A 282,779-nucleotide genomic window follows, 5' to 3' on the forward strand; every position below is an offset into this window, starting at 1 on the left:
AACTGACTTTGATTTTTAAAAAATTAAAATATATTATTACTAATCAATTTTAATATTGGTTTTTAAGAAATAAATTATTTAATATAATTTATAATGATCAAACCCAAAACTAATAAGTTTGCTTGTGATGACTAAAAAGAATCAATGAAACAATAGCATATACCATGAGTATCTTCTCAAAACTAGATTCCACTTTCCGTGATACCATATCAAAGCAGGAAAACAAAACGTAACTCTCTTTCCATCAAACTTTGGGAACCACACGATTTCTAATCAACGGTCAGGATTGAATCAAAACCATCATCATTTTTTATTCATCCATGCATCACCTATTCATCTTTGTGCCACCATTGCCACTAACTTTTCTTATTAAATGCACCCCATCCTAAAAAAAGAGTTTTATTAAACTTTTGCATTTTTCTTTTTGTTCAAAATGGTGATGATCAGAGAATTGTATCCTTTTTTTTTATGTTATTATTCATTACTCAAATAACTTTTCTTCATTTGATGTTCTTCTTGACTTGTTTATCATCTGGTTTTCTTTTTCTTTTTCAGAAGAATTGTTATGCCAATGTCATTAGAAGAGGTATAAGAAACAAATTAATCATCAAAGTTCTTCATTGTTATTAATTATTATGAGTTCTTAATGACATATATATAATTTTTTTTTTTTTTTGGTTAAGTATGAGGTGGGCATGATTTACACAATAATGAAGATGGAGCAAGAGAACTTAACAAGTAGAGAAGGAGTGGAGGTTTTGGAGAACTTATGTTTTGAAGATGATATGCTTGGAAATGGCCAATATACTTCAAAAATTTATCATCTCCAAAGGTATTTTCTCTTCAATTAAACCATCATTCTTTAAGTATTTAATATACATCTGGTTGTTCATGTTACAATTAGTAGTGTTATTATTAAGACATAATCTCAATGTAGTTTAATTAGATCCTATTGTGACCATGATCATCTGTTATTAACCTTATGTGTGTTTTGGTAAATATGGGTAATGGGTCTACTGTTCTTTAACTGTTAATTAGTTTGCCGTAGAGTTTGTAATTCGAATTCTGTTTAGATTACTCGAAATTTCGTATGGTAACTTATGGGATTTTTCAAATTATAAGAAATTTTTCTGGGAATATAGTATGGACTGTTTAGAGAATTTAGATAATCAGACTGTGTTTGAATCTAATATATTCTCCGAGATTGATTGACTAGTTTGAGTAGTTTGAGTTGTTTGTTTGTAATTAGGCACTTATTGAAACAAAACATATTAGAATTACTAATAATCACCTATCAGTTAATTTGGTAATAAGTATTTAAATATATAAGTTTGTGTCTTTTATCTTATTGTTTCAAGCTTTTGGGTTGAATCAGATGCAAATAATATAATAATTAATACTTATAATATATTAATGATTGATCATGAATTTAAAGAAAAAAAAATTATGGTTTTACAGTAAACTTCCTACATGGTTGAAAACTTTTGCACCAAAAAGCTCTCTCAAGATTCAAGAGGAATCATGGAATGCATATCCAAAATCCAAAACAGGTTTATGTTTCTAATTTGTCTTTTTATATATATATATATATATAATCAAATTGGTTAACATTTTCATGTTTTGGAATTGGGTATTGCAATCCAGTGATCAAGGTATTCATCTTCAACATTTCTAATTTGTTCCTGTGTTTAAGAACATCACATTAAATTGAACCTTTTTTTTTTTAATTTTCTAAACAGAGCTCATGCTTCAATCAATGTTTGTTGACAGTTGAGACTATAAACAAGCCTGATAATGGATGCTCTGAGAATGTGAGGATCATTTCTGACAAACATTGTTTATACTCATGATTTGGAATTACTGTAATTGTGAATGTGATTTAATCAGGTGTTCGGCTTAAGCGATGAGCTTATTGCTGTTAGAAAGTTGGAGGTTCTAGACATTAATTCAGTCGAAAAAGATTATTGGAGTAAAATTATCAGTATGAAGAAGATAGACTTTTCTGCATTCGAATCAAAGCGAACCGGACGTGGTCCGCTATTGAAAGGATGGCAGGTATTTTCTTTTTTTCTGCAGTTTTGATCCATAGAACTTCACTCAATTTTCGAGTTTGATTATTTGTTCAGAATACATGCAAACCGGTAATGACTGCATACAAGTTAGTAACTGTGGATGCTCCAATTTGGGGATTCGGCAATCGCCTCGAAGAAACAATTCAAGCGGTATGTTTCATAAATTTGATCGAAATGTGCATGAGTATTGGACATCAATGAAGTTTCATGTGTTTCTGCAACAGGCTCAAAGGGCACTGCTCTTAGAATCCCATAGGCTGTGTTTCATGCAGATTGACAAATGGTTTGGCATGACCATGCATCAAATAAGTGATACCGAAAAAGACGATGATTTACAAGCAGTTTTCACAGCGCAAAAACGATAACTCTTTGTATATATTTCCTGTGCATTATGATTCAGATTGGCCATAATCAAAGATACAATCCTTTTCTATAGATATATATATTTCGGTGCGCAATATTACATGCTGAAACCAGTTGGTTCACAAACAAAAACACTAGAAAACATAAGAATCAAACCATTTAAATTCTGATACATATATGTTTTTACCCTTACCGGACAATCCTACGACATAAGATACAGGTATCGACTAAAACTGAAACCTGCTGGGCCTTGTCTTGGTCATTCTGCTCTCGCTGTACGGCTCAGAGTTATCAATCCTTCTGTTGTTTCTGAATGCTGCACAGCCGACAACGTAGAAGATCACGAGGATGATAAGCATGATAATGTTGATAACTGATACTTTCCTCCAGCTATGACGGATGCTGGCAAGGACGCCGGCTTTGCAAGAGTCACACTGGTAGCACAATTGTTGCTGGTCGTTGCTCCATCGTGTGCAGTCTGGATCGCCAAGCATCATCGTACTGCTCTGGTCCCAGTACGTCTCATTTCGATACACAAAACCACATGATGTTGGAGGCTTGCAGCAGCCTGACTGCATACAACACGGAAAAATTTCAGAAATTAACAGTGAAGGTTTAATGAGAATCATATTTCCAAACCTGCAATACAAACAATGCTTCTAAAAAGACATTTCTGGCTCGAATTACCGATCTTGTAAATTTGAGTTATCTCGACAAGAAAGGATTAATTATGTAGACAACACTAGAGACAGCATGGAATTAGTGTTTCTGAAGGCCTACGTATCGAATACTTCTTAACATCGAACAACCGGTAATGAAATTATTACCAAAGATTTTTCCCACGAGTTACTGATAGTAAATTTGAGTCAACTCAAAAAGAAAGTAGTAATTATGAAGATTACACTAGAGACAGCAAAGAACAGCATGAAGTTAATGCTCCTGCAGGTAAGAAGATAATGAACCCATACTGAACTGAATTTTATGATTCAGAGAACATGGGGAGGAAAAAACAAGGCTTCAAGTGCTATCTCATAAGTGGTGGGGACTATAACTGGGGTACAAAGAAAGAGACTACATTCCTCAATCATTCAACAATGGTAGGCCTCATTCTGTTTCTTGGGAAAAAGATGGGTCTCAAGTGACCTTTTTTTCACCATACTAATCCTTTCAAGTTCAGGATGTTTTTATTCATACAAAACTAAGCCACACATTCATTAAAAATCTAAGCAAAATTAAAAGGAAAGCAGTAAGAACACATCTTTACTGACCTCAATTGGAGATAAATCGCGCTGAGAGAACATGTCTGATGATTCCTGAACGATCATACCAGTCGCCGGGTCTCGAACATACCGAGCCATCCCTTTGCAAACTTTGGCATCTCTAAGACAAGAACTAATCTTAGACCAATACTGAGGATCAGAAACTCTTTCTTTGAGCCATCCTGAGTAGTCACTGAGTTGATACTCCAGGAATTTTCTGCTAACAACGACCTCACCATGGCCTCGGTCAGTGACAGCAAAGGCGAAAACAATGAAACCGAGTAATGCTGCGACGACGAAGAACATGGCGAAGAGATAGAGCCACATGAGCCAGGTGAGTTTGTAGCATGCTCCTGCAAATCCCATGAGGGAAATGACCATGACTGTTACTCCAATGATGATGAGTGGCCATTGGAGGAATCTAAGACATTCAGTTGAGTTTGCTCTGCTGCTCAACCAGATTCCACCTCCCAGAATTGGGATTGAGATCAAGAAAGTCACAAAGTTCACTATCCCTATCAAACCATTGCTTCCTTTCAACATCTTCTCTAACTGTTAAACAAAATCAAAACTTTCAGGTTTTTTAAGTGACTCGAACAAAATCAATCTCTGATCCAAAGAAGAGAACTAAAAACAACTCAACTCAGCTAAAGATCTATTCAAAAGATGAACAGAGAAAGAAAAGCATATCCTAAAAAGAGAACAACTAAAGATGATCCCAGAGAATCAAAACAAACTCAACAAAGGCACCACCTTTGAGGTTTTTTCGTCATAAAAATCAAATTTTGAAGCAAAAGAAATGAAAAGAAAACTAAAAACAACAATATATTCACCTCAAACTCTTCCTTTTTTCCCTTCTTTTCTCTATCCAAAGTCTTCTTCAGTTACTACTACTAAATCTCAATGTGTGTGTACAATACTATATATATATATATATAATAAAAAAAATCAAAGCTTTCTTGCTAATGAATTAATATTACCTCACAATTAGCTTCTTTGAGAGGAAGTGTGGGGGCGCTACGCTAACTTTCGCCGAAGAGTTTGGGCGGTGGTGGGGAAGGCCATGGATGCTGACCAGCGTGGAATCAATGGCCAAGGTGACCTTCTCTTTTACATATACCCCCAAAGAAATCTCTAAAATTTCACTTAACACCCTTACCAAATTTTTTATTTTTATTTTTATTATTATTATTATTATTATTATTATTATTATTTTTTTTTTAAAAAACCATTCTTCCTATTTGTGCATATACACAATGGAGAAATTATATAAAAAAAAAAAAGGTGACTATCAAATGTGTGTGTGTGTGTATAACTTTCTATGTGAAGAAACCTTGAGCTAACCCAATGGTAATTATTTCATGGTTGTAAGTGAGAGGTCTCGAGTTTGAACCTCTCTATCTTATAATTCATATTTAGGGTCCCATGTGGGAGTTTTGTGTGAGGATTACCTCTCGTTCTCCCCTCTAGGGTTGCATGGCGGGAGGATTATTCTCAGGAGGCCATTTAAGTCACATGAACCCGCAGTGCGTGTTCAGTACCTATTTATCTTTTGTTTTTGTCACTATCGACTTAGTCAAAAATTTCTATCTAGAAATGTACTTTTGTATAATTATGGAGTTATTAAATATCTTTTGAAATCTGGCTGATTGAGTGACTATCATTACTTAAAAATTTTATATGTTTTTTACATAGTTTTTATCTTTGATAAATTTATTATTTTTTAATATAAAAATATTTAAATATTACTTGTAGTCCTGTAATATTCTAATTTTATTATCAATCTATAATTATTATATATTTATTTTGTAATAAAATAGATAAATCACATTTATATGCAAGTGAATTTATGTCAAGGATGTATATATATTTTTTAATTATATTACATGTGCTCTCTGCACGAGATTGGAAAACCAAACTCACAACTTTACCCTATCTGCCGGGCAATCACCATTTTTGTCTCCCTTATATTTATATTTATTTTATTTAATATATTTTAAATAATTAATTTTAAAATAAAAAATAAAAAGGGAAAAGGCTCGGCTGGAGTGGGACAAACTCACAGTAGTTTACATGAAGTTCCGTGTGGTCCGCTGAACTTGCTGCGATTCTAGTCAACTTACCGTAAGCTGATTGAAATACATGATTAAAAAAATAAAAAATAAATAAATAAATAATTTTCAATGACCAACCAGTCTTTTAAGGGAATAAAAGAACCTTTTCTTGCCAAGTGTACGCTAGTTAAATTGCTATAAAATTATGTAATCAGGGGGATTTTTAAGGGATTTGACACGTAACATATAGGGACAGGTATTAGGTATAGGTAATATATCAATGGAGAATGACTTTTTTTTTATTATTTTTAAAAAACATATAAGCCTAATGGAATCTCTGAATTTTACTAAATAATTCTTCACAAGCTTATGCTTTCCAATGTTGTCCTGAAAAGAGGGTTTATACACAAAATGTTGAGGGCCACAAGGTTTTTAATAAAGTTGACAAGCGCCTCTCATAAAAATTGTTTAAAAAAAAATTGATACAAAAATAAACAAATTATAATGGCTTAAATGATTTCATAAAATAAATTACTCGATTATGTAATTTTTTAAGAGTGGAACTATTATTACTCCCATAAAGAATCAACTGAACATTTGTGAGTTGGGCGCTCAAATTCGAGACTTTTCAACCATAAGGCACATGAGAACCGTTGAGCTATACTTCTGTTTTCGAATGACATAAATAATACATTGATGTATATATATATATATATATATATATGTGGACAATGCAAGTGTCAAAGGTGTACACACTGTCATGAATTGATCCTCCAGTTCATGGGTACTCACCCGGCAGAATTGAAGATTGAGGTGCAAACATACTTCCAAGCTTAGAACTTTTATTGCCACTGTTTTGTCTGGCGTATTTCAAAATCTGGGCAATGAAAATCTCTCTATAATTTTTTTTTTTTTAATAATGAGACTAGTATCACTAAATCAAAGACTTTTAAGTTGATAAAATAATTTTTGTTTGGCTTATTAAAATCTATTGTACATATCTATTTATTTGTGAAAATAAAAATCACTGAATGACTAATTTATTATGTTGATAACCCATCAAAAGAAACACAATGAATTATCAATTGGATACACTCTTCCTTATTTTAACTTCAAAAACCTTTTGTTTTATGTTTTTGTAAATATATGTGTGTATGAGTGTGATAACTAAAGAAGAGAAAACCCATTTTTGTCACATATTTAGAGAAAAAAAAAACGTTTGTTATTGTGATCTTAACAGAGTTTTAGGATAAACATTGAATTCTATGGTTCATATGGCTGCTTAAAAATAACAGGAAAAAGACAAGAGAAACAGATGACAAGTCTTAATCCAATAAAGCAAAAGTAAATTAGATTCTCTTTCATCCTGTCTTTAAAATCCTTTCTCAGCCTCATGATGCTTAATATTTATCTTTTGGGTGAGTCATGTTGTTTTGTATATTATTATTAGCTTAGCAATTAATTTTGTTTGCTTCTTTTCATTAGGTAATATTGTTCACATGAAAAATGATAAAATATGGTTCTCATATTCATGAAATAAGTAATACTTTCTAGTTGTATTGTTTAGATTAGAGGTATCAATGGATGATCCAACATGTTTTTTTTTTTATATATATATATTAATAGAAGTGGATAAATTGTTAAATATTAAACTGTATTGTAATAATAAAATTTTAAAATAAATACATTGATTAAATCATGTTAAATAAGTTCAATTAATCAAGATGAATTGTGTTGACAAATAATGAAAAGTGTTGATGCATCATGTTGAGCCGACCTCGTTGTAAACATGTTGGATTGGATCCAAATATGTTTGAAACAGACTGGTACCAAACCCATTTTTTTTTTAAATAAAAAAATTTAATGTAACAAACCCATTTCAAAAACCACTCCTTTTAAACTACTTACTTGATACTAACAATCATTTAATGTAAAATGTTTGTGTCTTGCTGAGAAAATGAAAATGAAAGCATGTGTTATAAAACTTGTATTTACGCTTCTAACATATGCCTCATCGAACACATGTAACTAATCCGTATTTGTTATTAATAATAATAATAATAATAAAAAAACCCTTACCTGAACCACCTAAACTTTTAGCATTTATACTTGGTATTTGGTAATCTCCAAATTAATTAAGTCTTTAAAGTTTAAAGTAACACAATGCCAAGTGCCAGGACAAAGATTTACAAGAAAAGGACAATACAAGTCCAATCTCTGTAACCCCACAACAGAACAATGTCAAACTAAGTCCTTAACAAATGCATGCCATGCAGATGATCAAAGAAAGAAAAAAAAAAAGTCGAACTTCAATTGTTATTATTACTTAGGTCCCTTCTTCCACAGCCCACCAATCTTCTTCAGCATAGTATTGTTCTTCTTCTTCGGTGAATCATCACTCAAATCATCGGAAAATGGTGAGCTCATCAACTTCCCGGCGATCGAGTTGTAATCAGTATCCAGTGAACCAGTCCTTTCCATTGGCCTTCCATTGTTTCCAGTTGTAAGCACAGCCGCAGCAGCCTCGGCCGCCTTTCTCCATTGGTCCGATTGCACCCTTAGCTTCCTCAGCTCGGTCTCCATTTCTGTGTTCACTGCCTGAGCTGCATCCAATTGCTCTGTCACCCTTGCAGCCCTCCGGCTACTCTTGTCCGCCTCCTCTGTGACGTACCCGAGCCTCAGCAGTGCATCTCTCTCTGCAGCCTTTGCAAGTTCCACCTCTGCGATCACCGCTTCGTAACTCTTCTGGCTCTCAACTTCTTTATTTCCCATCTCTTGTTTCAGCTTCTCATTCTCCTCCGAAATGCTTTGCAGTTCAGTCTCCTTGTCCATGAGGTTTGCCTTCATTTCCATTAGTTTGTTCTCTAACTCAGTCTCTGCTTCACTTGCTAGTGATTGTCGTTTTTCAGCCTCCAACTCTTTATTCACATCAAGTATGTTTTGAAGCTCAGTCTCTTTGTCAATGAGGCTTGTCTTCAGATTGAAAATCTCAGCCTTGGCATTCTTCAACTCTGATTCCAGAACAGCTTCTCTTTGTTCCAATTCATTCTTCAGCCGAGCCGCCATTTCATGAGCAGACTGGATCTGCATTGTGCTCTGAATCTGTTCCTCTTGACGCTTTATCTCAGCTGCTTCAAGATCAGATTTCAACTGTTCAACTTGCGTCGCCAAAGAGCTGTCATGATTGTTTGATGAAAGTTCATCGCCTTTTCCTTCATGATCGATGACTGATACATTGCGAGCAGCGAGCAGTTCCTCCTCTAATTTTCTCACCGTTTCTTCTAGTAAACTTACTCGAGCTCTGGATTCATTCAACTCAGAGACAGTGGCATCGAGTGACTCGGAGAATTTCAAACTATCTGAACGGAGAGTGTCCGCCATGCTCTTAGCCGCTTCAAGTTGCTCCTGAGTCTCACTAACCATAGCTCGAGCATTCGCCTCTGCCTTCTGGCTATCTCCAAGCTGAAATTTTAAATTCTCAATGGTAGACATAGTTTCAGCCAACTCTTGCTTCAAGTCCTGAAGCTCAGAACTAGCTAATTGAGACTGTTCAGCTTGGGCAGCCTCAGACTTAACTACCTTCTCAAGCTGCACCTTCAACCTCTGCATCTCACTCATGGCAGAGCCCAAAGCAGCAGAGTCCATAGAATGCTGTTTCTGGATAGCTTCAAGCTCCGACTGCCACGCACGGTCACGATCTTGTGATATCCTACGCAATTCTTGAAGCCGGTCCTCTTCTGCTGCAGAAAACTCCACAAGCTGAAGCTGCGACTCTTCAAGCTTAGCAGACATTGCCGCAAGTTGTGTCTTCGCCTCTTCAGCCTCCTGCTGAGCTTTCTTCTTCCATGCTTCCGATGAGTTGAGTTGATCTTTCGCCTTTTTCAGGTCCTCTTGCACCTGATTGAGCTGAACCTCCAACTCCTTCATCCGGCTCGGTCTCTTCTTCTGGCCAGTAAAGTAAAACAAGACTATAAAACTACCGGAAACAACAAAATATAAATCAGACAGTAACAACAAAGGTTTTATATTGACAATGGTGAATTAAAATTATTGATTGTCAACACCAGCAAATGCACAAAGAAAAGAACCTTTACTGCAATCACAAGTAACATTAATAACCATGTATTAATATGCAAATGCATCATACTGAGAAAGACTAGGAATCACCAGCTACCTTGTTTTTGCTTGCCAAGTTAACATCATGTTAATCTATCACACAACTACCTAGTTTTGCTTGCCAAGTTAGCATCATATTGATCCCTTACACAGCAACCTTGTTTTTGCTTGCTAAGTTAGCATCATGTCATGTTACTCCATCACACCTTATCATTCAACTTGTCAATTTGGGTGGAAGGTAAGGTTAAATTCCAACTATATAAGTATTTCTGAAGTTATATATATATACTTTGAGGTGTGAATCAAATGGTGAGATATTAACAATAACTATTTCAGGATGAAAAGAATATATTGAAGTTATTGAAAGGAAATAATAGCTGTAAAAAATAATTTACCAAGATTGAAGAGACTCTTTGTTATGTATATTTTCGCTTTTTTTTTTCATTTAAAGCAAATTCTTTTTCATATAAAACAATTTTGCTAAAAATAAAAATAAAACCATGTCTGTTAAGGGCCTGATTGTTTTGGAAATATTTTTAGGATTTTCATTTTCTGATTTTGTTTTGCAAACCTTTTAGAAAAATGCCATTGTTTCAATTTTTTTAGAAAACAAATTTTACAAATAAAAGTATTTGATAGGGTTGATATTTACATAAGTATAGAATTTTTTTTATGTAGGTAGATGGGTAATTATATTTTTTTAAATATACTTAAACAAATTCCTCATATTAAAATCGAATTAAAAAAAATAACAAAGCCTTTTTCAATAAAAATACTCTAAACAAAAGACGAGATTAGTTTAGTAATAACTATAGCCAACACAAATATAGAATTTAAACATATGATAAGTTTTATAAAAAAAATCTATCAATTTTAAAATAATGAATACTAATGTATGCTTCAAACCCCATCCACCTTTAAATTCAATATTTTTTAAAAACGAGAATATTTTAAAAAAATAGATAAATCACTAACTTATTAAAACTAAAACAAGAAGTACAACTGAGAAAAACAGAGAAAAAAACAGCGAAAACAGGGAATATATTTTAGAAAACCAATTTTAAGCATTCTCTCAAAAATGAAAAATGTTAAATGTTTTTAGTAACAGTTTTCAATAATGGGCCCACAAACATGTTATAAAGAAGTTCATTTTCCATGAAAAGACAAAAAAAAAAAAAACCAGGCTAAGGCTTCAACATGATTAATTACATCATATATTGATTAGAATCTATGTTTAAATATTCTCTAAAGTTACAATAATATAAAATAAACAAAAAAACATATCACATATATCCCTTACTAATACTACTTTAAATAAAGATACATGAGTAAATATCAATAGTTTTAAATATAATAGCACTGAATAAAAACGCATTGGATTAAGTATATTATAACAAATCTATTTTATATTTTTTTTTGACAAAGATAACATAGGCCTCCCATGAAGGAATATCACTGGACAAGCAATTACGAAGATGCATAAATTATGGTAGTTTAATGACTTCTTAGAATTTAATCTGCCTGCAATGCAATCCTGGAAAAAAACAATGCATAATTCCCTCAGAGGACCCATTGTGCATATGCGAGTTGAGGGGCTCAAACCCGAGACCCCTCTAACTGCAGGCTACGCTCCGCCCCGTTCTCTCAAACACAATTTTTTGTGCGAGAAACAATTCAATAAAATAGAAAAATGAGTTTTTTATAAGAAAGTTTTCAAAACAAACAGGGCTAAAATACAACTTACTGTGACTGTGAAAGCAACAACATGGCAAACCACAGTAATAAGTGTAGAAAGAATTACCACATACCTCAGTAGCAGGGCTTCTTGGTGAACGCCGTTGGACAACTTTGGGACTATGGTCAGTTGATATCCTTGATGGTGTATGTGTGGCCGGAGAGTCAGATTCAGATCCATTTGTTTTAGTCCCACGAGTTGATTTAGGGGTTGCTGGAGATGACCTCTGGAGACCTTCTGAAGACCGTGTCCTACTTCAAAAGGAAATATAAAAACAAAAATAAGCGAACTTGAACATACACAAGAATATGGGTGTAATCGATCAAGTTCGAGTCGAGCAGCAAGCTACTCGAGCTCGAGCTCGTGCTCGTTTGAAAACTCAGTGCTCGATACTCGGCTCAAACTCGGTCGAGGTTTATTTTTGTAGCTCGAGCTCAACTCGATACTATATAAATCAAGCTACTCAAGTTCGTTCGATTAAATTTGATAAAGACTAATAAACTCGATTTGATCATTAATAATTTTATATTCGAACTCGAATTTGAGCTCGAGAACAATTATATACATAAAACAAACTAATATATAATATATATACACACAAATACAATTACTCGATTAAGCTCATGAGCACTTGGGTAATGTATTAAGATGCTCAAACTCGGCTCGCTCGACTACTCGAGTTACTCAAGCTCGAGCTCGACTCAACCCTAAGCGAATTAAGTTCAAGCATTCTCCAAAACGAACTCGAGTAGCTTGCGAGTAGTAGCTACGCTAGTAGCACATTACATCCCTACACAAGAACAGCATTTTGGTAGTTTGTTTGTTTAAATTTACTCAGTGAGGATCTAGTCATTGCATAATTGTAAACATGTGATCCAGTGAATGGAATCATCAGCAACCAACAAAAGGAGATTTTGTTTTTATTCTTTCTCCACTGATTGAATCCAGTGACAACTCAATATTATCAAAAACAAAAGGCTCTGCAGTAATTTTTAAGGACCAAATTTTTCAGGTTGAGCAAAGAAACAGAAATAGTTAAGAAGAAACATAAAAATGAAGAGGAATCCATCCAGGACAGAAGATAGAGATCCATGACTTCATCTCAAATGCAGACTATAGTGAATGATAAAAATAAAATAAAATAAAATAAATATCAAGGTACAAAAGTGTCTGGGTCACATAAGTTAAGCAACACAGATAAGCACAAGAGTTAAAATCTACTGACAGTGTGTTGAAAAACAAGAGGAAACACCTTGGCCCCATTTATCTCATTTAATGCAACAAGCACCTCAGAGATTCCAATCACCACCAAAATATAGGATAAATACAAGTAAAACTGCAAAGAAACTAACAACCAAGTGAAAGACTGACCTGGTCTTGGATGTTTGTGTTTCTTTTTTTGATGAATTGGATGTCTGCATTTCAATTCACTTTTTTTTTCTACAAGATCATAGAGAGAAAAACTGCATACAAGAAGAGGAAAACAATGAAAGACAGATAAAAAGTATTCAAACCAAAAGCCATTTCAGTAAAAAGGAAAGATTTGAAGTCTGAATGGTGATTTGACAATCCATTACCATTAGCTTTTTTTTTTTACAGGGTTTGGATTAAAACTTAAAAAGCCTCTGAGAATCTTTAGAAAAAAGTGACAAGTTCATTAAAATGGAAAGGTGTTGAATTACTCTTTCACAGGATTTGGTATAGTGGGAAACAAAGGTGCAATTGAAAGATTAATACTGTCTAGCACTAGCATTGCAACAACTAAAATTAAACAACAAGAAAAGAATCCATAGAGATAAAAATGATTGCAGAAAAAAAGAATGGTTTTCTCTCTCATCACAAGATGGGTGCAGTCCTCCTTGCTGAGAGACTAATGGTTATCCATATATGAGTGAAATGACTATACTGACCTCAAGAAGAGAAGTAGCCATTATGAACAAAAGAAGAGATTTATAGAAGGAAAAGGGATGAGATTGTCAATGAACAAGTAAGTCAAACAAGAAGGTACATGACAGCGGCGCGGCCTCTGAGAAAGCGCTCCACCGTAGCCGAGAAATGAGGGAATACAGGATTATTTAATGAGGAGCTGAAATAATAAATAAAAAAATGTTTTTTTTTTTTTTGGAAATTGTAGTAACAATGGCCTGAAGAACTTGAGAGGTAAAGCATTTACAGCTGAAGGTTCATAACAAGCAGGGAAATTTTTTGGAGAAGAAAGGGCTGAAATGTGAGAAAATCCTTCGGAGGGAAACCAAATGGACAAAAAAAAAAAGAGAAAAAAACAATGTAGACAAATATAAGTAGGAGAAAAAACAGGGGATGTTCTGCTTGCTATTTCAAAAAGAGTGAAGTTAATTGATCACAAAAAAAGAAGAAAAACTTTGAAAATCCTTAAAAGAAAAGTAGATAACAGTATTTTTTTTTTATTTGAACAAAAAAAAAACTAGAGATGACACCAAACTTAACAACAGCTTTGGCACATAAAATCCTTGAAAAGACTGAAGAAAAGAGAGATTTCAGAAGATGAGAAGCCAACATTGTGACTAGTAACAAAGAAACCCAAGTTAATAAAAAAGGAAAACAAGAAAAGAAACCAACCGAACTTTTCAACAGTTCACTGGCTCCGGTTTTCATCTCCTTGGAGCAAAAAAGGTGCCATTTTTACTAATGTACTTAAGAGAAGAAGAAAAAAGAGAATTAAGTACCAATGCTTCTCTGCGTCCAATGGCGTTCCGGACTCGCCTTCTGCTCCTTTACCTGAACCGAGAGAGAAAGAGAAAGAGAGAGAGAAAGAGAGAGAGAGAGAGAGAGAGAGCAGGGGAAGTTGTGGGGGTAGTGGGTGGGGAAAAGCAAGGTAAAATTAGATTGCAGTGTCACACTACGTCCGAATATAAACACCAAAAATGAGACTTTTATGTTAATAAATGCTACTTTATATATGTAACTTTTTGAAGAGAATATAGACCATTTTAGAAGATATAATTTAAGCATGCTAGAATCCAACTTGTAATTGTGCAATAATAAACTAAAAAAAAATCCACTTCCTCTAAAAAAAAATTAACAATCAAGTATAATTCTTTTGATGAACAACAGTTCTTTGAGGGACCAGTAAACTTATTAAAATATCAAGAAGTGGGTGGCCACATAAAGAGAGAGGAGGTTTCTTGATTTGCAATGAAAGCAATACTTCATTCCTCATGATTCTATTTAGGTCCTCAAACAACAAGAGAAGTGAAACTACTTCAATCCACATTCAAAATTTTATTGGATTTCATAAGAAGAAAGAAAAGAAAATAAAAAAGTTTTTTATGATAATGTAAAACTATGTTTTGAATGGTCATTTCTGTCAGGAAAATTGCTGTCTGACACATTTCTGTCCATCTTCATGTGCAAGAATATGATTTTGTGATGTTATGTTTGTATATAAGCAAAAAAAAACTTGGAACAATGTCAGGTTAGAAAATAAACAATACAAGAAATTACCTCTTGCTTGCTCTGAATTTTCCTGTCCAAGAAGTTCGAATGATGAATTATTACTGAAACTCTATTTCTGGCACTTCACAACTCTACAGCTGACAGCAAAAGCTTGAATGAAGTAGTAATAAGGTCTCCAAGTAAAAGTTGCCTGCTTGACATATATATTACAACTTATAACTAAAATGCAAAGATAAACTGCCAAAATAATGATAAGAGACAATCTTGTAATCAAAGAATTGCTTTTAAGAATAAAATAATAAGTACACATCAAGCATACAAGAGTTGTATTCAATCAGAAAGATAAAGCATCATAAAAAGCAAGCTATAATAAATAGAGCAATCTTAATAGAGTTGATGTTCCTTAACTAATCTATATGTCCAAATAAGTTGTTGTAATTAAGGCAGACTCTAAAATTGGTATGCATATAGTTGGGTTCCAAACTGAGAATTCATTACAATATTCCACATGCACTAAGTCATGGAAGAGATTATATAGGTTGAGTAGCTACTTTCCTAGGTGTTAAGCTTGTATTCCACTAAATTAAGAAGTACAAAGTCAGTTGGTATGAAGTGAGCACCATAAATACCTTTCATAATGGCATGTAATTAGCACTCTCTATAACTTGGCCCACTGTCTGAATCTTCTGATAATCCAGCATTAACATCTTTCACTTTCACCATCACTCTCAACATTTAAAATTGCATGTTTATTCACCATACATATCAAAAGTTTGCTGCCAATGCATTGTTAGCATAAAATTTACAATATGAAGCATTCCTCTTACCTGTCACACCTAGTGAAAATTCATAACCAATATTGGAGATATATCAGTAAAATCCATGCAGAGTACTAAGCAATGATATGCTTTTCCTCTGCATTTCTTGACAATTTTTTTTATTTCTTTCAAAAAGAACAAACCCCATATTTTAATAATATGATACAGGAGTTACAAGGAAAAAACAGAGTGGCAAGACAGACAACAACAAAAATACACAAAGAAAAGATACTAGGTGCGGAGACAATAACACATAAAAACTAGGAGCTGTGCAGAAACAATGGGTTAAATGCAGTGTCTACTGGGACCAATATTTCACATTTTTACTGTGTCTAGTGTAGATGAATTTAGTGCAGAGAGGACTAGCAATGTTGGCCTACCAAACAATCACCAGCAGAAGTAATTATGTTATGATCATCAGAAGAAGACATGACTTGTCCTGAAACAAGTTATAATCATGTTGGAAGTTTCTTATTTTTGGTCACATAATTCCAAAATACCCTTTGTCATCAGAACATGAGCTAATAAGGTCACTCAGTATGCTTGAACTGAGAGGATGGATATAACCATTATAAGCAGTTAACCTCTCATAGGCATCAACTAACTTAACCAAGACGTGCTAAGAAAGTACAATGTAAATGAGTGTATAATTAGTTTGTGGCGGTAATATATTTTTTATCTTCAAAGCAACTTCTCATGAATAAAGTTCTTGGGATCAAATAATAGGTGCATCTCTGATGTGAATGCCACAAAATCCAATGCTTCACAAATTATTTATTTTCAGATAGATGAGCAACAAGAACAATTAATGACATGCCAACATCCAAAAGAACACAGAATGACATTGCCTGCCTTTGTAACACTCAAAGACAAAAACAGCTACCACATAAATTCTATGCTAACCTGAAATTCATTTGCTTCAGAATTGGACAGGTTGCATGCATAAAAAACTATTGCATCAAAACAACAAAATAGAAAAATGACAAGATACAGCCAATATCACCCGAATGTTATGGTTCTAAATGATTCATACTAAAGCAGAAAGGTATTTTAAAAAACTTGACCTTATATTCAGTGAATTTAACAACTTCCTATCATTCAGAAAATCTGAAAACAATCCGAATCAAAAGCCATCCCACGCACCAAATTCAATTACCGGTTTGCATATGCCACAAACAAAATCTAAGACTTGCACTGCATGCCCAAGTACCAAACTGTCTTCTTTAGAAAATTTCTGAATCCTTAGCTAAAGTAGCAGATTGTTCTTTGTGATGGACTTATAGATGCAGAAATAGTTATCAATCAAATATGTACATTTGCTAATGCAAAAGACAAGTCTATAAAATTAAAAAGAGCAGCCCAATTTTACAATTGTTTCTATATCTCTCCATCCATCCTTTGTCATTTTTGCTGTCACATATCAATGAAGGTGCTCAAGTTCTTAGTTAAATTTGGCACTTACTATGAAAGATACATCCCTTTTGTTGTTTATTTTATTTTTTTCATTTTTGTTTTTGCTTTCTGGAGTTTGTATTCTTGTTATATTATTATTTAGTTTCCATTTGATTGAGTTTTTTCATTTCTCAAGTTGCCATTTTTGTATCTAGATATAGCGATGAAACATGTTATACCTTTTAGGGAAATTTCCATCTCTCTCTGTGGTGGTTAATAAGGAAGCTTTGTTAGCATCCAAAATTTTAATTAGTTAGAGGCTAAATTTTGGAAAAGTGATTTAGGTTTACTGTCATTAGATGGGATGTGCTTCGTAAACTACCTATGTATCTTGTCATTCGTATTGTCAAAGATCCATGTTTCATGTGAAAGACCGTTCGATGGGATCGGAGATCATATGTAAGTATGTTCCCCTGTACACAGGGACGAAACCAGGACTTGGTAGAGGGGGGCTGAAGCCTAAAGGCAAAACAAAAAAATAAAAAGTAAAAAAATAATCTAACAAAATAATTATTTTAAATGAAGAATAATGTGCTAATATAACCAAAATTTGAATACACATATTAAAAAAAATATAAAGTATAATTTAAAATTTTGTTATTACCGATAGAAAATATATGAGATTTTCAATAATTCAACTAATAAGAATACATCTCAAGTTCTATTTTTTTTTTAAAATATGGTAAAATTGATCCTCCTCACTACAAACAACCAAACTATTGTTTATAAAAAAACTTTTGTTGTTTCACTCTAGCATATATGTTACATTATAACATATATGTATATATGTTAGGCCTCATGATCAATTCAAATTTTTTTTAAATTACTAAAATTTGTATATAAGATTTATTTTATTAAAATTTTGAAATAATAGTAATTTTTAAATTTAAAAATAAAATGTGAAAAAAATGCAAAATTTGTATATAAGGTTTATTTTATTAAAATTTTGAAATAATAGTAATTATTAAATTTAAAAATAAAATGTGAAAAAAATGCAAAATTTGTATATAAGATTTATCTTATTAAAATTTTGAAATAATAGTAATTTTTAAATTAAAAAAATAAAATGTGAAAAAAATGCACACCCACTTAAGCACACCCACACTCCACACTTTTATGTGTCAAAATATTGTATTTTACATGAAATTAAGTATAGAAAAATTGAAAATCACCAAAATCTTATATTGTTTAAAAAGTATTTTCTCCGACGCCGAGAGGGGGCTTGAGCCCCTGCTAACCCCCCTTGGTTTCGCCCCTGCTTATACAGAAAAAAGTGCAAACATCTTATGATTAAGTGTTAGAGCTGAAGCTCTATGATTGGTATTATTTGACACTTGTAAAAGATGATGTGGTAAAAAACGATGATGTGAAGAACAAGATAACATAGCAAGGTGACAAGGCACATGATGATATGACAAAAGCATGCGGAGATATGAAGCCTAGAAATCTATCTTTGGAAAGTTTATGTTTGGCAAGAAGCATCAAGGTGAAAGGATCTTTCTTGAACAAGCCATGAGGAGTATATCTAAAGTTATGATTTAATCTATCTTTGATAAGGTCCAAGATGATAAAATTTATCTTTCGTAACTCTACTTCTCATGAGAGATTTTTTACTTTGAGGCTAAAATTTGGAGATCTTTACTTTGGTGTTAAGTTTAATTCCAGGAACAAACTAAGAAAGGCAACATCAATCTATGAAGATTCTCAAGACCATAATTAGCAATTCAACTTGTAGAAAAGATCCAAAGCTATTTATGGGTGAAGCTGCTTAAAGACACAAGACTATTAATTGATGAAGCTATTTGGAGACTCAAGTTATTCAAGGGTTATTCTAAAGAAGGGGTACAAGCTATATTTGGCAAATGCATATATTTGAAAAATATTGAAAACCAAACTTGGATGAACGAAAATCAAGTTTGAAAGATTGTTGAAGACAAAACTTGGATGAATAGAGATCAAGTTTGGAAAAAGAATTTGAAGATCTTTGAAGACCATCTTAGGTGAGATAGATTCGCGCTTAAGTGGGTGCTACCCTCGGGAGATGAACTTACTGATTAGGGATGGTCATAGGGTGGCGAATCCCTGATCCTCGCAGGGACCCGACCCGACGGGGACAGGATTTCCCGAATCCCTCCCATGTGGGGGCGGGAACGGGGGCCAATTTGTTCCCGTTTCCTAAACGGGGACAGGGGTTGTCCGGTGAATGCCCTCTCCGCCCCGTGGGATCCCCGACCCGATTAAATATATGTGTGTATGTGTGTGTGTGTGTGTGTGTGTGTGTGTGTCTAGGTTTATTGACTGCATTTGAAATTCTAAAATCTTAGTGCATTTGTTAAGTCATTGTTTTTTATTGTAATGGTGTACTGCCTACTTGTATGAATTCTAAATTTTATGTTTTGCTTTATATTGATAACCATTTGGAGATAAGTTTTTTTATATGTTGGTTTGACGGGTTTGTTGAGCTCTATATTAAGTAGTTTGATGTTATCATATTTTTCTGTATATATTTATGTAGAGTAGTTTTCTTGTTCGAAAATATAACAATATGTTTGCAAATATAGAATCCCCGAGGGGACCCCGCGGTGATGGGGATGGGGAAATAAATTCCCCCGTCAGAGAATCAGGAATGGGGAATCCCCGTCCCTGCCCGTTACCACCCATACTGCTGATATGATGTTAGGAGGCAAGATGATTGCTGGCAAAGAAGGCTTAGGAGGAGTTGTCTGCATCGACTTGGACTAGCACAATCAGGAGAACTGGGGGCGTCGTAAGATCGTGTTGGTGGGACCGTGTTGCAAGCTCGGTTACAACAGGAGTTGCGATGTCTAACTTTGGAGGTGTCTAAATTAGGAAGTCACGGAGATTCTCAAAGAGGAGGCGCTATATTTCGGATATGGGAACATCTATATAAGAGACCCCTGCTCTAAGATTTAGGATGTGCTATGAGTGAAGGATGTCCTACCCTTATAAGCTGATCGTGGCTTCCTAACATACCCCTCCCTTCTCCTAGCGTTGTCCTCCCATTTGGGGATCCATGGATAAATGTGGATGCCATACCCACATAGTTAACAAATAAAAAAAGAAGAAGAAAATATACGTCTAAATTTAGAGTTAGCATATGAGTAGAGAGAAACCAAGAGGAAGAGTGAAAGAAAATAAATGTTAAGGCTTGAGACTAGACTATAAAACGGTACCAAATTTGGTCCAAATTCTCAATGCTAAATTTTTTCCTAATTTATCAGGTTTCATTTTCATCTTGATCTCTTCCTAATGTCAGTTGTTATCCATTCTTGTGTTGATGATGTATGTGTCGTTGATATTAACTCATTGATGTGTTGATGCCTTTATGGTTATGAATCTCTAGTTGTATTAGAGAGAACCCTTTGAAGCCTTTTATTGACATATTAGAAAGAGTTTAAGTGACCCTAAAATCTCATAGTTTTTCACCTCTCAATATGAGATATGAGAGGTTTTCCACCCTAAATCAACTCTTGCAATTATGTCCTAGATTGAATTTTGATAGTATTTGGGTAAGATCTTGTTTAGTACACAATGAGAGGAAGTCGGACTTAATTGCAAGTCCTGAGAGTACACTAGTAGACACACCAAATTAAACGCATGTCCTCAAAAGACTGACAGACAAAAATACATATAAGGACTAAGGTCAAATTTTGCAAACAAATTCATCACTAGCTTTTTGAAGGTTTTTACATTAATAATATTGATTACGTGATATTATGTTCAATTTCTTTGAGTTTCATGAGAAAGCTTCAAATATGATAAAATATCCCGTTAATGATTTCCTAGTTATTGGACAGCTCACCAAATTTGAATCAAAATAGTCTGTCAGTCTCAAATTTAAATTGTCACTGGATAATAGAAACCTTTGCGTTGTTCCATGAAAAAAGGATTAGGTTTTGGTTTTGACATGCCACACATCAACAAAATGTCCAAGACATTTTTTTAAGTATTTAGACCATGGTGAAACTTCTGATCTACACCAACAAACATACTTGTCAATCAAATATGTACATTTTTTACTGTAAAAAAAATACAAGTTTATAAAATTTAAAAGGAGAGCTTAATTTTTATAATTAATTGTTTCAATATCTCTCAATCATATCATAGAAAAGTGTGATTTCTTTATGCAAGCATGCATAATTCGGTAAATAATCTCTTCTTATCACAACTCACAAGGTAACAAGCAATGAATGATAAGAATTTCTGAAATTATCCTGAAAAAAAAAAAATAACGAAAGTTCAATACAAGAAATAATAATGGACCCTAGAAAGAGATGAAGGAATTCAACCTAAAAGACACCAATGTTGTGTGATCTGAGATCTAATGATGGATATAAGCCGAGAAAACCATATATATAGGGGAAAAATCTCCGAGGATGAAGAGAAAAAAACTATACAGGGACACTCTGTTGTTATTTTCAAAATTATTCATATATTGTTATCATAGATTGCTACAACTCCTAACTATAAGGAGACTAGGCAACGACGGAAAAATGTAGACCATCAATTAGGCATTATTTAGGCATAAGTGATATTGGAGACACTACAACTATCTATAGTGATGTTGGCCCTTTCTCTTTTATGGGGGCCTTTCACTTGCTTGAATTTTTTTATTTAAAATTTGACTTATTTTTTAGTATTTACTAAAACCACATCATGTTAGATATAATTCTTTAAATATTTCCTCTATTTTTTTAAAAATTTATCTTTTTAGTCTCACTACTATATTTAAATGAACCATGTCAATCCCCCTTTTTGAATATTTGGGTTAGGGTTTAGGGTTTAAGAGAACTGATATGACTAAATTAAAATTATAAAGAGACAACAAAAATTTCACTTTCAAAGTAAAATAACTAAAAGAGTAAGTTTGAAAAATTAGAGAGATTGTTTAGGAAATTATACCATCATGTTATTTATTACAAATCATTAAAAAGAACATATTTTCTTAAAAGATCTTAAAACATATTTCCTGTTTGGAATAATTAATAAATCGATGAGAGTGATTGTTACACGAGAATTTTTAAGGCAAATGGTTAGCGGTGACATTGGCATGTTGTTATTTATAGTTTCTAAGTTGTGGGGATAATAAATTTAATAAGCATGTTCTAATAAAAGACCAACTAAGAGAGGGTCATGGTTATTAAATACTCCGAGTGGGGGCTGAATTGCCCCATCATTCATCAAAGTATTAATATAACTATAAAAAGAGTGCATATTGATTTTAAATATTTCTTGGGTTTGACTTATCATGACATTAGTTCTAATTAGGTTTTATTTATTTATTTATTTATTTATTTATTTATATTATCAAGAGCATAATTGGATATGCATGAAAAACTTCCAGGAGATAAATAATAGGTTTAAATAGAAATATTATAAATCAATAAATGATTATTTGATTTATTAAGATAGAGTTCTATTTATAAAATATTTATGTCATGTTAAAAAAACTGATTTGAATCTCAACTTATGCAAGACCAGTATTGTAGAACTTATGTTCGCGCTCCTCATATGTGTTCACTTATATTATTTAATTTATTCAGATATGAAAAAATTGTATCAAAAAAAATTTGTATCAAAATGCAGAAATATTTTAAAATATTTAAGCTATATATATCCAAATAGTGCACGTCTATATCAATTTAAATAAGTAATTTTAAATTAAAATTTTTAAATTTACCCATTTATATAAGTAGTTTACAATTTGCGGCTCCAAGAAAATCGGTGAGTGAAAGGTAATTAAAAAAAAAACTTAATTTTTATGAGGACAGGGGTATATATAAATTTGGGTTTTTTTGGGTTATATATATATACATATAAACACATAACATAACAGGTTGCTTGGATATAAACTGTCTTTTTATTTATAATACAAAATAAAGAACAAAAATTACACATTATATAAATTAAATATAAAATTATCAATATTCATAATAACCAATAATTTTTTTCCTCACTATCAATTAAATTTAAAATCCAATGAAATTCAAATAAATAATATTATCCGTACACAATAGTCACCGAAAGACAATATAATTGGAGATAAAATATTTAAGATTAAAAAAAGAACTATATTATTCTAGATATTTATTAACATTAAAATTTTTAAAAATAACTATTAAAAATATTTATTTAAATAATTATACAATAAACATAAAAACCCAAAACAATTATATATATATATATATATATTAAAAAAATCCAACAAATCCAATCACTTATTTTCAAAACATAAAAAAATAATAGAAAAAAAAATTGGTGGTCAGGATTAAGTTGAGATTAACCGAATTCACCGGAACTAAAAAAAAAAAGCGGGTTGAAGGAAATCCCCAAAACACCCTTGAAAAATTAATTATAAAAGATGAAAAAAAGGGTGAATAAATAAAAAGGAACGGGTGTGCGTAGGTTGGAAGAACGGACGGTGACGATAGAGAAGCGCTTCCATCGCAGTCGTCTCCTTCGCTCGTCTCTTCTCCAGCGTTTGATCTCCTTCGCTCGTCCCAAAATAAACCAACATCTCATCGCGCCATTTCCCAAACGGTAACCAAAACACCCACCTTTTTTTTTTCTCTCTCTCTCTCTTTCTCTCTCGCGAGATCTAGGGTTTCCATCGATCGATTGATGGTGATATCGAGCTTGGAAGCAGGGATCGGTGATGGCGGAAGCGCCGGGAAGCCCGGGTGGAAGCGGAGGAGATGGGAGTCCGAAGTCGGGGGTGCGGGAGCAGGATCGGTATCTCCCGATTGCGAATATTAGTCGGATTATGAAGAAGGCTTTGCCTGCTAATGGGAAGATCGCGAAGGATGCGAAGGAGACGGTGCAGGAGTGTGTATCTGAGTTTATTAGCTTCATCACTTCTGAGTGAGTTTTGAGTTTTTTTTGGGGTTTGGTTTTGTGATTTGGGTGTTTTGGGTTTGTGATTTTGGGTTGGTTGTTTAGGGCGAGTGATAAGTGTCAGAAGGAGAAGAGGAAGACGATTAATGGCGATGATTTGCTCTGGGCGATGGCGACGTTGGGATTTGAAGATTATATTGAGCCGTTGAAGCTTTATCTTCAGAAGTATAGGGAGGTAGTGGTTTGATGGCCTTTGTTTGATTTCTTGTTTTTGCTATGATTTTGATGGGGTTGAGCTCATGGTTTTTTTCTTTCTTTTGATGCGTTTTCGATTGGTTTGGATGATGGATGTGATGGCGCAGATGGAGGTAATGAATATTCCTATAAGCAATTTATTTTTTTGTTCTCTTCCTTTTGGACTTGTTATTTTGGTATATTTAAAGGTTAATCTCGTTGCGATTCCATCGGTTGAGCACACCATACAAAAAATTCAAAATGTCAATTGATATGTACTTTTTTTTTTAACCAATTATATTATAAATTTGGTGTGTTTGTTAACCTGATAGAACTAGTGGAATGATTAAGACTTGAGCTGCATAAATTAAAGGTGTCCTATTTCTATCTGATCTTATTCTGGTTGAAACATAAGGGTTTGTTTGAGAACTAGACGGATAACGTAGTGTTTTTAATTGTGATCAAAAGGAAATTATGTCTAAGAGTAGTATATTACATGGCTGGATTTGAATTTAGATCTTTATAACGTGGAATTACTGTTTTCAGGCATCCATATGTATTAATTATCACATATAATAGCCAAGGTTGACCAGAATAAGTATCCATATTTTTACCAAACCATTTTGGATGTTTCGGTTAGCAAGTGGCAACTGCTGGCACACCCTTTTATACATGTTGTATCCCCAATCCTAACAATGCCCTAAGGAGTACTCCATTAACCCCTATTTGGTTAATGCTTTGTCGTTTTCTTTAGCACGTGGACAACTTGGCAATGGCTGATGTAATTGCTAGAAACTCAATTAATGGCTTAATCTGCCATGATATGAATATCCAGATTTAGAATATCAAACTATGCGAGACATGACATATTTATTATTCACTCTGACTTAGATGCACCTATTCAAAATTTAAGTAGAGCACGACAAACATTTAGTCATGATGAAATATGAGCAAATCAAGTCCAGTAACATATTTCTTGCTCATGAATACATGATTGGTGCTTTTGATAGGGTGATAGTAAAGCAACTGCCAAAGGTAGTGATGGTTCTGTCAGGAAAGAGGCAGGGTTGCTCCACGGTGGAACTCAACCTGGTTCAAGTTCTCAAGGGGTACATTTTATATATATATATATATATATATGCATATTTCACTTGTGTGTCAGTAGGGATATGAACTCATTGCAAGAAGCTGACTTAAATAAACTTTACAGATGGCTCAGCATGTGTCTTTCACACAGGGCATGAACTATATGCACCCCCAGGTAGTTTCTACTCATTTTTTGGCGCTTATTTGTGTGATGTATATCAGAGCTTACCCTTGCAATTTTTTAAGACAACCTTTTCTTTCTAGACGTTTTTTTTAGCTATGATTAATAAGCTATTTATCGCGTATGGTATTATTGCTATGAGATTTCTAATCTTGTTCATTTCAAACCTACTTTGAAAATTGGTGTACAGTAGTAAAGGGGAGTATGCTTCCCATGTTTTTCTGGCATTACTGATACTAGTAGTCAGAGAAAATGCAAGATTAGTCCATTTTTGTCAAAATGCTGCTTTGACCTGTAATTGAATTTTTAATGTGCTGTCTGTCTTACCAGCAGCTAAATTTTATGCCCTTCACTTAATTCATCAGAAAACAGCTGCAAATCTGTATTCTTCGCTTTAGATACTTATACTCCATTTGCATCTAATGTTATAGGCTGACCTGAGTCTCATCCATCCATCCTTTGTATTTTTGTGTCACATACCAATGAAGGTCCTCAAGTTCTTAGTTAAATTTGGCACTTACTCTGAAAGATAAATCCCTTTTGTTGTTTATTTATTTTTAAATTTTTGTTTGGTTTTCTGGAGTTTGTTCTCTTCTTATATTATTTAGTTGCCATTTCATTGAGTTTTTTCATTTCTCGAGTTTGTTCCTGACTACTCACATTCCACGGTAACTTCATTTTTTTTAGCATGCAATGTTATGCATCATTCATTACATTGCCCTTTTTTGCCTGATACTGTAAGCTATTCAAAGTTGCCATTTTTGTGTCTAGATATAGTGATGAAACATGTTATACCTTTTAGAGAATTTTTTAACTATCTTAGGTGTTTACGAAGGAAATTTTGCTAGCATTCAAAATTTTAATTACTTATAGGCTACATTTTGACGTGTGATTTAGATTTATTGTCATTAGATGGGCCAGTACTTAGTAAACTACTTATGTATCTTGTTTGTCAAAGATCCATGTTTCATGCAGAAGACTGGTCTATGGGAAATCATATGTAAGTTTGTTCGTGTGTACAGAAATAAGTGCAAACATCTAATCAAACATAGGCCATATGGTAGAGAGCCTTGTTTGTCAAAGATCCACTGTTACAAAGAGCGTGTATTTTTGTTTGTGATATCAGTCTAAAAGTTTGACCAAAATTAGAGGGCTTGCCCTTTTTCTAAGGACTATGTATGCAATTACGTGCAGGTTGTTTCTTCTGTGTTTTTGTCCTTTGAAGCCCAGTTACTTTCATTTGATAATGACCTCTGGTGTTGTGCTGTATTTTCGTTTTTATATGGCTCTTTCTTCTTATTGCTCAAGTATCTGAATAATATATATTTTTATTTTATTTTATTCTCATATCTCATTTCACCCTCTACAATGCAAATTAGCATTATCACAAGATATATTTAATATTGTTTTATGCTTTTGCCAGTTTCATAATGGGGATCTCTCAGGTTGATTAATGGCTTGTTTATCTCTGGCATGGATCTTCTCATCCAGGTTAATAGCTCTTTCTTTTCCGACTGAATTTTTCATCCATAGGTCAAAATTTTGCTGCACCCGAACCCATCATTTGTCTATTTTAGTAATGACGCTGAAGTCCAAAATTTAAAGTGGCAAAAAACAATCTGCATGTCTTTTAAAGCAATTGAAAGGTGAAATTGCCCAGATTATCAAGTCACTTGCTATACATGACTTCAATGTATTTGGAGACATTTCAAAGAAACCATGCTAGGCACTGATGAGCCATGAGATATTATGTACTCTTGGATCCATTATACTTGTTTGAAACATCATAAAACTATGTTATATAAAACGAAACCAAAGACAATCTATTTTAGTTTTGTGTTGTTCTACAGTTGTCCTCATCTTTTCTAACATATTATGCAAATGAGTCTTAGTGTTATTCTTATTATTACAAGAACTAATAGTCTCATATCAGATAATTTGGTAAATATGAATATGAATATGAATATGAATATAGAAGACCGGCTCTCTCATCTTATAAGCCTTTTTTGGGTTGAATTGAGTCCAAATAATATGTATTTGGTTTGCATGTATCACTTAATATGGTTTAAGTGGATGAGATTCATATTGATATGATTGTTGGATTGAATGATGCAGGGATTGAATGATGCAGGAAGCAATGTGGAAGGATTTCGTCGACAATACTCTCTTAGTCATTTTAGGCCCTTCAAGCACCTAGACAAGAAGGTTTTCTATTCTGTAAATTTTTTTTTTTCTTCGCTTACAGTATTTGGCATGATCATGCTGTGATTAGATTGATTGCATGATCAGCAGGACTTGCTTGGATCCTTTAACAAATAGGGCATTTCAGAATTATTTTCTGCCTTGTAAATCTTTTTCATTGCAGTGTTTGTGATGATCATGCTAAAGTTAGATTATTAACAATGTGATTTGCTGCAGCTAAATTTCTAATTTCCTGCCAGATATTTTTCTCATTTTCCTGAACAATGTGAACTGAGATGATGAGATCATGTGCAATACTTCAGCTTCTTTTGATTCTCATTTTTTTCAAGGGCATGACTGCTTTGTTTTTTGGGTTATGTTCTCATTTAATCTAGTTTTAGATTTTAAATAAACTACATTATCATTTGAGTCTTAGTTATAAAGTTATAATAAAGTTTAACCGTGTCTTATAACTGGCACCATCTGCAAACATGAAACTGGAGCTATGAAGGCGTGATGAGATTCAATTCATACATAAATCCTTTATTAGCTTTTCTTTCATCAAAGATGATTGCATGGCATGTGTTAAAATGAATCTTTGCTTAATAGTAAAATAATGTCATTTGTATTCCTTACATTTTTAAAAACTTGATATCTCCTATGTACTTGTAGAGATTGTGTTTTATTTTAAACTATTTTATCATATAATTACGGTTCTCTCTCAATGAAGGTGCTTGATGGATAAAATTCTCAACCTTTTTTTTCAAAATAAAATAAAATAAAATTTATGTTTTTGCACAAGTAAAATGGTTTGGTACAACAAGTCATAGTTAATCTTCAGAGGACTGTGTGTCTGTGGAATTAAATGCTGTATGTCTAAATACAGCTTGAAATATATATGTATATATATATATATAAAGCAGGGTTCATGTGAACTTAATTATTTATGAGTAAATTTTTTAATAGGTTGCTAAACTTTGGCTCATTTTTATTTTGATTACCGAACTTCAATTTGTACCAATTTGATCATTGAACTTTAATTTGATTTCATTTGGATTTCGTCCTCAAATGGATGATTTGACTCTTTTTCGATGATATAGATATTTTCAATAGATTTAATAATGTGTTATGGAAAGGACTGACTCAGATTTTTATACAATCATGTAATCAATTGGGGGTTGAAATCTTTGATTTATTATCCGGTGAAATTAAATTAAAATTTACTTATTAAATTGATACAAATTAGAGTTCGGTGATCAAAATAAAAAAAACCAAAGTTTAGTAATTAAATAAAAATTTACATGTATAAGTTCAGGATTTTACAAGGATATTCTTTTTTAATGTGTATTTGTATGTACATATGTATATGTGTATGCATGGCTGTATGCAGGCATAATCTTAATAGTAAAATAGAATATTAAACAAGTGAAAACAGGGGATGTCTTTTGAGGCTGAAATGATTTGCCCCTGTTATTCTGTTATGCCAACTCAGCTTTATAACAGTCTCCAGCTAACTCCCAACCATGCAAACTGTTTACTATATAATAGTACTCCTTACTTATGCCTTCATCCTTTTCTCCCAGTCAAACCTTGATCTTTGACCACCATGAAATCCTCTCACCAAAATTAATAATAATAATAATAAAAATAAGTTCCAATATTGGGATACAGTTGTCCATGTAAAAGCCTCTGTCAAACAGGACTTACAAAACAAGAACTAGTGGGGTTACTTATGACATGATACTATGATAGCCCAACATGGATACATATCTCTCCATCCTGCCCCCCACAGCACACCTTTCTTGCTTTGTTGTGTCATGTTCCTTGGTTTGCAGGACATTATTATAAATTATCATTATCATTAAATACTTCAAAGAGACCTTGCCATTCTTTTGTCTTACCAATGTTCACAACTTTGTTTAACAGTATATCTCCATGTCTCTCCACCTTTGTACTCATTCCTCTCTTACACTGCTATTAAGGAACTATAAACTTTCATATCTCAATAATACAACTAAAATAACTTAGGACTACGATTATTCATATATATATATACACGGATTTAAGTCATCTGCAGACATATCACTAAGAATGTTTATTTACAACCATTGTATGATGATCCGTTGGCTATTACTCATATAGATATTGTACAAATTTATTGTGCATAACTATTGTATAAAACTGCTCATTAACTATTGCGTATATAGATATTATTCAAATTTATCGTTCATAATTATTGTATAATAGTGTTGGGTACTATTTTAAATTGTTTATTAATTGATGGTAGTCGTTAAATAATAATTCAACCGTTATTATGGGCGTTCATAGATTTAAAATCTTAAATCTAAAGACTTAACATGAAGATAGATACTCATATATATGTGTGTGTGTAAATATATATATGATACCACTAACCATCACCATTAAGCACCACCTTCTTCATCTTTCTATTCCAAACAAAGTTCTCTTAAGAAGAAGAAGAAGAAGAAGAAGAAGAGATGAATGAGAATAAGTTAAGAAAAGTGTTCGTCGGAGGACTTGGATGGGAAACGGAAAAGGAAGCACTGAGGGAGCACTTCAGCCAGTTCGGCGACATCGTCGAAGCCGTCATCATCTCCGACAAGTGCTCCGGCCGTTCCAAAGGCTATGGCTTCATCACTTTCACTAACTCCACCTCTGCCATTAAAGCCTGCCAAAATCCCACTCCTTTCATCAATGGCCGCCGAGCTAACTGCAATCTTGCCTTTCTTCGCTCTCGCCGCCTCCCTTCCTCCTCTCCTCCTCCACCACCACCACCACCATCACCGCCACTTCAAGGTATTCTTTTGATCATTGATGAATGCTTACCAATGATCTCTCATTCATTGATGTTTTATATATATATATATATATATTTATGTAATTATTTATTTATGTGTGATATATCATGGATGTGAAGGAGGAGGGAGGAAGGTGGTGGGGAGGGGGACTTCTTGGTATTGTTATGCTCCCGGGCCGTACAACCATATCACCGCCGGTGGGATGACGGCGTTCTACGTCGCCTCCGCCGCCGCCGCCGCTGCGCCGGCGTACGGGTACGTGACTCCGACCATGTATTTTTGATTGGGGCCTGCGTGTTTTGACTGCTAGTTTGTCCTTCCACGTGAGATGTCTGTCGTGCACGTGAGACTCACGTGGGAGTGGGATTTTTTTTAAAAATAAATAAATATATACATATATACTCGGTAAAAATAAATAATTGAGAGTCTGTCATTTTAAAAAGACGGTTTTAGCCCCTAGGAAAATGATCTTGTAGTTATCCGATTAAATACAACATTAGTATAACATTAGAACTAACAAAAGCAAAACATGAATAAACATGTCTGTACACATTATATCATTTTGTACGAATAAGAACATAAAAATAAATAATTATTTTTTAATAATATTGTTATTGAATATTAAAGTGTACTATAATGATATATATATATATATATAATAAATCTTATATTAGAGTTTTTATTTTTTTAAAACAAATATTAGGGTTTTTATTTTGGTAAAACTATCGGTTAGTTATTTATTTTTATTTTTTTAGATAATATGGATAAACAACTACACATACTTTATTTACAGCTCTACTATGCACTCAATAGCGATTAGCGCGACCTTTAATATAGGACTCAAATATTTTACCGGTCATTGCGATTGTAGTAACTATTACTAATTTTATTAACAAATAAATTAATTAATAATAATTTGTTCTATTTTCATTAACAGGTATTCTCCTTCCTGCATATCAAACTATGGCTACAATCAGGTGACATGAACCAAAACCTTTTAAAGTGTTCTTCATTAAAAATGAAGAAAGAAAACAACATATAAAATTGACAAATTAAAGAGATTGAAATATAGAAACCTAACAATTAATGTTGGAGAGTCATAATATATTAATATGTTGATCAGGGACAGTACTCTTGCCAAGGAACTGTGTTGGCTCCAAATGCAATTTTGCACATGTATCCTATTTATCATTTTCAGCATCACCAGCCACAGGTTGTAGGCATTCCTGCTCAGTTCTTCTCACCGGCACCGCACGCATCGGCATTGATCTGTGGCTTTACTACGACATTCCCAGTCATCATCTCTGACCCTCTCGCGGTGTCTCCTACTAATGGTTTGTCGATATTTTATTTTATTTATTGTTTAATGTGCGAAGTTTTTTTAAGTAAATTGATTCAATTCAATCTAAAAACTTTTACTGATTATATTAAAAGAAATTAATAATAAATTATATATATTCATGTCATCATATTCGATAGTGTTTTATTTTGAGATCAAAGCGTCATTCGTTAAACTGTCATTGTAGAATATAATTTTATTGGATTCAACTCAAAACTTATAAGAAAATAAATCAAAATAAAGAACGAAATTTCATATATTAGAGTAAAACAATCGCCTTATATTGAATGGTATGACATCAAAGTGTAAGGGGGAGTCATGGGTTCAAATCTCTCCCCTAACAGTACTGTTCATATACTATTCACCCGGAATTTTTATACTATTCTCATACTGTACATATACTATACATCTGGGTTCCAGTAATGTTTAGTACTGTTTATATTCATAAAAAAGGGTGCTTGTCGTCTATTATTAAAAAAAAAAAAAATCGTCTTATATTGATTAATTTAAAAATATAAATTTAAATATATAAATTAGTATATATATATTTGGTTTACGTTTGATAATATATATATATACTTTTATTAGATGAGTTTGGCACCAAACTAAAGTTTCAAGCTATTAATTATTATTTTTTTAATATTATTAGCTAATTAAAGAAATCATACCTTTTCTGTTTTAGGTTACTCTAGATATATTATGATGAGCATCTTATACTTTCATCTTTGATGCCATGTTGATAGTAAAACAAAGATACATGACAAATTAGGAATTATCACTAAAATGTCTTTTTCTTTTTAGGTTTTTCTTTCTTCATTGCATGATTTCATTAAGACTCATTTAAAAATTTAATTATAAAAGGAATGAATATAAGTTTTTTTTTTTTTATATTTGATGCAAGATTCATTAACAGTTTATTTTGCAGTTGAAGCAGTAAAAGGATGCAGTTGATTATGAACAAATTGAAGGCTTAATTAAAATGAAGTATTAATGTTTTTATTGTTTATTTATTTTTCATTCAATTAGCCAATTTGGCTTCAATTTGTACCTTCTGACATGCATCACATAGATGCAAATATGTAACTGAAACATTGTCAGTTTACTGTTGTATTTTATCAGTAAACTTAGCAAATTATTTATGTTTTAATTTTTTTTTTTTTAAAAATATGTTATATAAATTATTATTTTAAAATTCAATATTTAATTTTAAAGAAAAAAAAATCAATATTTAGACCATTGAATTATATGGACCAACAGGGAGGACCTGATATCGAACTCCGAAATTCATTGAAAATAAGAACACAGAAGTTCGAAATTCATTGAAAATAAGAACACAGATATTTATTGAGCTTGCTCTACATATACATTCTTAAGGCGTAGGTGTTATATTTTTAGAAAAAAAAATTTACTCCCTATATTTTTTTTTTTACTTGTCATAATTTAGAGCTCTTATCTATTTTTTTTTTACTTTTCACATTAGAAATTTTGTGCAGCATTAAATAAATTTTTTTTTTCAAATTTATTTTTTAATTTAATATATTTATACAAATTTTAATAAATCACAGTCAACTAAATATTAAATGATAAAATTTTAAATAAAGATAGTTTTAAAAATAATAATTTTTTTTTATAAAATATAGATAACTAATTAACTTAAACATATTTTTTTTTTTATCTATGTGAATTTTATAAATGTGACAAATAAAGCAAAACCGAACAAATATTTAGTATACCAGAAGCAATCCCAATTAAAGCTTTAAACAGAGTACCTAAGCTCCAAAATAGCACCCAATGCCAGAATAAAATATGATCTTATAATTTAATTAATTAAAAAATAAACCAATTGAATCAATCCCTTCCATTAATGGAGAACACGCAATGATAAGTAATTAAATATAAATAAATAAATAAAAGGGAATTTATATTAATTAGTCAAGTCAACGTCCCGTGTGTTCACCGACACGCACGTTTGTTTAAATCTCAAGCTTACATTTACACCCTTATAAAAAAAATAATTATTTAATTTTTATTTTTCATATATTCTTTGTATTTATTTATTTATTTATTTATTTTATAATGACGACAAGCACCTATCAGTGATGTGCACGTATAAGGAGCAGAGCTCAACACTGACTCACATGCCCTCACCTTATACGGACATTAAATTTGATCTCGGGTCTTCTCCGAACGTTTTACGCAAAAGACCCAGTACCAATTGACCCAATGACCATTAGTATTTATCTATTTATTTATTGCCATAGAAGTTGAATAGTTTCAGTAGTTTTCTATATGGGATAAAGTTATTTTTTATTTTTTTAAATAGGAAAATATTTATAATTTTGGCATATCAAACTACCCCATTTTTCAAACCTTATTGCAACATTGTTTTTCATTATTTATTTTCATCATTTATGAGCATTACTTGTTTCATTAATAAATGACATTTTTCTCGGTTGAATAATTTATGTCAAACAACTTCTCATTCCTTTAATTAGTGTTTTTTCTTAAACTATTAATTTTGGAGTTAGGTATATCATATGGTAGAATAGATGTAATTTTCATGTTAGGTTTAAAATCACATACATTTAACCAAACAAAACATGATGTCAAGCAAGTACAACCTTATTTTGCTTGTCAACCCTTTTCACATTTTCTTTAAACACTAAATATAGAAGTAATATATAAATATATTCTTCCATATCAAACCATACTCATCTCATATAATTTTAATATAAAATACTTCTTGCTCCCATCGGTCGGCAGATAGAAATGAACTAACTATTAGAAATATTCGTGTTATTTTATTTGCTCTTATTTGTACTTAAATGCATGAGTTATACTAAATATTTAATAAATTATGGTAAACTTCAGATTTGAATTTGTAAGAGGATGATTAATTTTATAAATTTAGTATTTATTATTATTATTATTATTATTATTGGCACACCAATTTTCTAGGGTCTTATAAGGAGTTGACCTCCCCCAGTTTAATAACTGTATTATTTTTAATTTAAATTTTTTTATTCTATGAACAAAAATAAGCAGGGACTAGTTTATAATTTAGTTAATCATAGGGGTGTAAATGCAAAACAACGAAAATTAAGCAGAAAACTCCCCCGAGAAAAAATTAATTAAAAATTTAAACCAATTCTCTCTTCCTCTCCGCGCGTTCGCCGTCGTGAAACAAAAACCAAAGAAAAGCATCAAAATGAAGGAACAATAAATCTCAGCCGTTGATCTCATGAAACTCTTCTTCATCGTCTCCATCTCGTTCACACTATAAATACCCTTCTTCTTGTTAAACAAGCCAATCCACGAAGCTCCACAAGAGATCCCCATCTCGCTCTCTCTCAGATCCAGATCCCCATTCCCCTCCAAAACCCTAACCCTAACCCTAATTCTCGCTCCGATCATGGGTGCCTCGTCGCCGGCGAGCGGCAGTGGGCGCCTCTTCACCTTCGGCCTCGTTGCTTCATGGTACTCATCCAACATCGGTGTGCTTCTTCTCAACAAATACCTCCTCTCCAATTACGGATTCAGGTACCCGATCTTCCTCACGATGTGCCATATGACTGCATGCTCGCTCTTCAGCTACGCTTCTGTGGCGTGGCTCAAGCTCGTGCCCTTGCAGACCGTGCGGTCACGGATCCAGTTCTTGAAGATCGCCGCTCTCAGCCTTGTCTTCTGTTTCTCCGTCGTTAGCGGCAATGTTTCGCTGAAGTACCTGCCGGTGTCGTTCAATCAGGCTGTCGGCGCCACCACGCCGTTCTTCACCGCCTTGTTCGCGTATTTCATGACAGTGAAACGCGAGTCCTGGATCACTTATTTCACTCTCGTTCCGGTTGTTACCGGCGTCATCATCGCCAGCGGGGTTCGTATTTGCCAAATCTAGTCTCACAAATTATAGTTTTGCAATTCAGATATAAATTTTTTCCCCCTGGAATTTTGAGCTTTTGTTTTTGTTTTTAGTGCGATTTTTGTTGAATTTATGAGTTGATATTTGATTTTGAATAATTGGTTGATCATGAGAGGACAAATAGAAGTTGGAGAACTCGTTGAGAAGAAATACAAATTTCGCCTTTTTTTTTTTCTTCAGTGCTAGACAAATTGGTAGGCTTTATAAGAGCATATAGGAAATTGTGTTATTGGCTCCCGTTGAAAATTTGTCTGCTAGGTTTTTTATTTTATTTAAATTTATTTATTTATTTTTTGTGTGTGTATTGTGTTCTTTTACTTCCCCATTTTCTTTGTATTGTTGTTGATTTTGGATTTTGTGATGGTGGATAAGTCATATGATTCATTTTTCAACAAAGTAATATAGTTGAACTGAAACAATGTACCTCTGGTTTATGTTGTGTTAAAATGGTGTCTTGTGTAATTCTGTTTTCTTTTTATTGCGCTATCATCAATGGCATTTGAGAATCAGGCCTAGTTTTGAATTTTCATATACTCTCAATTATTGGGTGTTTTTGTTATGACATTGTGCTAAATTATGTTTTTCTTTTGTCTCCTGAAAACTGATGTACAATTATGCAGTGAATGATGATTTTGTTTCAAGCAGAGGCTTAATTTAATCTTTTGTTCTCAAAAAGTCAATTATGTGCTAAGTTGCTTTTGCTTAGATATTAGTTTTGTAGTAGTATTTGGTAGAGCATAGCCAAGTACAATCATTATATAGAGAAAACCCTCATGGGTCATGGTTGGAACCCTTCAATTTTGGAGGCCAAAAGACCATTGCAATCATTTTCCAGCTTTGACTCTTTCTATGTAATTGTGGATTTTAAGTCTAGAATTTACGTGATGTGAGAACCATTCAATCCTTTTATAATTAGCTGAATTCACATTTCACAGTAGAGCTTTTTTGAACATGTCAACACATTTGTTAATCTCTTACTTTTTGACAGACATGCTGCAATGAACTCAATGATTGTTGGCTGTTGTTTACAAACTTTACCATCTCATGATTTGACTGTGCAGGGAGAACCAAGTTTCCACTTGTTTGGATTTCTAATGTGCATTGGTGCTACTGCCGCAAGAGCACTTAAGTCAGTCTTACAAGGGATTTTATTATCTTCCGAAGGGTAACGAATTCATCTAAAAATTGTTCAAATGTCAATTAACTTTCTACTCCGAACATTTTTGTTACTTTAGCCTAATTTTTCTAGAGCCATTATATGCTGCACATGTGTATTTCTTTCATATATGACTTTTCCTGCATCATTTTCTATTATATCTACGAAAAATTTCCAACAACCTGAAAAGTACACTGCCTTTTATCTCAGGGAGAAGCTAAATTCTATGAATCTTCTACTATACATGGCTCCCATGGCTGTTTTTTTCCTACTTCCCGCTACAATCTTTATGGAGGAAAATGTGCTAGGTGTCACCCTAGCACTTGCTAAGGAAGACAAGAAAATCATTTGGTATCTACTTTTCAATTCATCCTTGGCGTACTTTGTTAATCTGACTAATTTCTTGGTCACTAAACATACAAGTGCCTTGACTCTTCAGGTACATTACTTCTCATATTATTTCTCTCTTTCTCCCAAAATCACAAAGCACATAACCTCTATCAATTTCAGGTTCTTGGTAATGCCAAAGGTGCCGTGGCGGTTGTCATTTCGATATTGATATTCAGGAACCCCGTCTCCGTGACGGGGATGTTCGGTTACACCCTTACAGTCATTGGTGTCATTCTTTACAGTGAATCTAAGAAGCGTAACAAGTGAAAATCATAGTGAGGAGGTTTTACTTTAAGTCCAGCAGGTTCTGGTGCTTGCTCTGCTTTTGAAAGACTCAAGAGCAGAGTGAGTGCATTGTATAATATATCATCAGACTAGAGAACCAGTTTAAACACAGTGAGCTGGAGAACGAAACAAAAACAAAGAAAAGTGATCGAATTTATAATTTTTTAGGGATTTTTTTTACCATTTTGGTTAATTGTTGGATGGGCGAAAAGCTCATAAGGCTCATTTTGTAATTTCAAGATGTCCTTAAAAAGAAATTTGTATCGCATGTATAATGTATATTATACATGATGGTATATCAATTGGCAAACAAAATTCATTATGATTTCATCTTTTTTTTCTCAAAACTGTTTGATTGAATTACTTTTATGAATGGTGGATGGAATCCAAAGATAATCTCTTGTGGGTCTTGAGCTGATAACATCTGAATCTTTTCAAGAGTTATCAATTATAATCATTTAGGTAAAAAAGATAGCGTATCTATTTGAAATGCTTTATTCTCTTTCATAGATTTATGGAAAAGACAAGAAAACATAAAACCAAAATTATATATTTTGAAGTGAAACTGTTTCCCAAAAGAAAACTCTTGGTTCACAACCAAGTTACAACAGAGTACGGCCAAATCATTCTTGCCTTGTTTACCACAAATACTGTTCCACAAAAAAAATTTAAAAAAAGAGAAACCTGATATTGTTCTTGTAAACATGTCAATCAATCTTGCTTATCATTTACTAAGACTTCTTATTTTCGCCAATTGCTTCCAGGCACTAGGAATTCTTATTATCTGACATATCTGTATAGCTACATTCCAAGGACTCAACTATTCTTCTCTGCAGAATTCTTACACAATGTAAAACTCAATGTGCAAAAAACAAGCAGACCCAGTATTTTTAACAGCCCCTCAACAAAAGTAATATATGGTTGTCTATGTGGAAGATGACACTAAATCCAAATTCAAATTCAAATCTTTCTCATCAAAAAGGCTAAGAGAAGAGAGCTTTTGTTCTAAGAGTTCTGATTTTACCTTAACGACATCTTGATCTTGATATGAAAAATTTTCCTTCCCTGAGCTTCTCAGAGATGAACACAGATCATTTTCCATGCTAGCTTCTTTGAACAAAATTGAATCCTTCAAACATGCATCCTCTTTGTTAGTTTGATTGCTTGGTTTTGAATCTTTTCCAGTCGGGTCACACATCCCTTCAACAAAAATTGTATGTTTCTCGTTAATAATACAGCAATAAAACAGGCAGTTTTGAATACAGTTCTTGATGTTCAGTATTTAATGGTTGAAGTGACGATGACAAGGAGAGCTGATATTCATGATCACAATCATTCAAGCTGGTTTAGATAAAGGAAGCTTACCAGAGTCTAGCTTTCTTGCCCCGATGGTATTGCTGTCCACAGAGGTGTTCTTCGGCAAGTATTTTCTTGTGGCATTAAGTGAATATCTACTGGGATTTTGTAAAAGAGATTGCCCCTGCAAGCCATAAAAGCTCAACCAGTCACAAATTTGATGCACGCATCATCCATGGAGAGTGGCAACTGACCATTTCAAAGAAGGGCAAAATGTTATATAATAAGTTAAAGCATTTACTCACAGGATCAAAGTATCCGATCTTCGGAGTAGGCAGCCGAAGCCCAGACGGTTTGGCATTATTCACTTCAGAGCTACGCCTGATGTTTCTTGTAGAGTTATCTCCAATGAAGGATTTGACTGACACTTGTGTTCTGGTAGGCTGTTCAGTAGTAATTTGGCTTTGTGGAATTGTTCCAGTAATTTCTTTTGTAATATAAGGCTTATCAATTGGTGGCTTTCCCAGCTCTTGTGGCTGCATCGCATCAATATCAAAAGTGACTTTAAAGGAAGGTGATGAAGAAGATGAAGAATCAGCATCAGGACTTCCGGATGAGTGACTGTGTTTGATAAATGTGGAGGCTGCTAAAGAAGATTCTGAAGTCCAACTATCCACAGAACTTTGGGGAGATACACTAGAAGAAACCCTGAGTCTGGACTTTGGCATTGCTGGAGGTTTAATAGCATTCCTGGACTCAATTTTAGTCCTAGATGTTTTCAAAGGAGATTTGGGAGTTGTGCTGGATAAACAGTCAGGAATATTTCCTTTTTTTCTTGTGGTCTTCATGGGAGATTTGCCTAGTGAGCCAGAGAAACTGCAGATAAACCCATTTTATGATGAAAAGACTGCTTAAGCCTTAAACCATGGATTTGGATACTGTAATAGAAGTATCTATCTGGTGATGGCATACCTAGTGCTGCATGAATCTCCAGCAATTTTCTTTGCTACAAGAGTTTGCTGATTAAGAATTTTCCCTGTTGGGAAAGCCATGTAAGTAAGGAGTTTCCAGGAAAATAAAACATGAATTCCAATATTAAGGTGCCTGAAATCCAGAAGAATAAACAACAACTGCTTTTTTTTAGGAAACATCTTTTTTCTTGTCAATGAAATAGTGTCTGATTTGGAATTCCTAAATAAGTTTGTCAAAAGATGAGAACTGCCTATTCCCAGGTTCCGCAAGCAGGAAACTAGGTAGTTTAATACTGAACTAAAAAAAAGGGAAGTATATACCAGGTAGACTTTTGATGTTGTTACTTTCCATTTGTGTGACTACAGATGTAGAAACCTTCTTGTTGGGTGGTGTTGGCACAGTTGTGGCTCTGGATGCACTTCTAGGTGGCCTTATTGATGGCTTCATGTCTTTTTGCCCAGCAGTAACCTTTGATCAAATTGCTAAAAAATGTCAATCTAACAAGCAAAACATAAATACAAAATTGGTGTTGAAAAACGTTTAACCACACAGCAGGGCTTAGATTTATGAAGAGTGTTAGCATACCACTTGCATGGGACAGAGAGTAACTTTAGTAGTATTAGCTGCTGCTTGCTTACTGTTAACTATTCTTTTACAAGCAGTAGGTGGCTTCATCTGAATGAAAACATGATGTAACTTTAGCATACTTCAAGCAGCATTAAACATCAAAATAACAAAGATGGTACAAACCTTAAGACGAGAAGAAATTTCAGCCATGTTTGATGCTGTCAAATGGGAAGAATTTCATGTGTTAGAAACACAATTAAATAAGAATAATCTTAACATATGTAGACATTTTTTTGTATAATTCATGTCTTCGTACACTGATGCTGTGATGTAGCTAGCTTTCCAAGATAAGTAGGCTTGGTTGAGGGTAATACACTCGAAGGTTTACCAAGTTTACCCACAGACCTCTGAATGGAAGCACGCACATTCTCAAATAAATCTACTTCAAGGTTTTCTAATTCCCAAACATCACTCTCTAATGTAGTGCTCGAGTCCATCGAGTTTCTTGAATCTTCTTGAATACTAGGTAGTTTATCTGCTTCAGCCTTCTTAAAAGTGCTATTAACAATTGCCAACTCCTCATGATTCAGCACTCCTGCACGCACAGACTGTGATGACTGGTACTCTACTTGTATGAAAATTAAACCTTTAAATGAAAAGCGTCCATACCTTCATTTGTAAAAAATGCAGTGTCCCATGCTAGGCTTTTACGCAAATTACACTTAGATGATCCTCGCTTCTGCTTGGGAGAAGCTGATAACTCGGGGACTTGCAGTTTTTCTTCACTCATTTCCCTAGAATTGGCACTAGCTTTCAATTTGTCACTCCCCGAATGCGAGTAACCAGGCCCCTCAATATTTGTCAACAAACCTATCAACAAGATGAATATTATGAACACCAACATTAAGATGTCAATTAACAAAATAGAAAATAAAAATCACTCAAGAACACCATAAATGCAGCACGGCAAATCTTGTTAACCCTTGAATCACTGTCTTCTCATTCCAAAAAAGATCCAATTTTGGCACAAGAGATCAAGAGGCACTGAGATTAATTCAGAACTCTTTGAGACGTGCTCTCAAAACATAATCAAATGATTATAATGATGAGCTTGGTCACACTAATCCAACAATGATTTAGCAAAGATTTCAGTATAATTTCAAGAATTAAGCAATGGAGATCATGCTAACAAGAGTATGAAATCAGTGATTAGCTCCATATTGCTGAAAAATCAAAGATTAACATAAAAAAAAAACTCTCCTATAATCCATCCAATCGTCGTCTGGATCTAACTCTCTAGTTATCAGTCATCAAATTCTACGAGATTTGCAAAAAAACTAACAAATCACACAAGAATGGCTCCCAAGTTCCAACCTACCTTCAAAATCTCAAATCAATCATACAAAACAAGTAAAGAGAGATTAAAAAACACACGAAGTTCAGCAAATCAAGAACCGAGAAAACCCTAAAGCAGAAAAAAAAAAAGAAAAAGAAAAAAGAAAAAAGAGGACCTCTGGATCAAAACAGATGGAATGGAGAATGCGCAAACCTTGAGATGGGGATGAGATGAGGAGATCGTTCTCGGAGGAGACGTCGATGAGAGTGATGCTCTCCATGAATGCCCTCTGGATCTGGAGTAGTGTTTCGAAGAAGAAGGAGAGAGAGACGTTGGAGTTTTGAGGGAAGAGAAGGTGGTCTTGAGTTTGAAATGATAAATTATTTTGAAATTGTAGAGTGTTTTCCATAAATACCCGTGTAAAATCTATAATTACAAAACGTGTAACTTATATATTTCTTAATTTTTTTTTTTAGTTTGTATATATATATATCCCTAAAATTTGTTCTTAATCAAATCAATTGCTACTCATGTAGACAAAATATGACGCAATGCCAACGACCATTTAGTCTATTGGCATCGGGTCTTTTACATAGGGTATTCACCTCGAGTATTGAGTGTGGCTCCCCGAGTTTGATCCCCATCTCACGTAAGGTGAGGGCACGGTTTGGTGGTGAGCGCGGCTCCCCCACGTGTTTGTCTCTGGGTTCTGGCGCTTGTAGTCTTTCTAAAAAAAAAAATGATGTAATAAAAAAAATTATTATTATTAATTTTCTCTCGTGGCTAAAAGGATGAAAATATAATTAACTCAGATATAAAAATCATCATCACTTTTTTTTGTTTCGGAAAAGAAATATATTAATAGAATCAGTAATTTAATAAAATTTATCGATAAATATTTTGATTTTAGTCATGATACATTATGTACATTTGATGTCAATCAAAACACACCGATTGTTAAATTGGTCAAAACAATAAAAATACTCATTGATGGAAAAAAGAAAAAGGTAGATTTCGTGATAATTAAGAGTAATTGCATTTTGTGAAAATAAAATATTTTGATACGAGGATATTGAAGTTAGCAATGGAATGGAATGGTATCATATTGCTTTGAAGACCCTTTGTTGATATGCATGCATTGTTTGGGAAGATCATATCTCATTATACTTGATATAAAAAAAAATGGATAATAAGATCTAAAGATCTTGACGATAAATAGCATGTATACCAAAGGGCTTGTAACCTAGCGGTACCTCGGGTCCCCTCGTCGGTGGAGACGCGAGTTCAATTCCTTCTTACCGCGTTCCTTCTTTTCAAAAAGGTGAGGATATTGTGGCAATTCCCCCGCCTGTGCCAACCCCTGAAGATTGGCGCTTGTCACCCTACTTAAAAAATAAATAAATAAATAAATAGCATGTATCATGAGATCATGCTTGGCTAATCGTGTGAACTAAGATTCACTACTCTTTTGCTTACACCTAAAACTATGAATTTTTCTTTCACTTGACCAAATGTCAAATAGTTGAGGCTGCCTTTCTTGATCACTATAAAGAAAGAAATTGTTAAACATGACATGAAAAAGGACAAAAAATATTATAATTATTTTTGAATTGCCGTAAAATACTAAAAAAAAGTTATCAAAAGTTGAAAATATAATTATTTTTTTATAATTTTTTTTATTTTTTATGGAGTGGTACAAGCGGACTTTAGCAAAAGACAGTTGTTTAACATAAAATTTGTTGAAAATAGTCAATATTTTAATATATATATATATATATATATATAACTTGATAAAAGTAATAAAAGTGAGTAAATCATAATATCATTAAATTAAAAAAAACTCTAAACAAACGAGATAAAATAACAAATTAAATAAATTAAATATTAGTCAAAGTTTAATCAATTAAAAAAAAGTCAATAACAAATAAACAAAAGATACAATTAACATTTGAAAAATAACTGTTCAAAATAAATTATTCATCTTAGATGATGCTGGAGAATATGAGAAATTGAACATCATAGTTGATCAAATATTATAGTGCTATGGAGTGTAAAATATTTAAAAATATATAATTTAATTAATAAAATTGAAATTTGAAAATTAGCAACAAAATAAAGCACATGTTTTAAATAATAATTTCTTTTAATTTTGTCAAAAAATACTTAATTAAAGAAATACACTATTTCCATAATAAGAAAAAAGTAGAAATTTATTTCTCTCTCAGATTAGATGTTGAGTTTCACTGCCTGTCACAACAATGGTTGACAGTTGTGCTTCCCCACATTTATCAAAATAAATAAATAAATAAATAAACAATTTCAATTGAAGCGTGACCCTGAAAAAAAACAAGAAAGTTAGTATCATGTGTTATTAATAAATAATGAAGTGATGGATCAAAATTGTTAGGACAAAACTCTTCAATTTATTTCAAGAATAAAATCTATTGAGCCCTAACACTGTCTAACTCTAGTCAATTAGCATTTAGTAGTGCAGTCCCATCATGTCGTCCCTGATTGAGTGGTTTGATGGGACCTAACTCTAACCTAAAGTTATTAAGTCTCTCAAAGTCTCAAGTGCCTTTGGTCTCATGTTCACTAGCCAACAACTAATAATAACTACAACATTGAACTTCTTTTCTTTATATGTTTTTGCATCCTTTATTAATTCCAGAGCTTTCTAATTTGACTTAGAAATTATGACAGACATTGCACTGGATGTTCTATTGGGAATTATTTATTATTATTAAAGATATGCCATCATATATATATATATATATATATATATACAACCACTTCTCTGGGTTAAATTTATACAAATAAATATGTATATGTATATATATATATATAAATATATAATCATCTTAAGTCATCTTTGGACTTTTGTGTAACATCCGCATGATAAAAAACTAAAAGAATGAATTGAGTGGACCCGAAAAAGTTTATTATGATTTTAAGAAGCAGGCGTTGGATTATAACGTCCTAAAAGACATAAACACTCTCTTTCTTTATATAAATAACTTTCAGAATGAAGTTGAGAAATAATCAAGTGAAGGTGAGAATAAGTTAAGTTGTAATTTGATACTAAATTAATACAACCCAATGAGTTATGAGTATGAATTTTTTTTAAGTTTATATAAAGTGAAAATCATTGTTTGTGTTTGCTATTTAAATAAAAATATATTTATTTTGTAGTTCATCCTTATTGATTAAAATGATATATATATATATATATATATATATATATATATATACTAATATACATGTGTTTTAAGGTCAATTTAATTACACTTTTTTCCTCCGAATGTTTAATTTACGAAATAAGATTTCTAGATTCTTATTAGCATTCACTTTGGGCAAAACGCAAAAGCACAAAAGCTAACAAATTAGTACACATAAAATCTAGAAAAAATAATAAAAAACTCACTCACATGAATTAAATTATTTTGATCAAAGTAATTTTGACAAATCATAATTTTTACATAAACATTATCAGTTTTAAGAAGGTTAAGACCTTCACCTGTTTAGTTTAAGACAATAAAATCCTCATCTAGAAAACCTTTTTAAGCGAAGTTGCAAAGTTACTCTGGCCACTATACTGTGCTTTGTAACTCAATGATCGAAATGGTGGATCACTTACTCCTTCAGTGATCTTTCATCAAGCTTATATGGGTGCACTTTAGTCATATTCGAAGACCGATCCAATTTCCTAATACCCTATTAGACATATGGGGATCATTGAGAACCCAATTTAAAAGGGCAGTTATCCCTAACCAGAGCTATTCATAAGAATATGCGGCTAGAAAAAAAAATAAACACATTTTTGACATATGCTTTTCTCCTCTTTCCCTGATTACAAAAATTCCATATGTTTGTTTTATGGGTTCTTGCAGCACCAGAGTTTAAACATCAGAAGTTGGAGGAGACATCCAACACAATGAAAAGAAGCTTGTAGTTCATTGATCATAGAGGAGGTGAGCCTAGTAGCCCCAGAGAGATGCGTGATTGTACCGACTCGATCTGATCAAAGATCTCAAATTGCATGAAGTTCAGTTTTGTAATTCTAAACTCTTATGTACTTTTCTTCATTTATCTAATAAATATAGTTTATCCATTTTGTCAAAAATATATATCCCAAATATAGTTTATCCATTTTGTCAAAAATATATATCCCTCAGACTATGTTCTTTCTCATCTCCGACTCGCCACAAGAAATTTCTCAACTTTAATTATATTAACAAAAATATCCTTAACAAAAAGACATCATCACCTTTTGTTTTTATTTACAAACATAAAAACATAATATCGAAAATGTTAACATATTACTTGAATATTAATTAATATAAGCTTTTTATATAAGAAATATTTGGTTTGTGTTTTTATAAGCCCTTGATGATATATGATATCACAGCAAAAAAAGGAAAATACTTTCCTTGTATATACATCCAAATTAATGCATAGAACCAGAATTAAGCATCTAAATATATATAACTCTTGCAAAAGCACTTCTAAAAATAATATGTTTCTAAAACTGTAAGCAAAAGCAATTTTGTAAAAGTGAATCCAAACATACTCTCAAATTACTGAGAGTTTATATCTACTAAACACAAGCCAAAATAAACAGCTAATAACTTTACTCCTCATGAATATAAACAAATTGCTCATAATTATTTAAAAATATGAAAAATCTTAGCATTACTTAAAAATAGTATGATCATGTGAAAATGGCTTTAATCATATGCAACAAACAAGTACTCTAGTCATTCACTTTTTGGTGAAGGCTTAATTTAGATAATCCAATATTCCATGAATAGACATGCATATCTAGATATCTCACATTTTCTTTTCCTAAATCTTAATACTAATCAAATTACATTAGAATATATACAATAATGATTGCTAAAACCTTTATTTCATTTTCATGCCAACACTTTGTCAGTTGTCACTAGTTAATTTCAGAAAAAATTTAAAATTGTCAACAAGATTAATTTCCACTTTCAAATATCAACATATGTAGAGAAGAACAAAATGACTTCATAAAAAAACAAATTTAAACATGGCTCAAATCATAGAACTCTAACCCAATTCTGAAACTATATATATATAATTCAAAGACAAGCAAATTAACAAGCCCAAAATGTTCATCTCCCTAAAAAGATAAACAAGGCAATGATAAAAGATAACTTTATTCATACATAAATATATATATATAGATCTTCAAAAGCATTCAACTATATATAAACAGGACTCACTAAAGCTAAAGCTAAAGCCAAAGCCAATGCTTCCAATGAACACCTCAAATGAACATGGTTTTCACATCACTTACCCCACTTACACAAAGCTTGTAATGAAAGTCATAATGAAGAAGAAAGCATGTGCATGGGGACACGTGCAGCGCATGCAAGCATTATGGTTGGCCTTGCGCACGCTGTAATACATACATTCCCCCACCCCTCATGACCTTTGCTTCACATGCTCCAAAGGTGGTGCACAATGATATGGATCCCACTCTTATCATTTCTCTCTTGAACTCTACTTCCATGCCACCATTCCAATATCACATCCTAGGTTGTATTTTACCTTTCTTCATTCATCTCCATTACCCTACTCCTATTATATTTCCTTTTCCTTCCCAAGCTCCAACAATGGCTATCTATCATGAATACAAAGTTCAAGACATAAAAGATAAAGGTCTTGAAAACAACACCAAAGCTCATATATATATATATATATATATATATATATAGATATAGATATAGATATATATAGATAAGAAGAAACTAGAAGGTTATAATTTAATACAAAAGGTATTAATAGTAGAGTATGTGTTTAACCAATGAAGGAGCTGTTGAGAAGACCATGCCAAGATGAACCAACTCCAGCTGAATCCACATCAACATGACCAAGTTGCCATTGAAGACCCATCAACACTTTGTTCTCCTCTTGGCTAGCACTACTGCCCATGAATCCTCCATCAAACCCATAGCAGAGGTTGTTGTGGTTGTAGTTATTGTTGTTGTTGTTGTTGTTGTTGTTGTTACTGGTGGTGGTGTCAAGGAATCCATTTCTTAGAATATCAAGAAAGCCAGAGTTAAGATTAGGGAAATTAGGGTTAGGGTTAGGGTTAGCAGGGAAGGGAGGAAGAGGAGAAGTGATTAAGGGATGGTCTTGAGTTCTTTTAGAGGACTTCTTGTTCTTCCTACAGCCACCACCAACTGGGACATTCCTAAGGGATCCACCTTTAGTCCAGTACCTTCTGCAACCCTTGCAGAAGTATCTTGGCTGAGAGAGGCTGTAGTTGTTATAGTAACAAAACTTTGTGTTTGTGGACTCACATCTTGGACACTTCACTGATGTTTCTGGGTTTGGTTTTGGTTTCTTTTCTTGTTGTTGTTGTTGTTGTTGTTGTTGCTGTTCTTTAGGACACTCTCCTAACATGTCTTCCAGTCTATGACTACCAGCCATGATCTATGCATCAAAACATTCAAACCAAAATAAAACATCAAAAGATCTATCTATCTATCTTTCTATCTATCAATCTATATATATGTATATATATGTATGTAAAATTAAGAGGGGAGATGAATTGAAAGATTGTTGTTACCTGGAAATTGGGGTTAAACTTAGAGACATCCATGCATGCAAAATGATCAAGTTAGCAAGTGAAGAAGAAGAAGAAGAAGAGAAGAAGATGATTGAATTGAGTACAAGACTATAGATTAGTTTGGCTTGCAAGCTGGGAAAGCATGGCAAGAGAAGAGAAGAGAGAGAGAGAGAGAGAGAAAGAAAGAAGGGAAGGCGTTTTGTGGGCCCCTGAGATCACTTGGCTTGACGCGCAACAGAGTCACAAGATGGGCCCCAGCCCGACAAACTATGGGCCCCACCACTAACCACGCCGATTAATCGCCGCCATTATCTACTATACATACTCGCCGATTTTTCTGTTTTACTTAACCCCCATTTTAAAACTCAAAATTAATAGTAGAAAAAATTTTCACATCATCCTTCCAATTTTGTAACTTGATTAACTCAACTATTTCATATAATTTTAACACTATCTGATAACTTATTTTTTAGTACTTTTATCAAAAATATTCATCATCGATTTTAAACGGAAACATAAAATAGTAAACAAATATTAAATAAAAATATTAGATTTTAAATGATGATTTATGTAGTTATATAAAAATATACTGTGTTAAATAAAAAATATAATTAATAAATATGAAGTATATTTTGTAAGTGGAGAAAAATTGAATTTTTAAGTAAAATAAAATGATGTAGAGATTGAAAAAAATAAATAAACTGAATATACAAAAAAATTGAAAAAGTAGGAAAAACTACATTGATATTTAAAAAGTTACAAAGATTAATAAATAATTTTTTCATTATTTATTTATTTATTTATTTATTATTGTTGGTAGTAGAATTTATAGTTTGGGATTAGCATTGAAGGGAGGAGTTGACTGGTCAAAGGGAGGGTCATGTCAGTCAAAGAAGAGATTGGGAAAGAGGGAGCAAGGCCGGCAGAAGCACCTTTCACTCGCCCAACATGATTCTTGATGGGTCTTATTTTGGTTGTGGTCCATTGCAAGTACTGTATATAAACACTAGTACGTTATGTTTAACATTTATGCATGGCCTCGTATGTAATGCCAAAGTCCCCATTTCATCTTTCTTGACTTATCCTTATAATTACTATTGTACAGTCTGTACAACTACTTACTCTACTCTCTTTCTCATATATACTTCATCTCACTTTCTTTTAAAACTTTATTATCGTATTATTATAATATAGGATTTAAACCATCTAAGTACATACACAATGCACTAGTCATTACCATATTTATTATTGTCTATTATTTTATATAAATATTGTATATAATTATTGTGTATAATTATTATATAACATTGTTTAATACTGTGTTTTTAACTATTAAATATTGTTTATAAATCGATCGTGATTATTGGATAATAATCTAATGATAACTATGGGCGTCTATGTATTTAAAATTTAAACCTTGTTTGTATTGGTTTTTAAAAAATGTGTGTGTTTTTTTTAGTTAGGTAGAATGACTTCTAAAAAAAAATTGTTTTTCAGAGTAAGTTAAATATTTTTATCTATTTTGTGTTTGGATATTCTAATGTAAAACTACTTTTATATTTATAAAATTGTTTAGATGTACATTGTAAGATTTTTTCAATAGTAAATTACTAAAATAGGTATTTATTAACTTATAATAATATCTCAATTATTATGCATTTATGACATGGAGGAGGACATAAGCAAAAGGGTTGGGAGGCAAAGAAGATTGGATGCGGATGCAAAAAATTTTAGAGAGGAATCTTAAAACTTAAGCCATTTTTTTTTTAATTTCATAAGAACAGTTAAGTAATTGTGTAACCCAAAAATTGTTTTGCCAAAGCCACTTGATCCAAGTGATCAGCCACACCAAAAATAAGTTTCTCATATGACTTACGAACTGGTAAGGATTCGAATCATTATTGGAGGAATTAACTCACGAGTAATGTGGCCATACTCACATATCAAAAGATAGGCTTTTGTCTCCCATAAAATAAAACTGCTTTACAGAAGCTAATAAAAAAAAAAAAATTGAACAAAAAAATATTTAATTTATAAGAAAATATTTTTAAAACTTAAATTTCAAATATGGGAACATCTATAGATGATGGGTTCCTTTTACATATATAAATAATGGATCATGTAGTTAAAGGGTCTTATCGGGTTTGATTCAGGATCCGATAATGGAACCCACTTCCACTTGGTGGCAAAATGGGGGTTAATTGGGGAGGAAGGGAGGAATCTAACTAACAAGATTGGGTCCCACCGGAGTTCTTTCTTTTCCGGTGGGCGGTGTGAGGGAGGAAGTAAGTGTGGGTCCCGGTAGTGTTATCAGACCATTCGTCGTCTCGACTTTCGCGTATACAACACGCGAAGAAGAAGGGGACGTCGGCGTCTCGTAGAGCACGTGACTAGTTTGACGTCATCAGTAGCCACACTTCCCTTCCCAATTGGGCTTTTTAGCTTTTTATGGTTATAATGTTTTGGGATCATTAGGTACATTAATAATATAACATTACATTAATGAATAACTGTGTTTCTATTTAAGTCACTTAGGTTTAAAAAATTACAATTTATTTATCATACTATTATGTGATATATATTTTTTTAAGATATGTGATAACTGTTAATGACGTATATTTGATTAATTAAATTATAATAAAAAATTAAAAATAAAGATCAAATCATATTTTTTAAAACTGAATGATCAAAATAGAAATACATGTAAAGACATGTATTATTTAAATTATTTATTTATTAATAGATAATTGGAGGGAAGTGAAGTGGGAACTTGGTGGTTAGATTAAGATGAGGAAAGTGATACTTTGTTATACTTCATTCCATGGTTATCTTCTTCATATTTGGATTATTATTTTTTTCATTATAAAAGTAATGAAAACAAGAAGAGGTAACTATCATATAAAAGGTTAACTTGGAAAGAAGAAGCATCATCATTGCTCCACCAGAATGAAAATTATATACTTGAAGAAGAATTTGACTTTGGTTTCACCTACCAACCATATCTCTCTCTCTTTTCTTTTGACAGATTTGTTTGGTTGAAAGGTTTGTGAATTTGATTTCACAAATTATCAGGTTTTAATTGTGTTTTGAGTTTGATTTTTTAAGTTAAAAATTAATTTTTAATATGATTTTTTATCATTAAAGTTAAGCATTATTTCTTTTACCATGAGCAAGAATAAATAATATTGTTACAGTATTTATATAATATTCTACGCAATACTACAATAGTATTATCATCTAGTGATCCATTTATTATTTTTATAATATTCTATTACACCAAACAGTGGTTGTTAAACTTAATTTTTAAATTAATATTAATTATATTACTGAATAACTAATACATAATAGCTCGAGATATAAAAACATATAATAATTCTTATGCATACAGTTATAATATATATTATTATTATATTAAAAATACTATGTAATTTTTAATTTTTATTTTTTAAATAAATTATAAGAAACTTTCAATTTTGAATTAATTACTATACTAAAAAACTGTAACCAAAAAAAAAAAAATCACAACAAAAGTGCTAAACCCTTAAAAAGCAAGCTGGAGGAAGCTCTTCCAACCATAAAATATATAGGCTTTTTGACTTCAAATGCCGAAAGAACTAGTAATTTTTAGAGTGAGTCAAATGATTCTAAAGCCTGAAGGCTGAACCAACCCTTTTTTTCTCCCTAGTGTTTTTTTTCTTCTTCCCTTTTCCACCAGTAATAGATTTGCAGTCTCCCTGTTCTCTTTGATAACACTAGTGTTTTTATGTTTCTTCCACTTTTGTCTACACTAGTTGTGTTACATGTTGTTTTTCCGTGTTTAATAATTTATGATTTATTCACTTTTTAAAATAAATAAATAAAAACATCTCTTTACACGAACAAACAGCACATCACCCAAATTTCAACCCATTTTCATCTATGAAACAAACACAAGATAGTTTCCAAAGACATGACAAAATAACTAGCATTTTATAAGTTTTAATGCAAACAAGAAACAAAACAGCAAGATAAGCATCTCAAACTAAGGTGATTGATGAGGAGAAAAATGATAGATTATCTTATTACAGAGATGTTTCTTTCATTTCTATGTTGGTCTCCAGAATGTCACCTGCACTTCAAATGGAAAAGATAAGAGCTACCTCAAGCCTCAGCAAATCTGGAACAAAGAAAAGAAAGGGTTAAAAGAGATCTTGGATTCAATGTAAAAATACATATTACTGGTTGATTTAAGCAACATCATGCAGCCCTCACTTACCCAAGCTCAGATAGCTTCAAGTGAGCTTCGGCGTAGTCTGTGAAGAAGGCATCCTCATCCTATGAAAACACCAGCCAAAACAAAAATGTCAACCATGTCTATTATATTTAATAAATTAACACAATGAGGCCAATGATCTGAATGACTAATCCTATACACCGCTATGTATTTGTTTATCAAGCGTGATTGTTCATTTTGGTATGTTTTTTTTTTAATAGAAAGAACATACCAGTAACTTTCATGGTATTTCTTAAAAAATTAGTCTGACTTGTGTGGACAAATCAATGTGAATTCAGTAATGAAATTCTTGCTGTATGGTTCACAAAGAGACCGGTAGTGAATTTAATAATAAAGGATATACATACTGCTGCATATTTATCCACCAAGGGACGGAAAACAGGGTCAGTGAGAAGGGCCTTGTCAGAAGGAAGCTGCAGAAGGCCTTCTTTCTCTCCGCTCAGGAGCACACTGCAAGAAAACAAAGCATTGTAAGCATTAAACTTGAGTGAAATATAACAATTGCAACAGAAATAGTAATGCAACACTGATGCAAGCGATTTACGTGAAGTAGGAGTTGTCAAAGATAAGCGGGTTTGCAGTCCAAGGCCCTTCAAAACCAGAACGCTCCTTGTGGCACCTTCCCTGAAGCATTTGCAAGTATCAACCGTAATCAGAGAAGATAACTTGAATTACTAGTATGAACATTATCTTGGGAAAAATGGAAAAACTTTTAACATACCAATGTGTGCCCACCGGACAGAGCAACAATATCCTGATCACTTAAACCCATGTGACCAAACACATCCCTAAGATGGTCAGAACCTGAAGAATAATTAAGCTTTTTACTTCAGTATTTTCACATCGTACCTTGAAGAAAGGATAAACAACTGCAAAGTATTTGATAGTAAAAGAAATGACACCTAGGAAAATACTTGAAAATTATACAAACTTCTCACATGTAGCACTAAATTTATCCAATATTTAACAACATTCTGCCAATAACTACATCCACAAGAAACTACAGGGATAAAATATTGGACATGCGCTTCCTGTCATATTGAAAATTTTACTGTTTCTTTAAATCTGATTTTCTCCAGCAGACAAGGAAGTAGTGCTGGCCGTCTAAGCCAGCAAAAGAATCACAAGCAGATAATTCTAAACTTGACTTACTATTTCTAATAAATACTAAGATCTATTGAGGATCCACCATTAAGTAATAACATAAAAACATCGTGATGGATATATCTGCATACCTATAATCTGGCAACAAAATTATTAGGAATGGACCAATCACAATAAATATAATGAAATACCTTTCTTAGCATCAGGCAGCCGGCCTTCCTCAGGGGGTTCAGGCTTATCCTGTTCCCAAATAATTGAAGTTGTCAATCCAACAGTGTTAGGGACATAAAAGACACAAATGCGCGCGGCAGGCACAAAAAATAGAAATAAAAAATGTTTTGAAAAACACCAATGCAATCATCATTAAATTTATCAAATCAAGTTTTGAAAATTGAAATAAAAAAATACATTAAGAATGTGATTTCTTGTTATTAAGTTGTATGGAGATTACAATATTACATACATGAAATAAGTCTATATCTATCAACTATTATGAAAACCCAGTGCATTGTATTGAAACCTAAGACCTTAAAAATTGTATAACCAACTATTTTCTGGGTGCTGCAAATAGGATACAAGACAAGCCTTTGACTGAAATAAACAATCACACAAAAAACCACAATATTAGATATATAAAATGATTATATGTCTACAAAATATTATTAAAATCTCTAGCTTTACATACAAAAACAACATCTCAAATTTCATGCTCCTTTTATTCACTATATTAATTATTATCAGATACATGGCACAAGTATTTGTGTACCAATTATTATAAACCTCCACACCCTCTACATAGAACAATATTTATAAAAAAAAAAATCTCAGTCAAAAGACATAATGCTACATACTTGAAATGAGCATGTACCTCATTAGTAAAAACTCTTAACAACATATCAAGCTAAGACCCAAATATAACATCCAGTTATTCATTGAGAAGTGCAAATGCATTCCAAGAGGAGTGTCAAAATCCCAATAGATATTCACGTACAACTCATAACACAAGGAGATCATGAGTCTTCAATCTACAGTAGAACATTTTTAACACTGAACCAATGTTAACTGTTTTTATTGTTAGAAGTAAACTAAATATATTATATAATCCCAATTCAATCTAAAAGCTTAAGCTAATAAAATTAATGAACTTACTTATATATCAAAATCCATGTTTACCAAATTAATATAAATTGGACTATATTTTACTCTAATAACTACATTAATAACTACATTCATGACTAAACAATTTAAAAATTAAAGGAAAACTAAAACCTAAAAGAACTATATAAAATTATAATAAAACCAAGAAATGTAACATTCGTTTCTACATAAACCCCTAAATCTTGCTTTACTCATCAATTTCTAAATCAAAACCTAAAATTTGACATCTAAATCATTTTTTTTGGGGGGACAAATAGGCAACAAACCACCCTTTTTAAGGGAAGTGAGGGGGGTGAATAGGCGCAAGCTCAACTAACACCTATGCCCCCACCTGGGTTCGATCTCAGGTCCTCTCCCAAATAAATACCCAACACAAAAGACCTGGTGCCAATAGCCAACATTGCCATTTCATCTCTTTTGTAAATGTCAAGAATAAATCTGATAAAACAAATTAAATTAATGGGATTAGATCAAACCCAACTCTAAATTCATGGTTTCAATACTTAATATTCAAAGTGACGAGATAACAAAATCAAAGAAAAACAAATCCACGTCTAAAATCATTATACAAAGATTTACCTCTCTTCCCGGATGGAACAGAATCTCAGGTCCACCAGTTACCTCCACAGCCACAACTCCAGCCAACTGAAAACCAACAAAGACTACCATAAAACACCATGAAATCATCGTATTACAAAGAAGCAAAGCAATTCAAGGTCAATAGCTTCATTGTTCAAAGTTTCAGATCTTAAGAAAAATAAAAGTGCCATAAATGGCGACCTGGTAGAAGTCAGCATAGGAGAGGATGGGGAACTGCTCCTTGATCGGCTCCAGCAAACGGACGGCGATGTCCAGCCCATTGTTAGCACCATGAGCGAGCTCCGCCGAGTACCTGATCGTCCCGAACGGCCCTCCCGTCTTCGTCTTCACATCATACGTTCCCGCTGAGTGCCACCTGCTCACCATTTCCACTCATTCTCACAAAAAAAACCAACCAAAAATGGGAAAAAATCGATCAAAAATCCAAGAGCAAGAGATCATACGCCAATCGGAGCATGATCGGAGCGCAATTTTTCTCGGCGATGAATCCCCGGAGCTTCTTCTTCGCCTTCTCCACCGCCTTCTGGTACTCCTCGCTCACCGCTGGGTACGCCTTCACCATCCTGACCGTTGATTCGCTGCTAGATCGCTTGAACACCGTTAGATCAAACAAAAATTCATGGAAAAATCGAAAGAAAAAGGAAGGAAGGAACGTTGACTTCTCGAGCTTTTTACCTAAAAATTTTGGACTAAAGATGAGACCACGAGACGAGCACGAGCAGGCCACAATCGCAGTGTATTTATATAAGGTCTGCAATAAAGCTTCTAGAAGGATTGATATGACCGTTCGATCACTTCTTGTTAACGGCTGTGATTTTGTAGGATTTGAGCGGCTGCGATTTGATGAACTTTTAGTAGGTGGGGAGCGACTTTTGAGAGGTGTTGATGTGAAATGATCATTATACCCTTGGTTTAGTGAGTGGTGATTTGATAAGGTTGAAGGGTATGATAGGTAATCACAGTGTGAACACGGGCCACGTCGGATTGATTCCGTTTTGCTAAGGAAGGCAACGAGCTAATTGTGGTAGGACACATGGCGAATTATTATTTGTTGATTTCGCAGGGTCCACGTTGGCACCAACGAACGCCCTTGTGGACAGGATAACTTTTCTAGTGTTTTTACTTCTAACCCCCTTTAAAGATTTGAATTTATGCATATACAAGAAACTTTTTAATTAAATTAAATTTTAATATAATAATAATTTTAATATTTAAAATTAGTACTTGCAATAATTGTTTTTAATAATTTTGTTTAAAAATTTAACTTTTTTTCATAATTTAATTTATTAACTACAATTAAAATTCATAATTAATTAAAAAAGCATAAAATTTTAACTTCAAAACATGCAAATTAGTCAACTAAATCTGAACCCCAAACCTAGCTAGTAGTTATCACGTGCTCACAGCCAAGTTTAGTTCCACATCGGCTGTGTACTAGAGGCGTCTTGGGCTTATAAAGAGTTAGATAATCTTTCCTTTCAGGCCGGTTTTTTGGGATGTGGACCCAATTTCTAATGTTGTAAAGAAAATAAGTAAATAAAAATAATGTCTGCCACTAAATGGCCACCATTACTAACAAGAAACAAGCAACAAACTGGAGATTGACATCAAACAAGATGATACAGAGACATTAATGCAGAAAGCACCATCCCTGAGATATTGGATAATTTAATACAAGCTTGTTTTACTGCATGGGCAAAGACCATCATTCTATAGTTTCAGAGCAATTCCAGCACCAAGAATAGAACTCATGAAATATGGAAATCAATCTCCCATGATTTATAACATTTTAACACAATATCAATCACAATAAGTATTAAGGTTCAAGGATAGCCTTGTATTTAGTATGGTGGTAGAAGACCAACATAGTTGGATTCCATGCAATTTAGCACCTGGCTTGCAGGAATAGTAAGAGGAGTTCCGGTGATGGTCCTGATAGTTTTCGAGTTCACATCATATGCTGATATGGTGTTCCTCTGTTGCATAAAAGAAAGAATAAGAACAATCATAAGAGGAGAAAATTTTCTGCCTTAACAGAAGAAACTTCATTTTCAGAAGCAAATACTAGGATGATAATCAATGAAAACCGCAGCATTTATACATATCGGGTGTGTTTATGTGTGTGTGGATTTTGAGACTCTGGTGAAGGGCAAACTTCATTTTGCTTCTATTTCTTGGTAATGTTTACTACAACGACGTATGGAACCTTACGTATTTGGCGATATCCCAATCTTGACAGCATGTTTAGTGCTAGCAATTTAGCCTGAAAAACAGGGACATGGAATATGATGACAAGGGACGATGACAAGATATGGACAGGTGTTACCACTTACCAGCGAATGGGTAAACTAAGGCTAGACAGATTGAATTACATTAAATGATAAAGAGAAATACGTCTTGCTAACTTCACAGCAATTTCTCCATTTATTCATTTCCGGATTTTAATGTGAAATTAAATGCTTCAGAATTGAGATGCGTCTCCACATCTTGCAGTACATAATTGATCAATTCTCAGTTGTATGACTGATAAATAAGTTTATCCCAGATATGTAAGAAAAGTAAACATGTACATTTAAGGACAAAATTTTCAGTAAGGGAAGGAACTTACATGCAGTTCAAACTCGGGGCTAATTAAATTGTTCCTCAGATTTCTCACCAGTACCAAAATCTGCACATCAAACAAAGGCATTTCAATTGTTCTCCTACAAAAAGTCAAAAGTTATTTTGTAGCAACAGAGAAGTGGATATAAATAAGACAACTAAAAAATAAATTGAAAAGAGAATTTAGTTATATGCATCAATCAACCTAATCAATTGAAATAGATCATATGTTTGACAGAATTAGAGTTTATCAGACAGATTCTTTCAGTGATATATTGAACTAACAGAAGGTCAGATTCCACATGAAAGCAATACACTGATCAATTATGAAAAACAGAGAAGCAGAATTGAACTAAGCACAATTATTAGCCAAACAAGGATTTTTCAAAAAAAAAAAAAAAATTTACAGAATACGAAATTGGCCCCCTTGAATGGAAAGACAAAAACAAAAAATAAAAAATAAAAAATAAAAGGGAAGAATATGTGAAGAGCATCAACATGGTGTTCTGAAATTAAGGAGATGGGTTATTATAAGAAATAGAATAGCTTATAACACATTAACACCATATCCTTTTGAACCACTTTATACATGTAAGTTTGTCTTTAAAGTCTATAGAGCTTTTTAATGTCTTCAACATCACATGTTTAATGAAACCACACGTCAGTTGGAGAAAAGAAAAAAAATCAGAACTTACAGATTTAACAGTAATAGGGTCCATCTGCTTCAGTTTGTGCAAATAAACTCCCAGGGGCCATTTCATTTCAGGATCAACTAAACCAGCAATAAATCTGTATACCTCAGCCAGGTCGGGTATAACTACATGTTAAAAAATAAAGCATGATCAACAAAACTTCTTTAGATTATCTTATTGTTTCTGTATATGCTAAGGGCAATCACATAGGTAAAAACAAAATAATGAGGAAAGAAAATGGTATTGATTTCTCTAGCAGTCATTAATAATAAGGATAAAAGTGCCACTACTCTTGAGAAATAAAAAAAAAATGTAACAAACCATATCACTTCCAATTAATAAGATGATATTACCTAATTTAGGTGATGTTTTGAACAGTGGTGCACATGCATGTAATGTATAGTCTTCTGCTGGGTCATAAGGCATGTGCTAAAACTCTTGTTTCAGCCACAGAGCAACTAGCTTGCACCATGTTAGGATACATCCCCATGCAAGACAATAGCATACAGATACCATATAACTATCTATGGAAACATCATCCAGCCAAAAATGTAATTAATAGAAAAATAGTGGCGCCAATGTCAGCTATGTAAATGTATGTATTTGCTATGATAAAATATAGATTAGTTACATTGAGTTTTTCTAGGCAGCACCAAATACAATCACCATAAAACACAACAAATTCATAATGATTTAAAAATTACCAGGGTACATTTTTTGTGAATCATCTTGATTAGGCTCCTCGTAAGTTGCACATGATATATTAGCATTCCCAGTCCAGCTTAAATTTTCATTACAAACCCCTCCCATCATCTCCAGTTCCTTATCACCTGGATTCCATAAGTTATAAAATGTGTTTTAGTAATGCATGCTCTTCACAGTATGAATGCGACAGATGTTTCTGAAAGAATATGTAAGATCATGTTAATGCCTTCTGCTGTAGGAGGGGGAGTGACATAATCCAGTGACGGCAATGCTTTATTGAAAGGGTAATTTGCTGCTAGCGATCCATCAGCCCATGTATTGTATGCAGGAATGAAGTAATTAGATGAGTGAGAGTATGCAAAAGATTCATCCATAACTTCTGAGTCTGCAAAAGAGTCACAAATGGTGACAAACAAATTCAAAGAACCAGTAAAGAGTAAAACTACAAACATGAAGACAAAACCATCTACCATGACCAGGAGCTTTCTGCAAGTAAGGATGAGTTGCTTTGCGCTTTGGGCGTGGCGGGGGAACAAGTGCCAATATCCCATTCTTTTGAACCTTTAGGAAATATTTCTGAGCATGGCTGCGGATCTGCAAAAGAAAATGCTAGACATGAGTTGGCTAGGCCACTAGATTATGAAGAAAAAACTCTGGACATAAGTATTCATTTTTAATAACAGTCCTTAATAATACCCATTATTTTCCTCCTAGGTTATACCTTCTAAAATCATTTTTAATTTTTTATTCCAACCATTTCTAGGTCTTCCAAACAGTCCATTCCAATCCATAACCTTCAATGCAAGTATGAGACCATATTACATCAATCCATATCCACATTTTGGTTAATCTCTACCAAACATATACCAACACAAGCAAAATCCCACAACCAGAAAAAAAAATGATTATATGGCATTATCCACATTCAACTGAACAATGAAGCAATATCCTCTAATTAACATTAAATCAAAAAATGCTCACGCATTACTCAATGAACATGTTCACTATGCATGAGATTCAAGTAAATTATAATGAATAAAAAAGCACCTGGATCACAGTCTTTGTACCAACAAAATCTTCAACCTTTTTCCAGTCGCGACCAAACCTTAAACGGCAACAGAGAACAACCATAACCATTAGAGAATAAATTCAAATACATGCAAAGCAAAATCTTTACTAGTATTTAAAACAAATGCTGTGATTTAAAATTAAAAAAAAAAACAAAAAATGGAATGCAAATTAATTCACTCGAATTTAGAACATCTAACAGGAAAAAAAATGCTTTAAAAATCACAAATTCGTATTGGAAATAAAATCAAACAGATGATATGCAGCTAAAACATTGGCATAAAATAAGAAAGAACAGATTAAAAAAAGAAAATAACAGGATAAGGGCATCAAGGAAGCGCTCGTGCTCCTCCTCGGTCCAACGATCCCTGGCCTTGGTGATGGTGTAAGGCTTCCGCAGCTTCTTGGTCGCCACCTCCCCGCCATGACTCATGGATGCAAAACAAAAACCAAATCATGAAATTAATGAAGAAATAGATCAACAAGATAAGGATAAGGACCCCAATTCGGTAGCTGGCGATTCAAATTTCCTCTTCTGGATGCCGAGTTAGGCGAAAAGCGCGAAGAAGAGGATGTACCGAAAGGGCAAAGCACCATTGATGGGGAACAACCATTTGTAGGGTTACGGCAAGCGAACTATGCCTTATCGATCTACGCGGAGGGAGAGTTTGGCCGAGGATTAGGGTTAGGGTTAGGGTTAGGGTTAGCGAACTCCATGAGCCGTGCGAGCTGGAGCTCGCGAAGGGGGAGTTTGGGAAGAGAAAACCGCGAATGGGTTTGAATGTTTGCCTGAATTTATAAATTAACCCCTGTATTTTAATTTAATTTAATAGAAAGTTTACGAAGTTATTAATAATTAATTATGTGTTTTTAGTTAGTGTAATATAAGTTTTATTATTAATTATTAATTTTAATTTTTTTAATATGATTATTTGATGATATGATTCATCTATTTTAATGAAAAAAAAATCATTAAAAAAGAGAATTTTTTTTAATAAAAAAATGTTAATAATAATCAACTTAATAGATGGGTTTTTGTTTAATAACAGGGGAAAGTGCTTTTTGGTGCATGTACTTTTTTGATTTTTTCCCACTAATATTCAATTGAAGTATTTTGCTTTTTTTAAAATTTATTTTTTTTAATCCATGGAATTGATGTGTTGCCATTATAATTTTTTTACATCTTATCAATATCTCAAAAATCTTTAATATCATAAGAAGACATTATGCCATTTTAGAGTTTGATAGGGTGATAGTCTTGTCAGAAAGGCTGGAGATACTAATTATCATGCCGATTAGGTTTGGATGGAAATGAATATTAAGTTAGTATTAATTTTTTCTTGATAAAATCAATTTAAATTTTTCAATATTATTTTCCATATTTAATCTATAGAAACTAATTTAAAACCTTATTTAAAAAAAATTAATTTAAAACCCCCTAATATGATTTTATATTGTTTTTCGCTTCTTTAATAAATTTAGTAGTTTATCAATTTTTTTTAATTAAATAGATGATAAACAATGAATTTATTAAAACCTCAAATAAAAACTAATAAATGACAACAAATATTGGTCCATTTTTTTAATATATATATATATTGTAATTTTAAGTAAGTGATTTTGATTCTACATCTTAATAATATAAAAAAATAATCACCTTTTGATAAACCTCTTAATAAAAAATTATAATTTTTAATCAAAATACCGAAGGAAACCATTAATTAACAAAAAATACAATAATAGATCAATGGCCTTTGAGTCAATTGGTATCGGGTCTCTTGTATAGGGCGTTTATTTTGAGGAGGACCCGGGATTGAACCTCATGTCTTGCACAATGTGAGGGCACGTGATCGACGTTGAGCCTTATTTTCCATACGTGCACGTTCTTGGGGTTCTGGTGTTTGTCGCATTTATAAAAAAAAAAAACAATAATAGAGAAGAAATGACTCATGAGAGGTACAAGGAATCAATCACATAGCCACAAAAGAACCAAATTTTCCTTTCTATAAATAGCGCCACTGCCCATCTATTCACTAATATAAACACTCCTGACTTCAAATTCAAACCCAACGGCTAGTTTGGCCTTGGGTACCTTTGCCAACCGGCCAAACACCACTCAACCTCATCGGACACCCTCGAATGGATCATGTTTTGCCACGTGTTTCCCGCCAAACCAAAGCCATTCCCTCCATAAGTTTCTATATATAAAAAGTCTCACACTTTGGATGCCAAGGAAGGCAATGTTTCTCTATGTAGGGTATATGACTCTGTCTTGAATGTATAAACTATAAAGGTAGGCTTGGTAGGGATCATAGGGGTGTCCCTTTGGATTTTGCAATTGGATTATTGCATGTTAGGAGAGACTTGTTTTATGCTCCTATGTGAGGAGCCACCCTTCAACCTAAAATTAGTTCTTTTGTTTTTCTTATATGTATATTAAAAAAATAATTATTTCTAATCCAAGTTTCTAAGCACTGCATAAGTGATCTTATAAAATGATAATTGAATTGATCTTAAGCAAAAATGTGGACAATCCCAGTAGAGATATATATAATATGTGCTCTCACCCTGTATGAGCTAAGATTTAAATCTGCTTTCTCAAAAGGATATGCATACACAATTGAGTCAATAGCAATAGACTAAAAAAACATTAACAATTTTTTTTTTTATTGATTTTTTTAGAAAGATGGATAACTACAAATATTAAATAAAATTGAAGGTAAACAAAATTACAAAGGCTCACAAAAAGAAAAAAAAGGAAAAAAAAAAAACAAACACCCCACAACAGAAACAAATCCACAAAAAATGTTGAATAAAACACTAACACTAATAAAATAAGGGACGTTGCACCTAAGGACTAAAAACAATATAAAGGACAGGACAGATAAGCAGTGATCTTTTTTTAGATGTTAGGATCCATCAGTCTAGTTTGAGTCTTTTGGATCGTTAGTGAGTTATCAGCAAAGTTGAGTTTTTTTTTTTAATTAAAGTCGAATTTGATCCACTTTTATAAATATATATATATATATATATATATATAAATAAATTTATTTTAAAATTAGGAAAAAATAATATATTGTTCATCAGTTATATGTTAATGGGCCGAGTCCATTTGATTCTCAAAGAACTCACGTGCAAAACACGTGTTCAGGAACCCCTCCCTCTTCCCCGCCCCATTATGCCTTGCTTGTTTGGGGGTTTTATATGGTTTTATAAAGTATGGTTTTAGATAAAACCTTGCTTGGATCCAAGGTTTTTGACATGGTAAGGTTTATGGGGGTAAAATGGAGGTTTGAGAACCTCCATTTTAACCCCACTTCTCAACCCTCCAAATTGGGGGGTTGGGAGGGTTTTATATTTTTATATGACAAAAATACCCTTTAACTTTTGTAATAATTACATATATGCCATTTGTATTAATTCACTCTAAGCTAAGACATTTGCTTCATTTCTCAGAGCCCTAGCTATACCAGCTGCGATTTTCCCATTGTTGCAAGTCACTCCAAGCTTAGCCGGAGCTTCACCGGACCTCCGTCGGACCTTCACCGAACCAAAGTCGAGGTAAGTTACTATTAGAACCCCAATCTATGTATTTAAAATGAGGGTGCTTGCTCATTGAACAATGTGTGGTTGTTTGTTGGAAAAAAATTGTTTTGTTGTTTGTATGAATTCATAGATTTAAATTTATACAAAGGTGCTGGTCATTTATTTGTGTTGTTTTGTTATCTAGTGATGGTTTTTGCAAAATTCCAATATCTTGTTGAATATATATAATCTCTAGTATTGAGTAATGGGTCATTGTCTTTGGTAGGATTTTGTTTTTGCAGGCTGTGCTCATGATAATGGCATATATTTCTTTGTTTCTTATGATGTTAACACCAAATTCATTTAAGTGGTACAAATATCCCATTGAAAGATGCACTGATGCTGTTCAGATGACTTAATAAAAAATTAAGAAAATATTTAAAAGATGCAGAACGTAATTTTTGCTCAATTAGCAATGCATCTGGATCAGTCATAATAGAGACATAAACATTTACATCAAACCTAAAATACAAAGGCAAAATGTTCCAAGTATAGCACAACCTAGTATTGTCATGAAATTTGCCATATAAACCAGTATTATCAAGTTCAACAGCTTGACACAAAGGATTTTTTTTTTTTTGCTTGAAACAGATAATTTCATATAGTGATGAACATTTTCAAGTTCTAAGAAACCTAAGTTATACCAAAAATTTGATATCATGGCATCTATCATATGGTTAGATTAAAGAATAAAGAGCACATTAGACATTTAAGAGGATATCTCAATGTTCAAAATTGAACCAATAATTTTATTTTTTAGGTTGAAATCGTAAGCAATATCCCATGGTTATCAATTAGAGTCCAAGGCAAATACAGGCCTAACCATGACAATACCAAAAATTTGATATCATGGCATTTATTTTCTAATGGAATTTTTTCATCATTATAGTCTGGTCCTTCTAATTTAATATTTCATTTCATTTGTTATCTTATTTCATTTGAAGTAAATTTTCCTTTTGTATTTTTTTTTTTAATATTTATGAATAAACTTTTCATGCTTTATTAGATGGAAGATGAAAAAATTGCATTATGTAAAATGCTTCTCGTACGACAATTGTTGGATAATCCTGTCATGAAATTGCATCGCCTACATCATATAGCAACAATTCAAGTTGTTATTGCCGTAATTGTTCGGCTTGTGCGACGCCGGATTGAAGTTAGACGAAACAAAAGTCAAATAACACATGAGATACGGCTCGAAGGCGACCGAGCAAGAGATGAATTAATGTCACACTTGTTGTCAAGTGATTTATGTCATAGTATGATTAGAATGGGTTCTTCAGCTTTTTTAGGTTTATGTGATATGCTAGTTAGAGATGGTGGTCTTCGAGCAACTTTGCACGTGTCGGTCGAGGAACAAGTTGAAAAACTCTTTATGTATTAGGTCATAATGTTACACATCGTGAGTTATCTTTCTTTTTCCGGCGTTCCCGTGAGACCACTTTTAGGCATTTTCATAATGTATTGCAAGCTATAATAGAGTTGGAGGACAAATTTATAACACAACCTGATGGGGCACAAATTCCTTCAGAAATATTCAGATAGAATGATTCTATCCATATTTCAAGGTAATGAAAAAAATTTATTAAATTGCAAGTTCACTATAAATACGTGAAAAATTTAGAATAAAATATGAGATGTGTTAATGTCAGGATTGTGTTGGTGCTATTGATGGAACACATATTCGGGTCAAAGTTTCTAGTGCTGAAGCTCCGAAATATCGTGGGAGGAAGGATTATCCAACACAAAACGTGTTAGCGGCATGCACGTTTGACTTAAAATTCACATACGTGTTACCTGGGTGGGAAGGAACAACATCTGATTCAAGAATAATAAAGAATGCATTAAGTAGACCTTATCCTCTAAGAATTCTAGAAGGTATTCATAAGTATGATATAATGTTGTCCACAATTCCATATATACACTCAACATGATAATAACATTTATTTTATTGTTAGGAAAATATTATCTTGTTGATGCGGGATTTATGTTAAGAAGTGGACTTATTACACCATATAGAGGAGAGCAATATCACTTGAAGGAGTATTCAAGGAATCCACCAACAAATCCACGTGAATTATTTAATCTTCGTCATGCGTCATTGCGTTGTGCCATAGAACGAGCATTTGGTGTTCTTAAAAAGCGTTTTCCTATAGTGGGAAGTTCAACCGAGCCGCATTATGGTTTAGAAACACATAAAGAAATTATTTTTGCATGTTGTATTTTGCATAACTACCTAATGGGAGTAGATCCCGATGAGACACTAATTGCACAAGTTGATGATGAACTACGAGATGTAGCGGGAGAAGAACATCGTGCTAGTGGGGAGAATAATGAAGAAACTATTCAAGGAGAGATCATTAGGGATGCAATAGCGATGGAGATGTGGCAAGATTATATTGAATGATGTAATTCACAATAGAGTGTCCTAGTATTGTTGTATTGCTTTGTGTTTTGTTTGAGTGTTAAAAACCTTGTATTACTTTGATGTTGTTATGTGGCAAGAGCTTGCATGTGATTGAGCATTATTGGAATTGTGACACTTGTGTATTAATGGTCCTTAGTTTAGTACTTTGATGTTGTCATAGTTTACTAGACTTATTTATTGTGCATCTTATTACATGTATAGCATTTTTTTCTATTGCATTAATTTTTCCTAATGTAAATAATATATTGTGCACCATATTAATATCATAATCATTGTTATGTATTTATTTTTTGATGTAGTTAGAAAAATGCCAAAGAGAAGAACAAGTGCAAGCACTAATGATGGAAATACCACATGCATATGGACCGTTGTGATGGACGATGCTTTGATAGATGCATATTTGCATCAACAAGCAATGGGAAACCGAGTTGGAGGAACTTTCACTACACATGCATTGGATAATATAGTGAATGAGATGAAGGGTAAATTTCCGATAAACCAATAGACAAAGAAAAAAATTGCAAAAATCGCATGAAAAAAATATAAAAAAAGACCATTTACACGATGCTATGACATTTTCAAAAATGGAATGAGCGGATTTGCTTGTAGTCCAACAACGGAAATGTGGGATGCCGAGCCGGAGGTGTGGCAAAACCTAATTGAGGTTTGTTTATTTGTTCATTATAACATATGCGTGATTATATACATGACATGCTATTGACATATTTTTTTTGGATAGGTTAAACCGAAGCCTCACGAATGGATGAACAAGAGTATTAGAAATTATGAAAAAAATTAGTTCAACTTTATGGCCAAGATAGGGCAACTGGACAACATGCCGAGACCTCGTCAGAGATGAGAAGAAGAAGACTTCAAAATTCGGGAAATACGTCACGTAGCCCTTATTCGGCGGACACAATCAATGATATTGACTTTATGGTTTCCCAAAATGAAGTAAATTTGGAGAATTTGTGTGAGAATGAAAATATGACTTCACATGACAATGAAGTTGAAGATGAAGCTTCACCACTAGATCAACCATCACAATTTGAGGCTCCAAGTTCTTCTAGGTCCAAAAGAATTAGAAGAAATGACAATCATGAAGATGCAGACATGTCCATAGCCCTTACGTCAATAGCTAGTGCTCTCGTTCAATCAACTAAGACAATGGAGAAAACAAATGCAACCATAGAAAGGTCCACAATTGTGCTAGAACAATGTGTTGCAAATCGGGATCCACTTAAAGATTTTGATGTATGGGATATGGTTACAAACATAGGAATACCACAATCTCTCCATACCAAGGCATATGTGTTCCTCGTCAAAGACCCAAAAATGTTAGAAAGTGTGATTAGATGCCCGGACTCGCATCGCAAATCGGTGTTGTTGGAGTTAATGGGGCATCATCATGAATCACAAGACTAAAAATGGAAGGTTCGTAATTTTTTTGGATATTCATATCTTCATTTGAACACGAAAGTAATTTATTTTATATAATTTATTTGCTTAGAGTATTCTTTTATTTATTTTCTTTTATGTTATTAGTACATGAATTTAATTTGTTTTCAAATTTTTTTCCAATTTATCCGGGCGACTATGGTGGTTACTACATCATCACAATGGTTTGTTACCCAATGTTTTGTTAAATGAAACAATGTTAAGTGTGGGATTATATTATATGCACTACTTTGTTAATTGTGAACAAATTGTTGTTAAGTGTGAATTTCATTATGTCGACTATTTTGTTTTTTGTGGACAAATTTATATTAAGTGTTCGTTACATTATGTCGACTATTTTGTTAATTGTGTAAATTGTTGAATTTCTTTGTTTTTTTTTATGTGAACTTTGGTGTTCATTAGACTTTGTTCATTGTGTAAATTGTTCGATTTTTTTTTTAATGTGAAATTTGGTTTGTATCAAGATTTTGTAATTGAAAAGTTTTATCATTTATTGTTATAACTTAATTGTAATAAATAAAAATATATTATTACAAATTTATGTTTGATATGTATATATTTTAACATTTAAAGGGTCTTTTTTGTAATTTTAATATATAATTTTACTTTACTTTACTTTCAAACCAAGCATAACATAGTTCATAAACCTTCATTTACTCTACCTTTGTCCCAAACAAGATATGGTTTACAACCTCATTTACCATACTTTATCATACTTTATAAAACCTTTCCAAACCTTCAAAACAAGCAAAGCATTAGAGCCCGCCATTCTTAGATTTCGAGCAGGGACTCTCGAGCTCTGAGGGCGGCAATGGCGAACAAGCTCATCAGCCAGATGGGTCTCCCCCTACCCATCGCCAATGTCTTCGCAGCTCGAAGCATCATTACTGCCAAGGTCTTCTCCCCTCGTGGTCCTTTCTCCATTTTCTCGTTTTCTTTCGATTTCGCGGTGAATCTCTGCATTGGATCAATGCCTAAACCCTAATTTCGTGTTATGGTTTTTAAGGATGCTCTCTCCCTTCCAGAGTCTGATCTGATGGCTTTGCTCGACTTGGGCCGTGACCAGGTTTTGAGCGCCATCGCAAGGATCAGCGAGATCACATGTCCGCCGTATCAAACTGTGAGATTCCAGCTTGTTCTTGTACCCTGATTTCGATTATGGTTTTGTTTTTCACGGAGATGGGGCTGATTTGGATCCTTTTCCAGGTGCTTTCGCTCATGGAGGACCGTCGGAGTAGTGGATGCCATGGTGGGCGTCTCCGGACGCTGTTGAAGGGTCTTGATGAGGCTCTGGGTGGAGGAATACCTCCCGGTTTGCTGACAGAGTTGGTTGGCCCCTCGGGCATTGGTAAAACACAAGTAGGACAAACCATTCCTAGGTTTTGTTTTGTGGATCTATTATATGATTGAAACTGAGTGTTAGCAAATTTATTTTTGGTTCATGATACTCAGGTTTTGTTTATCATCATATAATTCAATGCAACTGGATAAGTGCTGGGGAATATTAACATGGTTGAGTTAAATTTTGTGTTTGTTTTACTGTTTGTTTAAACCAATCAGTAGTTTTTTTAGGATTTTCTTCATTGAAAATTGTATACTGTTTATATTTGGCCTCGAATCTTGGGTTTGGACATGCTGGTAATTATTCAAGCATATGTGTTAGTGGTTGATGGATTATGAGGCTTGCTATGTTTGGTTGATGGGATGCTCCATAAAATTTTGTCAAATGGCAACTCGTTTTTGTTGTCCTGTATTGCGTGTCCTTGTGATTGTTTCACTTGGTGTCTGGTTCTTAACTGGATAGTGATTCTAGTACGTATTTTAAAGTCTACATATTACTGAGCACAAAGAGATGACAGTGCAATTTAGTTATCTAAAATGATGACGGTTATGTTTGGAGTAGCATAAATGCATGCATCTCCAATGACATAAGTAAAATGTCAAAGGTTAGAATTACCAAACCGTAAACTCTCTACCTCACATACTCAATCCAGCTCACATTGATATACAGGGCACTCTTTGAATTTTTAATTTATCTTGTTTGTTTCTGTGTGTAGTTTTGCCTAAAGCTTTCACTTATTGCGGCATTGCCTACTTGCTATGGAGGGCTAAATGGTCGTGTAATATATATTGATACAGAATCTAAGTTTAGTTCACGAAGGTATGTCTTTGTCTGGCCCTATCTTTATGTTTCTGGTGATTCCTTCTGGTTGATTGGATAAATAATGTTCTTGACAGGATAATAGAGATTGGAGAAAATAGTTTTCCACAGATATTTCAAACTGAAGGGATGGCACAGGAGGTTTTTTGAAAAGCTTGTTAGAATTTCTGAATTTTCTTCTTTTTTACCTTAGTATAAGAGTGTGATCCCAAGCATGGCATCTTCGTCATTGTCTTCTGTGGCCAGTGATATTTGGATAAAACAGGGATTAAACTTTGATGCCTCTTTTTTTAATTAAAACTTAAACCTCAGTTGCATTTATTACCTATGTTTTCTTCGCAGTAACTCTGAGCTATTTCGATCATCTATGTTGCAGATGGCTGGGAGAATTGTCGTGTTGCGACCAGCATCCTTATCTGAATTTACACAAAGGTGTGTCATGATTATATTCTCTTTGCAGTTAAACTTTTTTCATTAGTAAATTGTTCTCACGACTCTATTGTTGCCCACATAGGCTTGAGCATATATGGTTAATTTTAAACCTGATAGTTCTTTTGCAGCTTGGAAAAGATCAAGTTATCCCTTATTCAGCGTGAGGTGAATTTGTTGATCATTGATAGCATGGCAGGTTTAATATCAGTGTAAGGGAAATTCATTTTACAAATGTAGAAATGCTTGTTTATTAATTAAGTTGGTTGTGTTGTCCTGCCAAATATTTGAATGAACGTGTAATGTATATTAACGTTATTTAGACTTGATCATTGTTTGTTCTTAATGTAAATAAGACCAGTATTTTCTGTTATCCTGATGCATCAATATGTTGTGCTCTTAGGTGTGCAAGCAAGCACTTTAATTCAGCTGTGAGTCTTTACTTATTGCACAGATATTGAAAGAATATATTTTGAATTCTTCGGTATTTAGAAACCCAAGGGAGAATGAAAGCTGTACCAGAGGTTCAAGGCAACAACCACTGGGATGGACCCTTTCATTTCTGAAGTAAGATTTCTTGTTTTTCTTCCAAAATGTTCTTGTGTCATATTTGAAAACATTCAACTCCACTATGTTAAGTCTTTGATTTTCTGCTAATGCTTCCTTCTTTATTCTTATTTAGTGTAGGGGTATTTTCCTTGCCTTCTCAATTAATGATGGCCTTTGAGATTTTCTGAGTATTCGTGGTTTGATATTTGTGTGATTGATACATTTATAGGTCAGTTGCTGAATTTTCACGGATTCCTATTGTGGTAACAAACCAAGTAAGGGGACAAAGTACTGAAGCATTTCATTATCCATTTGAAGGTCTTCTACTATATTCGAACTCGCATAGCATTTTAATTGGTCAATAAAATAAAGCCAAGCTTATAACACTTTTAGGACTTGGAGGGGATGACAATGTAACCTCTGAGAGGCTTGAATCACATCTCGTTGCTGCTCTAGGCATCCAATGGGCTCATGCTGTAACAATTCGTCTTGTATTAGAGGCTCATTCAGGTATCTTGTCTTCTTTCATTAGAACTGGGAGTTCCAAAGTGTTGTTTCAGCACATGAAAAATCTTGTTCTCTTTGCATCTAAATGACTGACTTGAATTGCCATTTGTTTTTGTTCCTCTGGAAGGCTGATTACTGTTTTTGCATTTATCCTAGATACATCTAATACTATTTCATCTTGCAATTGATTCTTTCTTGCATCATAAAGCATGGGCTACAGAGAATTTATTGCATGCTTATTTTGATTATTTATTATTTAAAGTATCTTTTGTTCATTACCAGTGATCAATTGATAGACCTAAAAGTTCTGATCTTCTGATTTCAGGTCAGAGATATATAAAGGTTGCAAAGTCCCCATTTTCTCCACCATTAGCTTTTCCATTTATCGTCGATTCATCAGGGATTGTACCATTGAGCGATGATGGCATTGAACTGACAGGGCAGGAAATAAGCACAATCCGTTTTCAAGGTATAATGCCAAGGCTTGCATGATTTTATTTTTTCTGGTTTGCTTTGTCATTCTGTTCTCACCCTATCTTTTTTGTCATTTTAACCTTAATGCAGTGCAACAAATCTAATCATGTGATGGCTGAAGTAAGTTCTCGCTTATTCAATACCTTGTTTTTTATGGATTTTTGTTGAGTGTATGTATGACTTGGTTTCCCATGCATCTTTAATGAAAATATCACCATTAGAAGTAACAGCTTAATTCAAAGTAATTTGTCATTGGATCTGTTTATCCTTAATATATATAAGTAGTAGAGGGCCTGGTTAAAAAGCCAGCACTTTGTAGATATTACCATTATCATTATTGTTTTCATGTTATTTTCATTAAAACTCTATTCAATACAATCAAAGTTGGGGTACAATTGGTCAAATGAGCCCACCCCATCACCAAGCCCAGCCCACATTACCCTTATGTTTCCCCTAGTTTGACACATCCAATGGTGCGAGTTCTTTTACTTAAAGTTGGTCTGCTTGAAATTGCAGGTTGTGGTACTTAAGTATTTGGAGATGATTAGCAAGGTAGAGCAAGGCCACAAAGGCGTGCAGCAAATCTGGAAGGCTTTGAAGGGAGCCTGTTCTAGTATTTCAAAATTTTTAGAATATTTTTTTTTTTTAAATATACATATTTGCAAAAATGACTACTGAATTCTAACCAGAAAACTGTAGCACACAACACTAAAAGTACATTTTATAATGCTTGCACTTTTATATGTGAATTTGTCTCTCGCGCATGAACAATTTGAGAAATGGAAGTTTGGGTTTTAAATCATCCTATGCTACTAATGTTAATTAATGCATATAGCAGGCAGGGTGTCTGTGCATGAATCGACAAGATAGTGATGTCCTAGCCACCCGTTGATTTCTTTTCTATTGGAAGCCAGTACCAAACCGCACTTGGTGAATAGGTTCTTGCTTTGACACCAGCTCTTTAATTCAAGTGATAGTGCATGAATATTGTCATAGCATGTTGAAGACTGAAATCGTAAATCAGATTTTAAGAGAATACAAGTGCAGACTGAACTTTCTTAGAGGCCCATAATAGATTCCTAAAATTTTGATCTGAAGTTGAGACATGTTTTAGTGGATATAACTATATAAGCTCATCATCTTTCCAATACTTAACATTGCCATGACTTGCATTTTGTACCAGTGGTTATCCACTGTCAGCCCTTCAAATGCAGCACCCTCAATCTTTCTTGCTATATTCCAATGCGAGTTTCTAGGTACATATCTTGATAGTTTGTGCATGTTCTACGTGTTTGATACATATAATTGTTCCTTGATCTGAGTTCGTAGTTGATCTGCATCTTCTTATATTATCACAAGCTCTCATAATATAATCAAACTGCATTTGTAGGCTTTTCCAATCACTTTTACTGAAGTAGTTGACAATCTATTATCCCTTGTGAATTTCTCGCGAAGTTGTTACTAATATGTTCTTCATTGATGCTGATGTTTATATTTTTGGCCCTCTTTTAGTACATATTTTGATCTTGTCATGTATTTTTTATGCATAATTAAAATTTTGCGTGTCCCTTGGCTCATATCTATGGCAGTTTGCGGGGGATTGCGATATCTGGAAGCTGGTATGTCCTTATTGATTTTAAAGTTATTCTCATGAGACTTTAATATTAAAAAAATGGCAGGAAAACTGAGTCTTTTTTGATGCGTGTATGTTCAGCCACTTGTTAAACATGCACAAATAACTTAGAACTTAGTTTTTTCATAAAAACGCTGTACTTTAATCATGGATTCATGGGTACTTGATGTTGAACGACCCTTAGAAATCAGGCTTTCATGAAAACGCTTTACTTTGATCATGGGCGGTTCATGGGTGGTTGATGTTGGACAACTCAACTGCCTTTTAGTTATGGGCATGCTCATCTCTTTTGTCGAAGTACTGCTCTCTTTAATTTAAATTGATTTCTCACATAAGTTTGTATATTTATTTTTCCGTATGCCATCAATAGGGTAAATCTGAACATAGATCTCTATGATCTATTCTAGTTTCACTTTCACCCAATATATTGAAAAGCTGATGGCTAAAGTTGTTCATGGACATATGTCACTGTAGTTATCTTTCTCTTATTGCTTTCTTATAGGTGAAATCATTGTACTTTCTTGTCATCTGGAACAACAGATATTTATGCATAAGCATAATGACATTTAGAAACCATTTTTTAGGTCATTTGAATTCATTATAGTTCATTGTTTTCTAGGCAATCTTTTTTTAATAAATTAGGGATAAATATTTTTTTATTTTTTATATTATACTTGAGAACTCGAAACCTCTTAAATATAAGTAAAATAAAAAATTAATCGATTATGCTTGATTTTTTTAGGCAACTGAGTTATTTAAATTTATTCAAAATATGAAGATAAAGTGAGAAACTTATGTGGATTTCCATAATACCGGCTCGCTGAACACAACAAATAAAAAATTCATTTTGTAAGGCCCTGATAAAATCTAAAAATTAAAAATAAAAAGAAAGGAAAAAAAAAAAACATAGAAATCCAATGCCCCCATTAGCAGGAGCAGTGATTGGATTGGGAATTGAGAAGGAGGGCCTAAGTCTAATCTGGTGAGCTGTTTTCCATGGTCCATACAGATAAAAATAAGCCAAATAAGAGGGGGTAGGGTGTAGAGTCTAGGGGGATCCATTGATTTGATGTGGAACCGACGCTAAAACAACAAATTCCTATTCGAGCAAGTATGCAATAATGTCATAGCACAGCAATGTACCCAAAGAGGATGCTCTTATGTAATTGAAGACATTTCAATCAAGGCAAAAGCAGATAGCGACCTCTTGTTGGGTCATTATGGGAATGCTCGAATGTCATCTTAGTAGTCCACTTCCTTTTAAAAAAAAGAAAAGAAAAAAAAAAAAAGAAGATATATTCATTTCTTTCCCATCCCACCACCACTTGCTCATCATCTTAACCCTTAAGCTTCCCACTTCTTTTGTCTCTTGCATTATTATTATTATTTCCTTTATATATATGTCTAGTATGTTATGCCCTATCATAACTTATCTTTTTTTTTTTATTTACTAAAATTCTTCTTATTATTTTTTTTGTGGATGTAGTTCTCTTATATAAACAAGCATTATTTAGTCACATGAACAAAGGTATGCAATTTTATAATTTTTTTCATCAATACATACTCCTTGGTAGGGTACAATTGACCGATATAAATATTGACATATAACATGAACTAACAATCAAAATTAAGTAAAAAAAAAAACATAAATATTTAATAGATTAGTCATAATTCTTAAAAATAAGTATTTATAAAATTTTTAGATTAAAAATAAAATAGTAAATAAAAAAAAAACTTTGAAGGTTTAAATCTAAAGGACGAAAATCATTAAAAGATTTCTTTCAATATGCTTTATCAATGTCCCCAACTTTATTATTGAAATTTAAAATACAATCAGAAGTGCCCCCTTGACTGTCGAACTAAGTTTTAGTTTCATCAATTACTATCTTACTAAATGCAGCCTAGCAACTTCGAAACTTCAAGCAATCCAATTATAGATAGAAGGCCTGAGAACCGCTTAATTTGTCTTTTTGTCTTTTATGAACAAATGGAAATGAAGAAAGATCAGTATACTTAAAAGCAATATGTACTGTGCCATGTTTAATGTGGTGTGAAAGGTGTGAAAGAAGTTGTTAATGAATTGGCATGTGATTAGACTAATGGTCCCAAAAGCCATTCTTGACCCACTAATGCGCTACTACATAATATGTCTTTCTCTATATGTCCACTCTTTATCTTTCCCTCGCTTCTCTTTATGTATCTTAAGATTATTACTATCATGGACATAGTGCATCTGCTATATGTACTATTTAAAACAAAGGAGAGTATGATTTATGATATGATGTGATATGTTACCATTAAAAGAATGGGGTATAGTATTTGACTAAATGAGTTTCTATGAATGGATATGAAGAGCCCACGTCCGCTCTTGATCGGTAACCTCGTACCCTTCTGCCGACGGTACAATGCCCTAATTTCCTAGTTTACCTTTGGTGGGCCCCTCCTTCTATAATTCTTTTTTAAGTGCCAAAAGTCCATAGTAATTAATATAACATGTATTTTAATGTTATTATTATTACTTTGGTCCTTATTAAAAAAAACATAGTTCTAAAAAAAATATTATTATTAATTTTTGTTAGTTCAAGGATTATTTCTGAAGTAACTCACTTTAATGGTTTTTAGCTCAAGGACAACAGCTTCATTATTCTTTTTCTTTATCTTGATTTCATGGTATATGATTATTAAATTAAAAAGGTTAAGTTGATAAGGAAGAGGATTGAGATATATATGTTCACCTATGTTTGCTGATTGATTTGAGTTTATTATTACTTTATTAAGTCTACTAGTTAGCACTTAATAAATTGAATGATATTATCTTGAATATCTTTGTTCCATTTCAAGTTACTTTACCATATAATTTTTCAAGCAATGAAATGAGATATTTTCTTTGCTGAAAAGTGGAATGCCTGTTTGCATTGTTTTCCACAGCCAACAGATTATTAGTAAGATTTTAATGAGGTCTTTTCATCACAAAGTATTAACTTTTTCTGTTTATTCCCAATTCCAGGACCACTACTTTCAAGTCCCTTGTACAATCCTAAATGTTTGAAAACTATGATTATTGTGTCATTGTGTGTTGATAATGATCATTAGAAACCTGTTAATGTTGAGAGAGAAAGTGATTAAGGAATAACAAGAATAAAAGCATGCCTTGTGGATATGATATGATTAAGAATGTGGATTATGCCTGGTATCCACTCAGAAAACTAGTGAGGTTTCACTGGCAGGCATGCAGGCTTGCAGCACTATTCCCAACCTTCACCTGGGAAGCCAAAAAAAAAAAACATAGGTTCAATTTTATTGTTTCAGAAAAACATTTTTGACTCTTTGAGGTGCCATAACTGATGTCCCTTTCCAACCACATGAGGCTTATCTTTTCCATCCTCCATCTCAACTAAGTCATGATAAGGTTTTTATTATTTCAACATGCTTTTCCTGTTCCTACCTTGCTCTTTGTCCATTAGATCTGTTAGCTGTACTAGGATATTGAGACATCTCCTTTATTTTTATTATTATCACAATTCATCTACTTGACAATGGGGTATAATTTAGACTGCGTATCTTTATTTATTTATTTTTTTTTAAGTTTATCTCACCTGATTATATTATTTAAATTGATTTAAACTTATTTTAGTTTATATTTTTAATTTTTTATGAAGTAGAAAATTTCAGATATTTTGTAGATTTTAAATCGGAAAATCTCTTGTTTAAATAAAAGAGTCAAGTTGGTGTGACTGTGGATAATATTTTGAGAGATTTTTTACTTTATATTATCACAGATTACTCAATAGGAAATAAATTTAATATTTTATTTTTGCTCATTTACATACATCTCTTGTTTGCAATTATTTCTCCACTCTCTTTAATTATTTAGTTTGTTTCTTAGCAAAAATATTTTATGTTTAGATCATTATTTTTGTTTAATTATATGTTTTCAAAAATGTTATTTGTGGAGGAAAATTCAATTTTAGTCTATCTAGGTTGCATGATATAACAAGAATAAGAAAAAGAAAAAGAAAAAACCACTATTAAAAGCAAAATATAAAGCTGTTGAAAATTTTTTAAGTCAGGAATACTTCAAAAATAAGCAAGTGTTACCTAGTCTTTTGAGAAACTAAAATAAACTTCCATAAAATGACCCATGTCTATTCTATCTATTCTATTTATTTATAGGTGAGGATAAACACATCATACCGTCAAAGCAAAAGAACAACCAAACGTCCTCATAATTTATGTTTCGTCTGGTTCCCAATCATATCCACTTGCCGGGCCCTGTTCTTTCCTTTCAAGGTATGCAACTCTCTCACTCTCTCACTCATAAATTTATAAAAAGTAGGATTAATTTTTCAAGATTATTTTTATTTAAAATATATTTTAAAAAATATATAGTTGAATATAATTTATTGGATGTTGTAAAAATATTCAAATATAGAGTGTAAATTTAAAAAAAAAAATAATATTTAATACTTCTCAAATTTTTTTAAATGGATAAATAAAAAAAAAAACTTTTAAAATGAGACAAGTAAACAAGACTAGAGAGCATTAAACATACTACTATGTCACCTATATTTGCTACTAGAGGGAGGCATAGTAGATTTTTTGTGAGGCTTTGGTATCCCCAAAAGTTAATTTTTTTTTTTACTTAATATATATAGGCCATCAAAAATTATTTTTTTTTAATGTATATATTTAAATTTTAAAATTTTAAATTAACTCTGAATATTTTGTTATTTACATTGAACTCTTAGATTTAGTGTCAAGATGTATCATTATTTACTAAAGAGAAGTTAAGAATGTTTTTTTCTCATCTAATACATACTTGAAAGTTTTAATTGTTATTTGTTAGTAAGCAATTTGGTAATTTTATATGGTATGAATTTAAATTTAAAATTAAATTATTTAAAAATATTTAGGGATATAAAAAAAATTAAAGGTTATTTTTCTAATGAAATTGCATGAATCGGAGGGCTCAATGGTATTTTTCTCCAATAAATAAATAATGATAATATAATAATGTAACATCATGGTACTAAAAAAATAAACAATAATTTTCTAGTGGAGGAGAAGGGAAATAATATTAAAAAGGAAAGGAGCTTGACGCAAACCAACGACGTCCACAACTTTAGGAAAGAAAATATTAAAAGATTCTAGAGTGACCAACAAATTAATAAATAATTAAAAAGTTAAGGGAAACGTTTCACGGTTTTATTGGGTAACCGGGACCAGCCGGTGGGTCGTATCTAGGTTGTTTTCCATAACCGGAAAAAACGGCGAATACGAGAAGAGCCGGTTTAAGGTTGTAAAGTTACCGGAAGGGGAAATGTTTCTTTTTTGGTTGGTGGTCTTGTGGGTCCCGCGCTTTGATTTGTTTCTCGTGTTTCCTCTATCCGTCCCCACCATCTGTTCACCATCCTGATCAACGGCTCTGATTTCATCTTGGCTGATGTGTCATTGTCCCTTGGTTTGGTTGGCAGTCATTGATTGATTGATTTGAGATGATGTGGCCCAATCTTCTCTTATCCTTGTTTTATTTCCTTTTTTTTTCTTCTTTTTTTTTTTATTGAATTATTTGAATTTTTATTAGAGTTGAAAAAAAAATTATAATTTAATTTTAGATAATTTAGGAAGGTGACCATCTCCATTTTGTCTTCTTGCCATGTTTGACATGTGTGGTAGGTAGTTGTTTGTGAGTTGCATTCTAAACCATAAGTTTTTTTTTTCTTTTTAAAATAATGTTTCAACTCTAATTTTCAGAGTTGTTGTTGTTGTTGTTGTGATATTAAAAGTTGTACTTATATCAAAATGGTGTATTACTTTTTTTTAAAGTGAGAAAAAGCTATGAAATTAAACCCTCAGAAATAGTTATAAATTGATATATCATTAATAAAAGTTATATTAAAATAATGTATGTTTTTTTACATGTGAAAAAGCCATGGAGTTAAACCCTCAAAAATAGTTATAAAATAATATATTATTTATAAAAAAATTTAGTTATTTGAATAAATAGTTTTGAGTTCAAATTTTTATGTTTACAAAAAAATATTTCGTTTAAAAACTCTGCTCTTGAATATTAGTTTGAAATTAGTTTAGAGTAAAAAAATTAAAATACTAAACTTTTTTTTTATTGAAAAAGAAGTTGTACGGTATGTTTTAAAACCGTATGAGGATGTACTTTGATTTCTTTAGTAGATAAAAATATAAAATCTTATATTGCACAGCACACCAACAAAATGTCCTTCTATAGTACAATTAACTGTTCTTAAAAGTACCAATTTGGGTATGACCCTTGACATTTTTCCCTCTTGTGTTGTTTCTCTTTGACATCTTTTAATCATCCATTTCTTATCATAGTCCTGCATGCAACCATCATAATTGCACACAATCTTTCTTTTATCTTTTTACCCTTTTTCTTTTCCTATCATTATTTTTTTAATATCATGTGTTTTATTTTTTATTTATTTATTTTTAAAAATTAAACGTTGACACGTGATCTCAAAATTTGAATAAAAAAGATTAATCTTTGAATCTATTTGTTCTTTCATTTTGTATGAGCTAAGATCAAAATTTATAAGCGTACACTCTCCAACCGGCGATGGCTAATTTTCTGTTCATTATTTTACCTATGAGAGTCTTCTCTCTCCTCTTAAGGTTTTTTTTTTATCTCTTTTTAATATTTTGTTGCTGGTGGATTTTTTTTTTCTTTTAAATATTTTTTTAATAATAGTTTGGATGTAAGACTTGTTCTCTGTTCTTCTGTTTTAATATATGTGATTTATCTACTTTATCAAAAAAAAAAAATTAAATTTATAATATAATATAAATACTATACATAAAAAATCTAGTATTAATAGATAAACAGATTGTTAGCTATTATAAGTGTTTTTAGCTCAAAATAATTAATAATTAAAAAGGGAAAAAATAATGATTGATATCTTCATTTGTTTTCTTGCAATTAAATTAATAAAGTATTTACACCGAATGAAGAAAAAGGTAAGACCTGTTTCACCATCAAAACACAATTAATATACACATTGCTTTATTAAAAACATGAACTAAAATGAAAGACATCAATGGACCCTTAAACAGTGAAAAACTCATCATGTACCTCACCTATATTATCACTTTTTGATGAAGTTCTTTATCATTGTACTTCTTTGAACAGCTATTTAACAGATAAAGTTATTTCATTATGTTTTTTGCACACTTAATTGTCACTATTCATATTTAGGTATGTTTTTAACGTGTTCACTCTCAACAAAGCAAATATGCCCTCAATTTCTAATTATTAAAATACAAGTTATGTTATTCAAAATATGAGAAATTCTCTTGAAGTGATAAATACAAGACTTTTTAAGCACTTACGTGTGTAAACCTATAAATAATAGACTACTAAATTTGTTTGTATATATAAAAAAAATATTTAAAATATGTTAATATATACCATTCTCGGTCTCCCTTTGAATATGTTGTTTTTGTCAATTTAAATTATATTTTTCCTCTAGAGTTATTTTTCTTAAAATATCCAAATCAATCTAAAAACATCTATTTTAAATAAATAAATTGAAAGTATATTATTTACTTCTTTTAGTTCTCAAAGAGAAGTAATGAAAGATATGTACCAAGGCATAATATATGTTATTTGCTACAATGAACTTTCATGCTGCTAAATATATTACATGATTATTATTGCCTAATGACTACTTAATAACATAAATATATTTTCATCATGCATCTCAAAATTTACTTTTATTTTGATCAAGCATGATGTGGTCTATAAATGATGTGTAAGGTTATAGAGTGTTGACAATACTACAAATTACGTATATTAGATAAAAAACTTCATACATAACTTATTTAATGATAAAAATATATTTAAATTATTCGTTTTAAGAGACACAATTAATATGTTATACAATTTTTTTTTTCTAAAAAACCAGTTTAATAATAAAGATATGTTAAAATCATTCATCTCAAAATTCGCTATCAATTAATCCGTGTGGTTTAAATCCATAGTAAGATAATTAATAAATGAGAATTATTGAATTCTAACACATTATTTAACACATTAGATAACTTTTTTAATCATAAAAATATATTTAAATTATTCGTCTCAAAATTTACTGTCACCCCGCCATTTATATCTGTAGTAGTAATTTAATTAATGAGTGAATTATAAGGCTATTGAATTATGACAATTTTGGTATGTTGCACAAAAAGTTTTACAAAAGCCAAGTTTAATCTCAAAATTTACTGTAAATTAGCTGCTTAGCATATATCAGCATGAGTACAATTAATAAATAATGTGAGATTATTGAGTTCTGACATATTTGGTATGTTGCACAAATTTTTTTGCAGACGACAGATTTAATAATAAATTAAATTTAAATCATTCATGTCAAACTTAACTACTAATAAACCAGGTAAGTTACATCCACAATAATACAATTATTATCAAATAAAGACGGTTGAATTACTACACATTCGGTATGTTGTGCAAAATTTTTGTAAAAATCTATTTAACAATAAAGATGCATTTAAATCATTCATCTCAAAATTCCCTATCAATCTAACGCGTAATTAACATACGCACTGATACTGTTAATAAATAATGCACTAGATTATATATTAGGCTTTGATACATTTAGCACAAAACTTTTTTCAAGACCTTTTTTACCATAAATATACATTTAAATCATTCATCTAAAAATTTCTTATCAATCAACAATGCCTCTTACATCTACAGTGATACAATTAATAAATAATGTGTAAAACTATTGATACATGAAAATTTTTGCGGAAGACTTGTTTAACAATAGAATTACATTTAAATCATTCATTTTAAAATTCATTGCCAATCAATCATGTTGGTTGATGGAATTAATAAATTGTGTTAAGTATGTTGAGTTGGGACACATTTAACATATTAGGTACAAATTACAATTTTTTGCGAAAGATGTATTTAATAACGAAAATATATATTTAAGTTATTTATCTCTAAATTCATTGTCAATTAGCCACGCGGCTTACATAGTGATACAATTAATAAAATATGCATAAGGATATTGAGTTTTGATATATTTGGTATATTACATAAATTTTTTGTGATAGTCATGTTTGATATTTGGTATATTACACAATTTTTTTGTGGTGGACATGTTTGATACTAAAGAACATTTTAACCTTTCATTCAAAGTTCATTGTTTATTAGCCGCATGGCTTATATTTACTGTTGTTCTATTAATAAATGATTGCATTAGACTATTGTATTGTAACCTATTCACCATATTAGATAAAAATTCTTACAAAACCGTTTAATTCTGGCATCGATAGCTTATTTCACAGAAAAATTTGTAAGACTATTAAGCTCAGAGATATTTAGTATATCTCACATAAATTTTTGCAAGGTTGTTGAATTCTAATACATTTGGTATATCACAGAGAGACTTTTGCAAAGTTGTTGGATTATGACATATTTAATATATGCCATAGAAATTTTTCCAAAGTAATTGAATTTTAACACATTCGGTATATAGCACAAAAATTTTTTCATACGCTGATCAATTCTGACACATTTAATATATCACTTATAAATTTTTGGAAGATTATTCAATTTAGACATATTTTACATATTTCATAGAAATTTTTACAAGAATGTTGAATTCTATCATATTTAGTATATTACAAAAAATTTATCCAGATGACATGTTTTGTAATAATACTAGATTTAAATCATTCATGTTAAAATTCGTTGTCAATCCGATACAATTAATAAATGATGCTCAAAATTTTTTGACAAAAGTTGTTGTACAAGAAAATTTCATAACAAATATATATATATAGATAAACCATTTTCTCATTTTTACTCGATTTCTATAAAATTTTCGGCTTTCTTATTGTCATATAAATTTAAATATAAAAATATATTTGTGGGCAAACAATTCAAACAAAAACTAATATATTTGGTACAATAAGAAGTATAGAAAGATACAAATTTTATTAAATTATTTAAATGACAAGGCAGGTCAATTCCATCCTATCCGTCCACTGCAATCCAACGGTCAAGATTCACCTTCCCAAAACAAGACAGTCCTAGATATTTACACGGCGCCGGTTTGGTTGGGGATGCCATAATGGGAAACCGGATGACCGAAATTTGCCGGTGGATGCGTGTACGGCACTGTGAACCTGTATTTCTTTTTTCTCTTACTCTATATATTTGTACTCTTTGTCTTTTGGTTCCCTTCGTTGTTATCGCGTCTTGGTTTTCTCTCTCTCTCTCTCTCTCTCTCTCTCTCGTCTCCGATCGCCGGCGCCGGCGAGCTTTGGGGTGGTTTGCTTCTCATCGTGGCTGCGATGGAATGAGTGAAGCGGGAGGCGAAGCATAGAGGTGAAGGATTGAAAGGTCGAAGGATCAATCGAGGATTCAAGGCTGTGAAGGATGGTGCTTGATCTCAACGAGTGCTCGGCTTCTTTGGAGACGAGGGTGGCAGCGGAGGGCTCCGGGACGTCGGAGTCGTCGGTGCTGAATGGGCCGGGGGATGAGGATTCGTGCTCGAACCCTGCTCCGATGGCGCTTAGCTTTGGAATACTGAGAAGCGCGGTGGAGGGGGAGGAGGAAGGGGAGGGGGAGAATGGGGTGCCAGTGGAGGAGGCGGAGCATGTGACGAGGATGTTCTTTCCACCGGCGCTGGTGGCTGGGGACTCGGCGACGGTGAAGCCGCCATGGACTGATCCGAGGTTTCTTCCACCCAGCATTGGTGGGATGGCGCCGCAGCAACAGCGACCGCCGCAGGTGCAGGTGAAGAAGAGTAGGCGGGGACCGAGGTCCCGGAGCTCGCAGTACCGTGGGGTCACGTTCTACCGTCGCACTGGGCGTTGGGAATCGCATATATGGTCTGTTTCCTTTGCCTCTCTTTCGAAATCTCTCTGATGTTTATCGAGTGTCTTTGATTTAATCGGAGTTTGGTGCTCGTTTGCAGGGATTGTGGGAAACAAGTGTATTTGGGTGAGAATCTATATAGCTTGTGATTTTGTTTGATCGATGTACTGATCTCTGTTCATCTGACTGTGTGTTTTCCTTGTCTGGATTGGGGTTTCAGGGGGTTTCGACACTGCTCATGCTGCTGCAAGGTTGGATTTGTTCTTCAAGATTTTATTGCTCATAAAGATTGAATTTTTTTTATTTTTTATTTAAATTAGTTGTTGTTGAGATTGCAGGGCTTACGACCGGGCGGCGATTAAGTTCCGGGGTGTTGATGCTGATATTAATTTCAATCTCAGTGACTATGATGAAGATTTGAAGCAGGTGCTCTCATGGATGCATGGTTGTATTGGTTTTAGATGTTTTTAGGCTGTAGGTGGATTCAATGTTGTTCTTTGTTTTGTTGGTTCACTGCAGATGGGGAATTTAACTAAGGAGGAATTTGTCCACTCGCTCCGTCGCCAGAGCACCGGGTTCTCCAGAGGGAGCTCCAAGTATAGAGGAGTGACCCTTCACAAGTGCGGCCGTTGGGAGGCTCGCATGGGGCAGCTTCTTGGCAAGAAGTGAGAACGTCTCTCTTGATCTTTTTGTTTCTTAAGTTTCTCTGGTTTTTATTTATGGAAATATGATAAGGATTGATTCCCATGGATGTCAAATGTGGTAGATAAATCTTAAAAGTACATCTATTTAGTGACACACCAAAATTGTGTTTTTATGATGTGATTGCTTCCTGGTTTTCTTTGGGAAGTTAAAAGCCTTGAACTATCTATCCTTTACCAATACGAAAGCAATGCTTGCATGCAGGTACATATATCTTGGGCTATTCGACAGTGAAATAGAGGCTGCAAGGTCGTACTTAGTGTGAAGTCTTGCTTTTTGCTTTGTTATTATTCTTTTCTTGTTGTCAATTTCCATTCCAAATTTCAATAGTAGCATAGTTTTATTTCAAACTTTTTTTCTTCTCTTCTGATAACTTTTGATGTTGGGTGTCAGAGCTTATGACAAAGCAGCTCTCAGATGCAATGGGAGGGAAGCTGTTACTAACTTTGAGCCAAATACCTATGAAGGGGAATTACTTCCTGAAGTTGATGGTGCGGATACTGTTAACCTAAAGTTCATGTCTAACTCCATTATGTTTTTTGTTCAGCGGTCGCATAGGGCTCAATTATTCATTTGATTTGAATCCTGTAGCTGGAGATGCTGACCTTGATCTGAACTTGCGGCTCTCTCAACCTTCAGTTCATAATCTAGAGAAGGACCTAAATATTATGGGTCTCCAATTACAGGGTGCTTCTTTCAATGATTCTGATCACAGGAAAGCTAGGGTAATTGTCTTCCCATTACCCCAATGTCATTGATAAACACATATCTTAACTACTATTACCAATTGAATGCTCATGATCTTTTTATGATAATTACTATTTTTCGATATATAAATTCATGTCACAATTTTCTTTAATTTCTACTTTTCATCCTAGGAGTATATTGAGTACATGTAGGTGATGCTTTCCTTCTCTTAACGTTGTAAGGCATACTGATGTTTTTCACTTATTAAATTAAGTCGAATTTATTTGGTTGTGGCAATTTCTACTTGTTTTCTGCTCCAGTTTGCTGACCCTTCCTCCCATTTGAGCATTCAACCAAATCGCTTATCGTTGACAAATGAGGAGTCACGCATCTGGTCTGCTCCTTCTGGTTTCCTACCCATGTATGAGGTAATTAATTTTTATGTCTCCCACACACTTGATGTTTTCGCCCCACATAACATTATTGGTCCCCAATTCATATAGTGCCCCCATATTGTCTTTTTCAACTTCAATGTTTCACACTAAGATTTGGCATATTGTTTCGGAGGTTATACAACCTGGAATATTTAAAGTTTCCAGTACTTAATTTTCTAAAGTTCTTGTCTAGAAAACAACTTTTTTGTTGTTGTTTTCACTACATACTTTTCCACAAATCAAGAAGTTAGAGTTTGTTTTAGTTTAAAATTCTTACGTTGTTAACCTTGAACTCTTAATTATTGCTCCCAGATAAGCTAAGTTGTGGAAAGTGACCTCTTTGTTCCTTATTTTGTTTTCTGGCAACATAATCTGACATTTAAATCGTCAGCACTTATGTTTGTTTCCCTAGTAATCTTCACGACATATTGTTCTCAGTGTCAACTTCATTTTATTGTCAAGTTGCCTGATATTAAATTAGTATGATTGTTACAACTCACCCAGTCTGTATTCATTGTACTACATCCTTGTCCATCTGATCCCTCAAATTACAAATGGCATGTCCTCACAAAGTGATTATGTAACCTGTCTTCATTCATTTTTCCAGTTTGTACTGACAGCATCAGAGAAATAAGGTTAAAAACATATATATCAACAATGTTTAACTCTAGACATCATATTAAGAACTACACTACATTCGAAAATATCGAATTTGACTGTATATTCAAATGGTTTCATTAGAGATTATTTTGAATGCAGGAAAGAACAAGAGAGAAGAGGCCTCTCGAAACGACATCGCCGGCGGCCACTCTGAACTGGTGGAATTGGCAAATGTCGAGGCACAGTCCCGCCGCCGCAGCATCATCAGGATTCTCCAACACTTCCATTCCAGCCAACCATTCATCAGAGCTCCCCCTTGCCTCTGCTGCTCACCATTACTACTTCAATGGCTGAACCCTAGTGTATTCCCATCACTTAAGGTATCTTCAATTTCAAATAAAAACCATTGTGTTGCTTGCCTTTTAACTTTTGTCTATTCATCTAGACAGTGCTGCTATTTTATCATCATCTGACTTTAGAAAAGCTCTTGTTTGTATGAATGCTTTGAATCTTTTAAATGTCTTGCTATGTTTTTTGCCTGTCTTAGTACCTTCTTTTGAACTCTCTCATAACTTCTAATCTTTCTTGTGAGAAACAAAGAAAGTAAGAAAGAAAGAACTAGCTCTAGCTCTAGCTCTAGCTCTAGCTCTAGCTTTGTCTACATGTCTGCCTATCTTCTTTCCTATCTGTCTTCAATTGCACTGTGTTTTACTTTTCATTGTGTTCTCCGGCAAAAGGTATGGCATTATTTAAGGGTCCCCACCCCATTGTCTTTAGGGCTGTATGATAATAATACCCATTTGATATTAACTAATAGATTCACTTGGGATGAATGATTGATAGAAAGCACACACCAAACTTTGTTCCTTTCTGAATGTATTTTAGTGGAGAATAGAGTTCTCAATTGTGTTACTCTTTCATCATTCATCCAAGTATCCAACTACCCCTTTTTATCATTCTTTTCAATCTTAATATTCTTAGATATCTTGTTTCATGTTATTTTATAGGAAAAATTTTCATATATACTTCCATAAGAAGTATTTTTCAACAAAAAAACAGTCGAATTGTTCTCATGAATCTTTAAATGAAAATAATAGTAGTTATTGGTTGAACAACTAGTTTTTCCCATCATAAATATATAATTAATATTTGGACCTACTTCTCCGTCCCCATCTGCTTAACTGGTGGGCACAACAACATATATATATGTATATATATATATATATATATATATATACAATACTGCATCAAATTAATGAAAAACCTGCAGTCTTGTTCATAACAACTACCCCAGCTTGTTAGAAGATTATATCTATTAATTAACATATAAATTAGTGTTTGGTTTCTTAATTTAGATTTTTTGTTTACTAATAATGTTTGGTTATGCGTTAATATCATGGATGTTGAGATGCAGCAATTGTAAATGTTAAATAATTTGGAAGAGTTTCTTAGAAGTCTAAGTTGTTTTAGAATTGTGCTATTTATTAACTAATCCAAATCTTTATATAGTTCAACAAATAATAGAACTCTAAATCTCTTTTATAAAATATATTTTTATATGTATTCTAAAATAATCTTGTGAAAAAAATAAAAATAAAGAGTAAATTTGGAAAAGTAAATGGACTGTTTAGGAAATTATAATTTAAAATTACTTTGAAATTATTTTTTACAGCATATATTTATACACACAGCATATACTTGCATACTAGATGTAGATGAGTGTGTGTTTTTTAGGAATGTTCTTAGATTTTAAATCTATGATCCTTACAGTGATGTTGCATGTGCATTTGTCATCATTTTATGTATGATATCAAATAGTATTATATACAATGAGTAATAGTAATTATGCATAATTCCCTATATAGTATTAGCTGTTAGATGATAATTTATTGGTTATTATCAAACATCTTTAGAGAATAATAACTTTAAGGACATACACAGTTGATGCACTCATAAATATATATATATATACTTGTTTGAAGATAATTTAAAATTGAAACCATTAATTAATTTTATTTGCTATTATTAGCACAAAATAAGTCAAATTGTTAAATTTTCTACGGGACAAGAATTTCACTGAGACGAATATAGAAAGTCAATTAATTTATTATAATAATTAATTAGAAGATTAAATAAATGTATTTTTCTAGAATAAAATATAATTTATAGTCAAATATGACTCTATCACAATAAATACCATAGTCAATACTTCAAAATTATAAAGAAATTCATTTCTCCGGCAAAAAAAATACCCCCCCTCAATTTTCTTCTTCTTTTGTTTGAAAAACATTTTAAATTAATAAAAAAATTATAAATTGATATAAATGGTGTGAGATGTTGATGAGATTTGACTCCTTTCCATCAAACCTGGTTGAGGGTCAACATCTTATCCAGTTTTGTCAAAAGAAATGTATTAATGTGATATAAATTGATAAATAAAAGTAATGAAATTAACTTGAACTTTTAGAAGTTGATAAATAGGAGTTATTTATTAACTAGAACTTTTATGGAGAAAAGACTAATCAAGCTTCTAGAAGTTGTATGTCACCATAAAGGTTTTTGACAAAGTTAACCGACTTTTACGTCCATGGGGAATTTACATAAATAAATATTTTATTTACCAATGTCGGATTTAGATTGAATCTTGACATCTTGTGTGTCAATAGTAACATTACAGTCCTGTGCAAATATTATAAAAATATTATAATATTGTAGTAATGTTGTTTATCTATTGTGCATTAGATTCCTATCGTGGGAGTCAATTTGGTTTTTGAAAAATCTTTTAAATATATATATAGTAAGACTCTAATTACCTAATGAGATATCTCGCTAAATTAATAAATATTTAAAAGATTATTAATCTACTGTAATTGGTGCATTATCATATTTGATGATTATTTGACAACTTTTTTTAATGTGATGTTTGTTACTTTTATTAAAATAATAATAATAATTTATAATTTTGCCCTGATGTGCTTCATCACCCGTGAATTTTGGTAAGATTGGCCCCCGCTAGTTATAAGATTACATGTACCCTAGCAACCCTTGTGTGGGTTGTCCTTGCGCCCAAGTAACCCTTCGTGCTGCCTCGGCAATGCAAACTTGCCAGAGCTTACTTAGGCCCGGCCCGTTGCATGGGCTTCTGTCCGAGCTAGCTCATGCGGTCCTGCCATGGACAGGCTTCCTATAGTTTTAGGAGCTCATCTTGTCCAGGGCCGGGCCTGGTATGGCTCATAAATGTTGAGGTTGGCCCATTGGCTAGATGATCTCAACGAACCTTGCTTGAACCATGTGGACGTTCACCGGGGTCAAACTGCATGGACTTGCCTCAACTCTTTGCAGGAGTTCCATCAATCACCAGTAAATTGGGAGGATAAAATAATGCTCCCTCTGTTACTTTTTATCAACTCTTTTATTTAAATTAAATATAAAAAAAATATAAAAATATAAATTATTGATAATTTTAAAAAAAATAACTAATTTTTTTATAAGATTTTATAAGATAACTAAATTTTTTGATATGTAACATTCGATTAATCAAGGTAAATGAAAAAAAATGGAAAGAATATATATATATATATATATATATTTGAAAAAATAAATAAAAATTGTGGTTCTCAATTTTCGTAAAATAAGGACAATAATTTTTATCGTTGATTTTATAATGTGTGTTTCTCAAATTTACAAAAGTAAAAATAATTATCAAATTGTTAATAATGTTAACTTAACTCAAATAGGCAAATCATCATTTTATTTAAAAAATGATTTATATCACATATATATATATATATATTAAAATTTATTATTTTTTTTTTAACTTTCACTAAACAAAAAATTTAAATAAAAAAATAAAATCATGTTTCATGCCAAGTGAAGTTTTTTTACACTTATTAAGAAAATAATACTGTTGATATATATATATATATATATATATATATATATATTTACAAATACGAGAAACCACTCGTTATGGAATTTAAAAAATAACCTATGTTATTATTTTACAAAAAAAAATTTTTTAAAAAAAAAAAGTTATAAGCACCAAGAGCCAAACAGCTGTCCATTCTTTATAAACTTATCTATGAAGTATATGACTAAAGATATCATAACACATAAATTAATTAATGGTAGTGATACTGTTTGAGTGGTAATTAATTAATGTTTATTTTCCATATCTAGAACTGATTTTATTGGGAGGTTGATTAACTTAATTTAATAATAATAATAATAATAATAATGTGTTAATTATCCCGACAAAGCTGACGTGGACCTCTGAAGTCCAAATTGACGGCTGTTGGTGAGTGGCCAGTGGCCACTTATTGTTTTGGCCATAATAGACGGGCTGTCTTTGTGTCTCATCCACTTGCTCTCATGTGGTTAAAAATGTGAGGAAAGCAAGTAAAAAACCCCTCTTGCCTGTTTCCAATGTTAACTCAAAAATCCAATTAATTGGAATGGTTATTATCATCAGCATCAACATCAAATTGGACAGCAGATAAAAACATTACAATCCAAAATATTTAGTTTGATTCAATGAATCCGCACTTTCTTTTGTTGTTCCGGTACTCTACTAAAGTTATGATTTTTATTTATTTATTTTATTATTATTATTTTTTTGTTTTTTTGTATGTATTATTATTTTTTTAAAAGATTTTTTGCTTTTTTTTTTCTAGCAATGGTCCATTTCTCCCTCAGTGTATTGTGCTTCTTAATAAATAAACCATAAATATTAAAAAAATTAAAAACCAAAGTATAATCTAGTAGTTTTCTATTTTTTTTTTGTGTAGGTACGAAACCTCTCAAATATAATATAAAAAAATAAAAAAATATTTGTCGTCAAATTATAAAAAAAATTGCCAAAAAATTAATAATTTTAATCATCATAATTAGAATATGACCAAATAAAAATAAAAAAAGTAAGTATTAAAAAAACAATTATATTTAAATATTATGCGTGTGTAAAATAATATAGACATGAAAATATTAAATATTAAACTTTCTCAGATGGATTTTGGACATGTTAGTCACTAATAGTAAATGTTTTCTCATATAAGTATGAGAAAATACTAATAAAATTTAAGCTACACTTAAATTGCAATTATAGAAAAGGGTATTCACTACAATGAGTATGCATTTTTTCCAAGTCGTTTTGAGTTTTATATATGTTACAAAACCCAATTATTAAATAATGATAAATTACAAAAAAATTATATTAAAATAGGCGACAAATTAAAACGAAAAAGGTCTTACCTTTGTTATTTGCTTCTTTTTGTTCATGTATCTATTATTTCATTTTATTTTAATAAATTATAATTTATCTATTTTTTATTAAAAAATGTTATAAAAGAGATGGATAGTGAAATGCACAAATAATGACATTGGAGAAACATAAAGAAAAATACCTCATGCCACCAAAAATGATTAAACACATCAGATTGAAAAGGATGGACAATTGAAAAAGAAGTTGGGTACATAAAAAAACATAGAAAAAAAAAAATGCACCAAACCATCCAAAATATGAGACATATCAGAGTGGAAGGATGGATGATTAAAAAAAATAAAATTAAATAAAATTAAGTACAAGGACAATAACATAGAAAAAGAAGCAAAATTGACCAAACCATCAACAATGAGTAGGCACAAGAGGGTGAAGGGCGGCTGAGGCAGAGCTTCCATAGAGAGCGATCCAAGGATAACAAAGTTATGTTTGAGATGCTCAAATAATTAGCCAAATTAAAATGCTCCACTGATTATTTGACAATTAATTAACTCAATTATATGCCACAATGCCCACTGTACAAGCACTTAAACACCGGATTTTATCAAAACTTTGAAGTTAAACGTGCTTGAATGAGATTAGGATAGGTGATATTGGGTGGTATTTTGAAAAGTCCTTGTGTTGTATTCTTGTTTTTCACCAAAATCACTTAATTCAAGTAATTAATAGCACCAAAATAAAATATCTCGTGTTAAATAGTGATGGCTCAAATTCTTGTCAAAAAAAATTAATTCACCCATGATATCGCAACTAATTCACACGCCGTAGAGACAGGTGCTTATCGCCCTTTTCAAAACTTGGACCCAAGAAATTTATCCTGTCTCATTCTATTGTTTTTTGCCCAATTAAATCAGAATTTACACATTGTTTTCATTTTTTTTAATACATACACTTCATTAAAAAAAAAAAATCAGAAATATGAAATGAAACAAACTTAATAATTAAACACATGTGTTTTTTCCCTTCCATGAACTTTAAATAAAATTGAATTTCAGAATATATATATATATATATATATATATATATATATATCCCTCAAAAACGAACGCCTTCACAAAAGAGCTTATCAAATGTTTATATAATAAAAACATACATAAAAAGAAAGAACATCAAACCCATCCACCAAACGAACAAGAAACCAAACACAAACAGTGAGAGTGAGCTTTCAAACCAAAAACAAATTAACTCATCTGATGAAAATAGAAGAGCTAGAAAACCATTGATTGAAAAACACAAAGAAGGACAAAGAGATCCAGATCTATACTATATATAACACAAGACATTACAAGAAGGATCACAAGCTACAACTATTCTAGTTCCGGATACCAGAAGATTTGGTGCCGGCGGCGGCGGCGGCGGCGGCGGATGAGATGGCGTTGCCTGAGACCATGGAGGCTATGTCCTTTATGATCCTTTCCGTTATCTTGCCTCTTTTTGGTGGCTGGTTACTATAAGAACTCACTGTGTTTGAAGTGGTAGTAGCTTGTCCTCCTGGCATTAATGTTGATGTATATCTCTAGTATAAGTGAGCTAATAATGAAGAAGGAGAAGTGAGAGTAAATGCAAGAGCTTGGATCTATATTTATAGATTTAATATTTTTCTAAATATGTATATATATGTTTTTTAAACTATAATTTGATGTTGATTTAAGATGAACATAATTTTATTGATGAAAAAAAAAATGTTTGTTAATTAATATTTGAAAAGTCAGTAGGATAAAACCGCAGAACTCATGTCATTGGTTGAGGGAGGGTGTTTCTGGACGTGCCTTTATTGCTCTGTGACTCTGTCCATTTATATATATAAAATTTTCGTTCATTAAAAAAAAAAAACATAATTTTTTTTTTTTCAAAAAGAAAAAAAATAATATAATATTTATTAAAAAAATTTAAATGAAAAATTTTTAGGAAATAGTTAATAATAATGGATTAAAATATAGCTAGTTTTTATGCCCCCAAAAAAAACAACAATAACTAAAAGCAAATAATGAATTATGACGTCAGTGATTCGTGATTGAGATGACGTCACACTCACAAAATAAGTAGCTTGGTCACTAAGCAACCGGATTCACAAGACCACGTGCACGCACTTCTTATTTTTTTATGTAGTTATTACATATGCAAATGATAATATAAATGATTTCGCAACTTTTTCCGATAGCCGGCTGCCTCAACTAATTTTTGTTGAATCTTTTTAATAATTTTTAGTGTAAGAATAGCGGACTAGTCCAACAATAACTACCTGTAATTATAATTAAAAAGATCTCGAATTCGAATCTCTCAGATTAAAATTTATGTTCAAAGTCTTATGTAAGAGTTTTGTGTAAAAATTATTTATTCCCAGAAGATCACTCAAGTTACCATAATAGTGTATATGTAAATTATGTTTTGTCTTTTGTTTTATCACTTATCTGATTTTATAAAAAAAAATATATATGAGAGTGTTTGTAGTCTTATTTTTCATTGGATTATATTGGTGGATGATTACTTATTCAAAATCTTCTGTAATTTTATAGTATAATTTACTTATTTTTCTTCAAAAATACGTCGTGGTTGTGTATTTTTTTTAAATATATTGTGGTTTTATTATTTTATTAAAAAAACAAATGATTTGATGCCATGTGTAAAATATTAAAATAAAATTTATTTAATAAATAAGTCAGTGATTACATCTAATATCTAATAATATATGTTTTTGTAATTAATTAACTATCAAGAAATACATCAGTAATAACAGTTTAAAGATGAGTGTTAGAATACCATTATATATTAATCAATTTATAAAATTTTATCTGCATCTTTATTTTAGTCATTAAAAAATAATATTAATTAATTTCAATTTTTAAATAACATAGACAAATTACAACTTTTCCTTTACACCATATATATATATATATTTTAAAAAAAATTTAGATATTGAAAACAGTGAATAAAGATTCGGAGTTATCCATTAGTGTCACAATGTCAGATATGTGAATATTCATGGAATATTATTATATTTTTTCTTTTCCATCACACATGAAACTTTGGGTGGAAGTAATCAAGATTAGGAAGTCCACATTGACATAAGATTTTCTGACATATTCCTGAAAATTTTTTATGTTTTTGTGGTTAAAAAAGTCAATAAAAATATGGACTTATTTTGGCATTCATTTTCTTTTCTTTTTTTACACGAATAGAATAATGAAATTGGTAATTTAATATTTTTGTAAAATTATAATTATTTTTTATCATATAAATATATAAAAATTAATAATATTTTTTTGCTCTCAAATGTGTTTTTTTAATAAGTTGATAAACTTCATGCATTAAAAATAAAAAAAATTATAGAACCAGTAAAATAAATAGGTAAAAACAAAACTGAACACATGCCATATTTGTCTATAAAATTAATATTGAGATTTAAATTTTTTTTCTTATTTTTTTTGTCTGATTGTTTTTTTTTAATGAATAAACAAACTTGTGTAAGAACTCATATTAAATTATTCCGATATAAAATCCATTAAATTAATTGCTAAACATGCTTAAATATAAAAGAGATATCATTCACCAGCGTTGAAATTGTGAGTTTTGATATATTATATATATCCAAAAATCAACAATTAACTTTAATATACCACTCCAACCAGATCATCCAAGTCACTAATTTTTTTAATATTTTTTTAAATCACAACCAGTAACAAACTTATATCCAATTATGTAAAAACCATAAAGTTTTTTTTGCAAAATTAACACAAACTGTAGTTGATAACAAAAACAACCTTAATTAAATCCCATACTACATCAAAAAATGCACATTAAAATCAAGCATATAATTTGCTCATAAAAATCAACAAATTTACACCCCAAAAAGTAAACTAAAAAAAAAAAAAACTAAAAATCCACCATCCTCAACTTCCTTTCAACATTGATGGAAAACTTAGTCTTTCCTAATCTATATACCAAAAAGACTTCTCATCATCATCAACATCAACATGAAACATTAAGAATCAGAGCTTGCATCAGAAGTGTAGCCACTCAAAGCAGGAGAAGTGTTTCTTGATGTTGAACTTCCACCATTCTTGGAAAACTTGGGAATCATTGAATGAATTAAGTTTCCAAAGATCTTGGCTTTGATTTGGCCTCTTTTTGGAAGAGGTTTCCTTCTCTCTTTCTTCAGCTTCTCTTCAAGTCTCTGATGATAGTTCTCCATTTCTTCTCTCTGTTAATTGGAAGTGAAGAGTGGTTGTTGGCTTTGAGTTATATTTATAGAGATGAAGTCAATAGTTTGCTTCCTTGTGAGGCAAGTGACTTGAGAGAGCATCTTTGAAATTTTCAAGTCTTATGACGTAGTACAATATGTCAGCTTGGGAATAACTTAAGTTTTAATGTTGTTGTTATTTGTAAGATGACATTAGTGCTTATGCCAGTTAAGATGGTGCTTGATTAAAATTGACAACTTAGATTTATATTTGATTACTCTTACCACACATGTCTTTGGTGAAATAGTTTTTTAATATGATAAAAGTGGATAAATTATAATTTTATTTTAAAAATAATATAATTATATAATTAAAATAGTAAAAACACATAAATAAGTAAATACATAACGAAGATTCTAATGAACTTCACCATAGACGGAAAATTATTGTCAGTCATGAACATGACGTCCTAAAAACATTCGGTGCAATAAATCGCTTTTCTCCTGATAGTTTTAGTCCGGGAAAAAATATATATATATATTTATATATAATTAAAAAAAGTGTTTTGTGAATATGAACAGTATATTGAGGAATTGTCCATAGGTAAGATATTCAATTCAAAAAATAAGAAAATATTGTATCTGATGGAAACTAGGATGACAAGTACTAATAAACCAAAATACACAATTTCAAGTTTCTTTTTTTTTTTTTTAACAAAGTTACAAACATCATTCTTCTTATTGAATTAAAGATTCATAAAGAAGAGGATGATGCTCACTTGAGTGGAACACTGAGGGAGTAAACAATGAGCATTGTCACAACAACAATGGCACCTGCCAAAGTGAATTGAGGACTTGTCCATAACTTCAGATTTGATCTCTCTGTTCTTTTGATAGGATCGATTTCCTCCGATAATGGATATTCGGAGCGACGGGGATTCCAGCTCACATACTTGTCTGCATTGAATTGTGAAAATAGAGATTTCTTTGCTTTTTTTCTCATTGCTGATTTCTTCCCTTTATTTCTGAAACTTGACCATGCTTTGTCCCAGTCTCTGGATGTTTCATCACCTGATTTGCAGGAATAAAATAAACATTCAGATTTTAGAGCTTGCAAAAACTTCACCAAATATGGAAAAAGTTGAACATGGAATGGAATCAAATACAATTCATCTATAATAGAAGAGTTATTATAAGGTTTTGTTGACACTTTAAGAATAAATAAATGATCTCTCTCTTGGCATAATAACAGCATAGACTTAACATAAAATTCATTAATTTTTTAGCTTCACAATCAGTTTCTTTAAGCAATTCACTGCCACAAGAGTTCAGAAATCACTTTAAATGATTCAATAAATATCTTTTTCTCTTGGAGCAATCTATTACTGTAAACCATGAAATGCAGAAATAAATATTTAGATTTGAGAGCTCTTAAACAATGCACAATCTATGCAAAGTTGAATACATGGGATTGAAACAAACTCATCTATCATACAAATATCATAAGCTTTCATTAGTACAATTTTTTTTTTTCATTTGTCCATCCATTGTATTTTCTTCATGTACACAACTCTGACAATGAATAATCTCTCTTATTACTGCAATGAGTAGCATATACTCAATACATGCTAACTCTTGAATTACAATAACAAACTAATTGACATTTTTCTTTGCTTTCCAAATCTCGTCTTCTTTTGCTCAAAATGAGTTCAATGTTCCAATATATAAAGCTTCTTCCTTTTTTGTTAATTTTATTTTTGGTAATCAAAATCAAAACACACATTCATAAATGACAACTCTAAAACAATGCAAAATCAATGCAAAGTTGAATAAATGGAATCAAATCAAATTCATGTTTCAGACAAACATAAGAAGCTTTAATCAGTGCAATCTCTTCCATTTATCTATGAAAACAAAATCCCTTCAACAACAAACAATCTCTATCTCTTCTAAGGTCCAAAATCACATCTTTCATGCAATCAATCTCTTTCTACAACTCTCTGCCACAAAAGAGTTCATGCAATCCAAAATTTGACACAAATCTAATACATATCAAACCATTAATCCTGAAAATTGATGAAAAAATTGGGGAATTGATTACCGTTGTCATTCTTCCCATTGTCTCGTGATGAAGAGCCATCTTTGGAACAGCGAGGGAGAAGGGGACCCCTAGCTGCTAACCTTCTCACGCCCAGATTCATGGCGAGGAAGCCAGTGAAACAGTGGGGAAGTGATTGGAAGTTTGAGACTGAGAAGAAGGGGTTTCTCCTTCATTCATGGCCATTCCCTTATTCTTTGAGTGTCTGATGTGGATAAAGTGGGCCCCATCCAACGTGGATTGTATCAGCTGTGGTGCTCCAAACAGCAAACCTAGTCTTTATTATTTATTTTTATTATTATTATTTTTTTTGGGCCATAGTTTAAAACAAAAATATATGAAAACCACTAAATGATGAAGTGATAAGTCATCCGAATGGTAGGTGAGTGGTATAGAATCGGATATCCATGTTATAATACTGCATAACTCTGTACAGATTTTGTAGAAATATTTTAGCAGTACTATTTATTTATTATTTATGTCTTTTGTGGGAGGAGTTATATTCTCTACTTCTTTAAAGTTATAAGACAAGATATTTACTATTATAGAGTTATGATATATGATATATCATCTTGGGCACATGTGGTAAGGTATCATTAGCTCCCGAGTATTAATCCGTCCCACATTGTATTCCCCTAGAGAATTACATATTTATTTCTTTAACAACCCTTTGTTGGTGACATGTGTGGTTTTTGTCAATATATCAATATATATAAACAAAAGACTAATTTTTTTAAAAAAAATAAGATTGAAAAGGGTATAAAAAACATATGGCTTGAACGCAACAAACATATATTTCAACTTGATACTTTGCCTTTTTTAGTCTATAATGATTAAAATTACTAATATGCTTTTTTCTTGGTTTTCTACAGCTTCGGACAACCATATCAATCTCTCAACTAGGCTTCTAAGAAGATAAAACACTTCCTCAACTTCATCAGCATAAGAGCTTTTCATCAATCTCGCGAGATAGATCATAATCCCAGCTTTGGAGTGAGAGGTTTTTTTTTTTTGTAGTCTTAGCAGGTTTGTTCTATTAGACGGTGGTTTTTCACCTGCTAGACTGTCTTTTTTTTTCTTGTCGCTTCTGCTTTATTTGTTTCCCCTGCTTTATTATTATTATTATTAATTATTACACCTGCTAGACTGTCTTTTTTTTTTTCTTGTCGCTTCTGCTTTATTTGTTTCCACTGCTTTATTATTATTATTATTAATTATTACATCATAATAATTAATAACAACGCAAGCTGTTCCATTCCTCGTATCCAATCAAAGCCGCCAAATTTCCTCAAAATATCTTTTTCTTTCCTAATCTCAAAGCACAGCTCTTATGATATCTTTATAGTGTCCTCTTTCTTTCTTTCCCTCCTCCCAATCGCGCGGGTGACCCAGAGCTCAACAATGGCGGAGCTTGGCGTCATCGTCTCCTCTTCTCTCCACCTCCCTCCTTCCTCCTCTCTCTCCAAACCCTCATCCCCTCCCCGCCGCTCCTCTCGCCGTAGCCTTCGCCTCTCGCCGCAACCCCTGCTTTCCGATGTCCGCATCGACCTCACCTCTCCTGCCTCCTCCTCCGAACCCTCCACCCGTCGTCTCCTCAAGTACTACGCTCGCCTCGCCTCGAAGATCGCCCGGGGTGGTCGCTTCACTGACTTCCTTATGATCGCCGAGAGCGTCCTCACCTCTGACGCCGTCGCTGCCGAGTCGTCGCAGTTCGTGGCCCGTGTTGACACCCGGATGATCTCCAGTGGGATCTATGATGTATTGCGGAATGGGGGTCTTAATGTGGTTCTTGATTTCTTGAATGGGGCTCACAGGCTCGGCTTTTGTCCTTCTTCGTTCTTTGACGAGGCTGCGATTGAAGCTTTGGGGGTGGAGTGCCGGAGGTTAGTGGAAAGAAGAAGGTTGGACGAGTTTGTGGAGATAATGGAAACTCTGGCTGGTAAGTGAGGGATTTGGTAGTTTTCAATTGCTTTTTAGCTGAAAAGAAGTTATCATTTGATTGTTTAGTTGTTTTCATGTCTCCAGATTATCAGTTCTTTGTTAAAGAAGTTGTTGATCCTGATGTTGTATTGAGGATATTTGTCCAGAGGCGTAATGTAGAAATGGCTGTCAGGTAAAACTAAGCAAGGGGTCTTTTCTTTAAGGTTTTACCATACATTGATTAGCTCAAGATTGTTAATGTGATCACACACATAGAAACTTCTTGCATATTTTAGTTGGCCATTCAAGGTTGTTCTTTTGTCTCCAAAGCAGAGGTTATAAGGTAAGCAGGTAGAATGGTTTGCAACTTTGCACTAATTCTTGTCAACCTTGTGTCATCATTCTCTCTTGCTACAGAAAGCTGTATTTTATGAACTTTTTTGCATTGTGACAATTAGAATTATGTACATTTTTGCTTTACTATCAAAATGGTCAAGGGATCTTTACTTCTATCGTGCTTGCTAGTCAAGTATACTGTTTAACGGGTAGGCATGTATTTGCAGATATGCAAGCATATTTCCCCATGCCCAACTGCTTCTATGTTCCGTCATGAATGAATTTGGGAAGAAACGTGACTTAAAATCAGCCATAAGAACTTTTGAAGCAATTAAAGAAACTTGTGGTGGCTATAACATGTTTGCTTGCCGCAGTATAATTGATATTTGTGGACTTTGTGGAGATTTATTGAAATCCAGGAGTATTTTTGAGGTAAGATGATTGTTTTAAGTTGGTTTACACTCTGACATATGAAAATGATGGTATTTCTGGTTCGCAGATAATACCATGTGAGTTTTATTAAGCCAAATTACTTGATGTTCTCATGTATGTGCATAAGCATTTCATCTTTTGCCTTCACTTTCCTTCTCAAGTTTAATTGGTGATTTTCATCTTGAACTGTCATATTCCTTCCTGAAATTGACTAGTGGGACACTTCTGCACTAAGTTGCCTTGTTTACTATATGAGCTGCAATTTTTCCTGCTCAAAGCAAATTTATCTTAGTGAGAAACAATATTAAAGATGGCTGTCAAAGCTTTTCCAATATCTTGCTATGCAAATCATGGCATGTTCGTCAAGTAGGATTACTTCAGCACTTCAGATTTAAGTCAGGATTACTTATGCGCTGCAAACTGTCTTGTGGAAGCAGAGGAACTATTGAAAGAGAGATTTGTTCTTGGCTACTGATGGGATATGGATCTAAATCTTAAGCTAGATTTGTAGGTCCTTTATGATTTCATGCATGCTATTTAACCATAGAAGTATAAAAGACAGGATTCTTCGGTGAGGTAAAAGAAGGATGTATACGCTAAACTTTTCATGTAATAAGAGTATTATTTTTCATTTCTGGATGCATGCCTCCCCCTGGAGATGGATAATTACTTAATTAGCAGCACAGCATAATTTGTTACACAATATGCCAATTTCTCAGGATGAAATATCCAGATGTGCGTTTGTTTTACTTAGGGGCCATATGGATATAATTTTTGCTAGTAGTCTCAAATTTTGCTTCTGTATGGATTTTAATTCTTTTGATGCTGTTATGATGTTTGATTTTTTATATTTGGAGGATCTAATGTAGGAGTTGCTCGCTCAGAAGATCACACCAAACACCTACGTCTTCAACAGCCTTATGAATGTCAATGCCCGTGATTTGAGCTACACCTTGCATGTTTACAGACATATGCAAGTAATGAAATCTTCTTCTTTCTAATGTTGGCATTTATAGGTAGGTGCTGTTTTTGGTTTTCTTTTTCTTTTGTCTATGTCATATAATCTGTTTTCCTCACACAGAATTAGTACTTAGGTTGGTTGATAGCCTCAACTGTGTTTTTTTGTTTGCATCTTCGAGATTGTTCATGAGATATGCAGTCAGTTATGTATCAAGAGAAAGTATATATAGGATCACATATATAGGTACGCTCTTGTATAATATTTGGCTAAGAAGTCTTCAATCATTTTGTCACATTCTTTGTTTTATGTTTCCTTTTCTTCTGTTTTTTGCATTTCTGGTGCATCTCATTGTATACTTGCTTTTGAGCTTCACCTTAAATTTACATTTTAGAATGTATGGTAGTTCCCATATTATCAATTATGCTATCTCATAGCTGAACATAAGGTCTTCTTTACCCTAGAATATTGGCTTTAGTTATCCTTGTGGATATGATCTTACAATCTTCTGTTAAAGATGCTTTAGTGGCTTTTTGGAGCATGTAATCTTTTCAGACTTACATCTTGCTTTTCTTCTCTTCCAGTGAACTATTTTTCTTTCATAAATTTGTGTTTTGTTGTGTTACAAAAACTATTGAATATTTAGTTTCCAGTTAACCATGACTTTGTTAGTGTGTTCTGCTAACTTAATTTTACCATTTATTAGGCTTTATGTGTCACTCTGGATCTGGCATCTTATAACATAATCTTGAAGGCTTGTTGCAATGCGAAAAGAGTTGATTTAGCCCAAGATGTGTATAAGGAGATGAAAGACCTGCAATCAATGGGTGTCTTCAAATTGGATGTTATCACATACAGTACAATGATAAAAGTCTGTTGTATTTCAGCTCAGATGGCATCCTTAAATCCTCTCCTTTTTCTTACATTTTTTACCCTTGCCCTTCCTAATCCAATCTTATCTCACAACTTTTCCACTTGTCTAGGTATTTGCAGATGCAAAATTGTCGCAAATGGCTTTGAATGTAAAAGAAGACATGCTTTGGGCTGGTGTTGATCTTAATATAGTAACATGGTCTTCATTAATCAGTGCTTTCACTAATGCTGGTGATGTAGATCGTGCTTTGCAGATGTTTGAAAAAATGATTCGAGCTGGATGTGCACCCAATGCTCAGTGTTGTAACATTCTGCTTAATGCTTTTGTTGAGTCATGCCAGTATGACAGAGCTTTTCGACTTTTCTATACTTGGAAAGAGAGTGGATTTAAAGTTTTTCAGAATATGAAGAAGAGGGAGCATGACAATATTCATGATTCCTCATTACTAGATCAACTTACTGGAGATGGTGATACTCAGTCAATCTGTTTATATGATTCAAAACCTTTAGGCAACATGGTAGTTGTTCCCTTCAGACCAACTGTTGCTACGTTTAACATTCTAATGAAGGCCTGTGGTTCTGATCACTACCGAGCAAAATCCCTGATGGATGAAATGAAAATAATGGACCTTTCGCCCAACCATATCAGCTGGTCTATCTTGATTAATATCTATGGGACATCTCAAGACATTTGGGGTGCCATACAGGTTAGTTTGAGCCTCAAATTTTTTCTGCTATATCTTTGCTTGGAAGGTACACTCTGCTAGACCATATAGTTTCTAAATTTATAATGTTAATTATACTTTTGACATTTTCTTGTTGTAGTTGCTTACTTGCTTTGATGCTTCATACTTTTTTATAAGAAGTAAGATGAAGATATTCAAGATCCATAAATATGTCTGTATACAATCTTGGCTTGACATACTATATGCATATAAGACGTTCCCTCTCTAATTTCTTTGAGATACAATTTTGTTTATAACACCCCATGTAAAAATATGAACTCAGGTTGCTTCTAGAATTCATGCATATCTTCTCTTTTGTTTAATGTATAATTAGGATGGAGTATATTTTAATAACTGACTCTGGCTGTTGTTTGTTTCCCCTTTCTTGTTGATCAAACTTTCTGCTTGAGCATGCTTTATAGTATCTGTCATTTATTTTTCTTAAGCTAATAGTAACTTTGTTTTTTGATACAGGCATTCAAAACGATGCATAGATTTGGAATTAAGCCTGATGTTATTGCATACACTACAGCAATTAAGGTTGAGAGAATTTTATATACTAATTTGAGTTTGATATCCCTCTTCAATTACTTTGAATTATGGAGATTACAACCTGCTTCTATTCCTATGTGCCTTTATTTTCTAGGATCCAAGTACCCTAATAATTTTAACAAGTTTTGTCTTGATATTCACTATTCACATGTAACTGGTAACATGTTTAAAAATATATAAGTTAAAAGTTGTTGAATATTGGATTTCTACTTAGGATGTAAGAGAAAATCAATACCAGCTGAAACCCTGAACTGCAAAGATGAACAGAACAATTTAAGAAAGATAATTTCGAGAAAATGCTATCTAGGAACATTCTTTGATTGTTTTGATCTTAATGCTTTTTCTACAACTGATCAACCCCATTTGAAGGAAAAAAAGGACTTAAGATTTATTCCATAATTTGACAAATCTGGTGACAGTAAGAATTGTTTCTATGTAAATGTCTTCAACTTTGTGTTGATTTTTACAATTCTTTAGAAATGACATATTTTTAATCAAAGAGTTTCAAATTTCTTCCAATATCAAGATGAGGGAGTAAATAATGCAAGTGGCAATAAAAAATGAGGCTTTGAGGATCGGCTAAATTATGTCTATAAAATCTACATTTTTGAAGAGGTAATGGTGTAGAATAGATGGGTTTGTTTATTTAACTTTTATTTGGTGAAGATTCTTGCTGTCATTATTTAGAAAGTTAGATGTTTTCAACCTGCTTTTGTCAGCTTTATAATTATTTTGCAGGCTTGTGTGGAAAATGAAAACCCAAAGATGGCATTCATTTTATTTGAAGAGATGAAAAGACATAAAATTCAACCCAATTTGGTGAGCCTCTTGTCATGATAATTGACAATTAATTGTCAGTCTTGTTGATTTATCTATTTATATATTTATTTTTTGACAAAGAGTTGCGAGCAACTAGAACATCTGTCCAATAACAGACATAGACTAGCATCTATTATTATTTCAAGGCATTATCTCCGTCAACCAAAAAGATAACTTGAGGCCCTGATGAAATAAAATGAGCTCACTATTGTGTCTGGCCAACTTTGTGAGGGCATCTTTGGGTGTCTTTTCTCTTACGCTAGTTAATGGGTATGTAATGTCTTGCTGTTTCAGAAACAGTTTTTGTTTCGATTATGCAAATCTTTATGCTTGATATTTGACTGGTGTACGTATGCCTTTGTCTTCCTATACATTCACATGAAATTTCCCTTGTGTCTTTTATCTACCACTCTTGTACCACATTCTGACATTCTTGTCCTCATTTCCAATTCATCAACATGTATTGCCGTCCAATTTGTGTTCCAGTCTTCCTTTAGCTCATAATGAAAATAGGCAAGTTTGTCTTTTATGCGAACCCGGATGCTATTCTCTATCAAGTGGCCACCATAACTTTATTACACGTTCTATGTTGCTGCCACGCTCAGTTTTATATCTTATCTTGTGATGCTTGCTGAATTGCAGTAGAATTCTGCCAATATCTTTATTTTTTTTGCTTCGAGTGTTTTGCCTTGACCATGATGAGATCTCATTTTGGGTGAAGAATTAAGTCAGCCCTTTGTGAAATGGTATTTCAGGTGACATATAATACGCTTTTAAGAGCTCTTACTCGATATGGATCATTGCATGATGTTCAACAATGCCTAGCCATGTATCAGGACATGAGGAAAGCGGGGTATGAAGAATCTTTTTTGGCTTCCTACAGATGTGTATACATGTCGATCTTGAATTTATTCTCTGTTGTCTTAATTTCTCTCTTGGAAAATTGTGCCAATTGATGCATGTATTTAAATGTGATGAAAAAAATGGTTATGATGTAGTTTTAGGCAAGTTTCTATCCATATCCTGCATCCAGACTTAAAAAAGATTTTTGTTTGTTTGTTTGTTTGTTTTTTTTTAATTTTAAATTTCTTTAACCAAATGCTGATTATATTGCATTAAATTAAGCAAGTATTATCTTTTGTACATTCTGCATCTAGAAGTGGAGTATGCTGAATTGCTGTTTGTTTGAGAACCTATGTATGTTTTTCAGTTTCTTTTCAATATTGTACAAATAAATATAATGTTTTCCTGGACTAATATTATAACATTCCTGTCACAGCTACAATTCTATTGATTATCATCTTGAGGAATTACTTGAGGAATGGTGTGAAGGCGTATTATCTGGTGGCAATCAAAATAAGATTCTAGCTGGTGCTGGTCGTTCTCACACTATGAAGAAGCCTTACAGCTTGCTTATCGAGAAGGTAGCAACTCATTTGCAAAAAGATGTTGGTGACAACCAAGCTATTGATATTCGAGGCCTTACAAAGGTTAGTCTAAGTGCAGTATGTGACTTTGATATCTGCTTCTTTTGTTAGCTATTGAGCATGACAGGGAACTCGAGTTTACCAAAGTTTACTGATTTGTGAATGTTCTAAATAAGCTCTCTCCATGGGGAATTAGTGAAAATGGGTAGTTAATGTCTGTGCTCACAAGGGGATAAAGCCCTTTTGGAACATCAGAATCAATGACCCTCTTAGGAATTCAATCATTAGGATTTCATGAAAATACCAGATGAGTGCTTGTAAAACCATCTTGCGGTTCCTTATTTAATATCAAAATGAGTTTGTGTCAGCATCCAAATCCATATGTCACTTGTTTGGGTAACACCATCTGTCCTTTACACTCCATAGTTATCATGGAAGAATGAAACACAGCATAAGGTTGCTATTGCTTCATGTTCAGTGTTCAATCACTCTTAATGTATGTACAACATCGAAGTCGGGACTTGGTAGGGTAAAGCCTTATATCAGCCAGAGTATGTGCAACTTGATGATAACATACATATCAAAAGCTGGGTCCTCCATCTTGTTGTATTTACAGTTAACTCTACTGGTTGTTTATATCCTGCTTCCTGCTTAACACTACCATCTATAGTTTGCTAAACCATTTACAATAATAAACTTACAGGTTGAAGCTAGGATTATTGTTCTTTCAGTCTTGAGAATGATCAAAGAGAGGTATCAATCAGGTAAGAATGGTTTTCTATTTATTAACAGATGTTAAATTGTGTTTAGTTCTTTCAGTCTTGCAGTGTCTCTTCTACATTAAAAACTCAAGATCTTTAATTTCTATTACAGGAAAACCCATCGAAGATGACATTCTCATCATCTCCGGGATCGGGAAGTATGCGAATGATGCTGCCAATCATGAATCAGATGTGCAACATGCAATCATCAAAGTTCTCCAGGATGAACTGGGTCTTGAAGTTAATACTGGACATGGGACTGGCCCAGTTGGTAATTCCAAAGATCAGAAATACCAGGCAAGACGGCCACAAGATATTGGTCTGTTAAAGGTCACAAAGGAATCACTCTGTCACTGGTTGCAGAGGAAAAACAGACAATAGGTGACAAACATCCTTATATTATTATTATTATTATTATTATTATTATTATTATTATTATTATTATTTTATTTTGATGATTTAGTGGTGATCTTCCATTTCAGGTTCGGGCCGGGTAAATTGGAGCATACGCCTTGAATTTTTTGGGCTACATTAATTTATCCACTTATTATTTTGGGTTCACGGTGGAATTTTATATCATTTTTATAGTTAATATATAGCCATAATAAGTCTATACATTTTCTTCTCTGCTTAAAGATCGGATTGTCAACAACTCTAAAAAAGAAAATAAAAAATCTAATATATATATATATATATATTTAATCACATTTAATATTATTTTATTATTATATATATATTTATTTATTTATTTATGAAGAATATAGTTCACACAATATCATTGTCGTCCATCTGCCTCGAGATCGGTGATCAGTTCTGGCGGCATTTATCAATGGAAAGGCGGGTAGAGATGATTGGCAACCGTGGCTTTGGGGTTGAAATCGAGAGATGAGATTTCGCTCCGTGTTCAGGGCGTCGAAGGTCGGGATCCAACGCCATTCGCAGCTGCAGCGCCTTCAGCGTTCCCACTCTCAGCATCAATCTCAATCCGCGAGGTTGTCTCTAACCCTTTCTCTCTGCGGATTTTTGGCTTCTCTGGCTGAGATTTCTTTGGTTAGTGTGTTGCAGACCTTCGTTTGGTATTGCGTTCGATATTGATGGTGTGATTCTTCGTGGCCATGATCCCATCGGAGGGTCTCCTCAGGCCTTGCGAAGACTCTACAACGATGATGGTATGTGTGAACTTTTGTTCGAGGATGATTTATTCATTCAGTCTATTGAATTATTTTTATTATTATTATTATTATTATTATTTTTTGTCTCTTACGACCCGTGATTTTGTTCCGTCAAATTCCTTGCAGGCACCTTGAAGATCCCCTATTTGTTCTTGACCAATGGTGAGCATACAGGAAATGTGAATAAACAGAGAGCTTGGAATAGATTATTAATTCCAATTAAGAGTTTTTATTTGCAATAAGCTAAAATCATCCTTGTCTTGCAGTGGCTTATTCTTTGAATGAGAGCCAAACACAATAATGGAATAGATAGCTTCTTTCTTAATCTTGCTCCACCTTATTCTTCCGTTTATCTTAATCCTACCGCACCCTTGTAGTAAAGTGTTTTTTTGTCGTATTTCAATTTCTATGAGAAAAAGTTGTGCATTTACTATGTTTCTTTGAAATAACTTGTGGCATTCTTTTTTAAAAAAGGAGGTGGTGTTCCGGAATCTGCACGGGCTGTTGAGTTAAGTGGATTATTGGGAGTTAAAATTTTAGCTCAGCAGGTGAGGATTTTATAGTTTACTATGGTTGCATGTTGTTGTACAATAAACTTCCAGTATATACATTTTAAAGGTGGTTAGTTTGAATATTTGCAAATGTTTTTGGTATGGTGACCTTGAAACTGACAAGAGGCACCTTGTCTATTTTCAAGAGCAGATTTAGTTCAAAGCTTGCCATGGGATGAGAGACACTTATATCTGAACTTGTACCTTTTTATGATGGTTATATGGCTAGTCGTTCTATGGTCAAATAGACGTAACAAGAGCCTGACCATTCATGATGCTAGAGATGCTTCGTTTGATTGCTTTTCAAGACCAAACTTGAAAAAGAACTAAACTTTGGTGTTCAAGTTATTTGTACAAGAAATGCAAGTTAAGAAGTATTTATCTTGTGTCTCTTGGATACGTGTGTAACAATCATGCCATGAAGCGTTCTTTTCCATTTCATTATATTTTTGCTGGTCCTTGCATCTACAGTCCTAAACTAGATGTATCTATCATACACTCCCCTCTGATGCTTTAATTGAGTTTTATCTGTTTTAGTTCCTAATGTATACTGCATTTGTTTGAATGTCTCACAGATTCTGCAGGGGCATTCGCCTTTTAGACGTCTTGTGCAAAGGTATTATGATTGTGAGCACTGGCTACATATTTGACTGCTTATGATGAATTATTGACAAAGCCAAAATGATCAACATATCACATTCAAATCTTGCATCAGTAACCTTCCTTTCTTTTACATAAATTATTAAGCTGTCCCTTGTTTGGAACCTATTACGTTTTGTCTTCATGTCATTTTGTTTGGTGTGTGCTTGTGCCAGATTTGAAAATGATCTAATTGTTGCTGCTGGTAAAGGAGAGCCTGCTCAAGTGATGTCAGAATATGGTTTTAAGTAAGTCCAAGGAATTGTTGGTTTTCGTTTGTCACAATGTGGTTCTGTGGTGTGGCTGCCTAAATTATTGCTCGGGCAGCCCTTAGTTTATGTTGTTTTTCTTACAACACTTGTCTTTATTTGCAGAAAAGTTCTTTCCATAGATGAGTATGCTTCTTACTTTGATGACATTGATCCCTTATCTTCATACAAGGCTTGGAAAGTTGAGCAAGCTTACAGAATAGATGAGGACTCTAAGAAATCACAGCCAAGATATGATGTGCACTCAGAAATAGTGAAAGGAGTGTTCGTTGTTAGTGATCCTGTTGACTGGGGAAGGGATATTCAGGTACATAACTTACATGGTTATATGTGTTCTTTTGCAATTTTTTTTTTATTGCAGTGCTCACAGTATGCTTCAATTGGCCTGGTACCGTGTGACTGACGCTTGGCATATCACTTTAAGCCACATGTTGTGTTTGATCTTACATAGTGAAGCTTTCCATCTAAATATTAGATGTTCTTTGTGCATATTTCTCAGTTGGTTATGTTCACATTAAAAGTGATCTTTTACATAATTTTTCTATAACATGACATTTATTTTGTGGTCTATAACTATTCAACAACCAACACTTGGTCCATGCCCACTGTAAATTGGGATCACCTGTTGCCTGCCTCAGGCAAAGTTTTAAATGAATGGCCCACTTCTGCAGGTGCTCTGTGATATTTTGGGATTTGGTGGCCTGCCCGTGAAAGGAAGAGGTCATCAACAACCACCTTTATTCTTTGCATCTGATGATCTTGAATACCAGGTAAGTTTAGGCTTGACATTTGAAATCTCATCCCTCATCAAGTTTCCTTTGATGTTTGTAATTTCATGGGAATACTGGACATGCTCATAACTTGTTGGCTGGTCTACTTCCAGGACTCTAGTTTCTAGTCCCTCTTTGAAGTTATGGTGACTGATTTTTATGTGAATGCCAAGGCAGGCTAAGTTTCCTTCTGAGCGTCTTGGAATGGGTGCTTTCAGGATTGCGTTAGAGTCTGTTTTCAATAGGTGAATAGACTTTCCAGTTCTGCCTTTCGTCTGTTTTCTAATCGACTAGTGGACTCATACTCAGTCTAAATGTGCAGAACTCATGATGATCCTCTAGAATATACATCCTTCGGGAAACCGAACCCATTTGTATTTGAAAATGCAGAGGCAACTCTCAAACAATTTCTGTTGAATATTCACCACAACCAGCTTACTACTAATGAAGCGCAAGCACACTCATTCAGTAAAATTTATATGATTGGTGATAACCCTTCAGTAGACATCAAAGGTGCCAGAGAGGTTTGTCTCTGCAGAACCTTATCTTAGATATGTTCACTTTGCTGAACCCAATTTACTTCCAGGCAGGACATCCTTGGTTTTCCGTTCTTACAAAGACTGGAGTTTTCAAGGGTGGTGAAGATAACCATCCAGACCACCCTGCTGATCTGGTATCTGCAATAATGCACAATATCTTTGCATGCAAAGATACACAAACTCAACTTTTTAGTTTTTGCTGTCATTTATAATTTTATAATAAGCATTTGTTGTTAAGAAATTTGTTCTTGATGGATTTGGTTGTGTTGTACATATTCCCACTTATTTGTTCACTCTCATTCCTGAATTCTTGCAATCTTTTTTCAATTTTCTTTTATTGGAATGAGTAATGACCTGCCTCCAACTACATGATTTATTGGTTTTCTTTTGATTGTGCAGGTTGTTGACACTGTTGAGGAAGCTGTTGATTATATTTTGAGAAGAGAGTGTTGAAGGCTCTTCCTGCTATTGAGGTTTTTTTTTTGTTTTGGTAACAACCCGAAAAGATTAATAAATTGCATCTTGTTTAGATGAATGATGCAAACTGAAACAATTTTCCAAAGGACAACTGGTTACATATTTTTTCAGAATTCTTTAATGGACCGCACTCTTGGAGAGATACACCTGATATTTTATAGCAGCATGACTAATTAATTGTGCCTATTTTTAAAATTACTATCCCAAAATCAAATCATTCAATAGTATGTTCATTTTTTTTTCCCGGGTTTTTGGAAAACAATAACATGATTGTTAGCTTTTGTTTTCCGTTTTCTTAAACTGTAGAAATGTATTTATCAAGTTAAGCCGTTTTTATTTCTTTGGTAAAACTTTTTGTTCTTTAATCAATGTTGTCTTTCTCTGTAACCAAACTTCTATTTTTTTAAATTAAAAGATTTATGTTATATTTTAAAAAATTTCAAAAAATCAGAGTACAATAATACACAAGGTTTTAGTAATATTTTTATTTCTTTCTATTATATATATATACACACACGTTGATATTAATCAACTATCCAAAAAACCATATAATAGGAATTTGCATATATATATATATATATATGTATGTATATAGGAAAAAAAATAAATCATATTTACAATGACGTAATCATGTAAAATACCCATTTTTCAAGGTGTAGATATACCAGACTAATTTACATTATACACAAATAATCCAGTGTACAGATATATTATTTGCAGTGATTTAATATAGAAATAAAAATAAAAATATTTTAAATTTTTTTTTAAAAAGAGAATGTTAAAAATATTTTCCAATTGCACACCGTTCAATTATAACCATTTATAAATAAATAAATAAATAAATAAATAAATAAATAAAAATTTTACCATCACTCTCGCTCAAAACCCTTCTTTAGCTTCCCCTTCGATCTCCATCAATGGCCTCCTCCGCCGTTCCCTCGATCCGCGCCGCCATCCGCCGGACCAGGGCGGAGGCAGTGCGCCGGCAACTGGAGGGATGCCATCTCGTGGCCGGAATCTGGTACAATGGACTCACCGTCCGGCAGCTCCAGGATCTCCGCGGCGCCCTCCCTCCCACTGCTCGCCTCCTCGTCGCTAAGAACACCGTTCTTGCCAACGTCTTAGCGAACACCCCTTGGTCCAAGCTAAACCCTTGCATGCGCGGCGCCAACGCCTGGCTCTTCGTCCACACCGATGAGATCCCCGGTGCCCTCAAAGCCTGCCGTGATTTCCAGCGCAGGACGGGGCTTTTGCTGAATGATTTCGTTGGGGCAGTGTTCGAAGGGGAGGTATATGGTCCTGAGGAGTTCCAGGCCCTTGAGACCATGCCGACGAAGGAGGAGGTGTACTCTTATCTATTGGGGTGTCTTCGTGTGCCTGCGATCAATTTGCTTAGCACGCTGCAAGCTGAGGACATGGGTCTCCTTCCCAGTTCCACTGGAGAAGAAGCTACACAATCATAGTGAGTTTTCTTTTCGTTTTGAGATTTAGTAATGACAAATTGGGCATTTCTTTCTCAAAGATACATGCTTGACATTCTAAGCATCACAAGCTTGGGTATATTGGTTTATAAGATTGCATATTCAATTATATGCTAATGGAAATGTGGCAACTTCTCTTGGTTAATTGGAGTATGTTTACATGTTTAGAAGTTCATGGAGGTAATAAACTAATAATTGAATTGTTGCTAGCCTCATTTATAGTCCTGGTTCTTTTCTTAATGGATTCATAGGCTTGCTGAATTTGATAACAGTGTGAGGAATGAATTTGATGAAACTTAGATAACTATAATGCTAACAGGTAACAATCAAATGATGGGTGCTTATATACTTGCATTTCCTTACACTTAGGCTAAGATTGATAGAAATGATTCTTGACTCATATCCATTTGGTGTGGTGAATATTAAGCCAGGAAGGAAATACCTTTATCCTGAGGAGTTGTTTGTTAGCTTATACTTCATGTTAGCCTTTGAAGTGATGTTTATGTGAGCATCACAAGCTTGGGTGTAGTGGTCATGTTCAATTTATATGTTAAATTGGATTAACGACAAGGTCTGTCGGTTAATTTGGTTAATGAGAAGTTCATGTACGTAATGACAGTATTGTTGCTAGTTAGATCTATACTCTTGATTTTGTTATCTTTGAAGCATAGACTTGCTTCAATTATGTTTAGATTTTGCTTTTAATTACTGTGGATTTAGTTGTGACTTGTTAGTTTTACTGAGATTATTTTAACCTTAACATGTGATAATGGATGCTTCCTTGTTTTTCCTTATTCTCTTACACCCTAGCGAGTAACTAGCGAGTAATGAATATGAAGTTAGCGATGAATTACATTTGTCCTGAAGTGTTCTTTTAGCAGTTACTGCCTTATATTTTTAGCCTGGTAGTGATGTTTACATAAGGTGGATCAGTCTTATTCCCCAATCATACCTCTGGCTGTATTTACTCAATAACCAAAACTTCCAAGAGAAGCAAGTACACAAATGAATTCTACACGCATTTGTATCTGATCCAGCCATGATTCCAAGAGAGCATTGTTATGACATTATCTCATGAATAGTGTAATAGTTTGGTGATTGATTTTCCCAACTCAAAATCATTGATGATTTGTTGATGAATCTTTAGTTTTGTTCTGTTTGTTTGACTAAGTCCTAACTGGGTACTTGTTTTCTTTGTTGATGGTATCAATGGCAGAAAAAAATTTATATGTGTTGGACAAATGTAACTCTGGCTTAGCGAAGTTGGTTCACATCACTTTACTTCCATGCTATCTGAACTTCCTTTAGAATAGTTCCAATATGTAATTGGATTTGCCGTGTTAGAAGTATTTCTTCATCGAAATTCATATGCTTCTTTTGTTCTCTTTCTTTCAAGTTTATTTTCGTTAATTGGTTAGCACATGCCCATGCTCTAGTCATTTCGGCATTCAGGGTTTTGCGATTATATTTGGGACTTGAGAACCATCACTATAATAATTTGAGCTTTGAAGAACAGCTTGTGAGCCATGTTGACCTTTTGCATTTTATGTCTCATAACTTCTAATCTCTGCTTTTTTTGGTATTCTACCTTAATGATGAATCTAATTATGTTTTTCGGCTGGCCTCAGATTGATGATTATTTTCGACAACAACCCACGACAATTGTTCTTCTCATCAAACAAGTTGGGATAATGTTTCTGCCTTGTAATGATATGCTCATCAAAATTTTGGAGAATGAGAACCCATGTTTCTCTTTACATGTTTAAACCAATCTTAGTTATGCTTCTGTCCATTAATTGGTCTCTTTTCAGGCCATTGAAGCATGTAATCCATTAAATTCTTCATTACTTGAACCATCTTGAGTTAGCTCTCTTGTGTGACTAAATTTCTCAAATGATTGATTTACCAGGACAATGTTTGCTACTATTTTATTGAATTAAAATAACTGCAATGTCATAATTATTTCTTCTAGATTATGAATTCGCATGGTTAACATATCACTGAAAGATAAAATTTCTTATATTGACACTGTGACAGCATAGGACAGTAGGACACCGACACTGACACTGCTATAAAAAATATCATTTATTTATATAAAATATTATTATAAATATAAATTTATATATTTTTCATGTAATATATATTATATATTTACTTATAGATTAATTTGGTGATTTTGTGTATTGGGTAGTAATTAGGAAACATATATGAGTAATTTAGAAAAATCATTCATAAAGCGCATAAGTGTCGGCCAGTGTCCATAGTCATGCCAAGCCTCCAGACGCGATTATGGTTCATTTCCCCTTGTTCTGGAACTAGAGAATACATTGGTTCCAGTTTATTATATTTTGACACGTGTCTTATGTGATGTTATTATATATTTTTTATTGTGATTGGGGACACGTATTAGATTTTAATAGGCTGAAACTAGAGTATTTCCTGGTTCTATCACCAGGGGAGATGAGTTCCCTCTAGACTGTACGTGCTTCATAGATTATCACATATTCTTATGTAGCATATGCTTTTAACTGAGGATTCAAGAGTGTAAAAAACCCTTAAAAGTAAATTTTGGTGCTAATTCTCCTCTAATTACTTTTCTTAACTATCATTTTGCTTATCTTCAAAGTCTCTAATGTTTTATGGGGTAATTTTTTTGGTGGGGTACCTTATTATGCCCATGCTTCATTTTGAGCACCTTTGTTCAATTTGTATCAAAATGAGTACTTTATTTTAATTTGCTTTCACAGGGAGGGCACTGGGGCTATTCCGGTGATTAAATGCTGACATGTCCACCGGATATATGACGTGGAATCCTAATTTCCACTTGACTTGCCCACGTGGAAAGGCTACGTGGACAACTTATCCACGTCACCAAAAGAAAGCCACGTGGACGCTAGCCCCTTCTTCTCCCCTTGTACTTCTTCGCCTTCTTTTACATTCGCAGAAAGAACAGAGTTCCCCTTTTTCTTCTTCTTCTTCTTCTTCTTCTTCCCTGAGAAAGCAGAGATATCATTTCTCCACCACTGAGACTTGTTTGCCATAACCATGATTCCAGCCAAAGTTCTCAAAAAGAAAGCACAATTACCCTGGAAACCAAGTTATAGAGGCATATGTGTCTCTCTCTTTCTTCTAAAGCTTGCCACATTCTCAAGTTCTCAACCACGTCCTCATTTTCCATATATTTCATCCTTCCAACCCTTCATTAATTCCTCTTCATCTTCTCCATTATTTCACACACACACACACACAAGTCTTCATCTTCTCATCTTCATTGATTTTCATCTTCATCTTGTTGATGGACTGTAGTTTAGAAGAAGAAAGGCAAAACACATGGAGGAAAAGCAAGGAGTATTGTTCCTCTTCTGAGTTTGAGTTATGGATAGTAAACAACTCTTCTATGTTGGAACCCAACCTTCTCACCATGGATGAGCTTGTTCTTCTTCCTCCTCTTCACCATGGATGGTAAACAACCCTTCTATGAAGAAAAAGCAAGGAGTATTGTTCTTCTTCCTCTTCACATTCTCTCCTTCCATCCCCTACCACTACCACCACCCTCTGATTATGCCCCTCCATCCTCTCCATACCTAGCTCCTCCGCATCCTCTCCTTCCTCTTCAAAATGATGAAAAGACATCTTCAGAGTGTCCGATAAGAAGTCAGATGACAAGAAAGACAAAAAATCCAGCTCCAGCTTTGGTGGTGGTGTCAACACCGAGCTCAACATCTATATATGTCCTTTCTCCTGTAGAAACTCCGTCGGCACCGCCAGATCTAGTAGAATAAAGTTGACCTCCATGACTCACAAGTCTAGCGGCGCTCTTTGCTCACGGAGCAACTTCGCTAGCCTAAAATGGACCGCCAGCCTTGTTGGGGGAAAAGAAGAAGAAGAAGAAGAAGAAGAAGAAGTAGAAGAAGAAGAAGAAGAAGAAGGGGCTCATCCACGTGTCCTTCTTTTGGTGGCATGGATAAGTTGTCCACGTGGCTTTTCCACTTGTGCAAGTCAAGTGAAAATTAGTATTCCATGTCAGATCTCCGATAGACACGTCAACATTTAATCACCGGAATAGCCCCATTGCCTTCCTGTGAAAGTAAATTAAATTAAAGTACTCATTTTGATATGAATTGAAAAAAAATGCTCAAAATGAAGCACGGGCATAATAAAGTACCCCACCAAAAAAATTACCCATGTTTTATGATATATTTCTTGCCTAACCTTTCCTTTTGCAGCTACTTATTATATTATATATAAAAGCACAACACCGGCAAGCCATTGAGCATGCTACATTTTGCATTCTAGTACTTATATAATGATGTTAATTTGACACGGTTGACAACCAAGTTAATTAATTTTTTAATCAATGTTTATTATGCGTTTGATGTAAGCTAATCTCTTTGCATCTATTGGTAGTACTAAAGAAACTTCTGAATATCCAGCATGCCAAAGTGTTTCTAGTCCATTCGTTCCAGAAACTTCCTCCGCCACTGCCTTTGGAGATATTTATCAAGCTTTCTGAGCTGTATTTTTGGACATTATATGGTGTGGAGATGACAAAGGACAAGTATGTATGGGCAAAAATATAAAAATAATACAATGATAATAAATATCAATTAACATAAAATAAAATGACTTTGTTTATTTTGTTTGTTTTTATTTTATATGTGCCTTACCTAAATATTAATAATAGGTTTATTTTATTTGCCCACTTTCGTAAAAGTTTTGTTGGATTATATTTTGAATTACTCCCTCCGTTCTTTTTTTTTATCATTTGTTGCAAATACATGTTTTTTTTATTTATTATTTTTAACATAAAAAAATATTTTTTATTATTATTATTTAAAATTACTCTTAACACAATATGAAGATATAAAATAGAGATAATTTTGAAAAAAATTACTATTTTTTATAAATTTTTTTGAAATAACTAAATTTTTTAGTATGTGAAATTCGGTTTACCACACACATAAAAATAAAAAGAGAGAATTCAATATAATATAATATAATATAATATAATATAATATTTTAAAAAAATTATATATTTTAAAAGTTGTATATTAATGATGATTTAATCTATTAACACTGCTAGTCTCTTCATATATGCATTGAAAAAAAAATTTCTAAATTTTTTTAAATTTAGAAAAAAAAAATTTAAATGGAATCATATATGCATTGAAGAGATGTTAATTTTTTTTCTAAAAATAATGAGACAAAATAAGACAAATATAGAAAATACGAGAGAGTGAGAGTGATTATAAATTTTTCCAAAAATCAATAATATGAGAAATGAGACAAAACAAGGTAATTAAAGAAAATTTCCGTACTAGAACGGCGTCAAGCCTCCGTCAAAAGATTCTGAAACAGTCTCTTAAAAAAATTCTCAAAAAAATTCCCAAAAAAATACAAAAATACAAAAGTGGTCCCACATAGTCAACAGGAACCAGCCACGTGTCCCAATTACCTCAAGTGGACCCATCTAAACCATTCAGGCGCTCCTAGTTTTTGATCCACCGGTACAGCTGGCCCCGGCTCCATTGGGCCCCACCTTCTTCGCCACGTCAGCGCATCCCCATTTCGGATCCGGGCGCGCATTGTGCACCGCCACTATTGCCACGTCATCCCATGTCTTTTACCATTCTACCCCTCTACCTCTACTCTTATATATTCTCTCTCCTCACCCATCCCTGGCATTTTCTCTCTCTTATCTCTTTCTCTCTCATCAGTTTAAGCTTTTATTTTTATTTTTTTTTTCTCTCCATTTTCTAACAAGAAAAAGATATCGCCATTCTTTGCGTTTACTCTTGAGCTTCGATCGATTACTCGTTGGAGAAGATGTGAACCATTGCGTTACCGATGTTCTTCATTTCTTGTTCTCCGGATCAGAGCTCCGAATCGGTTGTTTTTCTGGGTTTTGGAGAGGTATTTGGGTTTGGGTTTCCATTCTCTCTTGGATTTTTATTAGGGATTTGTGTTTTTGTGCTCTGAGTTTCTTTGATTTGTTATTCTTCTTCTTCTTCTTCTTCTTTAGATCAGAGCTCTGAAGGGGGTGGTGTTCTTTGGGGTTTTGGAGGTGTATGGTTGCATTTTGTCTTGTTTTTTTAAGGATATGTGTTTTTATTATGCTTTGCGGTTATGGTGTTCTTGATTTTGTTTTTCTTCTTTAGATCAGAGCTCTGAAATGGATTTTCTGGTACATGGTTTCATATTCTCTTAGATTTTTCTTGGGGTTTTGTGTTTTGATGATTTAGTTGAGTTCTTGTTGATGTTCTTGTGGTGAAAGTTTGTTTTTTTTCTTCTTGTTTTGGGGATGAAGTTCTATGAGTTGGTTTGCTCTTGTTTTTTTCTGTGGATATTCAGATTCTTGTTATTGTTCCTATGTGGTTTCTTTTTCTTGTTAATGAATGTCTGTGGTTTGAAAATGATTTTCAGCTTGTTATGAAAATCTTGATCCTTAGGGTTTTGATAGTGTTGTATCTGTTTCTTATGTGGTATGGAACAGAGATGTGGTGCTCCTGACAGTAGTAGTGATGTTTGGGCTGTGTATTTTGAACATGGAACCCTTGTCAGCAATATCCTTTCTCATTGTTAGCCTTTTGGAGTCTGGCTGATGGGAAACAACAATCAAATGAATTCTAATGGGGCTGGAGAAGAAGCCCCCATGGAAGCTAACCAAGAAATGCATGATGAGCCCAAGGATATCAGAGGTATTGATCTGGAGAGGCAGGGTATTTTAGAAGAAGATGAGACCAAGATAAATGATTCTGCTAAATATGTCAAAGATTTTCCTAAAGGAGATATTGCGCAGCCACAGCAGCCTCCACTTCTGGGACCCATTGTTCACTGGGAGAGATTTCTTCCTGTGAGATCCCTCAATGTCTTGCTTGTGGAAAGTGATGATTCAACCCGCCAACTGGTCAGTGCCTTACTTCGTAACTGTAGCTATGAAGGTAAGTCATTTGGTCTTGTCTTGACACTTGCACATTATAGTAAGCTCTCCGGAATGATTGTTTTTGAGAATGAGCTTGCTACAAGTAGGTATCCAAAAATTGAGTTATCTACTCATGTGTGCACAGATAAAGCTCTAAACTGCAATAACTATTGCTGTTATATTATTCCAGCACTCTGCCATAGTTGGCTTGGTGTCTTTGCATGTAAATAATTTGTCATAATTATATGTTTCTTATTGTTTGCCTCTGTTGGATTGAGATTTTTCCGAAAGGTAGATATTTCTCCAGGTATTACTTGATAAAAATTAAAAACAAAAAAATAAGAGATCGGTGAACACGATTAGTCTGATCTGGCCATGAATTAGGAGGTACCAGGGCTCATCATTGCTTTTTATTGTTTGACTTCGCTTACTCCAAATTTTCCCTGCTGGTTTTTTGAGGAGGAAATAAACTACTAGTTTTGTGGTATAGTTTTCTTGATACAGGAGTTGGAAAAACTATATGGGAGTAATTTGCTTGACGATACATGCATCTAATGCTGCAGAAGGAATTCCTAAATTTAAGATATTGTAATGTAAACCTAATTTGATCCTCTTATCGTTTTATGACAATTTGATTTCTTGAGTATAGTGCTTTCGTCATATGAAGAAGTTGAAAAGCTTGTGAAGAAAGATGGTCCAATTGAGGTAATGACAAGAACAAGATGATATTTGATTCCGTATGGTGCTTGTTTGTATCGACCCTTCTATTTTTTTATATTCCTTCCTCCCCTCACCCTTCTCCTTTCTTCTTCAGAAAGACAAAATTCTATAACTTGATTGTCTTGTGCCATACCCTACTCCAAACAAAGAATAAGGTTAGAAAATCCACTCCCTCTTTTGTAGAAAAGTATCATCACTTCTGCTTGGTTTTCAGCTTTGCTCCTTCACAAACAGAATTCTTCTGGCCATTGCTTCTCCTTCTAATGCAATTTCAATGAAGGATTGAGCTATGGGAGCAGACTGAGGCCTAATTGGTGTATTATCCAATTTTATTTGGCTATTTATTCTCTCTCTTTTCAAGTTTAGGAGTTTCATTTAATAGTATTGTTTAGTTGGAATCTTGGTTAAATGAATAACAATGGTAAGAAGTGAAGGTTTTGACACAAGTGGACTTTATAGTAGGTTTTTATTGTGGTGGAAACCATTGATTGCCACATAACAATGAAGTGATGTTCTGAATTCACATGGGCCATTAGAGAAGAATTAAGTGTTGAAAGATGAGGAACGACTCAAGGATAATATGAAATAAAAAAGCTAGAAATAAAATTTTCCTAGGTACAAACTTTCATCATTGGTTTATTTGTGCATGCCCTTTTATTGCCATGCAATTTCCTTTGCCTGGACTGCATGACCATATTTGTAGTGTTAAGTTCAGTTTGGCAATATACCTTTTTATATCTTTCGGGGGCTTTCTATGTTGGTGGGAAACCTGATTAATGGTTATGAAAATGCAGATGACTTGCCATGATAAAATATTAACAGGAAAAGCATAATTCTTTGCTTGTAATGTGTATTTAATAGCCTGGTGTTACGAGTCTGGATTCCTGTCAACAGTTTTCTCAAATTTTGGCAATAACTACATGCTTTTCTTGAGAATCCAATATGCTGATTTTGTGAATGTATGGATGCAATGGCCCTTGTTTGGTTGTTCAATGCCTGCTAAGGAACTATTATATCAACTGTTGGTTAGGTAATTGCTTCCTTCTCTATCTGATTTATATATTCTTCTTGGCAGTTACTGCTGCAGCTGATGCATTCCAAGCTTGGAGAATCTTAGAAGATTTGACTAATCGAGTTGATCTAATACTGACTGAGGTGAATATACCGGGCTTATCTGGAATTGGTCTACTTTGCAAGATCATGAGTCATAGAATGTGCAAGAATATTCCTGTGATTAGTGAGTTTATCTCTTACATCACTTTTTAGAATCAACCATTCAAATGAGGTTTCTTTTCTGATTATTTTAGTCTGATACTTCTTCTCTTACGCTTGAATGCATGCAGTGATGTCATCAAATGATTCAGTGGGCACTGTCTTTAAATGTTTATCTAAAGGTGCAGTTGACTTTTTAGTGAAGCCTATCCGGAAGAACGAGCTTAAAAACCTTTGGCAGCATGTTTGGAGGAGATGCCACAGTGTGAGTTGCAATTTTTTTGGTGTGTGCTCTGCTTAGGTTCTTTTATGATTAATGCAATCTAAGGACTCCTGTTTCTCAGAATATTCTCTATTAAATTTATTTTATACTCTTAATTGCTTATATTTTTCCTAATAACTTTGTTATTTTGTTTTCTCGCAGTCAAGTGGTAGTGGAAGTGAAAGTGGCATACAACACCAAAAGTCTATCAAGTCAAAGAGTCCTGTTGATTCTGATGATAATACTGACAGCAATGATGAGGATGATAATGGTAGCTTTGGGCAGAATTTAAGGGATGGAAGTGATAATGTGAGTGGAACCCAGGTAAATGACAGCTTATGCTGCAGATTTGACTCAGCTTAGGTTTCAATAGTCCCACTTTCTAGTGGCAATGGAATAGCATGCAGCATATAGGACTGAATTCCCATGAAACTTAATGGATTTATGATTTTGAAGCAAAACTTATTTTGATCTTAGAACTTTGAGATTTCAGACACTTGCATTGTATGACATTCACTTGTATTGTTCGTGAATAGACTGTTCATTTCCCATTCACAGTTTTGACCTTTTTCTTAAATGAACAGTTTCTTTCCGCCAAAGTTATATTTATGCTAATGAACTGTGTCTTCTCATTTCTTTGTAATAAATAGTTTGAGATAGAAATGGTAAGTTATCAACTTAACTTGAACTCAACCTACCATGCACCTATGACTTCGTTACATATCCTACTAATAGATCGATGAAAGCAGAAGGATGTTCATCACATTGCTATTCTGGCTTGATGTTAGATGTTGAATCACTCCTTTGTTCTTGGATCAACTTCTCAACTGCATTCGTGCAGAGTTAGAAGTAATTGAGTTGCACAAATGATATCTGTTGGTTTAGTTCTCTTGTTCAGTAATTGCATTGAGTAAAGCAGTACAATCGTCCTAGTTCTTGAGAGTCAGAAGCATGATCTTAAACTGGATGTCAAATAGCATTGTCTTTGATTTGCAGAGTTCTTGGACAAAGCATGCAGTTGAAGATGATAGTCCTCAACAAATGTCTCCATCAGATCCTTTGGCAGATCCGTATGATAGTACTTGTGCACAGGTCATTCACTCCAAGCAAGGCATGCCCAAGTCTACCAACCAAGGGTGTCAAGAACAAAGGGAAGCTGCTGGTACGACAATGTTGCATTATTTTGACATCTGTTATTTGTGCCTATTAATTCATTTGCTGAACAATTTTAGAATATATGCTGTTTTATGATTTGCTTTCCAGACAAAAATTCCTCAGGAAAAGACCTGGAAAAGGGGGCACCTCAGAATCCTGATGGAGAACGGATTCCTTATTCAACTGAAAAAGCCTCTAGTGTGACAGGTGCAAGCATGGAAAGATTGCCTGAATGCAATCCAAAGGTAGAAATGAATGAGAACGTAATGTTTGAGAATGTACCAGGACGAGAGAGCAGCAATGCTTCTTGTGGACCAGTTACGCCAGTTGCTGGTCTAATTGGTGGGATTGCTGATAATTGTGAGTCACGCCTCGCAAACAGACTTCCTGATACTCCTGATGGCTTCTCCAAAATCTCAAAATGCAAGGATAAAGCTAATGAACATTCCAAGGAGTTGCCTACTCTTGAGCTGAGTTTGAAGAGGTTAAGATCAAGTGGTGATGTTGATGATCACAATATTTTGCGACATTCAGATCTTTCGGCATTCTCAAGGTGTGAAATGTGTATTTGTACAAACTTCTATTATTTATTTTTGAAGTGCAGACTTTAGATTATTCCCAAACTCTATTTTGATGCAGATATAATAGTCCCAACTCTCAAACTCCTAGGGGACGTGGTGCTAGTTCTTCTAACCCACATGATACCTCAGAGGAGATAAAGTCAGAATCTACATATAGCATGTTAAATACTGTCGCTTTGAAACAAGGTTCAAATGGCAGTAGTAATAACAATGACATGGGTTCCACTACTAAGGATGCATTCACCAAGCTGCCAGCACATAAGGAAAAGATCGCCTCCACAGCAGCAGCCAAGACCATTTACCCCTCAACCTTACACCACACCCCACATCGGCCTTCCTCTAATCAGCCACCAATCCAGGAAAAAGTTGATGATGTGGCTGCACAAGCAATGGCAGGACAGGTAAGGGGTGTACAACATGAGATCCAGGTGCAGCATCACCATCACCATTATCATCACCATCACCACCATCTTCACAGCAGGCAGGAGCAGCAACCGGTGCCTCCGTCTGATCGTGATGACATATCTCTCAATAACATGGTGACAACTGCCCCGCAATGTGGGTCATCAAATATGTTTCCTGGATCGATGGAGATCAATGCAATGAACTATAGTCTAAATGGGAGTGCATCAGGCAGTAATCATATGAGCAATGGTCATAATGGAAATAGTAAAGCTGTAAATGCTGGAGTGAAGAATATGGATTGTGATGCTGGTGTTGCAGCAAATGGTGAGGCTGGAGGCACCAGTTTAGTTGATCAGAATAGGTTCTCACAGAGAGAAGTGGCATTGAACAAATTCCGTCAGAAAAGGAAAGAAAGGAACTTTGGAAAGAAGGTAACTGGCTTTCAATGTCATGATATCTCTAGTATCATATTTTATGAAATTACACAGTTAACTAGATATGTGCAACATACTAGGGCAGTATTGAGTAAATGAGTTACTATTACATTAAGGTTGCCATCACTTGTGTCCTTCATCCGTGCATTTTTTGGAATTTATTAGCTTGCACAAATGCATAAAAAAATCATCATTCATCATCATAGGATTGACAGCAAAAACTAGGTACAATTACCTATTAGCAACATTCTGAAGGTGCCATAATTAGGGGTGATGAGGAATGGGGCCGAGTTCGAACACCCCTGTTTGGGTTTGGATCAATCAGCTTGATTGAACCACTCTCAGGCTTGGCATTTAGCTTAAGCTTAGTCCTGGCTTTTAAAATATAATCCTTAAAAAATTACATATTGCATATGTAATGTAGGATATAGTTATACATATAATATATTAAACGAGCTGGGCTCGAGAGCTTTCAGGCTCAAACACCTCGAACAAGCTTGAGTTCGTTTACTAAACTAGCCCAACTTTAAGCTCGAGCTCGATCTCGAAAGTATGAACCAAAAGTACTTGCTTTTGATTTCAGGTCCGATATCAAAGTCGGAAAAGGCTTGCAGAGCAAAGGCCACGTGTACGGGGACAATTTGTGCGGCGAACTACACATGAGCACACCAGTCGGGAAGGAAGCAGCTGACACTCGTCATGGTTATCTGGGTTCTCGAGCATTAGCAAGCTTGATATATACACTAGTACATAGAACCACCATGTTAATGGATTTCTTATCCACGAAGTAGCAAGACAATTGCTGTACTGGTTGTGAGCAAACTGAAATGGACTAAATATGATTGTACTTTAAAAATGTGTAATTTGAGCCTGTTGTTTACTACTACATGGACTACATTTGCTAATAAAATGGACTAAACTGTAATGAACTGTTTGTTCACGGTTCTATGGCTCTGGATTATCTGCTGTTCTTATATCATTGCAGATACTCCGAATTGTGACATCAGCAGGTACGAACCTTAACTAATGATCATGTGAACCTTCACCTTTTATTCATTCCCATGATTCTGTTCCCCAGATCTGCAGCTGGCCCCTCTTTATGCACAATTGAACTCAGTGCCTTCTGCAATGAGGTAATTTCAGTGTATTATTTATACATACATGTTCTTAGGCTTGTGACATACAGGATAATCAATCTGGTTTCTAATTAAACTTTCTAATCATGGGGCCTTATCTTAAGGTTATTTGTAAGCCTCTAGTTCTCTCACAGGTTCTTATCAGCCAACTATCAACAACCATTCGAGTACGAACCCTTTCATAATCTAGTTTTGTTTTTCAGTTTTGCATTTATGTTAGAAAATAGTACAGCACCCACCAAACCTTCTCACCTACTTGCTCATCACAACAGCTTATGGCTATAATGCTTCTTTAGACTAGTTTTACATGTTATTATTTGCATTGATTGATTACTACGTTTCTTTAAACATGTACAGGGGAAAAAAGGAGAAAAGAAAAGGCTGTGTCTTTTTCTATTAGATAGCAATGATTTTTCTCTCTCAATAGTATGCTTCTCTTTCAAAAGGAACAGTGCAGTAGTATAAAGTGCCAGAGCATGTAAATAGGATCTTTGATTCTTGAAAAGGATCTATGGTTTCATATTTTACCACACCTTTTTTTTTTATTATTGTTTTCAAAAGGAACAGTGCAGTAGTATAAAGTACCTGTAATTATTTTGTTTCATGTATGCATGTGATGGGAAACGGCCAGTTTTCTGCACTTGGTCATGACTTTTTAAAGTCTTCCTAATCTTCTTCCCACCAAACAGTCTTCAACCTTTGTCAACTTTTGTGTCTTTGCCGCTCCACTGGTTGGCACGTGAACAGCACGTGTAGAGCTTCACTTCTTTGCTCCCTTTCCATGATTTTCCAGATTATGAGCTTTGAGAATAAGCTTTCAGGAGTGTGGCTCACTTCGTGACTCTCTTTGGGTACTCACTGACTCTATGTTTACTTTCTCTTAAAAGCCGTTTGTTTCCCTTTTTCTTTTCCTTTTTATCATTGTATTATGTTCACTCTTTGTTCGTTTCCTTTCTTTTACTTATCTGAATGCCCAGTTTGCAGATTGTAGTGTAATGAATTAGCTAATTAAGATCAGAATGAAAGAAAACTGTAGAACTTTGTGAGCATCACATGTGTGATATAGCATGCCATTTTTTATTCAATTGAATTTCTCTTAGCTGAAGAACTACTGTAGTTGTTGAGGTTTTATAGTTTGTTTCTCTGTCTTGAGAGTTCAAGCATTCATTGTCAGAGCCAATGGAGGATAAGAATAAAGAGAAGACAGTTGTGGTTAAACCTGTGCCTTGGCGACCACGCTCTGATTTCAAGTCCTCAAAGCACACTACTACTGCCGGAAATGTCTCTTCTCCGAGTTCATCAACCGAGGCAACCAATATCATTAGGCCTAAAACTGTGAGGCTAAGGCCTTCATCCAACCATTTCCAAGCTGAAATTGGTCCATTTCTTGTGAGTTCAAGTCATTGTCTTTGTGGTAATAACTGGGTTTATTACTTTTCTTTTTTAGTTGTCATTGTTCTATTGTTGTTTCCACTGATCTCTAATACAATTTGCAGGATCATTTGTCTGAACCTGGAGCTCATGATTTCTCTAATTTGGCTTCCAAAGCTGATGCTTCCAGTTTCCTGCCTAATCTGGTCAGATTTTTTTTTTTTCATTTTTTTGTAATCCTTTAAACAAAAAGAATGAGACCGATTTTTTATTTTTTATTTTTTATAGTGCTGCCTGCTTCTAGTTGTCAAGGAACTTAATTTTATTCTTTTTTATGGCTTTTAAATTATTTTCTTCTGGTCATGAAACTTACCAGGGCAACGTTGATGTTGGTCATGAAGAAATGTTTGTGGAGACAATGGTCCAAGATCAAGTTTTGGATAGATCAAAGCAACAGTGCCAGAGCTTTCCGACACACCGAGATCAGTCTAATGATGTGCCTATGGATGTCGAACAAGGTAGCAGATCTCATCAGTCAGCAATCGCCGTAGATCGATCTTCTTATGATGGATATAACTGGAGAAAATACGGGCAAAAGCAAGTTAAAGGAAGTGAATATCCGCGCAGTTACTATAAATGTACACATCCAAGCTGCCCGGTGAAGAAGAAGGTCGAAAGATCGTTGGAAGGACACATTGCTGAAATTGTCTACAAGGGTGAACACAATCACCCCAAACCACAACCACCAAAGCATCTGTTATCAGAAACAGTTGGAAATGCAAATGCTGACAGCAGTGGTAATACATTATCAAGTAATCTCAATGTGGAGAGAAATGATGCATCTGAGAGTAGGTTGGAGAGTCACAGTGAAGTCGGTTTATCGGGTATTCCTTCGTATTCTGGAAAAACTGGTCGGCATTTAACTTCAACGTGTCATAGTGATGTTGCAAGTGGCACAGCTGATGCAGAGAGTAGCAGAGTTAGCTCAAAGAGAAGGTAAGGATCAATGCATAACTCACTAAATCTTTACAATTACTGAGTAAAATGAAAACATGTTTTTTTAGTTTTATTTATGAAACTTATGTTTTTCAGGAGAACAGAGGATCAAGCTAGTGTCGGTGAGGGAGATCAAGGTGAACCTGATGTCTCCAGTGATGGATATCATTGGAGAAAATACGGTCAGAAAGTTGTGAAAGGAAATCCATATCCCAGGTCACCTCTTTTTCTTTGAATTCACTGGTAAAACAAATCATTTGACAACTAAAATGAAACATAGTTTTTAGTGTTAGTATAACTAACAATCCAACGCCTTTTAATTTGGAAAATATGGATTTGAATATATAAGTCAAGCGCTGTAAGTTTTTTGGGTTTAAATAAGGCCAACATATCTTTGTTTTGCATTTATATGGCTAAGTTTTTTGGTTGAATTGGACAATTGGAAGAAAAAACAAAATCATTCAATCAATCTTTCTGCTTGTTTAAATCATGCATCTCTGACACTATGTACTCATAATTGAAAATGAGTCACTATGCACATAATTGGAAATGAGTCACTATGCATATAATTGGAAATGAGTCATCATAAGAACATCATTTTCATGCAGTAAATATATATATATATATATTTTCTTTTAACCATTGAGTAAGAGTTATTTATCTTGCAGAAGTTATTACAAGTGCACTGGTCTCAAATGCAAAGTGCGAAAACATGTAGATAGAGCTTCCGATCATTCGGGGTCATTCATAACAACATATGAAGGTAAACACAACCATGAAATGCCGTTCAGGAACCAGAGTCAATAATGTTTTGTATGCCTCTCTGCAGAAGCTCTGATGATGAAGCAATAACTTACAAACAACAGAAGAAATAGTTTCTCTGTTCTCAGATGGAATAATAGTTATGCTAGAGATTCATTTAAATATTTGTACTTTTTTACCTGGTTAGTTTGTTCAAGCTCTTTCTTAGAGTTGTGATCATGGTGGATTTTGGTGGTGGTAATAATACTGTTCTGATTCTATTAAATTTTTATGAATTGATAATTTGGTGCATCTCACTGTGAGGTATCAAATTTTATCATTTAATAAAAATTTAGTAAATTGGCAGTACCATTTTGGTTGAATAATTTCCTCACAGATTGTTTCCATGTATGTCTTATTTAAAATTTTCATATTTTATTCCTCCTTATATGTAACTGTTTTTTTTTCTTTAAACAAAATTGTGTTGTTTATTCATTGTATTAAAAATTTAGTAAAAATGGTTGCTACTTGAAATTAAAATAATTTATTATTTTTACATTTACAAATTTATATACTTGTTTTAGTTATTTATCTGTTTATATTTTTTTATTTTTTTAACAAAATTATAGTTTATCTACTTTATTAATATATTTGTATAGATTTATGTAATAATGGATTTATAAAAAGATTTTTTTTTTTTGTAAAATAAATTTCTATTTTTAAAAAAAAACAAAACCTATGACCGTAAGAATGGAAGGTAGTTCTGTGTGGGAAAGAATAACAACTAATTTATCAAATTTTTACTTACATACTCACTCTTGATTTGACTTAGAATTTGACAAAAAGCGTTCCAACCTCATCTTTAGATATTTATATAAAAAAATATATATATATATATATATATATATATATATATATATATATGATATTGTGTAGCTAGATATGAGGACAGCGGGTCTCTGCCATCTCGTTTTCATGGACATCAAAGCATTTAAAAAATCAGCAACCAAATTTAAAAATTTAAAATTAAAAAAAAAATCAGGAATAGATACAAAAATAATTCTAAATTCGAACCATGTGGGGTCCACATGGTATCATTTTATAACAGGAAATTTAATAAATAATAAATAAAGTTTCTTAATTTTAAGCTTTATTTATTTAATTTATTAGTTTATTATTATGTTTTTTTTTAAAAAAAAGACATAATTTAGTTTTTTCTCACTCGTTTTTTTGTCTTTCTTGTTCGTCTCTTTCCTCGCTTTTGCTTTCGACTTCTCGTTCTTTGTGAGCCGAAGGAGAGGAGAAGAGGAGAGGGTGGGGTTGGAGAAGAGGACGACGACGAGAAGGAGGAGGAGGAGATGGGTTGGTGTCCGTGCAACGGGAGGAAGAAGGCGAAGAAGAAGGGTCAGAGGCCAGCTCCATCAGGTGCTTTGATTGTTGACGATTTCTTGGGAATTTTGGATTTTTCCAGTGAAATGTTTGGGCCGGTGATTTATTTGGTGTTTTTGGTGAATTTTTGCTGGTTTTTTTTGGTTTTGTGTTCCATTGCTGTTGCTTTGAGCTGAAAAGACTTCGATTGGTGGCATTCTGTTTAGATGTGTTTATGGTCATGCATTTCCATTGTTTTTGGTCTGATTTTGGATTTTTAATGCTTCTTGGATGGTTTTCTCTACTGTATTGGCAGTAATTTCTTGGAAAGATGGTTTTTTTTTTTTAATTTTGGGAGATTTTGTGGGAAATAATTGATGCAATTGCCCATCCGTAGCATTTTTATTGCAGTTTGATCTTGTATGCTTGGTTCAAAGTGAGCTTATTTCAGGATAAAAGAAATTTTCTAGTTTAAAAGAGGGTATAATCGCCAGGAAATGGTAAATGCCTGCTCTTCTATCATTGAAATGCTCATATAGATGCTGAAGGAGTTCATGCTCGTTCTTCTTCATAATGGGATGTGATGTGTTCATGAGTTGTTAGTTCTTATTTTGTTCAATTTGGATGTCCAAGCTTGGTTAGCATGTTTTTTCATTCTGACCAAGTTAGGCAATTTCTTTCTTATTGAGCTGATTGATGTTCATTGTTCAATACATGAGTGAAATAACTACTAATATTTCATCTTGATATCCCATGAGGTGTTAAATTGTGTTGAAGAAAATCTTATATACAGATTCAGGTTTATTGGTTTGGTGAAATGAGTGTATAGAAAATAATGAATATTACATTGCAATGGTATTTACTTTCTCAGAAAGCGCAAAGGTGAACCCTCCTCCATCTGATATAGAGAAACAAAAATCATGGGAAGCGAAGGAGGCACTGAAAGAAAGTTCACTAGAAGTAAGCAAGGAGCTCACAATGCAAAACTCAGTAGAAGCAAAAAAGGAAGACTCCGATAATTGTTCTGAACATATTGCTGCTCAAACTTTCACCTTCCGGGAGTTGGCGGCTGCAACAAGGAATTTTAGAGTTGATTGCCTTTTAGGGGAGGGAGGCTTTGGCCGAGTTTACAAAGGAAAGATAGAGGGCGTAAACCAGGTTAGGTCATTCTTTTTTACTTTTCTGTTGTTCCTGTAGGTGAATTAAGGCAAAAGTTTAATATGTTAATGATGAACTGTTGTTAATCAGGATCTTCCCTTGTTCCTTAACCTGTTTTTTCATATCTTCATGCTAATGATGTTTCTTATTTTATTCTCTGGAATTTGGACTTTTTATTTATGTTGGGCGCTTTAATCTCTCTATCAAATTCTCTTCAATTCTGTCAACTCCTTGATGGTACTAGAGAAAGGTGGTTTCTTTGTTGTGAATGTTTAAACCTGCATGTTGAGTCCAAAAGCATGAAATAGTTGTGAGTAGAAATGAGGTTCATAATAATGTGTTTGCTGCATTAACGCAACTAGTTACTGAGATCGAATGTTTCTTATGGTTTTTGGCAGATTGTGGCTATAAAGCAGCTTGATCGAAATGGCTTGCAAGGGAACCGAGAATTCCTTATGGAGGTTTTGATGTTGAGCCTGCTTCACCACCCGAACCTTGTTAATTTAATAGGTTATTGTGCTGATGGGGATCAAAGGCTTTTGGTTTACGAGTACATGCCATTAGGATCCTTGGAAGATCATCTTCATGGTATAATATATTTAATGTCTCTTATAGTTTTTAGCTTTGTGTACTGACTTAAACTAAGCTACATGTTCCCTTTTTTTTTTTTTAATTCTCATGCAACAGATCTTACTTCAGATAAGAAGCATCTAGACTGGAACACAAGAATGAAGATAGCTGCCGGTGCTGCTAAAGGACTAGAGCATTTGCATGACAAAGGGAATCCACCTGTTATATACCGTGATTTGAAATGCTCCAATATTTTACTTGGAGAGGGATATTATCCCAAGTTGTCAGATTTTGGACTGGCAAAGCTTGGACCTGTGGGTGATAACACTCATGTTTCCACAAGGGTGATGGGTACATATGGATATTGTGCGCCGGAGTATGCAATGACTGGCCAGCTGACTCTAAAATCAGATGTTTACAGCTTTGGAGTTGTGCTTTTGGAGCTCATCACGGGACGGAAGGCCATCGACAATTCTAGAGCTTCAGGAGAGCACAATCTTGTTGCTTGGGTAAGCAAATATGATTTATGTTTACATTTCTGTTATTTGAAAAATCATTCACTTGTTGAAACAAAGACTGTTATCTGGCATTTTTTTTATATCCATGACTATATTTTTGATGAAACTAATTCTGGATGTCAGATTTGAAACTTTTGAAAAATCATTAGTTAGTAACACATAAATGACGATATGTCCATGAAATTGGAAATTGGCCCAGGTCATTTCATGGTTCCTTTCACTAATTTATCTAGAGTGTCTTGTACTAATTCTTTATATGTATACTAACACCTCGAACATATAAAATACTTCAGGAACAATTTGATCTTTTGTACCACAGAAGGCCATGATTCTTTCACATAGTATTATTATCTTCCTGTGCGAAGAGATTGTTTGATTGATTATCTTCTCCATGACACGTAAAATGTCATATTTGCAGGCACGACCATTGTTTAAAGATCGAAGAAAGTTCACACAAATGGCAGATCCTGTGCTGCAGGGAAAATACCCTGCAAGGGGGTTGTATCAAGCACTTGCTGTGGCTGCAATGTGTGTTCAAGAGCAACCCACCATTAGGCCGCTTATAGCCGACGTGGTCACTGCACTGACATACCTGGCCTCTCAAAACTATGACCCCGAAACCCAAACGGCGCAAAGCAATCCTCGTTTGATGACACCTGGTACTCCTCCAAGATCAAAAAGGTGCCAGTGAAGGAAACCCAATTGGCCAAATCCGGAATCGGATAATGCTCGTAAATGGTGAGGCTCTGGGCAATGGAGCAGATGATGTAACACTTCCAAGCATCAATATACCATTTTGATATCTGTGGGTCTTTACTGGAGAGAATGAATGTGCTGTTGTTGTATGTCTCCATGGTCAAAGGTTCAGTGATATTCCCTCTTTGGATGTCTACTTGGTGAGTGGTCACCGAAATTTTGAAGCATTTTAGATAAACCAATGCTGCACAAATGGTATCAAATTCTTTTGGAGAAATGTTACATTTCTCATGTATGTAAATGTAAGGGTCATTGTATTCTGATATATGTGTTAAGGCATATTTTGGCATCACTAACAACTTTATATTGCTTACCAAGATTAATCATCTTCTTTTATTCTTCTCACCACTGTTTGGATTGAATATTGTATCAATGAGTTGTTCCGGTTGTTTTTTTTTTTGTGATATCTATCAAGGAAATACTGCTCTAGTTTTAATACATACAAAATACATTTTTTCACTTCCTAAAATGATGTGACCAGCATTTATACCTGCATGTTTAACTTAATCAATGTGAAATTATAAAGGTTCATGTGCTAATATAAATAGACAAAAAAATACATTTAAGAGTGCCTCACAATATTCTAGCTATTTCCATAATTCGTTGACATGTATTGCTTTGTGAATTTACATAAGTGCAGCTCAAAAATAACTCCAATAGGAAGACAGGTACACTCAAGAAACCTGAGCACTGATATGGCTTAAACTTGGTACGTTTTACATAACATTGTTCTACATCTCTTCTTCCTCATCATATCACCTATTTATTGATAATTAATCAAATAATGACAGACCAGTTTATACATTAACACGTTCTCTTTAAATATATATATATAGTAATATATTATATAAATTACAATAAAATTGCAAACCCTACACAGAAGAAATATATTTGAAAGAGGTGACTGATTGCACCGGTAGCCATCTGACACTGATAGCATATAGGGTCTTCTTCTCAACAATGAACAAATTAACATAGGATATCAGCCGAGATATTTTTAAAGATGGTGAAGAAAATATAACAACAGATGAGTGACGATGCTTTCTAGCAAAAGCTACTTGTCTGGCACTAGAAGTTCGTTTGCGTCTTTAGGTGGTGTGGTTGTGTATTGAGGTCCTTCATTTAGGGGTTTTCCATCATTAGAGTCCTCCAAATTGGTTGGTTTACCCTGTAAGTTGACAACCAAAACTATGAATATTGGTTGGAAAATAAACCATAAAACCCAGAGTCATGAATCTTCTCAAGGTCATACATGCAACAGGTATGAGCTTTTGGTTTTTCTTTGTAAATAAGCAAAGAAATTTGATCCACGGAAAGGCCGCATAACTAATTTTAGGAAACATCCTAGGCAGACTGAAATTTAATGGCATGCAATTGTATGATGTATACCTTGTTCTTATCTCGCCAACCAAGTCCAAATGGTCTAGAAAGCAAGCCCTTTTTCCATAATGGTGCATCCTGAGGCAACTCTTGATTAACTGAAGGGCTTATGTTGTCCGCTCGTGGAGTTCTAAACCAATAATTTTAAGTATAAATAAATATATAAGGAGCCCATTCATCCATACGTAAATCATGAATAAGATGTTGATGCAGAAATAATGAATGTCAGTAAAATGAGCTAAATAAGGGTTGCAAAAATAGATAGCAGAAGTAGAACTGATTCAGCAAGTAATGAGAGGCTCACTGGATGAGGGTTTGACATCTATGCAAGAAAAATCAATATGAATACTAAGTATTTAATTTTTGACATTTGAAGCTCTTATTGAACCGCAAGAAATTGACACTAGGGGGAGGAAACAGAATAAAAGCATGAAGACAATTTAATATTTCAGATAGTGTGGAATATGCATACATGACAAACTAAGTGAATAATCAACCAAGGGATACCTTGGAGAAGGACATGGAGATTGCTGTGCTTTAACCTGGCTAGATTGATACTGCAAAGTAGCCTCCAACATTGTCTCTGCCATAACAGCCCTTTTCTCCATTTCTGCCAGTGAAGCCATAGCTTCTTCATATTTTTCCTGTATATATCTGGTAAGAATGGATAAAAGTGCACAGCCAAAAGAGAATGACAAAAAGCATAAAAAGTTCAAGAGGAGAACAAAATAGGAGGAAAAATAAGCCAGATTCAAAAGTTCCTTTCATACTAGGCGAAGAATGAATTAATGATCCTCTTAACAAATTGAAAAGCGTGCTTTATTAAATTTAAGTAGTTAAAACACAGATTTGAAAAATCCATCAAGTCAAGAGCGTGTAAAAGCCCAAAGCTATCCATGCACATTAGCAAGTTGTGAACTAACATTACTTTGCAGGTCAGCAATGGAATAGGACATAAGACGCCCTGGAAAGGAAAAAAAGCAAAAAAAGATAAAATTGACCTCAAGCATATGAGAAGCATAACGCTGTGCAGCAGCATCTTGTTCAGCAAATATGCGAGCATCTTCAGTCACCTTTTGTTCTTGTTCCACCCTCATTAGAACCTATACCAATTAAAAAATTGCATGCAAATGCTTGTTCAAGATAATGCATGGCAATCCTAAAGAAATACAAGGAAGAAAATAATAGACAAGAAAATATGATGACACCTGAAGCATGACATGCTCCTGTTCCTGTTTATCCGAAAGAGCCTGCCGCAACTGAGATACCTCTTCCTCCAACTGCTCTACCTACGATATGAAAATAGAGAATATTATATGTTTAAAACTTAGTGAAGAAAAGATGTGACATCTTGTTTTTTCCCCAGTATCATGTGGTGTATTGTTAGTTCATCCAGAAAGATCTAGACATATGTACATTATGCTACTTATTAACATACTGGTGGCACATAGTAATTTTACCATTCTTAAAAAATATTTAAATGATTGTTGCTGAAAGCACTCGTTTTTTCATAGCCAACACTTCATAATAAAATTGTGTTAGAGAGCAACTAGCAGCGTGTCATTCCATAGTAAAGTCACTCCAGCATATTCTATTAAAGCTAAAATAGTATATAATAATGTCACGACCTATTATACCATGAAGCCAGATAGAAAGCAATAAGCAGATAACATCTATGATTATAAATAAAAAGAAATAAATATGAAACTATAATTAAATTATATAAATTTCAAAGAGAATGAGGCTCAAAATAAAGAAATGTGATATGTCCTAAAGAAGCTAAACTAGAATCTACATTTATTTTTCTTTTAGAAAAAAAAAATAGAATCAAACTTCAAACAAGAGTGCCCGAAATTAAACAAGGCTGAATCAGCAAGCACAGCCTTCTTACACACCTTTGCACTCAAAGCACGTCTATTATCCTGCTTCACCATCTCCATGAGTGCTGTCTCCAATTCCTCTGCTCTAATTTAGTACAAAACCAAAAAAGTTTCCACTTCTGAGGATTATATTCGCAATTTAAAATTTCAATGAAAGGCAAAATATGGAAAAATAAAAATGTCATCGATAACCAATGGATGAAAACAAGACACAAGAATTTTAGGAGATTAAACATATTCAGTTTGTGGACAGAAGCAGGGAAATAATAGCTTTGCAAAGATTGATAGCTTATAAAATTTTGAAATGGGAAAATTAGTTGACTTGACAAGAACTAGGTAGCATTTATAGGAGATAAACCACATTCACTTTAGGAAAAATGAAGAGCTTAGCAAGAACAGATTGGACATAATTTTGAGGTGGGTGGCAATGTTGGTTCGATAATAACCAGATATATCTTTTCTGTAACATTGTTCAAATAAAAAAAAATGGTATGGGAGAAACGTCAATTTGGTGAGAATCAGGTTGCACTTGCTTTTCCCACTTGCACAAATCTTGGACAGCCAACCATTATTAATAAAGTTGCTAAAGCTTTCAGCCAAAGATTGGCATGGAAGACGCACTCTAATCTAAAATACTGTAGATAAAACTGGGTGCAATAAGATGAGGGATACCTTGCAGACTAAAATCTCCAAAGCATCAGTCTGAAATGTTAAAAATGTACAAAGTTAAATCTTAAATATCAAGAAGCTGTTTCCTCACCTCAGGCCAGTGTGCAAGGCAGATCCTTGTCATTTAGAATATTTAACATGAAAGGGAAAAAAGTTAAAAGTTCCACAGCTCATGCTTAATGCTCTCCCCAAACAAGTCAACCAATAGCTTTCTTATTTTTGAAACATTTAAATATTAATGTCCCTTGGGGTCCTAAACAATTACAACAAGATTTAGCCAGTAAAGGTGCATATGGAAACCAACCTGAGAATGGCTGATCTTTTCTCCTCAAGGAGCTTGCATAACTCAACTTTCAGCCATGAGACCTAAACAGAATTGATTCAGTTATAAGAAATAATAGTTCAAATATTGAACTTGATAATTTAACAAAAAAACACCTCATGCTTTTCCCAATGACATAATTTATAAAACAACCAGGTCACTCACTAAAAGTTCACAGGAATAATCATGTAATCAAATTCTATAATATTACAAGGAAAGATATAATTTATCAATGCTGGTATAAAATCTACATCAAGATTCTAGAGTCAAAAAATCTGAGCACCCGAGCTGAGGTACTAGAGCCCTATAAGAGGGTAGACATCTCCCGGTCAGGCTCTATTTATTTATTTATTTATTTATTTTATTTTTTTTTTGCATACACAAAGATTTGAACTCGAAACCACCTGCTTAAGTGACTTAAGCCTCTACCACTTGACCAAACCTTATTGGTGCAATAATTGATTAAGTAATAGACAATAAATTCTAACCTTTCTTTTCCTCTTCTCACATGCACTATGTATGCTGTAAGATTATATCATTCTATTTAGTAGTGTGAGACCACAAATATTGTTTATAATCGTCCAGCCAACATTAAGAAAACAAAAAACGGGGTGTTTTTAACAGGCTTCCATTACATTACACCTGTTTGAACCAATAATGTAGTCTAACATGGCATAAATTGACTACAACAAAATTTATAAAAAAAAAAAAAGTGGGGCAAAAGGGGAGGAATACCTGTTCTTTAAGGTTTGGTACAGTGTCCACTTCTGCATCAACCATTTGACTGCTCATATATCCTTCAAAATCAGTAGACTCAGGTTCCAACAGGTAAGCATCCCCATTTGTAAGCATGCGACCTGCTTTTTCTGCAGAAAGTTTTTCGGACAATGATCCCGGTTCATGTTTGAAACTATATAACTTGGAAGCAAGACCCTTAGAGTCCCTCCAGACACGAAGCCCTTTGTTCCTTTCCTCCATCACAGCTAGAACGGCAGGCCTATGCTTTTTCCGTAACTCTTGCAGTTTTAGTTCATTCACTGCTTGGTAACCCATTGAGGCAGTCAAGACTAGTTGGCTACTGTCAAAGGTAGAACCAGACAGGGACTGCAACAACGTAACCGCATCTCCAGCGTCCTTTGTAGTCACTAATGCAGGGCCTGCAATTCAAAATGTAGGATAAAAAACATTCATACTATTGCATCCCATGAAAAAATAAAATAAGCAACTCAATAAGTACCATATAACTCCATCAGTGCAAGAGCTGTACGGAATAACATTACACGATTTCCCTCAAAGAGAAGCACATCCCACATACGAAGAACTGAGATTAAAAATGAACATCACAAATTAGAAATGATTCTTATATTCATTTGAATCAGAATATCAGAAGAAGGCAAGCAATTCACATAATCAAACACAAATAAGAAAAACACCAATATAACTGATTTCTAGCCAATATCTAAATTAAACACAATATGACATAAAGTAAAACCTGACCACTTTCCCAAGGAAGCATATTCACAAAAATGGAAAGGAACCAGGGGCCAGTAACCCATGCAATCTGCACTCCCAGATAATCTAGATGATTAACTGCAAAACAGAACCATATAAGCTTACAAGACTATCTAACAACAGTGAATGACTGAATGATCTAAAAATGTAGAGGAAATACTCCAACCTAATTTAGGGAATCTCTCACGCACCAATTCCTCTAGAACAAGCTGATCCACCTGAGGCAGACAGAAACCACTCTAATGAATAGCACCAAATTCAAGCAACACAATATCTTAAAAAAACCAATCATACTACCACACATTCCTGATTAAGATGAATAAATACAAGAAAAATAAAAAGATGATTGCGAACAACCCCAACAAGAGGGAATAGAACAATGAAAAGTTACCTGAGACTCTATCATTTCCTCGGAATAGTAACCATCAAAGTAGTCATCAATTATTCCCATTAGAGTCCTGAAATATATCAGAAGGCCTTAATAAAGGTGCTACAATCATGCTAAAAATGTATGAAAAGTCATGTTTATTAAATCACTTATTCTCTTTATGATCTAGAGATATTCCTGTTTAACTTTAGACTTAAATAAAACACTAGAAGTTAAGACCTACCAAAATGCATTTTCTTCAGGCATCAGCAACAACAATAAGCCTGCAAAAAAATTCATTGCCTGCATAGAAAAGAAAGAGGAGAGTATGTGCGGCATTAATGCAACAATGCTTAATTATAAAGATAGAGAAAACTAAAGCACAAATAACTAGAACATGAAAGTGCTACTTGTATGCTACTTGTCCCCTAAGAGAAACTGTGTAAGTTGACATTGTTTCAAATTAATTATGTTTGACTAATGTGACAAGCAATCCATATGCATTTTAATCAAGTATTCTTTTGGTAGTATGTAACACAGATTTACACACCATGACTTGTAATTAAATTAGACATCAACATGCAAGAACAAGAGAACATAAATTTGAAAGAGGTTGGAAAAGTTAAAACTCTAGTTTGGCTAGCGGTCCTTGAGATTCTCTGAATGTTAACCACATATCTGTATAGATTTTAGAAGAAAAGGACAAATCAAAAGACTGCCATTTAGAATTGCAATGCACACAACAATATGTACCAAATCTACTGAACAGCCACAAGAATCAACTGTTTAAACCAAGCATCACCCAAAAAAAAAAAATTATGCAAAGCAAAAACCAACATAGAACAATACAAAACTAGGGGTGGAAGTTGGTCACTGTCTGAACTATACCCCTATAGGTTTATTTTTGACCCAGAACCCCAAAAAAGTTCTCTTTGTTCCCTAAACTAAGAAAATGAATTTAGGAATAGGCCATGAAAAAATGAGCACTTCTGTCCCTATTTTAATTTTTCCAAGCGGTTGACCAAGATATACCTTTCTGTTTTCAAGGGCAGTAATAAATATCCTGGCATAGTTTAGGTTCAAAAGTGCACTGACACCTAATACAAATACTAGAAGAGTTAATTATGAACTCAAACTGTCTTAAATCTAGACCCAGATACCTGGCAGTACCCTACTGATGGGTTGTGCCGAGCATATGCTGTAAGCAACCGCCTCAAAGCATTTCTACCATCTTCATCTAGTGCAGGATGCCCCGGGAATGTCCTTGGCAAATCCTGTAAAAGTAAGGTATAATTCAAAATCACTTCCTGTTTCTGTCAACAACAAAAGCTTTTCTGGGACAATAAAGAGCATCAGCAAAATTCAATGCCACCATATAGTGACCTTCTCTATCTGCCCTTTCCATTTTTCAGGCGCAAGTCCTAGAGGTTTATTTGAAGCATCAACTTTTTCTCCAATGCTAGTATTAGTTTTTTGATCGAGCAAGTCCTGGTAATAACCCTCCACTCTGCGTGTTCGCACTCCAACAAAGGCTTGCCATAGCTGCAGTCACAATGGAGGGTAGTCACGAGCTAACTCACAACTAAACAAACAAAAACTAGATGTGATATCATTTCAAATAATAATCACCACACCTCTCCTCTGAGAGCCATAGGCACTCCTCCACGAACAAGACATTCTAACTCTTCCTTCCAAGGGACAAAGGGCTCTTGACTATCAGAATTAGGTGCCAGATCAGAATTACCACTATCATTTGCAGGTACCTCCTGCGCAATATCTGACCTCTCCACATCATAGAACTCTTCCTCAGAATCCTCTTCCGAGGCCCCTTTAGCTGCTCTCCCCTCCTCTATTGGTGCTAAACCATTTGAAACTTTCACTCCATCATGCTCGTCTTTTGATGCTTCCTTCTTTTTCTTCACCCGAACACTCATCATCTGCTCAATGGCACTCAAAGATGGTCTAATATGAGACCAAATCTGGATTTTGTGAGGTCTCACCACCTTATTATCTTTGTCATCAATACCATTTTGATCAGATTCAGCACTGTGGACACTTGTCACTGGTGACGGGGCACCACCTTCCTGTGCCAGAGAATCTTCAAACGGCACCTGGGCAGTCTCTGCCTGCCTTTCCAAGAAGTTCTTCCATCGATCAGATCTCTCTTCCTCTTCCTCCTGTAAACACAATGACAAGAGACTACATTAGCATTAAAGTATCAAGAAAATGCTCTCAGAAGTAAACTAGATGGAAATGAATACATTGCCTTATAGATATTTGCATACTCTCTATATCTCTGCAAGTGTTGAGGCCGCACAGCAAACCCATACGCATCCCTGTCCACATTCCGCACAATCAGCCAAAAAAAAAAAAAATTTCAAAACAATTCAAAAGAAAAAAGTTTGCCAAAACACTTCAAAAGTACAAAATGAAGCAAATCATGGAGAAAAGAAAAACAGAAGCAGGGACAAGCAAACCCGGCAACTGCCTGAACTCAACTGTCATGAAACCCTAAATCAATCAAACAATCCGATCTAATCGTCCATAGCGCTAATTCCATTATTCCATCCGAGCTTAAACCCTACTCCCACAAACCATGGCATGGATCTACTCAAGAACTCTAACGAAATCCAATCTGGCCGCCAACTAAACAAAACCCTAAAATCCCGAACGCCATTCCTACAATTCCAAATCATTTTCAAGATCCCACACATCGATCTTGACCAAACAGAGACGACATCGGCAACCACATTGCCCGAACTCGAAGTAGCCGGCCAAGAAAACGCAAAACCAAAAAAACAAACCACCAAGAAAGTTAACAGAAACCCTAGAAAACAGCGAGCATATCACGGGAGCAACAAAACGGTGGCTGACGCACTGATAGCCACGCGGCAGGCAGAGAAGCAACTAGAGCAATGGCACTCACCTCTTATGCTCAAAGGTGATGAGCGGCAGACTCTTCCCCTTCATCTCCGCCTTCGCCGCAATTCCTCCGGCGCAAAGAGGCGAATCTCTCCGGTTTCTCAGCAAAACCCCAGAAATCTCGGTGTCGGCGGCGCTTCCGTTCCGGCCGCCCACCGTCCTCCTTGTCAACGTGGAGACACCAACCCGGCGGTGGCGGCGACGACGACGGCGACGGCGGAGGAGAAGGTTGGATCTCGTTGCATGGGGAGAAGAACAGCGAGGAAGACGAGTCTTTGGTTTTAATGGAAGAGATACTGATCTTTTTATTTATTTATTTATTTATTTATTTATTTAATTATTATTTTGACACGCCTTTTTGAGCTTGTTCATGCTTGCGGCCCCATCTTCTCATCTTGCCGGCCTTCACGAACCAGATCTCGAGGCGTGGATGTACGGTGGAGATGGTGTAGTGATGAGAATCATGAGATCGTGCCACGTGGTAGATCTGATACTATTAATGGTGGGACCCACCATGATAGGTACTAATTGATTGTAATTGGTGTGTTATCTTGTGGAATTTATTAAATTTTGAGGTTTTATTATTTATGAGAATGTGAGAAATTTTTTATTAATTAAAATAGAAGGGTGAGTTTTTTCATTAATAAATAAGGTGACATAATTAATGGGCGTGATTAGTAGATGGAGGTGAACATAATTGAGTGGATATATGTAGATGTATGGATTTCAAATGAAGAGGGTGTCATGTGCTTATGTGCGTCACTCACTCACTCACTAGTAGCATGGCATGCTGTAAGTTCGCATCATTGGGTGTGCTTGAGAGAAGACAAAGTAGGGCCCATTCTAGTGGATTTGATTTAAAATTAGTTTATAATTTTAATTATGTTACTAATTCATTCATGTAATTTAAGTCACTTACCAAATTTGTTATTTTAATTAAATGTTCTTATTATTATTTTTAATTTTAATATTTATAAATTCTTAATTTAGATCTTTATTTTATGATTAACTAATAGAGTGGAGTGTGAATGACTTTTTGGTTTATTGATAACAGATTTTTTGCACAGGATATTTATGTTTTTAAAAAAAATATATTCATACTTTAGCTCATACAAAATGATTGCACAGATATATGAGGGATTTACTCTATGCCTATGCATGTTTTTGACATCTTTTTTTGACAAAAGCAACAAACACCGTCAAAAAATTAAGCAAGTATGGAGGTGCATTAGTTATTATAGCTTAACGATCTACAAAGGCAACTAACACTGTCAAATTGGAGATTTATCATGTTGGGAAAATTAACACGCAGGTCAATAAAGACATGCCATGTGCCTCAAAAATGATGTATCATAGGCTATAATCTCATGGTAAATCATTTTGCCATGTATCTTTGAAATGGGTGGAAAATATGGCTTCTTCCGTAAAAAATCTACATTGAGACTCTAGTACACAGAAAATATAACAATGTTATACAGTAAATAGAAAATAAACAATACTGAAACATAATACTATGAGGCAAAAGTTTGGAGTCTTTACCTCTTTGTACATGTTTTTTTTTTTTAGTTACCATTAGACTATCAATAGTTTCTCTCTGACATTTTTTCTATCCACATTTCGTAAAAAAAGAAAAATATATATAGAAAAAGAGTGATTGCACTTGATAAAAAGGATAAGCATGGGGCTAGTGTTTAATGAGGCTCGTTGGTTTGATGATTAGGACTAATGTGACATCAATGAATAGGGTTAGTTTGGGATGGATTAGGCTTATATATGATTAAGCACGCATTAAGACATATTTAATCCAAAAGATTGGCAAAAGAACTTGTGACTTTGGAAAGACATGTAAAGGATTGACATATGGAACTATAAAAATACATTAATATCTAAACAATTAAGCTCTTAACAAAAGACAAATCATCTTCATTAGTTAAGAAATTAGTATTCTTTAAGTTGTCACTTGTTCTTCTGTTTGTCTGAAATGCATGATTTAAATACAAAACTCACATCACTAGTCTGGCTCATGACTTGTTAAACTAGACAATGAACATGGACCATGTTTGTTAAAGAATGAACTTGACTGACTAAGAAGTGGGTCCAATGATCAGAGTTACAGAGTCCAATGTGATTGTTTTAGGTTGTTTGTTGTTATTTGTGTACGTACATCTCTTTCCAACCTATTTCAATCTCATACCCAAATCCATAGATTTATTTTTAAAAATAAATAACTCTGGCGTGACGTGTTGATGGCTGCAACTAGTCCAAGTGGCATATTAATTAATGTTGCTCAAGTTGTTGATGTTGTTGTTTTTTATTGAAAAAATTACCTTGCAATCTCTCATTACTTTTAAACTGGCCCAAAGAGACCTTCAATTTTTATAATGCCTTGAATTTTTTTGCTTTTTTTATGATTAATTCTGCAATCCTTACCGACATTGAATTAGAATTTTAATTATTTTTATTACACTCAAAGACGAAATTATTTTTAGTTTTTTCTCTTTTCTTTTATTTATTGGATTAGCCTAACATTTGTATTCAAGTTATTCTTTGTGCTTGTATTTCATTAGTTTGTATTGTATCTTAAATTTACAAATTTTATCGATTATATCCTATATTAAAAGTTAGGTATAATACCTAAATTTGTCCCTCTACTTTTCCCACTATTCTTTTTTGGTCCTTCTACTCAGAAATACGCTCTACTAATCCCTCTACTCTTAAAAATGATCTAATTTAGTCCATCTACCTTTAATTTCTTCCCATTTAGTCTCTTTACTATTGAAAAATACAGTCAATAATAAGCCTATATTAGAGTAAAATGGACTAAATAGAACCATTTTTCAGAGTAGAAGGACTACTTGGGAGTATCTCTGAGTAGAGTGACCAAAAAAGAAAAGAGAGAAAAGTAGAGGGACCAATTCGGGTATTATACCTAAAAGCTACTGTAATTTATATCAATGGTCACATATATGACCATATGAATAAAGTAAAATTAGAAAAATAATTAATAAAATTTAGTTCAAGTGGTCGAAGTTTAAATTATTTAAGTAATTAGTTTTGAGTTTGCATTTTTGTGCACCTTAAAAATTTTATATTAAAAACCTTATAAAAAAATCTTTTTTTTTAAACAAAATTTTAAAAAATATAAGTTTATAGAATATGATTTAGTTGAACATGTAATAATTGGTTGAGAGAAAATTACACAAAAATACATGTCACAATTAATTAGTTTTTTTATAGCTCATATTGAAGCTTAAGAGTTAGCCCCTTAGGATAGTATAAGAAATAATTTCATGGTTGAATATTTCTTAAATGTTACTGGCAAATTATCTTTTTTTATTTTTTATTTTTAATTCTTTAATTTTTATTTCAAAAAAGAAAATTAATATTTAATTAAATTATAAAAAAAACAATCTACCATAATAAATTTAAGAAAAAAGAGTTATAATTAGAACACTGTAAAACAAAAAAATAATGAACACAAAAGAAGAAACATAAATATAAGAAATCCACTGATAGTTTAGGAGACACAAATGATAAAATAATTGAGAAAATAAAATGACATTATATGATATTGGGAGGAGAATGTAATGTTACCCTTGAAATTGGAGGCAATTTCAGCAAAGGACGGACAAATGAAGACTAAAAAGGGGTCTGTTGATGGATATAAACTCACACCAGTAGAGGATGAGGAATTAGTGAAAGGTAACGTGACCAAGTCTCCATCGAAGGACGCGGCTGCAATGACACCTGGGTTGAATGAATCATCATCTGGAGGACACGTGGAGGAATCTGTTGAAAAGGAAGATGCCCATTTGACGGTCGGGATGGAGATTGAGAAGAATTAACGATTAAGGAGAGCCAACATTCATCTGAAAGATTATCTATTAGAATAAATAGATGAATTGGAGGAGGAGGAGGAGGATGGGAGAAGAATCAAAGGCCTTTCTCTGAGGAGTTAGGAAGAGGAGCTCGGTGGTGATTCACTACCGGGTTTGGTTTATCTTACTTTCTTGTTGATTGTTCTTGTTTTTTTCCTTCCAGTTAATGATCTTTGGTTGTCTTTGAGAACTGTTAAACAGTATTATTACTTATGTGATTGCTCTTGAGAGACTAGATCTGAGTTTATTCCTGCTATTGCTTGAATGTAGTTCAATGCATCAGATTCTATTGTTGTTTTCTTGAGCAAAATTAGTGATAATTTCAAATCAGTGAGCTCTGATTTAGAGCAAGACATCTGGGAATTTACTGAAATACAGTGTGAGTGTTGAATTTGTGCTTGAATTTACTAGATCTGAACAAAGTCATTACAGAGAATCTCTGAGAGAGTCACCGTGAATAAAATGCCTTCAAGATTAGTCAAATCTCATGTTAAAGGATAGGATATTCTTGCTTTGCAAGTGTAGCTAGGATCCAGGAATTTTAAGTTTCTCTTCACGGTTAAGATAAATACCAGCTTTTTTATTCCTTGGAATTATAAACATCCACATAAAAAAGACACGTGAATATTTTTTTTTTTTTTGAAATAGTGAATAAATTTGCCAACGACCATTTGGTCTATTGCAGATCGGGTCCCTCTGCAGTGGGGTGTTAGATGCTCAGTGTCGAGCGTGGGCTCCCGAGTTCGAAACCCATCTCGCGAGGTGAGGGACATCGGTTCGAGTGGTGGCTGGGCTCCCCACGTGTTCGTCCCAGGTTCGCGACATCGTGCCTTTTCTCAAAAAAATAGTGAATAAATTTAAATAAAATTACAAATGACAAAAAAGTTTTTTATTTAAAAATACGGTAGTTTCATTTTATTTATATGTTCTAGATAATTGTCCTAACTAGTTATTAGAAAGGCAATTATTTTTTTATTTCATCTTTTTTATTTCAAGTTTTAAATATATATATATATATATATATTGGAATAAAGTGGATAAACCACAAATTTATTGAAATAAGAAGAATACAGAAAAATATAACGGAGAGGTAACAACGAACATGAAGAGCTAAGAATAAAAAGCTGTCTGAAATCCTCACTAGAGATGAGGAAAACAGTGAGCGGGACAGAACAAAAACAAGACAAAAAAACAAGAGTAAAGGAAAACATTGAACGGGATTGAATAAAAGCTAATAATAATATATTTTTTATTATTAATAAATAATTTATTTATAAAATTTTGTTATTCCCTTCCCTCCAAAATCAGGAGTAAACGGTTGAAATTTGAAAATGAAGCATTTTTGGGGTCTTTGCCAACGAAAGCATGAAGCGCGCTAAAGGAAGAGAAGAAGCTCAGTTCTCAAGAAAGCTCTTCGCGGAAAACCCTAGAATCCATGGGATCTCGACGGTGTTGCCTCCCGAAGAGCTCCTGGTCAAGGATGGAGGGATGGAGGGAAGGAGGGAAGGATTCAGGGAACAAGCCCGGAAGCGGCACAACAGAGGTGGCTCTTGTAGTGGTCTCTGAGCTTGAGAAAAGGGCCCGCCGGGCGGAGAGGTTTGGAATCATTGTGATGCTGTTGGAGGAGGAGAAGCGCGACTCTTGAGCTGAAAGGTAGAACATTTCCGTCTCTTGCCCTAGGATTTCTTTTGTTTTAGGGTTTATCTCGATTAGGGCTTTTTGAATGAGTTTATGTTTTAGGATTTATATGTTCGTTTTGGTTGAGCATTTGCATACTCATTGTCGTTTGTCTTAGAGATAGAAGGATGATGTTAGTAAGGTCAATTTCAAGATGCTAGTTTGTGATTGAATTGAGTGAAAATACAAGGAGAAATAGAGAAAAAAAAAAGAAGGAAAATTGGTTTCTTGTGTATGATAAAATGAAGAAAATATGATGGATATGTGAATAAAGGAAAAGACATTGATAAAAAGAACTGCTTTCTTGTGCTTGGCTGTAGCCAAATGGTGATTTGACTAGTTTTGATTGTCGCTACTATGGATTTGATATAAGATGATGCTGATGGTTTTCTAGGTAAAGTAAATAAAAGTTTGTTCTACTCTCTTAAATACTCTTAAGTTCTCCTTTGTTGAATTATATATACAAAAGTACAGTGCTTGCAAATGTAATCTGGATTGTATAATGTACACCCACACATCATATCTTAGAAAACATTGTAGTTTTTTCCCGCATTGTGAGTTTGATATCAAACAAGTAGTTGGCAAACACAACTCCATTGAATGGTATTTCATTCCTTCGGAACAAATCTTCCAGGTGATTTTGTTTGAGTCAGCTTCCAGATGTTGATAAGCTACAACGAGCATATGAAATTTTTTAGGATTGCAGATTGTTATAGTTTTTGTTAGAGGGTTGAATCATTGTACTTTGTGTATAGTGAGTTTGCCAGTGGATTAAGTGTTACCTCTCTGTTCTCACAATGTGGTTTTGTTGAGGCTTTCTTTTATTTGTTTCAATGTTGTTTGAGTACTGAGATCACTTGAATGCTTTGCTCACTCTAGCAGCATGCTAATATAGGGGTGCTGAAGTATATGTTTCTTTTTTGTATTGTGAATGCAAATTGGTACTGTTCCCCAAGCAGCAGTTCTGCCATTTTGACGATAGGTGGAACAATAAAGAGATATAAACACTATTCTTCTCTGACCTTGGAGCTTCATTAAGGTGGTGAAGCCACTTCAATTTTAACTCCTGCATTTTCTTTGCCGGGTGGTTTTAGAACCATATCAATTTCAAGTCTCAATCCCATAACCAGTCAAACAACTTTAGTTGCAACCTATGTGCATCCAGTGGTCCCAAACATGTTTTCTCTTGCAAGTTTAAATCTTAGACTCATCGTCCTTCGTGTCAGTTTAGTTCCCAAGCATTCAGATGTTCGACTGTCTGTGCTTCCTTAACATTTCAGTCTTCCGAAGTAGAGGATGATGCAGTTCACCATTTTATCTGGATCTGGAACAGCTAAGGTAAACTAGAGGTACAGAAAAAAGACAAGCCTGAGCAGAGAGGTGCATCTTATAGTGTGGCATAAATAAATACATTTGCTTGATTTAACTGAGTTTCAGTGGCTGCTAGCGTACTACTAAACAAGCTATAAGATCTTTCTAATGTTTTTTCTCAGGTTTGGTCTAGCTTGAAAGATTTGCTTAGAACAACAGGGCTAATATTGAAGAAGAGAAATGAAAGGTGAGTGCTGCCAGGTTTTCGCAAATATCTATCACTCAACTGCTGCCCAGCCAAGTTCCAAACACCAAGGCCTTGTATCATCTTGAGGTAGCACAGCCTGCCAATGAAAATATCTTGCTTAATGTGCTTCATAACATTTTGTTGCTGCCCTGATGCAGCGAAGCCTCCCATCTGCGGGCGTCCCTGCCGTAATGTGCTCTGCTATCTGTTAACATCTTCCACATCTAGTGGAGTCGGTATTTGTTTGTTTTCTTGTTAGAGGTCTTTGTCTCTTTCTTTGTTTGTGAACACTGCCTTCTTTTTTTATTATATTTTTTCTAATAAATTTGTGGTTTATTAATTTTATACTAAAAAAAATTAATAGATTTTTTTCCTTTTGGAAAAAACTAGATAACAAATGTAATTTAGGATCAAAGAAGTAAACTGAGGGTGAAGGTCAATTGTCTAAAATGTTACCATTTAACTTTCTTAGATTTACGTTGTTGATTATTTTTTTTCAATTTTTATAAGCTGGCTAATATTGTAAAAGAAAGTCAATGGCCCAACTTCTCACTTGGCAATGAATGTGTTACAATGTTGACTTTAAAGAGTTTTCTTTTGAGCCTTTTTATTTTATTTTAATTTGTTTGAATTGTAAATAATTTGAGCTTCATTGTGTGGTAGAGCTTCAAATTAGTTTGAATATGTTTGCTCCAATTTGAAGTTTTTTTTAAAATAAAATAAATAAATCACAAATTTATTGAAAAAAGAAAAATATACAGAAAAGAACTAAGAGAATAAACAGAGACACTAAATAAAAGAAGGACAATAATACGAAGTCTCAAGCCTTATATGAATTGCTAGAATTTAAATTTGATTCAGTTCATATAAACAAAAAAATTACAAATCATAAAATATTATAAGTAAATAAAATTTATATTAATTATTTTCAGTGAATAGTGGTTTATCGTCCCTTACAAAAATATATAATATTACTTAAGTATTCACATCTAATTTTGTAAAGATGCGGGTAAGTTGTGCTGACTTGTCGAATTAGTTAACAACTTTCTTCCACGTGGCAAAACCGTACATCATGTGACAATCGAACTAAAACAAAAACGACAGCTCCAGTAAAGAGTACCTCAGGAACACCAGACCGGAACTCCATCTCTCTCCTGCTGAGAGCTTGAGAACTCTCCTTCAATGGCCTTGTCTCTTGCGCGAAATCCCATTCATCGATCCCTTTCGTCCTTTCGTTCCAGGGCCTTCAAGTGCTCCATGGCGGCGAGCTCGATCCGTGTGGGAGCCGTTCAGATGACCTCCACCAACGATATCGAAGCCAACTTCAACACCTGCTCTCGTCTCGTCAAGGTTTTCCTCTACTCTTCATCTCCCCATCGATCAATCGCTATTCCTCGATTCTAGTATCGTTTTGGCTTGGTTTGGGTGTTAGATTTCATTGTCTGAGGCTGTGGAATTGTGAACTCTTGATTTGGTTTGATAGGAAGCATCAATTGCTGGTGTAAAGTTGCTTTGCTTTCCGGAGGCTTTCTCCTTTGTGAGTAGCCGAGATGGTGAGTCTCTTGAGATTGCTGAACCTATCGATGGGCCTATTATGCAGAGATATTGTTCTCTGGCAAGGTATTTGAAGTAGAAAGCCATGCTTTTTTGTTTCAATAACAATGCGCTTGTTGTTCGACCATAAATTGTGAATTTTTTTCTCAAAAAGTGATTTTTTTTAGATGTTACTATCTCCATTTTGCAAATTTTGATTGCTTAATTACTGGAATTATTCTGCTGTTCATGTTTAATATAATCCAGTTGTATACACGGATGTTCAGACTTCTAAAATTTTATCACATTCTAAAGTTTTTAAGATTTTTTTTTTAAAATTAAATATCGGACCAAATTATATTGTAGATTATGTTGACGTTCTCCTGAACTATGATTTTGATGCTTCACAGAAGCTCTGGGCCATCTTGCTTACATGTGAACATATTTGTATGGATGACAGAGAATCAAATATTTGGTTATCACTTGGAGGCTTCCAAGAGAAAGGTCCAGATGACAACCACCTTCATAATACTCATGTTTTGGTTGATGATACTGGGAGCATCAAAAGCTTATATAGGAAGATACATCTGTAAGATATCCTAGTCTTGACTCCTGACTCAAGCTTCCCTAACTTATTCCAGGTACATTAACTTTGAGAAATGGATTCCCTTTGTATTTATTAAGGTTTGATGTGGATGTCCCTGGGAATATGGTTTATAAGGAGAGTAATTTTACCACACCAGGTATGCTGCATTTCATTTGCTGGTTGTTTTGTTTTGTTTTGTTTTTTTTTATTTAATTCGTACTATTTCTGCGGACTATTAACTTCACTGGGTTTCTTCTAGCTGTCTTAGTTTTTGTTCTTTTAAAATGGTAGAGTTTCACTTGACATTGTTCAGTTGTCAGTGTATCATGGAGTTGAATCACCATCTTGTGGCATTTTAAATGTAAAAATTGTTTCAAATAGTATGTTTTGCAAATTGATCACACACTACCCAAAGAAAATGCTGTTTGTGGAAGTTGTCTGTTATGCTTGAAGACAACCTACTTTTTTTAGTCAATCAACTAAATTCTGTAAACTTAATCGGTTATTAGCCAATATCAGAACTTCATTTGAGATTCTTCTCTTGAAATGATGCCTTCCTCTATACTGTCTTCTCCCCCCTGGATCTTAATCCTATGACTTATTTTCTTTGATTTATTTTATGGAATTATAAATTGATTCATCCTGCAACCTTCCTAATGTTGATCTTTCAGGTGATGATATTGTTGTTGAGGACAGTCCTGTTGGGCGCTTGGGTCTTACAGTCTGTTATGATATCAGATTTCCTGAGCTATATCAGCTGTTAAGGTTTCAACATAACGCCCAGGTGTGTATTTTGATAGTGAAATCTTGTGTAGATGTCTTTTTTGATGGTGAACTCTTGTATGGATGTTTGTCTGTGTTTCACAATTTTTTTTTTTCTTTTTGGTTCTCATCATTTTGTTTTTGTGGTAAGTCTCTCACTTTGAGCTGTTGTAAATAAATTAAGGTTTTGTTGGTACCTGCTGCTTTTACCAGAGTGACTGGGGAGGCACACTGGGAAATTCTTCTGCGTGCTCGAGCAATTGAGACCCAGTGTTATGTATTTTCCTCTACCAATTTACTTTTACTTTTCATACTTCAATCAGTTGTTATGTCCATGCAAATGATCAAGATATCAAAGGATCTTTAATAACTACATCAGTTTATCTTTTAACGAGGACTTATCTGTTGAAGGGGACACCAAGAACAGTGTTGTATTTCATTTTGGATTCTGAATGCATTTTATTCGTGATTCCTTCAGTCTTTGCTTTGAGAGGCTCACTTGAGCCTTCACATTGATAATTAGCATTATAAAGAAATTTTTGGTACTGTTGGTAACATTGAAATGTATGCCATAGTTGAATACAAAAGGAAGAATTAGAATTTCTAATCTCTGCTGTAGGAGAAGTGACCATTTGTAATTTTTTTTCCCTGCATCTATGTAGGTAGTTGCAGCCGCTCAAGCTGGAAAGCACAATGAGAAAAGAGAAAGCTATGGTGATTCATTAATTATTGATCCGTGGGGTAGAATTATAGCTCGACTACCCGGTGAGTTTCTGTACCATTTTCTTCTAGCAGTGCACTGTGCATATGTCTTTACAATGCTGATTTAAGGATGCTGGTCACAACACAATTATAAATGCATCCCGAAAGAAACTTTACCATCTTACATGCCAAGTTTGTTGCCTTGAGGGCAGATTCTTATTTCTTGGCTTTCCCCGGAAAATGAAATGTTAAAGTTAGACCAATTAAATTACAACAATTTTCCTTATATATTGAGATGGTTGATTAGATAGTAGAGGTTAAGTGAGATCTGTTCTTGATCATTTATTCAAATGAGGACAGGTCCTGAGCTTTCTAATAGGATCCATCCAGATGTATGCACTTCACAATATGTTGCTTTCTTTGTTGAGAAAAGATTATTGTGAATATCCTTTATGATTTGTAATCACTAAACCTTTCTTCATCTGCGTTGATGCGATATGTGCAATATTATTTTCTCATTGTCTTTCCCATTTATTCATTCAGTAGTCTAGAACTACCAACAGCATAATTCATGTTTCTTTTCATGGCTTTTTGCCTTCTCAGATCGCCTTTCTACCGGAATAGCCATCGCTGACATTGATTTCTCAAATATTGACTCAGTGAGAACTAGGATGCCCATTGCAAATGTAATTCTGAATCTAAATCTCTTTCTTGAACATGTGAATGTTTTTCCACTGTCCTAATAATTAATATCCTTATTTTTTATAGCATCAAAAGCTAGGCACTTGGCGAAAAGCTCCGTGTTTGTGAAATTCCATGCAAGGGCTTGTTGTTGATGCAATATATGTTGATGAGATCAATTGAGACCATTTATGTAAGTGAACTTCCCAGTATGTCTAGGATTATGTGAAATGCTGAAAACAAAAAAGAAAGATTTTATTTATGACAGCAACAAAAAGAGATGGAGAAATACTTGCAAATTCATGTTCTGTGACTTGAGTTACAAATTAAGCTTGTGATAATCCATTAATTAGCAGCAAACAGGGCTTCTGTCAACTTAATATAATCCAAAGAAAACCCCTGTTGCCCTTGGATATATAGTCACTATGTTTCTATTCTTTCTTGAAAACTAGTATGGCCCCACACTGTGCAAAACTCAACCACAAATCCCAACATCACAGCAATGGCAAATAAAATAATTGTATCACTGTTATCCGCATCTTCTTGATCATCAATTGATCAATTTGGAGTCAAGATGATCTAATTAATATTTTTTCCAATAAATAATTGAATAATTATTTATATAGTTTATCCAAATATTTATAGGAGGTTATTTTTTTTTTTTTTGGGTAAATCACTGAACTTTGGTTAAATATCATCTTGATCACTGAATTTTAATTTGTTTCGAAATGCTCACTAAAGTTACTAATCATTTTATTAGTAGGTCACCTGATGGATTATCACTTTCATTAGCTGATGTGGAGGGTGGAAAAAGCCCAGGCAGCGCACAGGTGGAGCCTCCACTCCAACTAATGAAAATGCAAATTAATCGGGCGACCTGCAGATGAAATGATTAATAATTTTAGTCAGCATTTTGAAACAAATCAAAATTTAGTGATCAAACTGATATTTAACCAAAATTTTGTGATTTACCAAAAAAAATTAATCATTTATAGGAAAGTAAGATAGTAATGAAATATGATATTTATTTGAGATAAAAGCAATTTTCTAAACAAACATTTAGATAGAACAACAAAAGCTAAATAGTAGGGTGCATTCACCCATCTTTCTCAACTGAAATATTTCCTGAATGAAATTCTTAGTTTTATTTCTATATTTATATATAATTTTTTTTGTAAATAATGTAAATAACTTTCCTATTTTATTTTATTTTATATAATAGATTAATTATATTCATTTGTTAGTCTCGTTCTGTACTTCTTGTTTTTAATAAAATAATTGTTTATCCACTTTCATAAAAAAAAAAAATTATGTTCATTCAAAAAATTAATTAGCTAGTAGATAAAACATAGAGAATCATTAGATAAATTCAGATAGAAAATTTTCAAGTATATATGGAGATATGATATATATATACACACACGTACATATATTATTGACAGATTTTAATATGTAAGATGAAATATGAAAAATAGGAGACATGACTCTTCTCCTTGACTTCTTTTGCACCGACACTAACGAGTTGAGGAGAGTACTCTGTTGCTGTTGTGGGTTCACAATCTCACAAAGAGTGAATCAAATTGTTGGCCTAACAAAGAGAGATGGATGTTTTGACTCTACAAGGACGTTATTATCGAAATCTCTGTCCATTTATTTGTTTCTCTTAGTTTTGTTCAATTGTTCATAAAGTGATTTCAATCATAGCTAGGGATTTATTTCAATTTTTTGCATTTGTGTTGTTTTGATATTCTACAAAGTTTTTTTTTTTGGTTGTTATACTTTGTTTTAGTATTAAAGTTGTTTTTTCACTAAATAAAACATGAAAAGTAAGAAATTTGATGTGAACTCAAAAATCATGACCAAATAATTCAACATATCTGTAAATTATTAGTGAAATATAAAGGGATTGATGGCAAATAAAAGACTCCAACCAAATTAAAATTTTGTTTTGTTAAGATGAGCGGCTAAACAACTAACAAAAACAGTGGTGTGCACAAGCCTCGATGAGGCAAGTGGAACGGAGTCTGAGTACATATGGGCATTGGAATCACCTGTACATAACTACTATTTATATTTTCAAAAATTTATCTTCACCTATTATTTAAATTCTTACAATTTTTCAAGAGTTATAATGAAGATATGTGATTGTTGGTAACCAAGTTAAAGTTTTGTTGAAGGAATCAACAATGAAGAACCATGTTCATGACAAAGCTCCAAAATCGAGATCTTGTTGGAGCAATCAACCAATGCGCCCACCAATTAAGGAGGCGTTCAAAACATCAAAGTCTTGTTCGTGCAGTTTGTCAATTAGGAACCGCATTGATGACAAGACTCCAAAACCAAAGTCTTGTTTGATGACAAATAGAAGACTCCAAAGTCAAGCCAATTGTGAGAAACAACCATTGAATGTGATGCCTTTTGCCATATGTCTACGCACATTGTCTTGTGCCATACATATTAGCCTTTCTCATGCTCATTTTTATATGATATTGTTGAAAGAACAAATTTTTATTTAAAAAAAAAAATGACTAAACCAAGAGAATCAAGATAAAAAGGCTATAAACGGATGTTATTGAAACAATTGGGCAGGGTATCCTCCTCTGTTGTTATCCTGAAATATAGGAAGTGGAGCTCACAATGATAAACAAAACAAAAAATTAAACAAGAACTTTGCTCTAATGGGGCTAGGTTGTTAATAGTCTTTTATAAAGATTTTTATTTTCATAGAGTATTAAAATGAGCTGAATATAGTGGTGCTAAAAAAACTACTTGTTATGTGAGCAGATTTGTAATTCAATTTTTGTGTCAATCGGGTGAATGTGTATGAGCTGATCAATTCGTACGCATGTCTTGCCACTCGATTTATCCACTTTATCAAATAAATAAATAAAATAAAATAAAATAAACCCAAAAATTTTAAAATAAAACAATAAGGTTTCATATAGGTCCTACACTAGTTGGAGTAGTAATGCAAAAGACGTGGCCTTGATAACAGACTGATTTACAGCATCAATACTTTAGTGGTTGGTGAAAAGTCACATGCGTAACATATGAGATTAAGCATGCTCCTTTTCTTTTCTTTTTCTTTTATTTTTCTTTTTCAATAAAAAAATATGTAAATTACATACTTCAGAGCAAACATAACCCATGAGGATGAGATTAAGCATGTTTACTGCTTAATGCATCGTATAAAATAAAATAATAATAATAATAATAATAACGAGATATTTTACTAATGTCATCAATGAAAATAGAGAAAGAAATACTCATAAATTCATCCAAGGCAGCTTGAGTCGCATTATTAATTTATAGCTAGTAATACAATAATAATTTAGCAAAAAACAAGGCTTAATTTTGCTAATTACTTTGATTTCATTACAACCAAAGCCCTCTTGATCCGGTGTATGATGACTACTATCTTTACATACTCATGGTATGATAGAAAAGAAGATATAAGTTATATTATGTATGGCATCAATGAAAATAAATAGAGAATTGCTCATACATTCATGAAGAGTAGCTTTGGTGCCATTATTTAAAGCTAGTAATACAACAGTAATTTAGCGATAGATAGCTTTTACTAATTATATTGATCAGCTCATCACAGCTAAAGCTCTCTTGATCTTGTTTATGGTGATTACTATCTTTACATACATCATGTCATACATGTGGTCCATAAACCTGAAATATGCATACCTCCATTCGTTTTTGAACAGCAGTGTTATCAACACTATCAAAAATCCAACCACAAACCCAGACATCAAGCCAATGCCAAACCAAATAGTTGGATTATCATTATCATCATCGTCTTCTTGATCATCAACATGGCTGTTTGATGGTGATTCCTCACTTGTGCAATTTTTACTTAGAGGAGCTCCACATAGATTAAGATTGCCAGCATAAATGGATGGATCATTGAAAGTGGTCAATTGGCTAGCATATGGGATTTTTCCAGACAAGTTGTTGTATGAAAGATTCAAGCTTCCTAGAAAATGTAATGTAGAGAGGCTTGGAGGAATTGCCCCAATGAGCTCATTTCTTGAGAGATCAAGAGATTCCAATGATTGCATTCGACCAATATCTATAGGGATCTCACCTGACAGATTGTTACATGATAAATCCAAGTTTTGCAATCCAACTAGATTTACTATTTCTTTTGGGATTTGGCCTAATAAATTATTTGCAGAGAGATCTAAGAATTTGAGGGATGAAAGAGTGACTCCAAATTGAAGTTCTATTCCTTTGATATAAACAAGGATCTTAATTATAAGCCCTTCCTGTGTATTAGAAGGAAAACTTGCTCCACCATTCATACTAACATTTATCATGCCCATGAGGCTACCATACGATTTCGGTATGAACCCTACAAATGAGTTGTGGGAAATATCCAAGAAATGAAGTGATGTGAGATTGGATAATAAAGGCAAGTTACCTGAAAAGTTATTTTCTTTCAAGGTCAGGATCATCAATGAAGTCATGGTTTTTCCCACCCAACTTGGAATCTCGCCTGATAAACTGTTGTGGTCAAGAGCAAGAGTGGTCATGAAAGTGCACTTCTTCAAGAATGATGGAAACTTTCCACGCAGTTGGTTGTTACTTAAGTGCAACACTTCCAAAGATTGAGATGAACTTATAAGAGAATTTGGAACCTCCCCTGCTAGTGAGTTGTTTGCCAATATGAGATACCGTAGGCTTGTCAAATTGTTCCAGCAATTCGGGATAGCTCCTTCCAAGTGATTGTTGGAGAGTTCCAATAACACAAGGCCCACCAAATCACAAATTGAGTTTGGAATAATACCACTCAAGTTGTTTGAAGATAAAAAGAGGTAGTTGAGCTGAGGTGTTCTTCCATCAAAGATTCCAAGATCAGAGGGAATGTTTCCTGAAATTTGGTTATTGGATAAGTCTAATGCATAGACATCAGGAGAGAAATAAGGAACAGATCCCTCAAAGCTATTAGAGCCTAGGAGTATGCTTAAATCATATCCTTCGTCTTGAGATTTCAAGCGTTGCGGCAGTCTTCCTTTGATTTCATTATTGCTGACATCTAAGATAGCCATTGTTTCGGTGATGTTCCAAAACCAATCAGGCATTAAATCCTTGATTCTAGTATTGGATATGTCCAAAACGGCAAGATTTACTTGGTTGGCTAACCAAACTGGAAATTTTGGTCCGATGTGACAATAAGATAAGTGTATCTCGTAAGCTTGAAAGACTGGAATCCAATTAGTGCTTATATTGAGAACAAAATGATTAAGAGACAGGTACCCGAGACTTGTGAGATTGGCTAAATGAGCTTCAGTGATAACAGAGTAGTTGAAGTTGTTGTCACTAAGATCCAAATATTGTAAGCTTGAGAGTCTTCCCAAGGATTGAGGGATGGAACCATTTAAAGTGTTGTCATGAAGATCCAAATATTGTAAGCTTGAGAGTCTTCCCAAGGATTGAGGGATGGAACCATTTAAAGTGTTGTCATGAAGATCCAAATGTTGCAAGCTTGAGAGTCTTCCCAGGGATTCAGGGATGAAGCCATTTAATGCACTACTATAAAGATACAATTTTTGCAGTTGTGATAGTTTGCCAATAGATGCAGGAATGGAGCTGTTGAAGGGATTAGATGAAATATCGAGAAATGTGAGATTTCTGAGTTCACCCAACCAATCTGGCAAAGGACCTTTTAGCGAGCTAAATTGAAATGAAAGCACATTCAAACTTTGTCTGATGCATCCAGAGAATGCATCTCTGAAATCCTCCAATCTCTTCCCCATAAAAGTTCCATCCAAGTGGAGTGACTGGAGATTGCAGAGGTCACCAAATCCTCTTGGCATATCACCAGAAATTCCTTCATTGGAGGACAAGTCCAGAAATTGAAGAGAAGTTGCGTTTCCAATGGAGGAAGGGATGTTGCCAATCAACCCAGAGTCTGTCATGCTGAGATGACGTAGATTGGGAATTTTGAAGAGCCATTCGGGGATGCAAGTGTTGTGGAAATTGTTCCATCCAATATCCATGAAGGTGAGATAGCTGAAGTTGAGATTTGGGAAAGACTCAGGGATTCTGTTCATTCTGCAGTCAAACAAAGAAACCAGTTTTAAATAATGAAGCTTGTTGAGTGATTGCATGACGTTGTTCACTCCAGAAAAGTTGGCACCATCGATAGATAAGTATCTCAGGGAAGATAGACCAGATAGCCACTCAGCACCATTAACCTTGAGTCCTTCATCACTTGACAGGTTGAGGTTACGTAGCTTGGTGAGATTACCGAGCTCATCGGGTATGACACCAGTGAAGCAAGCGTAGCTAAGGTCGAGATGAACTAGGTTCTCCAACGAACCCAGCAACTTTGGGATGGAGATACTCTGGAAGCAATTGAAACTGAGATCAAAGTATTTGAGATGCCGGAGGCCAATAAGAGATTCACTGATGTTACCACTCAGCCCCCACTCAAAACCACACCTCTCACTACAAAAATGAATAAAATCATCATCATATTCTGGTGGTGGCATGCGTTGGAGGTTGAGGCTGAGGACATGACCAGAATCGTTGTCGCAACGCACGCCGGCCCATTGGCAGCAATCATCAGTCTGATTGCCCCATGAAGAGATGGGATCATCAACCTTGTGATATGTGATTTCAGCTTTGAATGAGAGGAGGGCGTCTCGTTCGGCCTCAATGCAGCCTCTGGTAGTATGATTAGTACCTGTGATGAAAGGCAACATCAAAGCAAGACATAATGATAATAATAACATTGCTACTTGTTGTTGAGTGGAAAGAAAGAAGAATGGTGGAGAAGCTTTGTAATTAGCAGATGCCATTGATCTCTTGTCTCTTTTCTATTCAACATTCCATTCTCTCTTACCCTCTATGTATTATAAGAGACTTTTTTTTTAAAAAAAAAAGTTATAACATAAGGCTTAGAAAATTCAACTTTTATTATTTATTTTTTTAATTCCACGAATAAATATGAAAATTGTTCAAGTTTATTTTTTATTTTATTTTTGAGAAAAACAATAAACGCTATATACATTAGGAGCATGTGTCTAAACTGAGAATTAATCATCTAACTTACGCACTCTCCGGGGATGAGAGGTTTAGGTTGTGAGTTCACACCCATAACCTGCGACCTTTTATAATAATTATTTTTAACGAATTTTGAACTCGAGATTTTTTGAATCTCACCTTCACTTTGTACTATAAGACCAAATCCTACTAGGCTATAAGCTGTTTGGTAATTGTTGCAATTTATATAAAAACCTAAATAATTTTATAATTTTATTATAATATTTTAAATTTAATTAATTTATAATGTTATTTTTGAAAAAAAATTGAATAAACTATCCCTTTATTGCAAACTATTTATTTATTTTATAATATATTTCATAATACTTTTTCAACTTTCAACATCAGGAATTTAATCACCGACAAGAAGAAGATGGGAACATTCACAGTTGTATGTGAAAGTCAAGCTATAACTGTGAAAGTCAAACTAATTAAGAATTGACAACTGTGAAAGCCAACCTACTGTGCTGACTTGCCAGTGCGAAACCTGGCCCAGCTTTAAATTAACTTTTTATTAAACTTTGAACTGACCTAATTAAGAGGTTGGTGAATCTATGTACTAATTATATCTAGAGAGATTTAATTTGATGATTCCAAAACCATATAAACAAGAGGGAAGTGTTGGTCAATAATAAATAAATAAAAGGATTTAAAGATAGTTGGATTTAAAGAAAAAAAAAAAACTAAATAAAATTCTAAAACTTTGCGGGAAAAAAAATCCCCAACATCAATAAAAATCTCATGCTTCTTACATGGATTCTTGTAGCTATGGAGGGATTATAAGTAAATTTTGAGGAATCAGTCCAGGTAATAAAAAGAAGCTTCAACTTCATGGGCACATGAGTCACTGATCTAGAAGGCCATGATTCATGCATGGATGAATACCATTGGAGTTCCGAACTCTTAGCACTCTCTCAACTCTACCATATCTATCCAATTTTTACTTTTTGATTTCAAAAATTGCAAACTCTTATAAAAAGGGACAAATGATTGTTTTTTTAGAATAATTACGGACGTTGAAAATATCTTGAAATTGAATAAGCACTCATTCTCACCAATCAAATATGCCGGACGATAGCTCTAGAAATCATGTCCTAGAGAATTCTGCTCGTGGAGTAGAAATCCTAGAGCCAGGTTCTCTAAAAATCTTTTAGGGAAATAGGGGATCTAAGGAATCTGATAACTAACTTCTTTTGTGAATCTATTTAGCTATTACGATGAAAAAAAATTTATCTAATTTTGCTAAAACTATAAAAACTAAGAGAGTGTTGGTATACCCAATAAAATAAAAAACAAAAATAAAATAAATAAAACAAAATTTTATAATATAAGTTTTTGTAATCAAAGAATTCCATATGCTTATTATTTGGATAAATGCAACTGCTGACATCATTACTTGAGAAGTCCATCACGACATTCAAGAGGAGTGACAACTTTAGCATCGTCTTCCCTTGCATAGACCAGCCTCTCCCAGATCCTCTTGACATAGCAAATTGACTCTAGTTGCTTTTGTTTTTGTTTTCATTCTATCCCTTGCCATGTTTCTTTACTTTCTCATTTTCATGTTGTTACTTTTGTCTTTCCACTTCTTGTAAATGTTGTTGTTTCTAAATCTGTTGCCTATTTTGTTTTGTGTTTTTTCCTCAATTTTTTTTTTATCCTTTTCAATAAATTTTGATTTATCCATTTTTATGAAGAAAAAAAAAAATCTCAACTCCAATATTTCCTTTTAGTGATGGCTTATGGTACATTTAGAAAAATAGAGTTGGACTAAAATAAGATGCGACCAATAGAGGTGGACATGGGCGAGCTGGGTTGGAGTGCTGGAGCTGCAGACTCAAATATACTGACCCATATATTGAATTTTGGTAGGCATATTCGAGCCAAATTGTTTTGATCCAAACCCGACCCATTTGATTGTCATTTTAGCTGAGCCCAAATTTAACCCGACCCAAAAAAATAAATAATTTTTTTTATGAAATAATTGAAATAACTAAATAAAACTACTACTACTAACCCCTAAAAATGTTTTCAAACATTTAAAAAAATCTAATACAAGTATTATAAATGTTTACTCTTTTTCAAAGTCCCTATTACTTATTATATATATAATTATATATATTATAAATAATATATGATTTATATTATTTATTTATTCGGATCGGGTACGGGTCGGGTCGGGTCAAAGATTCATTTGACCCAAACCCGTAGAAATTAATCGAGTAAAACATTTGAGTCAACCCGGGTTTTAGCTAAACTTTCTAAATCAGGGTATCTGTATTTTTGGGGCTGGGTTCGGGCCAGCCCATGGGTCGCCCGACCCATGTCCACCCCTAGCGACCAATTTGATAAATTATATTTATATAATAAATATTTTAATAAAGTTAATCAAGGTATATTATTATTATTTCACATCTTGTAGAAATGCGGTAAGCTGTGCTGACTTATCGAATTAGTTAACCACTATCTTCCACGCGGCGAAACTCTATTCATTTATCATGTGATCTGAGCTGCAGGCACAGGCGGCCATTATAGAGTACCTTAGGAACACCAGACCGCAACTCCCTCTCTCGCTGATGAGAGAGAGCTCAGCGGACTCCTTCATTGGCCTTGTCCCTTCGCGCTAAATCCCATTCATCGTTCCAGGGCCTTCAAGTGCTCCATGGCGGCAGAGCTCCATCCGTGTGGGAGCCGTTCAGATGACCTCCACCAACGATATCGAAGCCAACTTCAACACCTGCTCTCGTCTCTTCAAGGTTTTTCTCTTCTTTCCATCTCCCCATTGATCCATCGCTGTTTCTCGATTTTAGTGTCGTTCTAACTTGGTTTTGGTGTTAGATTTCATTGTCTGAGGCTGTGGAATCGTGAACTCTTGATTTGATTTGATAGGAAGCATCAATTGCTGGTGTTAAGCTGCTTTTTGCTTTCCGGAGGCCTTCTCCTTTGTGAGTTACCGAGATGGTGAGTCTCTTGAGATTGCTGAACCTATCGATGGACCTATTATGCGGAGATACTGTTCTCTGGCAAGGTATATGAAGTATAAAGCCAGGTTTTTGAAATTACATTGCGCGTGTTGTTCGATTGTAAATTGTGAATTTTTTCACACAAAAAGTGATTTTTTTTTAGATTTTACTATTTCTGGTTTGCAGATTTTGATCCCTTAACTTTGATTGCTTCTGTTGGTTATGTTTGTTGTTTAATACAATCCTGTTGTATGAATGGATGTTTACACTTTGTGAATATTATTACATTCTTAAGTTTTTAAGATTATATGTTTTATATATTAAATATTTGACAAAAGTAGATAGTAGATTATGTTGAAGTTCTCCTGATCTGAATTGTGATTTTGATTCTTTATAGAAGTTCTGGATCATCTTGCTTTTCATGTAACCAGATATGTATGTATGACAGAGAATAAAATATTGGGTTATCTCTTGGAGGCTTCAAAGAGAAAGGTCCAGATGACAAACACCTTTATAATTCTCATTTTTTGGTGGATGATACCGGAAACATCAAAAGCTTATATAGGAAGATACATCTGTAAGACATCTTAGTCTTGATTCCTGACTCAAGCTTTTATAGGAATATGGCTTACGAAGAGAGTAATTTTACCACACCAGGTATGTTGGCATTTCATATGCTGTTTTTTTTTTTATTGTACAATTTCAGAGGACCATTAACTTCACTGGGTTTCTTCTAGCTCTGTTTAGGTGTTATTTTTTTTATTTATAAAATAGTAGAGTTTGGTTTGACATTGTTCATTTGTCAATGTATCACGGAATTGAATTGTCCTCTTGAAGCACTTCCGGCTGATACCAATATTAAGCAGTTCCAATAAACTTTAAATTTAAAGATTGTTTTAAATGGTATGTTTTACAAAGGGATCGTACAGCACTGAAAGCAAATACTGTTTGTGGAAGTTGTCTGTTATAGTTGAAGATAGATAGCCTATGTTTTTAGTCAATCTACTAAAACCTGTAAACTTAATCAGTTGGTGACATAGAGATGTATGTACTGTTGGTAACATAGAGATATATGGCATAGTTGAATACAAAAAGAATAGAATTTTGAAACTCCGCTATAAGAGAAGTGGCCATTTATGATTTTTTTCCTGCATCCATGTTGTAGGTAGTTGCAGCTGCTCAAGCTGGAAAGCACAATGAGAAAAGAGAAAGCTATGGTGATTCTCTTATTATTGATCCATGGGGAAGAATTACAGCTCGACTACCTGGTGAGTTTCTGTACCATTTTCTTCTAATGGTGCAGTGTGCATATGTTTTTACAATGCTGATTTAAGAATGCGGATCACAATACAATTAATTATAAATGCATCCTGACAGAAACTTGACAATTTTACATGCGAAGTTTGTTGCCTGGGGGACATTTGTATTTCTTGGCTTTCCCTGGAAAATGAAAATTTAAAGTTAGACCAACTAAGTCACAGCATTTAATTTTCCTTTTATATTGAGATGTTGATTAGATAGTATAGGCTAAGTGAGAGCTGAACATGATCATTTATTCAAATGAGGACAGGCCCTGAGCTTTAATAGGGATCAATCCAGAAGTATGCATCACAGTGTGCTGCTTTCTTTGTTGATAAAAGATTATTGTGTATACCATTTATGATTTGTGATCAGTAAACATTTTTTTCATCTTGGGTTGATGCATTATTTGCATTATTATTTTCTCATTTTCTTTCACATTTATTGTTTCACAAGTCTAGAACTACCAATAGCATAATTCATGTTTCTTTCACAGCTTTTGCCTTGTCAGATCGTCTTTCTACTGGAATAGCCATCGTTGATATTGATTTATTAAATATTGCCTCTGTGAGGACTAGGATGCCGATTTCAGAGGTAATTCTAAATCGACATCTCTTTCTTGAAGATGTGAATGGTTTTCCATTGTCCTGATAATCAACATACTTATTTTTAAATAGCATAAAAAGCTAGGCACTTGGTGAAAAGCTTCGTGTCTGTGAAATTCCATGCAATGGCTTGTGAATGCAAGATATAGCGAAGAGATCTATTGAGGCCATTGATGTTAGTGAAGTTCCTAGTAGATGAAAGCAAGTATGTCTAGAACTATGTTGAATGCTGGAAACAAAAGAGAGAGATTTTATTTATGACATCAATAAAAGTAGATGGAGAAATACTCATAAATTCATGTGCTGTGGCTTGAGTTACACATTAAGCTATTGATACTCTATTGCTTAGCAGCAAACAGGGCTTCTGTTCAAACTTAATCTCATTTAAACCAAAACTCTGTTGCCGTTGGATAGTCACTATGTTTCCTTTTTATTTTATTTATTTGTTTATTTATTTTTGAACAATAGTACACCCCTACATTGGCCAAAGCTCAACTGCAAGTCCGAACATCACAGCAATGGCAAAGCAAACACTTGTGTCCCTGTTATCTGGTTTTTCGTATTCATCAGCTTGGGTATCAAATGTTGGTCTATTACCTGTGTATTGCTTAGCTAGAGGAGTTGCACAAACATTGAGATCGCTAGGACAAATAGATGGGTTATTAGAAATGGTCAATTGACTAATGTATGGGATTACTCCATATAAACAACTGTATGACAAATTTAACCTTTGTAGAAAATATGACAAATGGGATTTTGCCAAGTTGTTTCCTCCCAAATCCATGATCTTGAGAGAAACCTGTTTTAAATGGTAAAGCTGTTGAGTGATTTCATGATGTTAATCATGCCATAAAAGTTTACACCATCCATGAACAGATGTCTTAGAGCAAATAGACTAGATAGCTACTCAACATGAGCAACTTCCAGGGTGTGAGTTAGTTAGCCCAACCTTTGTGAGAAAGAGGACAAACTAGATTCTCTAAAAAAAACCAATAACGTTGGGATGGAGCTACTAAATGAAGCATCTGAGGTGCTTTAGACCAACATGTATCTTCATTATTTTGTGGTGGTTGCTGGCCTTGGAGGTTGAGGTGGATGGCATGGCCAGAGTTTTGTCACAGCACACTCTGATGAGGGCTCTTCCTTTTGAAGATATGAATCCTACTTGATTCACATTCTGTTGGTATATTCTTTCTCTTTTTAAATTTTAACCCAAATCATGAGTTGTAAGGTTTAAATTTTCGTCACATGCAGGAGCTGTATGTTAGTTTTGCTCTATACAAACCTGTTTGTTGGTGATAACCAGATGAAAGTGTTTCTAGGTTAAAAATAAAGATCAAATTAAAAATGATATTGGTGATTTGTACATTGTATACAGTCCATTTATTCTAGCGGTTGGAAAACCATTATAAGACTACCATTATAAGGCTCCAAAATAGTTGAAATGGCCAAGGCTATTGGCATTAGGTTTCTGCATAAAATATTTGTCTCTTACTGAAGAGATGGATTCAAACCTCAATACATGCAGGGCGAGGCACAAGTGTATTGAGGGATTAATTTCATGTCTGTGCACGTCTCTGATGGGATTTGTCCACATTTCATTAAAAAAAATTTTGAAATGTGTGAACAATCTTGGGGGTCAAGATTAACCTTAATATAGTTTTGACTAAAACCAATATATGATTTCAAATCAAGCCTAACTTTAAAAAGTTAGGAAAAGGACTTAAATTTGGAGAGCATCTTTAGTATTTTTTAAAAAGAGATTTTAATAAGTAAGATGAAGCATGAAAAATAAGAAATTTGTTGTGATTAAAAAAAATCATTTCCAAATAATTCAATAACTTTGTGAATTGTTTGTGATTGATGGAGATATTGATGACAAATAAAAGACTCTAACAAGTCAAAGTTTTGTAGGAGCAACAACCAATTAAAAGCCCCATTGTTGACGAAGACTCCAAGCCAGCCAATTGCGTAGAAAAGCCATTGGATGTGGTATCCCTTGCCATGTTGCATGCCATGTGCCATAAAAGGAACTTCTCATGCTCTTTCTAATCCTAAGCATTTTTGTTAAAGAAATTTTTATTCTATACATAAAAAAAAATAAACCAAATGAATTAAGGCAAAAGAAAATTATACAAATAAAACCGGATTATACATTGAACATCTTGGTTATCGTCTTGTAAGCTAGAAACATTTATGTAGGACTAGGGATAAAGGGGGATGGGGAATACTTGACCTAGAAGACCATGCCCTTGTGGGAAAATGGTGGTGAAAAATCGTGACCAAGAACAATTGGTGCGAATCCAAAGTCACTTTGTTCAAATCCCATTGGCACGATCTGCCTTGGAATATGTTCTCCACATTCCCCAGAAGGAGATCTTTCTTTAGGAACAGTATTCTTAGTCGATTACCTGCATTTATGGTTTGTATCACTCATGAGATTCAAGATGGGGTTACAACTCTGTTTTGGATGGACAGATGGCTCAGTGGTTGTGCCCCGATGAACATATGGTTGGATTTATTTAGGGCTTCTATGTAACACTGGGCCACAGTTAGGGACCTCGCCAAAAACTTGCGAATACCTTAGATCTTAATACAGAGGCAACCAACATCCTCTCAAGGATCAATGGTCAGTTCCCAGATGGAATAGACTTAAAATGGTGGTGTCTTGCATCAAATGGTAAGTTCTCTGTTAAATCATTTTATTGGTTCCTGAATGATAGGGGCCTTTGTTGTCAGGTATCCCTAGCCTTTTGGAAGAGTGCATGCCTATGGAAATTTAAATTTTAATTGGTTGGCATAGAACAATAAAATCTCTGGAAAACTTGGCAAAAAGGAGATGCAATAAACTGTTGTCGGCGATATGTGTGCTCTGCCATTTGGCAATTGAATCAGTAGATCACATATTCCTTCATTGCACCTTTGTTGAGAGGATTTGGAGTTATTTTGGTTATCTATTTGATTTACAAGCCATTCTAACCTCGCTGAAATTAAGGATACAATAGAGACCGTTCACGAGTTCATGGGACCTTGCACTGAGCTCGCTGAAATGAGTGACGTTGGCCAGGTTGCTTGCTCTCAAGGCACGGGCCAGTTCATTTGAGTTGCTCCAACCTAGGGAAACCTTCTCTATCTTTCCTTAGGGATTTGATGTTTTCTTTTGTTTGCCAGTTCATCTCTAGCTAGTGGATTAGTTGTTTCCCTTGCATTCCACAGTTTCTTATTATTCTCGTCCCTTTATACTCTTTTTGGCTCTTGATGTGTTTCTCTTATTTCTCTTGTGAGTCTTTTTTACTTCCATACATGTGATTTATCTTTTTTTTTTTTAAAAAAAAAAATCAATCATACAGAGATGCCATAGAACCAATTCGGCATGGTGCCCTTATGTGTTGTTGTCTAAAACATAGGAAATGAAGTTGGAGTTGACAGTGATATAAAAAAATAAAAATAAAAATAAAAATAAGACAAGAAGATTTCATATGGGATCAGGTCAAACTTGTGAGAGTTAGTAATGAAAAGACGCGGCTTTGATAACAGAGAAATTGATTTATAGCATCAAAAGCTTAATAATTGTGGAAAGGCTATTTGTGTAATATACCATAGTAAGCATGTCTAGTACTATAAGTAAAAGGTATGAAAGAAAAAATAAAAATAAAAAGATATTTTATTTATGACATCAATGAAAACAGAGTGTTACTCCTATATAATCTCATGCACAGTACTTTGAGTGACATTATTTAAAACTAGTGATACATTAGTTTTTTAGCAGTAAACAGATCCTTTGCTAATTACATTGATCACATCGCAAACAACTTCCTCTTGATCTTGTTCACAGTGACAATTACCTTTACATACATCATGTCATACATGTGGTCTATATATTTGAAATAAACATACCTCCATTCTTTTTTGAATAGCAATATTCCCCACACAATCCAAAATCCAACCACAAATCCTGGCATCAGACCAATACAAAACCAAATTGGTGGACTATCGTTATCATCATCTTCTTGATCATCAGCTTCGCTATTTGATGTTGGTTCCTCACTTGTGCAATTATTATCCAGAGGAGTTCCACAAAGATTCAGATTACTAGCATAAATAGATGGATCATTGAAAGTAGTCAAATGACTAGCATAAGGGATTTTTCCAGACAAGTTATTGTGTGACAGATTTAAGCTTCCTAGAAAATCTATTGTAGAGAGGCTAGGAGGAATTGACCCTATGAGCTCATTTCTTGAGAGATCGAGAGATTCCAATGATCGCATTCGACCAATATCACTGGGGATCTCACCTGACAGATTGTTATATGATAAATCCAAGTCTTGCAATCCAGCTAGATTTACTATTTCTTTTGGGATTGGGCCTGATAGATTATTTGTAGAGAGATCTATGAATTTGAAAGATGAAAGAATGGCTCCAAATTGGATTTCTATTCCTTTTGTAAAGACTATGATCTTAATTATTACCTGATATCCAACATCTAACATTGAATTAGAAATCCTTCCACTATAATTTGTCATGCCTGTGAGGTTCCCATACGATTGAGGTATGCGCCCTACAAATGAGTTTTGGGAGAGATCCAAGAAGTGAAGTAATGTGAGGTTGGGTAATAAAGGCAAATTGCCTGTGAAGTTATTTGCTTTCAAAGTGAGGATCTTCAATGAAATCATGGTTTCTCCTACCCAACTAGGAATCTCGCCGGATAAATTGTTGTGATCAAGAGCAAGAGTGATAATGGAAGTGCACTTTTTCAAGAATGATGGAAACCCTCCATGCAATTGGTTGTTGCTTAAGTGCAACACCCGCAAAGATTGAGAGGAATTTATTAGAGAACTTGGAATCTCACCTGCCAGTGAATTGTTTGCCAAGATGAGGTATTGCAAGCCTGTCAAATTGTTCCAACAATTCGGGAGCACTCCTTCCAGGTGATTGTTGGAGAGTTCCAATAACTGAAGGTCCACCAAATTACAAAAAGAATTCGGAATACTACCAGTCAAATTGTTTGAAGATAAATGGAGGACTTTGAGTGAAGGTAGCATTCCTCGAAAGTTTACAAAATCAGAGGCAACGATTCTTGAAAATGAGTTATTGGTTAAGTCTAGTGCACCTGAGAGCCTTGCCAGGGACTCAGGGATGGAGCCATTTAAAGCATTATTGCTAAGATCCAAATAATGCAATCGCGAGAGTCTTCCCATGGATTCAGGAATGGGGCCATTTAAAACATTGTTGCTAAGATCCAAATATTGCAATCGCGAGAGTCTTCCCATGGATCCAGGAATGGGGCCATTTAAAGCATTGTTGCTAAGAAACAACGATAGCAATCTTGAGAGTCTTCCTAGGGATTTAGGGATGGGTTCATTTAGTTTATTGCCTGTAACATCCATAGTTTGCAACGCTGAGAGTCTTCCCAAGGATGCAGGGATGGAGCCATTTAAAGAGTTATGTTGAAGATCTAAATGTTGCAACGCTGAGAGTCTTCCCAAGGATGCAGGGATGGAGCCATTTAAAGAGTTATGTTGAAGATCTAAATGTTGCAATGCTGAGAGTCTTCCCAGGGATGCAGGGATGGAGCCATTTAAAGTATTATTCTTAAGATCCAAATGTTGCAATGCTGAGAGTCTTCCCAGGGATGCAGGGATGGAGCCATTTAAGGCATTATATGAAAGATCCAGATATTGTAATCCTGAGAGTCTTCCCAGAGATTCAGGGATTGAGCCGTGGAGGAAATTACCAAAAAGATCCAGAGAGGTGAGATTTTTGAATTCAGCAAACCAATCTGGCAAATGGCCTTTTAGCGAGCTAGTTTGGAATGAAAAATCTTTCAAGTTTTGTCTAATGCATCCATAGAATGCCTCTCTGAAATCTTCCAAGCTCTTCCCCATAAAAGTGCCACTCAAATCGAGCGATTGGAGATTGCAGAGATCTCCAAATGCTCTCGGCATATTGCCAGAAACTCCTTCATTGAAGGACAAGTCAAGAAATTGAAGAGAAGTTGTGTTTTCAATATTGGATGAAGGGATGGCGCCAGCAAACCCACTGTTTCCCATGCTGAGATGACGTAGGTTGGGTATTCTGAAAAGCCATTCTGGGATACTGGCCATGGTTTTGTCGAAGTTGTTGAAGCTAATATCCATGAAGGCGAGGGAGCCGAAATTGAGATATGGGAGAGACTCTGGGATGCTGTGCATACTGCAGTCATACATAGAAACATGTTCTAAATGAAGAAGCTTGTTGAGTGACTGCATGACGTTGTTCACATCAGAAAAGTCAACACCATCCATAGACAAGTATCTCAGAGAAGATAGATCAGACAGCCACTCAGCATCATCAACCTTCAATAATTCAGGACTTGCTAGGTTGAGGTAACGCAGCCTGGTGAGATTACCCAGCTCGTGAGGTATGACACCGGCGAAGCAATTGAAGCGGAGGTCGAGATGAACCAGGTTCTCCAACGAACCCAACCACTTTGGGATGAAGAAATTGCTGAAGCAATTGTTGCTGAGATTAAGGTATTTGAGGTGCTGGAGGACAAGAAGAGATTCACTGATGTTGCCTCCCAAACCCCATGACAAGTAGTCATCACCTTGGAGGTCGAGGCGGATGACGTTGCTGGAAACATTGTCGCAGCGCACACCGGCCCAGTGGCAGCATTCGTCGGTCTGATCACCCCATGACGACATGGGATGAACCTTGTCATATATTATAATTTCGGATTTGAATGCGAGAAGGGCTTCTCGTTCTGCCTTGATGCAGCCTCTACTTGTTGTATTACTAGTGCTGGTAGGAGTAGTAGTACCAGTGATGATGGGCATCATGAAAGAAGGACATAATAATAATATTATTATTGATAATTGCTGTGTGGAAGGGAATCTTAAGAATGGTGGTGAAGCTTTGTAATTAGCAGATGCCATTGATCTCTTATCTCTTTTCTGTTTAACATTCCATTCTCTCTTACCCTATTTATAGGCAGGGGCGGACCCACTATATTGGCAGCCCGGGCTGGTCTGCCAAAAATCCTTGGGAGCATGAGTTTGGCTGAGTATAAGCACTGGCTGACAAAGAGAGCAGTCATGGCTGAATTTTAATACTAAATGTGTTTCAGTTTGGTGATTAATAGATGATTAGTAGTAGGACAAGTGGAGGGTCAAGATAAGTTAATCAAGTTTTTTGTTTCAAGTTCTAGGCAGATTTGTGTTTGTTGAGTTGTGGGACAAATGGAGGGCTAAGATGAGTTCATCATGTGTTTTGTTTCAAGTTCTAGGCAAGGTGGTGTAAGTGTGTTGTTGAGCTAAGTTGTTTCATTGTTGGTTAAATCAATGGTAGGTAGTATTGTTTTTTACTAGTTTATTAGGTCTATGTTTATGTTTTTCCCTCAAAATTGAGCAGCCCCTTTCATTGTTCTCTAAAATTATGTTTTTCATTGTTATTTCACTTGTTATGTTTTGAATTTGAACTTTGTTCGTATATTTATTATTGATATTGAATGTCAACTTAGTTTGTATTGTCATTTAAATTTGTCTGTGTCTTTTGTAATTAATATCAAACATTGACTTTTATTTAAGCCCGGACTAGACCAAATTTTTGGGTCCGCCACTGTTTATAGGCATATGATACTATTACATAGGGCTTAGAAAATTCAGCTTTTAATTTATAAGTTAATTTTTGTATTATATTTAAAAAGCTTGCTTTTTATATTTAAAAAGTTGATAATATTTATTAAAAAAAAATTTATTCAAAGAAAATAATTATCTAACAATATCAAAAGTGGAGTTTATGCTGCTATGCATGTAGAGAACTTAAATTATTTTATTATATTTTATAATTATTTTATATTTTTTTGAATGCACTGATGGTTAACTTAATGCATTGATTAGTCAATGCCAAACTTGGATTAGCTTAAGTTAACTGCTTATCAAACTTTTAACAATTCAACTGTCTTTCTGAATGAATCTATTTAGTTATTATGAGCAAAGAGATTTTTTTTTTTTTAATTCTAAACCTTATAAACAGGATGGAAGTGTTGGTATAAGAAAAAAAATAAAAATAAAAATAAATTTCACTATGGTAATTCTAGAGATTTATCCCCAATAATGGAAATGTAAATAAGAGATATTGGTCAAAATTAAACTGTTAATGATCAATAAGGATTTTCAAAATAGTTTGCTTTTTTCTTAAAAGAAATTATAAAGATAAACAAAAATCCAAAATCTTAAGGTTAAAAAAAAACTCAAAATTTAGTAAGACATAACAAATATCTCAGACCTTTAGTCATTATTTACCTTGCAAGCAATCTTTTTATGAATAATTTTTTTCTATTTATAAGAAATCAATAATACTCTCATTTTCAAACACTTCATATTTTTATTTTAATAATAGCCTTTGTCTCTTTTTTTTCAGAATAATTTTCTCCTATCACTTGTAAAGGCATCTAATCATTTACTTTACAAGTAATTTTTTTAAAATAATTTTTATCTATTGCAAAGGCATCATTTTTAAAGCTTTTAATACTCTCATTTTTCAACATTTCATATTCTCATTTTACTAATGGCCATTTTTCTTTTTAGAAAAAAATTCAACACTTTTAGATTAATTACTGTATAGTCAGCCTCCTTAAGAATAATTTTCTCCTTACCATTCAAGAAATTTTTTTTTTGAACAATTTTCTTCTATTGTTAAGGCATAATTTTTTAAGTTTTTAATACTATCATTTTCTAATGTTTCATATTTTCATGATGGTCGTTGTCTTTGTGGAAAAAACTTCAAGGCTTATATCTTAATTATTATGCCACTACAAAAAGAAAGGAATTTGACACAATTTATTTGGCACGGCTTTTTATGAAAAATTTTTCTTGTAGTATGCAAGGAATCTTCTATTACCAAGGGATCATTTTCAAAGCATTTAATGTTTCCATCTCATGAAGGCATTGATGTTTAGAAAAATAAAAGGATAGGACTAAAATATGATGAAGCCAATTTGATAAATCAAATTCATACAATAAATATTTTAATAAATAAAGTCAGTCAAGATAAGACCTAATTCTTGTCATTGAGTCAGTCGATGCAAATCCTTGTCCATTATATTTGTATATTACAAATTGGTATACTATTTTTTAACAAACCAAGACCAAGAAATACCACTAATCAACCTTGATTTCTTACTTATCAAGCTCCTATTCAACTAGAATTACGATGTAGAAATCGCAACCATCAAATATATGGGCCAACTTTATATATATATACCATGAATCTAAAATTTAACCTAAATGCAAATGTTTAATCATGAGCAAACCATAGCTAAGAACATCTTTTGTTATTTAAAAAACATATTTACCAGAAAGATGAAATGATGATGATCCAAAACAAGAGATGTTAGGTCCGGAGGGGTAATAATGTACTAATTTTTAGCTCAATCTCTTATGTAATGCAACCACATACACTCAATATAAAATCAAACATGTAAGAGAAAAGAAACACATAAATTGGTTACCCAGTTCGGCACAATCTGCCTATGTTTGAGGGGCTGAGTCTGAAGAGAATAATCCACTAAAAGAGGGAAAGAATGAAGAGTACAACACTCATTCTCATTCGCACAATGATAAAAATTAACCCTCTCTAAATTGCCTAATGCCCACTTTCCTCAACCCACACACTTGGGTCTCTTACTCATGGTACATCCTAAATTTCAGAGCATAGCTCTCTTATATAGACCTCTTAACGTCCCAAGTATAGCGCCTCTTTTTTTTAGAATCTCCGCGGCCTCCTAACTTAGACACATTCCAAAGTTAGACGTTACAACTTTTGTTATAACCGAGCTTGCAATGCGGCCCACCTACTGATCTTGACTGAGTTCTACTTCCGTTGCAACGTCCCAATCTTCCCGAAAGTAGCTTGCCTCCTCAAATCTTATTAGCAGGTCCCTCTTCCGAGGGTCACACCCACCTATAAGCATGTCTCCATATTACTAAATATGGTTTTTAAATATCTTCAAAATCTTCTTTCCAAACTTGATCTCCATTCATCCAACTTTGGTCTTCACAATCTTAAAACTTGATCTTCATTTATCCAAGTATGGTCTTCAATATCTTATATTAAACTTGATCTCCTTTCATCCAAGTTTAGCTCTTCAATATCTTCCAACCATGATCTTTAATCATCCAAGCTTGGGTCATCAATCTTCTCCAAATATATACACTTGCCAAAGATAGTTTGTGCCTTTCTTTAGAATGGCCATTGAATATCTTGAGTCTCCAAGCAACTCCACCCATAATTAGCTTTGGATCTTTTTATCAGGTTGAATTGCTAATTATGGTCTTGAGAATCTTCATAGCTTGGTGTTACCATTCTTAGTTTGTTCCTTCAATTAAACTTTACACCAAACTAAGTTCCATTGCAATTTTGGTCTCCAAGTGATGATCTTCATGCTTGCCAAAAATAGATTACTCATTTCTTTAGAATATTCTTCACATGGTCTTCAAGAAATAAATTTCTCACAAGAAATAGAGTTACCAAAGATAGATTTTATCATCTTGGAGCATAGCAAAAATAAACTCTCCAAAGATGGGTTTCTAGGCTTCATATCTCCACATGCTTTTGCCATATCATTATGTGCCTTGTCACCTTACTATGTTATCTTGTTCTCCACATTTTCGCTTTTGCCATGTCATTTTTTACATGCGTCAAATAATACCAATCATAGATTTCCAACTCTAACAAGAGATTTAACTTAACGATAGCAAGCATCATAATGTTGCAATTGGTGTTGTTAAAGCCTGGAAACATAATTAATGTGTGCAAAAACAACTCTATGAAAATTATTAAATTATATGTCGCCATGGCGATAGCCTCGTGATTAAGGTATTTGACTCATATGTGAAAATTAAAATATGACTGTCTGATTCTCTTTTAATATATGATTGGGATATAATAATAATAATAATAATAATAATAATAATAATGTTTGGAGTGGTTTGTCCATGTTATAAAAACATAATAAATAAAAATAATAAATAAAATAAAATAAATAAAAATAAAATGTTAAACTGTATAACTCTATATTAACTTTTAGAGTCCGTTTGGTTGGAGGGAATGAGAATATGGGGATGGGGATATAAATAAGGAAGAGGGATTGGGGATGGGAACAAAAGTAATATTTGGTTGGAGGGTATGGTCCGTATGGAGAGATAGGAATATGAGAGTATATAGGAGAAAATTTTAGTAAAATTACTTTTGTACAATTTAATATTTTAATTAAATAATATATTTTAATTGTAAAAGAAAAAATTATTAAATTGTTCCAATTTCTATAATTTTTTTAAATGAGTTATTAATGTATTCATTTTCTAAATAAATTTTTAACGAATACAATTTAATTATTTTTATTTAAAATAAACAAATATCTAAATTTAATTATTTTTAAATCACTATAATTTAAACAAATCTAATATTTTAAAAATAAATACAATGTATATTATGTCATTTCTTAATTTTCACCCAATACAATGTAAATACAATGTAAATCACTAAAATTTAAATAAATATAATATTTTAAAAATAAATACAAACCACAATGACATTTTTAATTTCCATAAAAAAACATTATTTAAAAATTAAAAAAATCTAATATTTCAAAAATAAATACAATATATACCATGTCATTTCTTAATTTGTAAGGGATTTCATAATATTCTTTGAAGTTTCACATCGGAAATTAATAAATGACAAAGATACCTTGATCGCTACATGTCAAAGTCAAGTTAAACAAATTAAAAAATGACATTGACAGTCAATTTAATGAATAGACTAGTCAATGCAAACTTGGACTAGCTTGAGCTAACTCCTCCTTTAACTTTTGACTAACTTTTTATCTGCTTTTATAAATTTGTTTGCCTATTACGACGAAAGCGATTTTATCTGATTTTTCTAAAACCGTATAACCAAGAAGGAAGAGCTGGTAAATAATAATAATAATAATAATAATAATAATAATAATAATAAGAATAATAATACTAATAATACTTTGATCGTCATTCGTCACATATCAAAGTCAAGTTGAACTAATTAAAAAATGGCATTGACGGTCAATTTAATGAATGGACTAGTCAATGCAAATTGGACCAGCTTGAGCTATCTCCTCTAACTTTGACTAGCCTTTTACCTGCTTTTATAAATTTATTTACCTATTATGACAAAAGAGATTTCATCTGATTTTTCTAAAACCATATAACCAAGAAGGAAGTGCTGGTAATAATAATAATAATAATAATAATAATAATAATAATAATAATAATAATAATAATAATTTTCATTAATCAGATCTCAAAATATTTATTCCCAAAAACAAAATAAAAAATAAATATGAGATCTTGGTTAAAAACAAATAATTAATAATCAATAAGGATTTACAAAATAGTTGGACCTTCAAAAGGAACTATGTGGCTTAATAAAAAAATCCAAAACCTTACAATTTAGCTAAAAAAACTAGCAAGTCAAAAACATATCACAAATACCTGTGCTCATTTTCCCTAAATCCAATATTTTAATTTTGTATTATTTATTTATTTTTTAATTTTTTGACAAAGACAATAAACACTGCCTCACAGAGAACCATTAAAGGATAGGTATGTATGGTGAGGTAACAGGCGAGGCACTGATGATCTACTATGTGTGCTCAAGATGATGTATCAAGGACCATAATCTCACAATAATAAATCCCTCTACTCGGCACATGATTTTGACTCCGCACCACTCACTTACCATCATGTGCTACTACTGGGTTACCTAGTGATTCTAAATAACTTTTTTCTATTGCCAATTTTTATTATTTTTATTTTTTATTTAAGTCTTAACACTCACATATTCCAATATTTTCATTTTCATGATGGCATTTTCATCCTTGCTAAAAAAAACAAAACAAAACAAAACAAAAAAATAAAAAAAGCCTTCAATACTTAAATATTAATTATTGTGCCATTTAAGCCTATGAAAATTTTTCCTATAGCTAAGACATCATTTTAAAGCTTTTGATGCTCTTATTTTCAACATTTCGTATTTCATTTTCATCATCACCCTTTGTCTTCATAGAAAAATCTTCTACTTGCTCAGGCATAATTTTCAAAGCATTTAATGCTATCATTTAATTTTACAAACGTCTAATATTTCCATTTTCATGATCTCCAATTTGATAAGGTTAATTTGATAAATTATTATTATTATTATTATTAATAAGCAACATGTGCCCCCATTTAAAAGATTGTCAAAGGGACAAACATGTACAGTCTCTTATAGACCTCATAAAAAAATCTCTTTGTCTTGCAATATGAAGGATAATACCATTGTTTTTCTTACAAAGGACTCACACCCATGCATGTGAACATTAAAAAAGTACTGGAACCAAATCATTTTCATATGGCAAATATTTTAATAGAGTCAGCCAAGGTAAATCTCTATCGTTATCATCAAGTCAGTCAAGATAAATCTTTATGGCATAATTTTTATGATTGCCAATTTGATGAAGCTAATTTGATAAATCATTTTCATAAGACAAAAATTTTAATAAAGTTGGTCAAGGTAAATCTCTATTTTTATCAACAAGTCAGTCAAGGTAAATCTTTATTTTTTTTATTTTTGAATTAGTAAATCTTTATCCTCATCATAATCATGATATATATGTATGCAAATTCTCATACTATTTATTAACAAGTTAAGACCGAAAAACACCACTAATCAACTTTGATTTCTTACTAATTTCCTATCAAACTAGAGTTAGGACATAGAGATTGCAACCATGAAAGACATGGCCCAACCTTTAGACCATGAATCCCAAATTTAATATAACACAAAAGTTTAATCATGAGCATATGTTTTTTCTTATTAAAGTGAAAAAAATCATATTTCTTAAGTTAAAAAAGAATAAGTGCATATGTTTTTTTTTTAAAAAAAATTGAATAAACCATGCTATATATATATATATATGTATACATCCATTCACAAAATATATGTTACTAATATTCTTATAAGATCAGCTAACCAATTTTGAATAGGAAAAAAACACATGCTAATAATTTGTGCATCCAGAGAGATTAGTTCTTCTCTGAATTCCTCCAAACTCTACAGATTGATCACATATAGCACACTGAAATATGATATCAGCTGCAAATCTGTTTAAACAAACTAGTTCATCCATGGCCCTCTTTTATTTACACACATAGTGACTGATAAATGAGTTGACAAGTTCATTATTCTGGTTGTGTTCTTGATTGGTTTTGTTGATATCTTTTAGGAGTTGTTAAATAGCATTGAAAGATCCTCAAGCACTGCTTGTCATCACTATATATGAAGAGTTTATGGTTGTGTTTTTGTTTATAGCTTGTCTTAATGTTTGTAAATTAGTTGTTAATTACATGCTTACATAATCCACTTCCATTTTCATCATTGTTTTCCTTTTTCTGAAATTTTGTCACTCACTGGAATAAGCGAGTTACTAAATAATTTGTCTTTAAAAAAGAGGAAGGTATATTGTTATAGATTCCTTTTTTTTTACTTTGTATTTACAATTAAGCTTTAGACTCAAATTCATGCTTTAAAAACTTGTTTTTGTTATTAGTTATGTGAAAATAAAACTAATTTGATTTTGCTCTCTTTGTGAATTCTTACTGATGCTACAATGTTCTTTTGTTGATTACTGTTTTTCTTAAGTTCTTTTTGATGTAAAGTTCATTCTTTCCTTAAAGTTTTGTGTCCGCCTTGAGGAACGGCTATTGAATTATTCTTTGCAATCCATTAGCTTTGAATTTGAGGGATTTGTTGTTTAATGTTTTGTATCACTGAAGTTGAAGAACTTATTTAGCAGAAAGATGAAATGATGATCTAAAACAAGGGATTTATTTTGCGGTGTTTTGTTGCCATTGGTGGTTGAGGTGGATGGCATGAGAGTGGTTGTCACAATGCAATGCCCTCTGATCAGGGTTCTATTTTTTGAAGATATAAATTCTATTTAGTTCACACTATTGGTGCTTTCCTTCACTTTTTAAGTTTTAAGCCAAATCATGAGTTGCAAGAAATAATTTTCATTCACTTCCAGGATTTATAGGTTAGTTTTGGTCTGTATAAACCCACTTGTTGGTGAAAACCAGAGCAAAGTTTTTCCTAGTTTAAAATAAGGATCAATTTAGAAATGAGTCAAATGATATATTAGAGATCGGTACAAACATACCTTCTATTTTATTATATTGGTAACCATTCCAAGACTCCAAAATATTTGAAATGTGCTTATCATTCAAAGTTGTTTTTTTGATTAACATTCAAAGTTGTTTTTCTCAGAGGGTTTGTGCTTTTATTTCTGTCTTATGTTGTTGCTTATCCACGCCTACTAGACTTCTAAATTGTATCTTGACTCTTTGTACTATGTGTTTATATTTAATGAAATAATTTTTTTTAAAAATAAATAAATCACATTGCATTAAAACTAAAAAAAAATAGTTAAAAAATAGTGAGTGTAGGTACAAAAAGGCTAGATGAAACAAAGATAAATAACAAAGAGGATCATCTACTAGGATTTTTAATGAAATAGTTTATTCACTTTTTTTAGAAAAAAATCGTTCTAAGTTTTGGGTTAGATCAACCTTAAAATAGTTTTTTAAAAAATAATATGTATATGATTTCATATAAAGCCTGTCATTTAAAAATTAAAAAAGGTAATAAAAAACAAAGGATATAAAATAACCAATGTATGGTTTCAAATCAAACCTAATTTAGAAGTTAAGAAAAATTATTCAAAAAAGCTCTAATGAGATTTGGAGGGTGTTTTTAATATATTTTTAAAAATATATTTTAATAAGTAAAATGAAATATGAAAAGATGTTGGTGTCAGAGGTTCAAGTTTTAAATTCAAATTTTACTAGATGCAATGGTGATAATGGATGGGTCTTCAATTTCTGACTAGTTTGCACACACCTGATGGTATTGTGCTTGTCGTATTTGTTAAAAAAAAAAAAATTTGTGTGACTTCAAAAATCAAGACAAATAATTCAATAGCTTTGTGTTCATAGAGGTACTGATGATTAATCGATACCCAAGTCCAAGTCTTTCTAGAGCAATCAACCAATTAAGAATGGCATTGATGAAAAGACTCCGAAATCCAAGGCTCACTGAAGCAATTAACCAATTAAGAACCTCCCCGATGACAAGACTTTGAAATCAAAGTCTTGTTGGAGCAATCAACCAATTAAGAACCGCGTTGATGAGAGGACTTTAAAATCAAAGTCTTATTGGAACAATTAACCAATTAAGAACCGCGCTGATGATAAGGCTTTAAAATCAAAATCTTGTTGGATCAATTAACCAATTAAGAACCATGATGATGGCAAATTTTAAAATCAAAGTCTTGTTAGAGAAATTAGCCAATTAATAACTGTGTTGAGGACAAAGACTCCAAATCAATACGGTTGAAGCAATCAACCAATTAAGAACCACATTGATGATAAGACTCCAAATTCAAAGTCTTGTTTCATGACAAATACAAGACAATTGATGATAAGACTCCAAAATCAAAATCTTGTTTGATGACATATACAAGACAACCAACTCAAGCTAGCCAAGTGTGTGGAAGAGCCATTAGATGTAGTACACCTTACCACGTTAAATGACATGTGCCAATTGGACTTTCTCATCCTCTTTTTATTCAGATGTGATAATGTTGAAGAACCAAACTTTAGTTTTTAGGTGAACTGACTAAAGCAAATGAGTTAAGGTAAAAGGAATTAAGCATGCAGAGAAGCTATAGAGCTGATGAGGCAGAATATCCTTCTATGTTGTTATCCTGAAATTAAAATATGAAATGAAGTTGAAGCTCACAGTGATTAAAAAAACTTAAAAAAAAAACTAAAACGAAAAACAAAAGAGGGTTCTATATAAGTTTAGGCCATTGAGACTTGTGAGTAATGAAAGACACACTGTCTTTATAATAAAGAAATTGCTTTATAGCATCAGAAGGAAAATAACAAGAGTTGGTGAAAAGCTCCGTATGTAGCACATGGATTAACCATGTCTAGCTAGTATATGTTAGAAGAAGGATGAATGAAAGAAAGGAGTGGATCAATACTCATTTCATATGCATGGAATAAGTGTGATCAAAGGGGCTTCATATAGAAGCTAAGTATACAGGTATACGCAAGTATATACATACATACATCTAATATACATACACATAGCTAACACCCCCCCTCAAACTCAAGGCGGATCATGTGTCTTGAGTTTGGACAACATAAATAGATGCCGATCACGTGTTCCGGGCTTTAGTGAAAAAAATCACCCACCGAACCTCGTGAGGGAAGATAATGAAGCTGACACAAGATGAGCACCCGGACGTGACAACGAGTGAAGTGTGCATCCACACCAATGTGTTTGGTCACTCATGCTTGACCGGATCGCCAGCAGAATCGAAGGGCTCCCTGCATTATCACAAAGTGAATAGGTATAGGAGAATGAATCCCAGACACCAAAAATCCTCTAGAATGGAGCGAATCCAAAGCACCTCCCTGACATGAGAAGCCAAAGCACGAACCTCACCTCAAAGACTCGGACTTGGCAACAGTCTGTTGTTTCTTAGTCTTCCAAACAACAAGTGAAGACCCAAGAAAGATACAAGAGCTGCGTGATGAGACCCCTATCATCGTGGGAGCCGCCCAAGTAGCATCGTAGTAGGCCTCAGAAAGTCAAGAGTGGACCGTGTGAGTAGAACAAGCCACGCGAGACAGTGCCACGAAGATATCGCAGGACCCGAAGTAGATGTCCATAATGAACAGTGGTGGGAGCCGCAACAAACTGACTGAGAATGTGCACAGAGATGAGAGATGTCGGACGGGTGACAGAGAAGGTATACCAAGCTACCAACAAGATGCCGAGTAGCGAGTAGGATCCGTAATGGAGTCCCATCGGAAGCACGAGTCGCAAATGCAACTCCATCGGTAGCGGCAAGACGAGTATCGGCCAAGCCGGAGCGAGCAAGAAGATCAAGAGTGTAACGTCGCGAGATAATCGATAACCATCAAGATGAGATGTGATCTCGATACCCGTAAAATAACGAGCGGACCTAGATCGACCATCAAGAAGGTCTCACACGCTTCGCTTCACAAAAAGTAATATGAGCGTAATCATCACCGAGAAGAATCATATCATCCACATACGTAAGAAGAATGGTCCGACCACGAGGTGAAGAATGAATAAAGATCGCGGATCATGGATGCTCGAGTAAATCCAGCAGACCTCAACAATCAGATCGACTCTCTCAAACCAGGCACGAGGAGCCTGCTTGAGACCATAGAGAGCGCGACGAAGACGACAAACAGATCCTGGAGGCACCCAAGGCCGTGGAGGGGAGTCATGTAGACCTCCCTCTTCGTGTCCCCATGAAGAAAGGCGTTCTTCACATCAGTCGATGAAGAACCCACCGACGAATGCAGACAGCAATCAAAGAACTAATGTACGAACAAAGGTGCATGTGAGCTACAAGGGCAAAAGTCTCCTCATAGTCACGACCATACTCTTGCTGAAAACCACGAGCAACAAGACGCGCTTTATAGCGCTCGAGAGATCCATCAGAACGGGTCTTCACCCGATAAATCCAAATGACAAGTAATAGGAATGGCATGGGCAGGGAGAGGGACAATATCCCATGTGTGAGTCCGAGACAAGGCATCAAGCTCCTCAGCCATGGCAGTCCCGCCACTCGTGGGATCGAACCGCCTCCAGAGGTACCGGCTCAATGACATCCGAGATACTAGTGCTAGAAGAAGCATAACGACATGTGGATGTAAAGTGGAGCGATCTCAGTAAAGAGTAAGGAGGAGAGGATACCTCAGGAGCTGGATCAATAGTAGGGGAGGCGTCAGAGAGGACCGGCACAGGTGGAGTCACAGTGGGATCTCGACGATGGTAAAGGAAACGAATCAAGGGGGGTGAGCAGGAGGGAGTGAAGAAGAAGAGGTAGACACGAGGGAGATTCAACGAGATAGTGGAGAAGGAGGATCAAGAGAGGAGTGACTAAGAAGCTCTGGAGAAGGGAGGAGAGGAGGAGATGAAGGCACAAGGGAAGTATTTGTGGGGAAAAAAGGAGGGAAAAAGAAAAAGAGAGGAACCGAAGGAGAGGGAGACTCAAGTGGAAGAAGGAGAGGTATAAAAAGAGGTTGTCTTCATCAAATGTGACATCTCGAGAGACACGAATACGACGGGTAATGATGATCATAGCAACGGTAACCTTTATGCTCAAGGCTATATCCCAGAAAAACACAAGAGACTGACTGGGCGGTGAGCTTGGTCCGCTCCCGAGGTGAGAGCAAAACAAAACAACTGACAACCAAAAACACGAAGATGATCATAGCGAGGAGGTGTGCCATGAAGACACTCTCCCGGCTCGCGATCATGGAGATAAGATGAAGGTCGAAGGTTAATTAGATAGACAGCATGCATTTAACAAAGATCGTACCCAAAAATGAGGAGGAAGAAAAAGCACCAAGAAGAAGGGCACGAGCCGTCTCTAAGATATGACGATGCTTATGCTCGCTACCCCATTCTGAGGATGGGCCCCAGGACAAGATAACTGAGGCAAGGTGCCCTCAGAGGACAAAAAGGCACGAAAAGCGTGAGAAATGTATTCACCACCGGAGTCAGATCGAAAGATCTTGACTGAGGCAGCAAACTGGGTGTGAACCATGGCTATAAAAGATCGATAAATAGACAATAACTGACTACGATTATGCATAAAGTAGATCCAAGTAAAGCGAGTGTAGTCATCAATAAAAATAACATAGTAGCGGTTACCTCCTTTAGAAACAAAAGGAGCGGGACCCCAAACATCAGAATGAATAAGTTCAAAAGGAGCAGTAGTCTGAGATACACTCATAGGATAAGGACGTTGAATCTGTTTACCAAGCTTACAGCCAAGACAGACAACATCAGAGGAAGGAGAGACGGCTCCTAGGACGCCAAGACGAACAAGAGATGACAGACGAGAGTGACACAAATGACCAAGACGATGATGCCACAAATGAGGAGATAAGACGGTAGTATGACAGTGATGAACGGCCGTAGCGGGAGATGATAGGTGAAGAGTATCTAACACATAGACTCCATCATGGCGGCGGCCAACTCCAATCACCTTCCCACTTTGATCCTGCACACGACATGAGGTATAGTCAAAAATAACCTGACAGCCATAATCAGTAAGCTGACTAACAGACATAAGGTTCATAGATAAACGAGGAACATGAGATACAGATGGAATAGAGAATAAAGTAGAAGAAAAAATAGCCATGAGATGAGATAGGAAGCAAGGTGCCATCGCAAGATCTAACACGTGTAATATGTAATGGTGGACGTGAATGATGAAGATAAGTGGCATCGAGAGTCATGTGAAGAGAAGCACCGTAATCAAGAAGCCGAGAGGGACAGGAACTACCCGGAGCGTAGGAGGAACTCGAGATGACCGTGCATGACCGAGAGAGTCTCGAGATGAGATCGCAAATCAGGGCAAAACATCGCCAACAAACTCGATGATCGGCAGTGATGTAGAAGAAGAAGATGATGGAGCCGGGAGAGCCCTCGAGCGTAATGTGCCCTGCGGTGGGAGTGAGGCAAAGTGGTAGAAGAGGTGGTGAAGGAACAAGATCGTGGAAGTCCACGCCGCTTCTTCCGACACTCACGCTCAAGATGACCAAACATGCCACAGTGAGTGACAAATCACGGCGTTTTGGGCCGTGTAGAAGAAGAAGGCCGAGGTGAGACAGAAGGTGCCGGGGGTCTAGGAGATGAAAACGAAGAGATAGTAGGAAGGCGAGGGACAGCAAGGGCACTACCTCCCCCGTAATGGAAGCCCGGAGACGGGTTTCCTCAGCACGAACAAAAGTGAAAGCATCATCCAAAGAGTAGACCGAGGGGGCATGCAGCAACTGAGCCCGAGTTTGCTCAAACTCAGGACGAAGACGCATAATGAACTCATACATTCGTTGTGTCTCATCATGAGTACGGCGACGTGAGCAAGACTCAGAACAAGTAAGGATCTGGGCAGCATGAGAAGCACAATAAGGAGGAGTCAAAGCATCAATCTGACGCCATAAGGCACAATACCGACTATAGAACTGGTCGACAGTATCCTCGCCCTGCTGAAGACTAGAGAGAGTCTGATATAGAGTGTAAAGTTGCGCCTGACTGGAACCACAGTAGCGACGCTCAAGATAATCCCACATCTCCCGAGCAGTGGGAAGGTCAGCAATCTGAGTACGAATATCAATAGTGACCGTCTGACAGATCATCATCTTAGCTGTAGAATCGTCAGCAGCCCATTTCTCAAACTGCTGCTCAAAGACCGTGAGAAGAACAGAGGCCTCGGTGGAGGGAATGGTGTCAGGAATAGAAGGAGCAGAGGGAGCAGTACTTGTACCGTCAACATGACGAAGAACGCGAATGCCATCGAGAATTCGCTTGAGAGTGAGCCGCCATGCAATATAGTTGGTGCCATCAAGTACAACATCAGAATGATGGAGATTGCGATGACGCATATCAGATGGCACCCCACTAAATCCATAGCCATCCATATTAATTATATATAATAATAAGTAGTCACACGTGTACAGTAACAATCAACTCAATGTAGTTGCTTTTGAGGACATAGAGCCACTTGATCTTGGCATCATATGCTTGGAAAAAGGCATAGAGCCTTGATTCAAGGAATTTGAGAAGAGATGGCTGGTCGGCTGAACATCATCTTCCGGCGAGCGACGGCGACCAGCATCATCTTCCGGCGAGTGGCGGGAGCTGGGGGCGTGGCGGCGGGAGGCTGGAGCCGGGCGTGCGGCGGCGAGATGCTGGAGCGTGAGCGGCGGCGAGGCTGGAGCCGCGCGCTGTCAGAGGCTCGGGCCTGGGCGCGCTGATCGAGGCGCGTGCGCGGGCGACGGGCGGCCGGGTCGCGGAGCCGGGGCGCAGGCTGGGGGACGCGGGTGGGGGCCGAGCTGGGAGGGGGCGGAGCCGGGGCGCGGCAGGTGGGGGACGCGAGATGGGGAGGCGGGGAGGCCGGGTGGCGGCCGGGTCGGGGGCACGGCCGGGGTCGCGGTGGGGGCACCACTGGGGACGGGTGGGGGGCCGAGCTGGGGAGGGGCGGAGCCGGGGCACGGGCTGGGTTTGTGGAGTCGAGGGCTCGCAGAATTTTTAATGTATGAATGAGGGGATGGAAAAAGAAGAGGTATAAGAAAAAAAGAAGGAAAAAGGAAGGGACTGGCCGGAGAGATGGTCGGAGAGATGGCCGGAGAAGATGGCCGGAGAAAAACCTAGTCTGATACCATGTTAGAAGAAGGATGAATGAAAGAAAGAAGGAGTGGATCAATACTCATTTCATATGTATGGAATAAGTGTGATCAGAGGGGCTTCATATAGAAGCTAAGTATACAGGTATACGCAAGTATATACATACATACATCTAATATACATACACATAGCTAACAGTATACACATGGTAAAGAAAAAAAAACAAAGAAAGAAAACAAGATATTTTATTTATGGCATTAATGAAAATAACCGGAGAAGTACATATAAATTCATGCGTAGTAACTAGAGTGGCTTTATACCCCGCATTCGTAGTGATGGGACTTGGATTGAAGGCAATTTTGAAATTGGGAAAGTTTTTACCGATCATTTTCAAGCTCTTCTTGGCACCCCAATTACTCATAGATTCTTACTAAATTGGCAATATCTATTTGATTTCAAGGATAGAGTTGATCTCTCTCCTCTAGAAATTCCTTTCACCACTGATGAAATTAAGAACGTTGTGTTTGGTTTAAATGCGGATAAGGCCCCCGGCCCAGATGGTTTCCCAATATTCTTCTTCCAAAAACACTGGAATTTCATTCAAGAGGACCTTATTAAACTTTGTGGTGACTTTTATAACGGCTCTATTAACTTTGAACGCATTAATTGGGTCCACATTGCTCTTATTGCCAAAACTAAATCTCCAACTGAGGCCTCTGATTTCAGACCCATCAGTCTCATAAACTCTACTTGCAAAATCATCTCAAAGATTCTCGCCTCAAGATTAAGTCAAGTGATTAATTCCCTAGTTGATGATTCTCAATCTGGATTCATCAAGGGCAGATGCATTGCTGATAACATTATTGCTGCCCAGGAAGTGATCTTTAATCTTCAAAAAAAAGAAAGTTCTTGGCTTTGCTTTTAAAATCGATTTTGCGAAAGCCTTTGACTCACTAGACTGGAATTTCCTCCTGGAGATTCTAGCAGCAAGAGGCTTTGGCAATCGTTGGTTTAATTGGATTCATACCATTCTCAACTCTGCTAAAACACAAATTCTTATCAATGGGACTACCCAAGGGTATATTTGCTGCAAAAGGGGCTTACGACAAGGCGATCCTCTTTCACCCCTCCTTTTTGCCCTAGCAGCTGACACCCTTAGTGCTATGTTCAACCATGCTATCAAATCCAAAGTGTTGATTGGTGTCCAAATTGATCAGTTAAATAGCATCTGTCATTTACAATATGCAGATGACTTAATCATTTTTTCAGCTGGTGGACACGATGATCTTCGAATAATCAAACTAATACTTTATCTATATGAAGGTTGTTCTGGTCTATCTATTAATTATTCGAAGAGTTGCTTGTATTCCACAAATTATAGTTTTCAACCACACCTTTCCTCTGCAAGAATTCTTAATTGCAGTAGGGATTGTCTTCCAATTACATACCTAGGTGTCCCTCTTTCTGGAAGAAGGCCTAGATGACTTGACTGGGAAAATCTTATTGAAGTTGTCCGATCTAGACTCACACCCTGGAAATCATTATACCTTTCTCTTGGAGGTCGTCTTACCCTCATTAACTCAGTCTTATCAACACTCCCAGTTTATTGGATGTCGGTATTCAAGCTCCCAGCCTGGGTCATCCATGAGATGGATAAGATTAGGAGAGACTTCTTATGGAAAGGACCGGATCTTGGCCCAAAGGGAATTAGACTGATTGCTTGGAAAAGGATTTGTCGTCCTCGTAATATGGGTGGCTGGGGAATTCTTGATCTTTAGGAGTTCAACAAAGCTTTACTTGGAAAATGGTGGTGGAAGATCACAACTATACAGAACTCTTGTTGGTCCAAAATCATCAAGGACAACTACCCTATTATCGGATCTCCTGATTTCTTATTTCAACACCCACCAAGAAATAAATCCTTCTTTTGGGCAGGAGTTAACACCATTCTACCTTCCTTCCGATCATGCATCAATTTTCAAGAGAGCTCTTATTCCTGGCCTCTTGAAAAAAAGGTGTTTTTTATGTTAAATCCTTCTACATGTTCTTAATTGATGGAGGTCTTCGCAACCAACTTTACTCTCATTTCTGGAAAATCAAATCTCCAAGCAAAATTACTTTATTTTGTTGGCTGGTCAGGGAAAATAAAATTCTTACCCTTGATAATATTTTCAATAAGGGTTGCAATCCAAATGCTACTGACACATGCTTTCTTTGTCATAATAGCTCGGAAACAGTGGAACACCTGTTTCTTGATTGTATTTATGCAGAGCGAATTTTGTCCTTTTTTAGACAAATTCTCACAACTTAGTCTTAACCTTCCTCAGTATCCATTATTTGGACCGACTGGATCCCCTCTTTGACCTCTTCTCTTAGGAACCTGTGGGACCTCTGTTCTAGAGTCATCATCTGGAATATCTGGCTTGAGCTAAACAATCGGATTTTTAACTTTACTTGTTCTTCTATTTTTACAATTTTATACAAGTCCGCTAATATGCTACTTTCCTAGCTTTCAACAAATTCTGAGTCGCATCAATAGGAAATCTCCGAGGCCTCGCAGAGGATCAAGCGCTCCCTCAACTTCCTGAACACTAGACCTTCAGATTTTATTGGCGATTCGGCGAACACTGCTGATCCAGAGTAGTTCCCCTCTTCCTGTAGCTGGGCAAGCCTGTGTCTCCAGATGGTAGCCTTCGCCTGTCCAGCTTGCTTTCTTTTAGCTTCTATTTTCACGTTGTTGTTCTGTACTGCCTCTATTTTACTCATCTCTGGTGAGGATTTCTGGCAGTTCTTCTCTTTTTAGTTCTTTGTTTGCTGTCTTTTCCCCTTTGTGTTTCCATATATTCCTTCTTTTGCAATAAATCAGTGGTTTATCCACTTTTATCAAAACTAACTAGAGTGGCTTTATTTAAAGCTAGTTATACAATGACAGTTTAGAAGCAAATAGTACTCTACCACTAATTACATTGATTTCATCACAACCAAAGCCCTTTTGATTTTGGATACAGTGACTATTATTTTTACGTACATCATATCATACATGTGGTCCAAAAACCTAAAATAAAAGTGCCTCCAATCTTTTTTGAATAGTAGTATTCCCCACACTATCCAAAACCCAATAACAAATCCTGACATCAAACCAATGTAAAACCAAATAGGCAGATCATCTTTATCATCTTCATCTTCTTGATCATCAACATGGCTATTTGATTTTGGCTCATCACTTGTGCAATTCTTACTTAGAGGAGCTCCACAAAGATTAATATTACCAGCATAAATAGATGGATCATTGAAAGTGGTCAATTGGCTACAATATGGGATTTTTCCACATAAGTTATTGTGTGATAGATTTAAGCTTTCTAAAAAATGTAATGTAGAAAGACTAGGAGGAATTGGTCCGATGAGCTTATTTCTAGAGAGATCGAGAGATTCCAATGATTGCATTAGACCAATATCATCCGGGATCTCACCTGACAAATTATTACATGATAAATCCAAATTTTGTAATCCAACTAGGTTGACTATTTCTTTTGGGATTTGGCCTGACAGATTATTTGCAGAGAGATCTATAAATTTGAGAGATGAAAGAGTGACTCCAAATTGGAGTTCCATTCCTTTTGTTGACACGGTAATCATAACCACAAGCACTTCTGATATTTTAATGGAAAACTTTGCTCCACCATGCATACTAGAATTTATCATGCTTGTGAAGTTGCCATATGATGGTGGTATGCTTCCAGTAAATAAGTTGTGGGAAAGATCTAAAAAATGAAGTGACATGAGATTGGATAATAGAGGCAAGTTACCTTAGAAATTATTTTTTTTCAAGGTCAAGATCATCAATGAAGTCATGGTTTCTCCCACCCAACTAGGAAAGTCTCCGGATAACTTGTTGTGATCAAGAGCAAGAGTGGTAACATAAATGCACTTTTTCGGGAATGATGGAAACTCTCCGTGTAGTTGGTTGTTGCTTAAGTGCAACACTTGTAAAGATTGTGAGGAACTTATGAGAGAATCTGGAGCCTTACCTGCTAGTGAGTTGTTTGCCAAGATGAGGTATCTTAGGTGCGTCAAATTGTTCCAACAATTTGGGATTGGTCCTTCCAAATGATTGTTGGAGAAGTCCAATAACACAAGGTCCACCAAATTACAAAGAGAGTTCGGAATACCACCGGATAAATTGTTTGAAGATAAAGAAAGGAAAGTGAGCTGAGGTCTTATTCCTCCAAAGTTTCCAAGATTTGAGGGAATCATTCCTGAAAAAGAGTTATTGCTCAAGTCCAGTGCACCAACCATAGGAGAAAAATAAGGAATAGATCCCTCAAAGCAATTGGAACTAAGAAATATTCTCAAACTATATTCTCCAGCTTGTAAACGTTGAGGCAGCTGTCCGTTGATCTCATTGTTGCTGAGATCTAAGAAGCTGAGAATGTGTGTGTTGTTCCAGAACCAATCAGGTATTGAATCCTTGATTCCAGTATTGGATAGGACCAGATGTTTAAGAGTCACTTGGTTGGCTAGCCAAAGTGGAAATTTCGGCCCAACCTGACCATGATGTAGGTTTACTTCGAAAGCCTGAAACACTGGAATCCAATTAGTGCTAATATTGAGTGCCAAATTGGTATAGTCAAGGATTAGGTATTTGAGGCTTGTGAGATGGGCCAAGTGAGTTTCGGTGATAACAGAGTTGTAGTTGAAGTTGTTACTAAGATCGAATGTAATCAAATTTGAGAGTTGCGACAAATTTTCTGGGGCAGGACCATTTAGTTCATTACCTCCAAGAAGCAAATATTGTAGTTCCGAGAGGTTTCCCAGAGATGCAGGGACTGAGCCATTTAATGCATTGTCGCTAAGAGACAAATATTGCAATCTTGAGAGTCTTCCCAGAGATGCAGGTATGGAGCCAATTAATGCATTTGCTGCAAGATCCAAATATTGCAATCCTGAGAGTCTTCCAAGGGATGCAGGGATGGAGCCATTTAAAGCATTATCCCGAAGATCCAAATGTTGCAAGCTTGAGAGTCTTCCCAGGGATTTAGGGATGAAGCCATTTAATGCATTGCTATAAAGATACAATTCTTGCAGTTGTGACAGTTTGCCAATAGGTGCAGGAATGGAGCTGTGAAGGTTATTTGTAGAAAGATCAAGAGAAGTGAGATTTATGAGTTCACCCAACCAATCTGGCAAAGGACCCTGTAGTGAGCTATTTCGAAAATAAAGCACATTCAAATTTAGGTTGATGCATCTAGAGAATGCATCTCTGAATTCATTCAAGCTCTTCCCCACAAAAGTGCCATCCAAGTAGAGCCCCTGGAGATTGCAGAGATTACCAAATCCTCTTGGCATATCACCAGAAATTCCTTCATTGCCGCGCAAATCCAGAAATTGAAGAGAACTTGCGTTTCCAACAGAAGAAGGGATGGAGCCGGCCAACCCAGTGGAGTACATGTTGAGATCACATAGGCTGGGCATTCTAAAGAGCCATTCTGGGATGCTAGTGTTGCCGAACATGTTGGAGCTGATATCCATGACAACAAGGGAGGTGAAGTTGAGATATGGGAGAGACTCAGAGATGATGTTCATGCTGCATTCAAATAAATAAACCTCTTTTAAATGTTGAAGCTTGTTGAGTGATTGCATAACATTGTCCACACCAGAAAAGTTGACATGATCCATAAACAGGTATTCCAAAGAAGATAGACCAGATAGCCATTCAGCATCATCAACTTTGCTATAACCACGTCCTTCCTCAGCATCTAGGTTGAGGTAACGCGGCCTTGTGAGATTACCGAGCTCGTGAGGTATGACACCAGTGAAGCCCGAGTAGCGGAGGTCGAGATAAACCAGGTTCTCCAACAAACCCAATAATTTTGGGATGGAGAAATTGACAAAGAAATTGTCACTAAGATCAAGGTATGTGAGGTGCTGGAGGACAAGAAGAGATTGACTAATGTTGCCTCTCAGGCCCCAATCAAGAGCGCCTTTGAGGTCAAGGCGGACGACGTGACCAGAATTGTTGTCACAGCGCACGCCATCCCAGTGGCAGCATTCATCAGTTTGATCACCCCATGACGAGATGGGATAAATCTTGTGATATGTCATTTGGGCTTTGAATGTGAGGAGGGCGTCTCGTTCCTCCTTGATGCAGTCTCTACTAGTAATATTACTAGTGCTAGTAGTAGCACTGCTAGTGATGAAGGGCAATATCAAAGCAAGACATAATAATGATAATAGGAACAATACTTGTTGTTGTGGGAAAAGGAATATGAGTGGTGACGATGCCTTGCAGCCAGCAGATTCCATTGATGTTGGATCTCTTGTGCTCAACATTCATTTGCCTCTTACCTCATTTATATGCATACAAGAGACTATTGCGTACGCCTTAGAAAACTCGACTTCCAAAATTTAATTTTTGTATTAGATATAAAAAGATCATCTTTTTTTTTTTTAATAAAATTGGTAAATTATATTCACTCAAGTAAATTAATTATCTAACAAAATAAAAAATTGGACTTTATGTGGTGATCTAAATCATTTAAAAGTTTGTATTTTTATAGTAATTATTTTTTAATATTTTTTTTAGCTTTCACATCACAAATAATTCATCGACAATATGTGCCTAAATGTCAAAGTCAAGCAAAGATAATTAAAAGTTAAAAGAGGTGACGGTCAACTTTGAAAAAAAGTGGATAAAACCACTCGTTTATTGAAAAATAAGAAAGACAGCCCGGGAAAAACAAAGCAGGCTAAGAGTTCTCACAAGAAGTGACGGTCAACTTAATGCATGGAATAGTTAACACTAAATCTGGAATAGCTTAACTTGAATTTTTTACTAAAGAGATTTATTACAATTAGAGAGATTCTATCTAGTGATACACATAAATGAAAGAGAAGTGTTGGCCTAGAAATAATTAAAATAAATTAAAATTTTCACCAATAGGACCCCTAGAAATTTGTCCCCAAAAAAAATTAATAAAAAAAAATTATGACATCCTGGTGAGAAACAACCATAATGTTTTGTATAGACTTTACAAGATGGTTAGATTTTTTTTTTTTTTAAAAGAAAAAAGGGATTACATTGCTAAACAAAAATCCAAATTCTTGAGGTAAGAAAAATTTAAAGCTATCAAGTCACAAAAAATTTCTCACAAATCAGTAGTTTTTCAACCAACAAGTAATTTTATATCATGCTTAGAACATTTTTTATAGCATTTGCGATCTTTCTGTTACACCGAGAAGGGACATGGACGGTTGATTTAGAGAGATTGGAATTTTGACTAGTGATGCCCTTGTAGACACATCATGCTGCAGAACATGAAGCCTTAGTAATTACAATAATAAGGTCCTTTGTGAAAAAAAAATTACAATAATAATGTCATCAATGAACATAAGATGGTTGAAATTCCTATTTAACCTATCATCAAAGCTAGGAACCATCTTCAATCTTTGAGCAAAATTAATATAAGGATGGCCGCGAGGTTTGGATGATATGAGGAAAGGGAAGAGGGAGAGAGGATCTCCCTAACTATCTAATGCCCCTTAATTACTACTAGAGATCCAACGGTTGGGTTGACCACTAATTAAATCAATAGATGACATATAATTTTGCATCCACTCAACCCATAAGCCCAAAAAATTCATCTTTCTAAGGGTAGCAAGAACAACTTTTCACTCTATGGTATCATACAATTTCTCAATGTCTAACTTGACAATCATCCTAGGGGGATACTAGTACGTGTCATTATTAATCGAGTGAGCAACTTCCTGAATCGTTATAATATTATTACAAGTAGATCTACCCTTAATAAAGCCACTTTGCTCTGTACCTGCTAGCTTGTGAATCACTTTTTTGAAATTATTGACTAAAATTTTTATAATAATTTTATAACAAACATTGCATAAAAAAATTAGTCTAAAATCTGAAACAAATATGAGGGATTCCACTTTGGGATAAGAGCAATACAAGTCTTCCCCCAAGATTTGATCATTTTAGTAGTCTGAAAAAAAAAACATATATGACAACTTGGAAAAGGTAATCACTCACTCCGTTCCAGTAAGATATGTAGAAATCAACACTTATTCCATCTAGGTCAGAGCGGATGCCAGAGTCGCAGATATTCCCTGTGATTTAGAGCACAACGCAGAGCAAGAGTAGTTCTATTCACCTTGCAGTTAAGACAGCCCTGTGTCACCAAACGGTTACCTTCGCCAGTCTTGCTATATTCTTCTTCTGTATCTCTTTCTTTTCTACTTCCTTCCTTTCCTAGCTTTTTACTCACTTCTGGTGAGGGTACTGTTTTTCAGTCTATAACTGTCTATCTTCTTTTCTAGCTGTCCTATTTTGTTGTATTTCTTTTTTTTTTTCTTCAATAAATCAGTGGTTCATCCACTTTATTCAAAAAAATCTGGTTTGATCAAGAAATTCTTATCAGTTATCATCACACGAAAGAACATTAAAATCATTTGACATAGTGTTAAGAACAAAATCCAAAGAGTAATTTGAAGTAGTCCACAACTTTGAGTAAAATCCAGAAAACAAGTTTCGATTTTTTTTTTAGTATTGAAAACATTACCAAACTTATCCGAAATAGTAGTATTAAGCCTACTCTTATGTTTACGAATCTAGACAGAGTTGTGAAAAAACTGGTGTTGAGATTCCCGTGCTGACCAACATGAGACAGGTTCTCTGGGTCCAAAAGATCGAATTCCAGCAAAGACGGGCACTACGCCGATTTTTTTTTTTTTGAAAAGATGGATAAACCACTTCAATTAAAGAAAGAACAAGAACAAGAGTACATCACCCAGAGGGGGAAGAAAAGAGCAAACAAAACCAGCCACACATACAAAACAAAACAAACCACAAGGAGTGGCAACCACCTACAGCCCCAGCAATCACCAAAACGGCAGAGGAGACCTCCACCAGAGATCAGGACACGCCGATTACACAAAGATCTCAAGACACAAGAATTTCACTAGTGGTGTTTTTTTTAGTATTAGAATATTCACATCATATTTCATTATTTTGTAAAGATGTGGGTAAGTTGTGCTGTCTTCTCAACTTAGTAAACCGCTTTCTTCCACGTGGCGGAACATTACTTGTTTAGTACGGGAAAAAGATGCAAACCAAACTGCCCCAGTAGATAGTACCTCAGGAACACCAGACCAGGACTCCATCTCTCTCGCCGATCGAGTTCGGGGAACTCCTTCAATGGCCTTGTCCCTCGCGCCAAATCCCATTCATCGTTCCGGGGCCTTCAACTGCTCCATGGCGGCAGAGCTCGATCCGTGTGGGAGCCGTTCGTCTTCCCATCGATCGACACCTATTCTTCGATTCTAGTATCATTCTAGAATCTAGCTTGGTTTTCGTGTTAGATTTCATTGTCTTAGGCTGTGGAATCGTCAACACTTGATTTGATTTGATTTGGTAGGAACTAGGAAGCATCAGCTGCTGGTGTAAAGTTGCTTTGCTTTCCTTAGGCTTTCTCCTTTGTGTGCTACCGAGATGGTGAGTCTCTTGAGATTGCTGAACCTATCGATGGAACTATTATGCATAGATATTGTTCTCTGGCAAGGTATTTGAAGTAGAAAGCCACGCTTTTTGTTTCAATAACAATGTACCTGTTGTTCGACCGTAAATTGTGAATTTTTTCACACAATGTGAATGGTTTTTGAGGTGGTACTATCTCATGTTTGCAGATTTTGACCCCTTAAAAACTTTTGATTGGAAAGTAATATTGGAATTCTTCTCATGGTTATGTTTATTATAACCCAGTTGTATGCATGGATGGTCAGACTTTGTAAATAGTATTACATTATAAAGCTTTTGATTTTTTTTGTTTTGTGTTATTAAATATCGGACAAAATTAGATTGTAGATTATGTTGAAGTTCTCGTGAACTATGAGTTTGATGCTTCACAGAAGCTCTGGGTCATCTTGCTTACATGTATCCAGATATGTATATATGACAGAGAATCAAATTTTTGGTTATCTTCCAATAGAAAGGTTTAGATAACAAACACCTTTATAATACTCATGTTTTGGTGGATGGTACTGGGAGCATCAAAAGATTATATATTTAGATACTGTGTAAGACATCTTAGTCTTGACTCCTGACCCAAGCTTTGCTAACTTATTTGAGATGAATTAACTTTTATAAATAGATTTTTCCTTTTTGTTTATTAAGGTTTGATGTGGATGTCCCTGGGAACATGGTTTACAAGGAGAGTAATTTTACCACACCAGGTACATCGGCATTTTATTTGCTGGTTTTTTCTTATTTTGTACAATTTCATAGTACTATTAACTTCCCTGGGTTTCTTCTAGCTCTCTTTAGGTATTTCTTTTTTAATTTTTTTTATTTATAAAATGGTAGAGTTTGGTTTGACATTGTTCAGTTGCCAATGTATCATGGAATTGAACCACCCTCTTGTGGCACTTCTGGCTGATACCAACATTAAGCTGTTCTAATAAACTTTAAATTTAATTTTTTTTTCAAATGGTATGTTGTTCAATGGGATCATACAGCACCCAAAGCAAATACTGTTTGTGGAAGTTGTCTATTATGGCTGAAGATGGCCTACGTTTTTAGCTAATCAACTAAAATCCGTAAACTTAGTCAGTTTATGACCAATATCAGAACTTCATTTCAGATTCTTCTCTTGAAATGTTGTGTTACTTTCTACTGTCTTCTCCTGTCAGAATACTTAATTCTATGCGTTATTTTCTTTTTTTTATGGAATTATAATTAAATTTATTCGTCCTGTCTGCAACCTTCATATTGTTGTTCTTTCAGGTCATGATATTGTTGTGGAGGACAGGGGTGCTTGGGTCTTACAGTCTGTTATGAGTGAAGATTTCCTGAGCTATATCAGCTGTTATGGTTTCAACATAATGCCCAGGTGTGTATTTTGATAGTGAACTCCTCTATAGATGTCCTTTTTGATGGTGAACTCTTGTATTGATGTCTATCCATTCTTCACCATTTTTTTTTTTGGTCATTATTTTCCCTATGTCGTAAGTCTCTCACTTTGAGCTCTTGTAAATCAATTAAGGTTTTGTTGGTTCCTGCTGCTTTCACTACAACAAAAAACGCAATTTGCGACACATTTTTGCGACACAAAAAATAAAAAATGTGTTGCAAATCGCAATTTGCAACATAATCTGCGACACAATAAAATATATTGATTGACTATTAGATGGATTGACTAATTAATTAAATCCATATGCTACCGTATATATGTAACATATTTGTCCTTCTAATATGTATATATATATATATATTATATAATGAAGAGTCGGTGGGCTTGTGTGCATGAAGTTATGAGTAAGAACTTCAAAACTATGGTTTATAATTGTGCATGTGGTTTATCTTCTTTCTTATGATCATACCAATAATATGGAAGTTTTGTGCATTTATGATATAAATTGGGTAAAATTTTAATGTCAATACTAGTGAACTCCCAAAATGATGAGTCAAATTGTATATAATTTAACCCAAAAAAATTGTTCATCATGAAAACTATAATAATTCATCAAATGACGCTCCACTATATATATATGCCCAAATTTTGCGACACAGTTTGCGACGCCAAAAACTCGTTGCAAATAATGTTTCGCAATTTGTGTCGCAAAGTAATTGCATGCTAGGTGCCAATATTTGCGACAACGTTTGGGACGCCAATAGATCGTTGCAAATAATGTGTTGCAACCTGTGTTGCAAACCATTATATGGAAGGTGCAAAAACTTTTGCGACAAAATTGGCGACATTCTTGGATGGTCATTTTTTTGCGACGTAATTTGGTTAAATTTGCAACATTTTTGATTTTTTGTCACAAATGGTTGCAATTTGTGTCGCAAATTTGCGACACATTTATGTGTCGCAAATAGCATTTTTTCTTATAGTGTTTTACCAGAGTTACTGGGAGGCACACTGGGAAATTTTTCTACATGCTCGGGTAATTGAGACTCAATGTTTTGTATTTTCTTTTACCTATTTACTTTTACTTTTCATGCTTCAATCAGCTGTTTTGGTCATACAAGTGGTCAAGATATCAAAGGATTTTAAATAAGTAGATCACTTTTTTTTTGGTTAATGAGGACTTATCTGTTATGATTTAAAGGGGAAAACACCAAAAATGATGTTATCTTTCATTTTGGACTTTGAATGGATTTTATTCGTGATTCATTTCAGTCTTTGCTTTGAGAAGTTCACTTGAGTCTTGATATCGATAATTAGCACTACAAAGAATTTGTTTTGGTACTGTTTGTAACATAGAAATGTGTAGCACAGTTGAATACATAAGAATTAATCAGAATTTAGAACCTCTGTATAGGAGAAGTGGCCATTTGTAATTTTTTTTTCCTGCATCTATGTTGTAGGTAGTTGCAGCTGCTCAAGCTGGAAAGCACAATGAGAAAAGAGAAAGCTATGGTGATTCACTAATTATTGATCCATGGGGAAGAATTATAGCTCGATTACCTGGTAAGTCTCTGCACCTTTTTCTTCTAATGGTGTACTGTGCATATGTTTTTACAATGCTGATTTAAGGATGTGGATCACAATACAATTATAAATGCATTCTAAAAGAAACTTTTACCATCTTACATGCTGAATTTGTTGCCTTTTAGAGATTTTTGTTTCTTGGTTTTCCCTCCAAAATGAAATGTTGAAGTTGGACCAATTAAATTGCAACATTTTTTCTTTTATATTGCAATAGTTAATTAGCTTGTAGAGAACGTGATCATTTATTCAAATGAGGACAGGCCCTGAGCCTTCTTAATAGTGATTAATCCAGAGGTAGGCACTTCACAATATGCTGCTTTCTTTGTTGATAAAAGATTATTGTGGATACCATTTATGATTTGTGATCAGTAAATTAACTTTTCTTCATCTTGCATTGATGTATTATGTGCGATATTATTTCCTCATTTTCTTTCACATTTATTGATTTCCAAGTCTAGAAGTACCAAACATCATGTTTCTTTTGCGGCTTTTGCCTTGTCAGATCGTCTTTCTACTGGAATAGCCATCGCTGATATTGATTTATCAAATATTGAATCTGTTAGGATGAGGATGCCGATTTCAGAGGTAATTCTAAATCTACATCTCTTTCTTGAACTTGTGAATGTTTTTCCACTGCCCTGATAATTAATGTACTAATCTTTAATAGCATCAAAAAGTTAAGGCTTTTGGTGAAAAGCTTCGTGTTTGTGAAATTGCATGCAAGTGCTTGTTGATGCAATATGTAGTGATTGAGATCTATTGAGACCATTGATGTAAGTGAAGTTCCTAGTATAGATGAGGGCTATCATGTCTAGGGCTATGTGGAATGCCAGATACAAAAAAGAAAGAGATTTGATCAATGACATTCATAAAAATAGATGGTAAAATACAAATTAATTAAACTAGTCATGATACTCCATTAGTGAGCAGCAAACAGGGTTTCTGTAAATCATGGTCTCATACAATTTAAATCCCTATCGCCCTTGTATAGTCACTGTATATGTTTCCATTCTTTCTTGAACATTAGTATACTCCTCACAATGTCCAAAATTCAATTACAAATCCTAACATCAAAGCACTGGCAAACCAAACAGCTGTATTACTACTATCTGCATCATGGCTATCAAAACTTGGTCTATTAAATGAAGTCAAGATAAATCAGGTTCTTCAAGAAACTCAATAACTCTGTGATGGAGCTATTAAATGGAGTATCTGAGATGCTTGAAACCAATTAATAGGTATGCTCATTAATTTGTGGTGGTTGCTGGCATTGGAGGTTGAGGTGCATGGCATGGGTCAGGGTGGTTGTTGCAATGCACTCTGATCAGGGTTCTATCTTTTCAAGATATAAATTCTATTTGATTCACACTGTGTTGGTGATTTCCTTCTTTTTTAAGTATTAACCCAAACCATGAGTTGTAAGAAAAAAATTTTCATCCACCTCCAGAAATTGTAAGTTAGATTTGGTCTGTATAATTAAACCCATCTGTTGGTGAAAACTAGATCAAAGGTTTTTTGGGTGAAAATAAAGATCAAATTAAAAATGACGTATTGGAGATCGATATCTACATAACTTTTATTTTATTATATTGATAATCATTGCAAGACTCCAAAATACTTAAAAAGTGCTTTCAGGATCTTTCAAAGTTTTATGTGGGTCAAGATCAACCCTAAAATAGTTTGAAAAAAACAACCAATATATGATTTTATATGTAACCTAACTTTGAAAGTTAAGAATGTAATTAAAAATAAAGGATATTAGTAACCCATGTATGATTTTAAATCAAGCCTAATTTTAAAAGTTAAGAAAAATAATTCAAGAGGGTTTATGAGATTTGGACAATGTTTTTAATATTTTTTAAAAAGAGATTTTAATAAGATTGAAACATAAAAAGTACGAAATTTGATATGACTCCAAAAATAATCAAGATGAACAATTCAATAACTTTGTGAATTATTTGTGATCTATAAAGATATTGACCACAAATAAAAGACTACAATAAGTCAAATTCTTGTTGGAGCAACCAACCAGATAAATACTCTAATTAAACTCTATGGTTGACGAATACTCACAAAGTCAAAGTCTTGTAGGAGTAATCAGACAATTAAAAACCCTATTATTAACGAAGACTCCAAAATCATAGTCTTCTTTGATGGCAAATATAAGACTCCAAGTCAGCCAATTGTGCAGAAAAGCTATTAGATGTGGTATTACTGATCATGTCGTATGTCATGTGCCATATGAGACCTTCTCATGCAATTTTTAATTATAAGTATATCAGTATATGATATTGTTGAAAAACAATTTTTTTTCTTGCACAAAAAACTAAACCAAATGAATCAAGACAAAAGATTCAATCAAAGCAATTTAGCTATAAAACTCTTTTTAATAAATTTGTAATTTATCTATTTTGTTAAAAAAAAAAAAAAATCAATCCGGCATGGTATCCTTCTAGGTGTCCTAAATTGGTCACCTGAATGCTAACACCAACTCCAGAATTTGCATCCCCAACTCTGAAGTTAGAATTCGGGACCAATTCGAGACACTAATTTTTTATTTCGTACATATAACATTATTTATCCTTCTATGCTGCTATCATAACAAAGGAAATATATAAAGCCTGAGCTAATAGTGATTTAAAAAATAAATAATAAATAATAAAAATAAAATAAGAAGGTTTCATGTGAGTCCAGGCCATTGAAACTTGTGAGAATTAGCAATGAAAAGACATGGCCTTTAGATCAGAGAAATTGATTTATAGCATCAAAAGCTTAAGAGTTTGTTGAAAAGCTAACGGGCGTAGTATGCCACTATGCCAGATTAAGTATGCCTAGTTCTACATGGTAAAAAAGAAAATACAAATAAAAGGAGAAGATATCTTATTTATGGCATCAATGAAAACAAACAGGGAAAATACTCCTAATTTCATGCACAGTAGCTTGAGTGAGAATATTTAAAGCTAGCGATACATTAATAATTGACCAGCAAACAGACCCTTTGCTAATCACATTGATCTCACACAAAGAACCACCTCTTGATCTTGGGTACAGTGATCATTATCTTTACATACATCATGTCGTACATGTGGTCCAAGTATTTGAAATAAAGATACCTCCATTCTTTTTTGAATAGCAGTACTCCCCACACAATCCAAAATCCAACCACAAATCCTGGCATCAGACTAAGGTAAAACCAAATTGGTGGACTATCGTTATCATCATCTTCTTGACCATTAGCTTGGCTATTTGACGTTGGTTCATCACTTGTGCAATTCTTATCGAGAGGAGCTCCACAAAGATTAAGATTACCAGCATAAAATAGATGGATTATTAAAACTGGTCAAGTGTCTAGTATAAGGAATTTTTCCAGACAAGTTATTGTGTGACAAATTTAAGCTTCCTAGGAAATCTATTGTAGAGAGGCTAGGAGGAATTGACCCTATGAGCATGTTTCTTGAGAGATCGAGAGATTCCAATGATTGCATGAGACCTATATTACTGGGGATTTCACCAGACAATTTATTACATGACAAATCCAAGTTTTGTAATGCAACTAAGTTAACTATTTCTTCTGGGATTTGGCCTGATAATTTATTTGCAGAAAGGTCAATGAATTTGAAGGATGAAAGAATGACTCCATATTGAAGGTCTTCTCCTTTTGTTGACACAATCATTGTAATTACTAGCACTTCAGATGCATTAGTGTAAAACATTGCTCCACCATTCATACTAATATTTATCATGCCCGTGAGGTTGCCATAGGATTGTGGTATGTTGCCTACAAATGAGTTGTGGGAAAGATCCAAGAAATGAAGTGATGTGAGATTGGATAATAAAGGCAAGTTACCTGAGAAATTATTTTCTTTCAAAGTCAAGATCATCAATGAAGTCATGGTTTCTCCCACCCAACTAGGAATCTCGGCAAAGAAATTGTTGTGGTCAAAAGCAAGAGTGGTCATGGAAGTGCACTTCTTCAAGAATGATGGAAACTCTCCATGCAATTGATTGTTGCTTAAGTGCAACACTTGTAAAGATAGCGAAGAATTTATGAGGGAATTTGGAACCTCACCTGCCAATGAGTTGTTTGCCAAGATAAGATATTGTAGGCTTGTCAAATTGTTCCAGCAATTCGGGATTGACCCTTCAAAGTGATTGTTGGAGAGTTCCAATAACACAAGGTATTTGAAATTGCAAATAGAGTCTGGAATACTACCATTCAGGTTGTTTGAAGATAAAAAGAGGGAAGTAAGCCGAGGTCTGATTTCTCCAAAGTTCCCAATATCAGAGGGAATGTTTCCTGAAAGTAAGTTATTGCTCAAGTTCAGTGCAACAATGCCAGGAGGAAAATAAGGAACAGATCCCTCAAAACGATTGGAGCCAAGGAATATTCTAACACCATCTAGTTTGGCTTTAAATTTAAAGCTATGAGGCAGTCTTCCATTGATCTCATTGTTGCTGAGATCTAAGTATGATATACTGTACGTGATGTTCCAAAACCAATCAGGTATTGAATCCTTGATTCCAGTATTAGATATATCCAAAGAGTCAAGATTCACTTGGTTGGCCAGCCAAACTGGAAATTTTGGTCCAAGGTTACAATAAGATAAGTATATGAGGTTAGGCTGAAACCCTGGAATCCGATCAGTGCTTATATTAAGGACCAAATTGGTATGATCAAGGATAAGGTCCTTGAGACTTGTGAGATTAGCCAAATGAGCTTCGGTGATAACAGAGTTGTAGTAGTTAAAGTTGTAACCAAGATCCAATCTCACCAAATTTGAAAGTTGCGGGAGGCTTTCGGGGATGGGGCCATTTAAATCATTGCCTCTAAGATCCAAATATTCCAGTCCTGAGAGTCTTCCAAAAGATTCAGGGATGGAGCCATTTAATGCATTATCATAAAGATACAATTCTTGTAGCTTTGACAATCTGCCAATAGATGCAGGAATGGAGCTGTTGAAGGAATTAGAAGAAAGATAGAGATAGGTGAGATTTGTGAATTCACCCAACCAATCTGGCAAAAGACCTTGTAGTGAGCTATCTTGAAAAAAAAGTCCAATCAAATTTCGCCTTATGCATCCAGAGAATGCGTCTCTGAAATCCTCCTCCAAGCTCTTCCCTACAAAAGTGCCATCCAAGAGGAGCCACTGGAGATTGCAGAGGTCGCCAAATCCACTCGGCATATCACCAGAAATTCCTCTATTGCCGGCCAAGTCCAGAAATTGAAGAGAAGTTGCATTTCCAATAGATGCAGGGATGGCACCGATAAAACCATTGAAATACAAGCGGAGCTCACGTAGGTTGGGTATTCTGAAGAGCCATTCTGGGATGCTAGTGTTGTCGAACATGAAGTTCCGTCCGATATCCATGAAAGTGAGGGAGGTGAAGTTGAGATGTGGAAGTGACCCAGGGACGCTGTTCATACTACAGTCAAACAGAGAAACATGTTCTAAATGCTGAAGCTTGTTGAGTGATTGCATGACATTGTTCACCCCATAGAAATCGACGCCATTCATAGACAAGTATCTGAGAGAAGATAGACCAGATAGCCACTCAGCATCATCAACCTTGAGTAGTACTCTTTCATAATAATAATCATTAAATGCTAGGTTGAGGTAACGCAGCCTGGTGAGATTACCAAGCTCATGAGGTATGATGCCAGTGAAGCCTGAGTAGCTAAGGTCAAGATGAACCAGGTGGTCCAAAGAACCCAAAAACTTTGGGATGGAGATATTGAGGAAGCAATTGTTGCTAAGATCAAGGAATTTGAGGTGCTGGAGGCCAATAAGAGATTCACTGATGTTGCCACTCAGGTCCCACTCATCGCACTTAGGAGTCATGCGACTCAAGCCAAAACCATCATCATAATAATATTGTCGTGGTCGCCTGCGTTGGAGTTTGAGACGAAAGACATGACCAGTATTGTTGTTGCAGTGCACGCCAGCCCAGTGACAGCAGTCGTCATCATTTTGATCACCCCACGATGAGATGGGATGAGCCTTGTCATGTATAATTTGGGCTTTGAATGCGAGCAGGGCGTCTCGTTCAGCCTTGATGCAGCCTTTGGTAGTAGAATCACTAATAGTTGTAGTACTAGTACTAGTACTAGTGATGAAGGGCATCATCAAAGCAAGACATAATAATAATAATAATAATGATGATAATATTGATACTTGATGTTGTGTTGAAGGGAATCTTAAAAATGGTGGTGAAGCTTTGTAATTAGCAGATGGCATTCTTAAATCTCGGATCTCTGCTCAACCTTCCATTGTGTCTTTCCATATATATATATATATATATATATATAGATGGACACTCACACGTAAGGCTGAGAAAATTCGTAAAATTTAACTTTTTATTATTAAATATAAAAAAGCTCTTTAATTTGTTTCTTAACAAATGTTGACAAATTATATTCATTTCTTTTCTTAAAAAAGAAAAAAATTATATTCATTCGATAAATTTTATTATCTGACAATATAATAGTGGATATAATTTAATATCTAGAAAGAATTAGACATGAGTTAAAAAATTGGATGCAAATTTAAAAAATAAAAAATAAAAAACTCCCACATTGTAAAAAAAAAAAAAATGTTAAAAGGCATATATAGTCATTTACTGCATAAGTAGTTTTTTTATGAATAATTTTCTTCTATTAACAAGGCATCATTTTTTAAGCTTTCAACACTCTTGGTTTTCCAACATTTAATATCTTCATTTGCACTGCGGTCCCTTGTATTTGGACAAACAACTTCAAGATTTAATGGAAATTATTGTGCAATCAATCTTCTTAAGAATAATTTTCTCTTATTATTTAAGGCATAATTTTCAAAGCATTTAGTGCTATTATTTACAACCTTGAATATTTCCATTCTCACAATGGTCCTTATTGTTTAGAAAAGTAAATATAGTCTAAAATACGATGAGACCAATTCAATACATTATTTTCATATAATAAATATTTTAATAAGTCGGTCAATTTACATCCTTGTGCATTATTACAAATTTACATTCTACTTTTTAATGAACCATTTTTTTTTATTAAAATGGACAAATTATAATTCTAAGGTTAAAAACAAATAAGAGAATATGTTTTTGTGTTTTTACTCTTTACTATGACAAGAAAACTGAAATGATATTATTTAAAAAAAACATTAATTTTTTTTAAAAAATAGATAAATCACAAATGTTTTGAGAAAGGGGAAACAAAATACAGAAGGACTTAAAAAACAACAGTAATTTCAAATTTTAAATTGAATTAGTCATTCAATACATATTTACATTAATATGAAATACTATAAACAACTCATGTATTTATTCAATAAAATGGTTAAAAGATATTCATTCGAATATATTAGAATACAATAATTAATTAACATATGAAAAATATAGGCTAAATGAATGGAAAAACTAGTTAAGGGATCATTATCAATAACATAATTTTCTTTTTGTTATTCAATAGATGGAACTTAATTAAGTAACAATGAAGAGAAAACAAAATTTTAAAATTCAGTTTATTTTTCCAGCAATTTTTAATTCATTCCTAAACTATTCCAACTTTTTATAAGCATTTTTTATCCCATTGAATGAATATGAAAATTGCTAAAGTTTATGTTAAGAACCTAAATTATATGATAATTTATTATAAATTATAAAGTATTTTTAAATGTTTCTATCCGCTTTCATATCAGAAATTAATCACTGACAATAGTAAAAGTTTGATAGCTACATGTCAAAGTCAAGTTAAGCCAATTAAAAATGGTATTAACTGTCAACTTAATACATGGCTGTGTGTTTGAAGCATAATCAATTGATTGATTTTTCCATAATTAACTGCCCATTCTCTTCCAAAAATTTGGGACCATTTTTGCTAAATTTTCAACATCTCTTGTCCTCCTCTTCCTCTTGCCCTTAAAGAAGTCTAGTCTTTCTGGAGTCACGAGGGATATTAGTCTCCATAATATTTAGAATTTTTTTTATTAGGGCTATTTAATAAAATATTTGGTTGGAATGTGGAATACAAATATTTGGGGTCATTTTTAAAGCATCCCTTATTTTCCAATATTTGGCCCTTTGTCTTTGCAGAAAAAAAATAAAATTGGAAGACTTATAAGTCAATTATTGTGTAAATAATCTTTTTATAAATAATTTTGTCTAATTATTAGGGCATCATTTTCAAAGCATTTAATACTATTATTTTTTAACCTGTGATATTTCTATTTTCATGATAGTATGACAGTTTAGGAGAATAAATAAATTAAAACTAAAATATGACAAGGTCAATTTGATTTATATTATTAATGAATTATGGTTTATCCATCTCTTTAAAAAATATATATATTTATAATATTAATAAATATTTAAACAAAATTAGTCAAAGTAAATCCTTATCTTTATCATTAAGTCAGCCAAAATAAATCATTTTCTTTATCATAAACATTATGTGTGTATATATTACAAATTTAAATATTATTTTTTAGCAAGGCAAGACCTAAAAGAACCATACAAAATTGATTAGGAATCCAAAATTTAACTTAATGAATAATTTTAATCACAAGTGACATCAAAGAACCATTTTTGTTGGTCAAGTAGATAAATCATATTTCTTAGATTAAAAGTAGCATTAGTGTATTTTTCTTCTCTTTCTTTCTTTCATTCTTTTCTTTTTCGTCTTCTTCTTTCTATTTATTTATTTATTATTTATTATTTATTTTTTAGAGTTTTTTTTTACATGTTACTTGTACGTGCTATATGATCAGCTATTTTATTTTCAAAATTTTTTTAAATATGTTTACAAATTTTTATGTAATTTTAGTTATTTTAAAAAAATCCGCTTATCATTTAATTCACAATAACCCTAATTTCTAAACTCTAAACACTAAATCCACCCTAAACCCTAAATTCTAAAACCTATAATCTTTAAACTTTAAACATCAAAATCCATAAATCTTATCCACATATCATAACAATGGAATAAGTGATATGTTAAAAACATGTGGCACGGCAATCATTGATTAGAATGGGACATTGCATAATGTGGTGCAACAGCTTCATACAACCCCTTTTTTTTTTTTTGAATAATAGACGACAAGCACCCTTTTTTATGAATATAAACATTACTAAACAGTACTGGAACCCGGATGTACAATAGATGTACAGTATGAGAATAGTATAAGAATCCCGGGTGAACAGTGTATGAACAATACGGGGAACAGTACTGTTGGGGGAGAGATTTGAACCCATGACCTCCCCCTTACACTTTGATGTCATACCATTAGGCTATGATACAATAAGCACATAAGATTAGCTAACCAATTTTGAATAGGGGAAAACACGCACACACATCTTATTCTTTGTTCATCCACAGAGATTAATACATTTCTGAATTACTCTAAGCTCCACAGGCCACATATTATGCATTCAGGTACAAACAACAAAGCTGTCTAGGTTAATCCTAATTTATTCAAAAATAACAATAACAACAACAATAATAATAATTCTTTTGAACAACTAATTAATTAAGAAGGAAAAAAAACATTGTGCTATCCCCTTTTTGCTTTTGAAAAGGTGGATAAACCACTTCAATTAAATTTTTTTTTTGCTTTTCATTGCTTATTTCTTTTTCCTCTTTAGTTCTAAATTCACAATAATATTGGCAATGCTACTAATTTGGTTTAATAAGAAGCAGAATGCATGAGTAAGTGAATGAATAGCTATTAAGGTCAATATTTATTTTATTGAAGGTGATAGTATACTAATCATCTGTACGTGCCCCTGAATTAGATTATGATACAAATTCCACTGAAGTACTTCCAGTAATATTTCTTTTCACTTTCACACAGAAAAATCCAAGGGGTCCCTGTTATATGCCTACATGTTCAGGCAAAGGGGTGAACAACAGTTTGTTCGGTTTGTTATCTATTTCCCTGAGCTTTAATTAATCTTGCCAAACCTTTTAGTAACATGTATATCATGTTTAGGTTTAGTTTGTCTGCATCTCGAGTTTCTTTTCATGCCTTTTTGTTTTTGTGTTTAAAAATCAAGGAATCATTTGGCCTTTGAGTATGTCTCTGTGAGACTGATTAGCACAAGCATCAAGCTTTTGATACGCTCCTCTGACGATAGTTTTCTGGTTAAATTATTTCTATTGAAGTCTACCTAGATTTTGGCATTATTGGCTGCTTTTGGTAAATTGGATTAGACTCCATGCTTTTTAACTTGGCAGTGGTTGATGCATGCAATGAACTTAGATTGAGTGTTTGCTTGAATAAAAGAAAACAAAATATGATAAAACCAACACTTTGTTGTAGTAGTACTGTGATATTCAAGTTGAGTTTTGATTGAACATTTACCGAATTATGGCCCAAAACTCTTGTTAAAACATAGAGTTGCAAGACTGTCAATCTCTGCGAAGTCAACGGTTTTACAATAAGCATATATAGCTCCTTGAAATGAACTGTCAAAATCAAATCTTAGTGCGCACTGCTTCTCCTCCTCAGCATTTGTCCTCCTTATGATCCATAACCATGCATTCTCGAAAATTAACAACATTGATGAAGGTGACCATGAAGATGATGAAGAAGAAGATATTAAAGAAGACACTTGTTCCTCCGCTTCATCTAATGAATTAACAATGTAAATTCTACAAATATTCATTCATAATTCATAATTCGTACTAAAACCTTTTTAATATGTTTTTTTTTTCTGGATGTTTGATCTCACTGCACCTTCAAAATCATATAAGTGGTTAATTAAACATTATGCGTATCATTCATGTAGTAATATAGTATTTGATAATAAAATTAATATCAAAATTATATTAAACTATACGAATTTTTTTTTTAATTAGAATATTTACATTATATTTTGTAAAGATGTGGGTAAGTTGTGCTGTCTTCTCAAATTAGTAAACCACTATCTCCCACGTGGCGGAACACTACTTGATTCGTATGGAAAAAGATGCAAACAAAACTCCACCAGTAGATAGTACCTCAGGAACACCAGACCAGAGCTCCATCTCTCTCGCTGTCGCTGATCGAGTTCGGGGAACTCCTTCAATGGCCTTGTTCCTCGCGCGAAACCCCATTCATCGTTCCAGCGCCTTCAAGTGCTCCATGGCGGCAGAGCTCGATCCGTGTGGGATCTGTTCAGATGACCTCCACTAACGATATCGAAAGCCAACTTCAACACCTGCTCTCTTCTCTTTAAGGTTTTCCTCTACTTTCCATCTTCCCATCGATCCATTGCTGTTTCTCGATTCTAGTATTGTTTTAGCTTGGTTTTCGTGTTAGATTTTATTGTCTTAGGCTGTGGAATTGTGAACACTTGATTTGATTTGGTTTTCCTATTATGCAGACATATTGTTCTCTGGCAAGGTATTTGAAGTAGAAAGCCATGCTTTTTGATTCAATAACAATGCGCGTGTTGTTCGACCGTAAATTGTGAATTTTTTCACACAAAGTGATATTTTTTTTTTATATGGTACTATCTCTCGTTTGCAGATTTTGATCCCTCAACTTTTGATTGGAAAGTAATATTGGAATTCTTCTGATGGTTATGTTTAATATAATTCAGTTTTATACATGAATGTTCAGACTTTGTAAATAGTACTACATTCTAAAGCTTTTGAAATTTATTTATTTATTATTATTATTTTTTGTGTTATTAAATATCAAACAAAATTAGATTGTAGATTATGTTGAAGTTCTCGTGAACTATGATTTTGATGCTTCACAGAAGCTCTGGTTCATCTTTCTTACATGTATCCGGATATGTATATATGACAGAGAATCAAATATTTGGTTATCACTCGGAGGTTTCCAAGAGAAAGGTCCAGATTACAAACACCTTTATAATACTCATGTTTTGGTGGATGGTACCGGGAGCATCAAAAGCTCATATAGGAAGATACATTTGTAGGGCATTTAAGTCTTGACTCCTGACTCAAGCTACGCTAACTTATTTGAGGTGAATTAACTTTTATAAATGGATTTTCCTTTTTGTTTATTAAGGTTTGATGTGGATGTCCCTGAGAATATGGTTTACAAGGAGAGTAATTTTACCACATCAGGTATGGCAGCATTTCATTTGCTGTTTTTTTCTTATTATTTACAATTTCAGAGGACCATCAACTTCACTGGGTTTCTTCTAGCTCTGTTTAGGTGTTTTTTTTTTTTTTTTAAATTTTTTTATTTATAAAATGGTAGTGTATGGTTTGACATTGTTCATTTGTCAATGTATCATGGAATTGCACTTCTGGCTGATACCAATATAAAGCAGTTCTAATAAACTTTAAATTTAAATATTGTTTAAAATGGTATGTTTTACAAAAGGATCATACAGCACCCAAAGCAATTACTGTTTGTGGATGTCGTCTGTTATGGTTGAAGATGGCCTACATTTTCAGTCAATAAACTGAAATCTATAAACTTAGTCAGTTTATGGCCAATATCAGAACTTCATTTCAGATTCTTCTCTTGAAATTTCATGTTACTTTCTACCGTCTTTTCCTGCCAGACTACTTAATTCTATGCCTTATTTTCTTTGATTTATTTTATGGAATTATAAATCTATTCGTCCTGGCTGTAACCTTCATAATATTTGATTTTTCAGGTCATGATATTGTTGTAGAGGAGAGTCCTGCGGACGCTTGGGTCTTACAGTCTGTTATGATTTAAGATTTCCTGAGCTATATCAGCTGTTACGGTTTCAACATGATGCCCACGTGTATATTTTAACAGTGAACTCCCATATAGATGTCTGTTTTGATTGTGAACTCTTGTATGGATATCTGTCCATTGCTTACATTTATTTTCTTTTTGGAACTCATATTTTGTCCATGTGGTTAGTCTCTAACTTTGAGCTTTTGTAAATAAATTAAGGTTTTGTTGGTAAATGCTGCTTTTACTAGAGTGACTGGGGAGGCACATTGGGAGATTCTTCTACATGCTCGGGCAATTGAGACTCAATGCTATGTATTTTCCTTTCCTTATTTACTTCTACTTTTCATATTTCAATCAGATGTTTTGATGAGGACTTATTTGTTAGGATTTAAAAGTGGCCATTTGTAACTTTTTTTCCTGCATCTATGCTGTAGGTTGCAGCTGCTCAAGCCGGAAAGCACAATGAGAAAAGAGAAAGCTATGGTGATTCTCTAATTATTGATCCATGGGGAAGAATTATAGCTCGACTAACTGGTGAGTTTATGTATCCATTTCTTCTAGTGGTGTAGTGTGCATATGTTTTCACAATGCTGATTTAAGGATGTGGATCACAATACAATTATAAATGCATCCTGAAAGAAACTTGACAATGTTACATTCTAAGTTTGTTGCCTTGAGGACAAATTCTTATTTCTTGCTTTCCCTGGAAGATGAAAATTTAAAGTTAGACCAATCAAATTACAACATTTTTCCTTTCCTTTTGAGATAGTGGATTAGATAGTAAAGTGAGAGCTGTCCCTGAGCATTTATTCAAATGAAGGCAGGTCGCGAGCCTTCTAAATAGGGATCAATCCAAAGGCATGCACTTCACAGTATGCTGCTTTCTTTGTTGATTGAAGATTATTTTGGATGCCATTTATAATTTGTGATCAGTAACCTTTTTTTGTCTTGCATTGATTTATCATGTGCATTGTTTTTTTTTCTTGTTGTCTTTCACATTTATTGTTTCCCAAGTCTAGAACTACCAACAGCATAATTCATGTTTCTTTCACTTCTTTTGCCTTGTCAGATCGTCTTTCTACTGGAATAGCCATCGTTGATATTGATTTATCAAATATTGACTCTGTGAGGACTAGGATGCCGATTTCAGAGGTAATTCTAAATTGACATCTTCTTGAACATGTGAATGGCTTTCCATTGCCCTGATAATCAATATACTTGTTTTTTTAATAGCATCAGAAGCTAGGCACTTGGTGAAAAACTTCATGTTTGTGAAATTCCATGCAAGGGCTTGTTGATGCAGCATATAGTGATGAGATCTGTTGATGCCATTGATGTTAATTAAGTTCCTAGTAGGTGCGAGCAAGTATGTCTAGAACTATGTTGAATGCTTGAAACAAAAGAGAAAGAGATTTTATTTACGACATCAATAAAAATAATTAGATAGATACTCATAAATTCATGCGCTTGTGACTTGAGTTACAAATTAAGCTAGTGATACTCCACTAATTAGCAGTAAACTTGATCTCATCCAGACCAAACCACTCTTGCTCTTGGATAGTCACTATGTTTCCATTCTTTCTTAATACTAGTATGCCCCCCATACTGTCCAAAACTCAAACCACAAATCCTAACATCAAAACAATGGCAAGCCAAACAATTGTATCACTATTATACTCGTTTTCTTGATCATCAACTTGGCCATCTAATTTTGGTCTATTACCTGTGCAATTCTTAACTAGAGGAGTTGGGCAGACATTAAGATAGGCAGGGCAAATAGATGGATTAAATATTTTTAATATATCCATTCATTCGATTAAAATCCTAACATCTAAGTTTTTTTTTTTAAATATATTCATTTAAAAAATTTATAAAGCATTATATATATATATATATATATATATATATATATATATATATATTAATTTTACTCTTTATCTTTAATGCATTTTTACACTTTCCAATATTTTTTTAAAAAAAATGTTAAATATCTTAAAATAGGGAATAGAAGATATAATTAAAATAGAGAGAAATTAATGAAATTTTTATGGATTTTTAAATAAAGGTAATTTTAGAAAGGTGATATATTTTTTATAAATTTAAGACTTAATTACTTTTAATCGACTTTATTAGTGCGCGTAAATTTGTTGAAGCGGACATATAAATAGGATTAGTGGGAGTAACTTTTTTTTTGTTTTTTGACAAGTGGATAAGTCACAATATTTATACTATTCACCATCTATAAGGTAGGATGTAAACACCCAATCTTCCGGATGAGATTGTCGTATTTTATCATTGAGCCATATCAATATTGGCATGAGTTAAAAAAATCCTACTCAGTCAAAGTCTTCATCTAAAGTCTTGTTGCGGCAATCAACTATTTAAGGACCACGCTTATGAGAAGACTCCAAAATCAAAAAACCACATTAATAACATGACCCTAAAGTCAGTCTTCTTTGGAGCAATTAACCAATTAATAACCATGTTGATGACAAGATTGCAAAATTAAAGTCTTTGTTTCATGACAAACACGCACAAGACCCCAAATGAAGCCAATTGTGAGATGGAGCCATTGGATGTGTTACAAAAGCTTGAGAGTTAGTGAAAAGCTAAGTGTGTAGAGAACCACTGCACTTTCTCACTTTGACAGTGAAGGGGACAGATGCGGGTTTGTAATTCCACATATGTGGCATTGTAGATTGTTGTTCACTCATTATTCACTAGGATTAGGTATTATTTACTAGATCTTAGTGTGGGCTTTTTATGGGAAGAGCTATATTCTCCACAACTCTAGGGTTGCATGGTAAGGGAGATTTACTAGGATTTACCATTGTGAGGTTATGGTTTATGATATATTATGTTGGGGGCACATGGTAGGCTTTCATTACTCCATTTTTTAACTAGCCTTATATTCATTAAGCCAATTTATTGGTTTATCTTCGCACATGCATATCCTTTTGATATCTTTAAATGGAGATGCTTGTCATCTATTTGTTAAGTATGTAGCACATGAGATTCGGCATATCTAGTACTATGCATGTATAAAAGACAAAATAACAAAATTTTATGTGGAGTTATTTAAAATAAATAGAGAAACAAATTCATGCATAGTAGTTTGACTAGCGTTATATAAAGCTAGTAATACAATAATAATTTAGTAGCAAACATGGCTTTTCTTTATTATATTGATCTCACCACAACGAAAAGTCCTCTTGATCTTGGGTACAATAACTATATTTTTTACATACATCATGCATACATGCGGTCTAAAAACCTAAAATAAACATGCCTCCATTCTTTTTTGAATAGTAGTAATCCCCAAACTATCCAAAATCCAACCACAAATCCTGACATCAAACCAATGCCAAACCAAAGAGGTGGATTGTCATTATCATCATCATTTTCTTGATCATCAGCTTGGCTATTTGATGTTGGTTCATCATTTGTGCAATTCTTATCCAAAGGAGCTCCACAAAGATTGAGATTACCATCATAAATAGATGGATCATTGAAAGTGGTCAATTGACTAGTATATGGGATTTTTCCAAACAAGTTATTGTGTGATAGGTTTAGGCTTTCTAGGAAATGTAATGTAGAGAGGCTAGAAGGAATTAACCCGACGAGCTCATTTCTTGAGAGATCAAGAGATTCCAATGATTGCATTCGACCAATATTACTGGGGATCACACCTGACAAATTATTACATGATAAATCCAAATTTTGCAATCCAACTAAGTTAACAATTCCTTCAGGAATTTGGCCGGATAGATTATTTTTAGAAAGGTCTATAAATCTGATAGATGAAAGAGTGACTCCAAATTGGAGTTCTAATCCTTTTGTTGACACAGTAATTGAAATTACGAGCACTTCCCATATAGTGGAAAACTTTGCTCCACCATTCATACTAATATTTATCATGCCCGTGAAGTTGCCATACGATTGTGGTATGCCCCCTATAAATGAGTTGTGGGAAAGATCCAAGAAGTGAAGTGACGTGAGATTGAATAACAAAGGCAAATTACCTGAGAAATTATTTGCTTTCAAGGTCAGGATCATCAATGAAGTCATGGTTTCTCCCACCCAACTAGGAAAGTTGCCAGATAAATTGTTGTGGTCAAGAGCTAGAGTGGTAATGGAAGTGCAATTCTTGAGGAATGATGGAAACTCTCCTTGTAGTTGGTTGTTGCTTAAGTGCAATACTTGTAAAGATTGCGACGAACTTGTAAAGGAATATGGAATGTCACCAACCAATGAATTGTTTGCCAAGATGAGGAATTTTAAGCTTGTCAAATTGTTCCAACAATTTGGGATCGCTCCTTCCAAGTGGTTGCTGGAGAGATCTAATAACACAAGGTCCACCAAATTACAAAGAGAGTTAGGAATATTACCAGTCAAGTTGTTTGAAGATAAAGAGAAGGAATTGAGTTGAGGCCGTATTCCTCCAAAGTATGCAAGATCATGAGGAATGATTCCTGAAAGTGAGTTATTGGATAAGTCCAATGCATAGATGTTATGAGGAAAATAAGGAACAGATCCCTCAAAACGGTTGGAACGAAGGAATATTTCTGAATCGTCTTCTTCGGTTTGAAATTTCAAGCGTTGAGGCAATCTTCCACTGATCTCATTATTGCTGAGATCTAAGAAAGTCAAATTATTTGTGATGTTCCAAAACCAATCAGGCATTGAATCCTTGATTCTAGCATTAGATATGTCCAAAGAGTCAAGATTCACTTGGTTGGCGAGCCAAACTGGAAATTTTGGTCCAACGTGACAATAAGATAAGTCTATTTGGGAAGGCTGAAACCCTGGAATTGTATCTGTGCTTATATTGAGAACCAAATGATTAAGTGTTAAGAACATGAGACTGGTGAGATTTGCCAAATGAGCTTCAGTGATAATAAAGGAGTAGTTGAAGTTGTTGTCACTAAGATCCAACTCAACTAGATTCGATAGTTGAAAGAGACTCTCAGGTATAGGATCAGTTAGTGCATTGCTATAAAGAATCAAAAATGTCAAACCTGAGAGTCTTCCCAAGGATGCAGGAATGGAGCCGTTTAAATTATTGTCTGCTAGTTCCAACATTTGCAAACCTGAGAGTCTTCCCAGAGATTCAGGAATGGAGCCATTTAGTGCACTCCTATAAAGCCACAATTCTTGTAGCCGTGACAGCCTCCCAATAGATGTAGGAATGGAGCTGTAGAAGTAATTAGAGGAAAGATCAAGAATGGTGAGATTTCTGAATTCACCCAACCAATCCGTCAAAGGACCTTGCAACGAGCTAAATCCAAATGAAAGTACATTCAAATTTTGATTAATGCATCCAGAAAATGCATCTTTGAAATCATCCAAGCTCTTTCCCATAAAAGTGCCATCTAAGTAGAGTGATTGAAGATTGCAGAGGTCGCCAAATCCTCTCGGCATATCACCAGAAATTCCTCCATTGTAGGACAAGTCTAGAAATTGAAGAGAAGATGCATTTCTAACAGAGGAAGGGATCGTGCCTGTTAACCCGCATTCTTTCATGTGGAGCTCACGCAGGTTAGGTATTCTAAAGAACCATTCTGGGATATTAATGTTGTCGAACATGTTGGATCCGATATCCATGAAGGTGAGGGAGGCGAAGTTGAGATCCCTGAGAGACTCAGGGATGCTGTTCATACTGCAATTAGACAAAGAAACCAGTTTTAAATGACGAAGCTTGTTGAGTGATTGCATGACATTGTTCACACCAGAAATGTTGGCACCATCCATATACAAGTATCTCAAAGAAGATAGACCAGATAGCCACTCAGCATCATCAACCTTGTAACTAACTCCATTAGTTGCTAGGTTGAGGTAATGCAACCTAGTGAGATTACCGAGCTCATGAGGTATGACACCGGTGAAGCACGAGTAGCTGAGATCAAGATGAACAAGATTCTCAAAAGAACCCAACAACTTTGGGATGGAGAAGTTGAGGAAGCAATTGGACCCGAGATTAAGGTATGTGAGGTGCTGAAGGCTAATAAGAGATTCACTGATGTTGCCACTCAAGCCCCACTCATTGCACCCAACATCACAAGTATAATAAGGGGGTGGTGGACCATTATTGCTTTGGAGGTTGAGATGGAAGACATGGCCAGAAATGTTGTTGCAGTGCACGCCGGCCCAGTGGCAGCAGTTGTCATTTTGATCGCCCCACGATGAGATCGGATGATCCTTGTGATATGAGATTTCGGCTTTGAATGCGAGCAGGGCTTCTCGTTCTTCTTTGATGCAACCTCTCTTAGTATTACCATTGCTAGTAGCAGTAGCACTAGTGGTTAAGTGCATCATCAAAGCAAGACATAATAATAACAAGACTTGTGGTTGTGTGGAAAGAAATATGAATGGTGGTGAAGCTTTGTAACCAGCAGAAGCCATGATCTCAGATATCTTCTGCTCAACACTCCATTGTCTGTTACTCTATTTATATGCATGTAAGGGACTGATAAGTAAGGGTTAGAAAATTCAAACTTAATTTTGTTTTTGTATGGAAATAAAAAGTTTTTTTTTTTTAATATTCATCTGAATAAATTAATTATATTTGACAAAATCAAAGGTGGAGTTATAGGTGTACGTAGTCACATTTATTGTTCTTTGCATTTTCTGTGGATATAATTTGATAATTATAAAGAATCAGAAAAGAGTTAGACGTTGGTCCAACTTAAAAGAACCATAATTAAAAAAACCAACCACCAACATTGCCTTGTCAAAGTTGAGCCCAGCTGATTAAAAATGACACTGATGTTTTACCTGAAGCATAGACTAACCAATGCCAATCCAAGACTCGGTCAAGTTAGTACTCACTAAACTTTTTAACTAGCCTAATTAACTGCTTTGTGAATCTAGATTTACCTATTAGGACCAAGGAGATTTTATCTGATGATTCTAAAACAGGAAGTGTTGGTATATGAAAACAAATTGAAAATTTCATGACTAGGACCTCTCCAGATTTATCACCAAAAATAAAGTAGTAAATATAAGATCTTGGTTAAAAGCAACCAGTTAAATACTAGTAAGGCTTCACAAATTAGTTAATCATTAGATAGCCCAATTGTATGACACCAAAATATAAAAGGGAGGTTATGTGTTCAAATCCCTCCGACGGCAATACTGTTCCACATACTGTTTATACACTGTTCTTTCGGGATTCTTATATTATTTTATACTGTACATCTGGGATTCAATATTGTTAAGTACTGTTTATATTCATAAAAAAAACGTTTGTCTTCTATTATTAAAAAAATAGCTGGATTTAAAAAACAAAAAGAGAAATTGCATAGTCCACTTCATATAATAAAAAAAAAAAATTGTATAGCTAAACAAAAAATCCAAAATCCAAAATCTTATGGGGAAAAAATCTCAGAAACTAGCAAGCAATTTTCTTTATGAATAATTTGCTTTTATCACTACGGCATCATTTTCAGAGCACTTAATGCTGTCATTTTCGATTGGTCTTTATTATTAAAAAAAAAAAAATTCAAGACTATTACGACTTATGAGGTCAATTTGATAAATCATATTCATATAATAAATATTTTAATTAATTAAGTTAGTTAAGTTAAATCCTTATCCTTATCAATCATATGCATTAATATTATTATAAATTTGCATACTATTTTTTAATAATCCAATACGGAGAAATACTACTAATCAACCTTAATCTCTTTCTTATTCACCAATTTACCAATTTTTTTATTAAACTAAATTTAAGATATAAAAATTGCCGTTATCAAATACATGCAACTTTGTATACCACAAATCTATAAATTAATCTAATGTAAACTTTTCATTTTGAAAAAAATAAAAAAAAATAAAAATAAAACTAAATGCATAATAAATGATATTAACAGTCAACTTAATCTTTAGCAGTAATTTTTTTTAATTAAAATAGTTTATCCATTTTTTTAAAAAAAACTTAATCTGTAATAAGTCAACACCGCCATTGCACTGTGCCAACCAAGTCATGATGATATTAATGCTGAGAAAAACATTTAAATGTAAATTGGATTAATTATCAACTACAATCATATGAAATAACTCAGGTATTTTATTCAATAAAATGGCTAAAACATAATCACTACAATAGTAAAATATATAAGAATATGATAATTTATTACTAGATAAAAGATGGAGGCTGTAAGATGCGGTGGATAACTATCTTTTAGTATTGACATGGAATTAAATTAATTAAGTAATAACGAAGAAAAAGAAGGTTAAATCTGCCTATTTTTCTAGTAACTTTTAACTCATTCCTATACCATTCCAATATTTTTGTGAGCCTTTTGTTTTTACTGAATGAATATGAAATTACTAGAGTTTATGTGGCGGACCTAAATAATTTTATATTTATTATATTAGTTATTTTGCAATATTTTTTTTTTCAGCTTTCATTATTGGAATAATAAAAAAAATAATAATAGGCCCTAGTAGAGTCACATTAATAACTTTGAGATTTTAGTATATTAGCCTTCATTTGAATTATTATAGGCCAACTATTTAGTAATGCCATTAATATAAATCTAAAATCTAACATTCATATAAGAAATTTATCAGTCATATGAGTTATTAATCATTGGTAATAGGAACCTTGATGAATTTATGCCAAAGTCAAGCAAATTAAGAATGGCATTGACGGCGAACATAATAGGTGGACTAGTCAATACCAAATCTCCACAAGCTTTAACTCCTTAGACTTTTAACAGGTCTAATTAACTAGTTTTGCTTTATTTTGTTTATTTGTTTTTGCTTTTTTCTGATAAACAACAAATTTATTAGAGACAAAAACCATATTATATGAAACTAACCAAAAAAAAAAAAAATTGGGAGGAATAAAAAACAGAAAGAAAAAGAAAACAAGTTCAAATTAGGAGTTCACTCGGAGTGGATACAACCAACTGAAACAAAATAGGAGAGAAAAGAGGCCTCTGTGTGTAGAAAAGATCATCTTCTCCCAAGTGATAAGGACAAGCTCAAACACATTTAGCCGACCATTAGATTAAAAACTTAGTTATCAGGGTCGTACTCATCTTACGTAGAGGCATTGGAAACTAAAAACTTATCTTTATAACAACGGGAGAAGTATTCAGTTTTTTCCTTTTGATTTCAGGAGTTGCAAACTTTTAAAAAAAAGAAACAAATGACTGTTTTTTTAGAATAATTGTGGACTTTGAAAGTGTCTTAAAATTGAATAAGTGCTCTTTCTCCCCAACCAAATATGGTAGATGATAGCTCTAGAAACCATGTCCCAGGGAATTTTGCTCGTGGAGTAGAGACCCCAGAGCTAGGTTCCCCAAAAATCCTTTAGGGAAAGAGGAGATCTAAGGAACTTGATAATTAACTTCTTTTGTGAATCTATTTAGCTATTACGATGAAAATGATTTTTCTAATTTTGCTAAAACCATAAAACTAAGAGGGTGTTGGTATACCCAACAAAATAAAATAAATAAATAAAACTTAAATAAAATAATAAAACATAATTTTATAATACAATTTTTTGTAATCAAAGCATTCCATATGCTTATTATTTGGATATATGCAGCTCCTGACAGCATTACTGAGAAGTCTATTCCGACGTTCAAGAGAAGTCTCAACTTTAGCATCGTTTACCCTTGCATAGACCAGCCTCTCCCAGATCCTCTTGACGTAGCAAGTTGACTATAATTGTTTCTATTTATATTTCTGTTTTCATTCTAGTTCCTCGCCATGTTTCTTTACTTTGTCATTTTCATGTTGTTGCTTTTGTCTTTCCACTTCTTGCGGATGTTGTTGCTTGCCCATTTTGTTTTATGTTTTTTCCTCAATTTTTTTTTATTCTTTTCAATAAATTATGATTTATCCATTTTTATCAAGGAAAAAAATCCTCAACCAATATTTCCTTTTAGTGATGGACTTATGGTACATTTAGAAAAATAGAGTTGGACTGAACTAAGATGAGACCAATTTGATAAATTATATTTATATAATAAATATTTTAATAAAGTTAATCAAGGTATATTATAAGGTATATTATTATTATTTTACATCTTGTAGAAATGCGGTAAGCTGTGCTGACTTATCGAATTAGTTAACCACTATCTTCCACGCGGCGAAACTCTATTCATTTATCATGTGATCTGAGCTGCAGGAACAGGCGGCCATTATAGAGTACCTTAGGAACACCAGACCGCAACTCCCTCTCTCGCTGATGAGAGAGAGAGCTCAGCGAACTCCTTCAATGGCCTTGTCCCTTCGAGCGAAATCCCATTCATCGTTCCAGGGCCTTCAAGTGCTCAATGGCGGCAGAGCTCCATCCGTGTGGGAGCCGTTCAGATGACCTCCACCAACGATATCGAAGCCAACTTCAACACCTGCTCTCGTCTCTTCAAGGTTTTTCTCTTCTTTCCGTCTCCCCATCGATCCATCGCTGTTTCTCGATTCTAGTATCGTTCTAGCTTGGTTTTGGTGTTAGATTTCATTTTCTCAGGCTGTGGAATCGTGAACTCTTGATTTGATTTGATAGGAAGCATCAATTGCTGGTGTTAAGCTGCTTTTGCTTTCCGGAGGCCTTCTCCTTTGTGAGTTACCGAGATGGTGAGTCTCTTGAGATTGCTGAACCTATGGATGGATCTATTATGCGGAGATACTGTTCTTTGGCAAGGTATATGAAGTACAAAGCCAGGTTTTTTTTTTTAATTACATTGCGCGTGTTGTTCGATTGTAAATTGTGAATTTTTTCACACATAAAGTGATTTTTTTTTTTTTAGATTTTACTATTTCCGGTTTGCAGATTTTGATCGCTTAACTTTGATTGCTTCTGTTGGTTATGTTTGTTGTTTAATACAATCCTGTTGTATACATGGATGTTTACATTTTGTGAATAATATTACATTCTAAAGTTTTTAAGATTAGATTTTTTATATATTAAATATTTGACAAAAGTAGATTGTAGATTATGTTGAAGTTCTCCTGAATTGAACTGTGATTTTGATGCTTCACAGAAGTTCTGGATCATCTTGCTTTCATGTAACTAGATAGTGTGTATGTATGACGGAGAATCAAATATTTGGTTTTCTCTTGGAGCCTTCCAAGAGAAAGGTCCAGATGACAAACACCTTTATAATTCTCATGTTTTGGTGGATGATACTAGGAACGTCAAAAGTTTATATAGGAAGATACATCTGTAAGACATCTTAGTCTTGATTCCTGACTCAAGCTTCCCTAAAATATTTCAGGTACATTAACTTTTAGAAATGGATGTCTTTTGTTTATTAAGGTTTGATGTGCATGTCCCTGGGAATATGGTTTACAAGGAGAGTGACTTTACCACACCAGATATGTCGGCATTTCATTTGCTGGTTTTTTATTTTGTACAATTTCAGAGGACCATTAACTTCTAGCTCTGTTTAGGTGTTTTTTTTTTTAAATTTATTTATTTATAAAATGGTAGAGTTAGTTTGACATTGTTCAGTCGTCAATGTATCACGGAATTGAATCGCCCTCTTGTGGCACTTCTGGCTGATACCAATATTAAGCGGTTCTAATAAACTTTACATTTAAACCTTATTTCAAATGGTATGTTTTACAAAGGGATTGTATAGCACTGAAAGCAAATACTGTTTGTGGAAGTTGTCTGTTATGGTTGAAGATAACCTATGTTTTTAGTCAACCTACTAAAACTTGTAAGCTTAATCAGTTTATGGCCAATATCAGAACTTTGTTTTAGATTCTTCTCTTGAAATGTTGTGTTGCTTTATACTGTCTTCTCCTGCTAGACTAGTTAATTATATGCCTTACTTTCTTTGATTTATTTTATGTAATTACATATTTATTCTTCCTGCTGGCATTTGACTTATTTTATGGAATTATAAATTTATTCTTCCTGCCTGCAACTTTCATAATGTCGATTTTTCAGGTCATGATATTGTTGTGGTGGACAGTCCTGTTGGGCGCTTGGATCTTACAGTCTCTTATGATTTAAGATTTCCTGAGCTATACCAGCTGTTACGGTTTCAACAAGATGCCCAGGTGAGCGTTTTGATTGTGAACTTCTGTATAGATGTCTTTTTGATTGTGAACTCTTGTATGGATGTCTGTCTGTGCTTCACCATTTTTTTTTTCTTTGTCTTTATTTCTTCTATGTGGCCATTCTCTCACTTTGAGCTCTTGTAAATAAATTAAGGTTTTGTTGGTACCTGCTGCTTTTACCAGAGTGACTGGGGAGGCACACTTCTACGTGGTCGGGCAATTGAGACTCAGTGTTATGTTATTTCCTTTTATTATTTACGTTTACTTTTCATACTTCAATCAGATATTTTGTCCATACAAGTGGTCAACATATTAAAAAATCTTTGACAATTAAATCATTCTTTTAATTAGGGCTGTTAGGTTTTAAAGGGGTATAACACCAAGAACGATGTTGTCTTTCATTTTGGAGTCTATGCATTTTATTCATGATTCCTTCAGTCTTTGCTTTGAGAGGTTTACAGAGTCTTCACATTGATAATGAGCATAACAAAGATTTTTGTTTTGTTTTGTTTTGTTTTTTTTTGGGGGTTACTGTTGGTAACATAGAGATGTATGGCATAGTTGAATACAAAAAGAATAGAATTTTGAAACTCTGCTATAAGAGAAGTGGGCATTTGCGACTTTTTTCTTGCATCCATGTTGTAGGTAGTTGCAGCTGCTCAAGCTAGAAAGCACAATGAGAAAAGAGAAAGCTATGGTGATTCTCTAATTATTGATCCATGGAGAAGAATTACAGCTCGACTACCCGGTGGGTTTCTGTAGCTTTTTCTTCTAATGGTGCAGTGTGCATATGTTTTTACAATGCTGATTTAAGGATGCGGATCACAATACAATTATAAATGCATCCTGACAGAAACTTGACAATCTTACATGCTAAGTTTGTTGCCTTGAGGACATTCTTATTTCTTGGCTTTCCCTGGAAAATGAAACTTTAAAGTTAGACCAACTAAATCACAACATTTTTCCTTTTATATTGAGATAGTTGATTAGATAGTATAGGCTAAGTGAGAGCTGAACATGATCATTTATTCATATGGGGACAGGCCCTGAGCCTTTTTAATAGGGATCAATCCAGAAGTATGCATCACAATATGCTGCTTTCTTTGTTGATAAAAAGATTATTGTGGATACCATTTATGATTTGTGATCAGTAAACCATTTTTTATATTGGGTTGATGCATTATGAGCATTATTATTTTCTCATTTTCTTTCAAATTTATTGTTTCACATGTCTAGAACTACTAACAGCATAATTCATGTTTCTTTCACAACTTGTGCCTTGTCAGATCACCTTTCAACTGGAATAGCCATTGCTGATATTGATTTATCAAATATTGTGAGGATTAGGATGCCGATTTCAGAGGTAATTCTAAATTGACGTCTTCTTCTTGAATATGTGAATGGCTTTCTACTATCCTGATAATCAATATACTTATTTTTTAATAGCATCAGAAGCTAGGAGCTTGGCGAAAAGCTTCATGTTTGTGAAATTTCATGCAAGGGCTTGTTGATGCAGCATATAGTGATGAGATCTATTGAGGCCATTGATGTTAGTGAAGTTCCTAGTGGATGAGAGCAAGTTTGTCTAGAACTATGTTGAATGTTTGAAACAAAAGGGAAAGAGATTTTATTCACGACATCAATAAAAATAGTTGGATAGATATTCATGAATTCATGCGCTGTGACTTGAGTTACAATTTACAAATTAAGTTAGTGATACTCCATACGTTAGCAGAAAACAGGGCTTCTGTTCAACCTTGATCTCATCCAAACCAAACCTCTATTGCCCTTGGATAATCACTATGTTCCTTTTTTTTTTTTGTTTGGGGATAAACAGTAGTACACCCCTACAATATTGGCCAAGACTCAACCACAAGTCCTAACATCAAAGCAATAGCAAACCAAACAGTTGTATCACAATTATCTGAATTTTTGTGTTCGTCAACGTGGCTTTCTAATGTTAGTCTATTACTGTGCAATGCTTAGCTCTAGAGCAGTTGCACAAACATTAAGATTGCTAGGACATATAGATGGATTATCAGAAGTTGTCAATTTGCTAATGTATGGGATTTTTCCATATAAATAATTGTACGACAAATTCAACATTCCTAGAAAATGTAACATAAGGGATTTTGCCAAGGTGTTTCCTCACGAGTCCTTGATCTTGAGAGAAACCTGTTTTAAACGGTAAAGCCTGTTGAGTGATTTCATGATGTTAATCATGGCATAAAAGTTGACACCATCCATGAACAGTTGTCTCAGAGAAAATAGACTAGATAGTCAACATGAGCAACCTGCAGGGTGTGAGTTAGTTGTATCTTTGCTCCCCTACTTTGTATTATGTGTTCTATTTAATGAAGTGGTTTATCCACCACAAAAAAAAATCCTAGGAAATTGAAACTTGTGAGGGAGTTAGTGAAAAGACATGGCCTTGACAACAAAGGAAAAGATTTTTTAGCATCGAAAGCTTAGTTGATGAAAAGCTACATGTATAGCATATGAGATTAAGCATGTCTAGCGGTACACATTCTATAAAAGAAGAAAAAAAATTAACAAGATATTCTACTCATGACATCAATGAAAATAAGGAGAGAGATGCTCATAAATTCATCCACAGTAGCTTGAGTAGTATTATTAATAGCTGGTGATACAATAATAATTTAGCACTAAACAAGGTTTTTGCTGATTACTTTGATTTCTTTACAGCCAAAGCCTTCTTGATCTTGTGTATAGTAACTACTATCTTTACGTACATCATATCATACATGTGGTCTAGAAACAGGAAATAAATGTGTCTCCAGTTTTTCTTGAATAGTAGTATTCCCCACACAATCCAAAACCCAACCACAAATCCAAGCATCAAACCAGTGTAAAACCAAATAGGTAGATTGTCATTATCATCATTTTCCTGATCATGCGTATTTGATGGTGGTTCATCACTTGTGCAATTCTTATTAAGAGGAGCTCCACAAAGATTGAGATTACCAGCATAAATAGATGGATCATTTAAAGTGGTCAATTGGCTGGTATATGGGATTTTTCCAGACAAGTTATTATGTGACAGATTTAAGCTACCTAGAAAATGTAATGTGGAGAGGCTGGTAGGAATTGACCCGATTAGCTCATTTCTTGAGAGATCAAGAGATTCTAATGATTGCATTAGGCCAATATTGCTAGGGATCTCACCTGATAGATTATTACATGATAAATCAAAGTTTTGTAATCCAGCTAGGATAATTATTTCTTTTGGGATTTGACCTGATAGATTATTTGCGGAGAGGTCTATAGATTTGAGAGATGAGAGAGTGACTCCAAAATCAAGTTCTAATCCTTTTGTTGACACACTAACCTTAATTACAACCATTTGTGATGCATTAGTGTAAAAGCTTGCGCCACCATGTATACTAATATTTATCATGCCCTTGAGGTTGCCATAGGATTGTGGTATACCCCCTACAAATGAGTTGTGGGAAAGATCCAAAAAATGAAGTGATGTGAGATTGGGTAATAAAGGCAAGTTACCTGAGAAATTATTTTTTTTCAAAGTCATGATCATCAATGAAGCCATGGTTTCTCCCACCCAACTTGGAATCTCCCCTGATAAATTGTTGTGGTCAAGAGTAAGAGTGGTAATGGAAGTGCACTTCTTCAAGAAAGATGGAAACTCTCCATGTAGATCATTGTTGCTTAAGTGCAACACTTGCAAAGATTGAGAGGAATTTATGAGAGTATTTGGAATCTCACCTTCTAATGAATTATTTGCCAAGATGAGGTATTGTAGGCCTGTCAAATTGTTCCAACAATTTGGGATCACTCCTTCCAAGTGATTGTCAGAGAGTTCCAATAACACAAGATCCGCCAAATTACAAAGAGAGTTTGGAATAGTGCCAGTCAAGTTGTTTGAAGATAAAGAGAGGAAAGTAAGCTGGGGTCTTATTCCACCAAAGTTTCCAAAATCAGAAGGAATCATTCCTGAAAATGAGTTATTGGATAAGTCTAACCAATAAACATTAGGGGGAAAATAAGGAATAGATCCCTCCAAATGATTAGAACCAAAGAATAACTGCAAAGGATATTGCCCGACTTGAAATTTCAGGCGTTGAGGCAGTCTTCCGTTGATCTCGTTGTTGCTGAGATCTAAGAAAGTCAAAGTGTTTGTGATGTTCCAGAACCAATCAGGCACTGAATCCTTGATTCCAGTATAAGACATGCCCAAAATGCCAAGATTCACTTGGTTAGCAAGCCAAACTGGAAATTTTGGTCCAACACGACAAGAAGATAAGCTTATTTGCTCTGCCTGAAACCCTGGAATCCAGTCAATGCTTATATTAAAAATCAACTCACTAAGAGACAGGTACTTGAGCTTGGTGAGATTGGCCAAATGAGCTTCGGTGATAACAGAGTAGTAGTTAAAGTTGTTGGCACTAAGAGCCAAGTCAACTAGATTTGATAGCTGCCAGAGACTTTCTGGGATAGGCCCATTTAAATCATTGATGCTAAGATCCAAATATTGCAATCCTGAGAGTCTTCCTAAGGATTCAGGGATCGAACCATTTAGAGCATTGTCTCCAAGATACAAAGATTGCAATCTTGAGAGTCTTCCCAAGGATTCAGGGATTGAGCCGTGGAGGAAATTAAAAGAAAGAGAGAGATAGTTGAGATTTCTGAATTCACCCAACCAATCTGGCAAAGGGCCTTGTAATGAGCTAATTTCAAATGAAAGTACATTCAAATTTCGCCTAATACATCCAGAGAATGCATCTCTGAAATCCTCTAAGCGCTTCCCCATAAAAGTGCCATCCAAATGGATCGACTGGAGATTGCAGAGGTCGCCAAATTCTCTTGGCATATCACCGGACATTCCCCTGTTCCAAGACAAGTCCAGTAATTGAAGAGAAGTTGCATTTCTAATAGAGCAAGGGATGGTGCCTGTCAACCCATTGTCTTCCATGTAGAGATCATGCAATTTGGGCATTCTGAAGAGCCATTCTGGAATACTCATGTTGTGGAACATGTTCCATCCGATTTCCATGAAGGTGAGGGAGGTGAAGTTGAGATGTGGGAGAGATTCAGGGATGCTGTTCATACTGCATGCAAACAGAGAAGCATTTTTCAAATGACGAAGCTTGTTGAGTGATTGCATGACGTTGTTCACACCAGAAAAGTTGGTATGATCCATATACAAGTATCTTAGAGCAGATAGACCAGATAGCCACTCAGCATCATCAACCTTGAGTCTATCATTAATAGCTAGGTCGAGGTATCGCAACTTCGTGAGATTGCCGAGCTCGTGAGGTACAACACCAGTGAAGCAATTCAAGCTAAGGTCAAGGTATGTGAGGTGCTGGAGGCCAATAAGAGACTGACTGATTGTGCCACTCAAGTCCCACTCATCGCACTTTGGATTCAAAAGATAATAATCATAATATTGTCGCGGTCTCCTGCGCTGGAGGTTGAGGTGGACGACATGGCCAGAAATGTTGTCACAGCGCACACCAGCCCACTGGCAGCAGTCATCAGTTTGATCACCCCACGACGAGATAGGATGAACCTTGCTATATCTGAGTTCAGCTTTGAATGCAAGGAGTGCGTCTCGTTCCGTCTCGATGCAGCCTCTTGTAATATTACCAGCACTAGTAGGAGTAGTAGTACCAGTGATGAAGGGCATCAATAAAACAAGGAGTAATAATAATATGAACAAGACTTGCTGTTGTGTGGAATGAAATGTGAATGGTGGTGGTGAAGCTTTGTAACCAGATGCCATTGACGTCCTCGGATCTCTTCTACTAAGCATTAATTCCATTAGTTGTTCCTTGCTCAATATGTGCATATACAAGAGACTGTTATGTAACGCCTAGAAAATTCAACTTTTACGATTTAATTTCTGTATTAATATAAGAGCTTGTTTTTTAAGACAATGTTGACAAATTGTATTCATTCAAATAAATTAGTTATCTAATAAAATAAAAAAAACTGAGTTGCAGGTAAAGACCAATGTATTTTTCTTTGCATTTGCGGAGGATGTAATTTAATAATGTTTTCACATTTCACATTTTCATTTTCATGATGGTTAAGAAAAACTAAAAGACTTCCAGGTTAATTATTGTATAAACAACCACCTTAAGAATAATTTTCTCCTATCATTTTCAAAGGCTCATTGTCATTAATGATATAAGAAATTTTTTTATTTTGCATAATTTTTTTTTTTTAATGAAGTAGATAAACCACGAATTTATTGAAAGAGAATACATGTACAACAAACTAACATACGAGCAAATAACAAAGGAATAAGTCAAACAAGTTTAAGGATCTCTCACTAGAAGTGAAGCACATCCAAAACCTAACAACAGGAAATAAAGATACAAAGCATGCAACAAAAGAAAAAAAGGCACAACTGAGGCAACGAAGTCCACCTGGAGGCGACAGTGGTCTACATCAGCTGTACAAAAGAAGAGAAGGGGGTGAATCACTCCCAAAATAAAGACTCCGTGGGAATATGACCCTCAAAAGATCTTGAATCCAGGAATACAAGAGAGCGCTTCAGCTTTTGGACTAAGTCAGAAGGCATAATCCTTTTCTATTGCTAAGTAGTCATTTTTAAAGCTTTTAATACTACATTTTTCAACATTTCATATTTTTATGTTTATGATGGCCCCTTGTTTGATTGTATTGGAAAGACTTTAAGACTTACAACTCAATTATTGGGTAAACAATCTCCTAAAGCATAATATCCTTTGATCATTTTCAACATTTCATGTTTTACTTTGATGACGAGTTGACGACCAATTGTCTTTGTAGAAAAATCTTCAAGACTTATAGTTAATTATTGTGTGAACAATCATCCATTGCTAAGGCATCAGTTTGAAAGCATTAATTAATGCTATGGTTTTCCAATCTCATATTTTCATTTTGATGATGGCACATATCCTTTAGAAAATTAAGTAGAATCGGTGTAAAATATGATGTGGCCTGTTTGATGCATCATACTCATCTAATAAATACTTTAATAAAGGAAGTCAAAGTAAATATTTGTCCTTATCATTTAGTCAATTAATAAATCCTTATATTTATCATCATCATTACATAATAAATGTAAAAACATAGTTTTCCTCCATTATCAAAACCTTAAACAATAAATAATAAACTGAAATCCTTCCCTAAACCCTAAAAACTTAGCCCTTGTTTGGTCTCAGGGGAGGGAGGGAGGAGGGGGTGAGGGGAGTGAGGGGAGGAATACTGGAGGTTTGAGAAAAATATCGTGTTTTGGCTCACTGGAGGGTGTGGAGGAGTAGTTTTTTTTTTTTTTGTTTAGTTGAAAAGAGGAGTGGGGAGGAGAGAGAAAGAGTGTAATGTGTATTTGACTATTTTACCCTTGTACAATAAAATAGGTAATAATATATATAATAATCAATTGTAGAATAATAATAATAACACAATATATAATATATGATAAACATTATAAAAACACACACAATAATTAGGGAAAAAAATATTTATTCGAAAAATTATGAGGAGTCATAACATCTTGATTATAATTGACAAATATTGGTTAAAAATGTGAACACCCAATGATCATTCAAACATACCCTATTTTTTTGTTATATTTTTTTTCATAAACTTAAAAAAATGGTGAAAAACATACTTGGAAAGCATACCCTATCATATTTAACAAAAATTATGCTCATGATAAACATATTCACAATCCCAAACAAACAATCACTAGGATACAATAGGAATTCTACATATAGATGAAGGGCATTAATGGTATTTTTGCATTATTTAAAAAAATAAAAAAATAATAAACATCCACTCTCCCAAAAGACCCCAATTTGGGGGAGTGGATTATGAGGGGTGAGGAGGGGTGAGGCACCCTCCTCACCCCTCTCACCCCCTTCACTCCCTCAACCAAACAACACCCACACCCCCCAACACCCCTCACCCCTCCTCCCTCCCCCAACCAAACAAAGCAGAGTTTAGGATTTATGGTTTATGGTTTAGAATTTAGTATTTAAGGTTTAAAGTTCTAGAATTTAAGGTATATAGTTTTATATGTTTGAGTTTGAGATTTTCGGATTTTAGATATAAGATTTTATAATTTTTAATAGTTTTTGGTTTTTATGGGATTGAAATTCAAATTTATGAAAGAAAAAAGAGTATTGATGAGGATGATGATATGGATGACAACATTTTGGAAACCTGTAAATATAGCATCACTCCTATTTCTTAATTTCTTAATAATATTTTTGCATAATAGGTTTCTCAAATAGTTTTTTCTAATGACATGGATACCACCTTATCATCAACATCAATATCCATATTTTTCTTTTTTTTTTCTATCTTTTTTATTATTATAAACCCTAAATTATAAATGATAATAAAAAATCCTTCTCTAAACCCTAAATTGTAAACCATGGCACAAATCCCAAATTTAAGTGAGGTCAGATAACTATTTTTTTTTATTAAAGTGGATAAATTATATTTGTAAGGTTAAAAAAAGGGTAAATGCAAGTTTTGCTCCATAACAGTACAAAGAAAATGATTTCCATTATATATATATATATATATATATATAACTTTAAACAATAAAGATCAAGTTGATCAAGTTAATAAGCTTGTAAGATCAGCTAACCAATTTTTTTTTTTAAAAAAAAGAGCCCCAGGGCTTTTATTGAAACAACAAATACAAGAAACAAAGAAACAACAGAAGAAAGAAAAGAAAACCAACAAAGAAGAAAAGAAAGAACAAAAACTAAAAGAAGAACCCAGAATCAGCAAAAATCTTCATCACCCAGCGCGGGAGATCAAGGCCAGTGTGAAACAGAGAAATTAGATGAAGATTAGCACCAGAAACAGCAAGCTTAAAGACAATTCCCATCCAAGACTGAGGAACAACACGAATGCGAGGAGAATTAGCAGCGAAGAGGAGGTTATTAATATTAATAATCCATTGAGCAAAGTGCCAGGAGCAGACTGGAGAAGAAGCTCGGAGCAGATCCAAGACAGCTGAGTTGCATATGAAGATGGTACGCACAGGGATAGAACGATCCACAGCCAGCTGCAAAGCGATAGAAAGAGTTTGGAGGTCCGCAACAAGGTGGGAATCAGCAAAGGAAGCATGCTTGCCTGCAAAGAGAATATTGAAATTAGACTTAGAAGAAAAGAATCCTCCTCTGTAGGAAAGAGAAGCATGATTCTAGAGCGAAGCAGAGAACAAGAAGGGCCCATCCAAGCTGCAAAAATTGTTAGAAATATTTATCCTACAAGAGAGATTCCCAGCAAAATTAATGTTTGAGGCAAGGTTAACAGCTCTGCGAGCAATGAGGTAGAAATTGGGAGATATGCCACGAAAAATTGCATCACAACGCGCCTTCCAAATGTACCAAGCACCGAGAGCAATAATGGCTTTAGATTTAGCAGGATATTGAGAACCAATTAACCAATCACCAGAACAGAAACCATCAGGGAACTGAATGTGTATAGAGATAAGATTAGAGATAGTATACCAGATTTGCTGAGATTTATAGCAGTGATTGAATAGATGCTCAGACGTTTCATAGTTAATATTACAAAAGATACACATTCTTCTGGGACCAAGGTTGATAGAATATAGAAAATCTGCTGTAGAAATGCGGCCATGAAAAACCAACCAGATAAAAAATTTAACGCGAGGCATAACTTTGAGTTTCCAGATTTTCCTCCAACCCACCCAGGTGGAGGAAGAAAGACAACCGCGATTTAAAACATGATACACATTAGAGGTAATGTTAACAGAAAAAAGGTTTATGAGCCCAAACCCAAACATTTGTTGAATCAGAAAAACTCTGGCCAAGACAAGATAAAATATCTCTAGCATGAAAGCCAAAAAGTAAAAACAAAAGATGTAAATCCCAACTGCCATTTGAACATAAATCAGAACAAGAAAAGGAATTAAGATCAAGATCCATGTTCAAAAAAGTTGGTTTAAAAGCTAAAGGAATTTCAAAGCACCAGGGGTCATGAAGAAAAGAAGTGATAGCCGGATTAACACCCCTAATAAGACAGTAAGGTTTAATAACATTCACCGTACTGCACAGGCCCTTAAAAAACCAAGAACAGTTTCGAGGCAAAGAATCCCTCCAAAAATTAATCAACCCGTATTTATGCTGCACAATGTTAACCCATATAAAATCCGTGGAATTAAGATAGCTAAAAACATGTTTAGCCTTAAGAGAATGAGTAGCAACACAAAGGTTCCGGATAGCAAGCCCCCTCTCAGTCTTGTCCTCAATTAACCGACACCAAGAGACCGCATGGATGCCCTTTCCATTGCCACCCTTGTGCCAAAAGAAGCTTCTAACAATCTTGGATATATCATGAAGAATGGATTGATAAACAGGAAAGACCGAGAGATAATATACTGGAATAGCTAAAATGGAAGCATTAATAAGAGTAGATTTAGCTGCTAAGGAAAGGTTAAAATGCTTCCATCTGGAGCAGGTACGAGAAATTTTATCCACCATAGGTTTGAAAAGAGAAACCTTAAGTCGTTTAGGGGAAATGAGAACGCCGAGATAGGTAAGAGGGAAAGAAGCCATAGGAAAGTTGATGATAGAAGAAATACTTCTGGCCACTCTAGAATTGAACCAAGATGGGAAAAAAATAGCAGATTTATTAACATTGGCTTTTTGACCCGTAAGAAGAGCATAAATTTCTAAACAAAGCTTGATATTTCTAGCAGCTAACCGAGAAGCCCTGAAGATAATAAGAAGGTCATCATCATACATAAGGTGATTAAAGTTGTAAGTAAGGTTTGCATCAAAGCCAAGAATCAAACCAGAATGAAGAGCCTTATTCAGAATTGAAGAAAGATTTTGAGACACTAAGATAAAAAGATATGGAGAGATAGGATCCCCTTGGCGAACACCACGGGAAGAGGAAAACCAGTTCGAAGGGGAACCATTAATAAGAAGAGAGAAAGAACTGGACTTTAAACAAGTGTCAATCCAAGATATCCAAATGTTAGGAAACTTCATCTTAGCTAAGGTGGCAAGAATTGCACTCCAATTAAGCGAATCATAGGCTTTTTCAATATCGATTTTAGTTAACATCCTAGGGGGGTCTTGGTATCGTTCTCCAAAGTATGCACTATCTCATGTAAGGCAATGATATTATCAAAAGAGCAACGACCCGAAACAAAGCCAACTTGCTCACGACTAATGAGCATAGGAAGAACACTCTTAAGCCGATTAGCCAGGATTTTAGTCACAATTTTGAAACAGACATTGCATAAAGATATGGGACGATAATCAGAAACATACATGGGATTATCCTTTTTAGGAATGAGAGTAATATAGGTTCTACCCCAAGAGGCCGGCAACACAGAGTTATCAAAAAAATAGGAGATTGCCTCAAAGAGACTATCTCCAATATCTGACCAAAAGAAACGATAGAATTCTGCATTAAAACCATCGGGGCCGGGGGCCTTACCCGAGGGGAGATCTTGCAAAGCAGCAAAGACCTCATCCCGAGTGACCCGCCGAGTAAGAGTAGAACCCTCAAGCTCAGAAAGGAAAGGAAGATCATCAGGCAAGGCATTAAAAATATCAGCGAAATTATTATCAGAATTATCAGACCACAAATTAGAATAAAAATTAACAAACATACTCGCAATGTCAGGAAGTTCAGATGCAACATTACCAGCATTGTCACTGACCTGAGAGATGGAGTTAAAATGATTGTGGAGACGAACCGAGTTATGAAAGAAGGTGGTGTTATGGTCTCCGTCCTTAAGCCCGAGCAAGTGAGCGCGCTGGGCCCATCTAGAATAATTATGCTGCTGTAAGACGGCCAGACGATTATAATTCTCCATTAGATGATCAATGCTAACAGAATCCAAAGAATCACTTAGCTCCAAGGATCTAATAGACTCTTCAGTTTCCTTCATATCAGCATCCAATGGAGTTAAACCGGAAGCCCTCCACAATAAAATGTTAGACCGGGTGCGAGAGAGAAGGTGAGTAAAGGAATGCAAAGGATTACCATGAGAGGAACCCAACCAGGCCTCTCGAACAGCATCATGACAACCGAGATAATCTAACCAAAAATTGTAAAAATGAAAAAGAAACTTACGGCGCTGATGGGAAGAGGAGACTGAAATGAGGAGAGGGGCATGATCAGAGAATGTACGAGTAAGGTGAGTAAGAGAAGTAGAAGTGAAGCAAGAGAGCCAAGCTAAATTAACCAAACCACGGTCCAAACGGGCCCAGCGCCTAGATACCCCCGATTGATTATTACACCAGGTAAACCTGCAACCAGAGAAGTTTAAATCGAGAAGGTTATTACTATCAATGAAGTCACAAAGAGCATGAGCCTTGCGAGAGTAATAACTAAAGGAGCCCCCATGATGTTCACTAGGACTAGCGATGGTGTTAAGATCACCAATAATGAGCCACGGAAGATTAAGGACAGAGAGCTTGGAAAGTTCAGACCAGAGGGCGCACTGCGAAATAAATCTATTAGAATTATAAATCACAGAAATAATCCAACTGGAATTAAAAGAAGGAGAAATAACCAGGTGTAACGCCCTGCGGGAAACCACAATAGGAGTCACAAAACCAAGACATTTTTTCCTGATAATAAAGATCCCCTCAGAAAAGCCATCAGAAAGTAAGGCGACCCAGTTCCATTTTTTAGCCAATTTTCCGCAGAAACGATCAACACGGGCACCATTAGCACGGGTTTCGACCAGACAGAGGATTGACGGGCGATGAGTTCTGATTAAGAAGAAGATCCGATTAACTGTTTGTTTAGAAGAAAGACCCCTACAATTCCAACAAATAATATTAGCGTCCATCATTAAAACAAAAATAAAAATGAGAAAGATTCTAGGAACGGAGACTTCCATAAGAACAGAGGAAGAACCAAAAGACCGAAGGTCCACAGGTTAAGAACTAGGCTCGCCAACCTCCAGTCGTCCCTTCTTCAGGGATGAGCCAGAGACCTGCGATCCCTTACGAATTAGGGTTTCTCTGCGAGATTCATTCTGATACTGAATGAGGGTCATAGAGTCATCCGGTCCGTCACCATCAGACATGGCATCATCGGACTCTCCAGAATCATCATCATCACCAGATTCACTTTCTTCCGAGGGATCCTCACCCAGGGCGGAAAGAACATTATCCACGGCCATGGAGTGATGAGTCACAGAGGAAGGAGAGTGAATAGTGGAAGGGGATAAGACAGAAGAGCGAATGATGGGAGGAGGAGACCCAGGGTGAGAGCTGGAAGGGTTACGAGCAGGAGAATCAAAGACATGTGGCATGTGGTTGGGAGATGGCATTGGGATATGATCCACATTCAAAGCAGAAGTGGACCCGTCAGGAAAAGTGGGCAAGGTATTGTCTCAAGGAGGCGAGGTATGGTTTCGAGGGGGCGAGGATCCAGAAGTCTCAACGGGCAAAGAAATAGAAGCCGTTGGATCCTCCATCGGGATTTGATCAGTATTATAATAATGGAGACGCGCAGCACGAGACGAAACAGTCCCACCATGGCCGCGACTTTTCACACCAATCCACGTGCCTCGGGACGGGACACCATTAGGAACAGTGGGGGGCGCGTTCTCCTCGGCTGCCGCGCCAGCGGAGACTGGAGCAGAATGAGAACCACCGCCCCGACCACTGGCAAGACCACGCCGGCGGGAGACAAGCATCCATGAACTGAAATCATGATCAGAAGAGTTGAGCGACCCCTGAAGATTATCAGGAGAGACATCCATGTCCATACCCACGTCACCAGCCACCTCGGTCTGGACCGATCCTACCGCCGTCCTTCGAGAATCTCGAAGGGGTGGAGACGATCGACCATCCCCGGCGGCTGGAACATGAGCACAGGACCTGGAACCATGTCCAATCACACCGCAAGTATAACAGAAAGTGGGCAATCGCTCATAAAGAACAACCACAAAGACACAATGGAAATCATCACCAACCCAGAAACCACGGCAAAGCGGTTTGGATAAATCAATTTCAATACACACGCAAGCAAATCTGGATCTAGATAAAGAAGCAGTAAGACTATCAACCTGCAGGAGGTTGCCCAGATGAGCGAAAGTGATGATCAAGCCGCCTCAAAGATCCCACATCTCAATAGGCAGTTATGAAGCCGCACCCGCATCGCAGCAGTAGTGAGTTTAGAAAAGGTAGGTTCAAAGAAGGGTTGCCAGGGAGAAAGTTGAAGGATAAGCCCCCCAAGGGACCAAGGACCTTCGCTAGAAGATGGCTCATGGCATCGTGGGATGCACAACGAATTAGCAAAAAGCCATTAGGTAAATCAGATATTTGCAACTCGCCAATGTATCGCACCATTTATCCATCAAGGCCTTATTCACTTGATCAAACGGAGGAGGTTTACCAAAGAACTTTCCAAAGAGAGCATTCTGGAACTTCATTTGAGCTCGGGAAAGAGAATCTCCATCAAGCTTGACAAACGTAGAAGAAGAATTCTTAAGTTTCTCAAGGAGTTGAGGGTTATGGAGAGGGGAAGTGTCAGAAACACGAAGACGAGAAGAGGCAACATGAGCCCAAGACTGAGGAGGAGGTTGGGGAGGAGGGGGCGGGGGAGATTGTCCCCCACTTGCCATGGCAAGAGGGGAGGAGCTGAACAGGTTGTGACTCAGGAAGACTGGGGAAGCTTACTATACTTTTAGGAATAGGTAAAGAAAATGCATACCACTCTTAGTTAGTGGATCTGTGCCGTTGGCAATCTGTGAAGAGGGGAGAAGAAGGTTTGAAAGCAGGGAGAACGAAGGGAGGGAGAAGAGAAAGTAAAGTTTGGGAGACAATCCTCTGCCTTCTTCCTATCATTCATTACTGGCTATAAAGCCGTTAAAACACAGTGATGCCCCTTGGGCAAAGTTCCCACTAACTGATACAGTTTGTTCCACTTCGAATACAAAATTATATTACTGACATCAGTCATATTGATTCCCATAATAACCCTTCATCTCAACCCATCACAAAATCTCTAAACTTTGTGACGCGTGTAGATATCCGACCAGTCCGATCATATCTTCTAGGATTAATTTCTGTGCCTTCTTCATCACATTCCACGTTTCTCCCAAATTTGTTGCTCCCTTTGACTTGGTCAATCGGCACAGCATCCAGGAAGATTAATACATCTCTGAATTACTCCAAGCTCTAAAGACCACATAAAGCACACTGAAATTGTATAAATTCAGGTAGAAGTAACAAATCTGTCTAGACAAATCAGTTCATCCATGACCCCTTTTGTTTGCACACCTTGACTGATCAGGAGTTGACATGTTCATTTTATTGCCTTAATAATATGAATTTACACATTGATTAATTTTGGTAAATATGGATCTGAATTTTAAAGTTTTGGAACTCTCATCTTATTGCCTTAACTTTTGGGTTGAAATGCACATTGACTAGCTTATTTAAAGAGAGCTTAACTAACAGTCAATCCTATTAGTTCACTAGAATTCTTTTACTTAATGTGAAAATTGATTAAAAATAAGCAAATTTGAGCATGTAGACAGAGGAATAACACCTGTAGATTTATTCTTTTTAATCCATTAATTTTGAATCTGAATATTTGTTGTTTAAAGTTATTGTATCATTGGAATTGAAGAACTACTGTACCAGAAAGATGAAATGATGATCAAAAACAAGATATTTATTTTTACCACAGTAAACAGAGAAGATGGATCGAGTATCACAGTGTTGCAGTTGCTATTATTAAGGTCCAATAGAACCAATGTGTGGAGAAAAAAATTTGCTATGTTTCAACAGTCATTTCATCTTCCACTGTGAGATATATCATGCTAATCTTAATTTATTCAGAAAAGAAAATACAAGACAATGCTGGTGAGAGTCTTAGAATGTTATCTTTACTTTCCTTGTAATGTTTGTTCTTCTTTGTGTACATGTTTGTCGTGTATCCTCCTCTTCTTCATTAATAAAGTCGTGGTTTATTCATTTAAAAAAAAAATACAAGACAAGAAGATATACACCATTATGTGTTCTTTTGAGCAAGTTAATTATGAAAGAAAAAAAAACCCATGCATGGTGCTCTTGTGTTTCCCCCTTTCGCTTTTCATTCTTTAATTCTTTGTCCTCTTTTTATTCTAAATTAACAATAATGTTGGCAATGTTGCTAATTAGGTTTGATAAGGATCAGCGAGAATGAGTGAATGAGTGATAAGCTATTAATGTCAATATATATATTTTACTGAAGAGGATAGTTCAATAATCATCTCTGCTCATCAATTAGATTTGGATACAAATTCCACTGAACTTCCACTAATATTTCTTTTCACTTCTTTCAGACCGAAAAATCCAAAGTCCCTGTTATAATGGCAAGGTATGTGATTTTTATTTTTATTTTTATTTTTTATGAAAGTGGATTAACCACGATTTATTAAACCAAAAAGTAACAAGAACAAAAGAAAAGAAAGCCACAGACAACAGTAGTCCAACAGAAAAGAAACAAACACAAAACCAAACAAGTTAGGAGGCCATCACTAGGAGTGATGCACTTCTAATACCCAAACATCCAACAAAGCAGAAAAAGGAAGCAAGACAAAGCTGAAGAGACGAAGGTCGCCAGAAGGTAATGGAGGCCGAGGCCATCTTCAATTGTCAAGGAAACAGAGGGGGGTGGATCACTCCTGAAGCGGTTGGTTCATGTTGGCTCTATGCTTAGCCAGTCCTGCACTCAAGAGGACTAAGGAACGTTTGAGCTTTTGGACTGAGTTCGAAGGAACATGATGATGTTGAGGATCCCTAGCAATAAGAATCCAAGTAAGAAACATGTGAATTTTTTAGCAAGAATAGAGAACACGCACAGGCAGTGCTTGAGAATTAAAAATATGATTATTTCTCTTTATTCAAATATTTCAGCAAATTGATGTGGAAAGAAGGTCCTACAACGTTCAACATTGAGCATCTACTGACGGGATCTAAGAAGTCCAGACCTTTGATAAAGAATGACAGTGAGGTTGTAAAGTTAAGGTTTGTTTGAAGAACATCCAAATTCGTTTCACAAATTCACATCTAAGAAGGAGGTGATTTGTAGTTTTCGAGTCTTTATGACATAGAACACAAGTGTCTGCCGCATTTTGAATGTTGCAACCTTTGCTAGCCAAATTGGCAAGGGTTAGGATTCTATCCTCACTTGCAAACCAGCAGAAAATAGAAATTTTTTTGGGAATTCTGTTTTCCAAAATTGAGAATGAAACGCACTACGCATTCCCCCATCTACTAGAAACTTGTAAAAGGATTGAACAGAAAAGGTTTTGTTGTTCTCCAAGTTCCAAGTTTTCAAATCTGCCTGATTACTAGAGCAATCTGGAATTGAGGATAGAAATGACAGGCTTTATGAGTGATTCACTATGAGAAAGAAATTCTCACGAGTAGGCATATCTTGTGTAAATCGTTTGATTGTTATCCCTGGGAAATTACAATCATTGAAAAGGTCAGGCCACAGGTCTTTGGGAGCTCGACCTTGTAACCAATTGTCATGCCGTAATAATGTGGAATCCCCATTTTTCATGATATTGGAGGTACATAATCTGAAGGAAGGTAAAATCGGAGTAATACTTGCACAGAAGTAAGATTTGTTCTTTGGTTGTAAGTGAAAAATTGGTCCTATGGCTTTATTAAAATCATGAAGATTCAAAATTCCCCAACCTCCCATGTTGTGCGGTCTACAAATCCTTTTCCAAGCCTCTAGTCGGAAGCCCTTTGGACCCAAATCTGGACTCTTCCATAAAAAGTCTCTTATAATTTTGTCTATCTCTCTAACTACCCATACTAGTAGGTGAAACATTGACATCCAGTATGTGGAGATTGAGGTTAGAACAGAGTTAAGAAGGGTAAGACGGCCTCCAAGAGAAAGGTAGGTTGCTTTTTAAGACATAAGCTTAGTGTGGACCAAAGTAATTAATTTCGTCTAGTCCTGTCACCTAGGACGCCTTCCAAAAAGTGGGACCCCTAGGTAGGTAAGTGGGAGGAAATCCCTATTGCAATTGAGAATTGGAACTAAGGCCGCACTAGGTTGAAATCCATAATTGGTAGAGTAGAGGCAACTCTTTGAGAAGTTAATAGTGAGTCCTAAGGATTCTTCGCAAAGATAAAGAATCAGTTTAATGATTCGCAGGTCTTCCTACCTTCCCATTGAGAAGATAATCATGTCATTCGCATATTGAAGGTGACAAATATTTTCCATGGAGTCCAAGGAGACCCCTAAAAGAACTCTGGCCCGAAGCGCGTGCCAGAACATTTCACTTACTGAGTCTGTGGTTAAGGCGAAAAACATGAGAGAAAGAGGATATCCCTGTCTAAGGCCTCGCTTATATTGGATGTATCCATGTGGTTCCCCATTGATTAGGACTCTTGCATTGGCCGTGCTGAGGATATTTTGTACCCAGGAAATCCAACAAGGTCCAAATCCCCTAGTTGCTAAGACCTCCAACAGGAAATTCCAATCCAGTGAATCAAAAGCTTTCTCGAAGTCTACTTTGAAGGCATATCCTAGAAGCTTTCTTTTTTGAAGATTGAAGATCAGTTCGTGAGTAGCAACAATGTTGTCTACTATGCATCTGCCTTTAATGAATGTAGATTAGGAATCATCTACCAAAGAGTTAATTACCTTGCTCAACCTAGTAGTAATGAGTTTTGAAATGATTTTGTATGAGGAATTTATGAAGCTGATAGGCCGGTAATTATTAATACCCTCTAGAGAGGTAGATTTTGGAATAACTGCTATGTTAACCCAGTTTAGTCATTCCAGATTGGCCCTTCCCTCAAAGAAATCATTACAAAGCTTGACATGCTAAGTCAAAATCTGCTTGTTTAATTTCCTCAGTTGAGAAAGGTTGTTCAAGAGATGAGAGGTCTACACTCTCTTTATAGAATACAATTAATTATAAATGCATCCTGATAGATACTTGACAATCTTACATGCTAAGTTTGTTGCCTTGGAGACATTCGTATTTCTTTGCTTTTCCTGGAAATAAAACTTTAAAGTTAGACCAACTAAATCACAACATTTTTCCTTTTATATTGAGATGGTTGATTTGATAGTATAGGCTAAGTGAGAGTTGAACATCATCATTTATTCAAATGAGGGCATGCCTTGAGGCTTTTTAATAGGGATCAATCCAGAAGTATGCATCACAATATGCTACTTTTTTCGTTGATAAAATCTTCATGCTTGTGAAACTCCTTGCAATTGCTTGTCAATGCAATATATAGTGATGAGATCTATTGAGGCCATTGATGCAAGTGAAGTTCCTAGAACTATATTGAATGCTTGAAATAAAAGGGAGAGAATTTATTTACGCCATAAATAAATATAGATGGAGAAATACTCATAAATTCATGCGTTGTGGCTTGAGTTAACAAATTAAGCTAGTGATATTCCATTAATTAGCACCAAACAGGACATCTGTCAAACTTGATCTCATCCAAACCGAAACTCTATTTCCATTCTTTTTTGAACAGTCAAAACTGAAGCCACAAATCCTTACATCAAAGCAATAGCAGACCAAACAATTGTATCACTATTAGCCGCATCTTCTTGATCATCAACTTGGCTATCTAATCTTGGTCTATTACCTGGTAGCCAGAGGAATTGGACAGACATTAAGATGGTCAGGGCAAATAGGCAAATTATTGGAAATTTGGAAGTGGTCAATTGGGCCATGTATGGGATTTTTCCATATATGTTATTGTATGATAAATTTAACTTTTCTAGAAAATGTAACATATGGGATTTTCCCAAGTACGGGAGAGACTAAGGGATGCTTTTCATATTGCATTCCTTAGAGAAACCTATTTGAAATAGTAAAGCATGTAAATTGATAACATGATACTAATCATGCCATAAAAGTAGACACCATCTGTGAATAGAATTAGTCTCTTAGAAAATAAACTAGATAGAAAGTCAACATGATCAACCTGCATGATATGAGTTAGTTATCCCATCCTTGTGAGATTACCTAGCTTGTGAATTCAAGATTAATTGGATTCTCAAAGAAACACAATAATTTTTGGATGGAGCTATTAAAAGAGGTCCATAAGTTAGAAATAGAAGCAGGATTCACATGTGAGCCAAAGACATGAATGAAGAAATTCCATAATCGATCCGTGTATTCACAAGCAACAAACAAGTGTTCCACATTTTCTGAAGCTTTGTGTTAGAGAACTCATGTGTTTGTGGCGTTTAGATTGGGTCCTATTTTGGAAAGATTTGTAAGCATAAGAATTTTATCTTTCCAAACGAGCTAACAGAAAAATGTAATTTTGCTTGGGCAGTGGATTTTCCAAAATTGAGTATAGAGTGGGCTTTGGACTCCTCCGTCTATTAGTAGCTTGTATAAAGACTTAATAGAGAAGGTTCCACTTTTTTTTTTTCCAAAGACCAGTTATTAAAGTCCTCCTATTCATTAGAGCAAACCGGCAAAGACCTCAAGATTGGTAGAATATCATCTATTGTAGTTTTGTGGAAGAGTCTTTCTGGATGACTAATACATTGAGTGGATTATGTTAGATAGATACAATCATTAAAGAGGTTCTGAAAGTGATCTTTTGGAAAAGCATAAATGAAAAGGGGACAAGGATGCATTAACTCCTGCCTGGAAGAAAGATTTATTTCTGGGGAACTAGATGAAATAGTGCACTAGGGGGATTAAAAATGTTGTAGTTGGTATTGATTATTTTAGCCCAATAGTTATTTGGGTTGGTTGTGATCTTCCACCACCACCTCCCTAGAAGTGCCCGATTGAATTTCTTAAGGTTGAGAATCCCCCAATCCCCCATGTTTTGAGGGTGACAGATTCTTTTCCAAGCAACCAGTTTAATTCCTTTAGAGCCCAATTCTGGTCCTTTCCAAAGAAAATATCTTTAAATCTTATCAATTTCTAGTATCACCCAAGTTGGAAGCTTGAAAACTGACATCTAGTAAACTGGGATTGTGGAAAGGATGTAGTCGATAAGAGTTAGACGCTCTCCTAAAGATAGGTATATTGCTATCCATGAAATGAGTCAAGATCGGGCCATTCCAATAAGTTTTGTCCAATCTTGACACCTTGGCCGTCTTCATGAAAGTGGGACCCCTAGGTATGTAATAGCAAGACAGTCTCTACTGTAATTTAAGATCATAGCAGAAGCAAGATTTGGTTGATAGCCATAATTTGTAGAGTAGAGACAACTTTTGGAGTAATTTATTGATAGGCCCGAAGAACCTTCAAAGAGATAGAGGATTAATTTGATTATATGAAGGTCTTCTTGTTCTCCAGAAGAGAAAATGATTAAGTCATCTGCATATTGAAGATGGCAAATGCTTTTTGAGTGATCAACTTAAACACTTGTTAGAACTTTGGATTGTAGTGCATGATTGAACATAGCACTAAAAACATCGGCTGTGAGAGTAAAGAGAAGGAGGATTTCCTTGTCTTAGACCTCTTTTGCATCAGAAATAGCCCTGAGTTGTCCCATTTACTAGAATTTGGGTCTTCGTAGATTTTAGAATCATATGAATATAACCATTTTGTACCAAACCTCTTGCTACTAGAATCTCAAGAAGAAAGTTCCAATCTAAAGAGTCAAATACTTTTGCAAAATTCACTTTGAATACATCCTTTATTCTATTATTATATAATTGACAACCATTACAATGACTCCAAAATATTTGAATTCGGACTGGTCACAGGATTGTTCATAAGTCTTTTGGGGTCAATATTAACCTAAAAATAGTTTGAAATAAATAACCAATCCATGATTTCATATATAACCTAACTTTAAAAGTTAAGAAAAGTAATTCCTTGCAGTCGGTGGGTAAAGGCACGGAATCAAAACCTTACATCGATGTATTATTGTAGTATTACTCTTCACACATTGTTTTGGTTCAAGTATTATTTCAAATGAGTTCGGTGAATCCTATGTACGAGGTGTTGTATCCCTCCTTTTTAAAATTGCATGACGAGGGGAATTTATTAATCTAGTTTTATTTTTAAAAATCTTTTGGGTGTGCATGTGGTATAATTTTCTTCGCCCCATGTGATGTCTGGCCGGTTAATAAATTCTTAGTTGATATTTAAACCATCGTAACTAGTGCATTATTATAGCTGTCTGTTTTTTGACAATCCTTTATTGGAGCGACATTTGCCAATCGGCTTCGTCAATAATAAAAAAAGTAATTAAGAGCAAAGATACCAGTAACCAATCAATAATTTCAAATCAAGCCTAACTTCAAAAGAAGAATACTACAAAGAGTTTTTTTAAAATATTTTTTAAAAAGAAATTTTTATAAGGAAAATGAAACAAGGAAAGTAAGAAATTTGATGTAACTCCAAAAATCCAATAATTTATTAACTTTGTGAAGTATTAGAGATTCATAAAGATGTTGATGACAAATAAAACTCCAATCAAGTCAAAGTCTTCTTGGAGTAGTCAACCAAAAAGACTCCAAAATCAAAGACTTGTTTGATGCCCAAAAAAAAAAAAAAACAGAAACTTCAAGTTAAGCCAAGTCAACCAATTAAGAACAGCTGATGACAAAGATTCCGAAATCAAATTGTTTGATGACAAATCCAAGGCTCCAACTCAAGCCAATTGTGTGGAAGGGCAATTGGAAGTGGTACCCCTTGTCATGTTGTATGTTATGTGCCATAGTGGAGCTTATCATGGTCTTTTTAATCATAAGTATCTGGTAGTGTTGAAGAACCATTTTTAACATGCATGCTAATTTCTTTTTAACTAAACAGCGCTTGTTGTTTTAAAAAATAAAATAAAATAAAATAAAATAAATAAACAAATAAAATGACTAAACCAAATGAATTAAGATTAAAGGAAAGCATGAAGAGATGCTGTAGAACCAATCAGGCAAGGCATCCCTCTGTGTTGTTACTGAGAAACATCGGAAACGAAGCTGCAGCTCAAGGTAATTAAATAAATAAAATAAAGGAATTAATGTTTCATTTAGGTCAAGGCAATTGAGACTTGAAAGAGTTAATATTAAGAAACACGGTCATGCTGACACAGAAAACCAAGCCACATCTGTATATAGCACATGAGATTAAGCATGCCCAGTACTACCATGGCATAAAACCAAAAAAGGTTACAAGATATTTAGGGCTTCATTGAAAACAAATGAGTAATACTCATAAATTCATGCATATCAGTGATTTTTATTTTATTTTATTTTAACAAAGAAGATAAACCATATTTATTAAAGATAATATATAAGAAAAGAGAGTATATTACAAAATCAACATAAAAAGTACAATAGTCCACTAGAAATGGAGCAAACATCCATATCAACTTGAATGACACTATTAAAAGCTAGTGATACAATTATAATTTAGCAAAATAGGGCTTTTACTAATTACATTGATCTCGTCACAGCCAAAGCCCTCTTGATCTTGGGTACAAGGACTACTATCTTTACATATATCATATCATACGTGTGATCCAGAAACTTGAAATAAATGCATCCCCATTCTTTTTTGAATAGTAGAATTCCCCACACTATCCAAAACCCAACCACAAATCCTGGCATCAAACCAATGTAAAACCAAGTGGATTGACTATCATTATCATCTTCATCTTCTTGATTATGGGCATTTGATGGTGGTTCATCACTTGTGCAATTCTTCTCTAGAGGAGCTCCACAAAGATTGAGATTGCCAACATAACTAGATGGATTATTGAAAGTGGTCAAATGGTTCACGTATGGGATTTTTCCCGACAAGTTATTGTGTGATAGATTTAAGCTTTCTAGAAAATTTATTGTAGAGAGACTAAGAGGAATTGATCCTATGAGCTCATTTCTTGAGAGATCGAGAGATTCCAATGATTGCATTAGACCAATATCGCTAGGAATTTCACCAGACAAATAATTACATGATAAATCTAAGTTTTGCAATCTAACTAGGTTAACTATCTCTTTTGGGATTGTGCCTGATAGCTTATTTGCTGAAAGGTCCATGAATTTCAAAGAAGAAAGAATGACTCCATATTGTAGGTCTATTCCTTTTGTTGCCACAGTCAATGTAATTACTAGAACTTTTGATAAATTAGAGGAAAAACTTGCCCCACCATTCATACTAGCATCTATCATGCCTGTGAGGTTGCCATATGATTGTGGTATGCTCCCTACAAATGAATTGTGGGAAAGATCCAAGAAATGAAGTGATGTGAGATTGGATAGTAAAGGCAAGTTACCTGAGAAATTATTTTCTTTCAAAGTCAGGATCATCAATGAAGTCATAGTTTCTCCGACCCAAGTAGGAATCTCGCCTGATAAATTGTTGTGGTCAAGAGCAAGAGTAGTCATGGAAGTGCACTTCTCCAGGAATGATGGAAAATCTCCATGCAGCCGATTGTTGCTTAAGTATAACACTCGTAAAGATTGTGAGGAACTTGTAAGGGAATTTAGAACTTCACCTGTCAATGAGTTGTTTGCCAATATGAGGTACTGTAGACCCATCAAATTATTCCAACAACTCGGGATCACTCCTTCCAAATGATTGTTGGAGAGTTCCAATGACACCAGGTCCTTAAAATTACAAAGAGATTTTGGAATATTGCCAATTAAATTGTTTGAAGATATACGGAGGGAAGTGAGCTGGGGTCTTATTTCTCCAAAGTTTCCAAGATCAGAGGGAATGATTCCTGACAGTGAGTTATTGCTTAAGTCTAGTACATGAACGTTAGGAGGAAAATAAGGAACACATCCCTCAAAGCGATTAGAGTGAAGGAATATTCCAATGATATATCTTGCGGCTTGAAATTTCAAGTGTTGAGGCAGTCTTCCACTGATCTCATTGTTGCTGAGATCTAAGAATGATATCGTGTAGATGATGTTCCAGAGCCAATCAGGCATTGAATCCCTGATTCCAACATTAGATATGTCCAAAGTCTGAAGATTCACTTGGTTGGCAAGCCAAATTGGAAATTTTGTTCCAATGTGACAATGAGACAGGCTTATTTCCTCAGCTTGAAACCCTGGAATCCATTCATTGCTTATATTGAGAACCATCCGATCGAGTAACAGGTACTTGAGATTGGTGAGATTGGCCAAATGAGCTTCAGTGATAACAGAGGAGTAGTTGTTGTCACCAAGTCCCAAGGAAACTAGATTTGAAAGTTGCCAGAGACTTTCTGGGATAGGGCCATTTAGTTCATTGTCGCTAAGACCCAAATATTGCAATCCCAAGAGTCTTCCCAAGGATCCAGGAATGGAGCCGTTGAAGGAATTGTAGGAAAGATTGAGAATGGTGAGATTTCTGAATTCACCCAACCAATCTGGCAAAGGACCTTGTAGCATGCTAAATTCAAATGAAAGCACATTCAAATTTCGCCTGATGCATCCAGAAAATGCATCTTTGAAATCCTCCAAGCTCTTTCCCATAAAAATGCCCAAGTGAAGATACCGGAGATTGCAGAGGTCGCCAAATCCTCTCGGCATATCATCAAATATATTTAAGGATAAGTCCAAAAATTGAAGAGAAGTTGCATTTCCAACCGAGGAATGGAGGGTGCCGCTCAACATACAACCTATCATGTTGAGAAAACGTAACTTGGGTATTCTGAAGAGCCATTCTGGGATATTGGTGCCGAACATGAAGTTGTTCCATCCGATATTTAGGAAGGCGAGGGAGGTGAAGTTGAGATGTGGGAGAGACTCAGGGATGTTGCTCACTCTGCAGTGAAGCAGAGAAACATGTTCTAAATGCTGAAGCTTGTTGAGTGATTGTATGACGTTATTCACACCAGAAAAGTTGGCACCATCCATAGACAAGTATCTCAAAGATGATAGACCAGATAGCCACTCAGCATCATCAACCTTGAGTACTCCTTCATAATAATCTGTTGCTAGGTCGAGGTAAATCAGCCTGGTGAGATTACCGAGTTGGTGAGGTATAGCACCAGTGAAGCCTGAGCAGCGAAGGTCAAGATGAACCAGGTTCTCAAATGAACCCAACAACTTTGGGATGGGAATATTATTGAAGCAATTGAAGCTGAGATCAAGGTGTTTGAGGTGCTGGAGGCCAATAAGAGATTCACTAATGTTCCCACTCAAGCCTTGATCTGTGCACCCAGTATTACAATAACCATCATTATAATAATAATAATCATAATAATAATATGGTGGTGGTTGCCTGAAATGAGGGCTGAGGCGGATGACATGGCCAGAATTGTTGTCACAGCGCACACCGGTCCACTGACAGCAGTCATCAGTCTGATCACCCCATGATGACATGGGATGAGCCTTGCTATATATGATTTGCGCCTTGAATGCTAGGAGGGTGTCTCGTTCCACCTTGATGCAGCCTTTGGTAGTAAAATCACTAGCACTAGTAGTTGTACTAGTGATGAAGGGCATCATCAAAACAAGACATAATAATAATAATAATAATAATAATAATAATATGAACAATACTTGTTGTGGTTGTGGGGAAGCTTTGTAATTAGAAGATGCCATTGATCACTTATCTCTTTTTTGTTCAGCATTCCATTTTCTCTTACCCTGCATTTATATTCACGAGCGCGGGCGGCCCACACACAAGCGTAAGGCCTACAAAATTCACATGAATTTTCTTTTGTATTAAATATAAAAAAACACGTCTTTTTCTCAACAAATGTTGATAAATTATATCCATTCAATAAATATATTATCTAACAAAAAAATAATGGAAATAATTTAATAACCAGAAAGAATTAGAAATGAGTTTGTGTTAGATAGCTAAACTATGAAAAAAAAAATTATTATTTTTTTAATTATTTCTTTTATTATGTAATTCTTAGTTTAGCTTTGTTGTTGGGGTTAATTATGGTTTGGATAATGCTAATACTTCCAAATAGTTAAATTTTAAATAAATGTTTTCGTTTTACAAAGGCCACAAGAGGCGACCCACAAGAGTAAACGTAGCGATTACAGTCCTACCATATACATTTATAAACAGTAAATAAACAGTAATACTACCATATTTTATATAATATTCTACTCTATATGTATAGTACTATAACAATACTATTGACCTAGGGATTTGATTTTGGGATTGTCTATTCACCATTCATTATAACAACCAACTACACTAGGCCAACTGATAAGTCAAAATTTGATTGAACCTAAATTATTATACTATAATTGTTATATTGTTATTTTATTTTATTTTACTTTTGGCCTTCATATCATAAATTAGCCACTAACGATAGGAACTTTGATGGCTTGTATCAAAGTCAAGCTAAGCTAGTCAATAATGACATTGATGGTCAACTTAATGTATTAACTGGTTAATGCCAAACTTGTATTAAATTTTAATTGGCCTAATTATATTGTTTTTTTTTTTTGTTAAATCTACTCACTTATTACAATAAAAAAGATTTTATCTAATAATTCTAAAACAATATAAACACGAGAGAAGTCTTGGTATAAAATAATAATAATAATAATAATAAGAAGAAGAAATTTAACTAGTGTAGAACCTCTAGAGATTTATTCCCCTACCCCCAACCAAAAAAAAAACCATGAGATCTCAGTTAAAAACAACCAATTAATGACCAATAAGGTATTAAGGATTTCCACAATAGTTGGATTATTAAAAAGGAGGAATTATATTGCTAAACAAAAATCTTAAAAAAATGCAAGAAATAAATAACTAGTACGTTATAAATATATGTGTGTGTGTGAAAGACATATTGCCCATTTTCCGCACAAGAAATTATTTTATGAATAATTTTCTTCTTTTAATAAGGCATCATCTTTGAAGCTTTTAATACTCTTTCTTTCCCAGTATTTTATTTCTTCATTTGCACGGTGGTCCCTTGTCTTTCTACAAACAACTTCAAGATTTAATGTAAACTAGGCATTTTCCCCAGCTTCACATAAGGGTTTTGCATAATTAAATAAATGCAATTAAATTTTTTTTAATTATTAATATCATAAGTAATATAAATAAAAACTTAAATGTAATAAAAAAGTTTAAATTTCTTCTTCTTTGAAACACTCTCTACACATTTGACCAAACCTCTAGCCAACATAAGCTCAGTACATTTAATTACAGTTACTACTTTTCAATTTGGAAAAAACTCCATGTTATAGATGAACTCAATCCAGGGAGATAAAACATTAGAAGAATCATAAAAATAAACAGATTATAAAAATAATATAATTAAACAACTCATACAATAGAGACTGTTATATACTTTGGAGTTCAAAAGTCTTATGGACATTTATTGCATAAATAAATAAGTGCAATTAAAGTTTTTTATTATTAATATCATAAGTAATATAAATAAAAAATTAAATAAAAACTAATAAAATCATGAAAAAAATATAAAAGTTGAATAAAAATATATTAAAAACAAATTAAGTATCTCTATCCTTCCAATTTAAAATTTTATACTTACAATACTGCCAATTTTATGGCATGTTTTTTTTTTTGTTTTTGTTTTTGTTTTTAACAAATAAGCTTATTAAACAAAGTTTGAAGATTAATATCGAGAAATGAATATATTTAAAAACTACAAATAAAAATATATAATACAAATAAATAAATAAAAAAACTTTTAATAAACTTCTAATAATTTTATAATAAAAGCATTAAATTAATCTTAAAAATGTTCAGTATTTTTGAAATACATTATTAAATAAGATAAAAAAAAGTAGTTAAGACATAAAATATTGATAAGAATTACAGTAAAATACAAAAAAAAAATTTAATTTATTATTTTCAGTTTTAAAAATATAGTTGAGATGATTTATATTAAATTAAAGAAAATTAAATATCTTAATTGATTATAATTAATAATTAACATATTATATATTTATTTTAATAGTAAGTATAGATAATTTGAAAATTAGATTTAAAAAACTTTTGGCAAAACACTTACTTGGATTTTCACTACATGCAAATTAATCCAAATAACAACATATTAGACAATTGTGATATTTGTAATAGAAAGGACACAACCAAACAACAAATGATTGAACAATCGAATTAAAAAATAACAGAACTATGATAAACTAAATCGTAACATTATAAACACTTATGTGAAAAACAAACCTATACTAAGAAAGGAATTTGTTATTCATCTTCATTAGAATATCGGCAAGATATATTACTATCATTGAACTTCTTTTATTTTAGATTTTTCATCTTCTTTTCTATTCATCTTCCCATAAACCCAATTTATATCATTTAAGAAATATGAAACTATTGGTAATTAAAAAAAAAATAAACCCTGTGTTGTAATTTAATGTTTATTGTTTTATAAACAAATAATTCCAAATAAATTTAGCAAAGATTTTCAATTTTCGAAGATCATCCGTTTCCAGGTCTTATTAAATGTTTAAAATCAATTCCATTAAATCTTATATGTTCATAATGCAATAGGGAAAATTCTTTAAAAAAGAGTTTAAAAATCTTCCTTGAAACCCTCTCCAATCAGACTATCATCCTCTTTTATTAGAAGATCATGTTTAATATAATAATATTATCTATTAGTCTCTTATATTTTTTTGTATATTTAATATTTAATATAATACCAAATAAATATTGTTAAATATTTTTTAAACCAAAAACTTACAAAAAAAGGAAGGATTTAATATAAAACCGAATTAATAGACATGATGAAATCAATGCCACTTTAAATATATGCAAAATAAAATAAAATAAAAAATCTTCCTTAAAACCCTTTCCAATCGGATTACCATCCATTTCCATTAGAACATCCTATTAAATATTTAATATAAAACCGATTTAATGCCCATGATGAAATCAATGCCTATTATGCAATTAAAATTTTCAATTATTAATACCATATTTAATATAAATGAAAATTTTATAATTATTCCTTGAATCATTCTAGAGCAGTTTATACATCTACTTTAATAGTATGTATAGATTATCGTGTAAAACCAATCTTTTTTTTATTAGAAAAATATTCAATATTCTTAAGAATAGTTTTCTCTTATTAATAAGACATAGTTTTTAAAGTATTTTGTTCTATATATCATTTTCCAACATCTGATATTTCTATTTTCCAGATGGTCCTTACCGTTTTAAAAAAAAATAAATAGAGTCTAAAATATGATAAGGCCAATTCGATAAATTATATTTATATAATAAATATTTAATTAGTCGGTCAATTTAAATCCTTATCCTTGTCATTATCCTTATGTTTGTACTTTATTGAAAAATTTGCATTCTTTATTATTATTATTATTATTATTATTATTTTTTTACTCTATTTTATGAAGGCGACAAGCGACATATACATCAAGGTGCATGCACAGGCCAAAAATTGATCATTCAGTTCACGCACCGCACCCTCAACTAGGGACAAGAGGTTTGGGTTGCAGTCCTCCACTTACAACCGGTGACTTATTACCACCAATGCTTCTAACAAGATTTGAACTCACATCTTTGAATATCTCATCCTTGTTTTTTATATGAGGTTAAGTACCGTTAGGCTATGAGCCCTTTGGTTATTTGTATTTTATTTTTTAATGTGTATGAGCTTAGGTAAAAAAACCAGTTTTTGTTATTAAATGGGACAAATCATATTTTTAAGGTTAAAAATAAATAATAGCATATGTTTTGGTTTTTTTTTTCTTTAACATGACGAGAAAAGAGAAATGATATTGACCAAGTTAGTGATATTACTACAAAAGAAAACAACCTTAATTTTAAAAATGTAAATTTAATAAAATATCCATTACTTTAATATGAAATATTTAGAACTCATTTATTTTATTCAATAAAATGGTTAAAAGTTATTTATTACAATAAATTAGAATGCATTAGAATATTATAATTATATAGATGAAAACAGAGGCTATAAGCTGTAACTACTCAACTTTCTTTTTGGTATTACGTTGATGGAATTTAAGTAACAATTAAGGGAGAAAAAAAGTTTTAAAATTTTGTCTATTATTCCACCAAATTGTAATTCATTCGTAAATAGTTCCAACCTTTTATAAGCATTTTTTATCCCATTGAATGAATATGAAAATTGCTAAAGGTTATGTTAAGAACTTAAATTATGTTATAATTTATTAAAAAAATTAAATTATTTTTTCATATTTTTATCAGGCTTCACATCCAAAATTTGTTACTGATAATAGGAATCTCGATAGCTACATGCCAAAGATAAGTTAAGCTAATTAAAAATGACATTGATGGTCAACTTAATATATGCTCTGATATTTTTGACTCGGGCGCTGTCAAGATAAAATAAATAGGCATAGTAAATTGAAGACACGGAAATGTTGAAAAACCACTTTGCTTTGGATTTTGTTTTTTGTTAAATGTCCATCGATGCTAAATTTGGTTTTATGTTGTTTAGAACTTCAAAATTTCAGCTATGCTATCTATATATACTACTTGCATATATATATATATACCTTGTTGCATGCTTTTGCAAAATTTTTAAACTCTGAGTTCTATTGGTCCGTATTTTGTATTTAGTGGATTGTTTACTGGGCTTTTTGAATCTTATCAAGTTGTTGATTATTTGTTACAGGTCATAAGTAAGGTCTTGCAAGGATTAGCCTATCTTGGTCGTTGAGTAGCATATGTCTTATTTTTGGGTTGTGGGTGTTTCTAGCACTTGTTGTAGTTGCCTTAGCGTGCCATGCGTGATAACATGCTTGCTATACCGGGTTCGGACCATGACACCTGTCCCTTTAACAACTCTCTTGTGGGGGCAACTCTCACCATCTTTGTCCAAATATATATATATATATATATATATACAAACTAAAATGGCATAGATACAACAGAGGACATACCACATCATTCATTGAAAAAGTAAATAGATTTAATAAAACAAGAGAACTAGAAAAATACCGGCAATAAAGTGATATATTTAGTGGCTGTTTAATTATCTATAAATGAAATTACAGTGTAAGTGAAAATACTGTATTTCAACTTACATCATTATTGTTTGGTTTGTTGTAACTGAGAATGCTGCATTTATTTTTTATTTATTTGGTTTAATGTAAATTTAAAATTGTAGTTACCATGTAAGTTGGATGATGAGATTACTAAATTATCTTTTATTATTATTAATTGTTTAATACTCTTCATAAAAATTAATTTAAGTAAAAAAATTAATTAATTTAATAAATTATTTATTAAATTTAAAAATATTCAATGTTTCTTTAATTTTATTACTTGAAAAAAATTTATAATTAAAATTTAAAAACACTGACTCCATTAATTATTTTTATAATATTTTCAATGATAAAAATATTTTATTTAATTATATAAATATGAAATTATAAAAATATAATATTTATTTAATTTTATTACTTAAAAAATTTCATAATTAATATTTAAAAAAATATTATCATATTTTTCAATTTAAAATATTATTGTCTTAAAAATATTTAATTATTTATAATTAAATTTAAAGATAATTATTTTAATAAATATTTTTATAATTAAATATAATATAAATATAATGGTGAACGGATACCACTTACTTTTGTAGCATTTCAGCTTACAGCAAAATTTTGCTATAAGTTAAAATATTGCAAAAGTACCATAAACGGTAAAATATTTTATTTATGAAACTCTATTTACACCAAACTAAACCGACTTACATGTAATCATCCAAGTAAAAGAATAGTTTTAAAATTCAATGTGGTTTCAAGAGTCTTGATCAAATAATTTGGAACATTGTCCATTCGTCCATTTTCCTGAAATCTGGAAGAGGACGTTATCGTGAAATTACGTCAAGAACACGGCGAGAGGAATTGAGGCGGATAAGACGCGAGAATCTGGCCCGACGTGTCCCGTGGTTTGGGGTCCGCGTGCGCGATGTCACGAAAGCGACTAGCGTGGACTGTGAGCGAGTCGCCAACGGCATGAATTAGAGCGCACATGATCGACTCTTGCATGACCAGTCCTTTATGTATGCCGTGAACCTAAAGTAAATATATTATCAACGTACCTGCTATTGACTAAGAATTATATATATACCATTTTCCTTTTTTTTTTTCTTTTAATCTTCTTTTTAGGTTTTTTGTTTAATACACTGTTCTGGTTAATGTTAAATATATGGACTTAATTTATTTACACAAACCATCCAGAATTTTTTTTGGTCCAACCAAAAAAATATTTATTAAAGCTCAAATTTTACAAAGAACAAAGCTACATAGAAAGTAGCTCCCACACATTGGTAATTACACACCAATCATCAATTATGAGGAAAGGACAATGTAATGATTGCAAATGAACTAACCTCTTTAGTCCCACATCGGCTATGAGATGGACTCTTTGTGTGCATATAAGTGGTGGGCATCCTTCACCAATAGGCCGGTCTATGGAGTTGTGGATCCCACCTTGTGTGTTGTGTTTGGGCTGGGTGAGGGGCTGACCAACGGAGGGTTCTGACCAGGCTGGCTGGCTGCACGCTGGGGCCTGAGTGAAGTGTCGTTGAGTGAAGCGTACCTATCCCATCTATGACCATAGGGTTGGGGTTACCCCACCCTATAGGCCGGTCTTTTGGTGACACGCTCTCCTCACCACTTGCGTGCATAACAGACAACTCAATTATATTACACCTTAATCTCCACTACATCCCCATTGGCCATTCCAACACACCTCATTCCTATAACCAAGAACCAGCCAATAAGAATCTGCCATTTTAACATCCACTTTGTTACAGGAGCCAACACATGAGTAAAGCCCTCCACAATCAACCAATAAATGCCAAACAACCCATTACACCCCAACAACCAATCAAACACATTGTTATTGCCCAATAACTATGCAGCACCCGTTAAAACTATTTCCCCAAACTCATGACAAATAAACCACCCCATTCAAATTCATTTGCTTCCAACATCCATAGTTTTCCAATTCCACCTAAATCAACCATCAAGCCACATTTTTAACAAAGTATCACCAACATCCTTCTTGTTTACCACCTGACCAAGATATTTAAGTACTATTATTTCTCTAATTTGCCCAAATACATTTTCCTTGCTGACAATGTCTTTCCTAGCCCTCCATATTGTATAGATACTTGCAGCCATAGCAGTCCTCCTCATCCTTGCTAACAATGTCTTTCCACTAGCCTTGTTAGTAAACCAGCCAACTTCTCTAGTCCAAGGGAGTGGTCTTCTGCCCACATCAATTGACCATAAAACTTTGGCGTAGATACTTATAGAAAACCCACATGCAAAGCAAATGACCAATGTACTCTTTAATAGAATTGAAGAGCAAACATTCATCAGTTTCAAGAATTCCCAATCATGCAATTTAACTCTTGTAAGCAGTCTATTCTGCATAGCTAGCCAGAAAATAAATGTATGTTTCGGCACATTACTTGAAGACCTAACTAATTTCACCCAATTAACCTCCAGCTGAGGCTTTAGTAAACACTACATAGCACTTCCAACACTGAATTTCCCCTTTTCATCAAGCTTCCATTTAATACAATCCTAACAGTTTTCATTTACAGCAAACTATCCATCAAGAAATGATCCAATCCTAGTCATAGCCACATCCCATCTAACCAGTAACACCCAACCACCATTTCTCCAAAATTCAAATACAATAGCATCCTTGGAGATAAAACTTTCTCTAAAGTTAATCTCTGGAAAGATATCCATAATAGAGCAGCAATTACACCATGGGTCAAACCAAAAAGAAAATTTCTTTCCATCCCCAAACCGATAAGTAAACATTGATTTAGCTATACTCAAGTTCAACAAGTTTCTCCAATTCCAACTACCATCTATTTTCTTTGTAACACCCCAAAAACTAAGTTTTTTCAGCTTAGTTCTGGTCACCCCACATCGTTTGCTTCTCTTGAATTACATCCCAAATATGCCTAATTTGAGCAGCTTGACTCCAAATGTGCACATCTTTTACACCAAGATCCCCTTTGGATTTCTTTTGCCAAGCAACTAATCCTCATTTTTTTTATTAATCAGTGCCATGCCAAAGAAAATTCCTACATATCTTCTCTTCCTCATAAATTATTTTTTCCGTAGAATGAACACTGAACAAGAGAGAATTTTTGCAGTCTAGTTTGAGATCCTGACAATGATTCTTGAAATTAAATCATGGCAATGTTCCATTTTCAAACTAGTTGAAAATAAAGGAAGTCCTAGATACTTAACTAGGAAAGTTTCTTCCTTGAAACTCAAGATATCCACAATTTACATGCTAACAGGTTGTTCCATGCCATAGAAAATAATGGTACTCTTCTGCAAATTTGGTTTCAATCCAGACGCTTCTTGAAAATGATGTAATGCCATTTTAATCATCCCAATAGATGTAATATCCCCATTAGCAAACACAAATAAATCATCTGCAAAACACAGATGACATAACTTGAGCTCTTTATAGTCTTTGTGATACTTAAATCCTCTTTTAGTCACCTTATGGAATATTCTGGACAAATAGTCCATACATAGCACAAACTGTAAAGGTGACATTGGATCACCTTGCCTCAAACCACATCTTCCCTGGAAATACCCTTCCATTTGGCCGTTAATCACAATAGAAAACATTCTTGTTCTAACATAATTCATAATCAATGTAATAAAATGAGTTTGAAACCTGAATGCCAATAAAACCTCCTCTAGAAAATCCAATGAAATTGAGTCATATGCCTTCTGCAAATCAATCTTCAAGGCACAATATCCTAATTTCTGCTTGTGATATCCCCTAATCAAAACATAAGCTAATAGCATATTATCTGCAATTTTCCTGCATGGTATAAATGTTGACTGATTCGAATGAATAATCTTTACAAGAACACTCCTTAATCTACTCGCCAAGATTTTTGAAACAATTTTGTAAAGAACATTACAACATGAAATTGGCCTATAATCAGTGATAGACCGTGGCCTAAAAAACCTTGGGAATGAGTGTCATAATAGTAGAATTAGCCTATTTGAGCATTTTCCCATTAGAGAAAAATTTTTTAAGAGTCTCACAAACCTCTCAGCTAACAATCCTCCAATTTTTTTTTTAAAGAAATAACTAATATATCCATCTGGCCTTAGGATCTTGTCATCCTTGATGCTCCATAGAGCCTCTATTTCTTTCACCAACACCTTCTAACATAACATGTCCCAATCCTCAGTTAACACCACTTTGTTCTGGAAAACTATAATATCAATCACTTATGTCCTAATTTTCTTAGATCCTAGAAACATTTTATAATAATCTAGAATAGCCTCTACAATAGACTTTTGGTCTGTACACATCTCTCCATTTGCCAAAAACAATTGTGATATATGATTCCTTGCTTTCTTTGTTGCAAAAATCTAAAGAACTTGGAATTCTGATCTCCTGCTTAGACCCACTGACATCTTTATTTCTGCTTTAATAAATCCTCCTCCCAGCTTACGAGCTTTTACAACTGAGTAAGCTTCATTTCTCCTCATTCTACAGCTTTAAACAAAACGGATCGTCTTGCACCTTTTGTCATACCTCCTCTATTTCCTTCCTACATTGTACTACTTTGCCTGAGATTCTACCAAAATCTTTCTTACTCAGAGCTCTGAATTTAGCCCATAGTATTTTTAATCTCTGATACACCCTGTACATAGGATATCAACTCATAGGAAGATTACAAACCCTTTCAACCATCTTGGAAAAATTAGGATGACCACACCCCATGTTAAAGAACTTAAAAGGTACTTTTACATTCCTCATTGATCTTTTTATATTAGTTAGCAGTCCACAATGATCAAAAATACCACAATTGATGACAGAACAAGCAGGATTCTTCATTATAGAATACTATTGTTATATGGCAAAACACCAATCTAACTTTCTAAAAATTCTCCTGTCTCCTTGCAAATTGGTCCATGTAAATTTAGACCTAGTATACTGCACTACCACCAAATCCAATTCCAAAATCCAATTCTAGAACTCCATCGCTGCCTCTGCTTTCACAGGAATACATTCAGTTATGTCTTCATTACTACACACAACATTAAAATCACCCTGTATTAGCCATAGGTTATTCAAATTGCTTAAAGTACTCCCAACCCTTGTAAAATTCCTCGACAACTCCCTTCTTTTCATAGGGTAATAAGACTCATACACACATGTCCAATAAAAGACCTTCTCACCCCATGTGATTCTACAATGAATAAATTGTAAATTAGATTTAACAACCACCAAGCTAACCACTCGAATATCATATAACACCCATATTCTCCCTTGATCACTCATCAAATAATTATGCTCAATACTACATTCATTCAGTTTCAAATTATTCCACACAGCAACAAACTACTCCTTCAATATTCTCATCTCCAAAACACCCATGAGAACAAATTTCTATCTAACAATCATGGCCTTAACCTATGATTGCTTAAGAGAGCTATTTAGCCCTCTAATATTCCAAGACATAATCATTTTTCAGATTTTAAGGAGACGGCTATTCCTGCCTTTCATGCTCTCTTTACAACAATCATTCTCATCGTGACTTAACATACTACCCCTTCCTACATCTCCTTCCAAAACACCAAACTTGTTACTACAGCTAGGCCTATAACAGGTACCTATATCATTATTCCTTGTCTCATATCTCCCCTTCATAGGCATCATATCAGGACCATGAGTTAATCTACCCTTTGAACCTCCCCCAATCCCTACACTAATAAGAGAACCGTACTTCATCTGAGTAGAAACCCATTTAGTAGCAGCCCAACCTTCTTCTTATAGGCAACAACTTTACCCTTAACTATCTCCTTCCAAGTTTCTCCCAAACCATATATCCTCAACACACTACTGATCAGCATTCCCAGTACTATTAACCACCCCCTCTGTCAACTTCTTCTCCAAAACAAGCTCATTACTAGTATGTCTATCTTCAAGATCATGAGGAACATTATTCTTCATTCTTCGCACCATTTTATCTAATTTTCCATTCTTACAATATTGGTTAAGGTGTCCAAATTTCCCATAATTCGAACACATTGAAGGCCTCCATTCATATACTACTTTATGTTGAAATTCAACACCTTGCTCATCTACCATGGCAATTGTGTCATGAAAATCCCCAAAGGAGCCTATTTCCACCAGAATTTTTACATATCCAAGCTTCATTTTAGCTAAAGTACACTTATCACAATACAAAGGTGATGAGTTTACAACATGCATGTATTTTATATCACTTTGTACACTCATTTGGCATGTATTAGAATCATATTGTGGAATTTGATGTTAAATCTGGTGTGTTTCGCATTCTCAGGCTTAGGGAAACACTTTAAGATGAGAAAGCCAAAAGAAGTATTCCAGACCTTAAATAAAGAAGTTGGAGCTCTCTTGGCATCATTTGATCAAGGACAAAGCAAATTGGGTGGCTTACAGGCAGCTTAAGGCCAACCTTATGGCCATAAGTTAATTCTAGAGGACTTTACGCTCATGCTTATGCTCGTAAGGGAGATTCAGAGCCAATTCAAAGGACCTTACGGGTAAGGCTTATGCCCATAAGGACCATCTAGAGTAGCTTACGGCAACAGCTTACACTGTAAAGGCGATCGCAAGAAGAAGAATAGTGAAGCTTATGTTCCATCTTCTACGACCGTATGTTAGATCGTAACACAAACTTATGGCCGTAAGTGTTCCCATAAGGCTCACGACCATCTTCTACAATTCCGTTATAGCCACGTCCTTACGCCTGTAAGCAACCCTAAGAAGACGGGTATAAATATAACTTATGAGGATTTTTATGATAATTCTTTGTTTTCTTTGGCCAAATCTTGGAGGCGAAGTTAGGGAAGATAGGAAACAAATCTCCAGCACTCAAGGGGCTATTGTAAGGGAAATTTGAATCTGCATTCAAAGGGATTGGAGATCATAGCCGTCAAGCTCACCTTGACCACGTGCGTGGAAGCTTTCCTAGGGCTTCTCCTATGATCCTTTATCGGCATGATGAAGAAGGGGTTTTCATGTCTTTCATGTTTCTTTCTATTATTTGTATATTAAATGCTTGTCCTCCATTAATAGAGGGCTAATTTGAAGATGTTTGGTCATAGTTGAACTCTAGGGTTTATACTTTTGATATTAGTTGTTAGATCTTTGATACTTTAATTGTTTTCTTAATTACAATCATTTCTATTTTAATCTAATTGCGTGTTTGAATGCTTAGTTGCTAACGAGGTGAAAGCCCTAGCTATGATGTTTGATGTGCTATGTGACGAGTAGAAATACCCACCTAGGATAGACATGCCGTGATTAGAGGAAATTATGAGTAAGCCTAGGTATAGAGTACTTTAGAGACTCCGTCTCCCTCAATTCTCCCAAGTGAGTTATTGGCAATCTCGGTGCTCTTTGTAATCATGTGGAGTAGATTTTAGAAAAAATTGCATTTCTGCTCTGTATTCGAATTAGGTGTAATGTCTCTCTTGCAATCAGGATGATTTGAAACTTTGGAACTTGGAGAACAGCAGAACCTTTTCCGTTCGCTCCTTCTACAAGTTTCAAGTAGATGGTGGAACGCTGTGCTATACCCTCAGTTTTGAAAAACAGAATCCCCAAGCAAAATTTCTTTTTTCTGTTGGCTAGCAAATGAGGATAGAATCCTAACCCTTACCAATTTAGCCAGAAAAAGTTGTAACACACAAAATGCGACAGACACTTGTGTTTTGTATCATTATAACTCATTTAAAAAAAAAAATCAAAATCAAAACCACTGATGTAGGATCACATTTTTTAAAATTGCATTCAATTTTTGGAGTTTCAACATCACCCATCTTTTAATTTTTTATTTTTTATTTTTATTTTTGAGATCTTCAATTTCTTCTAATTTTCTTAGATTTAAACCAATGCAAAAAGTAGTTTTCAATTATGATTTGCAAATTACTTTTTAAAAAAATCATGATTAAATAATTTCTTATAATGCAAACTATTGGTATACAATTCCATAAAACAAATATTTTTCAATCACTATAATTGGGTTTGAAAGGTTTAATGGAATGTTTAATGCAAAGTTAATGAATGCAATTAAACTTTTTATATTACTAATGTCATATTTAATGCAAACATATATTTACATGTAATAATACTTTTAAAATAATTCATAATTTTTCTTTCAAATACTCTATGGCTAGATTATTCAACAACTTTAAAAATATACTAGGAAAATTCCATGGCTTTGCATCGGAGTTTTTAAAATTTTGAGAGAGTTTTTGTGGCAATATCGTATATAAAAAACAATATAATTAAACAACTCTTGCAATGTAAACTGTTATATACTTTGGATTTCAAAAGTCTTATGGACATTTATTACACAAATAAATAAATGTAATTAATATTTTTCAATTATTAATATCATAAGTAATTTAAGCAAAATTTAAATGTAATAAAAAAAATCTAAACACTCTGGGAGCAGATTATACATCTACTTTAATAGCATGTATAGACTAATTAAATTCCCTTGCTTCACATCGGCTTTTTTGTAATTTTGGTGATTTTGAGATAATCTTGCATATATACAAATAATTCAAAACACAAAATAATTTAATCATCTAAATTATAACATCATACATAGAATGCCTATATGAAAATTAGTAAAGCAACTGCAAGTAAGACAATGCCTAATAGAGAATAATCCAAACAACAACAAAAAGAAAAAAAAAAATGGTAGTTGGAAGAAAAATGAAATAGTAAACTAAATTTGATTATATATAATAATAGATTGCATAACCTATTCAAACTTATTGAAAAAAAATCAAAACTATCCTTATTAGTATCACACTAAATCCCATAAATAACAAAATGGCTCTATATAAATTATGTTATTCCTCCTTGTTAAAATTTTGTTCATAATAACAACTTTTAGACATAAAATTATGGATGGCTGAGGTAATATTGTATATAGGCATATAATTTGAAATAAAATTAAGTTTTTTCATTAATGAAATTGTATGAAATTGTAACATTATCGATAGATTACTTATGAAAAATGGCAAAATAGCAAAACAAATTTAAATGCAAATGAAACAATAGTTAACAAAACAAAAACTTAATAAAAAAAAACTATTTAGAAGAGAAATAAAAAAGCAAAAAAAATTTAATTACATAATAATATATTTTATTAATTTTTCTGCAACTTATTAAAAGAATGAAAATCCAAACCACAGGCTTTAGGATTTTAATTAACCATAATTTTTAGAAACCCATTTAGTTTTTGGACCGCTTTAATATATTTTTATTTGGACATAAACTCATGCAAAAGCGCTGTCAATTATGACTTACAAATTTGTGTGTGTATATATATATGGCTTAGTAGGAGTGTGAGAAAGAAGAAAAATTTTAGTTTTCATTTTATTTAACTAATATGGCCCAAGGAAAAGGATTTTTTTTTTTTACATTTATGACCCTCTTCGCTTTCATGAAACCCAAGATAATAAAGGGCATCATCAATCAAATCATAAAATCCACAAACTCTACAGTCTTTTATTAAATAAATCATTACAATGCAAACTATTGGTATACCCTATATAATAGCATATAAACAACTCCTTAGCAAACTATAAGTCACATTTAATGTAAACAAACACTTACATGCAATAGAATATGTTACTCCCTCCGTTTTTTTTAACTTGTCACATTTATCTAATTCACACCTATTAAAAAAAAATTAGTTAAAATTAGTTGGTTATCTATATTTTATAAAAAAAAAATTACTTTCCAAAATTACCGTTATTTAAAACCCCACTAGTGGAGTATATAATTTAATGCTTAGTTGATTTTGATTTATTGAAAATTAAATTAAAGGGTAAATTTTGAAAAATTATTTAATGCTGCACAAAATTTCTAATGTGACAAATAGAAAAGAACAAAGAAGAGCTCCAAAAAGTGATAACTAAAAAAAACAGAGAGAGTATTTTTTTTAATTATTTTAAAGTATCTCCTTGAAACCTCTCACATTAGATTATACAGCTGTTTTAATATACTTTAGCATTATGTATAGATGACACAATTAATGAAAACATATAAATAAAATTAAATAATGCGGTTACTAATATCACATTTAATACAAACCAAAACTTAAATGTAATTGGAGAAATTCTTAAAAAAATTAAAAATTTTCATAAAATCCTTTTCAAACAGATTATACATCTATGTATGGATATGTAGATATAGATTATTATTATTATTATTATTATTATTATTATTATACATAAAGTGGCTAAACCAAATAAATTAAAAGAAAAGAAAAGCATGGAGAGATTAATAGTTGGTAAAAAGCTACATGTGTTGCACATGACGTTAAGCATGTCTAGCACTACACATTGCATAAAAAAAATAATAAAAATAATAAGGAATACTCACACATTCATGCACATTATATAGTTTGAGTGCGATTATTTAAAGCAGTGATATGATAATAATGTAGCAGCAAATAGGGCTTTCGCTAATTACATTGATCTAGTCACAATAAAGCCCTCTTGATTACTGAGTACAATGACTTATCTTTTCATATATCATGTCATATGTGTGGTCGAGAAACCTGAAATAAATGTGGCTCCATTCTTTTTTGAATAGTAGTATTCCCCATACTGTCCAAAACCCAACCACAAATCCTGGCATCAAACCAATACAAAACCAAATAGGTGGACTATCGTTATCATCATCATCTTCTTGATCATGCCTATTTGATGGTGGTTCAGTACTTATGCAAAGCTTACCTAGAGGAGTTCCACATAGATTAAGATTATTTACATAAATAGATGGATCATTAAAAGTGGTCAAGTGGTCAGCGTAAGGGATTTTCCCAGATAAGTTATTATGTGATAGATTTAAGCTTCCTAGAAAATTTAATGTAGAGAGACTTAGAGGTATTGACCCGGTGAGCTCATTTCTTGACAGATCAAGAGATTCCAATGACTGCATTAGACCAATATTGCTAGGGATATTGCCTGACAAATGATTACGTGATAAATCCAAGTTTTGCAATCCAACTAGATTAACAATGTTTTTGGGTATTTGGCCTGATAGATTATTTTCAGAAAGATCTATGAATTTGAAAGATGAAAGAGTGACTCCAAATTGGAGTTCTAATCCTTTTGTTGACACGGTGATCTTAATTACGAGTTCTCCTGATATGTTAGCAGAAAACGTTGCTCCACCATCCATACTAATATTTATCATGCCTTTGAGGTTGCCATATGAATGTGGTATGTTCCCTACAAATGAGTTGTGGGAAAAATCCAAAAAGTGAAGTAATGTGAGATTAGATAATAAAGGCAAGTTTCCTGAGAACTTATTTTCTTTCAAGGTGAAGATCATCAATGAAGTCATAGTTTCTCCCACCCAACTTGGAATCTTTCCTGATAAGTTGTTGTGGTCAAGAGCAAGAGTGGTAATAGAAGTGCACTCCTTCAAGAATGATGGAAACTGTCCATGCAGTTGGTTGTTGCTTAAGTGCAACACCTGTAACGATTGCGAGGAACTTACAAAGGAATCTGGAACTTCACTCACCAATAAGTTGTTTGCCAAGATGAGGTATTGTAAATCCATCAAATTGTTCCAACAGTCAGGGATCACTCCTTCCAAGCGATTGTTGGAGAGTTCTAATGACACAAGGTCCACAAAATTACAAAGAGAATTCGGAATGCTACCAACCAAGTTGTTTGAAGAGAAAGAGAGAAAAGTGAGCCAGGGTCTTATTCCTCCAAAGTTTCCAAGATCATAGGGAATGGCTCCAGAAAATGAGTTATTGCTTAAATCCAGTGCATAAACATTAGGAGGAAAATAAGGAACAAGTCCCTCAAAGCAATTGGAGCCAAGGAATATTCCCAATCTATCTTCTTTGCTTTGAAATTTCAAGCGTTGAGGTAGCCTTCCATATATCTCATTGTTGCTGAGATTTAAGAATCTTATAGTGTATGTGATGTTCCAGAACCAATCAGGTATTGAATCCTTGATTCTAGCATTAGATATGTCCAAAGAAGAAAGGTTCACTTGGTTAGCAAGCCAAAGTGGAAATTTTGGTCCAACGTGACAATCAGATAAGTATATATGGTCAGCTTGAAACCCTGGAATCCAATCAGTGCTTATATTTAGAACCAAATTGGTATGATCAAGGACCAGGAACTTGAGACTTGTGAGATTGGCCAAGTGAGCTTCGGTGATAATAGAGTAGCAGTAGTTAAAGTTGTTGTAACTAAGATCCAATGTAACCAGATTTGAAAGTTGTGAGAGACTTTCTGGGAGAGGGCCATTTAGTTTGTTGCTTCGAAGATCCACGGTTTGCAATCTTGAGAGCCTTCCCAGGGATTCAGGGATGGAGCCATTTAATGCATTCTGGCTGAGATCCAAATATTGCAATCTTGATAATCTTCCCATGGATTCAGGGATGGAGCCATTCAGTGCACTGCCATAAAAATGCAATTCTTGCAACTGCGACAGTCTCCCAATAGATGCAGGAATGGAACTATTGAAGGAATTTAAAGCAAGATCAAGAAAGGTGAGATTTCTGAATTCACCCAACCAACTTGGCAGAGGACCTTGCAATGAGCTATATGCAAATGAAAGTACATTCAAACTTCGCCTAATACATCCAGAGAATGCATCTTTGAAATCCTCCAAGCTTTTCCCCAAAAAAGTGTGGCCCAAGCGGAGCGATTGGAGATTACAGAGGTCTCCAAATCCTCTAGGCATATCACCAGAAATTCCTTTATTTCCAGACAAGTCCAGAAATTGAAGAGATTTTGCTTTTCCAATGGAGGAAGGGATGGCACCAGTAAACCCACATGCTACCATGCTAAGATTTTGTAGCTTGGATATTCTGAAGAGCCACTCTGGGATACTAGTGTTGTCGAACATATTGAAGCCAATATCCATGACAACGAGGGAGGTAAAGTTGAGATAAGGGAGAGACTCTGGGATGCTATTCATACTGCAGTCAAACAGAGAAACCTGTTTTAAATGGGGAAGCTTGTTGAGTGTTTGCATGGTGTTGTTCACACCAAAAAAGCTAGCACCATCCATAAACAGGTATCTCAGAGAAGATAGACTAGACAGCCACTCAACATCATCAACATTGTAGCCAGGTCCATCATCAGTTGCTAGATTGAGATAACGCAGTCTAGTGAGATTACCGAGCTCATGAGGTATGACACCAGTGAAGCCCGAGTGGCTGATGTCGAGATAAATCAGGTTCTCCAACGAACCCAACAACTTTGGGATGGAGATATTGATGAAGCAATTGCCACTGAGATCAAGGTATGTCAGGTGCTGGAGGGCAATAAGAGATTGGCTGATTTTGCCACTCAGATCCCACTCATCACACCTAATATTCCATACATCATCATCATAATATTGTCGAGGTCGGCTGCGTTGGAGATTGAGGTGGACGATATGGCCAGAATTGCTATCACAGTGCACTCCAGCCCAGTGGCAGCAATCATCAGTCTGATCGCCCCAAGACGAGATGGGATGAACCTTGTGATATATGATTTCAGCTTTGAATGCAAGGAGGGCGTCTCGTTCAGCCTTGATGCAGCTTCTCATAGTATTATTAGTGCTGGTAGTAGTACTAGTAGTACCATTGATGAAGGGCAACATCAAAGCAAGACATAATAATAATGATAGTAGTAACAACAGTTGTTGTGTGGAAAGAAATATGAATGGTGGGAAGGCTTTGTAACCAGCAGAAGTCATTGATCTCAGATCTTTTCTGCTCAACATTCCTTTGTCTCTTACCCTATTTATATGCATGTAAAGGACTGTATATTACGTAAGGCTTAGAAAATTTGACGTTTATAATTTAATTTTTATATCAGCTAGCTATGAAAAGCTAGCCTATCTTTTGGAATTATTATTGATTTTTTCTGCTTTTGACTTTAGTTCTTTTCACACACATTTATGGTCTAGGTTTTTTCCAAAAGCCATTTTTTTTTCTTACTTTATTTATATGCATGTAAGGGACTATATATCACTGTAAGGCTTAGAAAATTCAACGTTTACAATTATATTTTTGTATTAGTTAGCTAGGTATAAAAAGCTAACCTGTCTTTTTTGAATTATTGTTGATTTTTTCTACGTTTTATTTTAGTTCTTTTCACCAGCACTTATGGTCTAGGTATTTTCCAAAAGTTTTTTTTTTGTTACTAAAAATCTTGGTGAGAAAGCTAAATATGAATTTTATTTATTTATTATAATTATTATTTTATTATGTAATTCTTATTTTCGCTTTGTAAAGTGAGATTAATTATAGGTTATATAACACCAATACTTCCAAATTTGTTTAATCTACTTAAATAAAAATGTATCCTTAAGAAGTTAAAATCTAATTGAACCATTGGTCAACTTTTTAACCCAAGTCCACCTTCCATCATCTCTACATGAGTTATGGTGCTTCTAGATATTCAATCTTACTTTCTCCACAAGGGAAATATGAGACCTCTTTACTCATGCTATTATCTAGTCTATTTGGATAGAGTTGAGTAAACGTACATCGTTCCCATTAATTTTGATAATTTTAAAAATTAATTATATGCAACTACAGCTCTAGAAGCTAAAAAGATAAAGTTAAAAGACTATTAATATGAAGAACAAAATGAAATGAGTGTCAAGAATAGAATAAAAGGGAACCAGAAAAATACTGGCAATAAAGTTAACAGATTTAATAAAGTAATTATCAAGTAAAAAAATGTAATGTAAAAATTCAAACTGGTTTCAAGAGTCGTAATCAAAGAATTCCGGTAGCGCACGTTATGGAGCAACGCGGCGTGGACACGGCGAGAGAAGTACGGATAAGACGTGAGAATCTGAGCTGATGGGGCCCAGGGTTTGGGGTTGCTTAATTAAGCGCGATCACACGGAAGTCACTAGCGTGGTCCGTAAGCGAGTCGCCAACGTCATGATCGAACGCGGATGATCGATTCGTGCATGACCAACCATGCATGTCTTCCATGAATCTAAAGTAGATGTGTATAACTTACCTTTGTTGACTACGAATCACGTAGCACCAACAATTGAATTTGCATGTTGATGACTAATGCAAGACTCCACGTCAATTCTTTGATGAAGTCATCATCAACCTCTACTGTAGGAGTATTACGTAGAGTATTACCGGTGATGAAGGGCGTATTTGACCTAATGCAGCAAGCTAATGTACTGTTGGGGGAATGAGTCATTTGGCCCATACATCTTCACCCAATTAATATGAAGGTTGGGTTGTAAGCTTGCACCCATAACAGAGGATCTTTTGGCACCAATGCATTCAGTACATTTTTTGAATTTGATAAGTGAGAGTTCCACAACTCAAGTCTTTTGCAATGGAGTCCATAAATAAATAAAGAAATAATGGTGGTGAAGCTTTGTATCAATTGTATCCATAGGCCATGTTGATCTCTTATGTGTAAGGCTTATAAAATTTAACTTTTATAATTTAATTTTTGTATTAGATATAAAAAGCTTGTCTTTAAAAAAAAACCACATATAATGGCATATCTCGTACTCTTGAGAAATATCATAATTAAGTGTATATATATTTTTAAATAAAGTGAATAAATCACAAATTTATTGAAATTTGTCTATATTTAGATGAGAACAATTAGTAATCGATTATTGTAATTAGTTATATTTAAATAAATAACCATATTAGTATATGCTAGGCCAAAATACAAACTGATATATGAATTTATGTATATATTGTGAATATCAAAGATGAGAAAGTTTTCCCACCCTAAATCGTTTGTGACATGGTACTAGAGCCGTATATATCAGCTTTAATATAATTATTCAAATAATAGATTTGCTATTGTCATGGTTGAAGAAGGCAAGGATAGAAACAGTAGTGATGGAATGTCACAGAAGATGACAATGTCGCTGTATGACATAACTGCTAATGGCAATCCTCGAAGTTTGATAACATAGGTTCAATTGAAGGGTGAAAATTATGAATAAATGAAAAAATTGATTAAAACAAAAACAACATAGTGCAGAACAGATCCTGAAAAAACAAAAACTACTGTCTTTTTTTTTTTTAACTTCCAACTTCTTGTGATCACATTTTTCCCTCTTTGTTTGAATATGAAAATTGCACCTATATTATTTTATTTATTTATTTATTTTGATAATGGGGTGTGTCCTCGCAAACACATAAATTTTTTTTTTGTTATTTTTTAATTATACATTAAGAGAGAGAGTCAAAATATCAACTTCTAAAATGAGAATTATGTCTTAACCATTAAGCTATGGCTGTGGTGGTTTATTTTTATAGTTTCTTATTTTATTTTATTTTATTTATTTATTTATTTATTTTAGCTTTCACATCAGACATATAACACTGATAATAGGAACTTTGATGGCTTCTTGCCAAAGGCTATTCAAGCTAATAAAAAATGACGTTGATGGATGGTAATGCATGGACTAGTCAATGAGAAACTTGGACTAGCTTAAGTTTACTTCTTATTAGATTTTTAACTAGCCCAATTAACTACTTTTCTGAATCGATTTACCTATTACAACATAGGAGATTTTATCTGATTCTTCAGAATCCATATGAAAAAAATTGGGCAAAAACCAACAAATTAATGACCAAAAAAATTTACATAAATTCTTTTGAGCCCACATTTAGTGGGTGGGTTGTTGGTTTTATTCATTTTTATTGGTAGCTATTCTATTTTTTACTTTAAATAATGAATGTGATTTATCCACTTTTTTTTAAAAAAAATATACATAAATAATTTGATGTTAAAAAAAGAACTACATATTTAAACAAAAATTCAAAATCTTATAGTAAAAAGGGGGAAATTCTCAAAATTAAATAAGCAAGTCATAAACAATATCTCAAAATAGTCAAAGCCCGTAGTTTTTTTTTTTCGTAATTTTTTTCAATTGCTAAAGGCAGTGTTTTTTAGGGGCCGTTTGGTACGCAGTAATATAGAAAGATTACCACATATTACATGGTAATCTGAAAATATTATCATGTTTGGAATTGCACCGACGATAATTTAGATGATAATATCACATTACCAACTTACAAATATTACCAAAAAAGTTGGTAATCTTATTATCACCAAATTTGGTATTTATTTTGGATTATTGTGGTAATCTTAAAATTTTTTATATTTTAGCAAATTGATTACTATAACAACCAAATATGGTAATGAACTATTCCCGGTAATAAGAGTTCTCCACCAAACATGGTTATACCAAATTACCGCAATATTTCTAACCATATAACATTTCCACTCATATTACTATGGTAATCTCATTACGTGGTAATATGTCATTACCACAAACTAAACGGCCCCTAAATATTTTGATACTCTCATTTTCCAACATTTAATATTTTTATTTATTTATTATTATTTCAAAAAAAAAAAGTGGGCAAATCGCATCCATTAAAACGAAAATATTTTTATTTTCATGCGGATCGCCTTTTGTCTCAGCAGAAAAAATTTCAAGACTTTAAATTAATTGTGGTATACAAATGATTTTCTCTTGTTATTAAGCAGTCATTTTCAAAGCATTTAAGGCTGTCATTTTTTGGACTCTAATATTTTTATTTTCATGATGGCCTTTATAGGTTTATGCTTAGAAAAATAAATAGAGTAGGACTAAATTAGGAGGAGGCCAATTTAATAAATCATATTCATATAATAAATAATTTTAATAAAGTCAGTCAAGTTAAATCTTTATCCGTATTCTTAGCATTATTCTTTTTGATTCACGGAATAGGCATGAGAATGAAAATGGGAGTGATGGATGAGGATTGGGGATGTAAATAAAAGTATAGAAATAGGAATGAAGATAGTGTTTAGTTGAAAGGAATAAGAAGTGGATTTTGAAGGGATGAAGCCCCCTCAATCCCATCCTCAACCCCATTGGTGCATACCCAAACATGGGTATGCACCAAAAGTGAGAGTGATCCCCATGCCTTAGGGATCACTCCCTCAATCCAAACTGTATGTTGAATTAGGACAAATTTGCATATTATTTTTTATAAGTAATTTCTTCGATTGCAAAGCAGTGTTTTTAAAGCTTTTGATACTCAAAAGTTTATTTATTTTTTTAAAAAAACAAGTGTCACCCCACAAAGAAATAAAAATGATAAATAAATATATTGGTATAATAATTACGATGGTTTAATAAACCCTAAAAATTTATTAACTCTGCTAAATATTACCTGAGACAATTAAAGTCAATATGCATGCTTAAAAAATATTTCAAATACCAACCTGAGTTAATAAATTTTTTTTTCATGCATCTTTAAAAATTGTAAAATATGACATTCTCCAATAGAAACCCCATAAATAATAAATAAATAATATCATTATAATATTTATATAATATACTATAATGCATATATAGTTTTATAAGGGTAAAAATTTTGGGTGCTCACTGAACTTTGCCCGATTTCAAGTTTGCTCACCGAATTTCAATTTGTATCAGACTGCTCACTGAATTTTAATTTAGTTCCACCGACAGGTCACTCGATCGTTTCAGGTGAATTTTTGATGACGTGGCCGCCGGAATTATATGTCAGCAAAATAAAAATATTTTTTTAAGCCACGTTGCGAAGCCCACCTCAGCACTTTGGCTGACTGGGCTTTAAGTTGCCAACTCACCCTCCATGTTACCCTCCCTTTCTTCTTCTACCCATCCACGAGCCCTAATTCCCAACAAATCGAGCCCTAAATCACTCCAAATCCTTCACCGGAGAGGGGATCGCTGCAGTCCACTGTCCGACACGAGCCTCCGAGAAGCTAGGCCGAAGGATTTATACGGGAGTTCCATTTCATCGGCGTCCTTGTCGTTTCAGCGGAGTGACCATAGAGGTGGTAATGGATCTACAAGACCATAGAACTCAGCCCCAAAGGAAGTGAAGCTTCAAGTTTTGTACTTCTTTTTTTTTCCCCTTTTTTATGCCCCATACGAACTTCACTTTGTAGGAGATGAACTTTAATGTTTATCCAATGAAATCTTGTGAACTTTATTTTGTTTGGGAAACCTGCAAGGAAAACAAAATGTATACAAGTTTGCAGCTGCAGCTTTAATTTATTGCAAATTTACTGTATTTTTGATGTAAAATTAATCTCTTTGAAATTTCAAACATCCAATTTACAGTTAACCCCATAATGAAACAGACACTTCCTTATAGATTTTTTTTCTGATACATTAATCTCTTACAAATTTACATTCGAAAGAAACATCAACATTGTCTGAAAACAATAACAAATACAACTAAAAAAAACCCAGCATAAACAATGCCTTCTTCTTCAATGCTCATGTCTTCCCCAATGGAGGAAACTGCCAGCTTTCCTAGCTTCTCGGAGGCTCGTGTCGGACAGTGGACTGCACCGATTCCCTTCCCGGTGAAGGATCCGCACTTCTGGAACTTTGCCCAATCCGGAGTGATTTAGGGCTCGGCTTGGGAGTTAGGACTCGGGTTAGGAAGAGGGTGGATGGGTAGAAGAAGAAAGGGAGGGTGACATAGAGGGTGAGTTGGCAACTTAAAGCCCAGTCAGCCAAAGTGCTGAGGTGGGCTTCGCAACGTGGCTTAAAAAAATATTTTTATTTTGCTGACATGTAATTCCGGCGGCCACGTCATCAAAAATTCACCTGAAACGATCGAGTGACCTGTCGGTGGAACTAAATTAAAATTCAGTGAGCAGTCTGATACAAATTGAAATTCGGTGAGCAAACTTAAAATCGGGCAAAGTTCAGTGAGCACCCAAAATTTTTACCCAGTTTTATAACAACACTGCTAACCCAAAGATTCAACCCTCATCCACCCGCTCAACATTTAATATTTTCATTTTCATGATGATCTGTTTTTGCAGAAAAAATTTCAAGACTATAGATCAATTATTGTATACAAGTAGCCATCATTATCAAAGCATTTAATGCTATCATTTTCTTTCTTATAATATTTCTATTTTCATGATGGCACTGTCTTTTCAGAAAAATTTTCAAGACTTTAAATCAATTATTGTATACAAATAGGCATCATTTTCAAAGCATTATCATTTTCTTAATTTCTTCTAATATTTCTATTTTTATAATGACTTTTATAGGTTTACGTTTACAAAAATAAATAGAGTTGTACTAAAGTATGACGTGGACAATTTAATAAATCATATTTCTAGAACGAATATTTTAATAAAGTCAGTCAAGGTAGATCTTTATTCCTATCCTTAGCATTATGTGCATAAAACACAACATACTATTATGAATTAGTGCATGTAGAAAGATAAATACATCACTGAATTCCTCCAAGCTCTAAAGACCACATATTACATACTATCCATTCGAATTACGGTAAATTTATGCTAAGTGAAAATTTTTTCTTGTCATGTAGCAATACAAGATATACAAATAAGGGCTTTCGCCTCAATAGAAATCAAGCATTCATTCACACAATTACACTCAAATAGATATGATTGCAAAAAAAAAAATCAATTAAAGCATAAGAGATCTAACAACCAAAGTCACAAAATATAAACCTTAGAGCTCAACTATGTCAAACATCTACAAATTAGCCCTACATTATTGGAGGGTAAGCATTCAAGATATAAAAAATAAAGGTAAACATATGATCCATGAAAATCACATTGTCAATTCCTAGGTTGGAGGGTCACTGAGGTAGATTCCAGGCGGGGCGCCAAGATAGGTATGATGACTACGATCTCCAATCCCCTTGAATGTCGGGTCAAATCCTTCTCCAAATCTTGCCTAAGGTCCTAGAGATTCAGTTTTTTTCTTCCTCAATCTCCTCTCAAAGAATCGCCCCAAAGAATAGAGAGATAGAATAGATAATACCCTAGAAATCCTCTTAAGTTCAATTTATACCCGATTGTTTATGGGCTGCTTACTGCCGTAAGGGCTAGGCCATAAAGGAGCTAGAGAAAATAGTCGCGAGCCTTACAGGAACACTTATGGTCGTAAGTCTCATTCGTAAGGTCTTCTGAATATGTTACGGTCTAGTTTACGGCCGCAAGCACTGAACTGTAAGCTTTGCTGTTTGTTTCTTGCGACTACCATTACGGACATACACTGTGGATGTAAGCTTCTCTGGGTGGTCCTTACGGGCGTAAGCCTTGCCCATAAGGTCCTCTGAATTTTAACTCTAAATCCTCCTTACTAGCATAAGCATGCCTGCAAGGTTTTCTAGACTACATTTACTGCCATAAAGCCAACTGTAAGTTGCCCGTAAGCCACCCAGTTTATCTTATTCTTATTCTTATGATGCCAAGAGAGCTCCAACTTCATCATTTTCAGTCTAAATTGCTTCGTTTGGATCTCTCGCCTTTAAGAACTTTCCTAAGTTTGTTAATGCAAAACACACGGTATTTAGATTAGGCGCAATCTCTCTTCATAAGAGAGATTATCTACTCAAGATAACGGTGAGGTTTCATAGAGTGTTAATGCGATTGTGTGGATGTTTGTATTAGCTCTGCACCGATTCAATTACTCTGCACCGATTCAATTACTCTGCACCCTCAAAAAAGGGATTTAGTATAATTCTGGAAACCTCTCGGTTCAAATAGGATTCCATACTTAGACAACTTTTGTCTTGTAAAATCAACTCCACATGATTGCAAAGATCATAGAGATAATCATTAACTCACTCGGGAGAATTGAGGAAGACGGAGTCTCCAAAATACCCTATATCTAGGCTTACTCGCAATTCTCTTTAATCACGGGATATCTATAGTAGGTGGGTAGTTTTACTCATCACAAAGCATATCAAGTATGATAGCTAGGGCTTTCATCTCATTAGCAACTAAGTATTCAAATATGCAATTAGATTCAAATAGAATGGATTACAATAAGGAAAACAATTAAATCATGAAAATCCAACAACCAATGTCAAAAGATAAACCCTAGAGTTCAACTATGCCCAAACATCTAACAAATTAGAACTCTATTAATGGAGGGCAAGTATTCAAGATACAAGATATGGAAGGAAACACGGAAAACATAAAAACCCCTTCTCAATCGTGTCACAAGAGGATCGTCCGAGAAACCCTAGGAAAGCTTTCACGCACGCCGCCAAGGTGAGTTTGACGGTTACGATCTCTTATTCCTTTGAATGTAAATCCAAATCTCCCTTAGAATCACCCTTGAGCCCTGGAGATTCATCTCCTTTCTTCTCTAACTTCGTCTCCAAGAATATCCCCAAAGAAATCCAAAGAATATCCTAAAAATCCTCATCAAATTTATTTGTACCAGTCTGCTTACAAGTGTCTTATGGGCGTTATGACGTGGCCTTAAAGGAGCTGGAGATGATGGTTGCGAGCCTTATGGGATCACTTACGATTATAAGTCCCATTTGTAAGTCTTTTTGTCTGTGTTACGATCCAACTTACAGTCGTAAATGATGGACCGTAAGCTTTACTATTCTGCTCTTTGCAACCGCCTTTACCAGTGTAAGTTGTGGTCATAATACGGGCGTAAGCCGTACCCGTAAGATCCTCTAGATTGGCTCTGATTCCTCCTTACGGGCATAAGCATGCCTGCAATGCTTTCTGAAAAATACTCACGGCCGTGAGGTAGGCCGTAAGCTACCCGTAAGCCACCCGGTTTGCCTTGTTCTTATTCAAATGATGTCAAGAGAGCTCCAACTTTTTCATTTTAAGGTCCAGAATGCTTTTTTTGGTCATCTCTCATCTGTAATTACTGCCCAAAGCCTGAGAATGTGAAATACACTATATTTAGAATCGAATTCCATAATATAATTCTTATACAAGCCAAATGATTATACAAAATGATATGAAATACATAATTGTGCACTCATTAGCATGACTGATAAATGAGATGGCAAGTTCATTATTCTGGTTGTGTGTGACTGGTTTTTTTTAATATATTTTAGGAGTCATTGAACAACATTGAAAGATCCTCAAGAACTGCTTCCCATCACCATGAAGAGTTAACGGGTTTTTTTTAAATCACTTGTATTGATTTCTTAAATTAGCTGTTAATTACATATTTTTAATCTACTTCAATTTTTATCATTGTTTTCCTTTATCATACTTTTGTCACTCCTTGGAATAAGTGAGTTTTTGAATGGCTTTTGAATCTTTGACTGAGAGGACAGTACATTGTTATAGATTCCTTTTTTTTCTGTGTTTACATTTGAGCTTTAGACACAAATTCATCCTTTACCGAAATGTTTTCAATATTACTTATGTCTGTTTGTAAATTCTTATTGATAACACAATATTCTTTTGTTAATTATTTTTTTTTTTTGAATAATAGACGACAAGCACCCTTTATTAATTACTTCTTGTTTTCAGTTTTGTTTGATGCATAGTTCATTCTTTTCTTATAAATTTGTGCATTGAGGAATACCTATTGATTTATTCTTTTCAATCAGTTAATTTTGAATTTGAGATATTTGTTGTTTAATGTTTTTGTATGAGTGAAATTAAAGAACTAATTTACTAAAAAGATTAGATGATGATCTAAACCAAGAGATTTATTTTTACCACAGTAAACAGGGAATATGGATCAAGGATCATGATGTTGCAATTGCTATTATTAAGGCCAAGCAGAATCAATGTGCAGAGAAACAACTCTCTATGTTTCAACAGAGTCATTCATCTCTCTATGCTTCAACAGAGTCATTCATCTTCCTCTGTGAGATATATCATACTAAATTTTATGAAGCAAAGTGATTTGCTATCCTAATTTATTGAAAGGGGAAAAAAAATTACAAAACAAGGAGGCATACACCACAGTTTGTTCTTACGAACAACTAGTTATTAAAGAGAAAAAAACCATTGTGCTCTTTTGTGTTCCCTCTGGCTTTCCATTCTTTGTTTCTTTTTCCTCATTTGGTTCTAAATTCACGATAATGTTGGCATTGCTAGTAATTTGGTTTAATAACAACAGAATGAATGAATTAGTAAATGATAAGCTATTAAGATATATATATATATATTACTGAAGATGATAGCACACTAGTCATCTCTGCTCAGGAAGTAGGTTTGGATACAAATTCCACTAATGATGCTTTTTTACTTTCAGACCGAAAAACCCAAAAGGTCCCTGTTTTAATTGCAAGGTATATGAAGTAGAAAGCTATATATGCCTTTGTTTCAAATAACAACCGCATGTTGTTTGATTGTAAATTTTGAATTTTTTTTTCAGGTGTTACTATTCTAGCTTGAAGATTTTGATCCCCTTTAACCTTTGATTTGGAAAATAATCACTGGAATTCTTCTGATAGTTTTGTTTGATATAATCCAGTTGTATGCATGGATGTTCAGACTTTGTAAATAATATTACATTCTAAAGTTTTTAAGATTCAGTCATTTTTAATATCGAGTAAAATTACATTGCAGATTATGTTGAGCTCTCCTGAACTAAATTTTGTTGCATCACAGAAGCTCTGAATCATCTTGCTTATATGTAACCGGATATGTATGTGTGACAGAGAATCAAATATTTGGTAATTATCACTTGGAGGCTCCCCAAGAGCAAGGTCCAGATGACAAACATGTATATTCATAATACTCATGTTTTGGTTGGTGATACTGGGAGCATCAAAAGGTTATATAGGAAGATACATTTGTAAGACATCCTATTCTTGACTCCTGACTCAAGCTTCCCTAACTTTTTTCAGGTGAATCAACTTTTAAAAATGGATTTCCTTATTGTTTATTAAGGTTTATAAAATGGATTTCCTTTTAGAAATTAACTCTTTTTTTTTTTCAATTTCAGAGTCATTCAGAAGCTCTGCTTAGGTCTTTTTTTTAAATGGTAGAGTTCGGATTGACATCAATTTTTGAGATGTCAATGTATCATGGGGTTTAATCGCCATCTTGAGGCATCCTGCTGACACCAACATTAAGCAGTTCAAATAAACTTTGAATTTAAAGATTGTTTCAAATGGTATGTTTTACAAGGGATCATACAGCACCCAAAGCAAATGCTGTTAATGGAAGTTGTCTGTTTTGCTTGAAGATAGCCTACATTTTTAGTCAAGCAACTTAAAATCTGTATACTTAATCAGTTTATGACCAATTGTATGCTTTATTTTCTTTGATTTATTTTATAGAATCATAAATTTTTTCATCCTAAAATGTTCGTAATGTTGATCTTTCAGGTCATGATAATATTGTTGTGGAGGACAGTCCTTTAGGACGCTTGTGTCTTACAGTCTGTTATGA

General features: G+C 34.1%; 32 protein-coding genes, 1 long non-coding RNA gene and 1 pseudogene across 56 annotated transcripts; 18 read left to right on the plus strand and 16 right to left on the minus strand.

The window, feature by feature from the left end:
• The first annotated feature begins 382 nt into the window (after nucleotides 1–382).
• LOC120274030 (phosphatidylinositol transfer protein alpha isoform-like) lies at nucleotides 383–2,441 on the plus strand. Its single transcript, XM_039280776.1, has 9 exons — nucleotides 383–453; nucleotides 556–586; nucleotides 684–832; nucleotides 1,459–1,550; nucleotides 1,645–1,652; nucleotides 1,740–1,811; nucleotides 1,888–2,055; nucleotides 2,127–2,222; nucleotides 2,297–2,441. Exons 1-9 carry the CDS (start codon nucleotides 434–436, stop codon nucleotides 2,435–2,437), a joined length of 777 nt encoding a protein of 258 aa, XP_039136710.1. The 5' UTR covers nucleotides 383–433; the 3' UTR covers nucleotides 2,438–2,441.
• A 39-nt stretch (nucleotides 2,442–2,480) lies between these two features.
• LOC120274029 (tetraspanin-3-like) lies at nucleotides 2,481–4,791 on the minus strand. 2 transcript variants are annotated; one of them, XM_039280775.1, is made up of 3 exons: nucleotides 4,675–4,791; nucleotides 3,704–4,246; nucleotides 2,481–3,007 (listed from the first exon to the last, which is right to left on the minus strand). In XM_039280775.1, the coding sequence occupies exons 2-3, from the start codon at nucleotides 4,235–4,237 to the stop codon at nucleotides 2,663–2,665; spliced, it is 879 nt and encodes a 292-aa protein (XP_039136709.1). In that variant the 5' UTR covers nucleotides 4,238–4,246; nucleotides 4,675–4,791; the 3' UTR covers nucleotides 2,481–2,662. The 2 variants fall into 2 exon arrangements, with proteins under 2 accessions (XP_039136709.1, XP_039136708.1); XM_039280774.1 differs by lacking the exon at nucleotides 4,675–4,791 and adding an exon at nucleotides 4,528–4,668.
• A 3,072-nt stretch (nucleotides 4,792–7,863) lies between these two features.
• LOC120273794 (interactor of constitutive active ROPs 2, chloroplastic) lies at nucleotides 7,864–14,433 on the minus strand. Of its 2 annotated transcripts, none has more exons than XM_039280497.1 (4): nucleotides 14,305–14,433; nucleotides 12,971–13,062; nucleotides 11,673–11,850; nucleotides 7,864–9,693 (listed from the first exon to the last, which is right to left on the minus strand). In XM_039280497.1, exons 2-4 carry the CDS (start codon nucleotides 13,018–13,020, stop codon nucleotides 8,071–8,073), a joined length of 1,851 nt encoding a protein of 616 aa, XP_039136431.1. In that variant the 5' UTR covers nucleotides 13,021–13,062; nucleotides 14,305–14,433; the 3' UTR covers nucleotides 7,864–8,070. The 2 variants fall into 2 exon arrangements, with proteins under 2 accessions (XP_039136431.1, XP_039136430.1); XM_039280496.1 differs by having other exon boundaries at nucleotides 11,673–11,853.
• A 9,290-nt stretch (nucleotides 14,434–23,723) lies between these two features.
• LOC120273048 (nuclear transcription factor Y subunit B-3-like) lies at nucleotides 23,724–28,100 on the plus strand. Of its 2 annotated transcripts, XM_039279685.1 has the most exons (8): nucleotides 23,724–23,865; nucleotides 23,972–24,186; nucleotides 24,265–24,394; nucleotides 24,522–24,527; nucleotides 25,404–25,502; nucleotides 25,604–25,654; nucleotides 27,084–27,151; nucleotides 27,776–28,100. In XM_039279685.1, exons 2-7 carry the CDS (start codon nucleotides 23,981–23,983, stop codon nucleotides 27,108–27,110), a joined length of 519 nt encoding a protein of 172 aa, XP_039135619.1. In that variant the 5' UTR covers nucleotides 23,724–23,865; nucleotides 23,972–23,980; the 3' UTR covers nucleotides 27,111–27,151; nucleotides 27,776–28,100. The 2 variants fall into 2 exon arrangements, with proteins under 2 accessions (XP_039135619.1, XP_039135620.1); XM_039279686.1 differs by lacking the exon at nucleotides 23,724–23,865 and having other exon boundaries at nucleotides 23,876–24,186.
• Nucleotides 28,101–30,263: 2,163 nt separating this feature from the next.
• LOC120274015 (probable RNA-binding protein ARP1) lies at nucleotides 30,264–33,106 on the plus strand. 2 transcript variants are annotated; one of them, XM_039280757.1, is made up of 5 exons: nucleotides 30,264–30,658; nucleotides 30,780–30,915; nucleotides 31,598–31,637; nucleotides 31,784–31,994; nucleotides 32,925–33,106. In XM_039280757.1, the coding sequence occupies exons 1-5, from the start codon at nucleotides 30,340–30,342 to the stop codon at nucleotides 32,948–32,950; spliced, it is 732 nt and encodes a 243-aa protein (XP_039136691.1). In that variant the 5' UTR covers nucleotides 30,264–30,339; the 3' UTR covers nucleotides 32,951–33,106. The 2 variants fall into 2 exon arrangements, with proteins under 2 accessions (XP_039136691.1, XP_039136692.1); XM_039280758.1 differs by having other exon boundaries at nucleotides 31,790–31,994.
• A 2,119-nt stretch (nucleotides 33,107–35,225) lies between these two features.
• Nucleotides 35,226–38,076, plus strand: LOC120273927 (probable sugar phosphate/phosphate translocator At3g11320). Its single transcript, XM_039280673.1, has 4 exons — nucleotides 35,226–35,870; nucleotides 36,977–37,080; nucleotides 37,282–37,510; nucleotides 37,582–38,076. The coding sequence occupies exons 1-4, from the start codon at nucleotides 35,412–35,414 to the stop codon at nucleotides 37,726–37,728; spliced, it is 939 nt and encodes a 312-aa protein (XP_039136607.1). The 5' UTR covers nucleotides 35,226–35,411; the 3' UTR covers nucleotides 37,729–38,076.
• A 283-nt stretch (nucleotides 38,077–38,359) lies between these two features.
• On the minus strand, nucleotides 38,360–42,277 carry LOC120273393 (vitellogenin-2-like). The gene is made up of 10 exons (XM_039280020.1): nucleotides 42,131–42,277; nucleotides 41,251–41,451; nucleotides 40,898–41,176; nucleotides 40,765–40,799; nucleotides 40,600–40,689; nucleotides 40,335–40,482; nucleotides 40,015–40,078; nucleotides 39,348–39,918; nucleotides 39,112–39,226; nucleotides 38,360–38,946 (listed from the first exon to the last, which is right to left on the minus strand). Exons 1-10 carry the CDS (start codon nucleotides 42,195–42,197, stop codon nucleotides 38,672–38,674), a joined length of 1,845 nt encoding a protein of 614 aa, XP_039135954.1. The 5' UTR covers nucleotides 42,198–42,277; the 3' UTR covers nucleotides 38,360–38,671.
• A 4,708-nt stretch (nucleotides 42,278–46,985) lies between these two features.
• On the minus strand, nucleotides 46,986–48,691 carry LOC120273101 (dof zinc finger protein DOF4.6-like). The gene is made up of 2 exons (XM_039279751.1): nucleotides 48,519–48,691; nucleotides 46,986–48,382 (listed from the first exon to the last, which is right to left on the minus strand). Exons 1-2 carry the CDS (start codon nucleotides 48,549–48,551, stop codon nucleotides 47,744–47,746), a joined length of 672 nt encoding a protein of 223 aa, XP_039135685.1. The 5' UTR covers nucleotides 48,552–48,691; the 3' UTR covers nucleotides 46,986–47,743.
• A 3,717-nt stretch (nucleotides 48,692–52,408) lies between these two features.
• Nucleotides 52,409–56,407, minus strand: LOC120273720 (L-ascorbate peroxidase, cytosolic). Its single transcript, XM_039280425.1, has 10 exons — nucleotides 56,329–56,407; nucleotides 56,097–56,231; nucleotides 55,834–56,008; nucleotides 55,633–55,698; nucleotides 54,087–54,135; nucleotides 53,513–53,595; nucleotides 53,336–53,415; nucleotides 53,139–53,241; nucleotides 52,774–52,832; nucleotides 52,409–52,674 (listed from the first exon to the last, which is right to left on the minus strand). The coding sequence occupies exons 2-10, from the start codon at nucleotides 56,213–56,215 to the stop codon at nucleotides 52,659–52,661; spliced, it is 750 nt and encodes a 249-aa protein (XP_039136359.1). The 5' UTR covers nucleotides 56,216–56,231; nucleotides 56,329–56,407; the 3' UTR covers nucleotides 52,409–52,658.
• Nucleotides 56,408–57,242: 835 nt separating this feature from the next.
• LOC120273414 (protein REVEILLE 8-like) lies at nucleotides 57,243–61,482 on the minus strand. The gene is made up of 8 exons (XM_039280045.1): nucleotides 61,037–61,482; nucleotides 60,699–60,756; nucleotides 60,122–60,245; nucleotides 59,878–60,036; nucleotides 59,651–59,776; nucleotides 58,950–59,071; nucleotides 58,262–58,321; nucleotides 57,243–57,629 (listed from the first exon to the last, which is right to left on the minus strand). The coding sequence occupies exons 1-8, from the start codon at nucleotides 61,150–61,152 to the stop codon at nucleotides 57,495–57,497; spliced, it is 900 nt and encodes a 299-aa protein (XP_039135979.1). The 5' UTR covers nucleotides 61,153–61,482; the 3' UTR covers nucleotides 57,243–57,494.
• Nucleotides 61,483–64,003: 2,521 nt separating this feature from the next.
• LOC120273295 (putative nuclease HARBI1) lies at nucleotides 64,004–66,711 on the plus strand. Its single transcript, XM_039279919.1, has 4 exons — nucleotides 64,004–64,009; nucleotides 64,176–64,280; nucleotides 65,957–66,182; nucleotides 66,263–66,711. Exons 1-4 carry the CDS (start codon nucleotides 64,004–64,006, stop codon nucleotides 66,709–66,711), a joined length of 786 nt encoding a protein of 261 aa, XP_039135853.1.
• A 2,230-nt stretch (nucleotides 66,712–68,941) lies between these two features.
• On the plus strand, nucleotides 68,942–73,059 carry LOC120273876 (DNA repair protein RAD51 homolog 2). Its single transcript, XM_039280617.1, has 13 exons — nucleotides 68,942–69,085; nucleotides 69,197–69,310; nucleotides 69,397–69,549; nucleotides 70,248–70,351; nucleotides 70,429–70,492; nucleotides 70,728–70,783; nucleotides 70,912–70,992; nucleotides 71,273–71,347; nucleotides 71,559–71,647; nucleotides 71,723–71,839; nucleotides 72,162–72,305; nucleotides 72,401–72,430; nucleotides 72,827–73,059. Exons 1-12 carry the CDS (start codon nucleotides 69,002–69,004, stop codon nucleotides 72,412–72,414), a joined length of 1,095 nt encoding a protein of 364 aa, XP_039136551.1. The 5' UTR covers nucleotides 68,942–69,001; the 3' UTR covers nucleotides 72,415–72,430; nucleotides 72,827–73,059.
• Nucleotides 73,060–84,189: 11,130 nt separating this feature from the next.
• Nucleotides 84,190–87,710, plus strand: LOC120273088 (APETALA2-like protein 1). 2 transcript variants are annotated; one of them, XM_039279733.1, is made up of 10 exons: nucleotides 84,190–84,836; nucleotides 84,923–84,948; nucleotides 85,043–85,073; nucleotides 85,161–85,248; nucleotides 85,342–85,487; nucleotides 85,729–85,773; nucleotides 85,918–86,015; nucleotides 86,116–86,249; nucleotides 86,532–86,639; nucleotides 87,405–87,710. In XM_039279733.1, the coding sequence occupies exons 1-10, from the start codon at nucleotides 84,382–84,384 to the stop codon at nucleotides 87,597–87,599; spliced, it is 1,326 nt and encodes a 441-aa protein (XP_039135667.1). In that variant the 5' UTR covers nucleotides 84,190–84,381; the 3' UTR covers nucleotides 87,600–87,710. The 2 variants fall into 2 exon arrangements, with proteins under 2 accessions (XP_039135667.1, XP_039135668.1); XM_039279734.1 differs by lacking the exon at nucleotides 85,729–85,773.
• Nucleotides 87,711–97,346: 9,636 nt separating this feature from the next.
• LOC120273895 lies at nucleotides 97,347–98,956 on the minus strand. Its single transcript, XM_039280636.1, has 2 exons — nucleotides 98,805–98,956; nucleotides 97,347–97,774 (listed from the first exon to the last, which is right to left on the minus strand). Exons 1-2 carry the CDS (start codon nucleotides 98,902–98,904, stop codon nucleotides 97,479–97,481), a joined length of 396 nt encoding a protein of 131 aa, XP_039136570.1. The 5' UTR covers nucleotides 98,905–98,956; the 3' UTR covers nucleotides 97,347–97,478.
• Nucleotides 98,957–100,180: 1,224 nt separating this feature from the next.
• On the plus strand, nucleotides 100,181–108,221 carry LOC120273508 (pentatricopeptide repeat-containing protein At5g02830, chloroplastic). Of its 2 annotated transcripts, none has more exons than XM_039280142.1 (13): nucleotides 100,181–100,740; nucleotides 100,827–100,914; nucleotides 101,285–101,489; nucleotides 102,359–102,466; nucleotides 103,154–103,318; nucleotides 103,431–104,027; nucleotides 104,520–104,585; nucleotides 105,336–105,416; nucleotides 106,172–106,269; nucleotides 106,696–106,906; nucleotides 107,547–107,607; nucleotides 107,717–107,985; nucleotides 108,068–108,221. In XM_039280142.1, exons 1-12 carry the CDS (start codon nucleotides 100,203–100,205, stop codon nucleotides 107,983–107,985), a joined length of 2,487 nt encoding a protein of 828 aa, XP_039136076.1. In that variant the 5' UTR covers nucleotides 100,181–100,202; the 3' UTR covers nucleotides 108,068–108,221. The 2 variants fall into 2 exon arrangements, with proteins under 2 accessions (XP_039136076.1, XP_039136074.1); XM_039280140.1 differs by having other exon boundaries at nucleotides 108,087–108,221.
• Nucleotides 108,222–108,318: 97 nt separating this feature from the next.
• On the plus strand, nucleotides 108,319–112,137 carry LOC120273509 (uncharacterized protein YKR070W). Its single transcript, XM_039280143.1, has 12 exons — nucleotides 108,319–108,596; nucleotides 108,670–108,773; nucleotides 108,903–108,938; nucleotides 109,251–109,324; nucleotides 109,903–109,943; nucleotides 110,143–110,214; nucleotides 110,341–110,542; nucleotides 110,907–111,005; nucleotides 111,183–111,250; nucleotides 111,328–111,529; nucleotides 111,592–111,678; nucleotides 111,944–112,137. Exons 1-12 carry the CDS (start codon nucleotides 108,490–108,492, stop codon nucleotides 111,995–111,997), a joined length of 1,146 nt encoding a protein of 381 aa, XP_039136077.1. The 5' UTR covers nucleotides 108,319–108,489; the 3' UTR covers nucleotides 111,998–112,137.
• A 757-nt stretch (nucleotides 112,138–112,894) lies between these two features.
• Nucleotides 112,895–115,438, plus strand: LOC120273045 (50S ribosomal protein L10, chloroplastic-like). The gene is made up of 2 exons (XM_039279682.1): nucleotides 112,895–113,483; nucleotides 115,131–115,438. Coding segments are annotated over exons 1-2 (546 nt in total). The 5' UTR covers nucleotides 112,895–112,938; the 3' UTR covers nucleotides 115,132–115,438.
• A 3,755-nt stretch (nucleotides 115,439–119,193) lies between these two features.
• Nucleotides 119,194–126,118, plus strand: LOC120273335 (two-component response regulator-like PRR37). 2 transcript variants are annotated; one of them, XM_039279955.1, is made up of 9 exons: nucleotides 119,194–119,415; nucleotides 119,996–120,443; nucleotides 122,220–122,381; nucleotides 122,488–122,621; nucleotides 122,781–122,942; nucleotides 123,615–123,780; nucleotides 123,882–124,326; nucleotides 124,413–125,190; nucleotides 125,777–126,118. In XM_039279955.1, exons 2-9 carry the CDS (start codon nucleotides 120,104–120,106, stop codon nucleotides 125,882–125,884), a joined length of 2,295 nt encoding a protein of 764 aa, XP_039135889.1. In that variant the 5' UTR covers nucleotides 119,194–119,415; nucleotides 119,996–120,103; the 3' UTR covers nucleotides 125,885–126,118. The 2 variants fall into 2 exon arrangements, with proteins under 2 accessions (XP_039135889.1, XP_039135890.1); XM_039279956.1 differs by having other exon boundaries at nucleotides 122,781–122,927.
• An 887-nt stretch (nucleotides 126,119–127,005) lies between these two features.
• On the plus strand, nucleotides 127,006–129,587 carry LOC120273029 (WRKY transcription factor 44-like). Of its 3 annotated transcripts, none has more exons than XM_039279665.1 (6): nucleotides 127,006–127,180; nucleotides 127,483–127,718; nucleotides 127,826–127,906; nucleotides 128,077–128,696; nucleotides 128,793–128,912; nucleotides 129,365–129,587. In XM_039279665.1, the coding sequence occupies exons 2-6, from the start codon at nucleotides 127,509–127,511 to the stop codon at nucleotides 129,501–129,503; spliced, it is 1,170 nt and encodes a 389-aa protein (XP_039135599.1). In that variant the 5' UTR covers nucleotides 127,006–127,180; nucleotides 127,483–127,508; the 3' UTR covers nucleotides 129,504–129,587. The 3 variants fall into 3 exon arrangements, with proteins under 3 accessions (XP_039135599.1, XP_039135600.1, XP_039135598.1); XM_039279666.1 differs by having other exon boundaries at nucleotides 127,491–127,718; XM_039279664.1 differs by having other exon boundaries at nucleotides 127,007–127,180; nucleotides 127,504–127,718.
• A 1,090-nt stretch (nucleotides 129,588–130,677) lies between these two features.
• On the plus strand, nucleotides 130,678–134,146 carry LOC120273925 (probable serine/threonine-protein kinase PBL7). 2 transcript variants are annotated; one of them, XM_039280671.1, is made up of 5 exons: nucleotides 130,678–130,862; nucleotides 131,677–131,963; nucleotides 132,362–132,551; nucleotides 132,651–133,042; nucleotides 133,470–134,146. In XM_039280671.1, the coding sequence occupies exons 1-5, from the start codon at nucleotides 130,796–130,798 to the stop codon at nucleotides 133,740–133,742; spliced, it is 1,209 nt and encodes a 402-aa protein (XP_039136605.1). In that variant the 5' UTR covers nucleotides 130,678–130,795; the 3' UTR covers nucleotides 133,743–134,146. The 2 variants fall into 2 exon arrangements, with proteins under 2 accessions (XP_039136605.1, XP_039136606.1); XM_039280672.1 differs by having other exon boundaries at nucleotides 132,663–133,042.
• Nucleotides 134,147–134,474: 328 nt separating this feature from the next.
• LOC120273924 (TBC1 domain family member 8B) lies at nucleotides 134,475–143,144 on the minus strand. Of its 2 annotated transcripts, XM_039280669.1 has the most exons (18): nucleotides 142,864–143,144; nucleotides 142,204–142,273; nucleotides 141,572–142,114; nucleotides 141,321–141,479; nucleotides 141,098–141,211; nucleotides 140,182–140,240; nucleotides 139,962–140,028; nucleotides 139,737–139,788; nucleotides 139,556–139,648; nucleotides 139,296–139,379; nucleotides 138,794–139,215; nucleotides 138,041–138,102; nucleotides 137,083–137,152; nucleotides 136,396–136,476; nucleotides 136,189–136,290; nucleotides 135,695–135,831; nucleotides 135,197–135,317; nucleotides 134,475–134,975 (listed from the first exon to the last, which is right to left on the minus strand). In XM_039280669.1, the coding sequence occupies exons 1-18, from the start codon at nucleotides 142,905–142,907 to the stop codon at nucleotides 134,862–134,864; spliced, it is 2,394 nt and encodes a 797-aa protein (XP_039136603.1). In that variant the 5' UTR covers nucleotides 142,908–143,144; the 3' UTR covers nucleotides 134,475–134,861. The 2 variants fall into 2 exon arrangements, with proteins under 2 accessions (XP_039136603.1, XP_039136604.1); XM_039280670.1 differs by lacking the exon at nucleotides 142,864–143,144 and having other exon boundaries at nucleotides 142,223–142,273.
• A 3,423-nt stretch (nucleotides 143,145–146,567) lies between these two features.
• LOC120274073 lies at nucleotides 146,568–150,283 on the plus strand. The gene is made up of 3 exons (XR_005540695.1): nucleotides 146,568–146,849; nucleotides 148,046–148,390; nucleotides 149,908–150,283. It is a non-coding gene; the product is annotated as an uncharacterized LOC120274073 (long non-coding RNA).
• An 830-nt stretch (nucleotides 150,284–151,113) lies between these two features.
• LOC120273576 (deaminated glutathione amidase, chloroplastic/cytosolic-like) lies at nucleotides 151,114–166,587 on the plus strand. Of its 5 annotated transcripts, none has more exons than XM_039280223.1 (9): nucleotides 151,114–151,322; nucleotides 151,456–151,592; nucleotides 151,966–152,094; nucleotides 152,190–152,248; nucleotides 152,763–152,875; nucleotides 153,038–153,130; nucleotides 165,424–165,526; nucleotides 166,054–166,151; nucleotides 166,235–166,585. In XM_039280223.1, exons 1-9 carry the CDS (start codon nucleotides 151,155–151,157, stop codon nucleotides 166,256–166,258), a joined length of 924 nt encoding a protein of 307 aa, XP_039136157.1. In that variant the 5' UTR covers nucleotides 151,114–151,154; the 3' UTR covers nucleotides 166,259–166,585. The 5 variants fall into 5 exon arrangements, with proteins under 5 accessions (XP_039136157.1, XP_039136154.1, XP_039136155.1 ...); XM_039280222.1 differs by lacking the exons at nucleotides 165,424–165,526; nucleotides 166,054–166,151; nucleotides 166,235–166,585 and adding exons at nucleotides 153,516–153,618; nucleotides 154,159–154,241; nucleotides 154,324–154,539 and having other exon boundaries at nucleotides 151,121–151,322; XM_039280220.1 differs by having other exon boundaries at nucleotides 166,054–166,587.
• Nucleotides 157,715–161,063, minus strand: LOC120273574 (receptor-like protein EIX2). The gene has a single exon (XM_039280218.1). The coding sequence runs from the start codon at nucleotides 161,049–161,051 to the stop codon at nucleotides 157,830–157,832; it is 3,222 nt and encodes a 1,073-aa protein (XP_039136152.1). The 5' UTR covers nucleotides 161,052–161,063; the 3' UTR covers nucleotides 157,715–157,829.
• Nucleotides 166,588–168,734: 2,147 nt separating the features above from the next.
• On the minus strand, nucleotides 168,735–173,577 carry LOC120273575 (probable LRR receptor-like serine/threonine-protein kinase At4g36180). Its single transcript, XM_039280219.1, has one exon. It carries the CDS (start codon nucleotides 173,074–173,076, stop codon nucleotides 169,960–169,962), a length of 3,117 nt encoding a protein of 1,038 aa, XP_039136153.1. The 5' UTR covers nucleotides 173,077–173,577; the 3' UTR covers nucleotides 168,735–169,959.
• A 14,303-nt stretch (nucleotides 173,578–187,880) lies between these two features.
• Nucleotides 187,881–194,761, minus strand: LOC120273296 (receptor-like protein EIX2). The gene is made up of 3 exons (XM_039279920.1): nucleotides 192,487–194,761; nucleotides 191,564–192,219; nucleotides 187,881–188,486 (listed from the first exon to the last, which is right to left on the minus strand). Exons 1-3 carry the CDS (start codon nucleotides 194,759–194,761, stop codon nucleotides 187,881–187,883), a joined length of 3,537 nt encoding a protein of 1,178 aa, XP_039135854.1.
• A 2,889-nt stretch (nucleotides 194,762–197,650) lies between these two features.
• On the plus strand, nucleotides 197,651–202,473 carry LOC120273577 (deaminated glutathione amidase, chloroplastic/cytosolic-like). 8 transcript variants are annotated; one of them, XR_005540568.1, is made up of 5 exons: nucleotides 197,651–198,544; nucleotides 198,642–198,700; nucleotides 199,251–199,356; nucleotides 200,838–200,940; nucleotides 201,464–202,473. XR_005540568.1 is itself a non-coding variant. In XM_039280226.1 (5 exons), the coding sequence occupies exons 2-5, from the start codon at nucleotides 198,647–198,649 to the stop codon at nucleotides 202,362–202,364; spliced, it is 405 nt and encodes a 134-aa protein (XP_039136160.1). In that variant the 5' UTR covers nucleotides 197,651–198,544; nucleotides 198,642–198,646; the 3' UTR covers nucleotides 202,365–202,473. The 8 variants fall into 8 exon arrangements, 3 of the variants coding, with proteins under 3 accessions (XP_039136160.1, XP_039136161.1, XP_039136159.1); XR_005540569.1 differs by having other exon boundaries at nucleotides 197,651–198,030; XR_005540571.1 differs by having other exon boundaries at nucleotides 197,651–197,963.
• Nucleotides 202,474–203,840: 1,367 nt separating this feature from the next.
• LOC120273083 (receptor-like protein EIX2) lies at nucleotides 203,841–207,204 on the minus strand. The gene has a single exon (XM_039279729.1). It carries the CDS (start codon nucleotides 207,195–207,197, stop codon nucleotides 204,267–204,269), a length of 2,931 nt encoding a protein of 976 aa, XP_039135663.1. The 5' UTR covers nucleotides 207,198–207,204; the 3' UTR covers nucleotides 203,841–204,266.
• Nucleotides 207,205–212,075: 4,871 nt separating this feature from the next.
• On the plus strand, nucleotides 212,076–215,443 carry LOC120273297 (annotated as a pseudogene).
• Nucleotides 215,444–216,872: 1,429 nt separating this feature from the next.
• LOC120273298 (receptor-like protein EIX1) lies at nucleotides 216,873–220,025 on the minus strand. Its single transcript, XM_039279921.1, has one exon. It carries the CDS (start codon nucleotides 220,023–220,025, stop codon nucleotides 216,873–216,875), a length of 3,153 nt encoding a protein of 1,050 aa, XP_039135855.1.
• A 3,804-nt stretch (nucleotides 220,026–223,829) lies between these two features.
• Nucleotides 223,830–227,321, plus strand: LOC120273042 (deaminated glutathione amidase, chloroplastic/cytosolic-like). 2 transcript variants are annotated; one of them, XM_039279678.1, is made up of 7 exons: nucleotides 223,830–224,012; nucleotides 224,146–224,283; nucleotides 225,538–225,650; nucleotides 225,805–225,861; nucleotides 226,296–226,398; nucleotides 226,937–227,013; nucleotides 227,097–227,321. In XM_039279678.1, exons 2-7 carry the CDS (start codon nucleotides 224,214–224,216, stop codon nucleotides 227,136–227,138), a joined length of 462 nt encoding a protein of 153 aa, XP_039135612.1. In that variant the 5' UTR covers nucleotides 223,830–224,012; nucleotides 224,146–224,213; the 3' UTR covers nucleotides 227,139–227,321. The 2 variants fall into 2 exon arrangements, with proteins under 2 accessions (XP_039135612.1, XP_039135613.1); XM_039279679.1 differs by lacking the exon at nucleotides 225,805–225,861.
• A 1,015-nt stretch (nucleotides 227,322–228,336) lies between these two features.
• On the minus strand, nucleotides 228,337–231,414 carry LOC120273299 (receptor-like protein EIX2). Its single transcript, XM_039279922.1, has 2 exons — nucleotides 229,395–231,414; nucleotides 228,337–228,836 (listed from the first exon to the last, which is right to left on the minus strand). The coding sequence occupies exons 1-2, from the start codon at nucleotides 231,412–231,414 to the stop codon at nucleotides 228,337–228,339; spliced, it is 2,520 nt and encodes an 839-aa protein (XP_039135856.1).
• A 17,621-nt stretch (nucleotides 231,415–249,035) lies between these two features.
• On the minus strand, nucleotides 249,036–252,038 carry LOC120273300 (receptor-like protein EIX1). The gene has a single exon (XM_039279923.1). It carries the CDS (start codon nucleotides 252,036–252,038, stop codon nucleotides 249,036–249,038), a length of 3,003 nt encoding a protein of 1,000 aa, XP_039135857.1.
• Nucleotides 252,039–268,098: 16,060 nt separating this feature from the next.
• LOC120273301 (receptor-like protein EIX2) lies at nucleotides 268,099–271,311 on the minus strand. The gene has a single exon (XM_039279924.1). It carries the CDS (start codon nucleotides 271,309–271,311, stop codon nucleotides 268,099–268,101), a length of 3,213 nt encoding a protein of 1,070 aa, XP_039135858.1.
• Nucleotides 271,312–282,779: the final 11,468 nt, after the last annotated feature.

Source organism: Dioscorea cayenensis, chromosome 12 (assembly GCF_009730915.1).
Source record: "Dioscorea cayenensis subsp. rotundata cultivar TDr96_F1 chromosome 12, TDr96_F1_v2_PseudoChromosome.rev07_lg8_w22 25.fasta, whole genome shotgun sequence".
Lineage (NCBI taxonomy): Eukaryota > Viridiplantae > Streptophyta > Magnoliopsida > Dioscoreales > Dioscoreaceae > Dioscorea > Dioscorea cayenensis.

Bases quoted from the DNA above. Each gene is read 5' to 3' on its own strand.
- LOC120274030 (XM_039280776.1), top strand. From the start codon at position 434: ATGGTGATGATCAGAGAATT. The intron at 833-1,458 runs GTATTTTCTCTT...ATGGTTTTACAG, and splicing joins AAAATTTATCATCTCCAAAG to TAAACTTCCTACATGGTTGA. The intron at 2,056-2,126 runs GTATTTTCTTTT...TTATTTGTTCAG, and splicing joins CGCTATTGAAAGGATGGCAG to AATACATGCAAACCGGTAAT.
- LOC120274029 (XM_039280775.1), bottom strand. From the start codon at position 4,237: ATGTTGAAAGGAAGCAATGGTTTGATAGGGATAGTGAACTTTGTGACT. The intron at 3,008-3,703 runs GTCAGTAAAGAT...TGTTGTATGCAG, and splicing joins GCGATTTATCTCCAATTGAG to TCAGGCTGCTGCAAGCCTCC.
- LOC120273794 (XM_039280496.1), bottom strand. From the start codon at position 13,020: ATGCAGACATCCAATTCATCAAAAAAAGAAACACAAACATCCAAGACC. The intron at 11,854-12,970 runs GTCAGTCTTTCA...TTCCTTTTGAAG, and splicing joins ACACAAACATCCAAGACCAG to TAGGACACGGTCTTCAGAAG. The intron at 9,694-11,672 runs GTATGTGGTAAT...TTTACTGGCCAG, and splicing joins CAAGAAGCCCTGCTACTGAG to AAGAAGAGACCGAGCCGGAT.
- LOC120273048 (XM_039279685.1), top strand. From the start codon at position 23,981: ATGGCGGAAGCGCCGGGAAGCCCGGGTGGAAGCGGAGGAGATGGGAGT. The intron at 24,187-24,264 runs GTGAGTTTTGAG...TTGGTTGTTTAG, and splicing joins ATTAGCTTCATCACTTCTGA to GGCGAGTGATAAGTGTCAGA. The intron at 25,655-27,083 runs GTAGTTTCTACT...TGCTTTTGCCAG, and splicing joins TGAACTATATGCACCCCCAG to TTTCATAATGGGGATCTCTC.
- LOC120274015 (XM_039280757.1), top strand. From the start codon at position 30,340: ATGAATGAGAATAAGTTAAGAAAAGTGTTCGTCGGAGGACTTGGATGG. The intron at 30,659-30,779 runs GTATTCTTTTGA...ATGGATGTGAAG, and splicing joins ACCATCACCGCCACTTCAAG to GAGGAGGGAGGAAGGTGGTG. The intron at 31,638-31,783 runs GTGACATGAACC...TATGTTGATCAG, and splicing joins CAAACTATGGCTACAATCAG to GGACAGTACTCTTGCCAAGG.
- LOC120273927 (XM_039280673.1), top strand. From the start codon at position 35,412: ATGGGTGCCTCGTCGCCGGCGAGCGGCAGTGGGCGCCTCTTCACCTTC. The intron at 35,871-36,976 runs GTTCGTATTTGC...TTGACTGTGCAG, and splicing joins GCGTCATCATCGCCAGCGGG to GGAGAACCAAGTTTCCACTT. The intron at 37,511-37,581 runs GTACATTACTTC...TATCAATTTCAG, and splicing joins CAAGTGCCTTGACTCTTCAG to GTTCTTGGTAATGCCAAAGG.
- LOC120273393 (XM_039280020.1), bottom strand. From the start codon at position 42,197: ATGGAGAGCATCACTCTCATCGACGTCTCCTCCGAGAACGATCTCCTC. The intron at 40,800-40,897 runs GTACGAAGACAT...CCCATTTGACAG, and splicing joins AGCTACATCACAGCATCAGT to CATCAAACATGGCTGAAATT. The intron at 40,079-40,334 runs GTATATACTTCC...CTTTCCCAACAG, and splicing joins CAACATCAAAAGTCTACCTG to GGAAAATTCTTAATCAGCAA.
- LOC120273101 (XM_039279751.1), bottom strand. From the start codon at position 48,551: ATGGATGTCTCTAAGTTTAACCCCAATTTCCAG. The intron at 48,383-48,518 runs GTAACAACAATC...TTTGATGCATAG, and splicing joins AGTTTAACCCCAATTTCCAG to ATCATGGCTGGTAGTCATAG.
- LOC120273720 (XM_039280425.1), bottom strand. From the start codon at position 56,215: ATGGTGAAGGCGTACCCAGCGGTGAGCGAGGAGTACCAGAAGGCGGTG. The intron at 55,699-55,833 runs GTCGCCATTTAT...GTTGGTTTTCAG, and splicing joins CCTATGCTGACTTCTACCAG to TTGGCTGGAGTTGTGGCTGT. The intron at 53,416-53,512 runs GTATGTTAAAAG...CAAATGCTTCAG, and splicing joins TGTCCGGTGGGCACACATTG to GGAAGGTGCCACAAGGAGCG.
- LOC120273414 (XM_039280045.1), bottom strand. From the start codon at position 61,152: ATGAGTCATGGCGGGGAGGTGGCGACCAAGAAGCTGCGGAAGCCTTAC. The intron at 60,757-61,036 runs GTTATTTTCTTT...TTGCCGTTTAAG, and splicing joins TTCCTTGATGCCCTTATCCT to GTTTGGTCGCGACTGGAAAA. The intron at 59,777-59,877 runs GCATTAACATGA...TATGGAATCCAG, and splicing joins TCCCCCTCCTACAGCAGAAG to GTGATAAGGAACTGGAGATG.
- LOC120273295 (XM_039279919.1), top strand. The intron at 64,281-65,956 runs GTAAGTTACTAT...TGTTAATGTCAG, and splicing joins TTCACCGAACCAAAGTCGAG to GATTGTGTTGGTGCTATTGA. The intron at 66,183-66,262 runs GTATTCATAAGT...TTTTATTGTTAG, and splicing joins TCCTCTAAGAATTCTAGAAG to GAAAATATTATCTTGTTGAT.
- LOC120273876 (XM_039280617.1), top strand. From the start codon at position 69,002: ATGGCGAACAAGCTCATCAGCCAGATGGGTCTCCCCCTACCCATCGCC. The intron at 70,993-71,272 runs GTAAGGGAAATT...TTCGGTATTTAG, and splicing joins ATGGCAGGTTTAATATCAGT to AAACCCAAGGGAGAATGAAA. The intron at 71,648-71,722 runs GTCTTCTACTAT...TAACACTTTTAG, and splicing joins ATTTCATTATCCATTTGAAG to GACTTGGAGGGGATGACAAT.
- LOC120273088 (XM_039279733.1), top strand. From the start codon at position 84,382: ATGGTGCTTGATCTCAACGAGTGCTCGGCTTCTTTGGAGACGAGGGTG. The intron at 85,249-85,341 runs GTGCTCTCATGG...GGTTCACTGCAG, and splicing joins ATGATGAAGATTTGAAGCAG to ATGGGGAATTTAACTAAGGA. The intron at 86,250-86,531 runs GTAATTGTCTTC...TTTCTGCTCCAG, and splicing joins CTGATCACAGGAAAGCTAGG to TTTGCTGACCCTTCCTCCCA.
- LOC120273895 (XM_039280636.1), bottom strand. From the start codon at position 98,904: ATGAATCTGGGCGTGAGAAGGTTAGCAGCTAGGGGTCCCCTTCTCCCT. The intron at 97,775-98,804 runs GTAATCAATTCC...CCTGCAAATCAG, and splicing joins CAATGGGAAGAATGACAACG to GTGATGAAACATCCAGAGAC.
- LOC120273508 (XM_039280142.1), top strand. From the start codon at position 100,203: ATGGCGGAGCTTGGCGTCATCGTCTCCTCTTCTCTCCACCTCCCTCCT. The intron at 101,490-102,358 runs GTAAGATGATTG...GATCTAATGTAG, and splicing joins AATCCAGGAGTATTTTTGAG to GAGTTGCTCGCTCAGAAGAT. The intron at 102,467-103,153 runs GTAATGAAATCT...ACCATTTATTAG, and splicing joins ATGTTTACAGACATATGCAA to GCTTTATGTGTCACTCTGGA.
- LOC120273509 (XM_039280143.1), top strand. From the start codon at position 108,490: ATGAGATTTCGCTCCGTGTTCAGGGCGTCGAAGGTCGGGATCCAACGC. The intron at 109,325-109,902 runs GTGAGGATTTTA...AATGTCTCACAG, and splicing joins TTAAAATTTTAGCTCAGCAG to ATTCTGCAGGGGCATTCGCC. The intron at 110,543-110,906 runs GTACATAACTTA...CCACTTCTGCAG, and splicing joins ACTGGGGAAGGGATATTCAG to GTGCTCTGTGATATTTTGGG.
- LOC120273045 (XM_039279682.1), top strand. From the start codon at position 112,939: ATGGCCTCCTCCGCCGTTCCCTCGATCCGCGCCGCCATCCGCCGGACC.
- LOC120273335 (XM_039279955.1), top strand. From the start codon at position 120,104: ATGGGAAACAACAATCAAATGAATTCTAATGGGGCTGGAGAAGAAGCC. The intron at 122,943-123,614 runs GTAAATGACAGC...TTTGATTTGCAG, and splicing joins ATAATGTGAGTGGAACCCAG to AGTTCTTGGACAAAGCATGC. The intron at 124,327-124,412 runs GTGTGAAATGTG...ATTTTGATGCAG, and splicing joins GATCTTTCGGCATTCTCAAG to ATATAATAGTCCCAACTCTC.
- LOC120273029 (XM_039279665.1), top strand. From the start codon at position 127,509: ATGGAGGATAAGAATAAAGAGAAGACAGTTGTGGTTAAACCTGTGCCT. The intron at 127,907-128,076 runs GTCAGATTTTTT...GAAACTTACCAG, and splicing joins CCAGTTTCCTGCCTAATCTG to GGCAACGTTGATGTTGGTCA. The intron at 128,697-128,792 runs GTAAGGATCAAT...TATGTTTTTCAG, and splicing joins AGAGTTAGCTCAAAGAGAAG to GAGAACAGAGGATCAAGCTA.
- LOC120273925 (XM_039280671.1), top strand. From the start codon at position 130,796: ATGGGTTGGTGTCCGTGCAACGGGAGGAAGAAGGCGAAGAAGAAGGGT. The intron at 132,552-132,650 runs GTATAATATATT...CTCATGCAACAG, and splicing joins CTTGGAAGATCATCTTCATG to ATCTTACTTCAGATAAGAAG. The intron at 133,043-133,469 runs GTAAGCAAATAT...TCATATTTGCAG, and splicing joins AGCACAATCTTGTTGCTTGG to GCACGACCATTGTTTAAAGA.
- LOC120273924 (XM_039280669.1), bottom strand. From the start codon at position 142,907: ATGAAGGGGAAGAGTCTGCCGCTCATCACCTTTGAGCATAAGAG. The intron at 139,216-139,295 runs GTACTTATTGAG...TTTGAATTGCAG, and splicing joins TGCACTGATGGAGTTATATG to GCCCTGCATTAGTGACTACA. The intron at 136,291-136,395 runs GTGTCATCATAT...TAATTGGTATAG, and splicing joins AGGAGCATGTCATGCTTCAG to GTTCTAATGAGGGTGGAACA.
- LOC120273576 (XM_039280220.1), top strand. From the start codon at position 151,155: ATGGCCTTGTCTCTTGCGCGAAATCCCATTCATCGATCCCTTTCGTCC. The intron at 152,095-152,189 runs GTAAGATATCCT...GTATTTATTAAG, and splicing joins TTATATAGGAAGATACATCT to GTTTGATGTGGATGTCCCTG. The intron at 153,131-165,423 runs GTATTTTCCTCT...TCCATGTTGTAG, and splicing joins CAATTGAGACCCAGTGTTAT to GTAGTTGCAGCTGCTCAAGC.
- LOC120273574 (XM_039280218.1), bottom strand. From the start codon at position 161,051: ATGGCATCTGCTAATTACAAAGCTTCTCCACCATTCTTCTTTCTTTCC.
- LOC120273575 (XM_039280219.1), bottom strand. From the start codon at position 173,076: ATGGCATCTGCTAATTACAAAGCTTCACCACCATTCTTAAGATTCCCT.
- LOC120273296 (XM_039279920.1), bottom strand. From the start codon at position 194,761: ATGGAATCTGCTGGCTGCAAGGCATCGTCACCACTCATATTCCTTTTC. The intron at 192,220-192,486 runs GTAAGGCTCCAG...TTCATTTTTTAG, and splicing joins GGCAAACAACTCACTAGCAG to ATCTTTCCCACAACTTATTT. The intron at 188,487-191,563 runs GTGTGGGGAATA...ACATGGTATCAG, and splicing joins TTGTTATTGGGTTTTGGATA to ACTAGGTTTTTCTCCGGCCA.
- LOC120273577 (XM_039280225.1), top strand. From the start codon at position 197,961: ATGGTGAGTCTCTTGAGATTGCTGAACCTATCGATGGAACTATTATGC. The intron at 198,031-198,641 runs GTATTTGAAGTA...TTGTTTATTAAG, and splicing joins AGATATTGTTCTCTGGCAAG to GTTTGATGTGGATGTCCCTG. The intron at 201,547-202,199 runs GTAATTCTAAAT...ACCAATTAATAG, and splicing joins TGAGGATGCCGATTTCAGAG to GTATGCTCATTAATTTGTGG.
- LOC120273083 (XM_039279729.1), bottom strand. From the start codon at position 207,197: ATGCCATCTGCTAATTACAAAGCTTCACCACCATTTTTAAGATTCCCT.
- LOC120273298 (XM_039279921.1), bottom strand. From the start codon at position 220,025: ATGGCTTCTGCTGGTTACAAAGCTTCACCACCATTCATATTTCTTTCC.
- LOC120273042 (XM_039279678.1), top strand. From the start codon at position 224,214: ATGGTGAGTCTCTTGAGATTGCTGAACCTATGGATGGATCTATTATGC. The intron at 225,862-226,295 runs GTCGGGCAATTG...TCCATGTTGTAG, and splicing joins GGGAGGCACACTTCTACGTG to GTAGTTGCAGCTGCTCAAGC. The intron at 227,014-227,096 runs GTAATTCTAAAT...ATTTTTTAATAG, and splicing joins TTAGGATGCCGATTTCAGAG to CATCAGAAGCTAGGAGCTTG.
- LOC120273299 (XM_039279922.1), bottom strand. From the start codon at position 231,414: ATGGCATCTGGTTACAAAGCTTCACCACCACCATTCACATTTCATTCC. The intron at 228,837-229,394 runs GTGAGATTCCAA...ATAATCTATCAG, and splicing joins GGCAAATAATTCATTAGAAG to GTGAGATCCCTAGCAATATT.
- LOC120273300 (XM_039279923.1), bottom strand. From the start codon at position 252,038: ATGCCCTTCATCACTAGTACAACTACTAGTGCTAGTGATTTTACTACC.
- LOC120273301 (XM_039279924.1), bottom strand. From the start codon at position 271,311: ATGACTTCTGCTGGTTACAAAGCCTTCCCACCATTCATATTTCTTTCC.